This window comes from Polistes dominula, unplaced genomic scaffold (assembly GCF_049000335.1).
Source record: "Polistes dominula isolate Pdom_NZ unplaced genomic scaffold, Pdom_raw_medaka contig_26, whole genome shotgun sequence".
NCBI lineage: Eukaryota > Metazoa > Arthropoda > Insecta > Hymenoptera > Vespidae > Polistes > Polistes dominula.
In genome coordinates this window covers 3,238,751-3,504,444 of record NW_028300939.1, presented here as the reverse complement: position 1 = coordinate 3,504,444, position 265,694 = coordinate 3,238,751, and the positions used below count along the sequence as shown (strand labels likewise).

At 29.9% G+C, this 265,694-nt stretch overlaps 19 protein-coding genes across 40 annotated transcripts; 9 read left to right on the top strand and 10 right to left on the bottom strand.

Moving 5' to 3' along the window:
- The first annotated feature begins 9,740 nt into the window (after positions 1 to 9,740).
- LOC107073550 (fatty acyl-CoA reductase wat-like) lies at positions 9,741 to 13,551 on the top strand. Its single transcript, XM_089171647.1, has 9 exons — positions 9,741 to 9,867; positions 10,421 to 10,600; positions 11,106 to 11,199; positions 11,283 to 11,528; positions 11,669 to 11,814; positions 11,884 to 12,186; positions 12,267 to 12,560; positions 12,651 to 12,908; positions 12,996 to 13,551. Exons 2-9 carry the CDS (start codon positions 10,431 to 10,433, stop codon positions 13,099 to 13,101), a joined length of 1,617 nt encoding a protein of 538 aa, XP_089027773.1. The 5' UTR covers positions 9,741 to 9,867; positions 10,421 to 10,430; the 3' UTR covers positions 13,102 to 13,551.
- LOC107071487 (fatty acyl-CoA reductase wat-like) lies at positions 9,795 to 36,954 on the top strand. Of its 4 annotated transcripts, XM_089171653.1 has the most exons (10): positions 32,340 to 32,393; positions 32,495 to 32,563; positions 33,132 to 33,311; positions 33,818 to 33,911; positions 33,995 to 34,240; positions 34,384 to 34,529; positions 34,599 to 34,901; positions 35,031 to 35,294; positions 35,382 to 35,639; positions 35,728 to 36,954. In XM_089171653.1, exons 3-10 carry the CDS (start codon positions 33,142 to 33,144, stop codon positions 35,831 to 35,833), a joined length of 1,587 nt encoding a protein of 528 aa, XP_089027779.1. In that variant the 5' UTR covers positions 32,340 to 32,393; positions 32,495 to 32,563; positions 33,132 to 33,141; the 3' UTR covers positions 35,834 to 36,954. The 4 variants fall into 4 exon arrangements, with proteins under 4 accessions (XP_089027780.1, XP_089027779.1, XP_089027781.1 ...); XM_089171654.1 differs by lacking the exons at positions 32,340 to 32,393; positions 32,495 to 32,563 and adding an exon at positions 9,795 to 9,867; XM_089171655.1 differs by having other exon boundaries at positions 32,351 to 32,563; positions 35,034 to 35,294.
- A 7,836-nt stretch (positions 36,955 to 44,790) lies between these two features.
- On the bottom strand, positions 44,791 to 47,576 carry LOC149032897 (fatty acyl-CoA reductase wat-like). 3 transcript variants are annotated; one of them, XM_089171656.1, is made up of 8 exons: positions 47,214 to 47,576; positions 46,834 to 47,140; positions 46,505 to 46,750; positions 46,215 to 46,360; positions 45,843 to 46,145; positions 45,450 to 45,713; positions 45,105 to 45,362; positions 44,791 to 45,016 (listed from the first exon to the last, which is right to left on the bottom strand). In XM_089171656.1, the coding sequence occupies exons 2-8, from the start codon at positions 46,996 to 46,998 to the stop codon at positions 44,911 to 44,913; spliced, it is 1,488 nt and encodes a 495-aa protein (XP_089027782.1). In that variant the 5' UTR covers positions 46,999 to 47,140; positions 47,214 to 47,576; the 3' UTR covers positions 44,791 to 44,910. The 3 variants fall into 3 exon arrangements, with proteins under 3 accessions (XP_089027782.1, XP_089027783.1, XP_089027784.1); XM_089171657.1 differs by having other exon boundaries at positions 45,450 to 45,710; positions 46,834 to 47,576; XM_089171658.1 differs by having other exon boundaries at positions 45,450 to 45,644; positions 46,834 to 47,576.
- Positions 47,577 to 56,365: 8,789 nt separating this feature from the next.
- On the top strand, positions 56,366 to 59,848 carry LOC107073589 (fatty acyl-CoA reductase wat-like). 3 transcript variants are annotated; one of them, XM_089171651.1, is made up of 9 exons: positions 56,366 to 56,521; positions 57,025 to 57,204; positions 57,712 to 57,805; positions 57,889 to 58,134; positions 58,279 to 58,424; positions 58,494 to 58,796; positions 58,929 to 59,189; positions 59,277 to 59,534; positions 59,623 to 59,848. In XM_089171651.1, the coding sequence occupies exons 2-9, from the start codon at positions 57,035 to 57,037 to the stop codon at positions 59,726 to 59,728; spliced, it is 1,584 nt and encodes a 527-aa protein (XP_089027777.1). In that variant the 5' UTR covers positions 56,366 to 56,521; positions 57,025 to 57,034; the 3' UTR covers positions 59,729 to 59,848. The 3 variants fall into 3 exon arrangements, with proteins under 3 accessions (XP_089027777.1, XP_089027775.1, XP_089027776.1); XM_089171649.1 differs by having other exon boundaries at positions 58,926 to 59,189; XM_089171650.1 differs by lacking the exon at positions 56,366 to 56,521 and having other exon boundaries at positions 56,912 to 57,204; positions 58,926 to 59,189.
- Positions 59,849 to 74,566: 14,718 nt separating this feature from the next.
- On the bottom strand, positions 74,567 to 79,377 carry LOC149032896 (fatty acyl-CoA reductase wat-like). The gene is made up of 9 exons (XM_089171452.1): positions 79,206 to 79,377; positions 78,606 to 78,699; positions 78,277 to 78,522; positions 77,988 to 78,133; positions 77,616 to 77,918; positions 77,223 to 77,486; positions 76,878 to 77,135; positions 75,240 to 76,789; positions 74,567 to 74,867 (listed from the first exon to the last, which is right to left on the bottom strand). Exons 1-8 carry the CDS (start codon positions 79,373 to 79,375, stop codon positions 76,684 to 76,686), a joined length of 1,587 nt encoding a protein of 528 aa, XP_089027578.1. The 5' UTR covers positions 79,376 to 79,377; the 3' UTR covers positions 74,567 to 74,867; positions 75,240 to 76,683.
- Positions 79,378 to 89,269: 9,892 nt separating this feature from the next.
- On the top strand, positions 89,270 to 97,954 carry LOC149032895 (fatty acyl-CoA reductase 1-like). Its single transcript, XM_089171459.1, has 8 exons — positions 89,270 to 89,366; positions 89,456 to 89,481; positions 95,854 to 96,099; positions 96,243 to 96,426; positions 96,754 to 96,898; positions 96,940 to 97,056; positions 97,154 to 97,304; positions 97,787 to 97,954. The coding sequence occupies exons 1-8, from the start codon at positions 89,270 to 89,272 to the stop codon at positions 97,952 to 97,954; spliced, it is 1,134 nt and encodes a 377-aa protein (XP_089027585.1).
- Positions 93,491 to 99,843, top strand: LOC107071486 (uncharacterized). Of its 9 annotated transcripts, none has more exons than XM_089171485.1 (11): positions 93,492 to 93,724; positions 95,684 to 95,777; positions 95,854 to 96,099; positions 96,243 to 96,683; positions 96,754 to 97,056; positions 97,154 to 97,963; positions 98,046 to 98,562; positions 98,643 to 98,983; positions 99,064 to 99,132; positions 99,188 to 99,268; positions 99,348 to 99,843. In XM_089171485.1, exons 7-11 carry the CDS (start codon positions 98,498 to 98,500, stop codon positions 99,506 to 99,508), a joined length of 717 nt encoding a protein of 238 aa, XP_089027611.1. In that variant the 5' UTR covers positions 93,492 to 93,724; positions 95,684 to 95,777; positions 95,854 to 96,099; positions 96,243 to 96,683; positions 96,754 to 97,056; positions 97,154 to 97,963; positions 98,046 to 98,497; the 3' UTR covers positions 99,509 to 99,843. The 9 variants fall into 9 exon arrangements, with proteins under 9 accessions (XP_089027615.1, XP_089027611.1, XP_089027612.1 ...); XM_089171486.1 differs by adding an exon at positions 95,132 to 95,177 and having other exon boundaries at positions 95,684 to 96,099; XM_089171482.1 differs by having other exon boundaries at positions 93,492 to 95,177.
- Positions 99,844 to 104,494: 4,651 nt separating this feature from the next.
- LOC149032894 (fatty acyl-CoA reductase wat-like) lies at positions 104,495 to 107,837 on the bottom strand. Its single transcript, XM_089171526.1, has 8 exons — positions 107,505 to 107,837; positions 106,660 to 106,753; positions 106,331 to 106,576; positions 106,042 to 106,187; positions 105,669 to 105,971; positions 105,274 to 105,567; positions 104,927 to 105,184; positions 104,495 to 104,834 (listed from the first exon to the last, which is right to left on the bottom strand). Exons 1-8 carry the CDS (start codon positions 107,672 to 107,674, stop codon positions 104,729 to 104,731), a joined length of 1,617 nt encoding a protein of 538 aa, XP_089027652.1. The 5' UTR covers positions 107,675 to 107,837; the 3' UTR covers positions 104,495 to 104,728.
- Positions 107,838 to 112,308: 4,471 nt separating this feature from the next.
- On the top strand, positions 112,309 to 114,493 carry LOC149032893 (uncharacterized). Its single transcript, XM_089171519.1, has 2 exons — positions 112,309 to 114,020; positions 114,296 to 114,493. The coding sequence occupies exon 1, from the start codon at positions 112,622 to 112,624 to the stop codon at positions 114,017 to 114,019; it is 1,398 nt and encodes a 465-aa protein (XP_089027645.1). The 5' UTR covers positions 112,309 to 112,621; the 3' UTR covers position 114,020; positions 114,296 to 114,493.
- Positions 114,494 to 116,913: 2,420 nt separating this feature from the next.
- Rsph3 (Radial spoke head protein 3) lies at positions 116,914 to 144,402 on the bottom strand. 3 transcript variants are annotated; one of them, XM_015330540.2, is made up of 10 exons: positions 144,273 to 144,402; positions 130,780 to 131,911; positions 130,444 to 130,530; positions 121,141 to 121,222; positions 120,912 to 121,079; positions 119,300 to 119,428; positions 118,467 to 118,670; positions 117,626 to 117,788; positions 117,456 to 117,542; positions 116,914 to 117,274 (listed from the first exon to the last, which is right to left on the bottom strand). In XM_015330540.2, the coding sequence occupies exons 2-10, from the start codon at positions 131,691 to 131,693 to the stop codon at positions 117,099 to 117,101; spliced, it is 2,010 nt and encodes a 669-aa protein (XP_015186026.2). In that variant the 5' UTR covers positions 131,694 to 131,911; positions 144,273 to 144,402; the 3' UTR covers positions 116,914 to 117,098. The 3 variants fall into 3 exon arrangements, with proteins under 3 accessions (XP_015186026.2, XP_089027757.1, XP_089027758.1); XM_089171631.1 differs by lacking the exon at positions 144,273 to 144,402 and having other exon boundaries at positions 130,780 to 132,222; XM_089171632.1 differs by lacking the exons at positions 130,444 to 130,530; positions 144,273 to 144,402 and having other exon boundaries at positions 130,780 to 132,220.
- A 2,801-nt stretch (positions 144,403 to 147,203) lies between these two features.
- LOC107071500 (uncharacterized) lies at positions 147,204 to 148,515 on the bottom strand. The gene is made up of 2 exons (XM_015330542.2): positions 148,195 to 148,515; positions 147,204 to 148,102 (listed from the first exon to the last, which is right to left on the bottom strand). Exons 1-2 carry the CDS (start codon positions 148,220 to 148,222, stop codon positions 147,219 to 147,221), a joined length of 912 nt encoding a protein of 303 aa, XP_015186028.2. The 5' UTR covers positions 148,223 to 148,515; the 3' UTR covers positions 147,204 to 147,218.
- A 2,024-nt stretch (positions 148,516 to 150,539) lies between these two features.
- On the top strand, positions 150,540 to 201,820 carry bif (protein phosphatase 1-binding protein bifocal). The gene is made up of 4 exons (XM_015330539.2): positions 150,540 to 155,650; positions 184,173 to 184,346; positions 195,689 to 195,869; positions 198,857 to 201,820. Exons 1-4 carry the CDS (start codon positions 152,423 to 152,425, stop codon positions 199,096 to 199,098), a joined length of 3,825 nt encoding a protein of 1,274 aa, XP_015186025.2. The 5' UTR covers positions 150,540 to 152,422; the 3' UTR covers positions 199,099 to 201,820.
- LOC149032892 (uncharacterized) lies at positions 171,289 to 173,274 on the bottom strand. The gene is made up of 2 exons (XM_089171635.1): positions 171,874 to 173,274; positions 171,289 to 171,519 (listed from the first exon to the last, which is right to left on the bottom strand). The coding sequence occupies exon 1, from the start codon at positions 172,246 to 172,248 to the stop codon at positions 171,880 to 171,882; it is 369 nt and encodes a 122-aa protein (XP_089027761.1). The 5' UTR covers positions 172,249 to 173,274; the 3' UTR covers positions 171,289 to 171,519; positions 171,874 to 171,879.
- LOC107071502 (U5 small nuclear ribonucleoprotein 200 kDa helicase-like) lies at positions 186,299 to 260,641 on the bottom strand. Of its 4 annotated transcripts, none has more exons than XM_015330543.2 (4): positions 260,237 to 260,641; positions 191,583 to 191,708; positions 188,604 to 188,931; positions 186,299 to 188,464 (listed from the first exon to the last, which is right to left on the bottom strand). In XM_015330543.2, the coding sequence occupies exons 3-4, from the start codon at positions 188,864 to 188,866 to the stop codon at positions 187,945 to 187,947; spliced, it is 783 nt and encodes a 260-aa protein (XP_015186029.2). In that variant the 5' UTR covers positions 188,867 to 188,931; positions 191,583 to 191,708; positions 260,237 to 260,641; the 3' UTR covers positions 186,299 to 187,944. The 4 variants fall into 4 exon arrangements, with proteins under 4 accessions (XP_015186029.2, XP_089027760.1, XP_015186030.2 ...); XM_089171634.1 differs by lacking the exon at positions 260,237 to 260,641 and having other exon boundaries at positions 188,604 to 188,823; positions 188,886 to 188,931; positions 191,583 to 195,680; XM_015330544.2 differs by lacking the exons at positions 191,583 to 191,708; positions 260,237 to 260,641 and having other exon boundaries at positions 188,604 to 188,823; positions 188,886 to 190,142.
- On the bottom strand, positions 200,080 to 203,757 carry LOC107071497 (Mediator complex subunit 22). Its single transcript, XM_015330537.2, has 2 exons — positions 203,408 to 203,757; positions 200,080 to 202,862 (listed from the first exon to the last, which is right to left on the bottom strand). The coding sequence occupies exons 1-2, from the start codon at positions 203,508 to 203,510 to the stop codon at positions 202,543 to 202,545; spliced, it is 423 nt and encodes a 140-aa protein (XP_015186023.1). The 5' UTR covers positions 203,511 to 203,757; the 3' UTR covers positions 200,080 to 202,542.
- GABA-B-R1 (gamma-aminobutyric acid type B receptor subunit 1) lies at positions 204,400 to 211,492 on the top strand. Of its 2 annotated transcripts, XM_015330548.2 has the most exons (12): positions 204,400 to 204,945; positions 205,059 to 205,157; positions 205,225 to 205,359; positions 205,425 to 205,595; positions 205,679 to 206,177; positions 206,353 to 206,480; positions 206,707 to 206,999; positions 207,449 to 207,692; positions 207,813 to 208,056; positions 208,143 to 208,537; positions 208,624 to 208,762; positions 210,418 to 211,492. In XM_015330548.2, the coding sequence occupies exons 1-12, from the start codon at positions 204,805 to 204,807 to the stop codon at positions 210,435 to 210,437; spliced, it is 2,508 nt and encodes an 835-aa protein (XP_015186034.1). In that variant the 5' UTR covers positions 204,400 to 204,804; the 3' UTR covers positions 210,438 to 211,492. The 2 variants fall into 2 exon arrangements, with proteins under 2 accessions (XP_015186034.1, XP_015186033.1); XM_015330547.2 differs by lacking the exon at positions 210,418 to 211,492 and having other exon boundaries at positions 208,624 to 210,063.
- Nup54 (nuclear pore complex protein Nup54) lies at positions 211,895 to 216,138 on the top strand. The gene is made up of 4 exons (XM_015330560.2): positions 211,895 to 212,125; positions 213,537 to 214,990; positions 215,079 to 215,306; positions 215,529 to 216,138. Exons 1-4 carry the CDS (start codon positions 212,026 to 212,028, stop codon positions 215,649 to 215,651), a joined length of 1,905 nt encoding a protein of 634 aa, XP_015186046.1. The 5' UTR covers positions 211,895 to 212,025; the 3' UTR covers positions 215,652 to 216,138.
- Positions 212,196 to 213,530, bottom strand: LOC149032891 (uncharacterized). The gene is made up of 3 exons (XM_089171464.1): positions 213,123 to 213,530; positions 212,899 to 213,045; positions 212,196 to 212,825 (listed from the first exon to the last, which is right to left on the bottom strand). Exons 1-3 carry the CDS (start codon positions 213,153 to 213,155, stop codon positions 212,415 to 212,417), a joined length of 591 nt encoding a protein of 196 aa, XP_089027590.1. The 5' UTR covers positions 213,156 to 213,530; the 3' UTR covers positions 212,196 to 212,414.
- Positions 216,185 to 223,184, bottom strand: LOC107071508 (uncharacterized). Its single transcript, XM_015330550.2, has 3 exons — positions 221,566 to 223,184; positions 218,384 to 218,527; positions 216,185 to 218,054 (listed from the first exon to the last, which is right to left on the bottom strand). Exons 1-3 carry the CDS (start codon positions 222,057 to 222,059, stop codon positions 216,773 to 216,775), a joined length of 1,920 nt encoding a protein of 639 aa, XP_015186036.1. The 5' UTR covers positions 222,060 to 223,184; the 3' UTR covers positions 216,185 to 216,772.
- Positions 260,642 to 265,694: the final 5,053 nt, after the last annotated feature.

Below are 265,694 nucleotides of genomic sequence, written 5' to 3'. Positions count from 1 at the left end.
ATCTGATAATGACCTTGCTATCTTTGCATAATCTTTAATGAATTTACGGAAATATCCTGTTAATCCTAAAAACTCTGCACCTGCTTTTTATTTCTTGGTTCCGGAAAATGTTGTACTGCCTTTATCTTCGCTGGTGATGGGCGGATATTCCCATCCTGTATTATGTGACCTAAAAATTCGATTGTCTCCTGAAGGAATTTGCATTTCTTCCAATTTATAATTAATCCACTTCGCGCTGCAACTTTCAATGTTTCTTCTAACCTTTCATACGCCTCCTCGTTATCAACACCTGGGATAATAAGATCATCCATATACGTTATCACTACTTTTCTTCTTACTAAATCGCCAAAGACCTCATCAACAAATCTTAGAAAACTAGTAGGGTTATTGCATAATCCAAAAGGTGTTTTAAGGAATTCAAATTGACCGTCTTGAGTAACAAATGAAGTGAACTTACGACTATCTTCCGCGATTCTAACATGAAAAAATCCATTCTTAAGATCAATTATCGAGAACACCTTCGCCCGTGTCAACGCATCGATACAATCCTCGATTAATGGCATTGGAAATCGATCCCTTATTATCTTTGCATTTAATCTACGAAAATCAACAAAAACTCTATACGTTCCGTCTTTCTTTGGTACTACCACTACCGGACTACTATATTCGCTCGTACTTGGTCGAATTATCCTTTCGTTTAACCACTCATCTATCTGCTGTGCTACTATATTCTTTTCTTTCGGAGCTAATCTCCTCGGCTTGGAACAAATTGGAATACTATCTGTTAATGTTATTTTAGTCTCCGTTCGGGCATCTATTCTAGCATTCGGTTCATAATTCTGTATTAATTTCTCTACACGCGTCTTATATGGCATCTTTACCTCGATTTCATTCGTATCTACATAACTTATTCTCATCATTGCACTAATGCTTTCGACTTCCTTGTCTGCGCTCTTATCGTCTGTACATGTTGCATTCTCACTCTTATCGCAGCTACCATATTCGCTTGTCTTGATCGATTCATTCTTAGTCGTATCGCTAGATCTTTCGTCCGATCGTTGTATTTTTATCCGCCCTTTATTTATACGAACGTCCAACTCTCTTAATAGTTCTTTTCCTAAAAGAACTTCGTCACACATATCTGAAGGACCCACTACAAATACATCCGTCGCATACTTATCGCCTTCGATATCGATATTTGCTTCAAATTTCCCTATCGGCTTGATTATCGCGTTACCTAATCCTGTAAATCGTCGAGCGGTTTCACATAACGCTGGTTTCCCTATCTTATTATATATCTCTGAATTGATTAAGTTTACTTCGCTTCCTGTATCTAATAACGCATATACAAATAAACCATTTATTTTAATCGCAATTCTATCCGTAAAAGTGTGGAGACAATTGACGCTCGTTACATTTTTCGCTGGTTGACTCGACTTATCACAATAAGGTGCTATGTGTCCGAAGTCATTACATTTAAAACATTTGCGTCCCTTGTTTCTATCTGGGCATGCACGAAACCTATGTTCTATCGAGCCACATCCGTAACAACCATCTCTTTTTACCGTTGGTGACGAATTAACGCGCGCCGTTGCCACGTTTCTTTGTCCCCCCTTTCTATCTCGCATCCCTTGTCCAATACCTTCTTTTATTTTCTCGAATATTTCGATATTGCTTTTTAGCTCTGTGAGCGTTCGTGACCCATACAAAACCGCCTTATCGCGACGATCGCCTTGTAAACCGTTTGCTATATATTGTATAAGAGCTATTTCATCGACATTGCCTTGATTCGCGATTTCTCGCATACTGTAAATGTACTTACGACTACTTTCGTTTGGTTGTTGCCTGCGCTTAAATAATTGCGAATGAATCGTTGCCTGATTTACCTCGGTTTTAAATTCTTTAAGTAAACTACGCTTTAAACTGTTCCATGACTTAATTTCTTTTTCGAAGGTGATGAACTGCCTTGCTGATCCCTTCAGCATACGCTTTCCGTACACAAACTTTTGCAACTCGTTCCAACCCAATACTGCACTGGTATCTTCAAAGTCGTTGATCCACTGATCTACTGGTAGCATATCGTCTCCGCTGAAGTATGATAGGCTGTCTTCTACATCCCTTATGGTGAACGAAGCTAATCGCTGCGTGGTGGCCTCAACCGCTCTTCTGTTGTTTTGTGAATATCTATGCGATCCTTCTTCTCGTTCACTTTCGAATTCGGATTCTTCTTTCTCGTCTTCACTTTCTTTAATCCCCATCGCGTCTTTTAAGCGATCTCTAAGCGTCTGTTTGTTACTCACTGTAGATAATCCTAATTTCTTTACTGCATTCTTTAACTCTATCAACTTCATTGAATCAATCTGTTCACTTGTGTAATTAATTATTTCTTCTTCTTCCTCTTCTTCAGCTACTTTATTTTTACCTTTGCCTTTCTGTTCCGGCTTTCGTCTTCCTCGTGATGTGCCTTCGACGATCGTTTCATCCAACTCTTCACATCCACTCTCTTCTTCTCTCTCCTTTGTTTCATATGTTACCTTAACTTGAGCCATCGTTCTAGCCTCTTTACTTACTTTTAACGCTTACTACCGTCTTACTATCTTACTGTTACACCAACACTACCGATTACTATGCAACTTTTAATCTAGCATTCACGCGTGGTCCACTTTTACGCGCAACGCCCTTCTTCAACTTTTCAATCGGATTCACACTGTTGGGAACCGTAACACAACTTTACAACTTAAAACAGCTTTACACGACTTTATATTGCAATCGTGAGACCTATTTTCTTTCTATAATCCCGGCTGCGAGCCCCCAAATGTGGGATTCCCCTTCTCCTGTTAGTCTTCCTAAAGGATATCTAACGAGTAAAAAGGAAAGAATTCCGCGGTGTTATTAATAGGTTGATGTAGAAAGAAAAACCTCTCTTCACGGATATGCAATATATTTAATATAAAGAAGTAAAAATACAGTGATGGTAAAACGCCTTCTTTGCTCGGCTACTAAACGATGACTGCCTCTTGGTTTCTTTTCTTTAATTTACTTTCTTGGGTGACGCTCTTTCTATCGTTATTCGGCTGTTTATATTACATAGTTTATCCTTTGCCTAACTATATCCGATAAGTACTCTCTGGCCCACTCATGCTTAAGTGTTCTCACTCACATTCTCGCACCCCACATATATATATTTAAAAAAACGGTGACGGTAAATCACCTTACAAGTATATATTTTCAGTGCATTAAATAAATATGTTTAATGGTTATTGTACCGCCGGTGGTACACGTGGCACGGAACATGTTAATTATAATTTATATTAATAATTTATGTTATATTTTATTATTTAATATTATTTATTAATTATAATTAATAATATTATTAATTATATATGGATTAGTAATATAATGGATATTAGCACAAGTTCGCATGGCTCAGTGAGGCAAATCACCATCCAGTAGTAATGTCCATCCAGTAATCGTTTGTTCCCGAGTTCAAATCCCGGGGGTGAAAAAAAAATTAAACGTCTCATATACTGGTAAGAAATTCGGCAACAACTAGACATCTTTATGACATCATTGCTTTTTTGTTTTTTGTTTTGTCAGGTCAGCTTAACGTCATATTTATTACGTAAAAGTCTTACGTCAATAAGTGTGAAATAATGAGTCACATGTGACTCATATCTGACTTATTTCTTACGTAAATCCTGACATAGCGCAAAATCATTTTGACGTCATTTTGATGTAATTGTGTTTACTGGGTAAAAATTTTTTTTTCTGGAAAAATTAGTATAAGTTTCTTAAATATGCAAACATTACAATTTATAATATAATTTTCATATATGCATATATGCATCTTTTTTTGGATATTTTTCACAAAAACATATAAAAATCAAATTTAATATACATATTTTGTCTTTATGCATCAAATATATTTTATGAAGAAGCAAAATATAAAAATGTGACAGTAATTTACTTGCTTTTGAACCAAGTTAGTAAGCAGCTCCTAATTTATTCCACAGTATTCTCTAATTCTTTTTCTCTGATGTATCTGGTAATCCTTTTTTTTTTTTTAATATTTCAGACAGTATATTTATTATATATTCTATGTACTTCATAATTATTTATTATAATATTTGCGAAATAAAGAATTTATTACTAATTTTTCAATAAAATAGAAACATTTTTAAACAGAAAAGAAATGACACGTTTAGTAAAATAAAAACAGACTACTCACCTTCTTTCTTTATTTCGACCGTCGGTTCGTTTGGACCTTATACTTTTGTCGCATATCTACGTGCTTATCTATGTTTATTCTTCTACCCTTCTATCGCTCTTATCTACAAACATTTCGAGTATCAAAAGAATACGTGCCCTCGCTTTGTAGTATTCAGCCGCACACAAACGCACACATATGCAACCAGGAGCGATTACTACGAAGCATAGCATAAAGAGGAGGCCGAGAATAGGAAAAACTGTATAGCCATATTCCGTCTCTTTCTCGCCGGCTCAATCCTATATGTTTTTCTCTTTGTCTCTCGTTATTTAGTATAGCAGCCGTTACATAGCTGCGTTTCTGTTTATTTAATTTTCAGATCACTCCTATTCTAAAGAAGTTTTCCCTTCAAAAAGTGTTTATTTCATTTGGATAAATTTTTAGGTAGTAAATTCATATCCATCATTGTGGAATAAACGATTTTGTATGCACAAAAATATCTTGAAAATCATAAGTTAAAGCCACGGTTAAGAATGAAGGATTAGTATTCGACAAATTATAACGAAATGAGATTTTTTATCGCAATGTTGATATTGCAGGGTATCATCAGAAAGCCAACACTACAAATGTATTTTTTGAAACGAGAAAGTGTATCAACACCTTTTTTAGTAAAGTGTAGACTGCAGAAAAGTTTTGACTTCTTTGCAAATTTTTGCATTTTTCAGGTAATAGACATTTGATAATTGCTAGCAAAATTTCTAAAATTGAAAATGGAAAATGCAAGGGAGCAAGGTTTTGGTGTACGACCTGTGAAGTCACACTTTAAGTAGTACCGTGATTTGAAATATTTCACACATACATGACTTGAAATCTTGTAAACTATTTTCTTATTTTTCTTTTTTATTCTTGCTATCTTCAATTTTTTTTTGTTTACGTACAAGGCTGTTCAATAAGTTTTGCGGTTCGATAAGAAAAACACAATTTTAAGGTTTGAAATAAACTTTATTATTTAGTATAGTCTCCCTGAACATCAATACGCTTGTCCCAATGAGATTCTAATTTATAAATTCCATCTCTGAAGTAAGAATCTGGAAGGGCTGCAAAATACGCTTCCACAGCTGTTATGACCTCATCATTTGAAGAAAAACGCTTTCCACGCATGATTTTTTTAGGTCTGGAAACCGATAAAAGTCGCTAAGGGCTAAATCTGGTGAATACGGTGGATGATCCAACAATTCGATATTTAATTCATGGATTTTAGCTATTGTCAAAATGCTCCTGTGACACAGTGCATTGTACTGATGAAAAAGGATTTTTTTCTGCAAACCGGATCTTCTTTAACGAATTTTTTCCTTTAGCTGGTCTAAAAGGTTACAATAATATTCATAATTTATTGTTTTACCAGTTTGCAAGTAATCCACAAACAAAATTCCTTTCGCATCCCAAAATACTGATGCTAACACCTTCTTGGCTGATTTTTGGACACGAACTCGTTTCGGAGCCAAAGAATCACTTTGATACCACTCTTTAGCCTCTTGTTTTGATTCAGGATCATGGTGATAGATCCAAGTCTCATCCATTGTGTTGAATCGACGCTCAAAAGCCACTTTATTCTTTCGAAAACGCTCTAAATGTTGCTAAAAAAAGTTGCATTCGAATCTGTTTTTGTTCCTTTGTTAGCAAATACGTCATCCATTGTGAACACAGCTTTTAAAAACCCAATACTTCAGTCAAAATATTGATTACACTATCCAATGAGATGTCTAGGGCTTTTACTAAATCTCTTTCAGTCACTCGACGATTTATCAATACGATATCCTGTATTTTTTCTATGGATTCCGGTATTGACAAACTTTCTAGTCCAGTCAAATTAGAGAAGAATCCTGGAATTTTAGATACTGAGCTATAAATTCGTATAAACTTGTATTTTGACATTCTAAAAGTTGTCTCAAAACCTACATATGGTAAGGTGCACGCTTCTATTAACTCAAAGGTGAAAAAACTCGATTTATTGCCCATTTTTTACAAATATCTCGTATCCTATGGGTTATTCGCTATTTGTATTTGGTATTAATATTTTAGAGGATTAAATTTATTAGAACTTTTGTTACAAAAATTTTTTTGTACGTTAAATCGTTTTCGTGATAGATAGCGCAGTTATCATCACATCATATTAGCATCATTTAAGGTCAACCGGTAGTCCCGGTCAAAAACACGCCATATATAGTTTATTAATTATTTTTGAACGGGACTACCGGTAAAACCCCTATGCTCGCTCACCTCTTTATCATCTCTTTATAAAAGAGAACATACGTAACTTTGACTTTGTAATTTGGTATAGAATTTTATTAAATAAATTTAAAAAACTATAAGTAGCTGTAAATATATTCTTAAACAACCATTCATATCTTGTTAATCATCTATGATGAAAAAGTCATTCCTATTCCTAGTCAAAACTCGTATTTCAAATAAGAAAATTTATTTTCTTTCTAAACGTCGAAGCTATTTTTTTCTAATTATTAAAAGGTTTAATACCATCAATAATTAGAAAAGCTCCTAAAATGGTAAACAAAAAATAATTTAATGAAATATAATTTATCGCGGATGATAACGTCCGGATCTGGTTTCGAAAATTATCGATGTTTCGGTTGGTAAATGAAAATAGCATTAATCGATAACGAAGAAAAACAAACGAAATATCATTTTTTTATATTAGTAATTATAACTATCAATTAAAGTTATATTACTTGTAGTACAGTAAGTACAGACGTATTTCTCCGATTTAATTAAGCATTCTTATTACGATCCTTGACTTGTCCACTTATACACCTATGAATTTATTTACCATTTTGAAATAAATATTACTTTTTATAGATTAAAAAAACATTAATACAATTGCTAATGATGCAGTATTGTTAACAATTGTCATTGAAAAATATGACGTTATAAACCTGACATCAGTAGAAACCCTATAAGAGGGACGCACCATGTAGATTGCTGGGGGACAGGATCTCATGTAGTCACGAGATTGCGCGCGAAATATTCAAACATTGAAATAATTATGAAATAACGAATTGCATCAAATACAAAAAAAAAATAAAACAATATTTAATGATAATTATAAATTTATATTAAAATAGAATAGGTTACACACAAAAATTATTATAAATTCAATAAGAAAGATTCAATTAAGTTTGATTTGATAAAAGACAATAGGTCTGTAAGCAAACGATAAGTTATAGGTTAGGTTTGTACATTTATACTTGTAATTATTAAATAAGTAAATTAAACTTACACTTACAGAAAACTACTAAAAAAGAAAAAAAAAAGCAATTAAATATAAATATCACAATAAAAACTATAAGTATTCCAAACATAAACTAACCACAGCCGTTAATACATACTAAAGATAAACATGGCTGCGCGTTGCCTCGGAAGCAGTCCCCCCAAATTTTCAGTCCAGTAATATGTATGGCGCGTCTCTCCTAAAGAGTCTCTAGACATCAGAGAACATAACGACTCTTAGCGGCGTATTTCCGAAAATAATCTTTCCTTTTCTTTCCATTCGTATTTGCTAGTTATTTTCCTTTGTCCATCGCCCTATTGGTATCTGGTTCCGTGCTTTCAATATTAGTAACACATGTTGTAATAGATTGTCAAGACTAGTTATTTAGATTAAAAAATATCGTTAGAAAGAAAAACGCTTAGAATTTCAAGGCGACTCAAGTGAAACTTCTTAAGATTTGTATGTGTTACGAATTTTCATATTAAATAATTAAATAATAGATTATATTTTTATTTTTTTACAGATTAGTACAGTACTTGATTACTAAAATTATTAAAACTATCTATTTATATACACTTTAAACGTTTATTTCAAATATGCATACATTTACATATTTTTCCAAGTTATTTGAATAAAAGAACAAAGTGTTTATTTTCATTATTTCAAAAAAAACGATGTGTCAGAAGAAGGAAAAAAGAGAACATTAATTAAACATGTAAACTATTATAATATTACACAGTCACATTGGCTAAGCATTATTTTTGTAACAAAGTTTACATTTAAATTTAGGAAGATCACGCTAGAGTTATATTATGCGTCCGGTGGATGATCAACTGGTACAAAAGTATGTTTATTAAAAATGGTAGTTGTTTACAAGTCAAGATCACGACAGTAATTAATATTTCAATGATTTCTTTAATTCAGATTCTTATATCGATGTCCAATAAAAAGTCGATGGTCGTTGAATGTTAAGATAAGCGATGTTGTATACCCCGATCAATACCGATTAAAGTCTCACCGCGAGGTGGTTTCTGTAATTCCTGATCCATAGTCAAAGATTCTACATTTACATTTAATTTTCCAAAAATCCATTTTATTATTTATATATAAAAAAAAATATTGTGCGCAGATCACATGTGTTCGAAGTGAAACCTTAAAAAAAATAAGTTTCTAGAGAATCAGATGAATGCACAGAATCAAGAATAAAATGATTGGAGGATTTATTTATTATAATATTTTTACCATATATATCAAAGGGCTCCGGTGCGATCTTGCTATGGGGGTAGCTAATAAAAACGATCAATATCCAAATTGTACCAATTAAGATAGAATGCTGAATGCGATAGCAATTGATAGAAATAAATCTATATATATAGTTCTCGACACTTATAATAATCACCCAGTTTTTCTTATCTGAGGATAACATATTAGATCCTATTGAAAAATTTTTGTATAAAATCTACAATTAAGATAAGAGATTAATACCATCTTCAAGTGACAATCCAACGTCAAAGACTGCAAATGGAAAAAGAAAGAAGCCAAGTAATTTTGTTGTAATTTACCTAAATAATAGTCTTTATTATCAAAAAAATTATCTCGTGAAAAGTAGTTCATGTTTACCTATCTACCACAGATTTAACAATCCTATCGATAATTACAATAAAAAAGGACACGTTTAAAATAACGATCTCGGCACAAATAACATTGCTTTCATTTAAATTGACATAGTTATTATCTTTAGTTGTGTGTTACCAATTCTTTTTTGTTAAAATACTAATATTAGATTTGTAGTAAACTATTTCAAAAAAATTCTTATATTAATTTTCCGATTTATTAAACTATATTGTCATTTTTTGGCCACATATTATAAATTTGGGACTACTGTACGCTTTCTAAATTGCTAGTTTTCTTCAAGAGTGAACCGTGGTCAAAATGGTAATAGTTTACGATAAAACATTGCTATGAGACTGTGTAAAATTTAGAATAATTTAATTAGCTTATTATTGTAAAACGAACGTTCTCACGATGACTATGTTAATTTCTGTTGTATTGTATGCAAATTGATAACATCAAAGGTGCACATGGTACGTAAGTGGGATTATCTCTATATAAATGCAGTGACCGACTAACTTATATTATTCAAACATTAATTGGAGTTGAACTAGGTTACTTAGAAAAAGTTTAATAGAAATTTTTATGAAGAGGACATTTTTAATACATAGTTTATTATAAACTTTTTTAATAACTAACAAATATACTTAGTTCTTCATAAGATAAAAAGTTAATAAAAATTTTTCTTTAATAGTTTAAAATCGAAGAACTTGTCGACATATTTTATTATATTCATTGTGATCAAAGTTGTTGAGATAAATAGGTAAGTTTTTTATTTTTTACTATTCTATACTATTCGCAACTGTGAAATTCACAAAAGATCAAATTTTCTAAATAAGTGTAACACCTGTAAATAAGGTAAAAGGACAAACGAACTAAATTTTCAATTTCAATTTATGTTTCGAATAAAACTAAAAGTTGGATCAGAAATTATTATGATGTTATATTGAATCAAACACTAAATAGGCCATAGAATATGAGGATAGCTTCAGTCATTAGAAATATTCATTGACATGTTTATTTTGAAACGTTACCTAAAAAATCTATTAATTCTATAGAATAATTATTTTGTTAGAATAAATATACTTATTATATTTACGTTTGTTACTATAGGAATATTATTTAAAAAGAAAAAAAGCTGAATTTTTCATTTATTTAAAAACGAACTACTTAGAACAATAATTAGAATTAAAAGCATCTATTTCAATCACTTATAAATAATTAATTATCTTCAAGATCTGTCTGTCATCGATAATTACTATAAAGTGAAATTTTTTTACTTTATTTGTATTTAATATTTTTTATTATTATACGAGAATTCAAAAAATGGCATCATTAAGCGGACAAACGTATCAAGAGGAACTACTTCCGATGGTAGAAGAGCCAATTTATTATAATCAACGAGGTGAAATTGCTACATTTTTTTCGGGAAAGAAAATTTTTATAACAGGAGGCTTAGGATTTATAGGACGGCTTATAGTAGAAAAACTTTTAAGGTAAACATTTTTCCTATATGTTCTCGTTATCAATTAAATTAGTATATTCGTTATAAGATTCCCATCATAAATTTTAAATAAATTAGGATTGTATGTACAATCGGATAGTTGTTGTTAGTACTTTTATTTACCTTGAGATTCATATGCTTTGAAACAAATAAGAAAAAATATTTCTTGAATTTAATGTCTATAAATTATTTTAACTTTTGTACCTAAGGAATGCAAGATTACTTGACAGGAAAATAAGCCTGGAGCTTTTTTCATAAAAAAAATAAATTATTTTCTTGGCAAAAAAAAAAAATTAGAAAAAATATTAAATTCAGCAGACAATATCTATCTAATAGTACCTGTATTTAAAGATAACAATGATTATTCTTTATTTTTCTCTTTTTCTTCTTCTCTCTTTACTTTTATATTTAAACATTGACACAATAATGTTTTGTTTTATAAGAAATATTTTTCCGCTAAAAACTTGTACTATAAATGCCATTGCTGCGGTTTGCAGATGTTGTCCAGAAATAACAACGATTTATTTACTGGTTAGGGCAAAGAAACAAAAGGATCCGCAAACTCGATTTAAAGAGTATTTCAATGATGTTGTGAGTAAAGTTACATATTTTGTACTTATTATTATAGGAATAAAAGATGTCACCGATATTACAATTTATATTTATATCTTTAGATTTTTGATAGATTGAAGAGAGAGCAAAAAGATGTTGAAAAGAAAATTATTTTGATTGAAGGAGACACGAGTCTATTAAATTTAGGATTGTCAGGGAAGGACCGCGATCGCATTATAGATACTGATTTAATTTTTCATAGTGCAGCATCCGTACGTTTTCTGGACAATATTCGTAATATAGTTAATACAAATATTAGAGGAACAAGAGATCTTCTCTTGCTTGCACAAGAAATGACAAGCTTAAAGGTATTTTTTTCATAGTTAAATCATTCGTATAAAAATGCGTATTTTTAGACACATTTCCCGACTAGATCATTTTATTTTTATATAGACGAGAGTTAAATTAAAAACAATTGTTCTAATTTCATAATGATTTTGTTCTTTAGGCCTTTATTTATGTTTCAACAGCTTACTCGCACTGTGTTTACAATAAAATCGAAGAAAAATTGTATAAGCCACCTATGAAGACAGATGATATAATTCGATTGACAGAGATTTTGACCGAAGACCAATTAGATTTAATCACCCCAAAGTAATAACACATGAAACCTATTTCATTCCTTTAAAGATAAGTCGATAAGCATATTCGTTTGTTTTACAGGCTACTGGGTAAGTGGCCTAACAGTTACGCATTTTCAAAGGCAATCTGTGAAGATACAGTACGACAATATGCTAATAAAATACCAACTGGCATTGTTCGGCCATCCGTGGTTGTATCAACAGAAAAGGAACCAATTGCTGGCTGGATAAACAATTTCAATGGATTTACAGGTGTTGTTCTTGGTAGCTCGAAAGGTGTTTTACGAACAATGTATTGTGATAAAGACCTAATTTGCGATTTAATTCCTGCTGATTATGTAGTCAACAACATTATTGCTGCAGCATGGGATGTTGCACAAGAACGGTAATTTGTATCTCCTTTTTTAATTTACTACTACATTACTTAACTTACTTACATTAAATAAGTTACAACTTTTTTTGCAGATCTATATCACAGAGTGTTAATCTTTCCAGCAGTGATAATAAGTACTTACCTGTTGACGATGAGATTCCAGTTTATAATTGTGTTTCCTCCGTTCAAAGACCAGTTACTTATGATACTATGATGAATAATGTAAAGTTTGAGGCATTTCAAATCCCGTCGAAAAAAGTGCTTTGGTACGGCTCATTATGGCTTAGCAAGAACTATTATTTCTATATCTTTTTGACAATCTTTTTGCACTGGATACCTGCAATAATAGTGGACTCTTTGCTATATCTCAGTGGAAAAAAGCCAATGTAATTTATAATGATATTTAGAATTACAAGCTATTTATTATCCGTCGAAGAAATAGAACATTAATAATAGAATGGCATATTTTTTTTCAGACTGCTTAATATCTACAGAAAAATAGAGAAGTTTAAACATGTAATAAGTTTCTTTACAATGAATGAATGGGAATTTACAAACGATAATGTCTTGAAGATATGGGACAAATTATCTATTGTTGATAAAAGTAACTTCTTCTTTAATGTTGCTGATATTGATTGGAAGTGTTTTACTATTACTTACATCAGGGGATTGCGAGTATTTATAGGTAAAGACCCGATGGATACGGTTGATGAATCGAGACCTTATATTAGAAGGTAAATGTTTTATTATCTTTTTTTATAACAAATATTATCTTTATCCTATGTATAATTAATTATCCTTTTATTGTTTATTGTTTCCAGGTTGACAATAGCTCATTATACGTTGAAGTGGTTTAGTTATTTTTTGATTCTTTGGATTTTGTATTCTTTATTATATTTTATTTTTACTTACATGTTTTATTTTTGACAATCTGTGAAAAACGACAACAAAATGATCTTTTCATAATATATATCATATAGAGTAGGCTAATTGTTTGTTTAGAATATAAGTAATTTTCCTTATAGGTTTGAAATATTTTTGCAATTAGATTTATTGACTTCATTGTTCAATGAGAAGATGTTTACACGTTAAAACTATTAGCAATTATATAGAATTTGGGATCTGTTTTTATAGTTCAAATAATATCTGATGATTATAAGTGGAATAATAAAATGTTTAACGTTTACTTAGAAAGATTAGGAACGTAGAAAAAAAGGAAATAAAAAAATAAATATTTATTCATCGGTCCACTCTTATGAAGAATACAGTTACTACAAATAGTTCCTTATAATAAGAAATTCCTTAACTTCTAATATTTATATAACCAATTACGTCTTAGGCACTACGCGCCACTATAATGATTTTCGCGGATGACATCTTTTAAAATATATCGTACTCCTATTTGTAATATTAATTATTAAAATAAATTTTTAAAGTTAGAGTATATGTGATATATTTTAAAGAAAAAATATTATTCTACCAATAAATACTTTATTTTAATATAGTTTCGTAGAGAACGGCATTGTCTGTTGAACCCTTTTGTACAAAAAAACAGCTCCGCGCAAAGTTCAGCAGTGCTTAAAAAATTAAAATAATGCGAATAATATGTAATTACGAATGCTGCATCGATAATATGTTTATATATTTAATAGAAAATCTTTACATGTACAATTCTTTAAAAATAGTTTAAATGGATCATTTATTTTGAATGTGGTTTAAGTCTATTTAAAAAAAAAAAGAGATATCACATAATTTATGCTTAATTTTTTGTAAACTTTTTATGTGGATAACTAGTTAATATTTAACTTCTTAAAAAGTGCCTATGTTTTGTACAATTTAAAATTGATCGGTAAAAGAAATTGAGTAATCATTGATATGATAATCTTTAATTATCTCGAAACACGAGAAAGTAGACTTAACCACTTTCAAAACGATCGGTCCAAATGTTTTAATTAAAGTAAAAAAGCTATGACTGCCCATGTATTTGATAGACATTCAATTATCGATTGTGAATAACTAATTATATGTGACAAAAAAATGATGTCCGAAAGTTAGAAGTATTTCAATAAACTTTTTATATGAATTTGTTAACTATTCGTCATTAAGTATGAAATGTCTGATTTAAGACTGAAAGTTTAGTTTATTATATCTCTGGCAGAAAATAATATAATTAATCAAAATATGCACCTAAACTATCAATACAACGTTGCCTTTTTAACGATAGCGATTAATACCTCTAGCGAAAAAATCTGGAGAGCAGCTGGTGATAAAATCGCAAAAGGCATTTTCCACCGCATGTTAGGAATTAAATATGTTTCCTTGTAAAGAATTGTCAAAACCTCGGTAAAAATGGTAGTTGGTCTTCGCGAGATCTGGCGAGTACAGTAGGTGACAAAGTGTTTCTAGGTCCAGTGCCTGTAGTTTAAGTAACGTCGATCTTGCAACGTGTGGTTTTTAATTATTTGTGAATGAATGAATAAGAAATTTTGTTGAAATCGTGTAATAGTCGTAGACAACTATTGATATCTGTTTGAAAACATATTGAAAAATACATTTGATTTACTAAAAGTATTATTTGAGAAAATCAACATTAATTTTCCAAATTGTTGCTGTGTTAAGTATCAAATAATTGAACATTTTTTAAATGCTCGTTAGTATTGCGTGAAAAATTATTATGAGAACTGCAAACGTCATACCAAATTTTGGAGATCTGCGACTATGAAATGAAGAGTTTTAAACATTTAATTTATGCATTTACTGCACATATATTATGCATTATTAATAATGATGTTAATTTTATTATTTATAATTTTATAATATTTTTATAACGGAACAAATGATTAAATAAATATAGATATATTCATATAATGATACAAATTTATTTTATTTCAAATGTACAATTCTGACTACTCACTTATGATATGTGCAGTTCATTACTTATTTTTTTTTTTAAACATATACAACTTTTTCCATGTTTATTTAGTTTCATGATTATGAAACATTGTATTTGCTTTAATATTCTGAAGCTGCTGAATACGATTTATATTCTTTTAAAATTGCATTCATTCTTTCTATTTGAGCCCTCATAGATTTTCATATAGATAGATTTTCAGCAAGCAAAGACATAATGGTCTCTTCGTAAACAGATTTTATTCCACTTTCATACTTATAAAAAAGATACAATTATTATTTTTAAATTTACAATTATTGTACATATTTATATAACATAAACATAAAAAAATTAATGTTTCAAAATAAGAATAAAATACCATTTGTCTTTTAGCAAAAGTCCTTCATATAGATCGCTGAAAAATTCAGAGCCTCACATGCAGGGGAGAAAAAAATAAAATCTTTTTGTATCTACACCGAACAATTGGTAGCAATGCTTATATATAATAGAAATATATTGCGGCTTCTACGTAAAAGAGAGTAAAAAAATTTTGCATACTTTTTCTATTAGATGGTGAAACACATTTATCCCGTCAATAATATTTAGTATTAAAACGTTATTTTATAGATAGTAGAAGAGGTCATAAAAGTATTTTACCTTTTTGTAATGCTAGAAAACGATCGTAATAAACTAACCGTTTCGATTTCTATTGAAAATGTAAAAGAATGTCAAAACTTTCATTCCCGGGTAACGTTTCAATTTCTCTCATCAGTACATACAAATATTTAGTGTCACATTGTATGTTTACGATGAACTCCAAAACTACTCAACCGATTTTACTGAAATTTTTTCATTTCGTATGATTTTTTCCACCTTAAAATATAGTATAGTTTTTATCGCGATTTTTTAAATATTTTTTATTACTAATTTGTGAATTTATTATTTAGAAGATGTCTAGATCTCCATGTTCTGTAAATATTCAATAGATTACACTGTATTACAATTCAATTATTTCATTTTATTCGGAACATACGTTTTTTCATATTTATATACGATATAACTAATTGTACTGTTACCTCCTAGAGGACAAGTTTGTTTAAGTAGCGCCTGTTTATGGTCACTCTGTTTTCATCGAGTTTAACCGGGACCAGGCTTGTTCGTTTTCTCAATTTAAATAGTGATAAAAGACGACAGAGTAGGTAGGTTAAAGAGGTTAATTGAAGAATGTTCGGTTTGAGGGAGAGTTATTGATAGCTGTAGCTCTGATTAACAATGTTATTTAATGAAAATAAATGGTTGTGACTTACAACCATTACAACTTGTCGTACAATAATGCCTTGGTCTCAAGATGCCTAGGAGGCTTGGACTGCTTAATTCTAGTCGAAGGTTGAACAACACAATGATTCGACAAGACAATTACAAGTATAAACCAGTTAATGAATTAATTAGATTCAGAATTGAGTTGACTCGAATGGAAAATGAGTAAGTTAATACTTAGGCAGTAGTAGAGAAAGAACACTGGTAATGAACAAGTGATCGTAGAACAATTAACACTGAATAGAACTATAATAAGTAAATAATAAGTATAGCATTAATAGGTCGTAAGTAACTGTGACAAGATAGTAAGTGCCGCGGGGGCAATGTCATCTGGGTTATATAGCCCCAAAAGGTCCTTCGTGGAAAGGGGTAACTTTTGTACCCCTACACTTTAATTTTAGCTGGCTAGCTTAAGCTTCCTATGGATTTTTGTTCTAGAATATTTTAGGAGTAGATTTCCGATAGGCCTACGTGACTTTGTCAGGCATTTGGTTGCAAGGGTTAGGAACGAAGTAGGCGGTCCGGGACCTATTGTTTAAAATTTATTCTATTTATTCAGTTGCTCGTCAGTAGGGTTAATCTCTGAGATTTTTGAAAGAATACTGTTCCCTGTAGTATGATTTCTGTCTTATCTCTAAGTTCCATATGGCTAAGCATTGGCGGAGGTTCCCATTGTTACGGTCACGTAATTAGGTGCGAAGGATGCAAACATTTTAGTCCGTAAACAAACGATAGGTTATAGGATAGGTTTTTACATTTATACTTGTAATTATTAAATGAGTAAATTAAACTTACACTTATAGAAAACTACTAAAAAAAAAAAAAAAAAAAAAAAAAACAATTAAATATAAATATCACAATAAAAACTAAAAGTATGCCAAACTTAAACTAACCAGAGCCGTTATTGATACATACTAAAGATAAACATAGCTGCGCGATTCAAAGGAAGCTGTCCCCCACATTTTCAGCCTAGCAATGTACATGGCGCGTCCCTCCTAAAGTGTCTCTACAGGACCTCGCCCCCCGCCCTTCGCGTGACGCTGCGTGTTCCTAAGTTCTATTTTGACAAAGTTACAGAGGTAAGCGCCATTACCCAGTGAGCGCTATTACCCCTGCTTCCCTTACTCTACTGGGTGGTAAAAAAATCTTGTTATATTTTAATAATATATACTACTGTCCCCCCCCTTCTCAACAAGATGACAAATACTTTAACTAGCACAGTTTTTTTTTTCTTTTGGTTGTATGAGAGTCTTACACATCGATTTGTATTTACTTGCCATTGTGTTGACTATTCAGTGATCAGAAACAAGTAAATAAGGCCGGCGTTCGGGGTTTAAATGTCTCTTAGGTCGCCGGCTGACAATGTGTTAATTAAAATGTGTTTGGAAGCACAGACATTCAAGGTTATCGTGTTCTTGTATATTTCGTTTATTTATAATACTTTCTATCAATTGAACATGAATTATCTTTACGTGAGTTATGGATCTAATCTGCTTATTGATTTTAGAAGACATAAAAATACAGTTTATATAAAGTAGGGCTTAAATATTGTTAACTGTCAAGTGATAATATAGTAAATAAAAAAAATTAAATTTAAGGGTACACGTCACCTTAGAGGGTAAAAAAAGAAGGATCTTTTTTTGTGAATTTTTTATGTAGCCTGTTTAATTAATATCAACACAAAGTTTTTGTATATGAAAGTTATATATCTGAATTATATTTATAAATTTTTGTGTGTAAAAATATGATAAATTGTGTTGTCTGTGGTCACTCTTCCAAGAGTCCAAAAAAAAGGTGATTTGAGGTGGCCCTCACTGGCAAAAATTGGTTCATTTAAAAAAAAAAAAAAATACCGAGCGTTTACTTTCAATTGAGATGTTTGCTCAGGGAATGAGCAGAAGGAAATTTTGATTTTTTGATTTTTTTTTTTTTTTAAAGTAGACTTTTTACGAAAAAATTGACTTTTTTTTTGCAAAAAAATCGTCCATTTAAAAAAAAAAATTTGCATTTTTTCAAAAAAACCTTTCGCTCATTCACTAGATACGTGTATCTAGCATTACTGTACAAATTTTGATAAAGATCGGCCGAATATTCTGGACATAGCAAAGGCAACCGATTTAAAAACGCGAATAGGAGAAATAAACGGACAAAGTTAAGATAACTTTTGCATTCATATTTACATTGATTCATCGATTCCAGGGCCATAAGAGGTACCCTCACTGCATCAGCAACCTCTGCAGAAGTGACTTTCGATTGCCGTCGAGATTTTCTCGCCTCTTTCGTATTTTCTTGAGTGGGCTTGTATACCTGTATAGACAGCTGCTCGTATACCCATCCTGACCGCGCTACAACGCGCTTCGCTTAAACTAGTACAGTTTCGTAAATAATGCACGGATATTTACGAAAATTTGAGAGATTATTTTTGAAATAATATTCTTTCAGAAAATCGAAAAAAAAATTTGATTTTATGGGTGACGTGTACCCTTAAAACATATCAGAGGAATTTCATAAGACGACAAGTATCCTTATGACAGTCCGTGCTTGTTAATAAATAAAAAAATTAACGGGTATCATAAAAGTTATAGAGATAGTAGAAGGAATGGATTTAAGGAAGGGGTAGATTATAAGAAAGGACGGCAGTCTATTCAGTCTTCGACAGTCTAACAGAAGTTTTACTTCAGTTTAGGTCTTGTGATAACTTTCTAACAGATGTGCTCGTGTATATTTTCTTTAGAAATATTTATATGATTATTATTTCGAATTATTTCACAATATTTTTGTTAATCTAATGAACTATCAAAAGAGACACTTTTCAAAAAAAGAAATAATAGATATTTTCTAACTAGTATTTTATCAGGGTAAAAAAAAATACAACGAAAGTAACTAGAATAGTGAACATTTACACAGTGAAAATGGCACGTTCAGGGTTTCTATTGCTCGTGTATTTTGTAGTATTTATTTTGTTTTTTAATTATTCTTTGGCAAATGAAACGAAATCATGGAGGACACATACATTGCCAGTTTATGCAATGCTAACAATTTTGAAATGATGTTGACCAGCATTTTTTATGGAGTTTAAGAGGTAAGTAAACGTTGTTGTAATACAGGGTGATTTTTAAAACGGTAGCGGAAAAAACCTTTTTTTATAAGTAACAATAAAAAACAATCACAGAGGAAAAGTTATATGGCACAACAAATGTCAACTTTCTATAACCCTACTTTTTATGAAAATGCATTGATGCACCGGCTAGATGCACTTGCACTTTTTTTTTAAATGGAAATTTATATTTCTTTTTTTACACTGTTCGATTCCTTTTTTTATTCTGCGTTAAAAAGTATTTAGTGGAGGTCATCGAAATGTCAATAGTTTACGAGATATTTGAAGTTATATAAGGAACGTATAACAATGTATTGTTCCAATATCAATTCAAATCAATTAAATAATATAATGAAAAATGTAAAAAAGCGCAATAAAATGTGAGCATCTAATTGTTTAGAATGAAATGGAAAAACATTCGAACATTTATTGTAATAAAATACATTACTGATATAAAACTTCGAATATCTCGTAAACTATTGACATATCAATGACCTTCATTATATACTTTTTAACGCATAATAAAAAAAGGAATCGAACAGTGTAGAAAAAAATATAAAGTTTCATTTAAAGAAAAAAGTGAAAAAGTAAATTACGCAATTTTGCGAGGTTCGATGACGCAATTTTCGTAAGAGAAGATAAGTGAAAGGCAAATATATTTACAAAAAATTGCGATCTTTTATAAGATTCAAAGGTGCAATTTCTAGTGAAATTTTATGAGAAAATGAATATATACATTTAACTTATTTTATGACGTAATATGATAATAATTTGTGTAAAGAAAAAACAAATATTATTATATTTTATTTTTAATTTACTTAATTTATAATTTACTTACTTAAAATACTTTAATTTAATATAATACTACCATATTTAATGAAGTCAAATTTATATTTACTTAAAATTTCAGAGAGTTAAAATACGGCTCAAAACAAAATAAAATCTCTTATTTTTCATTTTATTTACGTCAAATTTCAGTATAGTTTATTTGAGTATTGTATATTACGTGAATTATCTACAAATTTGTAATTTAAATATATATGAAAATTTAATTTTATAAAAGAAGTAAATAGCGTTAATTTTCAACAATTTTTAGGATTACTTTCATTATTGTAAATTATTATATCTATTAATGTTAATTTAATCAAGCGATAACTATTGCAGAATATTTTTCTGTACCCTGTATTTTGCTAACACTAATAAATTTTACGTTTTCCGCAAACGTGAGCAAGCAATAAATAGTTTCTCAAGAGGTAAACATAAATTTTCTAGATCTAAGCCGGGAATGTTAAACCATAAAACTTATTTATAGTCATCGGTAGAGGCGAATGAATTGGGAATAAAAACCTGTATTACTAAATTCTGATAATCAATGAAAATATTACAATAAAATTAAAAACCTCTTAGTATTAAAATCATTTTTCTCACTTGATAAACTTTTAATGAAAGAGGGCACATCAACAAAAAAATCGATTTTATTTTTCGATTTTCTGAAAGAATATTATTTCAAAAATATTTCTTCAAATTTTGGTGAAGATCCGCCTATTTTTTCCGAAACTGTAGTAGTTTAAACGGAGCGCGCCGTAAGCGCTCCAAGTAAGTGTCCAAAACTTTAAACGTTAATTTCTCCTATTCGCGTTTTTAAAACGGTTGCTTTCGCTGCGTCCAGACCATTTATCCAATCCTTACCAAATTTTGTACAGTAATACTAGATACACGTATCTAGGGAATGAAGGAAAGTATTTTTCGAAAAAATGCAAATTTTTTTTTCTTTTTACAAGAAGTCGGCGATTTTTCTGCAATAATGTCAATTTTTTCGTAAAAGGTCGACTATTCTGAAAAAAATTAAAAAATCAAAATTTCCTTTCGTTCATTCCCTGCGCCAACATCTCTACTAAAGGATAACACTCGGTTTTTATGTTTCTGATGAATCAATTTTTGCCAGTGAGGGCAACCGAAAATCACCTTTTTTTTTTTGGATTCTTAGAAAATTGGCCACAGACAACACAATTTACAATATTTATACACACAAAAAATTGTGAATATAGTTCAGATATATAACTTACATATACCACAAATTTGTATTGATATTAATAAAATTGGCTGCAAAAAAATTCACAAAAAACCGTTTTTTTTCCCTCGAAGGTGACGTGTCCCCTTCAAACAATGTCTATTTGCGGTTTGGACAAAGAAACACAATGTTACTCTAATTTAAGATGTATTAAAATTAGAGTTTAAATTTTATGTTGTCTTACGATTATTTTTAATTCAATATAAAAACGAAAAATTAAAAAATTACATTAACAGTTTACGAAAATTAACTGAAAAGTGTTCCTATACAAGTCAATTAGATGAAAGATTAGGCAAACAATTTCTTAACGGAATGCGCGACGATGAAATAAAAACAAGTTTAAAGAAATTTCGTGGCTTATCGTTCGATGAAACTGTAGAATATGCCATTGAACTAACTAAATTTAAAGAAACATCTTCTTATCTACATCCAGCACTTTCGATGATTAATACTTACAATCAAGAGAATAAAGGCCTATTTTATGATTGGTTAAATAAATTTGAATATGTTGCAAAGGTTATTGAGACATCAAACACTGAAAAGCTTAAATTTTTCAATAACATGGTAGATAACGATGTTCATTCTGTTGTTCGAGAGTATTTTCCTAATGTCAACTTTGCTTCATATGACAACATAACACTTCATTATTTTCGTCATTTAGATTCAGCTCCAGAATTAGATTTACACGAAAGTCGTTTCAAGCTTCGTAAACAATATAAACAGGAACCGATACGAGACTTTGCTTTTAGCTTATGTGTAATACTTGATGAGTGCTATTATTATCATCATGTGAAGAGTCGGCATGAAACATTACGCGAATAATTCCGTGATGGAATCTATGACGATAGAATAAAAACTTATATAGATAAATACCCTAACCTACAACTCTATAAAATGGTAGCGATTGCAGATATATATTCAAGTTAATTACGTTTTTTAGAAGATGAATAAATTTAACTACAAGTACTTATACAATAAATAAATAAAAACTGATAAGTAGATTGCAATTCTGCAAAATTTTTGGTCTTTTACACTTTACGTAAATAATTATATAATGAAAAATATCTTATTATTATAAGATCCTTTATCTTTTTACATTAGTTATATTTTTCTATGAACTATTTAAGAACAAAAATGATGAGTATAATTGTTACACATTCAAAGATAAAAAAAAATGACATAAGCCAAATGACAGGTTTCTTATTTTTACACAATAATTCTGCAAGTTACTGAAAAAGTTTAAACTACAAATTTTGCATTAAACACAATTATGAAAATATAGTTATATTTAAAAGATGAAAATTTATTTGTGTAAATAAACTTTTGTAAAAATGAAAAATTGACGAAAAATGATAATCGTTATTTAGACGTATATTGTTGTTTATTTAAATTTTGTACTAAATAATTACGCCAATTATTTTTGATATGTATGTGATGAGTGTGTAGACGAGTGAAATAAATTTTAATACGTACATATATTACTAATCACTTTAGATTAATGTATTAACTTGTTTGCGGATCATAAATATTTCATAATAAAAATATTACCTATAACTTTGTAAGTTATAAATGTTTTCATATCAAAAATGTAAATTATACTCATTATATTGTAGCAAAGATTTTTTTATTCCGCACAATAGTAATTTAGGACTCAAGAAAACATATATACAGCAGCAACTCGTACTGGACGTATTCGCGGAGCGCGCCTCTGTTCAGTGACAATACTTTGACGAATTGGACAACGGAAGCGAAAGGGTTAAATCTTGAACGTCCACAATAGCCACATGCATAAAACCTTTGCCTTCGATTGATTAAGCAATTTCTAATATGCCACGAATTTTATTTTGTGACGATTAACACACGTTTTCTATTTTAACTGAAGAGAGCGATATCGTCTTCCAACATACATTTAACGTGGATGTTTTCAGTTCACAACAGCGTGAGACACTTTTGTTTTCAAACCATGCTGATGAAAAGAAATACTCTCCACAACACTGTATCTTTAAGACGATAATCTTCTTCGCAGCTGTAAAAGTACAGTATTGTAAAAAGGTTTTTGAAAGAAAATCGTTTTACAGGATGTCATGTTGTAGGAGGGTTCCCGATATTATGAATCGTGTTATAGCGATATCGTGTTAGGAGAAACCGTGGTGTTGAAGAGATACCTGTAAATCATATTTATACAGTAAAATACGGTGGTGGGAATGTTAAGATAAAAATAATGTTACCCGAAAGTTTAGCATGAAACGATGCCAATTGTGTGACGTATAATAAAAAAATTATGAGATAAAACAGAAATTTAGTCGAACTATGGTAGAGAAAACGATGTAAATAATTTTATTTACCTGTCGGTTATTATTTATAGATTTGTCGATAAGTTAAATACCTACTACTAACCCAATCGACTAGTATGTAAAATAGGAGCTTACTTTTTTAAAAGGATAGGAAAGTAAAAAATCCATTTATTGCGTAATAATGTGAAAACTTTAGAATTAGTGTGATCTTAAAAAATAAAACGCGCTGATGTAGTGGAGGAAAGAACCGGCCTTAATACTACGTAAGAAGAGAAAAGATACAAACATATTATTATTTATAAATCATAATAATTTATAAAAATTATTGATTTGCAAAACATTTTTTAAACTGTTTTATCAGTTACTTTCTTCGTATTTATTATAAAAATCGCGCCAGTATGAAGGCAATCCTCCAGACACACTTTGAAAATGTTGTTTACAAGGGTCATTAATCAGGGCTAAATTTTTCTCTGCCCAAAAAATAGGCAACCCGTCGTACATATGTACGCGTATAAACAGTTTTGACTTCAAAATAATTCTCTCAAAGTAGATTGCGCCAGCAACAAACATTTTAAAAGTGTGTCTGGGTGTTGCCAACGAACAGGCGCGCATTTTAATAATTACATTAATAATTCTAAATTAAAAGTATAAATATTTTAATAATTTTATATATTTAATTATACTCGAAACTTGTTTATTTGAAGGTTTCACTTTTAACTTGTGTGATATGCAAACACATGATTTTTTTATTAAATCTTCATTTTGTTAAAAATAAACTTACAAGAATAAATAAAACACGAAAATTTCACTGTTTTCACAACGATGAAATACTCTACTCTATAAAGAATAATCAGTAGTCGTTGTAAGCAATGAATTATGTCGTACATGAAAGGGGGAAAAATATTATTATAATTAGTTGACATTAAGAGCTCGAAAGTTTATTGTCGCAGATACCAGATCCCGCTATTGTTTCCGTCCCTGAGCGCGATCCTTCAATTCGCGCTCCTCATACCCTATTTCTTTCAGGTTCCTTCTAATATTATCCTCCAATCTACGTCTCGATCTACCTAGTGGTCTTTTCCCATTTGGTATACCGACCAATATTTTATGCCCCGTTTGACCTTCGCCTTTCAGAAAATTTTTTTGCACTAGATACCTGTAATTATATTGGACTCCTTATTATATTTCAGGGGAAGAAAGCTGATGTATCCTATGACGATATTTAGATATATTATTTGCCGATAAAAAGAAACGTTATTAAATTTTTTCAGATTGCTTAACACCTACCTAAAAATAGAAAAAATTATACATTTGTTTAAAACAGATTCGCGTTAGCATAACATACAGTACGAGCGACCGTTTTATTGTCGTTTTTCACAGATTATGAAAAAAAAAAAATCATGTGTGCAGATCACACGTGTTAGAAGTGAAACCTTCAAAAATCTAAGTTTCAAGAGAATGAGACGAATGGACAGTTTTAAGAGTAAAATAATTGTAGGATTTATTTATTATAATATTATTACTATATATATAATAAAGGTCACCGGTATAGTCTCTGGGTGGAATAGCTAATAAAAAGTACACTTTTCCCTATTCAAACAATAAAAATGGAATGCTGAATGCGATAGTTATGAATAAACACTAAAAAAAAATTTTTAAATAGAAAAGAAATGACACGTTTAGTAAAATAAAAACAGACCACGCACCTTCTTTCTTTATTTCGACCGTCGGTTCGTTTGGACCTTATACTTTGGTCGCATACCTACGTGTTATCTCTGTTTATTCCTTCTACCCTTCTATCGCTCCTACCTACAAACATTTCGAGTATCAAAAGAATACGTGTCCACGCTTTGTAGTATGCAGCCGCACACAAACGCACACATATAGAACCAGAAGCGATAACTACGAAGCATAGCATAAAGAGGAGACCGAGAATAGGAAAAACTGTATAGCCATATTCCGTCTCTCTCTCGCAGGCTACATCCTATATGTTTGTCTCTTTTTCTCTCGTTATTTAGTATAGCAGCCGTTACATAGCTGCGTTTCTGTTTATTTACTTTTTAGATAACTCCCATTCTAAAGAAGTTTTCACTTCAAAAAAATCTAAAACAAAGCCAATTAAGTTAATAACGTTTCTTTCTATAGGCGAATAATAAATCTAAATATCGTCATACAATATATCGGCTCTTTTCTGCGGAGATATAATAAGGAGTCTACTATAATTACAGGTATTCAGTACAAAAAAATTTTCAGAAAAATATCGAAATAATAGTTTTTGTTCAATAATAAGCAGCAGTACCAAATTGTTTTTTTCCATGGAATATCAAATCCGTTAGTTCTTAGATAATTCTGCATAGTACCCCAAGTAACTGGTCTTTGAACACAGGAAACAGCATTATAAACTGGAATTTCTTCATCTACAGGTAAATATTTATTACTTCTGCTGGAAAGATTAACACTCTGTAACCAGAATCTACAAAAAAAACTTCTAACTTATTTATTGTAAATGATATTTTAAAAGATTAAGTAAATGTTGATATCAAAGATTATTCAAAAAAGAAGATAAAAATTATCGTTTCTCTGCAATGTCCCATGCTGCAGCAATAATGTTGTTGACAACATAATCAGCAGGAATTATATAGCAAATTAAGTTTTCATTACAATACAGTGTTCGTAAAACACCTTTAAAGCTACCAAAAGTAAAACCTGTAAGTCCTTACAAATTGTTTACTCAACCAGCAATGGGTTCTTTTTTCGTTGCGACAACAATAGATGGCCAAACAATGCAAGTTGGAATTCCATTAGAATATTGCCGTACTGTATCTTCACAGATTGCCTTTGAAAATGCGTAAGTGTTAGGCCACTTACCCAGTAGACTGTAAAACAAACGAATATGCTTATCGACTTATCTTTAAAAGAAAGCAATAGGTTTCATGTTTTATTACTTTGGGGTGATTAAATCTAATTGGTCTTCGGTCAAAATCTCTGTCAATCTAATTATGTCTTCTGTTTTCATAGATAGCTTCTAAAATTTTTCTTCGATTTTATTGTGTACACGTTGCGAGTATGCCGTTGAAACATAAAAAAAAGCCTAAAGAAAAAAATTATTATTATAGAATAAGAAAAATTTATTTTTCAAATTAAACTAATACGCATTTTATACGGATGATTTTACTAGAAAAAAATACCTTTAAGCTTGACATCTCTTGTGCTAGCAAGAGAAGATCCCTTGTTCCTCTAATATTTGTAATAATTATAAGACGAATTTTTTCCAGAAAACGTACTGATGCTGCACTGTGAAAAATTACATCGGTATCTTTAATGCGATCGCGGTCCTTCTCTGACAATCCTAAATTTAATAGACTCGTGTCTCCTTCAATTACAATAATCTTCTTTTCAACATCTTTTTGCTCTCTCTTTAACCTATCAAAAATCTGAAGATTTAAATATAAATTGTAATATTCGTGACATCTTTTATTACGATAATAATAAATACAAAATGTGTAACTTTACTCACAACATCATTGAAATACTCTTTAAATCGAGTCTGCGGATCCTTCTGTTTCTTTGCCCTTACCAGCAAATAAATCGTTGTTATTTCTGGACAACATCTGTAAATGGCAGCAATGACACTTATAGTAAAAGTTTTTAGCGGAAAGAATAATTTCTTATAAAATAAAACATTATTGTGTCAACGTTTATATATAGAAGTAAAAAGAGAATTAGAAAAAAAAAGAATAATTATCATTATCTTCAAAGACGGATACTATTAGATAGATATTGTCTGCTAAATTTAATTTTTCTAGCAATTAAATCTGTAAAAAAAAAAAATAATTATCTTGTTGCATGAAAAAAACTATATGCTATTTTGCTTATTCAGGAAGCTTACATTGCTGTTATTCAAAAGTTAAAATTTTTTAATAGACTTTAGTCTCAAAGAATATTTTCTTTTTTATTTATTTCTCACAATATGAATCTCAAGGAGAATGAAACTTCTAACAAAAACTCTCCAATTGTACATACTTTCCAAATTTAGTAAAAATTTATGATTTAAACCTTATAACGAAAGTACAAATTTGATTATTTTATCTCAAAAGTTTTTCCATTCTAAGCCTTTCTAGAACTCCTAAGCCTCCTGTTATAATAATTTTTTTTTTCTAGAAAAAAATGTAGCAATTTCACCTGGTTGATTATAATAATTCGGTTCTTCTATCATTGAAAAAAGTTCCTCTTTATACGTTTGGCCGTTTTATTTATGCCATATTTTGTGTGTATTCTTTTATAATAAAAAAATACATTACATACAAATAAAGTAAGAAATATTAAATTTTTAAGATCAGTATATATTTATAAGTGTTTGAAATATATGGTATTGATACTAATTATAGGTACAAAATGTTTGATTTTGGATTGCTGAAAAAAATTCAAGTCTATTTTATATAAAAATCATACATTATTCTAAAAAATATTATAATGAACTATTTAAATTTATTTTTAAAAAATTTTTATCATGTAGAATTTAAAATTTTTTAAACTGATGCGTAATATATGGTAGCAATTAATATTTGCAATAATTGAGACCACTTTAATAATCTATGACTTATATATTATCTCATTCATTGAAAGCTCCTAATAATTTGTTACTAAGCCATATCAATTTTATTCACAAAATTAATTAGACTTATGATTTTAATTTGACTGACACTTCATCTTGAATGTTTAAATACACTAATTACACTCTATCATATAATTTGGCCATTTGTGATCTTTACAGTTGGATACGGTGTAGAATGTTAAAAAATTAAAAACTTACCTTATAATACTGTTACGTCCTAGAGGACGAAGTTAGTTAAGTAGTAATAGTAATGCCTGTTTATGGTCACTCTGCTTTCACCGAGTTTAACCGGGACCAGGCTGGTTCGTTTCTCGTTTAAAACAGTGATATAGTCTGGCAAAAAGCGTACGATAAGAGGGAGGATTGAGGAAGGTTTTGAAGCAAGGGAGAAGATTAGTGGACCGCAGCTCTGATTTAATAACAATTTAATGATAAATAAATGATTGGTGACTTACAGTATTCAGTACAGTTGCTGGTTGCTTTCGAGATTGCACAGGAGGCTTGGGCTGGTTTCTTTCCAAAGGGGTCGAGACACTCAAGGACTCAAAGTTAATTATTTATTATAACTGATCGATCAAATAATATTTAAATATTGTATAGCTGATAGCTAGTAGTAACGTTCGAAACATAAATTGAAGTCAAACTATAAGTTAAATTATAAGTATTTAAATGACTGGAACTATAAGTGACTATTGAGAACTATAAGTTAAAACTACCGAAAATGAAAACGTAAGTGTGAACTAGAAAACTGGAAAAATGTAAGTGCGTCTGGGGGCGATGGACTCTGGCTTTTATAGCCCCCGAAAGTCCTTCGTGGGAGGAGTAGCTCTGGTACCCCCACTCTTAGTCCTAGCTGGCCCAAGAGTCCCGGGCATCCTCGTTCGAGAAAATTCTCTTGTCCTCATGGACTACCAATACATTTACATATCTAATATTTTTTACATATTCCATACATATAATCTCGTAGCTTAATACTCATGCGTTTACATCCTTCCTATACTCATTATACGTCCTTGGACAATTATTCTCAATTACATCTTGTTAATACTTAATCAATCATCAATTCGCTATTCTCGAACATTAACATTTCATTATCCTTTAACTAGCTACATACGCCAAGTATGTAGCTAGTTAAAGGATATTATTACCGGTTAACCTTAAATGATGCTCTAACCGCGCGCTCTCCGCCCTATATCTCGAAAACAATTCAACGTATAAAAAAAATTTTGAAACAAAAGTTGTAGGGAATTTATTCCTCTACAATATTGATAAGTAATACAGATAGCAAAAAACCCATAGAATACGAGATATTTGCAAAAAATGTGCAATAAATCGATTTTTTTTACCTTTAACCTTAGATTTTAATAGTAGCGTACTCCCTACAATATGGTTTGGTGAAAACTTTTAGAATGTCGATCGCCCTCCTGGTATCTGGTTCCGTGCTTTCAATATTAGTAACGCATGTTGTAATAGATTGTCAAGATTAGTTATTCAGATTAAAAAATATCGTTAAATAGAAAAACGCTTAGAATTTCTAGGCGACTCAAGTGAAACTTCTTAAGATTTGTATGTGTTACGAGTTTTGATATTGAATTATTAGATAATAGATTTTTTTTTCTTTTTTACAGATTAGTACAATACTTGAAAACTAAAATTATAAGAACTATCTATTGTGGGGTTCATTGAGAGAGAAATATATAACTGATGATGATAATAATATAGTTTATTTTATCGCCAATTATAATGATGCGATGTTCAGCAGTATTAACAAGAGGTTTACAAAAAAGTGGCATGATTACAAAAATACAGAATACAAAAGAGTTATGAATATAAGACGGACTGACTGACAAATAAACTGATAAACTAACTGATAAAATACGCAAACGAATATAACAGACTGAAAGTATAATTATTAAGCTAAGAACTAAGGACTAATACTGACAGATATGCAGACTGATACAGATTAAGAACTGATAGACTAAGGAACTGCTTTCTTACTTTCTTTCACATATTTATATCATAAATGAGTAACACCCCTTTGGAAAGGGGAGGAGATTTTGAATACTATCGATCAATACCAGAAGGATCCTCCCTCCCATAGTGAACCAATGGGTACATCTCTCGTTTTTAATAAAGATCGTAGTGAAATCATGCATAACGGAACTTCGTTTTTTTTTTAAAAACGGAATATCGTTTCCCCCCATTGTCCGAGTGGAGTGACCTTTCACAAAGGTCGATAGCGTATTCAAACAGGAAATAAAATGAAGAAGAAACTACATATTAATTTTATCGCCTAAAATATGTAAATACGTTTTAAATGTTTATTTCATATATAAATACATTTACGTATTTTTACAAGTCATTTGAATAAAAGAACGAAGTTTCTTTTATTTATTTCGAAAAAAACGAATTGTCAGAAGAAAAAAAGAGAATATTAATTAAACATGTAAACTATTATAATTTTGTACAGTCACATTCGCAAAGCATTATTTTTGTTACAAAGTTTACAATTAAATTTAGAAATATCACGCTACAGTTATATTATGCGTCCGGTGGATGATCAACTGGTACAAAAGTACATTTATTAAAAATGGTAGTTGTTTACAAGTCAAGATCACGACAGTAATTAATATTTCAATGATTTGTTTAATTCAGATTCTTATATCGATGTCCAATAAAAAGTCGGTGGTCGTTGAATGTTGAGATAAGCGATGTCGTATACCACGATCAATACCGATTAAAGTCTCACCGCGAGGTGGTTTCTGTAATTCCTGATCCACAGTCAAAGATTCTACATTTACATTTAATTTTCACAAAAATCCATTTTATTATATATATATAAAAAAAAAAATTATGCGCAGATCACATGTGTTCGAAGTGAAACCTTAAAAAAAATAAGTTTCTAGAGAATCAGATGAATGCACAGAATCAAGAATAAAATGATTGGAGGAATTATTTATTATAATATTGTTACCATATATATCAAAGGGCTCCGGTACGATCTTGCTATGGGGGTAGCTAATAAAAACGATTAATATCCAAATGGTATCAATTAAGATAGAATGCTGAATGAGATATCAATTGATAGAAATACATCTACATAAATAGTTCTCGACACTTATAATAATTACCCAGTTTTTCTTATCTATGGATAACATATTAGACCCTATGGAAAAATTTTTTATAAAAATCTTTAATTAAAATAAGAGATTAATACCATCTTCAAGTGACAATCCAACGTCAAAGACTGCAAATGGAAAAAGAAAGAAGCCAAGTAATTTTGTTGTAATTTACCTGAATAATAATCTTTATTATCAAAAACATTATCTCGTGAATAGTAGTTTATGTTTACCTATCTAGCACAGATTTACCAATCCTATCAATAATTACAATAAAAAAAGACACGTTTAAAATAACGATCTCGCCACAAATAACATCAGTTTCATTTAAATTGACATAAGTATTATCTTTAGTTGTGTGTTTTCCATTTTTTTTGTTAAAAAGCTAATATAAGATTTGTAGTCAACTATTTCAAAAAAATTCATAAACTAATTTTACAAAATATTAAATTATATTTTCATTTTTTGGAAACATATTATAAATTTGGGACTACTGTACGCTTTCTAAATTGCTAGTTTTCTTCGAGAGTGTACCGTAGTCAAAAAAGTAATAGTATACGATAAAGCATTGCTATTAGACGGTGTAAAATTTAGAATAATTCAATTAGCATGTACTTATAAAACGAACATTCTTACGATGACTATGTTGATTTCTGTTGTATTGTATGCAAATTGATAATATTAAGCGTGTACATTGTACAATAGTGTGGTTATCTTTATATAAATGCAAAGACCGACTAGCTAATATTACTCAATCATTAATTAGAGTTGAACTAGGTTACTTGGAAAAAGTTCAATAGTCATTTCTATCAAGAGGTCATTTTTAATACTTAGTTTATTATAATCTTTTTTAATATCTAACAAACATATTTTGTTCTTCATAGGATAAAAAGTTATTAAAAGTTTTTGTTTTATAGTTTAAAATCGGAAAACTTGTCGTCATATTTTATTATATTTATTGTGATAAAAGTTGTTGAGATAAATAGGTAAGTTTTTTATTATTTACTATTCTATACTATTCCCAACTGTTAAATTTACAAAAGATCAAATTTTCTAAATAAGTGTAATACCTATAAATAAGGAAAAAAGACAAACGAACTAAATTTTCAATTATTTTTATGTTTCGAATAAAACTAAAAGCTGGATCAGAAATTATTTTGATGTTATATTGAATGAAACACTAAAAAGGCCATAGAATATGAGAATAGCTTCAGTCATTAGAAATATTCATTGACATGTTTATTTTGAAACGTTATTTAAAAAAACTATTAATTCTATTGAATAATTATTTTGTTAGAATAAATATACTTATTTTATTTACGTTTGTTACTATAGGAATATTATTTAAAAAGAATAAAAACTGAATTTTTCATGTATTTAAAAACGAACATATATTAGAACCATAGTTAGAACCATAATTAGAAATAAAAGCATTTATTTCAATCACTTATAAATAATTACTTATCTTCAATATTTGTCTGTCATCGATAATTACTATAAAGTGAAATATTTCTTACTTTATTTGTATGTAATATTTTGTTTTTATTATAAAAGAATTCAAAAAATGGCATCATTAAGCGGACAAACGTATCAAGAAGAAATATTATCAATGGTAGAAGAGCCGAATTATTACAATCAACGAGGAGAAATTGCTACATTTTTTTCTGGAAAGAAAATTTTTATAACAGGAGGCTTAGGATTTATAGGACGGCTTATAATGGAAAAACTTTTAAGGTAAATATTTTCCTCCTATGTTTTTGTTCTCGATTCAATTAGTACATTCGTTATAAGCTGCCGATCATAAATTTTAAATAAATTAGGATAGTATGTACAATCGGATAGTTTTTTTTAGTGGTTTTTTTCTCCTTTAGATTTAAATGGTTTAAAACAAATAAGAAAAAATATTTCTTGAATTTAAAGTCTATAAATAATTGTGACTTTTGTACCTAAGGATTGTTAGATTACTTGATAGGAAAATAAGCCTGGAGCTTTTGTCATAAAAAAAAAAAAATTATTTTCTTAGCAATAAAAAAATGTTAGAAAAAATATTAAATTCAGCAGACAGTATCTATGAAATAATATCTGTTTTAAAAGATAACGATGATTATTCTTTATATTTCTTTTCTTCTACTTCTCTCTTTACTTCTATATCTAAACATTGACACCACAATGTTTTGTTTTATAAGAAATAATTTTCCGCTAAAAACTTGTACTATAAATGCAGTTGCTGCGGTTTGCAGATGTTGTCCAGAAATAACAACGATTTATCTGCTGGTAAGAGCAAAGAAACAGAAGGATCCGCAGACTCGATTTAAAGAATATTTCAATGATTTTGTGAGTAAAGCTACATATTTTGTATTTATTATAATTGGAATAAACGATGTCACCAGTATTACAGTTTATATTTAAATCATTAGATTTTTGATAGATTAAAGAGAGAGCAAAAAGATGTTGAAAAGAAGATTATTGTGATTGAAGGAGACACGAGTCTATTGAATTTAGGATTGTCAGAGAAGGACCGCGATCGCATTAAAGATACCGATGTAATTTTTCACAGTGCAGCATCAGTACGTTTTCTGGACAATATTCGTAATATAGTTAATACAAATATTAGAGGAACAAGAGATCTTCTTTTGCTTGCACAAGAAATGACAAGCTTAAAGGTATTTTTTTCCTAGTTAAATCATCCGTATAAAAATGCGTATGTTTAAGCACAATTCCCGACTAGATCAATTTATTTATATATAAAATTTAGTTTAATTTTCAACATAGATTGTTCTAATTTTATAATAATTTTGTTCTTTAGGCCTTTGTTTATGTTTCAACGGCCTACTCGCACTGTGTTTACAGTAAAATCGAAGAAAAATTGTATAAGCCACCTATGAAGACAGATGATATAATTAGATTGATAGAGATTTTGACCGAAGACCAATTAGATTTAATCACCCCAAAGTAATAACACATGAAACCTATTTCATTCCTTTAAAGATAAGTCGATAAACATATTCGTTTGTTTTACAGGCTACTGGGTAAGTGGCCTAACACCTACGCTTTTTCAAAGGCAATCTGTGAAGATACAGTAAGACAATATGCTAATGGAATACCAACTGGCATTGTTCGGCCATCCGTGGTTGTATCAACAGAAAAGGAACCAATTGCTGGCTGGATAAACAATTTGAATGGAATTACAGGTGCTGCTTTTGGTTCTGCGAAAGGTATTTTACGAGCCCTGTATTGTGATAAAGACCTAATTTGCGATATAATTCCTGCCGATTATGTTGTCAACAACATTATTGCTGCAGCATGGGACGTTGCACAAAAACGGTAATTTGTATCTCCTTTTTCAGTTTATTACTAAAATAAACTTTTAGTAAAACTCTTAAAATATCATTTACATTAAGTAAGTTAGAACTTCTTTTGTATATCCATATCACAGATTGTTAACTTTTCCAGCAGAGATAACAAATACTTACCTGTTGACAATGAGATTCCAGTTTATAATTCTGTTTCCTCCGTTCAAAGACCAGTTACTTGGGATACTTTGATGAATAATATAAGCACAGAAAGATTTCAAATCCCGTCGAAAAAAGTGCTTTGGTACGGCTCAGAATGGTATATCAAGAACTATTATTTCTATATCTTTATGACAATCTTTTTGCACTGGATACCAGCAATAATAGTGGACTCTTTTTTATATCTAAGAGGAAAAAAGCCAATGTAATTTATTATGATTTTTAGGTTAACAAGCTATTTATTATCCGTCGATGTAATAGAGCATAAATAAATAATTGGCATTTTTTTCAGACTGCTTAATGTCTACAGAAAAATAGAAAAGGTTAAACATGTAATAAGTTTCTTTTCCATGAATGAATGGGAATTTACAAACGATAATGTCTTGAAGTTATGGGACAAATTATCTATTGTTGATAAAAGTAACTTCTTCTTTAATGTTGCTGATATTGATTGGAACTGTTTTTCTATTACTTACATCAGGGGATTGCGAGTATTTTTATTTAAGGACCCAATGGATACGGTTGATGATTCGAGACCTTATTTTAGAAGGTAAATGTTTTATTATCTTTTTTTTATAACAAATATTATCTTTATCCTATGTATAATTAATTATCCTTTTATTGTTTATCGTTTCCAGGTTGACAATAGCTCATTATACGTTGAAGTGGTTTAGTTATTTTTTTATTCTTTGGATTTTGTATTCTTTATTATATTTTATTTTTACTTACATGTTTTATTTTTGACAATCTGTGAAAAACGACAACAAAATGATCTTTTCATAATGATTATCAGATAGAGTAGGCTAATTGTTTGTTTAGAATATAAGTAATTTTCCTTATAGGTTTGAAATATTTTTGCAATTAGATTTATTGACTTCATTGTTCAATGCGAAGATTTCTACACGTTAAAACTATTAGCAATTATATAGAAGTTGGGATCTGTTTTTATAGTTCAAATAATATCTGATGATTATAAGTGGAATAATAAAATGTTTAACGTTTACTTAGAAAGATTAAGAACGTAGAAAAAAAGGAAATAAAAAAATAAATATTTATTCATCGGTCCACTCTTATGAAGAATACAGTTACTACAAATAGTTCCTTATAATAAGAAATTCCTTAACTCCTAATATTTATATAACCAATTACGTCTTAGGCACTACGCGCCACTATAATGATTTTCGCGGATGACATCTTTTAAAATATATCGTACTCCTATTTGTAATATTAATTATTAAAATAAATTTTTAAAGTTAGAGTATATGTGATATATTTTAAAGAAAAAATATTATTGAATCATTAAATACTTTATTTTAATATAGTTTCGTAGAGAACGGAATTGTCTGTTGAACCCTTCCGTACAAAAAAACAGCTTCGCGCAAAATTCAGCAGTGCTTAAAAAATTAAAATAATGCGAATAATATGTAATTACGAATGCTGCATCGATAATATGTTTATATATTTAATAGAAAATTTAGTCGTAGACAACTATTGATATCTGTTTGAAAACATATTGAAAAATACATTTGATTTAATAAAAGTATTATTTGACAAAATCAACATTAACTTTCCAAATCGTTGCGTTTTTAAGGGATTATAAGAGTTTAGAATTTTCAAAAAATCGATTTTTTTTGCATTTTCAGAATGTACATATATTTATGTACATTCTCTAAAAATTTGAAGCTAATCCGATAAATATTTTCAGGGATATAGCCGAATTTGTAAGGCCACGTCAGAGTGTAAAGTCGTGCGTTCAGTACCAAATTTTTCGTGGTACCAAATTTCCAGTACCAAATCTTTTGTAGATAATAAACCTAATATTTGTTATTTTTTATAATATTTAATTTCTGTGAAACTGATCCTGCTATAAACCTATGAAATAAAATATCATGAAATACGATAGGCAGCAGAGATAAGATATTATTTTCCTAAATATTAAGTATTTGTTGCGATAAGTAATTATGTGAAATGTAACTCTTGTGACGGAAAAATAAAATTGGAAAATGATTCTCCCAGTGGACTTGGTTTTGCAATCGTGCAGTGTGTGATAAGTGTGAAAATCATGTTAATGGTGTAGTTGGCAGCAAGCGCTAGCAACGGACACATTATCTTCTTACACCTATGATTATCCAACTTTACCAGCTGATGTTGCTAAAGCTATATATCCAATTTATGAAGACCTTGGCAACGTAAAATTATTGAAAAGGTGTGTTGGTGGATTTACACAAAACAATAATGAGAGTTATAATCAGTTAATAAGACATAATGGTCTCTTCGTCAACAGATTTTATTCCACTTTCATACTTATAAAAAAGATACAATTATTATTTTTAAATTTACAATTAATTTACATATTTATATAACATAAACATAAAAAAATTAATGTTTCAAAATAAGAATATAATACCATTTTGCTTTTAGCAAAAGTCCTTTATATAGATCAATGAAAAATTTAGAGCCTCACATGCAGGGGAGAAAAAATAAAATCTTTTTGTATCTACACCGAACAATTGGTAGCAATGCTTATATATAATAGAAATGTATTGCGGCTACTACGTAAAAGAGAGTAAAAAGATTCCGCATACTTTTTCTATTAGATGGTGAAACACGTTTATCCCGTCAATAATATTTAGTATTAAAACGTTTTTTTATAGATAGTAGAAGAGGTCATAAAAGTATTTTTCCTTTATGTAATGCTAAAAAACGATCTTAACAAACTAACCGTTTCGATCTCTATTGAAAATGTAAAAGAATGTAAAAACTTTCATTCTCGGGTAACGATTAAATTTCTCTCATCAGTACATACAAAAATTTAGTGTCACATTGTATGTTTACGATGAACTCCAAAACTACTCAACCGATTTTACTGAAATTTTTTCATTTCTTATGATTTTTTCCACCTTAAAATATAGTATAGTTTTTATCGCTATTTTTAAAATATTTTTTATTACTAATTTGTGAATTTATTATTTAGAGGATATCTAAATCTCCATGTTCTGTAAATATTCAATAGATTACACTGTATTACAATTCAATTATTTCATTTTATTCGGAACATACGTTTTTTCATATTTATATACGACATAACTAATAGTACTGTTACCTCCTAGAGGACAAGTTTGTTTAAGTAGCGCCTGTTTATGGTCACTCTGTTTTCATCGAGTTTAACCGGGACCAGGCTTGTTCGTTTTCCCAATTTAAATAGTGATAAAAGACAACAGAGTAGGTACGTTAAAGAGGTTAATTGAAGAATGTTCGGTTTGAAGGAGAGTTATTGATAGCTGTAGCTCTGATTAACAATGTTATTTAATGAAAATAAATGGTTGTGACTTACAACCATTACAACTTGTCGTACAATGGTGCCTTGGTCTCAAGATGCCTAGGAGGCTTGGACTGCTTAATTCTAGTCGAAGGTTGAACAACACAATGATTCGACAAGACAATTACAAGTATAAACCAGTTAATGAATTAATTAGATTCAGAATTGAGTTGACTCGAATGGAAAATGAGTAAGTTAATACTTAGGCAGTAGTAGAGAAAGAACACTGGTAATGAACAAGTGATCGTAGAACAATTAACACTGAATAGAACTATAATAAGTAAATAATAAGTAAAGCATTAATAGGTCGTAAGTAACTGTGACAAGATAGTAAGTGCCGCGGTGGCAATGTCATCTGGGTTATATAGCCCCAAAAGGTCCTTCGTGGAAAGGGGTAACTTTTGTACCCCTACACTTTAATTTTAGCTTGCTAGCTTAAGCTTCCTATGCATCTCTGTTCTAGAATATTTTAGGAGTAGATTTCCGCTAGTCCTACGTGACTTTGTCAGGCATTTGGTTGCAAGGGTTAGGAACGAAGTAGGTTGTCCGGGACCTATTGTTTATAATTTATTTTATTTATTCAGTTGCTCGTCAGTAGGGTTATTCTCTGAGATTTTTGAAAGAATACTGTTCCTTGTAGTATGATTTCTATCTTATCTCTAAGTTCCATATGGCTAAGCATCGGCGGAGGTTCCCATTGTTACGTGAATGATGAGAATCTTTAATAAGGATTTTATTTTAGTTAGATGTGTTCCTAAGCCTATGCTTTGTAAAGTTCATTAGGGTTGCCATGGCTCCTACGTGAGAGAATAGGAGAACGTTGGTGCGCTATTGAAAGTTTTAAGTTTATGAACTTATTTCTTATTTCCTGTGTTCTTTTATCCTCCCGATTCTTATACCGAAAGGCAAGATAAATTATGAGGTCCATATGGTGTTTAAGAGATAATGTCCGAAGGTCAATTTATTGTTTCCGTACGTGTCTTGCGAGGGACAATCCTTCCACTAGTTCATGTCAATATAAAGAATGGATATACTGTAGTATATATACAAACAGGTGACCCTCCAACAACACGGTAGATAGGTTCCTAGAAAATGCCGTGTTATTTTAAACCGTATTGTTTGAAGCCCAGAGCCAATGCAAAAAGAGAGGTTACGTTTTGAAAAATTTTTAAAAACAAATGTTTTTTTTTAATAAACAACTTAATTTTTAATAAATATATGTAGAAAAATGAATTGTTCTGTGTATTCGGCTAGGGATATATAATCTTCACGTATTGCCGTACCATTTAACGTACCATTTAAGATATAGAAGATAATCTTTATTTCGACAAGTATAATCAGTATACACTAACAATTTACAATCTCACACACTCACTCTGACCTCATAAAACGCACGAAACCCGCGAATATCAGCAATCTTATCACAACTCACTACTCATTCGCTATTCACTGGCTAATCACTATCTAATCGCTCATATCGTATCGCTTTTGTCACTCGCACTCGTCGTTTGGTTCTCACAACGCTCCTTCATGTTAGCACAAGCGTGACTACCTTCTGCTTATAACTTTCTCCCTCACCCTGCATCCCTGAGGGATAGACCATCTTCTGGATCGTTCTTGAATTTTCCTAACATCTGGCACGGTCTAATAAACAAAGCACTGATATCGCCCGAGAAACTTCTAGACTAACAAAGACTTACACACACAACTTACTGAACTTACAAAGAATAGACCACGCTCGTCTTTCTATATTTTGACCATCGGGTCCTTTTCCCTTTAGTCCTTCGACGCCAACCAACTTATCTATGTTTACTCCTCGACACTTAAAACTCCCCTACATATATAAATGTATGAACAATACAAGACAAATAATCATGAGCTCAAATCACACGTGTTAGAAGTGAGGAAGCTGAATGACTAGTGTATGCACCAGGCATAGCAGAATAATGTTATTATAATTATTTTATAAAAAATCTGTTCTCAAAACTTTAAACGCGTTTTTCTCGAAACTACGTTTTTGAAATTTTGCGGAAGCACTCACTAAAAATTATAGAACCGATTAGGCTAAAATTTTTACAAGTTATTCTTTACACATATTCTGATGACTGGAACCTCAAAAATCTTTAACTTTTTAATAATAAATATATATTTTTAAACAATTAAAGGTAAGAAACAGCACCGATTTTAAAAATTTTTTTTCACACGTCCGTCATTTTGTTTTTATTTAAAAAAAATATTCATATTGTTGGTATCATGTCTCTAATTAAGCCTAAAGAATAATAAGTCTTTTTAGTTTTCTTGTTTCAGACGTCTACAAAGGCTCTGTGCTTCCGCAAATTGAATTTGGGGACTCTAATTTGACGATAAAAAAAAGGGACAAATATTGTCCAAATTAGTTTAAAAAAATTTTTTTGTATAGTTTAAGATACTGATAGAAAAATATTAAAATTTCAAAACGATCGCATTTTGTTTTCCTATTCAAAAAAATTCATGAAAAAGCATTAAAATTTTGGTCTTCACAATGGGGCTACTACCATAAAGAGGAGACCGAGAATAGGAAAACTGTATAGCTATATTCCGTCTCACTCTCTCGCAGGCTAAATCCTATATGTTTGTCTTTTCTTCTCTTATTATTTAGTATAGCAGCCGTTTCATAGCTTCGTTAGATAGCTCCGTTTCCTACCGACCGCGTTTATTTACTTTTCAGATCACTCCCATTCTAAAGAACTTTTCACTTCATTAGATTTTAAAATCGTTGTAATTCAAAACCCGATGAAACGAAAAAAATACTACCACAATTGTTCCCTTCTTTAACAGCATCTACAGTTATTAGTTGGAACACAAAAAGAAAAACTTGTGTATGCTAACCCATAATAAAGAGATCTCACATTCACAGAAAGTGTAAAAAGTGTAAGAGAAAAAAAAATTCATCTATCTGAGTTTCAAAAAAATATATATTATATTTACTTTGATTAGGACAGCGTATCTTTTTGTCGACAAATATTCTACAATTTTCGTCTCTATCTCTGGCTATCGCATTCCACATTCCATCTTGATAGATAGAATTTTGAAAATATTAGTTTTTGTCAGCTACCTAGACCCCAAGGTCGGTTCCTTATCATGAGAAAAAAATTATAAAGAACAGTGAAGGTCTGGTGAAATTCGATCTACATTTATTATCTTTATTATCGATGCGATAATATTCATGCCTATAGTTATTTTTTACAACTTGTCAAATCTTTTCTATTTAAAAATGTTTCTATTTTATTGAAAAATTAGTAACAAATTCTTTATTTCGCAAATATTATAATAAATAATTATGAAGTAAATAGAATATATAATAATTGCATTGTCTGAAGTATTTAAAAAAAAAAAGGATTACCAGATACGTCATAGAAAAAGAATTAGAGTATACTGTGGAATAAATGAAGAGCAGCTAACAAATTCCATTCAAAAGCAAGTAAATTACTGTCACATATTTATATTTTGCTTCTTTATAAAATATATTTGATACCTAAGGATAAAATATGTCTATTAAATTTGATTTTTATATGTTTTTATGAAAAATATCCAAAGAGATGTACTGACCCATGCATATATAAAAATTATATTATAAGTTATGATATTTGCGTATTTAAGAAATTTATACGAATTTTTCAATAAAATAAAAACATTTTTAAGATGTTGAACGCCCAGCGTGAATCGGTGGAGCTTACCACGGAGCTGAAATCTGAGACTCGTAGTGTACACAGTTCGATAAGCTGGGAGAGCGATATGATTCAATGCATTTTTTAGATTTTTCGTTGCTCAGATCTTTATTTAGACGAGAGTATTTAAAAAGATAAGTTTGTGGTCCAAAGAATAAGGACGAGATATGTTATAAATAATAAGGGTCTCGAAGTGTGGTAGGCTACAGAGTTGAAAAAACATTTCTAAAGAATATCTTTATTAGATCTTTCATTGCATTTTACCAGAAGCTTCGTTCAGTCCAGCAGTATTTTCCATATGTTTTTCGTAACGTCTTTATTTCATGTATCATAAAATGTTTGTTAAATAGCACAAGAATGTAGATGAAAACATGAAATTGAAAGGCATACTGACAAAAAAAATTTTATACCTGAGATTCAAAATAAGGATTATTTATATTTACCTAATTTCTGACGAATTATATTTCCTTTGATAAACATCCTATTATAATATATAATATATAATATATAATATATAAACATCATATTATATAAGCAATTAGACATTAAAAAGTCTATTATTTAAAAAAAAATAAAAAAATAAAAATTTCCTTCTGCTCATTCCCTGAGCAAACATCTCAATTAAAAGTAAACGCTCGGTATTTTTTTTTTTTTTAAATGAACCAATTTTTGCCAGTGAGGGCCACCGCAAATCACCTTTTTTCTTGGACTCTTGGAAGAGTGACCACAGACAACACAATTTATCATATTTTTACACACAAAAATTTATAAATATAATTCAGATATATAACTTTCATATACAAAAACTTTGTGTTGATATTAATTAAACCGGCTGCATAAAAAATTCACAAAAAAAGATCCTTCTTTTTTTATCCTCTAAAGTGACGTGTCCCCTTAAGGCAGGATTCTACTTTAGTCGCTCGAAAAAAAAGGTAGTTTTGTTAATCTTTAATTAGAAAACTAAGAAAGATATTGATGTAGAGTTTGTTGTACTTAGGAAATATACTCTTAAAGTACATTAAAAAATTTTTTTAATTTATTTTATACGCTTTATATACATTGGGGAGGCCCTTGAACTCAACACCTAAAAATAGTCTAGCCTTTGCAAAGTTGTAAAAATCTTGACATCGGATTATCTGAAATGAAAAACTTGAATAGTTTTATGTTCACAAAGACTACAGCAACCGCTGTTAGCAGATTTTTTCATTTACAAACAAAAATAACAAAATGGCGTCAGTTACAAAAAAATTATCAAAAAATCTCTTTTTTTTTCTTATTTTTTGCCCTAAAAAAAATAGTAAAAATGAAAATTTTTTTATAAATCTGCTACCAGCGGTTGATATATATGTATAGATTATGTGGTAAAAATTTCAGACGAATCGAATAGCTACTTTTGGAGATTTTTACAACACGCGGTATAAAAACGTGATTCCGAGAAAAACGCATTTAAAGTTTTTTTTTAAGTGAAAAATCACGAAAAACGTTAACTTCCGCTTAATCAGCGATACCTGCACCATACAGTATGCCTTCTGACTGCTCTAGAAGATAATGTTCTTCAATTCTAGCTTGTCTTTTTTTTGTTCTGCTCTTTTTAGAAGCTTCAGAGGAGCGGCGATTTTCTTTGACAACGCGCTCGTTGTCTCGTTTGCTGGCATACTGAGCAGCGGTTTCGCCGATTGTAATTCCCATTACCTCCATAATTTTTAAAATTGTAAAACCTTCATTAAATATGCATGCCGCAGTAAGGCATGCAATTTTGACAATTTTTTTTCCATTGAAAATGTGTTTAGGTGCCATGGCCCATACCACGGAGTGAATACTAGTTTTTACGTCTACAAAATATCATTTATTTACCGAAAATAATAAAGAGATAAGCAAAAATAAGAGATTTATAATAGTACGCAGTTGATCGAACAAATAAAGTAAAGTGGTATGAGTAGGCTTACCGTATTATCACTTGACAGTTAACACTATTTAAGCCCAACTTTACATAATCTGTATTTTTGTCTTCTAAAGTCGATGGGCAGTTTAGGTCCATAACTCACATAAAGATAATTCATGCTAATTGATAGAAAGTATTATAAATTAACGAAATATACAACAACACGATAACCTTGAATGTCTGTGTTTCCAAACACATTTTCCTTAATATAAAATTTGACTATGTTTTGAAGGGTCTTGTTTACGAGATACGTGCCCATAATTATAAAAGTGGTCTAAGTCATATATCTCTTATTTTGAGATATTTAAAGATTTATACTTGAACACTATATAAATTCTATACAATATTGAGATAAAAAACATTATCTAACGATTCATTTTTGATAATATCATGAAATAACATTGAATTTATTTAGTTTATAATAATGTAGTGCGTAATAACTGATAAACTCATTTTTTAATTATTCTGACTTAGACCACTTTCTTAATTGTGGGCACATATCATCTATAAATAATTAAAATTTATTTTCATTGAAATAATTAATTTTCAGAACTGTGCTAGTTAAACAATTTGTCCTTTTGTTGAGAAGGAGGGGGGACGGTAGTATATATTATTAAAATATAACAAGATTTTTTTACCACCTAGTAGAGTAGGAGAAGCAGGGGTAATAGCGCTCACTGGGTACTGGCGCTTACCTCTGTAACTTCTCCTTGAATAATGAAGTCAATGAATCTAAAGGAAAAAATATTTCAAACCTATATTGAAAATTACTTATATTTTAAAAAAACAATTATCCTATTATATCTGCTAATAATTATGAACAGAGTATTTTGTTGTCGTTTTTCACAGATTGTCAAATATAAAACATGTAAGTAAAAAGAGAATATAATAAAGAATATGAAATCCAAAGAATCAAGAAATAACTAAACCACTTCAACGTATAATGAGCTATTGTCAACCTGGAAACGATAAACAATAAAAGGATAATTAATTATACATAGGATAAAGATAATATTTGTTATAAAAAAAAGATAATTAAACATTTACCTTCTATAAAAAGGTCTCGATTCTTCAACCGTATCCATTGGGTCTTTAATTAAAAATACTCGCAATCCCCTGATGTAAGTAGTAGAAAAACAGTTCCAATCAATATCAGCAACATTAAAGAAGAAATTACTTTTATCTACAATAGATAATTTGTCCCATAACTTTAAGACATTATCGTTTGTAAATTCCCATTCATTCATGGAAAAGAAACTTATTACATGTTTAAACTTTTCTATTTTTCTGTAGATATTAAGCAGTCTGAAAAAAATGCCAATTATTTATTTATGCTCTATTTCATCGACGGATAATAAATAGCTTGTTAACCTAAAAATCATAATAAATTACATTGGCTTTTTTCCTCTTAGATATAAAAAAGAGTCCACTATTATTGCTGGTATCCAGTGCAAAAAGATTGTCATAAAGATATAGATATAATAGTTCTTGATAAACCATAGTGAGCCGTACCAAAGCACTTTTTTCGACGGGACTTGAAATCCCTCAAACTTTAAATTATTCATCATAGTATCCCAAGTAACTGGTCTTTGAACGGAGGAAACAGAATTATAAACTGAAATCTCATTGTCAACAGGTAAGTATTTGTTATCTCTGCTGGAAAAGTTAACAATCTGTGATATGGATATACAAAAGAAGTTCTAACTTACTTAATGTAAATGATATTTTAGAAGTTTTACTAAAAGTTTATTTTAGTAATAAACTGAAAAAGGAGATACAAATTACCGTTTTTGTGCAACGTCCCATGCTGCAGCAATAATGTTGTTGACAACATAATCAGCAGGAATTAAATCGCAAATTAGGTCTTTATCACAATACATTGTTCGTAAAACACCTGTCGAGCTACCAACAGCAGCACCTGTAATTCCATTCAAATTGTTTATCCAGCCAGCAATTGGTTCCTTTTCTGTTGATACAACCACGGATGGCCGAACAATGCCAGTTGGTATTCCATTAGCATATTGTCTTACTGTATCTTCACAGATTGCCTTTGAAAATGCGTAACTGTTAGGCCACTTACCCAGTAGCCTGTAAAACAAACGAATATGCTTATCGACTTATCTTTAAAGGAATGAAATAGGTTTCATGTTTTATTACTTTGGGGTTATTAAATCTAATTGGTCTTCGGTCAAAATCTCTGTCAATTTAATTATGTCTTCTGTCTTCATAGGTGGCTTATACAATTTTTCTTCGATTTTATTGTAAACACAGTGCGAGTAGGCCGTTGAAACATAAACAAAGGCCTAAAGAACAAAATTATTATAAAATTAGAACAATCTATTTTGAAAATTAAACTAAATTTTATATATAAAGAAATTTGATCTAGTCGGGAATTGTGCTTAAACATACGCATTTTTATACGGATGATTTAACTAGGAAAAAAATACCTTTAAGCTTGTCATTTCTTGTGCAAGCAAAAGAAGATCTCTTGTTCCTCTAATATTTGTATTAACTATATTACGAATATTGTCCAGAAAACGTACTGATGCTGCACTGTGAATAATTACATCGGTATCTTTAATGCGATCGCGGTCCTTCTCTGACAATCCTAAATTCAATAGACTCGTGTCTCCTTCAATCACAATAATCTTCTTTTCAACATCTTTTTGCTCTCTCTTCAATCTATCAAAAATCTAATGATTTAAATATAAACTGTAATACTGGTGACATCGTTTATTCCAATTATAATAGATACAAAATATGTAACTTTACTCACAACATCATTGAAATATTCTTTAAATCGAGTCTGCGGATCCTTCTGTTTCTTTGCCCTTACCAGCAAATAAATCGTTGTTATTTCTGGACAACATCTGCAAACCGCAGCAATTGCATTTATAGTACAAGTTTTTAGCGGAAAATTATTTCTTATAAAATGAATCATTATTGTGTCAAATTTAAAATATAGTAGTAAAGAAAGAAGTAGAAAAAGAGAAAAATAAAGAATAATTATCGTTATCTTTAAATACAGGTACTATTAGATAGATATTGTCTGCTGAATTAAATATATTTTGTAGCAATTAAATCTGTAAAAAAAAAGATAGTTATCTTTTTGCATGACAAAAACTCTATGCTATTTTCCTTATTTAGAAAGCTTACATTGCTTCGACAGTTGCATGATTATAATTTGAATGACACTTCATCTTAAATATGTAAATACACTAATTACACTCTATCATATAATTTGGCCATTTGTGATTTTTACAGTTGGATACGGTATAGAATGTTAAAAAATAAAAAACTTACTATATAATACAAAAAAATATTTCCACCAGGAATATAATAAGATATAATAAGTATTTCGAAATTGCACTATTAAACAAAAGCTTTAGAAAACTTTTCATCCTATGATATATTAAACCTGCTGATGAGTGATTAATAACGATTATAACAATCTAAGTATTAAAAACGTTATCTTGACAAAAATATCGGTTGAACCAAGTACCTTTATTCTACTGTGGTCTTATAACAAATGCTGAATATCAGATAACTGACCTGTGGATTTATATATGTGAATGTGAATGTGTATATGTATATGTATATGTATATGTATATGTACATGTATGTGTACCATGAACTTAGGATCTGCAGCAGCGGTTCTCAAAGTGGGCGATAGCACGACTACAATTGAAAAGTGAAACTTTGTGTGCGGGTGTGCAATTAGAAAAAAGTCATAAGAGCAATAAATAATTTTTCTCATTTTTTAGTTAGAACCAAAAAAAAAACATGTTTGCCGATCACACGTGTTAGAAGTGAAACTTTCAAAAAACTAAGTTTCGAGAAAATGAGACGAATGCACAGTTTCAAAAGTAAGATAATTGTAGGATTTATTTATTATAATATTGTTACTATATATATGAAAGGGCACCGGTATAATCTTTGGATTATATTTTTATTATATTGCTTAACAATAGAAATTCTAATTTATTTATTAAATTTTATTATTGTTTAGACCTAGCGCTATGGCAGACACTTTACCTAACCCCAACTAGTTTAAGGATAAAACTCTGCATAAAATCTAATTCCTTTTATTTAAACCTAACCCAAATCTTTTACAATGTGAGGAAGCCAAATCTTTTGTGTTCTTTAGATTTTCTATAAACTCTTTAATATTGTAACTTTTCAAAATTCTTCCATAAATTTTAATCCATTTGCATCATAAACGTATATATATGCTCAATTTTCTAGTCACTATTACCGAAGCGTATAAATACTTAACTGCGTTTATCATTAAAAATCAAAATATTTAATAAATAAAATAATACACTCTCTAACAGTATAAGATTACAGAGAAAAGCACTGATACTGATAATTGTTACATTGCTTGGATGCAATGATTATTTTTTATTTTGCTTCTTTTTCTTATCTTTTATTTTTTTCTACTTTCATACAATTTTACATTTTACACCTAAATGAATGATAAAAACTTTTTAGCAATATGGTCCTTTTTTTCATATTTCTAAATGACGCAAATAGGTTGAAAATGCTACATCATCGTCAGAACATAATTATTTATTCCTCGAATATATTTTTGCAACAAATAATATCAACCAAAGCTTTATTAGCATATTCGAGCTACTTATTATTACTGCTTCTTATTAACCTTGGTCTATAAGTTCAATAAGTCAATTCAAATGCTATTACGTATGTACGATTGTAAAACACATATTTTAAAAATATCTACCTGGCTACTCTATAAGACGTATTTTCGTACGTTATTTTTTTTATGATCGACTTCTATATATTGTTGTTCAACAATGTAACACGCATTTACTGTCAATAAAATATAAATCTTATAAAAATATAAATAATAATATCGTAAAATAATCGATATAAAGATTAAATGATAATATAAATTAAATAATAATAAAATAAATTGACTTTTCGTCGATTTCAGCAGATACAATAATTATAATACAATACAAATACATTGCAATATAAAATAATACAATTACAATATTAATATGGTCACCAATCGAGTTTAGAATATGCCTAGTACTTGAATTTTGGTCGTTCGGAATAAAATTTTTGAACGAGTCAGTGTCTTTAGGTATTTAGGATCGATCATAAACCAGACGAACGAAATTAAAGAAAAACTCAAGAAAAGAATCAATTTAGGCAATGCATGCTTTTATTCGGTTAATAAATTACTCAGCTCGCGGTTGTACAATCATCCTTTTGGTAGTCCTTTATGGTAGTGAATCTTGGTCGCTTACGTTACGTGACGAAAAGAAAGTTAAGGTTTTTGAAAACAATGTTCTTCGTATAATCTTCGGTGCAAAACGCGACGAGAAAACCGGCGAATGGAGAAAACCCCATAACTAAGAAGTACATCGAACAAACAAATCGGACACTATTAATGCCATAAAATCACGCCGATTAAGATGGGCTGGTTTCGTGGCGCGCGTGGGGCAGGATCGAACGACGCATAAAATATTGGTCGGTATACCAAATGGAAAAAGACCACTAGGTAGACCGGGACGTAGATTGGAGGATAATATTAGAGAAGGGATCTGAATGAAATAAGATATAAAGACCGCGAATGGAAGAATTGCGCTCAGGGACGGGAACAATAGAGGGATTTGGTATTGGCGACAATAAACTTTCGAGCTTCTAATGTCAACTAACAATAATAATATTTTATCTGCTTTCATGTACGAAATAATCTGTTTTGACCAAAGGACTCTTCAATGAAAATTCCTCTGATCATTGATTGTATGCTCTTGCTCGCTTCGCTTACGTTCCTTAACTAATTTAACTTAACTCCTTTGATTTCGATATATATTCCCAGGCTTCCGATAATGGACTGGAAGAATGTCCTGTGGTACTGGCCCAGCAGGGCGTACCGACTGGGAGTGATGCTCACAATGAGTATCGATCTAGAGTTTTAATCGATGGAGGTGAATGCGCGCGAATTTTGAATACTGCTAATTACCGTATGATCCTTTCGGATCGTACATAATCTACTAAATCATGGCTTACAACGACTATTGATTATTCTTTATAGAGTAGAGTACTTAATCGTTATGAAAACAGTGAAATGTTCCTGTTGTATTTATTCTTGTACGTTTATTTTTAACAAAATGAAAAATTAAAAAAATATCCCTTGATTGCCAGATTTTTTTCTTTTTTTGCATAATTTGTTTACTTTAATGTTTTTTAAAGCATCTACGTCTAAATCAGCTGCGTTGGACAACGAGAAAAAGAAAAATCTTACACGTTACAGACAAAATTTAAATTTAAATTAATTATTATAAATAATTTAGATAATTATTATTAATATTTTAATTAATTATATATACTTATAAAATACATGCCGGAAATATATGTAAACGCCTAAATTTTGACCGTTTTTCAGAGGCTTATTTAAAATGGAAGAAATAAATGAATCATTTTGAAACTCTTTCAGCATGTTTATTCATTACATATTAAAATATAAGAATCAGAGTTTTTTTTTTTTCAAAATTGCCGCCGTAGTAACTAATCTCCTGAGGCCCTCACGGCGAAACGCATCAATCATGGCGAGTTTTAGCTTTTGTTAAAGCAATCTAAAAGTTTAAAAAATGGTCAGAGCGTGTTTAAAAACATGTATCTTCTAGTTGAACTAAAGAAAAACTAAAAAGTCAAAAAATCGTAAATTTGCACGACTTAGACAAAAAAGTCTGATTTTTGACTCTTTTTTTTAACGGTTTTTGGGTCAAAACTGGCAATTTCTGAAAATTTTTGGGACCTTTTTCAAGTTCAACTAGAAGCTAATACTATAAAGAAAATGTGTGTTAAATTTCACAAGATTCGGTTGAAACCTTTTTGAATTATCTTTCACCACAGTTTGAAAAAAGGCAAAAGAAAAATGAAATTACTTTTTGCACAATTTATGAGATTAAAAGGTAACGAAATAGCACAAAACATCATAAATTAAAGAAAAATAAGTTATACCTTCCACCGTTGTTCAATTGTTAATCCTATGGACGTTTCAAAAATGTAAAGCATAAAAAATCCATCCGTCAGCTATCAGTCATCGTACCGATTGACGTACTTTAATGATGATTACTGGAACGATTTTGATGCTCGCAATTATCTTTTGTCACCACAACCGATTCACCTTTGTCACAAGACGATGATTCTCTAGCGGCGTCACGTCGTGGCATTTTGTACTAGACAATTCATCGAAACTTGCTGTTCGATACACGTATTAAATGTGTGTGTGTGTGTGTGTGTGTATGTGGTGTATGTAAGTCCTTTGATTTCTGAAAAAGCAAACTTCGAGATAAAAGGAAGATTATGGAGACTAAAGTTAAAAATATAAAGGAACGGGGGAAAGTGAACATAAGCCGTGAGTTGAAATAACGTATTTTCCTTTATAAATGACGTCTCGCTCGACTTGATTTATTAAAAGACACTCGCGATTGTAATAGACAAAATAATGAAAAAAAATGTTAACTATTGACGGAAGAAAGGCTGCGCTTCACGGTCGCTACACTAACTGGAGCTTCCGCACTTGAATTTCGGGACGCCTCGGCATGATCCGGCTAATCCGACGACAATCTTTCTAGTCCAGTCAAAGAGGTAAGAATCCTGGAATTTTAGATACTGAGCTATAAAATCGTATAAACTTGTATTTTGACATTCTAAAAGTTGTCTCTTATTTTTCTTTTTTATTCTTGCTATCTTCAATTTTTTTTTGTTTACGTACAAGGCTGTTCAATAAGTTTTGCGGTTCGATAAGAAAAACACAATTTTAAGGTTTGAAATAAACTTTATTATTTAGTATAGTCTCCCTGAACATCAATACGCTTGTCCCAATGAGATTCTAATCTATAAATTCCATCTCTGAAGTAAGAATCTGGAAGGGCTGCAAAATACGCTTCAACAGCTATTATGACCTCATCATTTGAAGAAAAACGCTTTCCACGCATGATTTTTTTTAGGTCTGGAAACAGATAGAAGTCGCTAGGGGCTAAATCTGGTGAATACGGTGGATGATCCAACAATTCGATATTTAATTCATGGATTTTAGCTATTGTCAAAATGCTCTTGTGACACAGGGCATTGTACTGATGAAAAAGGATTTTTTTCTGCAAACCGGATCTTCTTTAACGAATTTTTTTCTTCAGCTGGTCTAAAAGGTTACAATAATATTCATAATTTATTGTTTTACCAGTTTGCAAGTAATCCACAAACAAAATTCCTTTCGCATCCCAAAAAACTGATGCTAACACCTTCTTGGCTGATTTTTGGACACGAACTCGTTTCGGAGCCAAATAATCACTTTGATACCACTCTTTAGCCTCTTGTTTTGATTCAGGATCATGGTGATAGATCCAAGTCTCATCCATTGTGTTGAATCGACGCTCAAAAGCCGCTTTATCCTTTCGAAAACGCTCTAAATGTTGCTGAGAAAGTCGCATTCGAATCTGTTTTTGTTCCATTGTTAGCAAATGCGTCATCCATTGTGCACACAGCTTTTTGAAACCCAATACTTCAGTCAAAATATTGATTACACTAACCAATGAGATGTCTAGGGCTTTTACTAAATCTCTTTCAGTCACTCGACGATTTATCAATACGATATCCTGTATTTTTTCTATGGATTCCGGTGTTGACAAACTTTCTAGTCCAGTCAAATTAGAGAAGAATCCTGGAATTTTAGATACTGAGCTATAAATTCGTATAAACTTGTATTTTGACATTCTAAAAGTTGTCTCAAAACCTACATATGGTAAGGTGCACGCTTCTATTAACTCAAAGGTCAAAAAAATCGATTTATTGCCCATTTTTTGCAAATATCTCGTTTCCTATAGGTTATTCGCTATTTGTATTTAGTATTAATATTTTAGAGGATTAAATTTATTACAACTTTTGTTTTAAAAATTTTTTTGTACGTTAAATCGTTTTCGTGATAAATAGCGCAGTTAGAGCATCATTTAAGGTCAACCGGTAGTCCCGGTCAAAAACACGCCATATATAGTTTATTAATTATTTTTGAACGGGACTACCGGTAAAACCCCTATGCTCGCTCACCTCTTTATCATCTCTTTATAAAAGAGAACATACGTAACTTTGACTTTGTAATTTGGTATAGAATTTTATTAAATAAGTTAAAAAGACTATAAGTAGCTGTAAATATATTCTTAAACAACCATTCATATCTTGTTAATCATCTATGATGAAAAAGTCATTCCTATTCCTAGTCAAAACTCGTATTTCAAATAAGAAAATTTATTTTCTTTCTGAACGTCGAAGCTATTTTTTTCTAATTATTAAAAGGTTTAATACCATCAATTATTAGAAAAACTCCTAAAATGGTAAACAAAAAATAAAAATTATGAAATATATTTTTTCGCGGATGATAACGTCATGATCTTGTTTCAAAAACTATCGATGTTTCAATTGGTAAATGAAAATAGCCTTAATCGATAACGAAGAAAAACAAGCGAAATTGCATTTTTTTATATAAGTAATTAATAACTATCAATTAAGGTTATATTACCTGTAGTACAGTAAGTACAGGCGTATTTCTCCGATTTAATTAAGCATTCTTATTACGATCCTTGACTTGTCCACTTATACACCTATGAATTTATTTACCATTTTGAAATAAATATTACTTTTTATAGATTAAAAAAACATTAATACAATTGCTAATGATGCAGTATTGTTAGCAATTGTCATTGGAAAATATGACGTTATAAACCTGACATCAGTAGAAACCCTATAGGAGGGACGCACCATGTAGATTGCTGGGGGACAGGATCTCATGTAGTCACGAGATTGCGCGCGAAATATTCAAACATTGAAATAATTATAAAATAACGAATTGCATCAAATACAAAAAAAAAAAAATAGAACAATATTTAATGATAATTATAAATTTATATTAAAATAGAATAGGTTACACACAAAAATTATTATACATTCAATAAGAAAGATTCAATTAAGTTTGATTTGATAAAAGACAATAGGTCTGTAAGCAAACGATAAGTTATAGGTTAGGTTTGTACATTTATACTTGTAATTATTAAATAAGTAAATTAAACTTACACTTATAGAAAACTACTAAAAAAGAAAAAAAACAATTAAATATAAATATCACAATAAAAACTATAAGTATTCCAAACTTAAACTAACCACAGCCGTTAATACATACTAAAGATAAACACGGCTAGGCGATGCAACGGAAGCTGTCCCCCCACATTTTTAGCCTTGCAATATACATCGCGCGTCCCTCCTACAGGGTCTCTAGATATCAGCGAACATAACGACACTTAGCAGCGTATTTCCGAAAATAATCTTTCCTTTTATTTCCATTCGTATTTGCTAGTTATTTTCCTTTGTCGATCGCCCTCCTGGTATCTGGTTCCGTGCTTTCAATATTAGTAACACATGTTGTAATAGATTGTCCAAACTAGTTATTTAGATTTAAAAATATCGTTAGAAAGAAAAACGCTAAGAATTTCAAGGCGACTCAAGTGAAACTTCTTAAGATTTGTATGTGTTACGAATTTTCATATTGTATAATAAAATAATAGATTATTTTTTTATTTTTTTACAGATTAGTACAGTACTTGATAACTAAAATTATTAAAACTATCTATTTATATACACTTTAAACGTTTATTTCATATATACATAAATTTACATATTTTTCCAAGTTATTTGAATAAAAGAACGAAGTGTTTATTTTCATTATTTCGAAAAAAACGATGTGTCAGAAGAAGGAAAAAAGAGAACATTAATTAAACATGTAAACTATTATAATATTGCACAGTCACATTGGCTAAGCATTATTTTTGTAACAAAGTTTACATTTAAATTTAGGAAGATCACGCTAGAGTTATATTATGCGTCCGGTGGATGATCAACTGGTACAAAAGTATGTTTATTAAAAATGGTAGTTGTTTACAAGTCAAGATCACGACAGTAATTAATATTTCAATGATTTGTTTAATTCAGATTCTTATATCGATGTCCAATAAAAAGTCGATGGTCGTTGAATGTTAAGATAAGCGATGTTGTATACCACGATCAATACCGATTAAAGTCTCACCGCGAGGTGGTTTCTGTAATTCCTGATCCATAGTCAAAGATTCTACATTTACATTTAATTTTCACAAAAATCCATTTTATTATTTATATATAAAAAAAAAAATATTGTGCTCAGATCACATGTGTTCGAAGTGAAACCTTAAAAAAAATAAGTTTCTAGAGAATCAGATGAATGCACAGAATCAAGAATAAAATGATTGGAGGATTTATTTATTATAATATTTTTACCATATATATCAAAGGGCTCCGGTGCGATCTTGCTATGGGGGTAGCTAATAAAAACGATCAATATCCAAATTGTATCAATTAAGATAGAATGCTGAATGCGATAGCAATTGATAGAAATAAATCTATATATATAGTTCTCGACACTTATAATAATCACCCAGTTTTTCTTATCTGAGGATAACATATTAGATCCTATTGAAAAATTTTTGTATAAAATCTACAATTAAGATAAGAGATTAATACCATCTTCAAGTGACAATCCAACGTCAAAGACTGCAAATGGAAAAAGAAAGAAGCCAAGTAATTTTGTTGTAATTTACCTAAATAATAATCTTTATTATCAAAAACATTATCTCGTAAATAGAAGTTCATGATTACCTATCTAGCACAGACCTTACAATCCTATCGATAATTACAATAAAAAAGGACACGTTTAAAATAACGATCTCGCCACAAATAACATTACGTTCATTTAAATTGACATAGTTATTATCTTTAGTTGTGTGTTACCAATTCTTTTTGTTAAAATACTAATATTAGATTTGTAGTCAACTATTTCAAAAAAATTCATATATTAATTTTCAAAAATAATAAACTATATTGTCATTTTTTGGAAACATCTTATAAATTTGGGACTACTGTACGCTTTCTAAATTGCTAGTTTTCTTCGAGAGTGTACCGTAGTCAAAAAAGTAATGGTATACGATAAAGCATTGCTATTAGACGGTGTAAAATTTAGAATAATTCAATTAGCATGTACTTATAAAACGAACATTCTTACGATGACTATGTTGATTTCTGTTGTATTGTATGCAAATTGATAATATTAGGCGTGCACATTGTACGTAAGTGGGATTATCTCTATATAAATTCAGAGACCGACTAACTTTTATTATTCAAACATTAATTGGAGTTGAACTAGGTTACTTAAGAAAAAGTTTAATAGATATTTTTATGAAGAGGCCATTTTTAATACTTAGTTTATTATAATCTTTTTTTAATATCTAACAAACATACTTGGTTCTTCATAAGATAAAAAGTTATTAAAAGTTTTTGTTTAATATTTTAAAATCGAAAAACTTGTCGACATATTTTATTATATTCATTGTGATAAAAGTTGTTGAGATAAATAGGTAAGTTTTTAAATATTTACTATTCTATACTATTCCCAACTGTTAAATTCACAAAAGATCAAATTTTCTAAATAAGTGTTTATAATAAATAAATTTTCAAGTTTTTTTTTATTTTTCGAATGAAACTAAAAGATGGATAAGAAATTTTTTGATGTTATATTAAGTAGCATAAATATTCATTAGCATGTTTTTGTTTAAACGTTATTTCAATACAATTTTAATTCTATAAAATAAATTCTTTATTAGAATAAATATACTTATTTTATTTATGTTTGTTACTATAGGAAAATTATTAAGGAAGAATAAAAACTGAATTTTTCATGTATTTAAAAACGAACATATATTAGAACCATAGTTAGAACCATAATTAGAAATAAAAGCATTTATTTCAATCACTTATAAATAATTACTTATCTTCAAGATCTGTCTGTCATCGATAATTACTATAAAGTGAAATATTTCTTACTTTATTTGTATGTAATATTTTGTTTTTATTATAAAAGAATTCAAAAAATGGCATCATTAAGCGGACAAACGTATCAAGAAGAAATATTATCAATGGTAGAAGAGCCGAATTATTACAATCAACGAGGAGAAATTGCTACATTTTTTTCTGGAAAGAAAATTTTTATAACAGGAGGCTTAGGATTTATAGGAAGGCTTATAATGGAAAAACTTTTAAGGTAAATATTTTCCTCCTATGTTTTTGTTCTCGATTCAATTAGTACATTCGTTATAAACTGCTGATCATAAATTTTAAATAAATTAGGATAGTATGTTCAATCGGATAGTTTTTTTTAGTAGTTTTTTTCTCCTTGAGATTTATATGGTTTGAAACAAATAAGAAAAAATATTTCTTGAATTTAAAGTCTATAAATAATTGTGACTTTTGTACCTAAGGATTGTTAGATTACTTGATAGGAAAATAAGCCTGGAGCTTTTGTCATAAAAAAAAAAAAAATTATTTTCTTAGCAATAAAAAAAAGTTAGAAAAAATATTAAATTCAGCAGACAGTATCTATGAAATAATATCTGTTTTAAAAGATAACGATGATTATTCTTTATATTTCTTTTCTTCTACTTCTCTCTTTACTTCTATATCTAAACATTGACACCACAATGTTTTGTTTTATAAGAAATAATTTTCCGCTAAAAACTTGTACTATAAATGCAATTGCTGCGGTTTGCAGATGTTGTCCAGAAATAACAACGATTTATTTGCTGGTAAGGGCAAAGAAACAGAAGGATCCGCAGACTCGATTTAAAGAATATTTCAATGATGTTGTGAGTAAAGTTACATATTTTGTATCTATTATAATTGGAATAAACGATGTCACCAGTATTACAGTTTATATTTAAATCATTAGATTTTTGATAGATTGAAGAGAGAGCAAAAAGATGTTGAAAAGAAGATTATTGTGATTGAAGGAGACACGAGTCTATTGAATTTAGGATTGTCAGAGAAGGACCGCGATCGCATTAAAGATACCGATGTAATTATTCACAGTGCAGCATCAGTACGTTTTCTGGACAATATTCGTAATATAGTTAATACAAATATTAGAGGAACAAGAGATCTTCTTTTGCTTGCACAAGAAATGACAAGCTTAAAGGTATTTTTTTCCTAGTTAAATCATCCGTATAAAAATGCGTATGTTTAAGCACAATTCCCGACTAGATCAAATTTCTTTATATATAAAATTTAGTTTAATTTTCAAAATAGATTGTTCTAATTTTATAATAATTTTGTTCTTTAGGCCTTTGTTTATGTTTCAACGGCCTACTCGCACTGTGTTTACAATAAAATCGAAGAAAAATTGTATAAGCCACCTATGAAGACAGAAGACATAATTAAATTGACAGAGATTTTGACCGAAGACCAATTAGATTTAATAACCCCAAAGTAATAAAACATGAAACCTATTTCATTCCTTTAAAGATAAGTCGATAAGCATATTCGTTTGTTTTACAGGCTACTGGGTAAGTGGCCTAACAGTTACGCATTTTCAAAGGCAATCTGTGAAGATACAGTAAGACAATATGCTAATGGAATACCAACTGGCATTGTTCGGCCATCCGTGGTTGTATCAACAGAAAAGGAACCAATTGCTGGCTGGATAAACAATTTGAATGGAATTACAGGTGCTGCTGTTGGTAGCTCGACAGGTGTTTTACGAACAATGTATTGTGATAAAGACCTAATTTGCGATTTAATTCCTGCTGATTATGTTGTCAACAACATTATTGCTGCAGCATGGGACGTTGCACAAAAACGGTAATTTGTATCTCCTTTTTCAGTTTATTACTAAAATAAACTTTTAGTAAAACTTCTAAAATATCATTTACATTAAGTAAGTTAGAACTTCTTTTGTATATCCATATCACAGATTGTTAACTTTTCCAGCAGAGATAACAAATACTTACCTGTTGACAATGAGATTTCAGTTTATAATTCTGTTTCCTCCGTTCAAAGACCAGTTACTTGGGATACTATGATGAATAATTTAAAGTTTGAGGGATTTCAAGTCCCGTCGAAAAAAGTGCTTTGGTACGGCTCACTATGGTTTATCAAGAACTATTATATCTATATCTTTATGACAATCTTTTTGCACTGGATACCAGCAATAATAGTGGACTCTTTTTTATATCTAAGAGGAAAAAAGCCAATGTAATTTATTATGATTTTTAGGTTAACAAGCTATTTATTATCCGTCGATGAAATAGAGCATAAATAAATAATTGGCATTTTTTTCAGACTGCTTAATATCTACAGAAAAATAGAAAAGTTTAAACATGTAATAAGTTTCTTTTCCATGAATGAATGGGAATTTACAAACGATAATGTCTTAAAGTTATGGGACAAATTATCTATTGTAGATAAAAGTAATTTCTTCTTTAATGTTGCTGATATTGATTGGAACTGTTTTTCTACTACTTACATCAGGGGATTGCGAGTATTTTTAATTAAAGACCCAATGGATACGGTTGAAGAATCGAGACCTTTTTATAGAAGGTAAATGTTTAATTATCTTTTTTTTATAACAAATATTATCTTTATCCTATGTATAATTAATTATCCTTTTATTGTTTATCGTTTCCAGGTTGACAATAGCTCATTATACGTTGAAGTGGTTTAGTTATTTCTTGATTCTTTGGATTTCATATTCTTTATTATATTCTCTTTTTACTTACATGTTTTATATTTGACAATCTGTGAAAAACGACAACAAAATACTCTGTTCATAATTATTAGCAGATATAATAGGATAATTGTTTTTTTAAAATATAAGTAATTTTCAATATAGGTTTGAAATATTTTTTCCTTTAGATTCATTGACTTCATTATTCAAGGAGAAGTTACAGAGGTAAGCGCCAGTACCCAGTGAGCGCTATTACCCCTGCTTCTCCTACTCTACTAGGTGGTAAAAAAATCTTGTTATATTTTAATAATATATACTACCGTCCCCCCCTCCTTCTCAACAAAAGGACAAATTGTTTAACTAGCACAGTTCTGAAAATTAATTATTTCAATGAAAATAAATTTTAATTATTTATAGATGATATGTGCCCACAATTAAGAAAGTGGTCTAAGTCAGAATAATTAAAAAATGAGTTTATCAGTTATTACGCACTACATTATTATAAACTAAATAAATTCAATGTTATTTCATGATATTATCAAAAATGAATCGTTAGATAATGTTTTTTATCTCAATATTGTATAGAATTTATATAGTGTTCAAGTATAAATCTTTAAATATCTCAAAATAAGAGATATATGACTTAGACCACTTTTATAATTATGGGCACGTATCTCGTAAACAAGACCCTTCAAAACATAGTCAAATTTTATATTAAGGAAAATGTGTTTGGAAACACAGACATTCAAGGTTATCGTGTTGTTGTATATTTCGTTAATTTATAATACTTTCTATCAATTAGCATGAATTATCTTTATGTGAGTTATGGACCTAAACTGCCCATCGACTTTAGAAGACAAAAATACAGATTATGTAAAGTTGGGCTTAAATAGTGTTAACTGTCAAGTGATAATACGGTAAGCCTACTCATACCACTTTACTTTATTTGTTCGATCAACTGCGTACTATTATAAATCTCTTATTTTTGCTTATCTCTTTATTATTTTCGGTAAATAAATGATATTTTGTAGACGTAAAAACTAGTATTCACTCCGTGGTATGGGCCATGGCACCTAAACACATTTTCAATGGAAAAAAAATTGTCAAAATTGCATGCCTTACTGCGGCATGCATATTTAATGAAGGTTTTACAATTTTAAAAATTATGGAGGTAATGGGAATTACAATCGGCGAAACCGCTGCTCAGTATGCCAGCAAACGAGACAACGAGCGCGTTGTCAAAGAAAATCGCCGCTCCTCTGAAGCTTCTAAAAAGAGCAGAACAAAAAAAAGACAAGCTAGAATTGAAGAACATTATCTTCTAGAGCAGTCAGAAGGCATACTGTATGGTGCAGGTATCGCTGATTAAGCGGAAGTTAACGTTTTTCGTGATTTTTCACTTAAAAAAACTTTAAATGCGTTTTTCTCGGAATCACGTTTTTATACCGCGTGTTGTAAAAATCTCCAAAAGTAGCTATTCGATTCGTCTGAAATTTTTACCACATAATCTATACATATATATCAACCGCTGGTAGCAGATTTATAAAAAAATTTTCATTTTTACTATTTTTTTTAGGGCAAAAAATAAGAAAAAAAAAAGAGATTTTTTGATAATTTTTTTGTAACTGACGCCATTTTGTTATTTTTGTTTGTAAATGAAAAAATCTGCTAACAGCGGTTGCTGTAGTCTTTGTGAACATAAAACTATTCAAGTTTTTCATTTCAGATAATCCGATGTCAAGATTTTTACAACTTTGCAAAGGCTAGACTATTTTTAGGTGTTGAGTTCAAGGGCCTCCCCAATGTATATAAAGCGTATAAAATAAATTAAAAAAATTTTTTAATGTACTTTAAGAGTATATTTCCTAAGTACAACAAACTCTACATCAATATCTTTCTTAGTTTTCTAATTAAAGATTAACAAAACTACCTTTTTTTTCGAGCGACTAAAGTAGAATCCTGCCTTAAGGGGACACGTCACTTTAGAGGATAAAAAAAGAAGGATCTTTTTTTGTGAATTTTTTATGCAGCCGGTTTAATTAATATCAACACAAAGTTTTTGTATATGAAAGTTATATATCTGAATTATATTTATAAATTTTTGTGTGTAAAAATATGATAAATTGTGTTGTCTGTGGTCACTCTTCCAAGAGTCCAAGAAAAAAGGTGATTTGCGGTGGCCCTCACTGGCAAAAATTGGTTCATTTAAAAAAAAAAAAAAAATACCGAGCGTTTACTTTTAATTGAGATGTTTGCTCAGGGAATGAGCAGAAGGAAATTTTTATTTTTTTATTTTTTTTAAATAATAGACTTTTTAATGTCTAATTGCTTATATAATATGATGTTTATATATTATATATTATATATTATATATTATAATAGGATGTTTATCAAAGGAAATATAATTCGTCAGAAATTAGGTAAATATAAATAATCCTTATTTTGAATCTCAGGTATAAAATTTTTTTTGTCAGTATGCCTTTCAATTTCATGTTTTCATCTACATTCTTGTGCTATTTAACAAACATTTTATGATACATGAAATAAAGACGTTACGAAAAACATATGGAAAATACTGCTGGACTGAACGAAGCTTCTGGTAAAATGCAATGAAAGATCTAATAAAGATATTCTTTAGAAATGTTTTTTCAACTCTGTAGCCTACCACACTTCGAGACCCTTATTATTTATAACATATCTCGTCCTTATTCTTTGGACCACAAACTTATCTTTTTAAATACTCTCGTCTAAATAAAGATCTGAGCAACGAAAAATCTAAAAAATGCATTGAATCATATCGCTCTCCCAGCTTATCGAACTGTGTACACTACGAGTCTCAGATTTCAGCTCCGTGGTAAGCTCCACCGATTCACGCTGGGCGTTCAACATCTTAAAAATGTTTTTATTTTATTGAAAAATTCGTATAAATTTCTTAAATACGCAAATATCATAACTTATAATATAATTTTTATATATGCATGGGTCAGTACATCTCTTTGGATATTTTTCATAAAAACATATAAAAATCAAATTTAATAGACATATTTTATCCTTAGGTATCAAATATATTTTATAAAGAAGCAAAATATAAATATGTGACAGTAATTTACTTGCTTTTGAATGGAATTTGTTAGCTGCTCTTCATTTATTCCACAGTATACTCTAATTCTTTTTCTATGACGTATCTGGTAATCCTTTTTTTTTTAAATACTTCAGACAATGCAATTATTATATATTCTATTTACTTCATAATTATTTATTATAATATTTGCGAAATAAAGAATTTGTTACTAATTTTTCAATAAAATAGAAACATTTTTAAATAGAAAAGATTTGACAAGTTGTAAAAAATAACTATAGGCATGAATATTATCGCATCGATAATAAAGATAATAAATGTAGATCGAATTTCACCAGACCTTCACTGTTCTTTATAATTTTTTTCTCATGATAAGGAACCGACCTTGGGGTCTAGGTAGCTGACAAAAACTAATATTTTCAAAATTCTATCTATCAAGATGGAATGTGGAATGCGATAGCCAGAGATAGAGACGAAAATTGTAGAATATTTGTCGACAAAAAGATACGCTGTCCTAATCAAAGTAAATATAATATATATTTTTTTGAAACTCAGATAGATGAATTTTTTTTCTCTTACACTTTTTACACTTTCTGTGAATGTGAGATCTCTTTATTATGGGTTAGCATACACAAGTTTTTCTTTTTGTGTTCCAACTAATAACTGTAGATGCTGTTAAAGAAGGGAACAATTGTGGTAGTATTTTTTTTCGTTTCATCGGGTTTTGAATTACAACGATTTTAAAATCTAATGAAGTGAAAAGTTCTTTAGAATGGGAGTGATCTGAAAAGTAAATAAACGCGGTCGGTAGGAAACGGAGCTATCTAACGAAGCTATGAAACGGCTGCTATACTAAATAATAAGAGAAGAAAAGACAAACATATAGGATTTAGCCTGCGAGAGAGTGAGACGGAATATAGCTATACAGTTTTCCTATTCTCGGTCTCCTCTTTATGGTAGTAGCCCCATTGTGAAGACCAAAATTTTAATGCTTTTTCATGAATTTTTTTGAATAGGAAAACAAAATGCGATCGTTTTGAAATTTTAATATTTTTCTATCAGTATCTTAAACTATACAAAAAAATTTTTTTAAACTAATTTGGACAATATTTGTCCCTTTTTTTTATCGTCAAATTAGAGTCCCCAAATTCAATTTGCGGAAGCACAGAGCCTTTGTAGACGTCTGAAACAAGAAAACTAAAAAGACTTATTATTCTTTAGGCTTAATTAGAGACATGATACCAACAATATGAATATTTTTTTTAAATAAAAACAAAATGACGGACGTGTGAAAAAAAATTTTTAAAATCGGTGCTGTTTCTTACCTTTAATTGTTTAAAAATATATATTTATTATTAAAAAGTTAAAGATTTTTGAGGTTCCAGTCATCAGAATATGTGTAAAGAATAACTTGTAAAAATTTTAGCCTAATCGGTTCTATAATTTTTAGTGAGTGCTTCCGCAAAATTTCAAAAACGTAGTTTCGAGAAAAACGCGTTTAAAGTTTTGAGAACAGATTTTTTATAAAATAATTATACTAACATTATTCTGCTATGCCTGGTGCATACACTAGTCATTCAGCTTCCTCATAATTATCATTTAAACAGCTTTGAGAACCCTACGTAGGTTTTGGCCTCTTTAGAGTAAGCTTCTGTAGATTTTTCGCTCTCAAAATACGAGCATTATCAACGGTGTCGACGTAGTTTCTGGCTGTTTGATCAATGTATTTAATGTATTTCAAACCATAACGCTTCTCAGAACGCTTGAACATTTCAGAAACACTGTCGACCTCCATTTTGCCACTGCTACCCTCGTGATTTGCTGTGCATTCATTTTTGTGATCTTCAGATAAACTGTCAACTTTGATGGGGTTTTTTGTTGCTAAATACTGACATGCTTTACATATGCTTGATTTTTCTATCATATGAATTATTTTATTCGAAAATTTGCTTATCAACAACACAATACCTAACAGAGAGTAAATAGAGGCAACAAAATAGAGGCGTTCTGAGTTATACACACTACGGCGCGCTCCATACTTTCGGTTATAACTTTGAGAATACTTTGAATATCGGTCTGAAATTTTCGAAGCATAATTTTGAAATGTTTTTCTTACGAAATATGTAAAAAAAAAAATTCGATTTTTTTAAATCGACACAGGGGGGTACTACCTTATGCTCTGCTTCGTAGTTATCGCTCCTAGTTGTATATGTGTGTGTTTGTGCACGACTGCATCCTACAAAGCGTGGACACGTATTCTTTCGATACTCGAAATGTTTGTAGGTAGGAGCGATAGTAGGGTAGAAGGAATAAACAGAGATAAGCACGTAGGTATGCGACAAAATTATATGGTCCAAACCAACCGACGGTCGAAATAAAGAAAGAAGGTGCGTAATCTGTTTTTATTTTACCAAACGTGGTATTTCTTTTCTATTTGAAAATCTTTCTATTTTATTGAAAAATTAAGATTAAATTATTTATTTCGCAAGAATTGTAATTAACAATTACGAAATATCTAGTGTTGAGTTATAGGGGACATTAAAAAATTACTCTTTCTTATAACACAATTTTCTCTTTATTTTATATGATAAGGTGGAAGCACGTCTTTACTCAATCAGGAGTAGAAAAAAGAATAAACGAATAACGAATAAACTAAAAGAAAAATATTTCGTCGCCAAGCACTTAAGGGCGGGGTAAGGGTTTTCACTTTCGAAAAATCGATTTCTTTTTTTTGTCTTATCTTATTGTTTAACATTTCAAGAATATGTCCTTAAAATTTGAATCCGATCTAAGCAATATTCTTGAAGTTATTGTCAAATTAGTCTCGGGGCCTTTCACGCTCTAACTCTAACAGTTACCGTTCGTTCGGAATAGCAGTGCAGCTGTCGAACAGTTTATTCATTACTATTGTCCTAACCCATTATCTAGTTTTAGAAATATTTTATTTAGTAAAGGAAGGTAGCTAAAGCCATAAAGATATATTTTATATTAGGTTGGGGAAAAAGTAATCCATTATTTTTTCGTTAGATGACTTTAGTTATCGATTTCTCGCAAAATATCAATCAAACAATTTTAAATTTATCCTTGCTAGAAAGGTGACATTTAGAGCTAAAAAAAATTCCTTTACCATTTTTTGTTTGGTCTGTTCAATTGTGATTTACAGGGTGTTCAAAATGAAAGTCAACAAAGAGAAAATTCCGTACATTTCACACTTTTTCTTTTCTAAAGACGAAAATTCAAGCTAGGCGGGTGAAATTGTAAATGGTGCTTACACTCTCAATACTGTAACAGATAATTACGTGCAATTTTGGTTTCGTCGATTCCGTTCAGGTATTTTTGATGTTAAAGATGCACCTCGCACAGGCTGGCCTATCGTCGAAAATGTCGATAAAATCACAGAAATAATCGAAGTTGATCAGCTTCTTAGTAGTTGTAGCATCGCCCAGGAGCTAAAGATCGACCATAAAACAGTTTTAAACCATTTGCGCAAAGCTGGATTCAAAAAGAAGCTCGATGTTTGGGTGTCACACCAATTAACACCAAAAAACATGATGCATCGAATTTCCATCTGCGAAGCCTTGGCCAAACGGAATGAAATCGACCCATTTCTTAAACGGATGGTGACTGGGGATGAGAAATGGGTCACATACGACAATATTGTGCGAAAACGATCGTGGTTAAAGCGCGATGAAGCAGCATAAATGGTAGCCAAGCCAGGACTAACGGCCAGGAAGGTTCTACTGTGCATTTGGTGGGACTGGAAAGGAATCATTTATTATGAGTTGCTTAAATATGGCCAAACACTAAATTCGGATCTTTACTGTCAACAACTGGATCATTTAAAGCAAGCGATTGACCAGAAACGGCCAGAATTGGCCAAAAGGAGAGGTGTTGTGTTTGATCAGAACAACGTCAGGTCACACATAACTATAGTGACTTCCCAGAACCTCCAGGAGGTTGGTTTGGAAATTTTGATGCATCCATCATATAGACCAGACCTTACACTAAGCGATTATCATCTTTTTGTTGCACTGCAAAACTTTTCGCAAATAGGGACCAAGACTTTTATGAGACAGACATTATGAAGCTACCTTTAAAACGTTAATAAATTAACGAACAAAACTGTGCATATTTGATCAAAATCAGACAACCAGAAGTATGTTAAATAAAGGTTTGAAGTTAACGTAAAAATAATGGATAACCTTTTCCCGAACCTAATATTTGTATGTATACTATACACTACAATATTTTAAAGCAAGAAACGAGCGTCAGTTTGTCGTTGTACGTTTGACCGTGCGCTTGTCATTTTAGAATTTTTTCAACAAATTTTCTGTACAAAAATACCGAAAGTAAGCAAAGTTTCGAAAGAAGACCGACAAAGTGGAAGGATTTATTTGTGTAGATCAAGAAAAAGGTTTAATCCGAATAAAATAATTAAAGATGAGGTTACCACAAAAAGTGCTTCATCGAAGAAAATCAAGCTAAATATCAGTGCAAGTGTACCAGAAGACGTTGAAAAGAGGCTGAAGACATCGACAATGTCGCAGGAAGTTTGCTGTATGGAGCTGGAATCGATGATTCTGTGTAAGTTGGAAAAAAAAATTTTTTTCTTCACTTTTTTAGTTCATAAACTTTGAACGCGTTTTTCTCAAAACTACTTTTTTAAAGTCCGTGTTCACTGCCATTTAAAAACTACTCGACCGATTCATTTCAAACTTTGTACACATTTTCTACATATAAAGTACCTCCCCCCTACGTTTAGTAAAATTTTTTTTTTACATTACGATTGTTTCCCACCCACAAAATAGCGGAAATTTTCGTGGAAAATAACGGTTCATTCTTTAGATGGCCGCCAAAAATTTTTAAATTAAAAAAAATAATAATTAGAGAACGTAGGGGGGAAGATGTGATTATAATTTAACTAAATTTTTATGGCTTTTCATTTTCAGATAATTTTCGGCCGAGTTACAGTGAACATTGCAAATTGTTTTTTTTTTTTTCAAGACGCTCTGGGGGAAGCTCTGCTACGGGCTAATGCTTCAATATTTCTGCATGAAAAATTTACAGAACATTGTCAATACTATGTTCAATAATATATAGAAGGTTTGAATAAAATTGCTCAATCCATATTTGAGAAAAAAAATCGGAGAAAAAGTGTTTTTTTTTACGCTGAAACCCTTACCCCTCCCTTAAGATGCAGATGCTCCTTGGTAGGGATAAAGAAAACAAAAATTAAAAAGGACCGCCCATCGATAGAACAAAACACTCTGTGTCCCACACTGGATATCGGATATTATTTATGTGGAGTGCGAGAATGTGAGTGAGAATACTGAAGCATGTGTGGGCCAGAGAGTATCGGGTATAATCAAGCCGAAGATAAACAATGTAAAATAAATAGCTGAATATCGATAGCGAGAGCGTCTCACAAAGAAGTAGATTAAAGAAAAGAAACCAAGAGGCAGCAGTGCTGTCAGATCGTGGGTAAATCTTACCCTCTCCCTGTGCCACTGGGATTGCACACAATGAAAGTTTTCCATGTCGTGTGTTTGGGATGTCGAGGAAAGCCGAGTGTAACCGAAGTTGGCGGTTGGCCACGAAGTGGCACACTATGAAAGCGACTCGTGTCCATGTGTTCGGACGACACGATCTGACAGCAGTGCTGTCAGATCGTGGGTAAATCTTACCCTCTCCCTGTGCCACTGGGATTGCACACAATGAAAGTTTTCCATGTCCGTGTGTTTGGGATGTCGAGGAAAGCCGAGTGTAACCGAAGTTGGCGGTTGGCCACGAAGTGGTACACTATGAAAGCGACTCGTGTCCATGTGTTCGGACGACACGAGTCGCTTTCATAGTGTGTCACTCCGGCGTGCCCGCCAACTTCGGTTACACTCGGCTTTCCTCGACATCCCAAACACACGGACATGGAAAACTTTCATTGTGTGCAATCCCAGTGGCACAGGGAGAGGGTAAGATTTACCCACGATCTGACAGCACTGTCTGACAGCACTGACTGAGGCAGTCATCGTTTAGTAGCCGAGCAAAGAAGGCGTTTTATCATCACTTTATATTTTTACTTCTTTATATCAAGGGGTCTACTACAATTAGACAAACTAAAAAAAGACAGTTTTTTAGAATTTTTTTAACAGTTTTATATTATAAATATTGATGTAAAATTTATTGCACTATATTAATACACTATCGAACTACATTAAACAATTTTTTTTTTTTATATTTTAGTAACTTTTTATACATTAAAATGATACTTCAAAAAACGTCCTAAAAAAAAGGTGTGTCCTCGCTGTTGATGAAATCTCTGGAATGGTGGGTCTGAAACAAAAAAATCTAACATTGTTTGATTCAGTATATTGATAGCTATAGTGCATATCGAACGATTTTTGATTTTTGAAAAATTGAGAAAATGGCGGACATTTTTCGGGAAAAAAAGAAAAAACACGTTTTTTTTACTGTTTTTGGCCACAAAAAAAAATAGTTAAAATCAAAATCTAAAAAAACCCTCGATATGCGCTATAGCTATAAGAGTAAAGAATATGTGGTTAAAATTTCAGAAGGATCGGAATAGTAGTTTCGGAGATTTTATCAACAAGGTATTGGAAAGCGTCGTTTTGAGAAAAACGCGTTTAAAGTTTTTTTCAAGGAAAAATCGTGAAAAAATTTTACCTGTTCTTAATTAGCGATACCTGCACTATACATTATACCTTCCTCTTCTTCATAACCTTCATTTTCATCCAAAATAGCGTTTCTGCTTTGCGTCCTGGCTTCTTTAGAGGCATTAGTGCTGCGGCGGTTTGCTACACGTATGCGTTCTCGGTCACGTTCAGAAGCAAAGTGCATGGCGCTCGGGCCGATTTTGACTCCCATTACTGACATAATTTTCAAAACTGTTTGAAAACCTTCATTGAAAATACAAGCAGCTGTTTGACAAGCGATTTGAACAATAATTTTTCCGCTAAAGACGTGTTTAGGAGCCATTGCCCAAACGCAGTTGTTGAACAACTCATTGTTGTTCTGCGTGTTTCCACCAAGGAATCTTTAAAATAATTCTTGCTTTGTTAAATCTTCGTAGATTGGTTTTAAAATGTCTTGAACATCTTTTGCAAGAGCAGGAGGATGTTTGAAACTTTTAACTGTCTTGTCTCTCACAGCTTTCTTGTACTTGCACTAAGAGACGGAACAGTACGAATGCTGAGGGTTGCTATCAGTTGAGATTTTATGATAATATCCCGCCCGATATATATATCACATCATCATAATTTAATAAACTATATTATATCATCTTCAGTTAGTTATATATATTTCTCTCTCTGTTTGAAACCACCCCAACAATAGGGACAATAAATAGCAGCTTCTTCGGTGAACAAAAGAGCGCGCGGTATCAGACCGAGCGGAGTAAGGTAAAGGTCGCAAAAAAGTACAGTTACACTGCTCCGATCTTTATAAAATTTTAGTACGATACTTCTAGATATGTATACTTTCGAAAAATGTAAAAAAAAAAAAAATCGATTTTTTGAAAATTCTAATTAGACCTCTTAAATATATTGCATATCCGTGAAGAGAGGTTTTTCTTTCTACATCAACCTATTAATAACACCGTGGAATTCTTTCCTTTTTACTTGTTAGATATCCTTTAGGAAGACTAACAGGAGAAGAGAAATCCCACATTTATATACATAAAAGTATCGAATGCATTTTGTAGATATGGTAATATAAACGCAGAATAAAGAATACTGCAAAGAATTCAACATATAGAATATAATAATTGTATTGTCTGCAATATTTTACAAAAAACTGAAATGATTGTCAGATACATCAGAGAAAGAAAATTAAACAACATTGAAGAATATTTGTCTTATAAATGTCCAAAGACATGTTTTTTTAATTATAATGTTTGCGTATTTAGGAAATTTATATTAATTTTTCAATAAAATAGAAAAGTTTTTAAATAGAAGAAACTAGACACGTTACAAAAACAAATAAACCTTATTTACTTTATATTTCCAATGAGAATAAAATAATATAACTTATTTAACAAATATAAAAAAAATATAGAAAATAAATTTAAAAAAAAATTTTTAATATTATAAAATAAAACAACGAAAATAGAAATAGATTTTAAAATCGTTGTAATTCAAAACCCGATGAAACGAAAAAAATACGACCACGATTGTTCCCTTCTTTAACAGCATCTACAGTTATTAGTTGCAACACAAAAAGAAATACTTGTGTATGCTAACCCATGATAAAGAGATCTCACATTCACAGAAAGTGTGAAAAGTGTAAGAGAAAAAAATTCATCTATCTGAGTTTCAAAAAAATATATATTATATTTACTTTGATTAGGACAGCGTATCTTTTTGTCGACAAATATTCTACAATTTTCGTCTCTATCTCTGGCTATCGCATTCCACATTCCATCTTGATAGATAGAATTTTGAAAATATTAGTTTTTGTCAGATACCTAGACCCCAAGGTCGGTTCCTTATCATGAGAAAAGAATTATAAAGAACAGTGAAGGTCTGGTGAAATTCGATCTACATTTATTATCTTTATTATCGATGCGATAATATTCATGCCTATAGTTTTTTTTTTTTACAACTTGTCATATCTTTTCTATTTAAAAATGTTTCTATTTTATTGAAAAATTAGTAATAAATTCTTTATTTCGCAAATATTATACTAAATAATTATGAAGTAAATAGAATATATAATAATTGCATTGTCTGAAGTATTTAAAAAAAAAAAGGATTACCAGATACGTCAGAGAAAAAGAATTAGAGTATACTGTGGAATAAATGAAGAGCAGCTAACAAATTCCATTCAAAAGCAAGTAAATTACTGTCACATTTTTATATTTTGCTCCTTCATAAAATATATTTGATGCATAAAGACAAAATATGTATATTAAATTTGATTTTTACATGTTTTTATGAAAAATATCCAAAGAGATGTACTGACCCATGCATATATAAAAATTATATTATAAGTTATGATATTTGCGTATTTAAGAAATTTATACGAATTTTTCAATAAAATAAAAACATTTTTAAGATGTTGAACGCCCAGCGTGAATCAGTGGAGCTTACCACGGAGCTGAAATCTGAGACTCGTAGTGTACACAGTTCGATAAGCTGGGAGAGCGATATGATTCAATGCATTTTTTAGATTTTTCGTTGTTCAGATCTTTATTTAGACGAGAGTATTTAGAAAGATAAGTTTGTGGTCCAAAGAATAAGGACGAGATATGTTATAAATAATAAGGGTCTCGAAGTGTGGTAGGCTACAGAGTTGAAAAAACATTTCTAAAGAATATCTTTATTAGATCTTTCATTGCATTTTACCAGAAGCTTCGTTCAGTCCAGCAGTATTTTCCATATGTTTTTCGTAACGTCTTTATTTCATGTATCATAAAATGTTTGTTAAATAGCACAAGAATGTAGATGAAAACGGGAAATTGAAAGGCATACTGACAAAAAAAATTTTATACCTGAGATTCAAAATAAGGATTATTTATATTTACCTAATTTCTGACGAATTATATTTCCTTTGATAAACATCCTATTATAATATATAATATATAATATATAATATATAATATATAAACATCATATTATATAAGCAATTAGACATTGTTTGAATGGGACACGTCACCTTCGAGGGAAAAAAAAGCGGTTTTTTGTGAATTTTTTTGCAGCCAATTTTATTAATATCAATACAAATTTGTGGTATATGTAAGTTATATATCTGAACTATATTCACAATTTTTTGTGTGTATAAATATTGTAAATTGTGTTGTCTGTGGCCAATTTTCTAAGAATCCAAAAAAAAAGGTGATTTTCGGTTGTCCTTACTGGCAAAAATTGATTCATCAAAAACATAAAAACCGAGTGTTATCCTTTAGTAGAGATGTTGGCGCAGGGAATGAACGAAAGGAAATTTTGATTTTTTAATTTTTTTCAGAATAGTCGACCTTTTACGAAAAAATTGACATTATTGCAGAAAAATCGCCGACTTCTTGTAAAAAGAAAAAAAAATTGGCATTTTTCGAAAAATCCTTTCCTTAATTCCCTTACTTACTTAATTCCCCACTTACTTGGAGCGCTTACGGCGCGCTCCGTTTAAACTACTACAGTTTCGGAAAAAATGGGCGGATCTTCACCAAAATTTGAAGAAATATTTTTGAAATAATATTCTTTCAGAAAATCGAAAAAAAATCGACCGGTGCATCAATGCATTTTCAAAAAAAGTAGGCTCATAGAAAGTTGAAATTTGTTGTGCCATATAACTTTTTCCTCTATGATATTTTTTTATTGTTACTTAAAAAAAAGTTATTTTCCGCCACCGTTTTAAAAATCACCCTATATTACAACAACGTTTACTTACCTCTTAAACTCCATAAAAAGTGCTGGTCAACGTCAATTCGAAATTGTTAGCATTGCATAAACTGGCAATGTATGTGTCCTCCATGATTTCGTTTCATTTGCCGAAGAATAATTAAAAAACAAAATAAATACTACAAAATACACGAGCAATGGAAACCCTGAACGTGCAATTTTCACTATGTAAATGTTAACTATTCTAGTTACCTTAGTTGTAATTTTTTTTACCATGATAAAAATACTAGTTAGAAAATATCTATTATTTCTTTTTTTGAAAAGTGTCTCTTTTGATAGTTCATTAGATTAACAAAAATATTGTGAAATAATTCGAAATAATAATTATATAAATATTTCAAAAGAAAATATACACGAGCACATCTGTTAGAAAGTTATCACAAGACCCAAACTGAAGTAAAACTTCTGTTAGATTGTCGAAGACTGAATAGACTGCCGTCCTTTCTTATAATCTACCCCTTCCTTAAATCCATCCCTTCTACTATCTCTATAACTTTTACAATACCCGTTAATTTTTTTATTTATTAACAAGCACGGACTGTCACGAGGACACTTGTCGTCTTATGAAATTCCTCCGATATGTTTTAAGGGTACACGTCACCCATAAAATCAAATTTTGTTTTCGATTTTCTGAAAGAATATTATTTCAAAAATAATCTCTCAAATTTTCGTAAATATCCGTGCATTATTTACGAAACTGTACTAGTTTAAGCGAAGCGCGTTGTAGCGCGGTCAGGATGGGTATACGAGCAGCTGTCTATACAGGTATACAAGCCCACTCAAGAAAGTACGAAGGAGGCGAGAAAATCTCGACGGCAATCGAAAGTCACTTCTGCAGAGGTTGCTGATGCAGTGAGGGTACCTCTTATGGCCCTGGAATCGATGAATCAATGTAAATATGAATGCAAAAGTTATCTTAACTTTGTCCGTTTATTTCTCCTATTCGCGTTTTTAAATCGGTTGCCCTCGCTATGTCCAGAATATTCGGCCGATCTTTATCAAAATTTGTACAGTAATACTAGATACACGTATTTAGGGAATGAACGAAAGGTTTTTTTGAAAAATTGCAAATATTTTTTTTTTTTAAATCGACGATTTTGTTTGCAGAAAAAGTCAATTTTTTTCGTAAAAAGTCTATTATTTAAAAAAAAATAAAAAAATAAAAATTTCCTTCTGCTCATTCCCTGAGCAAACATCTCAATTAAAAGTAAACGCTCGGTATTTTTTTTTTTTTTTTAAATAAACCAATTTTTGCCAGTGAGGGCCACCGCAAATCACCTTTTTTTTTGGACTCTTGGAAGAGTGACCACAGACAACACAATTTACCATATTTTTACACACAAAAATTTATAAATATAATTCAGATATATAACTTTCATATACAAAAACTTTGTGTTGATATTAATTAAACCGGCTGCATAAAAAATTCACAAAAAAAGATCCTTCTTTTTTTACCCTCTAAGGTGACGTGTCCCCTTAAGGCAGGATTCTACTTTAGTCGCTCGAAAAAAAAGGTAGTTTTGTTAACCTTTAATTAGAAAACTAAGAAAGATATTGATGGAGAGTTTGTTTTACTTAGCAAATATACTCTTAAAGTACATTAAAAAACTTTTTTAATTTATTTTATACGCTTTATATACATTGGAGAGGCCCTTGAACTGAACGCCTAAAAATAGTCTAGCCTTTGCGGTGTTGTAAAAATCTTGACATCGGATTATCTGAAATGAAAAACTTGAATAGTTTTATGTTCACAAAGACTACAGCAACCGCTGTTAGCAGATTTTTTCATTTACAAACAAAAATAACAAAATGGCGTCAGTTGAAAAAAAAATTATCAAAAAATCTCTTTTTTTTTTCTTATTTTTTGCCCTAAAAAAAATAGTAAAAATGAAAATTTTTTTATAAATCTGCTACCAGCGGTTGATATATATGTATAGATTATGTGGTAAAAATTTCAGACGAATCGAATAGCTACTTTTGGAGATTTTTACAACACGCGGTATAAAAACGTGATTCCGAGAAAAACGCATTTAAAGTTTTTTTAAGTGAAAAATCACGAAAAACGTTAACTTCCGCTTAATCAGCGATACCTGCACCATACAGTATGCCTTCTGACTGCTCTAGAAGATAATGTTCTTCAAGTCTAGCTTGTCTTTTTTTTTGTTCTGCTCTTTTTAGAAGCTTTAGAGGAGCAGCGATTTTCTTTGACAACGCGCTCGTTGTCTCGTTTGCTGGCATACTGAGCAGCGGTTTCGCCGATTGTAATTCCCATTACCTCCATAATTTTTAAAATTGTAAAACCTTCATTAAATATGCATGCCGCAGTAAGGCATGCAATTTTGACAATTTTTTTTCCAATGAAAATGTGTTTAGGTGCCATGGCCCATACCATGGAGTGAATACTAGTTTTTACGTCTACAAAATATCATTTATTTACCGAAAATAATAAAGAGATAAGCAAAAATAAGAGATTTATAATAGTACGCAGTTGATCGAACAAATAAAGTAAAGTGGTATGAGTAGGCTTACCGCGCGCGACAAGTACAGTTAGGATGCTTTGATCTTTTTGAAATTTTCAGAGAGTATTCTTGAATATATCTACTTACGAATAATCGAAAAAAAAAATTTGAAAAAAAAAATTACAAAGTAGAATCCTGCCTTAAATTAAATTTTTTTTTTACTTACTATATTATCACTTGACAGTTAACAGTATTTAAGCCCTACTTTATATAAACTGTATTTTTGTCTTCTTAAGTCGATGGGCAGTTTAGGTCCATAACTCACATAAAGATAATTCATGCCAATTGATAGAAAGTATTATAAATTAACGAAATATACAACAACACGATAACCTTGAATGTCTGTGTTTCCAAACACATTTTCCTTAATATAAAATTTGACTATGTTTTGAAGGGTCTTGTTTACGAGATACGTGCCCATAATTATAAAAGTGGTCTAAGTCATATATCTCTTGTTTCGAGATATTTAAAATTTTATACTTGAACACTATATAAATTCTATACAATATGGAAATAAAAAACATTATCTAACGATTCATTTTTGATAATATCATGAAATAACATTGAATTTATTTAGTTTATAATAATGTAGTGCGTAATAACTGATAAACTCATTTTTTATTAATTCTGACTTAGACCACTTTCTTAATTGTGGGCACATATCATCTATAAATAATTAAAATTTATTTTCATTGAAATAATTAATTTTCAGAACTGTGCTAGTTAAACAATTTGTCTTCTTGTTGAGAAGGAGGGGGGGACAGTAGTATATATTATTAAAATATAACAAGATTTTTTACCACCCAGTAGAGTAGGAGAAGCAGGGGTAATAGCGCTCACTGGGTAATGGCGCTTACCTCTGTAACTTCTCATTGAATAATGAAGTCAATGAATCTAAAGAAAAAAATATTTCAAACCTATATTGAAAATTACTTATATTCTAAAAAAACAATTATCCTATTATATCTGCTAATAATTATGAACAGAGTATTTTGTTGTCGTTTTTCACAGATTGTCAAAAATAAAACATGTAAGTAAAAATAAAATATAATAAAGAATACAAAATCCAAAGAATCAAGAAATAACTAAACCACTTCAACGTATAATGAGCTATTGTCAACCTGGAAACGATAAACAATAAAAGGATAATTAATTATACATAGGATAAAGATAATATTTGTTATAAAAAAAAGATAATTAAACATTTACCTTCTATAAAAAGGTCTCGATTCTTCAACCGTATCCATTGGGTCTTTAATTAAAAATACTCGCAATCCCCTGATGTAAGTAGTAGAAAAACACTTCCAATCAATATCAGCAACATTAAAGAAGAAATTACTTTTATCTACAATAGATAATTTGTCCCATAACTTTAAGACATTATCGTTTGTAAATTCCCATTCATTCATGGAAAAGAAACTTATTACATGTTTAAACTTTTCTATTTTTCTGTAGATATAAAGCAGTCTGAAAAAAATGCCAATTATTTATTTATGCTCTATTTTATCGACGGATAATAAATAGCTTGTTAACCTAAAAATCATAATAAATTACATTGGCTTTTTTCCTCTTAGATATAAAAAAGAGTCCACTATTATTGCTGGTATCCAGGGCAAAAAGATTGTCATAAAGATATAGAAATAATAGTTCTTGATATACCATAGTGAGGCGTACCAAAGCACTTTTTTCGACGGGATTTCTAATCCCTCAAACTTTAAATTATACGATATAGTGTTATAAGTAATTGGTCTTTGAACGGAGGAAACAGAATTATAAACTAAAATCTCATCGTCAACAGGTAAGTATTTGTTATCTCTGCTGGAAAAATTAACACTCTATGATATGGACATACAAAAAAAGTTCTAACCTATTTAATGTAAATGATATTTTAAGAGATTTACTAAAAGTTTATTTTAGTAGTAAACTAAAAAAGGAGATACAAATTACCGTTTTTGTGCAACATCCCATGCTGCAGCAATAATGTTGTTGACAACGTAATCAGCAGGAATTATATCGACAATTAAGTCTTTATCACAATACATTGTTCGTAAAACACCAGTCGCGCTACCAACAACACCACCTGTAATTCCATACAAATTGTTTATCCAGCCAGCTATTGGTTCCTTTTCTGTTGCGACAACAACAGATGGCCGAACAATGCAAGATGGAATTCCATTAGAATATTGCCGTACTGTATCTTCACAGATTGCCTTTGAAAATGCGTAAGTGTTAGGCCACTTACCTAGTAGCCTGTAAAACAAACGAATATGCTTATCGACTTATCTTTAAAAGAATGCAATAGGTTTCATGTTTTATTACTTTGGGGTAATTAAATCTAATTGGTCTTCGGTCAAAATCTCTGTCAATCTAATTATGTCTTCTGTCTTCATAGGTGGCTTATACAATTTTTCTTCGATTTTATTGTAAACACAGTGCGAGTAAGCCGTTGAAACATAAACAAAGGCCTAAAGAACAAAATTATTATAAAATTAGAACAATCTATTTTGAAAATTAAACTAAATTTTATATATAAATAAATTGATCTAGTCGGGAATTGTGCTTAAACATACGCATTTTTATACGGATGATTTAACTAGGAAAAAAATACCTTTAAGCTTGTCATCTCTTGTGCAAGCAAAAGAAGATCCCTTGTTCCTCTAATATTGGTATTAACTATAATACGAATATTGTCCAGAAACCGTACTGATGCTGCACTGTGAAAAATTACATCGGTATCTTTAATGCGATCGCGGTCCTTCTCTGACAATCCTAAATTTAATAGACTCGTGTCTCCTTCAATCACAATAATCTTCTTTTCAACATCTTTTTGCTCTCTCTTCAATCTATCAAAAATCTAATGATTTAAATATAAACTGTAATACTGGTGACATCGTTTATTCCAATTATAATAAATACAAAATATGAAGCTTTACTCACAAAATCATTGAAATATTCTTTAAATCGAGTCTGCGGATCCTTCTGTTTCTTTGCTCTTACCAGCAAATAAATCGTTGTTATTTCTGGACAACATCTGCAAACCGCAGCAACTGCATTTATAGTACAAGTTTTTAGCGGAAAATTATTTCTTATAAAACAAATCATTGTTGTGTCAATGTTCAAATATAGAAGTAAAAAGAGAAGTAGAAGAAGAGAAATATAAAGAATAATCATCGTTATCTTTTAAAACAGATACTATTTGATAGATACTGTCTGCTGAATTTAATATTTTTTCTAACATTTTTTTATTGCTAAGAAAATAATTTATTTTTTTTTATGACAAAAGCTCCAGGCTTATTTTCCTATCAAGTAATCTAACAATCCTTAGGTACAAAAGTCACAATTATTTATAGACTTTAAATTCAAGAAATATTTTTTCTTATTTGTTTCAAACCATATAAATCTCAAGGAGAAAAAAACTACTAAAAAAAACTATCCGATTGTACATACTATCCTAATTTATTTAAAATTTATGATCAGCAGTTTATAACGAATGTACTAATTGAATCGAGAACAAAAATATAGGAGGAAAATATTTACCTTAAAAGTTTTTCCATTATAAGCCGTCCTATAAATCCTAAGCCTCCTGTTATAAAAATTTTCTTTCCAGAAAAAAATGTAGCAACTTCACCTCTTTGATTATAATAATTTGGCTCCTCTACCATTGATAATATTTCTTCTTGATACGTTTGTCCGCTTAATGATGCCATTTTTTGAATTCTTTTATAATAAAAACAAAATATTACATACAAATAAAGTAAGAAATATTTCACTTTATAGTAATTATCGATGACAGACAAATCTTGAAGATAAGTAATTATTTATAAGTGATTGAAATAGATGCTTTTAATTCTAATTATTGTTCTAAGTAGTTCGTTTTTAAATAAATGAAAAATTCAGCTTTTTTTCTTTTTAAATAATATTCCTATAGTAAAAAACATAAATAAAATAAGTATATTTATTCTAACAAAATAATTACTCTATAGAATTAATAGTTTTTTTAAATAACGTTTCAAAATAAACATGTCAATGAACATTTCTAATGACTGAAGCTATTCTCATATTCTATGGCCTATTTAGTGTTTTATTCAATATAACATCACAATAATTTCTGATCCAACTTTTAGTTTTATTCGAAACATAAAAAAAATTGAAAATTTAGTTCGTTTGTCTTTTTACCTTATTTATAGGTATTACACTTATTTAGAAAATTTGATCTTTTGTGAATTTTACAGTTGGGAATAGTATAGAATTGTAAAAAATAAAAAACTTACCTATTTATCTCAACAACTTTTATCACAATAAATATAATAAAATATGACGACAAGTTTTCCGATTTTAAACTATTAAACAAAAACTATTAATAACTTTTTATCTTATGAAGAACCAAATATGTTTGTTAGATAATAAAAAAGATTATAATAAACTAAGTATTAAAAATGACCTCTTGATAGAAATGACTATTGAACTTTTTCCAAGTAACCTAGTTCAACTCCAATTAATGATTGAGTAATATTAGCTAGTCGGTCTTTGCATTTATATAGAGATAACCACACTATTGTACAATGTACACGCCTAATATTATCAATTTGCATACAATACAACAGAAATCAACATAGTCATCGTAAGAATGTTCGTTTTATAAGTACATGCTAATTGAATTATTCTAAATTTTACACCGTCTAATAGCAATGCTTTATCGTATACCATTACTTTTTTGACTACGGTACACTCTCGAAGAAAACTAGCAATTTAGAAAGCGTACAGTAGTCCCAAATTTATAATATGTTTCCAAAAAATGAAAATATAATTTAATATTTTGTAAAATTAGTTTATTAATTTTTTTGAAATAGTTGACTACAAATCTAATATTAGCTTTTTAACAAAAAGAATGGAAAACACACAACTAAAGATAATACTTATGTCAATTTAAATGAAACTGATGTTATTTGTGGCAAGATCGTTATTTTAAACGAGTCCTTTTTTATTGTAATTATCGATAGGATTGTTAGACCTGTGCTAGATTTGTAAACATTACCCACTATTAACGAGATAATTTCTTTGCTACTAAAGACTATTATTTAGGTAAGTTACAACAAAATTACTTGGCTTCTTTCTTTTTCCATTTGCAGTCTTTGACGTTGGATTGTCACTTGGAGATGGTATTAATCTCTTATTTTAATTGAAGATTTTTATAAAAAATTTTTCCATAGGGTCTAATATGTTATCCATAGATAAGAAAAACTGGGTGATTATTATAAGTGTCGAGAACTATTTATGTAGATGTATTTCTATCAATTGACATCGCATTCAGCATTCTATCTTAATTGATACAATTTGAATATTGATCGTTTCTATTAGCTACCCCCATAACAAGATAGTACCGGTGCCCTTTGATATATATGGTAACAATATTATAATAAATAAATCCTACAATTATCTTATTCTTGATACTGTGCATTCGGCTGAATCTCTCGAAACTTATTTTTTTTAAGGTAACACTTCGAACACATATGATCTGCGTACAATATTCTTTTTTTAAATATAAATAATAAAATGGATTTTTGCGAAAATTAAATGTGAATGTAGAATCTTTGACTGTGGATCAGGAATTACAGAAACCACCTCGTGGTGAGACTTTAATCGGTATTGATCGTGGTATACGACATCGCTTATCTCAACATTCAACGACCATCGACTTTTTATTGGAAATCGATATAAGAATCTGAATTAAACAAATCATTGAAATATTAATTACTGTCGTGATCTTGACTTGTAAACAACTACCATTTTTAATAAACGTACTTTTGTACCAGTTGATCATCCACCGGACGCATAACATAACTCTAGCGCGATCTTCCTAAATTTAAATGTAACCTTTGTAACAAAAATAATGCTTAGCCAATGTGACTGTACAAAATTATAATAGTTTACATGTTTAATTAATATTCTCTTTTTTTCTTCTGACGATTCGTTTTTTTCGAAATAAATAAAAGAAACTTCGTTCTTTTATTCAAATTACTTGTAAAAATACGTAAATGTATGTATATATGGAATAAACATTTAAAGTGTATTTACATATTTTAGGCGATAAAATTAATATGTAGTTTCTTCTTCATTTTATTTCCTGTTTGAATACGCTATCGACCTTTGTGAAAGGTTTACTCCACTCGGACAATGGGGGGAAACGATATTCCGTTTTTTAAAAAAAACGAAGTTCCGTTATGCATGATTTCACTACGATCTTTATTAAAAACAAAAGCTGTACCCATTGGTTCACTATGGGAGGGAGGATCCTTCTGTTATTGATCGATAGTATTCAAAATCTCCTCCCCTTTCCAAAGGGGTGTTACTCATTTATGATATAAATATGTGAAAGAAAGTAAGAAAGCAGTTCCTTAGTCTATCAGTTCTTAATCTGTATCAGTCTGCATATCTGTCAGTATTAGTCCTTAGTTCTTAGCTTAATAATTATACTTTCAGTCTGTTATATTCGTTTGCGAATTTTATCAGTTAGTTTATCAGTTTATTTGTCAGTCAGTCCGTCTTATATTCATAACTCTTTTGTATTCTGTATTTTTGTAATCATGCCACTTTTTTGTAAACCTCTTGTTAATACTGCTGAACATCGCATCATTATAATTTGCGAAAAAATAAACTATATTATTATCATCATCAGTTATATATTTCTCTCTCAATGAACCACACAATAGATAGTTTTTATAATTTTAGTTTTCAAGTACTGTACTGATCTGTAAAAAAATAAAAAAATAATCTATTATTTAATTATTCAATATGAAAATTCGTAACACATACAAATCTTAAGAAGTTTCACTTTAATCGCCTTAAAATTCTAAGCGTTTTTCTTTCTAACGATATTTTTTAATCTAAATAACTAGTTTGGACAATCTATTACAACATGTGTTACTAATATTGAAAGCACGGAACCAGATACCAGGAGGGCGATCGACAAAGGAAAATAACTAGCAAATACGAATGGAAATAAAAGGAAAGATTATTTTCGGAAATACGCTGCTAAGTGTCGTTATGTTCGCTGATATCTAGAGACCCTGTAGGAGGGACGCGCGATGTATATTGCAAGGCTAAAAATGTGGGGGGACAGCTTCCGTTGCATCGCCTAGCCGTGTTTATCTTTAGTATGTATTAACGGCTGTGGTTAGTTTAAGTTTGGAATACTTATAGTTTTTATTGTGATATTTATGTTTAATTGTTTTTTTTTGTAGTTTTCAATAAGTATAAGTTTAATTAACTCATTTAATAATTACAAATATAAATGTACAAACCTAACCTATAACTTATCGTTTTTTTACAGACTTATTGCCTTTTATCAAATCGAACTTAATTGAATCTTTCTTATTAAATTTATAATAATTTTTTTGTGTAACCTATTCTATTTTAATATAAATTTATAATTATCATTAAATATAATTCATTTTTTTTCTGTATTTGATGCAATTCATTATTTCATAATTATTTCAATGTTTGAATATTTCGCGCGCAATCTCGTGACTACACTAGTTCCTGTCCCCCAGCAATCTACATGGTGCGTCCCTCCTATAGGGTTTCTACTGATGTCAGGTTTATAACGTCATATTTTCCAATGACAATTGCTAACAATACTGCATCATTAGCAATTGTATTAATGTTTTTTTAATCTATAAAAAGTAATATTTATTTCAAAATGGTAAATAAATTCATAGGTGTATAAGTGGACAAGTCAAGGATCGTAATAAGAATGCTTAATTAAATCGGAGAAATACGTCTGTACTTACTGTACTACAGGTAATATAACTTTAATTGATAGTTATTAATTACTAATATAAAAAAAATGCCATTTCGTTTGTTTTTCTTCGTTATCGATTAATGCTATTTTCATTTACCAACCGAAACATCGATAATTTTCGAAACAAGATACGGACGTTATCATCCGCGATAAATTATATTTCATTAAATTATTTTTTGTTTACCATTTTAGGAGCTTTTCTAATAATTGATGGTATTAAACCTTTTAATAATTAGAAAAAAATAGCTTTGACGTTCAGAAAGAAAATAAATTTTCTTATTTGAAATACGAGTTTTGACTAGGAATAGGAATGACTTTTTCATCATAGATGATTAACAAGATATGAATGGTTGTTTAAGAATATATTTCCAGCTACTTATAGTTTTTTTTACTTATTTAATAAAATTCTATACCAAATTACGAAGTCAAAGTTACGTATGTTCTCTTTTATGAAGAGATGATGAAGAGGTGAGCGAGCACAGAGGTGAAACGCAGGAGCGTCATTATGCGTCTGTGCAACCCTCTCTTTAATTAGTCCAGTCATCTTAGTCAAAATTAGGTAAGAATCTCGGATTTTGAGATACTGAGCTATAAACTCGTATAAACTTGTATTTTGACATTCTAAAAGTTGTCTCCAAACCTACATATGGTAGAGTGTACGCGACTATTAAAATTTAAGGTCAGAGGTCACAAAAATCGATTTTTTGCACATTTTTTGCAAATATCTCGTTTCCTATGGGTTTTTCGCTATCTGTATTACTTATCAATATTGTAGAGGATTAAATTCCCTATAACTTTTGTTTCAAAAAATTTTTGAAGTAAAACTTCTTTAGAATAGGAATGATCTAAAAAGTAAATCAACAGAAACGGAGCTATGAAACGGCTACTATATTAAATAACGAGAGAAAAAGAGACAAACATATAGGATTGAGCCTGTGAGAGAATGAGACGAAATATAGCTATACAGTTTTTCCTATTCTCGGTCTCCTCTTTATGCTATGCTTCGTAGTTATCGCTCCTGGTTGTATATGTGTGCGTTTGTGTGCAGCTGCATACTACAAAGCGTGGACACGTATTCTTTCGATACTCGAAATGTTTGTAGGTAGGAGCGATAGAAGGGTAGAAGGAATAAACAGAGATAACACGTAGGTATGCGACAAAAGTATAAGATCCAAACCAACCGACGGTCGAAATAAAGAAAGAAGGTGCGTAATCTGTTTTTATTTTACCAAACGTGGTATTTCTTTTCTATTTAAAAATGTTTCTATTTTATTGAAAAATTAAGATTAAATTATTTATTTCACAAATATTGTAATTAACAACTACGAAATATCTAGTGTTGAGTTATAGGGGACATGAAAAAATTACTCTTTCTTATAACAAAATTTTCTCTTTATTTTATATGATAAGGTGGAAACACGTCTTTACTTAATCAGGAATAGAAAAAGACCAAACGAATAACGAATAAACCAAAAGAAAAATATTTCGTCGCCAAGCACTTAAGATGCAGCTGCCTCTTGGTAGAGAAAAAGAAAACAAAAATTAAGAAGGACCGCCCATGGATAGAACAAAACACTCTGTGTCCCACACTAGATATCGGATATTATTTATATACATAAAAAAATCGATTGCATTTTGTAGATATGGTAATATTAACGCAGAATAAAGAATACTGTGTAGAATTCAACATATAGAATATAATAATTAATATTGTCTACAATATTTTACAAAAAAATGAAATGATTATCAGATACATCAGAGAAAAAAAAATTAAACAACATTGTAGAATATTTTTCTTATAAATATCCAAAGACATGTTTTTTAATTATAATGTTTGCGTATTTAGGAAAATTATACTAATTTTTCAATAAAATAGAAAAGTTTTTAAATAGAAGAAACTCGACACGTTACAAAAACAAATAAACCTTATTTACTTTATATTTCCAATAAGAATAAAATAATATAACTTATTTTACAAATATAGAAAAAAAAATATAAAAAATAAATTTAAAAACAAATTTTTAATATTATAAAATAAAACAACGAAAATAGAAATAGATTTTAAAATCGTTGTAATTAAAAACCCGATGAAACGAAAAAGATACTACCACAATTGTTCCCTTTTTTAACAGCATCTACAGTTATTAGTTGCAACACAAAGAGCATACTTGTGTATGCTAACCCATGATAAAGATATCTCACATTCGCAGAAAGTGTGAAAAGTGTAAGAGAAAAAAATGCATCTACCTGAGTTTCAAAAAAATATATATTATATTTACTTCGGTTAGAGGACGGCGTATCTTTCTGTCGACACATATTCTACAATTTTCGTCTCTATCTATGGCTATTGCATTTAGCATTCTATGTTGATAGACAGAATTTTGAAAATATTAGTTTTTGTCAGCTACCTAGACCCCAAGGTCAGTTCCTTTTCATGAGAAAAGAATTATAAAAAACAAGGAAGGTCTGTTGAAATTCGATCTACATTTATTATCTTTATTATCGATGCGATAATATTCATGCCTATAGTTTTTTTTTTTTTACAACTTGTCATATCTTTTCTATTTAAAAATGTTTCTATTTTATTGAAAAATTAGTATTAAATTCTTTAATTCGCAAATATTATAATAAATAATTATGAAGTACATGGAATATATAATAATTGTATTGTCTGAAGTATTTAAAAAAAAAAAGGATTACCAGATACGTCAGAGAAAAAGAACTAGAGTATACTGTGGAATAAATGAAGAGCAGCTAACAAATTCCATTCAAAAGCAAGTAAATTACTGTCACATTTTTATATTTTACTTCTTCATAAAATATATTTGATGCATAAAGACAAAATATGTATATTAAGTTTGATTTTTATATGTTTTTATGAAAAATATCCAAAGAGATGTACTGACCCATGCATATATAAAAATTATATTATAAGTTATGATATTTGCGTATTTAAGAAATTTATACGAATTTTTCAATAAAATAAAAACATTTTTAAGATGTTGAACGCCCAGCGTGAATCGGTGGAGCTTACCACGGAGCCGAAATTTGAGACTCGTAGTGTACACAGTTAGATAAGCTGAGAGAGTGATACGATTCAATGCATTTTTTAGATTTTTCGTTGTTCAGATCTTTATTTAGACGAGAGTATTTAGAAAGACAAGTTTGTTGTCCAAAGAATAAGGACGAGATATGTTATAAATAATAAGGGTCTCGAAGTGTGGTAGGCTACAGAGTTGAAAAAACATTTCTAGAGAATATCTTTATTAGATCTTTCATTGCATTTTACCAGAACCTTCGTTCAGTCCAGCAGTATTTTTATATGTTTTCCTAACGTCTTTATTTCATCTATCCTAAAATGTTTGTTCGCAACGCAAGCATGTAGATGAAAACGGGAAATTGAAAAGCATACTAACAAAAAAAATTTTATACCTGAGTTTCAAAAAAAGGATTATTTATATTTACCAAATTTTTGACGAATTATATTTATTTTGATAAAAATCTTCCCATTTTGGTGTTTATTCATAACTATCGCATTCAGCATTCCATTTTTATTGCTTGAATAGGGACAAGTGTACTTTTTATCAGCTATTCCACCCAGAGACCATACCGGTGACCTTTATTATATATAGTTATAATATTATAATAAATAAATCCTACAATTATCTTACTCTTAAAACTGTCCATTCGTCTCATTCTCTCGAAACTTAGATTTTTGAAAGTTTCACTTCTAACACGTGTGATCTGCACACATGATTTTTTTATACGTTGAATCGTTTTCGAGATATAGGGCGGAGAGCACGCGGTTAGAGCATCATTTAAGGTTAACCGGTATTCCCGGTCAAAAACACGCCATATAAAGTTTATTAATTATTACAAATACATAATTATTAATAATTTTTATTTCTTAGTGGCTATTACATTATACCTAATAATTATTTTACTTAGGTATCTATTTTTAATTAAGTATCAATTTATTTAATAACATTTACCTACCCGTGTAGTTATAGAATTGTTAAGGAAAATACTTAAATTATATTTCAATTCTAATGTAATTTATATTAATAACTTCTTAACAAATAAAAGAAAATGAAAGAAAGAAATCCTTAATTTATGTTTTTATAAAAAAATATCATACCATACATTTATGATTGTGATAATTAAAAAAATTGAATAAAAATTACATGAACTACAACTTATAATTTTGATTATCTTCTTGTTCTTGATCGCCGTCTTCCGACCGCTGTAGTATTTCAAAGTCCCCTTCTTTATCTTCTTCAACGACATTTGTCTTCCGGTCTTGCATGATTTCAGGGTCAAAAGTTCTGTCTTCATTGACATCGCTCTGATATGGTAAAGCATTGAGACAAGCTTGCCCATTACACTGGCCACAAGCTAAAGAGTACTGTAACCCCGATTTCCCGCATCCACATCGCGAACCACAACCGCTCATGCAATTGCAAAATATTGTGTTGAGCAATTCTTCTGAAGCAGGTGCTAAAATTGTCGTGATAGGTTCCAAGAATTCGTTACGAATTGTCCAACCCTATTCCTGGGGTTCCAAATCATGCCCTAACCAAGTTTGAACTTGATAATAAACACGATTGAAATGTTGGTGAGCTGCTGCACTTGTTGGTGGAATATTTGATAACTGCACAGATTTATTCAGTTTTGTAGACTTGACGTATTGTGCATAATGAAGATGATCTATACCGTCCACAGATTTTGGAGCATTATAGACTGCCAACAAGATTTGAATTCCATTTTCAAATAATCTTTGAATCAGACAGTTTTCTTCTTCAAATGCTACTGCAAGTTGATCAAAATTCGGCAGTTTCTCAAATGCTTTTAAAAATGTTTTGTTCCCTTGTTTAAAAAGCGCAGAAGTCGTATTTATCTATTTTAAATGTAATTAGTGGAAATGAGAATATAATTAAAATGTAATTAAAGTTTGTCCCTTGATAATTTTTTATTTTTACGAATTGGTTATAAGTGTTATTGAATAGATAGATATTTAATAATGGAAAAAATTATTAAATATAATGTAATAGTTATTACATACCTTAAATGATGCTCTAACTGCGCGCTCTCTGCCATCTATCCCGAAAAAGATTTGACGTATAAAAAAATTTTTAAAACAAAAGTTGTAGGAAATTTAATCCTCTACAATATTGATAAGTAATACAGATAGCGAAAAACCCATAGGAAACGAGATATTTGCAAAAAATGTGCAAAAAATCGATTTTTGTGATCTCTGACCTTAGATTATAATAGTAGCGTACACCCTACCATATGTAGGTTTTGAGATAACTTTTAAAATGTCAAAATACAAGTTTATACGAGTTTATAGCTCAGTATCTAAAATTCCAGGATTCTTACCTAATTTGACTGGACTAGAAAGATTGTCGTCAGATTAGCCGGATCGTGCCGAGGCGTCCCGAAATTCAAGTGAGGAAGCTCCAGTTAGTGTAGCTACCGTGGAGCGCAACCTTTCTTCCGTCAATAGTTAACATTTTTCTTTCATTATTTTGTCTATTACGATCGCGAGTGTCTTTTAATAAATCAAGTCGAACGAAACGTCATTTATAAAGGAAAATACGTTATTTCAACTCACGGCTTATGTTGACTTTCCCCCGTTCCTTTATATTTTTAACTTTAGTCTCCATAATCTTCCTTTTATCTCGAAGTTTGCTTTTTCAGAAGTCAGAGGACTTACATACACACACATATACACACATACACACACACACATTTAATACGTGTATCGAACAGCAAGTTTCGATGAATTGTCTAGTACAAAATGCCGCGACGTGACGCCGCTAGAGAATCATCGTCTTGTGACAAAGGTGAATCGGTTGTGGTGACAAAAGAACATTGCGAACATCAAAATCGTTCCAGTAATCATCATTAAAGTACGTCAATCGGTACGATGACTGATAGCTGACGGATGGATTTTTTATGCTTTACATTTTTGAAACGTCCATAGGATTAACAATTGAACAACGGTGGAAGGTATAACTTATTTTTCTTTTATTTATGATGTTTTGTGCTATTTTTGTTACCTTTTAATCTCATAAATTGTGCAGAATAGTGATAAGATATTTCTTTTAAGATATACTTAAAGATAATACTTAAAGGGACTGTAAGGCTTGTTCTGATCGTAATATGTCTGTAGGTAGGCGGGAAGTAACATATTATTGTGATATGCGTCCGGATAAACCTAAGATGCATCTTTGGTGTTGTTTTACGAAATATTATACAAAAACTAATTACAGAGTATAATAATTCTCAAATTTTGTAGTTTTTGATGAAAAAGAAATAAATTGGTTAAATTTGATTATTTGTATAAGTTTGTTTGTTTATAAATGACTTTAAAATACTTACATGTAAAATGTTTCCCTTATTTGGCCGAATTCTTTTCGAGTGCAAAGGGTTAAATAAACAACTTTTGTGAAAAAATATGTAGTGTTATATACAGTAGATCAAAAAAACTAGATGATTAATATAAGTGTTGTGAACATATAGTAATTTGCATGCATCATTGCACGCGATAAAGTTCTTAACAACTTCTCTAACACTTTGTGCGCCACGTCCGTCACCAGTGGCAGACACTAGACTTTTCGTTAGGCCGCGTCAGTCAGTGCTGGCTGACAGCGTAAAACATGGATATTTCTAAGCGGCGCGCATGGCCTGACGGGAATTCCTTAAAAATGAGCGTGGCCTAAATGGAACATTCTTGAAAATGAGCGTGACACTGAAAGTGTTAAGGCGGGTGATAGATGTAAAATAAAAAAAAATCGAATTTTCCTATTTTTCATAAATAGTTAGTTTACCATCCTAAAAATATGCCTGTAAATTTTTAGAATGAAATTCGCATTAGTTATCGATTGAAAATTCATTTAAGTACTCCGCCTTAATTTGGCGTTAGACGCGAAAGCTAAATTTTGAACGCGTTTTTCTCGAAACGACTTTTTTCAAACTGTAGTGAAAGAAAATTCAAAAAGGTTTAAACCGATTCTTGTGAAATTTAACACACATTTTCTTTATAGTATTAGCTTCTAGTTGAACTTCAAAAATACTACAAAAATTTTCAATAATTGTCATTTTTGACCAAAAGACCGTGAAGAAAAGTGTCAAAAATCAGACTTTTTTGTCTGAGTCGTGACAATTTACGATTTTTTGACTTTTTAGTTTTTCCTTAGTTCAACTAGAAGATACATGTTTTATGAACACGCTCCGATCCTTTTTTTAAATTTTAGATTGCTGTAACTGAAGCTAAAAATCACCATGATTGATGCGTTTCGTCGCTAGGGCCTCAGGAGATAAGTTACTACAGCGGCCATTTTGAAAAAAAAAATAAAATAAAAATCAGATTCTTATATTTTAATATGTAATGAATACACATGCTGAGTTTCAGAACGATTCATTTATTTTCCTTCTATTTTAAATAAGCCTCTGAAAAACGGTCAAAATTTAGGCGTTTACATATATTTCCGGCATGTATTTTATAAGTATATATAATTAATTAAAATATTAATAATTAATATCTAAATTATTTATAATAATTAATTTAAATATAAATTTTGTCTGTAACGTGTAAGATTTTTCTTTTTCTCGTTGTCCAACGCAGCTAATTTAGACGTGGATGCCTTAAAAGACATTACAGTAAATAAATGATGCAAAAAAAGAAAAAAATCTGGCATTCAAGGGATATTTTTTAATATTTCATTTTATTAAAAATAAATCCTCAAGAATAAATACAACAGGAAAATTTCACTGTTTTCACAACGATTAAATACTCTACTCTATAAAGAATAATCAGTAGTCGTTGTAAGCCATGATTTAGTAGATTATTTCGTACATGAAAGCAGATAAAATATTATTATTATTAGTTGACATTAGAAGCTCGAAAGTTTATTGTCGCAAATACCAAATCTCGCTATTGTTCCCGTCCCGGAGCGCAATTCTTCCATTCGCGGTCTTTATATCTTATTTCTTTCAGATCCCTTCTCTAATATTATCCTCCAATCTACGTCCCGGTCTACCTAGTGGTCTTTTTCCATTTAGTATACCGACCAATATTTTATGCGTCGTTCGATCCTGCCCCACGCGCGCCACGAAACCAGCCCATCTTAATCGGCGTGATTTTATGACATTAATAGTGTCCGATTTGTTTGTTCGATGTACTTCTTAGTTATGGGGTTTTCTCCATTCGCCGGTTTTCTCGTCGCGTTTTGCACCGAAGATTATACGAAGAACATTGTTTTTAAAAACCTTAACTTTCTTTTCGTCACGTAACGTAAGCGACCAAGTTTCACTAACATAAAGGACTACTGAAAGGATGATTGTACAACCGCGAGCTGAGTAATTTATTAACCGAATAAAAGCATGCATTGCCTAAATTGATTCTTGTATTGAGTTTTTCTTTAATTTCGTTCGTCTGGTTTATGATCAATCCTAAATACCTAAAGACACTGACTCGTTCAAAAATTTTATTCCGAACGACCAAAGTTCAAGTACTAGGCATATTCTAAACTCTATCGGTGACCATATTAATATTGTAATTGTATTATTTTATATTGCAATGTATTTGTATTGTATTTAAATTATTGTATCTGCTGAAATCGACGAGAAGTGAATTTATTTTATTATGATTTAATTTATATTATCATTCAATCTTTATATCGATTATTTTACGATATTATTATTTATGTTTTTATAAGATTTATATTTTATTGATAGCAAATGCGTGTAACATTGTTTAATAAGAATATACAGAAGCCGATAATAAAAAAAATAACATACAAAAATACGTCTTATAGAGTAGCCAGGTAGATATTTTTAAAATATAAGTGTTTTACAATCGGACATACGTAATAGCATTTGAATTGACTTATTGAACTTATAGACCAAGGTTAATAAGATACAGTAATAATAAGTAGCTCGAATATGCTAATAAAGCTTTGGTTGATATTATTTGTTGCAGAAATATATTCGAGGAATAAATAATTATGTTCTGACGATGATGTAGCATTTTCAACCTATTTGCGTCATTTAGAAATATGAAAAAAAAGACCATATTGCTAAAAAGTTTTTATCATGCATTAAGGTGTAAAATTGTATGAAAGCAGAAAAAAATAAAAGATAAGAAAAAGAAGCAAAATAAAAAATAATCATTGCATCCAAGCAATGTAACAATTATCAGTATTAGTGCTTCTCTCTGTAATCTTATACTGTTAGAGAGTGTGTTATTTTATTTATTAAATATTTTGATTTTTAATGATAAACGCAGTTAAGTATTTATACGCTTCGGTGATAGTGACTAGAAAATTGAGCATATATATACGTTTATGATGCAAATGGATTAAAATATATGGAAGAATTTTGAAAAGTTACAATATTAACGAGTTTATAGAAAATCTAAAGAACACAAAAGATTTGGCTTCCTCACATTGTAAAAGATTTGGGTTAGGTTTAAATAAATGGAATTAGTTTTTATGCAGAGTTTTATCCTCAAACTAGTTGGGGCAAGGTAAAGTGTCTGCCATAGCGCTAGGTCTAAACAATAATAAAATTTATTAATTAAATTAGAATTTCTATTGTTAAGCAATATAATAAAAATATAATCCCAAGATTATACCGGTGTCCTTTCATATATATAGTAACAATATTATAATAAATTAATCCTACAATTATCTTACTTTTGAAACTGTACATTCGTCACATTCTCTCGAAACTTAGTTTTTGAAAGTTTCACTTCTAACACGTGTGATCGGCAAACATGTTTTTTTTTGTTGTAACTAAAAAATGAGAAAAATTATTTATTGCACTTATGACTTTGTTCTAATTGCACACCCGCGCACAAAGTTTCACTTTTCAATTGTGGTCGTGCCATCGCCCACTTTGAGAACCGCTGCTGTAGATCCTAAGTTCATGGTACACATACATGTACATATACATATAAATATACATATACATATACACATTCTCATATATAAATCCACAGGTCAGTTATCTGATATTCAGCAGTCGTTATAAGACCACAGTAGAATAAAGGTGCTTAGTTCAACAGATATTTTTGTCAAGATAACGTTTTTAATACTTAGATTGTTATAATCGTTATTAATCACTCATCAACATGTTTAGTATATCATAGGATATAAAGTTTTCTAAAGTTTTTGTTTAATAGTGGAATTTCGAAATACTTATTATATTTTATTATGTTCCTTGTGAAAATATTATTTTGTATTATAGGGTAAGTTTTTAATTTTTTAACATTCTATACCGTATCCAACTGTAAAAATCACAAATGGCCAAATTATATGATAGAGTGTAATTAGTGTATTTACATATTCAAGATGAAGTGTCAGTCAAATTAAAATCATAAGTTTAATTAATTTTGTGAATAAAATTGATATGGCTTAGTAACAAATTATTAGGAGCTTTCATTGAATGAGATATTATATAAGTCATTGATTATTAAAGTGGCCTCAATTATTGCAAATATTAATTGCTATCATATATTACGCATCAGTTTAAAAAATTTTAAATTCTAGATAATGAAAATTCTTTAAAAGTAAATATAAATACTTCATTATAATATTTTTTAGAATAATGTATTATTTTTATATAATATAGACTTGAATTTTTCCAGCAATCCAAAATCAAACATTTTGTACCTATAATTAGTATCAATACCATATATTTCAAACACTTATAAATATTTACTGATCTTAAAAATTTGATATTTCTTACTTTATTTGTATGTAATGTATTTTTTTATTATAAAAGAAAACACACAAAATATGGCATCATTAAGGCAGGATTCTACTTTAGTCGCTCGAAAAAATAGGTATTTTTGTCAATGTTTTATTAGAAAACTAAGAAAGATATTGATGTAGGGTTTGTTGTGCTTCATAAATACACTCTTAAAGTACATTAAAAAATTTTTTAAATTTGTTTTATACGCTCTACAAACATTGGAGAGGCCCTTGAACTGAACGCCTAAAAATAGTCTAGCCTTTGCGGTGTTGTAAAAATCTTGACATCGGATTATCTGAAATGAAAAACTCGAATAGTTCTATGTTCACAAAGACTACAGCAACCGGTGGTAGCAGATTTTTTTATTTACAAACAAAAATAACAAAATGGCGTCAGTTGAAAAAAAATTATCAAAAAAATCTCTTTTTTTTCTCATTTTTTGTCAAAAAAAAATAGTTAAAATGAAAATTTTTTTATAAATCTGCTACCATCGGTTAACTATATGTGTATAGATTATGTGGTAAAAATTTCAGACGAATCGAATAGCTAGTTTCGGAGATTTTTACAACACGCGGTTCAAAAATGTGATTCCGAGAAAAACGCATTTAAAGTTTTTTTAAATACTTTTTTTACCCGCGCACGGGTAGATTCGAGGGACGAAAAAGTACAGTTAGGATGCTCTGATCGTTTTGAAATTTTTAAAGAGTATTCTTAAATATATTTATTTACGAATAATCGAAAAAGAAAAATTAAAAAAAAAATTACAAAGTAGAATCCTGCCTTAAAGCGGCCAAACGTATAAAGAGGAACTTTTTTCAATGATAGAGGAACCTAATTATTATAATCAACCAGGTAAAATTGCTACATTTTTTTCTTGAAAAAAAAAAAATTATTATAACAGGAGGCTTAGGAGTTCTAGGAAGGCTTAGAATGGAAAGACTTTTGAGGTAAAATTGTTTTATAAATGTTTTTGTTTCCAATCAGATTTGTACTTTCGTTATAAGGTTTAAATCATTAATTTTTACTAAATTTGAATAGTATGTACAATCGGAGAGTTCTTGTTAGAACTTTCATTCTCCTTGAGATTCATATTATAAGAAATAAATAAAAAAAAATATTCTTCGAGTTTAAAGTCTATCAATACATGTCAACTTTCGAACCATAGCAATGTAGGCTTCCTAAATAAGAAAAAAAGCATATAGTTTCTGTCACGCAAAAAGATAATTTATTTTTTTGACCGATTTAATTGCTAGAAAAAATATTAAATTTAGCATAAACTATCCATCTAATAGTACCTGTATTTAAAGATAACGATAATTATTCTTTATTTTTCTCTTTTTCTACTTCTCTCTTTACTTCAATATTTTAAATTTGACACAATAATGATTTATTTTATAAGAAATAATTTTCCGCTAAAAACTTGTACTATAAATGCAATTGCTGCGGTTTGCAGATGTTGTCCAGAAATAACAACGATTTATTTGCTGGTAAGGGCATAGAAACAGAAGGATCCGCAGACTCGATTTAAAGAATATTTCAATGATGTTGTGAGTAAAGTTACACAGTTTGTACTTATTATTATCGGAATAAACGATGTCACGATGTTTATATTTAAATCATTAGCTTTTTGATAGATTGAAGAGAGAGCAAAAAGATGTTGAAAAGAAGATTATTGTGATTGACGGAGACACGAGTCTATTGAATGTAGGATTGTCAGAGAATGACCGTGAACGCATTAAAGATACCGATGTAATTTTTCATAGTGCAGCATCAGTACGTTTTCTGGACAATATTCGTATTATAGTTAATACAAATATTAGAGGAACAAGGGATCTTCTCTTGCTTGCACAAGAGATGACAAGCTTAAAGGTATTATTTTCCTAGTTAAATCATTCGTATAAAAATGCGTATGTTTAAGCACAATTCCCGACTAGATCAATTTATTTATATATAAAACTTAGTTTAATTTTAAAAATAAATTGTTCTAATTTTATAATAATTTTGTTCTTTAGGCCTTTGTTTATGTTTCAACGGCTTACTCGCACTGTGTTTACAATAAAATCGAAGAAAAATTGTATAAGCCACCTATCAAGACAGATGATATAATTAGATTGACAGAGATTTTGATCAAAGATCAATTAGATTTAACCCTTTCGCTACGAGCGTCGCCTATAGGCGACAGCTGCGCGACGACTTGTGTGTTCGAGTGTCGCCTATAGACGACGTCAGTTTGATACCACTATATAATATGTTGTTGTGTAACACTTAAAGAATCGTATGACCCGGAGAATGACAAGTCTGCACAGAAAGATATTCGTCCGAACACCAGTTTACCTAAGTACAACATGCATACTTTCCGGCGCAGTGGCGCTACTTCGGCGGCACGCAGGCCCGTACAGCGGTGACGCTCCTACGGAAGACACTGCCGTAGCGAAAGGGTTAATTACCCCAAAGTAATAAAACATAAAAACCTACTGCATTCTTTTAGAGATAAATCGATAAGCATATACGTTTGTTTTGCAGGCTACTGGGTTAGTAGCCCAGCACTTACGCATTTTCGAAGACAATCTGTAAAGATACTTTACGGCAATATTCTAATGGAATTCCAACTTGCATTGTTCGGCCATCTATTGTTGTCGCAACAGAAAAAGAACCAATTGCTGGTTTGGTAAACAATTTTTATTGACTAACAGGTGCTATTTTTGGTAGCTTGACCGGTGTTTTACGAACACTGTATTGTGATGGAGATTTAATTTGCTATATAATTCCTACTGATTATGTTGTCAACAACATTATTGCTGCAGCATGGGACATTACAGAGAAACGGTAATTTTTTTTCTTTTTTGAATAATCTCTGATATCAACTTTTAATTAATCTTTTAAAATATCATTTACAATAAATAATTTAGAACTTTTTTTGTAGATCTATAACACAGAATGTTAATCTTTCCTGCAGAAGTAATAAATATTTACCTGTAGATGAAGATATTACAGTTTATAATGCTGTTTCCTGCGTTCTAAAACCAGTTACTTGGAATACTATGGAGAATTACCTGAAAACTAACGGATTTAATGTTCCATGGAAAAAAACAATTTAATACTGCTCCTGAATGTTGAACAAAAACTATTATTTCGATATTTTTCTGAAAATTTTTTTGCACTGGATACCTGTAATTATAGTGAGCTCCTTATTATATCTCAGCGGAAAAAAGCCGATGTATTGTATGACGATATTTAGATTTATTATTCGCCGATAAAAAGACACGTTAATAAATTAATTGGCTTTTTTCAGATTTTTTTTCACAATCTGTGAAAAACGACAATAAAATGGTCGCTCGTACTGTATGTTATGCTAACGCGAATCAGTTTGAAACAAATGTATAATTTTTTCTATTTTTAGGTAGATGTTAAGCAATCTGAAAAAATTTAATAACGTTTGTTCTTATCGGCAAATAATAAATCTAAATATCGTCATAGAATACATCGGCTTTCTTTCTCTGAAATATAATAAAGAGTCCACTATAATTACAGGTATCCAGTGCAAAAAAATTTTCAGAAAGGCGAGGGTCAAACGGCGAATAAAATATTGGTTGGTATACCAAATGGGAAAAGACTACTAGGTAGACCGGGACGTAGATTTGAGGATAATATTAGAAGAAACCTGAAAGAAATAGTTTATGAAGACTGCCAATGGAAGGATCGCGCTCATGGACGGGAACAATAGCGGGAATTGGTATTTGCGACTATTGAGTTATAGGGGATATTAAAAATACTCTTTTTTATAACACAATTTCCTTTTTACTTTATATGATAAGGTGGAAGCACGTCTTTACTCAATCAGGAGTAGAGAAAAGAATAAACGAATAACGAATAAACCAAAAGAAAAATGTTTCATCGCCAAGCACTTAAGATGCAGCTGTTCCTTGGTAGGGATAAAGAAAACAAAGATTAAAAAGGACCGCCCATCGATAGAACCATATATGTAATACTTCTATATGGACAGTTTAAATGGGAAGGAATGTCCCACTATTAAGGTGCCGACATATACTATTTTCTCTCTCGTCCCAGATACCTGGTTCACGTTGCGCATGCTTGAGAATTCCCCATGATATTAATAGAGGGGGAAGAATGAGGGAAATAATTTTGTGGTTATGATTCTGTTTACAAATATATTTATTATTGTAATTCAGAAAAACAATTATAAATTTTAAAAAACTTTTGTTTTTATTTAAATAATATTCTTTTTCCAACAATCAGTTATTGAAAAATGATGAAGTTGTGTTATTTATGTGATAGAAAAGCGTCGAGAGCTGACAATATTTCTTCGCATCAGTAAGTGCAAATGATTTTTAATTTTTTAGATGTAATCCTTTATTATGTTATTAATAATATTTAAATTTGATCAATTTTAGATTTCCGAAAAATTTGGAGATACGTTTGAAGTGGCTAAATGCTTGTGGATTAACTGAAAATAATGATGTAAAAAGAACTTACATATGTTCCAGACATTTCAAAGCTGATGATATTTGTCAATCAAAAATTTTTGGAGTTGTTAAATCTTCTATAAAACGTAATGCAGTTCCTACACTTTATTTAACAAATCCACTCAGTATTGATAAAACTAGTAAATTACCACCAAACACGCCGCTATCGGAAGTATTTGATGAGAATGGAGTCAGCAATCAATCGTCATCATGTTTTTCTGAGAATAATATTGTCAACCAATATAATGTACTCATTACTTTGCAAAAAAGTAAAATAATAAGATTTATGTATAAACATAGAAGGATAGTAACAAAAAAAATATTTATATATTATTTCTACTATTTGTAGGTCCAAAAAAATGTTTTGAAGTAGACAATACTGAATGTCAAACCTCAAATAATAGTAGCATTAATTTTGGTAAGTTTAATGGAAAAATTTAATTTTTTAATATTGTTAAATATTTTAATTCCAGGAGCCTCTTGTAACCAATCTGATTTAAATGAATTTATAGAAAATGCAAAATCAAATCCTATCAGCGAAGACGAAAATACTGGTGAGAATAAATATTATATTTGATTGTTAATATTTTTCAAATATTTTTCTAATTAATACTGTTTTATTCTTATTTAAAGTTTCACATGAAATTGATTCCCCAAATCAATTTCGAAAGCGTAAATTTTACGAGCCTCGTCATGTTAGTGAAATTTCAATATCAGATTTTGCGACGCCTAAAAGGAGTAAAAGAACCCTTTCTTTATTAAAAGAGACTGATAAAAAAAATCGGATAAAATAAAGCAGCTACAGAGGCAAACGAGGAACCTCGAGAAAAAAATTTCATCTTTGCAAGATTTAATAAATCATCTTAAGGAAAACCGTATGTTAACTGATGAGAGTTGTGATGCTCTAATGGTATAGTATATTCTAACTAATATAAATTGTATAATTATAAAATTGTAAATATTTTACACAAATGTTATGGATCACGAATTTAACTAATAATTTAGTTTATTGATGTTTTATGATAAGGTATTTATCATCAAATATTTGTAGCAATTGTACATATTTACATATTTAAAATTTTATTAATTGTACATATTTTTTGTGTAAAATAAACTTGTATCAGTTAAACGATTAGTTACATTTTTTTTATTTGATTATATTTCACTAATATTTTCACGTCCAAGTACTTAAGATATAATTTAAAATTTTTTACAAGCATTTCCAAGAAACAAAAATAGTTTGAGTGAGGTTTATTTTTTTTTTAATTTCAAAAATACTTCTTCTTTTTAATAAAATTATTCTTTTAAATTCTCCTAAACAGTAAAAAAAAATAATTGTTCAGTATTATCTTGTATTTTAAAATAAATTTGCATTGAATTAAAAAAAAAATTTTATAATAACATTCCTGTTTTGAATAACCCGCTGCTTTCCCCTTTGCGCACAAAAGAATGCGCAGAACCGAGCTGGAACCTCAGAGGACAGAGAAAGTGTTATTCTTCTGTCTTTCTTAGTCGGAACAGCTTCCACTTATAGAAACTGTCCATATAGAAGTATTACATATATGGATAGAACAAAATACTCTGTGTCCCATACCGGATATCGGATATTATTTATATACATAAAAGTATCGATTGTTTTTTGTAGATATGGTATAATAAACGCAGAATAAAGAATACTGCGTAGAACTCAACAAATTGTATTACAGCATAATCTATTGAATATTTACAGAACATGGAGATCTAGATATCCTCCAAATAATAAATTCATAAATTAGTAATAAAAAATATTTTAAAAATCGCGATAAAAACTATACTATATTTTAAGGTGGAAAAAATTATACGAAATGAAAAAATTTCAGTAAAATCGGTTGAGTAGTTTTGAAGTTCATCGTAAACATACAATGTGACACTAAATTTTTGTATGTACTGATGAGAGAAATTGAAACGTTACTCAGGAATGAAAGTTTTGACATTCTTTTACATTTTCAATAGAAATCGAAACGGTTAGTTTGTTAAGATCGTTTTCTAGCATTACAAAAAGGAAAAATACTTTTATGACCTCTTCTACTATCTTTAAAAAAAACTTTTTAATACTAAATATTATTGACGGGATAAACGTGTTTCACCATCTAATAGAAAAAGTATGCAGAATTTTTTTACTCTCTTTTACGTAGTAGCCGCAATACATTTCTATTATATATAAGCATTGCTACAAATTGTTCGGTGTAGATACAAAAAGATTTAATTTTTTTTCTCCCCTGCATCTGAGGCTCTGAATTTGTCAGCGATCTATTTGAAGGACTTTGATATTTTCAGTCCTCCTCTACGTATAGTATAGTTCTATTATATAGTATATTTCAAATAACGTATACGGATGATTCTTAGATAACTGTGATTTTTACAACTCAAAACTTTTAGAAATTAAAAATGCTTTATAACTTATGTTTTGGGTACTATTGTTTCCTAATTATGGTCAGAATTATTCCTGTAATGTAATTCTACTATTACTTCAATAGACAAAAAACTAGGACAAAAATTGAAAATTTTTCAATGTTACGGTACTGACAAATAAATGAAACATTCAAAGTACTTAGGTAAATCATTTAAAAATCCTAAAATAATAAAACGAATGATAAATTATAATACTCTTATAATGTTACAAAGACTTTTTTGGTATTTTCCTCTTGATTTTAACAATCTTTAAAATTTATTAATAATAGAATTAGAATAATAATTTTTATAGTTATCTTTGAATATATAACTAAGTCTAAAATGAGTTTTAATGAAAACTAGAACAACTGAAGATAATAATAAATGAAAGCATTAAGAAAATATGAATTTGAAAATTATTTGTTATTTTTACCATGGTACTGACATTAACGGTACTGACATTTAAATTTATAATTATCCTAACATTATTTTTGGCACATAATTAAAATGATTTTCCAAACAATTTCAATTGTACACATAAAATTAAATATATATTTTGAATAGTTAATCTAAAATATTGTATCATTATGTGTAAATTTCAATATCATGTTACTGGCATGTAATTTTATGACTTACCTGTTTCAGAACAAAACAAATTATTTCTGTCAAAATATCGGAACCAAAAATAATCATACAGCTGTAAACTATACACAAATAGTCCTTCATTAAAATGCCGCCAAAGAGAGCGAACAAAACTCAATGAAATATGGCGTTTAGTCAGAAAATATTCTATATTTAAAAATTAAATAAAATCCCAGGACACAGAAATCAATGACAATTATTCCTTTCTGCTAATCAATATATTGGTATAATTGCAGCATAATTTGATGGAATATACATTAGATTTTAGTTATAAATAAGCTAAACTTTAAATTATAAAACAAATTTTTATAGAAATTTACACATTTAGTTTGAGAAGCGAGAATCGGACATGCCACTGTACTGACATTTTTTGGGTGTATTTCTGTAAGTTATTTATAATCCATGACTACTTATGCTTCAATAGTCATTCTCGACGGTAGAATACTATCAAATTTATGAATTTTATAATTTTTTAAGAATCACCGATATACTAGTTAACAAATTCATATAAAAAGTTTATTAAAATATTTCTAATTGTCGAACATCATTTTTTTGTCACATATATTAGGTTGGGGAAAAAGTTATCCATTATTTTTACGTTAACTTCAAACCTTTATTTAACATACTTCTGGTTGTCTGATTTTGATCAAATATGCACCGTTTTGTTCGTTAATTTATTAACGTTTTAAAGGTAGCTTCACAATGCCTGTCTCATAAAAGTCTTGGTCCCTATTTGCGAAAAACTCTTGTGATCGATTTTTACAATCTTCTTTTAATGCCAATTTCTTATCAATAAGAAAGTTTTGCAGTGCAACAAAAATATGATAATCGCTTAGTGTAAAGTCTGGTCTATATGATGGATGCATCAAAATTTCCAAACCAATCTCCTGGAGGTTCTGGGAAGTCACTATAGTCATGTGTGACCTGGCGTTGTTCTGATCAAACACAACACCTCTCCTTTTGGCCAATTCTGGCCGTTTCTGGTCAATCGCTTGCTTTAAATGATCCAGTTGTTGACAGTAAAGATCCGAATTTAGTGTTTGACCATATTTAAGCAACTCATAATAAATGATTCCTTTCCAGTCCCACCAAATGCACAGTAGAACCTTCCTGGCCGTTAGTCCTGGCTTGGCTACCATTTATGCTGCTTCATCGCGCTTTGACCACGATCGTTTTCGCACAATATTGTCGTATGTGACCCATTTCTCATCCCCAGTCACCATCCGTTTAAGAAATGGGTCGATTTCATTCCGTTTGGCCAAGGCTTCGCAGATGGAAATTCGATGCATCATGTTTTTTGGTGTTAATTGGTGTGACACCCAAACATCGAGCTTCTTTTTGAATCCAGCTTTGCGCAAATGGTTTAAAACTGTTTTATGGTCGATCTTTAGCTCCTGGGCGATGCTACAACTACTAAGAAGCTGATCAACTTCGATTATTTCTGGGATTTTATCGACATTTTCGACGATAGGCCAGCCTGTGCGAGGTGCATCTTTAACATCAAAAATACCTGAACGGAATCGACGAAACCAAAATTGCACGTAATTATCTGTTACAGTATTGAGAGTGTAAGCACCATTTACAATTTCACCCGCCTAGCTTGAATTTTCGTCTTTAGAAAAGAAAAAGTGTGAAATGTACGGAATTTTCTCTTTGTTGACTTTCATTTTGAACACCCTGTAAATCACAATTGAATAGACCAAACAAAAAATGGTAAGGGAATTTTTTTTAGCTCTAAATGTCATCTTTCTAGCAAGGATAAATTTGACATTATTTGATTGATATTTTGCGAGAAATCGATAACTAAAGTCATCTAACGAAAAAATAATGGATTACTTTTTCCCCAACCTAATATTTAGTTATTCACTATCGATAATTGAATGTCTATCAAATACATGGGCAGTCATAGCTTTTTTACTTTAAATAAACCATTTGGACCGATCGTTTTGAAAGTGGTTAAGTCTACTTTCTCTTGTTTCGAGATAATTAAAGATTATCATATCAATGATTACTCAATTTCTTTTACCGATCAATTTTAAATTGTACAAAACATAGGCACTTTTTAAGAAGTTAAATATTAACTAGTTATCCACATAAAAAGTTTACAATAAATTAAGCATAAATTATGTGATATCTCTTTTTTTTTAAATGGGCTTAGACCACATTTAAAATAAACGATCCATTTAAACTATTATTAATTAATTGTACATGTAAAGAATTTCTGTTAAATATATAAGTATATGATGCAGCATTCGTAATTACAAATTATTCGCAATATTTTAATTTATTAAGCACTGCTGAATTTTGCGCGGAGCTGTTTCTCTGTACGGAAGGGTTCAACAGACAATTCCGTTCTCTACGAAATTATATTAAAATAAAGTATTTAATGATTAAATAATATTTTTTCTTTAAAATATATCACATATACTCTAACTTTAAAAATTTATTTTAATAATTAATAATACAAATAGGAGTATGATATATTTTAAAAGATGGCATCTGCGAAATTCATTATAGTGGCGCGTAGTGCCTAAGAGGTAATTGGTTATATAAATGTTAGGAGTTAAGGAATTTCTTATTATAAGGAACTATTTGTAGTTATTGTATTCTTCATAAGAGTGGACCGATGAATAAATATTTATTTTTTTATTTCCTTTTTTTCTACGTTCTTAATCTTTCTAAGTAAACGTTAAAAATTTTATTATTCCACTTATAATCATCAGATATTATTTGAACTATAAAAACAGATCTCAACTTCTATATAATTGCTAATAGTTTTAACGTGTAAACATCTTCTCGTTGAATAATGAAGTCAATAAATCTAATAGCAAAAATATTTCAAACCTATAAGGAAAATTACTTATATTCTAAACAAACAATTATCCTATTCTATCTGCTAATAATTATGAACAGAGTATTTTGTTGTTGTTTTTCACAGATTGTCAAATATAAAACATGTAAGTAAAAAAAGAATATAATAAAGAGTATAAAATCCAAAGAATCAAAATATTAAAAAACCACTTCAAAGTATAATGAGCTATTTTCAACCTGAAAACGATAAACAATAAAAAAAAGGATAATTAATTTTAAATAGAATAAACATAATATTTGTTATAAAAAAAAGATAATAAAACATTTACCTTCTATAAAAAGGTCTTGATTCCTCAACCGTATCCATTGGATCTTTGCCTAGAAATACTCGAATTCCTCTCATGTAAGTAATAGAAAAACACTCCCAATCAATATCAGCAACATTAAAGAAGAAGTTACTTTTATCAACCACAGATAATTTGTCCCATAACTTCAAGACATTATCGTTTGTAAATTCCCATTCATTCATTGTGAAAAAACTTATTACATGTTTACACTCCTCTATTTTTCTGTAGACATTAAGCAATCTGAAAAAAATATGCCATTATATTATTTATGTTCTATTTCATCGACGAATAATAAATAGTTTGTTAATCTAAATATCATTAATAATTACATTGGCTTTCTTCCGCTGAGATATAATAAGAAGTCCACAATAATTGCAGGTATCCAGTGCAAAACAATTTTAAGAAAACTATCGTAATAATAGTTTTTGTTTAATAATAAGCAGCAGTACCAAATTGTTTTTTTCCATGGAACATCAAATCCGTTAGTTAGTAGATAATTCTGCATAGTACCCCAAGTAACTGGTCTTTGAACACAGGAAACAGCATTATAAACTGAAATTTCTTCATCTACAGGTAAATATTTATTACTTCTAATGGAAAGATTACCACTCTGTGATATGGATCTACAAGAAAAAGTTCTATCTTATTTATTGTAAATAATATTTTAAGAGATTTACTAAAAGTTGATATTAGAGATTGTTCGAAAAAGAAGAAAAAAAATAACCGTTTTTCTGCAACGTTCCATGCTGCAGCAATAATGTTATTGACAACATAATCAGCAGGAATTATCTCGCAAATTAAGTCTTTATCACAATACAGTGTTCGTAAAACACCAGTCGCGCCACCAAAAATAACACCTGTAAGTCCATACAAATTGTTTATCCAACCAGCAATTGGTTCTTTTTCCGTTGCGACAATAATAGACGGCCGAACGATACAAGTTGGAATTCCATTAGAATATTGCCGTAAAGTATCTTCACAGATTGCCTTTGAAAATGCGTAAGTACTGGGCCACTTACCCAATAGACTGCAAAAAAAACGTATATGCTTATCGATTTATCTCTAAAAGAATGCAGTAGGTTTTTATGTTTTATTACTTTGGGGTAATTAAATCTAATTGGTCTTCGGTCAAAATCTCTGTCAATCTAATTATATCATCTGTCTTCATAGGTGGCTTATACAATTTTTCTTCGATTTTATTGTAAACACAGTGCGAGTAAGCCGTTGAAACATAAACAAAGGCCTAAAGAACAAAATTATTATAAAATTAGAACAATCTATTTTTAAAATTAAACTAAGTTTTATATAAAAATAAATTGATCTAGTCGGGAAATGTGCCTAAACATACGCATTTTTATACGAATGATTTTACTAGGAAAAAAATACCTTTAAGCTTGTCATCTCTTGTGCAAGCAAGAGAAGATCCCTTGTTCCTCTAATATTTGTATTAACTATAAGACGAATATTGTCCAGAAAACGTACGGATGCTGCACTATGAAAAATTACATCGGTATCTTTAATGCGATCGCGGTCCTTCTCTGACAATCCTAAATTTAATAGACTCGTGTCTCCTTCAATCAAAATAATTTTCTTTTCAACATCTTTTTGCTCTCTCTTCAATCTATCAAAAATCTAAAGATTTAAATATAAATTGTAATATTGGTGACATCTTTTATTCCCATAATAATAAGTACAAAATATGTAACTTTACTCACAACATCATTGAAATATTCTTTAAATCGAGTCTGCGGATCCTTCTGTTTCTTTGCCCTTACCAGCAAATAAATCGTTGTTATTTCTGGACAACATCTGCAAACCGCAGCAATTGCATTTATAGTACAAGTTTTTAGCGGAAAGTTATTTCTTATAAAATAAATCATTATTGTGTCAAATTTAAAATATTGAAGTAAAGAGAGAAGTAGAAAAAGAGAAAAATAAAGAATAATTATCGTTATCTTTAAATACAGGTACTATTAGATAGATATTGTCTGCTGAATTAAATATATTTTGTAGCAATTAAATCTGTAAAAAAAAAATAGTTATCTTTTTGCATGACAAAAACTCTATGCTATTTTCCTTATTTAGAAAGCTTACATTGCTTCGAAAGTTAAAATTAATTAATAGACTTCAAACTTGAACAATATTTTTTGTTATTTATTTCACACAATATGAATCTCAAGGAGAATAAAACTACTAACAAGAACTATCCGATTGTACATATTATCCAAATTTTTTTAAAATTTATGATCGGAAGCTTATAACGAATGTATTAACCCCTTGACCTATGCGATATATGACAATTTCGCGTGCCATAAGATACTTGAAAATCAGTCGCGCGCTGTGCCATTCAATTGTTCCGCTGCGTACCCGCTCGTTTAAAACACATATTCTTTACCACGAGTCAGACTCGTGGTATTCGCTTATAGCACAAACTTTTTACCACGAGTCAGACTCGTGGTATTCGCTTATAGCACAAACTTTTTACCACGAGTCTGACTCGTGGTAATAGGTCAAGGGGCTAATTGAATCGAGAACGAAAGCATATAAGAAAAATGTTTACCTTAAAAGTTTTTCCATTATAAGTCTTCCTATAAATCCTAAACCTCCTGTTATAAAAATTTTCTTTCCAGAAAAAAATGTAGCAATTTCACCCCGTTGATTATAATAATTCGGCTCTTCTATCATCGAAAATAGTTCCTCTTGATACGTTTGGCCACTTAATGATGCCATTTTTTGAATCCTTTTATAATAAAAAGATAATATTACATAGGAATGGAATAAGAAAAATTTCACTTTTTAGTAATTATCGATGACAGATAAATCTTAAAGATAAGTAATTATTTATACGTGATTGAAATAAATGCTTTTAATTCTAATTATGGTTCTAAGATGTTTTTTTCTTTTGGATTGCTGGAAAATTTAAATCTATTTTATATAAAAATAATATTTCATTATAAGAAATATAAATGAAGTAATTATATTTACTTTATAAAAATTTGCATTATGTAGAATTAAACATTTTTAAAAATAACGCGTAATATATGGTAACAATTAATATTTGCAATAATTGAGGCCACTTTTATAATTTATGACTTATATAATTTCTTATTCAATGAAAGCTCCTCATAAGTTGTTAGTAAGCCATATTAATTTTATTCTTAAAATTAATTAAAATTATGAATTTAATTCGACTGACACGTCATCTAAATATATAAATACACTAATTACACTCTATTATATATAATTGACTCTACTATACTATACTATACTATATTACCTACTATATATACTATACTATATATAATAACTCTATTATATATAATCTATTATATTTAATTATAATTTGGCTATTTGTGATCTACACATTTGGAAAAGGTATAGAATTTCAAAAAATAAAAAACTTACCCTTTTATCTCAACAACTTTTACCACAAAGAATATAATAAAATATGATTAGTTTCTCGATTTTACACTATTAAAAAAAAAACTTTTAACTAAGTATGTTGATGAGTGATTAAAAACAATTATAACAAACTAAGTATTAAAAACGTTATCTCGATAAAAATATCTGTTGAACTAAGTACATTAATTCTACTGTGGTCTTATAACGACTGCTAAATATCAGGTAACTGACCTGCGGATTTATATATGTGAATATTCATATGTATGTGTATATGTATATGTATATCTATGTGTACTATGAATTTACGATCTATAGCAGTGGCTCATAAAGTGGGCGATGGAAAAGTCCGGGGGGCAATAACACGACCACAATTGAAAAGTGAAACTTTCTGTGCGGGTGTGCAATTAGAAAAAAGTCATAAGTGCAATAAATAATTTTTCTCATTTTTTAGTTACAACAAAAAAAAAAACATGTTTGCCGATCACACGTGCTAGAAGTGAAACTTTCAAAAAACTAAGTTTCGAGAGAATGTGACGAATGCACAGTTTCTAAAGTAAGATAATTGTAGGATTTATTTATTATAATATTGTTACTATATATATGAAAGGGCACCGGTATAATCTTGGGATTATATTTTTATTATATTGCTTAACAATAGAAATTCTAATTTAATTAATAAATTTTATTATTGTTTAGACCTAGAGCTATGGCAGACACTTCACCCAGCCCCAATTAGGTAGTGGATAAAATCTCTGCAAAAATACTAATTACATTTATTTAAACCTAGCTTCAATCTTGTACAATATGAGGACGTCAAATCTTCTGAATTTTCTTTAGATTTTCTATAAACTCGTTCATATTGTACCTTCTCAAAATTTTTCCATATATTTTAACTTATTGGCATCATAAGCGTACTTATATATGAGGCATTCCATGTCAAATCGGCCACTTTTGATCCCAACCCCTTTCGATTTGGTTGAAAGTTTTTTATCCTATTTTACCCTATGAAAAACAATATTCAAAATTTTTTCAAATTTTTTTACCAAAGCCCAAAAAAATTATTAATTTTTGAAAAAAAATAGCTCTTTTTTTTTTAATGACTATAACTTCTTCAAACTTCAACTTATTGGGACGTTTTGTTTTTTTATTTATTTTTTAAGTGTACTTTTCAGACAAAAATACAAAAAAAAATTTTAAATTATAAAATCCATGAAATTTTCGCATCTTTTGAGAAAAACCATAATTTTCTCGAAGTTCGCCATTTTTCATTTTTTTTTTAAATTTCTAAAAAAAAACATTGACTAATTCGGCGATTATCCCCACCAGTCCCAGAGTAGGCTGAGTTAGTTATTAATTTTTTTCATTTGACTAAAAAAAAATTTTTCAATTTTGTCTAATGTCCAAATATGGACATTAGGGTGGGTCAAAAAAATGACTTATTATTTTTTTCAAAAGCCACGGAAAAATGGGTTGCTAGACACCTTAAAACAATTCTCACCAAATCTGAGCTCTTCATTTTAATAGGAAGATCCTCCGCATCGCAGTTTTTTAATTTTTTTTTCAGTCCAATAGATCAAAATTCATACCTAATTATTTATTGATTGTAGAGAAAAATGTTCTAGACAAATTTTGTAGGAAATTTAATGCTCTACAAAAAAGGTATCTTATATTTTTTCCGTAAACCTCACCATTTGAATGATATTGATGATTTAAATTTGATGATTTTTAGACAAATTTCATTTTTTTTTTTTTATGAATTTTATAACTCGACATTAAATGACTGTTAAAAAGTGCACAATACAAATTTTTGTAGGAAATTAATTGCTCTATAAAAATGGTGTTTTATGTTTTGGCGATTAAATTGAGCGTTCAAAAGATATTCAGAAACAGAAATCAGTAAACATGAAAGTTTGATGATGATATTCCAGCTACTTATTATTACTGCTTCTTTTTAACCTTGGATAAATAAGTTCAATAAAGCAATTCAAATGCTATTACGTATGTCCGATGGCAATAACACTTTTATTTTAAAAATATGTACCTGGCTACTCTATAAAATGTATTTACGTACGTTATTTTTTTTTGTGATCGACTTCTATATATTGTTGTTAGACAATGTTACACGCATTTGCTATCAATAAGATATAAATCCTATAAAAATATAAATAACAATATCATAAAATAATCGCTATAAAGAATAAATGATAATGTAAATAAATAATAATAAAATAAATTGACTTCTCGTCGATTTAAACAGATACAATAATTATAATACAATACAAATACAATTACAATATTAATAAGATATAAATCCTATAAAAATATAAATAACAATATCATAAAATAATCGCTATAAAGAATAAATGATAATGTAAATAAATAATAATAAAATAAATTGACTTCTCGTCGATTTAAACAGATACAATAATTATAATACAATACAAATACAATTACAATATTAATAAGATATAAATCCTATAAAAATATAAATAACAATATCATAAAATAATTGCTATAAAGAATAAATGATAATGTAAATAAATAATAATAAAATAAATTGACTTCTCGTCGATTTAAACAGATACAATAATTATAATACAATACAAATACAATTACAATATTAATATCGTCACCGATAGAGTTCAGAATATGCCTAGTACTTGAACTTTGGTCGTCTGGGAATAAAATTTCTCAACGGATCAACGACTTTAGGTATTTACTATCGATCATAAATCAGATCAACGAAAATAAAGAAAAACTTAAGAAAAGAATCAATTTAGGCAATGTCAATAATTTACTCAGCTCGTGGTTGCTGTCTAGGTGCTTAAAAATCAGGATATACAGAACAATCATCTTATCAGTAATCCTTTATGGTAGCCAAACGTGTTGTTACTTACGTTACGGGCTTAAAAGAAATTGAGGCTTTTCCAAAATAAAGTTGTTCGTAAAATGTTCGGTGCAAAACGCGATGAGGAAACCGGCGAATGGGAAAACCCCATAAGTGTAAGTACACCGACTGTACAAAACCGGACATCATTAACGTCGTAAAATCACGCCGATTAAGATGGGCAGGTGTCACGTGACGCGCATGGGGGTGAATCGAACGGGTGCATAAAATACTGATCGGTATATCGAACGGGAAAAGACCACTTGGGTAGACCGGGACGTAGATGGGAGGATAATATTAGAAGAAACCTGAAAGAAATAGGATATGAAGATCGCGAAATGAAGGATCGCGCTCAGGGACGCGAACAATAGCGGGATTTGATATTTGCGACAATAAAGTTTCGAGCTTCTAATGTCAACTAATAATAATAATATTTTTCCTGCTTTCATGTACGAAATAATCTGTTAATTCATGACTTACAAAGACTACTGATGATTCTGTATAGAGTAGAGTATTTAATCGTTGTGAAAACGGTTAAATGTTCCTGTTGTATTTATTCTTGTAAGTTTATTTTTAACAAAATGAAAAATTTTAAAAAATACCCCTTGAATGCCAGATTTTTTTTTTTTTGAAGTGAAAATTTCTTTAGAATAGGGGTGACGCGAAAAAAACCAAACGAAAACGCGGCAACGTTTCAAAATGAGACAAACATATAGAATTGAACCTGCGAGAGAATGAGACAAAATATTGCTATACAGTTTTTCCTATTCTCGGTTTCCTCTTTATGCTCTGCTTCGTAGTTATCGCTCCTGGTTGTATATGTGTGTGTTTGTGTGCGTCTGCATACTACGAAGCGTGGACTCATATAATTTTGTTGATTAATTAATATAAAACGTTAACACGTTGAGCGCCATGTGAATTTTTACGGAAATCTTCGTCAGTCCTCTCGCGGCAAAAAAGTTCAAGGAAAAGTTGAGCGTCAAGCACTGGTGCCTGACACGGCCTGAACTAGGAATTCGGTGTCAGTCATTGGTGACTGACGTGGCACTCAACGTGTTAACCTCGTACCTTTACACTTAAGGGTTCATTCTGGTTTATAATTTTGAAAAAATTAATTTTTTTTTTTTTTTGCATTTTTCGAAAGTAGACATATGTAGAATTATCATACAAAAATTTTAGAACGATCCGAGCAGTTTAAGTATATTATTTTGCGACCCAAACACAGAGATATTACAGAGAGAGGAGACAAACCATAAACGGTTGTTTAAGTGGAAATGTCTCTGCATATTATTCAGAATGGTGTAGGAAAACAAAACTAGTATTCAGTTTTTTTCGCTATATTCTTTTTTTTGGAAAGGTTTTTTGGTATTGGTGTGCATGGTATAAATATGTTTTGCAAACTTATGGACCTCGGAAAAGGTTTAAGTATCTCTGCATATTATGGAATCGTTGACTTTATACTAATCGCGGTCAATACTGTTTTTAACGTAGTGTCGCATAAAGCCGTCACCGAAGAGCAACTCGAAAACAAGATACGAGGAGAACCAGAGAATATTCTGTCTGTTTCTGGCGACGGCTCTTGGGCCAAAAGAGGATTCTCTTCGTTGATTGGAATAGTTTCTCTAATTTTAAAATACAGTGGAAAAATTGTCGTTGTTTCTATAAGGTCAACTTACTGTAAGGGATGTGAGATGTGGAAAAGAAAAGTGAAGGAAGTAAACTATCTTGCCTGGTACGAACAGCATAAAACGCATTGTACGATAAACCATGAAGGTAGTGCCGGGAAGATGGAGGTTGATGGTATCGTGGAGATGTTTCTTCGATCACTCAAGAAGTTCTCCGTAAAATATGGTTTTTATATCGGCGATGGCGACACGAAAACTTTTCAAATGTTGCTAAATGTTTTTCCCTACGGCGAAGATTTTGTTATCAAAAAATTAGAGTGTGTTTTACATGTTACCAAACGAGTTTTCAACCGTGCTAATGAAGCACGAAAAGCACTGATTCAAAAGAGAAAAGCTTTGAAACAAGCGGAAGTCAAGAAACCTGCTGCAAAAAAAGGACCGAAGAAAGTTGTAAAAAAGAAAAAAGTTATTAAAAAAAGTGTTCCAGTGATTAAAACTCAACGATTGACTATAAAGTTGATGAAGGAATTGTCAACTAACTATGGGTTAGCTGTTCAAAGAAATAAAAATTCAATTGAGAACATGAGAAAGGAAATTTGGGCGGGGTACTATCACAAAATTTCTACTGATGATGACCCGCAACATACATACTGTTCTAGCAACTGGTGTAAGTATCGTAAAGTTGAGGCAGCTAAAACCCTTGATACTTATAAACATCCTCCTCCTCTCGCTAAAGATGTCCAAGAAGTATTAAAGCCAGTGTACGAAGACCTGACAAAACCAGAATTGCTTGAAAGATGTTTAGGTGGCAACACTCAAAATAATAATGAGTGCTTCAACAAATGCGTTTGGGCTATGGTGCCTAAACATCTATTTAATGGTAAAAAAATTGTGGAAATAGCTTGTCAATTGGCAGCTTGTATATTTAACGAAGGTTTTGATCCAATACTAAAAATAATGCACGTCTTGGAGATAAAACTTGGCCCTATCGCAGTCAATTACGCTAGTCACCACGACAACACGCGTGTGCGTTCAGCCAATCGTTTGAGCGGAGAATCTTTAAAAGAGGCCAGGACACAACGAAAAAAGGTTAGAGTTGAAGAAAATGAGTATTTTGAAGAAGCAGAAGGCATACTGTATGGTGCAGGCATCGCAGAATAAGGTAGAGTCAGACTTTTTAAAAATTTGTTAAAAGAAACTTTAAACGCGTTTTTCTCGAAACAACGTTTTTTCGGTTGGCGGGCATGATATCTCCGAAACTACTCAACCGATCCTTCTGAAATTTTAACCACATTAAAAACTGCGAAAAAAATCAACGATTTTTTTTTTCGAAAAATGGCTGTCATTTTGTTTTGCTTTCATAAAAATTGATAGTTTTAGCATACCCGATAGCCATTATCATACTAAATTTAAAACCTTTTAATTTTTTTGTTTTAGACCACCCGTTCTCAAATTTCGATGCCCGCCAACAGCATACCTTTTTTTGACGGGTTCACGTTTGTCAGCCATTTTGGATGTCAAAAAACGTTAAAAACAATAAAAAAAAATTTTTTTCTTGTACTTCTAGAGTGTATTTATCATACCCAACAACTTTCATATGTATATGTATCCTACTAAGCCTAAAAAAAAATCGTGAAAATAGCCTTTTTTTACGGCGTAGAAACCAGAATGAACCCTTAACTCAATCCTACTTGTATATATATATATATATATATATATATATATATATATATATTTGTTTCTATCTATGGCTATCGCATTCAGCATTGTATCTTAATTGATACAATTTGGATATTGATCGTTTTTATTAGCTACCCCCATAGCAAGATTGTACCGGTGCCCTTTGATATATATATAGGGTAACAATATTATAATAAATAAATCCTACAAATATCTTAATCTTGATACTGTGCTTTCCTCTCTTTCTCTCGAAATTTAGTTTTTTTGAAGGTTTCACTTCTAACACGTGTGATCTGCTCACATCATTTTTTTTGGATAATCGTTTGCACAGTAGAGTTACTACATTTATTTGTAGAAACTTTGATATACTTGTATATTACTAGTATGCATATATATATATACTAGTGTATACTTGTATTTTTGCTTCAGTTTTTTATGCAATAATTATTAGCCTTGGCAGTTGATTACAGCAAAAAGTACGTATACCCATTAGCATATAAGTTTATAAAACGTGGTTGAACTAGGGTGTCGGAGGTGCCGCGGGGCATGCTCTCTAATTTAGGCTTTTGCACCCTGGTGGTATGTGTGAGAACCGTGCAATGAGTGGGTGGATATGTATGTTTTTTCTTAAAACGGGTAAAAATATGGGTAATAGGCAGGCAGGTAGCATACTTCTCTGAATAAATGTGAAAACTTTAATTTTAGGTAAGTAGGATCCAGAAAAGGCATTAGACTTCTTGCTTCCACTCCGGAATGGAAATTCCGCCTCCTGGTTTATACAGAATTGTTACAAAATTTGATCTATCTCATTCTATTATGCTTGATTTGTTTATTTATTTTGGGACTATACTGTAATCTTTATTATGTATCATGATTCAAAGGTATTTGCAACCATTTGAAAGATTTATTTCTACTTCGATTCTATCTCGAACGAGATAGAGTTGAATCAAATTCGCAAATTCTTTGATGCAATTGATACTTAGTCCTAAGTATTTCAGGATTAGCACTACGCACTATCGCGATTTCGTCTTATAAAATGGAAATATTTTATATAATTAACTAATAAATTAATAACGAATTAATGAAATAAAAGTATTGCAAGAAAATGCATTACATTTATTGCACTTTTTATTTCAATTTGATTTTACTACTCGACGTTAAAAGTGCGAAGTGTTATTAGGTCATCGAGGAAAATGATTATCTGCTTGGATATTCGATTATTTAATCTGTGTTCTCGTGTGTGATTAATGAACTCTAAGTTCATTGATGGTCCACGAGCTAGAAAATTGAACGCGAAATGTAAATTAATTTTGTAATCATTGAGAATTAGAATCATAACAAAATAAGAGTTCATTTGCAAAACTTGTATGAAAGATCTTATCTTGCTCGTACGTAGGAAATGTCCAAATGCAGTTTTCATGGAATGAAGAAAGAAGAGGCTTAATGCCGAAGAGGCCTCCACTTAATTGTGGCTCAAAAGGGCAACTACAGGCTATTGAATTATTTTCAAAGGTTCAACAGCAAGTTCGAACCTTCAGAGAATGGCTCTCTAGTCATATTTTATATTTTATTGTTTTACTTCTTTGCTCGTCATTAATATCTAGTTGTAATTGGAGATGATGGACCATTTTGTCTTCTTGGGACACTAAATTCGTGTCTATATCGTCAAAAAGATGCATACGTGTTTAATTAACTCGAGTAAAAATATTTAAATTCCATTTTTATTACATTTTGAAACCCAATTATTGTCTTTCAAATATTAAAGTAATCTCCCTTTTTTTTGTCTTTAAGATTTTTTACTTTGATCATATTTTATTAAATTTGTAATTTTTTCTTTTCTATATAATGCAGTTTAAAAGTATTAGCTATAATAATTAATAGATATTATTTTCTCTGGTAACTTAATATTAGGTGGACCGGAAAATAATGTCGTTTCTACATATGTCAAATTTTGTATATTTTTATCAAAAACCGATTGATTTTTATCAATTTGATATTAAAAATTTGCATACTAGATGAAGAAAGGTTGTTCATAACAAAGTTGATTATATTATTGATTAAAAATATAAATTTGTTAGAAATTTATTCGTGTGAATGTAAGGTTAGAAAGCGACGTTACTTTCCGGTCCACCTAATATTTGTACTTTTACTTTTTATTTTTTTTTATTTTTTGTAAATTTAAAATCAAGCCTTTAAATTTAATTTTATTGCAACTTTAAATATAGATTTGATAAAAATAAATAGAAAATTCAATTTGAAAAGTGCATCTACGAATTGGACGATTTATGTTAAGCTATTGTATCTCATTCGATTGTATTTATAATTAATATATTTTTCTTTTTGTTAAAGGTGATCATTGATAGATTTATCATCTATTCGTTTTGATTGTCCTTTATTAAAACTTAATTAAATGATTGCTTTATAAAATATACAGGAATTTTCGAAGGCATACACACACACAAATATAAAATATGAAATATAATTATTAAGAATAATTAAAAGAAAAAAATATGAAAGCAGAGCACGTAGTAGACAGGCCTAATTTTGTTCATTATTATTATTATTTCTTTAAAAAGAATGGTTCTTCGTAATTAACAAAATTTTCATCTTGACTTATATTTTCGTCTTCCAAATGATTATCGTCGGCAGATATTCGTCTTTCAGAAAGGCCATCATACTCCTCACCTAATCTTCTATACGTCTCTACTCTGTTTTCCAATATTTCTTTGATAATTACTGAAAGGAATGAAAAAAAGGACAATAATTAATTAACTAAATTAGAATTCTCCCAAAATTAAAGAAGATCATTACATTTCAAACTAATTACAGAAAAATAACATGAAAACTTGACGATTAATATTATTGGTATTCTCATAATGTTGTAACTCGAAATATAATAAAGAAAAATTTCATTTACCCATTAGCAACTCTCTGCTTTCGATCATATTACCCATCTCCTTTTTAACTTCCTTCATCAACCATGGCATAAAACCTTCCTCGACATCTAGAAATATTATTTAATTGTTAATAATTTAATGACAAATAATTTGGAGAATTTCAATAAAAATGAAATGAAAATTCATGTACCTGCTTTTATCTCATCTAGAAGAAATCCAGACATTTTTAAACCTTCTAAAACAGCTGGCAAAAGTTCAGCTATATATCCTGTTAGTAAAACAGCAGCAGCGACACGATCTTCTGTTTCTTGTTGAATTTTCACTGCTTCTTCATGTTGTCTCAAGCGAAAATCCTAAAGACAAAAAATATATACATATTTTTGTTGTGTTTACACTGTATAACGGTTAGGTGCAATGTAATTAACACGTTGAACGCCACGTCAGTCATCGGTGGCTGACAAAAGACTTTCGGCCTAGGCCACGTCAGTCATTTATGGCTGACACAAGACTTTCCCTCTAGGCCACGTCAGTCATCGGTGGCTGACAATAGACTTTCCCTTTAGGCCTCGTCAGTCATTTATGGCTGACACTAGAGTTTCCCTCTAGGCCACGTCAGTCATCGACGACTGACACAAGACTTTCCCTCTAGGCCACGTCAGTCATTTATGGCTGACATAAGACTTTCCCTCTAGGCCACGTCAGTCATTTATGGCTGACACTAAACTTTCCCTCTAGGCCACGTCAGTCATCGATGACTGACAACATATAACATGATACATCTAAGCGGCGCGCGTGGCTTGACGGGGACTTCCTTGAAAATTAACGTGGCTTTACGGAGACTTCCTTAAAAATGAACGTGACGCTCAACGTGTTAAATTAGAGATTATTTAAAAGTCATTCAAGATTTATATTTATATCTTCTCTATTATATAGATAATAACTATAATATTTGACTTATTTTGACTAATAAGTTATAAATATAAATAGTAGTAATCGTTAATGAAATAACAATACAACGAATATTTTCTTACTTTTTCCTCTCGAAGTCTTCTCTCTTGTTCTTTCAATCTGTTTGCTTCGGCTTTCTCAGCAGCTCGTAATTCTCGGAATCTTCTTTGTTGTTCTCGTAAAGCTGCCACTTCTTCTTCCTCTAAGACCTCGATCAAAGCTTGCTCAATAGTCTTACCAACGATTACTTCGACAATTGGCTGTACTTCAAGATCGAAATCGAATAGCTGTAAAACAATTATTCTATTAAAAATCCTCGATCGTAGATAATATATACCAGCGATTTTCAAATTGGGTGCTGCAGCGATTCAGGGATGCGGTAGAAACATTAACCCCTTAACACGCTGAGCGCCACGTCAGCCATCGGTGGCTGACACTTAACTTTCTGTTTAAGCCGCGTCCGTCACGGGTGACTGACACGTTCAACTATTTTTTCAATACAAAGTAACACCTGTGGCCTGACAGGAATTTCCCTAAGAATTCGCGTGACGCTCAACATGTTAATGCACAGGTTTTTTGAGAAAAACTGGTCAAAAAAAAATAATTTTGGCTCAATGTGATAGAACGGGAAATTGGCCAGTTTTTTGAAACCCCGTGCAACTTAAGGGGTTAATACATATATATTTCCTATTAATTGGTATTAAAATTAAAAAAAAAATTAATTTCCGGGGAGCGTTAAGTAATATTTTTCTGGAAAGGGGGCGGTAGAACAAAAAAGTTTAGGAACCATTGATATATACAAAAGACGAAATTAATTGTTTATGTATAACACATATGTAAGATTATGAACTTTTCTGTGAAAAGTTAGATAATTAATTTTCAAAGGCAACTTCACTTTAACTTCGATTCAACTTACGTCTCCTGGTTCGATTTGTGTCGAGACATCCTCACCGGTTTTTACAAGACAATACTTTGGCGTAGGTGGCCTGTCCAGGAAGTAATCGGTTTGTGTGCCAACCTCGAGTTCATCAGGTTTCTCAAACAACTATAATTTCAAAAGAAAATAGTCAATAAAGTCAATTATTTCTTGATCAATATTCAAAACAGTATACATTTGATTATGAATCAAATAATGAAACAAATGAAATATTAGGAGTACAAATAAGTTTCCGCCTTTTTTATCAAAATGAGGAATTTATTGTGACAGAACGGTACATTACACTTATTCGAAGTATTGTCCATCACAAACAATTACATTTTCTCATCTCTCATGCAGCATTCTGAAGAACTCATCATCTTTTGAGGCTATCCACGAATCAACCCAATTTATAGTATCTTCATAGGATATAAAGCTCTGCTCAGACAGACCATGTGCCATCGATCACAATAAATGATAGTCGGACAGCGCAATGTCTGGTGAATACGGCAGGTAGGGTAACACTTCCCAATCAGGTGTTTTAAAATAGTTTTGGACCGGAACCACAACATGCGGACGAGCATTATCATGGAGGAGAATAATTTTGTCGCGTTTGGAGTAGTAATTAGTGCGTTTTTCCTTCAGAGCTCGGCTCAATCTCATTAATTGTGTTCGGTAAAGGACTCCAGTAATGGTTTTGCTCAGATTGAGCAACTCGTAATACACGACATCCCTGTTTTCGTACGTTTTCGGCCTTCCACTGCGATCTTTATCTTCTATGCCAAAGTCACCGTGTTTAAAACTTTTGAAACCACTCACGACAAGTTCACTCACTTAAAGCAGACTTATAATATGCTTCTACAAGCAATCGATGTGCTTCAGCTTCAGATTTTTTTTTCAATTGAAGAAGTAAATTAAAAGTTGCCGCAAATGATGCTTATTTGAAACAAATTTAGACATTTTCAGAGAAAGAAATGATATGACGCTAATGCAAAGTCAATAATACTTCAAGCTAATATTTTATGAGAAAATACTGTTCATTTTTACAAAAAAAAAAACGAAATTACTTTCCAATCAACCCAATAGTTTAGAATTGATTTATTATTTAGAGGTTATCTAGGTTTCCATGTGTTGTAAATATTCAATAGATCGCGCTGTATTGCAATTCAATTATTTAACGTTTTTTTTTCAGATTTATATATCCACCACTAATCCACATTTTTATATTTTTTTGTGTATTATTATTTGTTTTATTCCATTCTAATTATAATATTAATTTATGTGTTTTTATAATGTCGTAAATATATCAGAATTGATTTATTATTTAGAGATTATCTAGGTCTCTAAGTACTGTAAATTTTGAATAGATAGCGCTGTATCACAATTGAATTATTTGCATATGTTTACGTCGTACGTTTTTTCCAGATTTACATATGACATAAATAAACTTTACTTTTTATATTTTTCGTGTATTATATTATCTTATGTATTCCGTCTTTCATTCGTCAATTTCAACCTAAACCTTGAGTAGTAGCATCATCTTTTTTAAAACGGCGGATACTTATTTGTACAACTAATAAATAAATGAAATAAAATTCATCTTCAAACTTACTTCCTCGAGATAAAACTCAGTTTGGACGGGTTCGTGCTTGCGGCCAGGGACTGCTGGTGGCGATCCTGATCTAATGACTCTACAAATTTGTGCTTGCGCCCTTTTTCTTGCCAAATGTCTTCTTCTCGCTTCCGCTTGCCTTGCCGCTATCGATTGCTCTCCATCGATCTACAAAACGAAAAGAATTTTAACTTTTGGTTTAATTATATAATCCATTAATAATACTTACGAGGGCAGGTGGGGCTGCGAAAGTACTTCCACGTATCACTCGCCGATCGTACATGATATTTCCAAAAGGGACCGTTTGATCACTGCAAAATATAGCGCACGAATCATAGATAGATAAATAGATAGGTAGATAGATAGATAAATAGAATAATTATCATTGAAATTTTTCTTTTCTTTTAAGTTCTATTCAATTATTTACAAATTAAATCATTTTCGTTGCGATATTTTATCTATTATTTATTGATACGATATTGTACTTAAAGGGCACTCACTAGTGTGACCGCTTGAAAAATAGGTAGTTTTTCGGAATATTTTTTAAAGAAAACTACCGTATGGAATGTCTTCATTTCTGAAGGAGATATTTGTGGATATTTAATAAACACATGACTACATTTTTGAACCAAAATATTGAAAATTAATCGAATTATTCGCAATTTTCCAAGTCCCTCCCACTGCTGCCCCCCCCCCAGTCGCCCCCACTCGGTCGAAACGAGAAATCGAAATTTAATAAAATGGCGGAATGCCTACAAAACATTGTGCATTCGCTAATTGTACGTCTGATAGTCGGTACAAGCAGGATGGTGTAAAATTCACAAATGTACCCCCCACTGGTGCAGCCCCTCCTAGCGGATCTTTTTTTAATCTTCCCAGAAAAAAGGCTCATTTAAAAATAAACGTTTAAAATTTGGCGCGAAAATTGAATGATTTTTAGTTTACCGAAATTACATTTTTTATTCAAACTAGAAGGAATTTCCCGCACCATGAACCTTGGTCGAAACGAAAAATTGAAATTTAACAAAATTGCGGGGTTTGAAAAAAAACGTTTCAAATTTCGCGCCAAAATTTGATGATTTTTCGGCCTGCCAAAATTACATTTTTTATTCGATCGGAAAACTGAAAGTTTCATGGTATGCAGAAATATAAATAAAAGAAGCTTCAACAAGAATCAAATCGATCGGATGATTTGTCTTCGAGTTCTAACTGCAGCAAATTTGAAAAATGTATTAGGAGGGCAGAAAAGTAATGTCGTTACTACGCACGTCAAATTTTCATATTAATATTTTAATCAAAATATCAATTGACGATTTTTATCGTTACGATATTAAAAAATTTGCATATCAGATAGAAAAAGGTTGTTGATAACGTGATTAATTAATTTAATATAAATAATTTAATTATTGATTAATAATAAAAACTTTTGTTTGAAAAATTTATTCGTTCGAATTTTGAGGTTAAAAAGCGACATTACTCTTTCCGGTCTAACTAATAGTTTCGAGAAAAACGCGTTTAAAGTTTAAGTTAGTGATTTGATTGTTAGAAATCAATAAATATTAGATGGCTATAATTCAAAAACTATTTTAGATATTTACAGACTATTTATGGATTATCAAAATATGCAAAACAAAAAAAAATCGATATTTTCAAAATTTCACACCAGTAGTGCCCCTTAAAACTTCAATAAAATGTTATATTTTATAATTCATTAAAGGTATGCACACAATCGATTATAATAATCGCTAGAAAATTGTATTATTTTGCAGATAATTAAATAGTCAATTATATGTGATAATACATATTATTCTGGGTGTCCAAAAAGTTTGGGAATAAAGTCATAGATTTATGGGCAATATTCGACGAAGGTAAGGAAAGATCTGCATTTTTGCAGAACGAAAAATTTTCCAAACGATTCTCATTATTGCTATAATGAATCATGAATTAATGAATTATTTTAAAAGCATAAGTATCTTTTCAATATTTATATTATATTTGCATATAACATAAATTTATATGAACGTTGTTTCATCTATTTAACTTCAATAATACATAGTATAAGTTTGTACCCAACTTTATTGGACATACTACATAAATGTAGTATATATTAGGTTTTCCGGAAAGTTCGTGCTGATTTTCGATAGATGGCATTAAAGTTCATTTGCTAAAAAAAAACCTGAAAAGTTCTGAAAAGAGAAAATTTTGAAGTTATTATATTATTATATTTATTATTTATTATTATATATTATTATATTATTTTATATTCGGTCTATACAAGTAAGTTTCCAGCGTTTTTTAATAGATGGTATAACGAGTAGATTCAGGGCAGAAATGTCACATCTCATGTGTCATTTTCGAAGATTGTGTATCTGTTAACAACGTTGCATTATCATATTTGCGCATTTCTATCGGCGTCGTATATTTTATGAAGCAGAAACATGGCAAGTTATGTGCCAAATAAGTGTCATTTGCAGGAAACGCTGCTTCCATTCTTTAATATGAAGAAAAGTGCAGCTGAGGCCTATCGTTTGTTCTGGAAACTTACGGGCCGGAATGTATTCGTGAATCGACGTGTCGTGAGTGGTTCAAACGGTTCAAAAATAATGATTTTGACGTTGAAGACAAGGAACGCTCCGGAAAGCCGAAAAATTTTGAAGACGAGGAATTGGAGGCTTTGCTGGATGAGGATCCGTGTCAAAATTCAAGAAGAGCTTGCTGCATCATTGGGCGTCACACAACAAGCCATTTCCCTGCGTCTGAAAGCTTTGGGATTCATTCAAAAAGTTGGGAATTGGGTGCCGTACGATTTGAAGCCGAGAGATGTTGAACGGCGATTTTGCATGTCAGAAATGTTGCTGCAGCAGCATAAAAAAGTCGTTTCTACATCGTGTTGTCACTGGTGACGAAAAGTAGATCTATTATGATAATCCTAAACGCAAAAAACCATATGCAAAGCCTGGCGAGTCAGCCAAATCGAAATATTCACATGAATAAGGTCATACTCTGCATATGGTGGTATCAGAAGTGTGTCATATACTACGAACTGCTTCCGAGTGGTCAAACCATCAAAGGACCATTGTATCGAACCCAACTAATTCGTTTGAAGCGGGTATTGACGGAAAAACGGCCAGAATATCAGACCAGGCACGAGTCTGTAATTTTTCACCACGACAACGCTCGGCCACATGTTGCTACTTCGGTCAAAAACTACTTGGATAATAGTGGATGGAAAATTCTGCCTCACTCGCCTTATAGTCCAGATTTGGCGCCATCCGACAAGCACTTGTTTCGATCGATGCAGAACGCTCTTACCGGAATGCGTCTCACTTCAGTAGAGGGAATCAAAAATTGGCTCAATACGTTCTTGGGCTCATAAGACGAGAACTTTTTTTGGTCCGGAATTCACAAGTTGCCAGAAAGATGGGTAAAAATTGTATCTTCCGATGGATAATATTTCGAATGAAAAATATGTAACCATTTTTTCAGAATAAACCCTCAAATTTTATGAAAAAAACGCTGGAAACTTACTTGTAGACCAAATTTATATAATTATTAATATATATAGTTATATTTATTATTTAATAAATATATAACAAAATAAAAAACTTAAATGAGCTACGTTTCAATCTTCCATCAAAATCAGCACGAACTTTAAGGACAACCTAATAATATATATTTTAAGTGTAGAAATGAATTCGGTGCTCTTTTAACAAATTTTGTATTTATGTTTAAAGTAATCATACATTAGATATTTTTCATTGTAACGAAATGAATTTAATATCAAAGCGCAGCACCGAATTCATTGCAACATTTATCTGATAATAATATAGCATGCAAAAAAAAAAAAAGATGAGAAATTAATCATTTTTAAAATTTCAATTCATTCATTAGAATAAAAAACGTAAATCGAAAGAAAAGCTTCTCTCGTACATAGGTGTTTTTTTTTCTCTGTCAATCAAATTGTCTCCTCTATATTCTTGAAATATTCTAAAAATCAAATTTCTGTCTTTCTTTTTCCCTTTTTAACATTTATTTTTCTTTTCCACAGCCAATCAACGAATAGCCAATTGTGTTTCGACTATGACGTGCCGCCTAGTAACACGAACGTGTTTCTAAGAATCACTCAAATCGTTTACGTGATAGATAAGAATCGGTAAAAAAGAAATACATATTTAAAGGTGTACTAAAAAGAAAAGAACAATTTTTACACAAAAAATTCTTTCAAGAAGACTAAACAATGCGTTTTAATGTGATTAATGATGGCAGTTCTTGTAATTATTAGTTTTTTTAGGTGTACAAATAAGTATCCACCGTTTTAAAAAAGATGGTGTTATTCAAGGCTTACGTTGAAATTGACAAATGAAAAACGGCATAAAATACAGTAATATCATTAACTTGAAGTATTATTGACTTCGTATCAGCGTCATATCATTTCTTTCTCTGAAAATGTCTAAATTTGTTCTAAATAAGCACCATTTGCGAGAACTTTTAATTTACTTCTTCAATTGAAAAAAAATCTGAAGCTGAGGCGTATCGATTGCTTGTAGAAGCATATGATAAGACTGCTTTAAGTGAGAAAACTTGTCGTGAGTGGTTTCAGAAGTTTAAACACGGTGACTTTGGCGTAGAAGATAAAGATCGCAGTGGAAGGTCGAAAACGTATGAAAACAGGGGTGTCGTGTATTACGAGTTGCTCAATCTGAGCAAAACCATTACTGGAGCCATCTACCGAACACATTAAATGAGATTGAGCCGAGTTCTGAAGGAAAAACGCACTAATTACTACTCCAAACGCGACAAAATTATTCTCCTCCATGATAATGCTCGTCCGCATGTTGTGGTTCCTGTCCAAAACTATTTTAAAACACCTGATTGGGAAGTGTTACCCTACCTGCCGTTTTCACCAGACATTGCGTTGTCCGCCTATCATTTGAACCGTTTATTTTGAAAGTGGCCCATCTCGATTTTCCAAAAACATCGAGTTAGCAACCCTAATAGTTACATTATTACATAATCTTTTTATTCTGAAGCAATTTGTTACAAATATATATTTAAAATCAGGAAGATATTGTAACAATAAAATTTGCCGATCAATAGAATGATAGAAAGTTTATTTTGAAAGTTGATTACCTCCATTCATCATTTATTATTTTCCGATTGCACCTGGTTGCTGTATAACATTTGGTTATGTATCAATAAAGCATTTGATTTTGCATATATTCCGAGTAAATAAGACAATACTATATTGTAAATAAGATGAGATAACAAGATTCTGTAGTAACAAAATTATTAGAAGACGCAATGTTGAAAACGATCAAGAATTCTGAAGAAGAGTCAATAAACTGGTGAAAAATATGTTTGATGCGTTTTTTTAGAAATAAACCGTATAGAATTTTCTATAAGACATCAATGAATGGAATGAAATTTTGAAAGTCCTGAATTTATTACCACGACGGTGTAGACCAAGAAAGTTCGAAAATATTCTATTGACATCACTGTATAAAAACATCACAAAAATTACAACAACAAAATAAACTTACTATGATTTATACGATATAATAATTTCATATTCTTTTTATAGATAGATCAATGAACTATGCAATAGTGCTTCAAACAGCAATTAAGAAAATTAAGAAAATAAATTATCTATTAGATTCACATTAATATCAATATCAATCGGTGAAGCAGGTTACTTTCCAAAAAAAATATGGATTACCATTTAATTATACGTAATAATATAAGTAATGCATATTCTATTAGATTGGTTCATAAGTATGTTCTATTCTTTCTAATTAAAAGTACGAAAATACAGTTCAAACCGTACGAATTTATTGGATAATCGGTTACAACGTATTATATACAATATTATGTATTAAAGGTTAATGTGTCTTCATAGCTCAGATGGTAGAGCGCTCGTTCGGCAAGCGGAAGGTCCTGGGTTCGAGTCCCAGTCTAGACAACCGAAGCCCGAATTATGCAATAGTTTTATCAAGGAATCTATTATTATATTGGTAAGAAGTTCTTTCCTTCTTCCTCTTCTATATACCATCATCTTTGAAAAAATTCAGATACACTTGCAAAAAAAGACCAATGCGAGTTGTGTGTATTTCAGAGATTTCCAGGAAGTTTGTTAGTAACAATATCAATATAATAATGCCAATTCCTCGATAAAATATTTGAATAATTTGGTCCAAAAGTTGTTCTTAGGTAGCTCAGATGGACAGAGCATTCGCCCGAAAATAAAGCGAGTTGATGATGGAAGACTCTTTTTTTGTTGCGAAATTACGTTTTTCTAACCAAATGATTTCATAAATTGTATGCTTGAATTAAATAAATAAATATAGGCTAATAATAAAAAAGAATTATTTTTGTGAAAAAATTAAATAGTCATTCGATTAAAACTAAATTCAATATTATTACAGTTAAACGAATATTTTTTTCGTTTGACGATTATACTTATCATCTTGTTGATTCGGCAAAATATTTTGGGTACACAGTTTTTAATGAGAACTACGCATACTGAATGGTTAGATGAATTTTATGTATCATGTATTTAAGAGAATAAACATTAATTATATTTAATGAAACACTGAAAAATATTGAGACTAACCACATTTCTGCATATTTCCATTATTTATAAAGCAATCCCTGAAAATGCTGTTTTTAACAACAGATCATGTATTAATCTTTTTAGACATATATTATTCATTTTAAATATTTACTAAATTTCTTTAAAAAAAGAAATACTGCTAAATTAATATGCGGTATTGCAAAATTTGAAAGTACCAAAAGCGAGTTTTAGTTGCGTTTTATTAAATAAAATTGGAAATTTGATATTCAGTAATATAGCACTGTAAATAAAAATCTTTATAACATATTTTAAAAAAATCGAATTGGAAGGATCGTTAATATGAGTATTTGTAATAGTTTGAAGTTTCAGAAAGACAACAAGCAACCCAAACACAATTACATTTGTAAGACTTTTTTTTAAATAGTTCTATTCAATAGACTGTATTACAATTATTTATTCCTAGTCATACTCATCGTACTTTAATACTGTTTATTATCTATTCTATGATTTAAATAGGAAATGTGAAAGATTATTTTTCTCTCCACTACTAAATGAAAAATGAAATACAAAAAAACAAATCAAATTGTTGATTTTGACAATGGCCTAACTCCATTCGTTGTTAGAAAACGCATATTATTCAATTTATAATTGCCACTATTTTAATAGGAAATATAAATTGAAAGCCTTTAGATACACTTAAGGCCGGCGATACATGTAAAATAAAAAAAAATCGAATTTTTTTTTTCATAAATAGTTAGTTTAATATTTTAAAAATATGCCTGTAAATTTTTAGAATGAAATTCCCATTATTTATCGATTAAAAATTCATTTAAGTGGTCCGCCTCAACTCGGCGCTAAACGCGAACGCTAAACTTTGAACGCGTTTTTCTCGAAACGACTTTTTTCAAACTGTGGTGACAAATAACCCAAAAAGTTCTCAACCGATTCTTGTGAAATTTAATACACATTTTCTTTACAGTATTAGCTTCTAGTTGAACTTTAAGAATGTCACAAAAATTTGCAAAAATTGCCATTTTTGACCCAAAAACCGTTAAAAAAAAGAGTCAAAAATCAGACTTTTTTGTCTGAGTCGTGACAATTTACGATTTTTTGACTTTTTAGTTTTTCCTTAGTTCAACTAGAGGATACATGTTTTATGAACACGCTCTGACCCTTTTTTTTTAGTTTTAGATTGCTGTAACTAAAGCTAAAAATCACCATGATTGATGCGTTTCGTCGCGAGGGCCTCAGGAGATTAGTTACTACAGCGGCCATTTTGAAAAAAAAAATAAAATAAAAATCATATTCTTATAATTTAATATGTAATGAATAAGCATGCTGAGAGAGTTTCAAAACGATTCATGTATTCCTTCCATTTTAAATAAGCCTCTAAAAAATGGTCAAAATTTAGGCGTTTACAAGTATCGCCGGCCTTAAAGGGTTACATGGGTTTCATCCGGGTAAAAACGGCGTATTTTCAAGATTTTTTTTTTCATATAATATATGAAATATTTGATTCAAATTTTTTATTATCTTAAAGATACATATTTAATAAACATTTTGTGAAATTAAAAAAAAAAAAAATATTAAAAACTCCGCCATTGTGACGTCATTCCCGGCGAGCCCTCGGAAAAAAGGTGCATTCGCGTTGACAACAGAACCCCAAGCAGGATCATGTGAAGTGAGAAAAAAAAATAAAATACTTGTTTTAGTTAAGGCTTCAAACTAGAAATTGGACGAAGGAAAAAAAAAGAAATGAAAATTGGATGTTTGACAGCGAGCGGTTTTTACAAAATGCAGAATTCAGTAAAAATTCCGCGGCATTTAAAAAAAAAAAATAGTTGTAATTGAACAAAAAAAAAAAAGAAATCCTTCGTCCAAGTTCTTGTAAATTGTATCTCGAAGACCTGTTTAAAATTTCATCGAGATCGGTGGAGTAACCTTCGAGAAATCTTGACAACCGACTTTGAAAACATAGTTTTGAGAAAAACACGTTTAAAGTTTTGAGTGACCATAGAGGTAGCCTTGAGCGCGCAACTTTAAAAGGCTGTTTCTCTGAAACTATTACTCGGATCAAGTTGAAATTTTCGGATAATATTCTAGAAATGTTGTAGATTTTAATAAGCAACAAAAAAAAGATCGATTTTTAGAATTCGTGAAACCCATGTAACCCCTTAAGCAATATAACTCGTTAGTATCTTGTACGTATATTTTTCATTGCATTTAAACGCCACTTTCAAAATAAGCTGCCCATTTGTTTCGATCGATGACACATGGTCTGTCTGAGCAGAACCTTGTGTCATATGAAAATACTATAAATTTGATTGATTCATGGATAACCACAAAAAATGATGAGTTCTTCAGAATGCTGCCTGAGAGATTTGAAAAAGTATTTGCTTATGACAGACAGTACAGGTAACCCTCCTATAACACGGTAGACAAGTTCATAGAAAATGCCGTGTTGTTTGAAACCGTATTGTATGATACCCAGACCCAGTACAAATACGTGAGTACAAAAATGTGAGTACAAAACCCATGGAGATGAAAAGAAATTACTTTCCGCAACACTGTCTATTTAAAACGACAAATCTCGTCGCAACTGTAGAAGTACAGTGTTGTAAAAGAATTTTTTGGAAAGGAAACCTTGTCATAGGATGCAGTGTTATAGGAGCGTTTCCGCAATTTATAACACGTGTTATAGCGAAACCGTGTTATATGGTGCCGTGTTGTAAGAGGGCCACCCCTGTACTTAGAATAAATGTAACGTACCATTCTGTCACCATAAATTCGACGAAAACTTATTTGTACTGCTAATAATTACGTTGCATTTGAATTCATAAAATGTATCTGTAATATATTCGGATATCGACGATCAATAATAAAAGAAAAAGAAAAATAATGGAAAATAATGTTTGCAAAAAGAGATAAAGAGAGAAAGAGAGAAAGAGAAGGATCGGTTACCAGCCGCGAAGGCCAGGCAGCTTATTCAGCATCGTGCCCTTGATCGGTTCCAACTTTTTCGGTAAACCTCGCGGTGTCATCAGTAATCTGCGAGAAAGAAAAAAAACACAAATCGCGCTCTTATGGACGCTCTTATTACCTTGATTCGCCCTTAGGGTAAAAGGTAAAGCTTTCATAAATTCATAAAGGAAAGGAGATATTTATAAATAAAAAAAAATTAAAAATAATAAAAGTAGTTATTTGAAGAAGAAAAGAAAACGTGTAAAAAAGAAAAGAAAAATAAAGAAACATGAAAAGAAATGAAAAGAAAAAGAAGCTACTCGTTGACGAACTTACAGGCCGTCGACTCTGATCGAAGACTTCATGTTTCTCTTAGCACGTTGTTCAGAACAAGAATAGAAAGCAAGGGTAGTTGCGTTGGTCTTGTCAAGTGCAAAATTAACGGTGGCCTTGATGGCTGCCGCCGCAGCCGCTTGACATCTTGCCTTGTGTTTGCTATGACGTACTTCTGGTTTCTTGCCGAACGATACCAAAGGTTTCAGTTTAGAACGGGAAGGACCTTGCCAATTATCAATTTCATCGTTCTGAGAAATGATTGTTTGTCCTATTGTTCCACCAGCATTGTCCGACGGAATGTTCGTGATCGGGCCAATGCCAAGAAGTGCCGCTACTTCCGGTGGTGGCATTAAGAACTCTCCGCACTTAACCGTAGTTATAAAGGGCTTTCTACGTTCGTGAGAAATCGATTCGTGAGAAATTCTCTTGGTGTTGTCACCACGTAACTTTTGTAAAGATTCATCGTCTTCTTGAATTTTTCTCAACTTTGCGTTAAGTACATCGTTGAAATTTTCCGTAGAAAGATGAATACTAGTTCTTTCCACATTTCCGAACAAATTATTCTCCTTTTTTTGACGTTTGTCATCATCCTCAAGACTATTTTGACTCTTCGTACGTTGTTTTTTATCCAACGGATTGATCTGATTACCTTGAAGACTCGCCAAAAACAAATGTTCGTTTGATTTGCAAATACGTCTACGAGTATAAAGATCGTCCTTTACGTTGTCCACTCTAGTTGTCAACTTTCTACCTGAATTTGTCTCTTCATTATCATTGTTTATATGTACTACAGGTAAAATCGATCCTAAATTGTCTCTCTGTACAATCGTAAAAGCTCCTGAATGTTTTCTTTCACAATCAAATGATTTGACATTTGCGGTTGACGACAATGTTGATGAAATTCCAGTTGGCATAGCGAGATTATACGTTAATTTATTATACTCTTCATTATCTTGACGTTTGAACAATGTAATATCCTTTCAGTGAACTTTAGCAGAAAATCGATGGGTCTCGTACCTTACAGGTATTGCAGGAATTCAATCTCATTTACAAAGTAATCTTGAAAGTGAATTTGATGTTTCATTCTTGTATTTACTCTTTCTTCTTATTTCTCTCTCTCTCTCTCACATTACTTACAAGAAAAGTACAAAAATTCCGATAAAAACAGAATAACAAATTAATATACAAATTTATTTATTTATTATTATTATTATTATTATTATTTATTGTATTAACTTAATTTCATAAGTGAAAATTCAAATGTAATATATTTGTCAATTTTCTTTTCTTTTCTTTTTTTTTTTTTTTTTTTATATGGAAAATAAAAAATTTCTTCTTGTCAACAAATTTTGCAAAGATCAATGAAACACGAATGTTTTTATCGAAAAAGAATAAAAGTATCTCAGCAAAGGTTCGCACTAGACTGACCAACACAAAATCGTTCGTGAAAGTTCAGAGACTGGACAATGTCCCACAATCGAACGATAAAATCCACGAATGGTAGGGGGTTGTCTGTGTATACGTAATACGTATACTCTACATATATATATATATATATATATATATATATGTGTGTGTTAGTATGTATGTTCCGGTGGCTACTCAATAACGCTGACCAACTCTTAACATTGCGCATGCTTGAGAAGAATGAATGTATATATGTATATATGTATGTAAATACTTGTGAAAATTGAACGACTAAATTTTCTTACGAATTTTCTTGCAGTTTTACTGACCTAAATGTAATCTCTACTTTCGTGTCAGTTTAAGATGAATCATGCCCTCATGCCCTTTTATTTTAATTACTTTAATCAGTTAACTGTAACGCCCGGTTTTTAAAAGTACGCACCGCTGTGTGTCGTACAAATCGACCGACACGAGTATATTCGTCAAACACAGTGTAAGTGTTGCTGAGGTGTCCCATACAACTCTTTTTACGATGTTTCAAGTATTTGCGATGACCTAACAAAAAAAAAAACTACTTTGATTGACTGTACATTGTAATAAAAAAAAAAAAGTTTAGAAAATTTTGTTTCAAATGAAAAGTTCTTTAGAATCAGGGTGATTTGAAAATCGTGAAACGGAATTAACGTGAAACGGAATTAACGTGAAACCGATGAAACAAAAATAATTAATTAATTAATAAAATTTAATATATAATTTAATTCTATATATTAATTAATTAATTAATTAATTAATTAAATTCTATATATAAAAATTCAGTTGTCACAATATGTTTGTCCACTAATAATTCCGAAACTATTCAACTTATCTTCATGAAATTTATTTTATTTCACGTGATTTTTATCAACTTGACACATAGCACAATTATTATCGCCATTTTTTTTCGTTATTATTTTTTATTAGTAATTTAAAGATTTTTATTTAGAGGTTATCTAAGTTCTGTAAGGTTCTTTCAATAGATGGCACTGTATTACAATTCAATTATTTTAATATATTCACGTCTAGAAGTTTGGTTTTCTTTGAAGGTATCACTTCTATCGTGTGTGATCTGCACACGTATATATTCGTCAAGAACAGAATAAATGTCGTTGGGGTGTCCCATACAACTCTTTTCACGTATTTCGGATAATCTGACGAAAAAATACTTCAAACAAAAGTTGATCTATTTTTGATTGACTATACATTGCAATAAAAATAAGTTTAAAATAATTTGTTGTTTAATGTTTTTTAAAGCTTCGTTTTTTTTTTTTTTTTAATGGCATCCTATATTTTTGATTTTACAGTAATATAACCCGTATTAATCCTTTGAGTGCTGAATACTTTTATCTAAAATGTTTTTTAGGAAGAAAATAATTTATTATTAATTGAATTCTAATAATAAATTATATTTAATAATTAATGTTTTTGTTTTTGAATATAATTTAATTAATTTTAATATAAATATTAAATTATTTTACATTAATATTAACAAACACGTATGTGCTTCGAAAGATTAGGTTAGTAATTTTTACTAAACGCATATATGCGTCCATAACACTCAAAGGGTTAATACAAATTCAACGAACTAGTGCCACTTCAAAATAGAAATTTGAATTTTTTACTTTATATGCATTATTTTGTTTATTTTGTAATATTTATTTAAAGTTTTGCTAGTCTTTTGTTTCTGTTAGTATACGATAGATAGCGCTGCATTATAATTTTATAAATTTTCATTTTTTAAGGTTACCAAATTCTTTTTCTACTTTCTGTTTAAAAGCAAATCGAATTTTAGTTAGAAAAAAGTATTAACTCATTTTGACGAATAATCAAAAAATTACAGAAAAAATTATGTGTGCAGAAGTAGTTTCTTTTTCTTATTTTTAGGTTATAGGGTAAAAAAAATATCTATTTTTGGATTGAATCTAGTTAATTATGTTACTCTAATGTAAAATAATAAAAGAATAAGTTTGCAATATTACACTAATTTATCTCTAATTGAAATTCTCCGAAATTTTTGTGTATTTTTATTTTGTTTTATTAACAAAAGATATAAACTATATTACATCATAATATGTTTTTTAATTATAATTGTTTGTCCGCGATAAACATCGAAACTACTTAACCGATCTAAATAAAAATTGATTTATTTTATTTAATTTTCTCTAACTTAAAAGATAGAAAAGGTTATTTAGCGATTTATAATATTTTTATTGTCAATTTAGGAAAATATTAATTATATTATTTATCTTAGTCCTTTGGTTCTGTAAATATACGATAGATGACGCTGCATTATAATTTTATAAATTTTAATTTTTTAATATTACAAGTTTCTTTTTTCTATATTCTTTTTAAAAACAAATCGAATTTTTAAAAATTAATATTTTGTACATAAATAAAGAAATATTAATAATAAAAAATTGGATATTTTATAAAATAAACCTATCCTTTTGATGCAATATTTTAATGTGTTTTGACGAATTTAATTTAATAAATTTATCAATTTTCGAATATAACGGCCTATGAAAGGTTCCACCATCCGATACCTACACTAATGTTTATTGAAATCTATTTTGAGTGTGTCACCGTCAAAATTCTCGGATTAAGAGATGTAAACAAACTCGTTATGCGAAGTAATACACTGTTTCAATCGGTACATGCGGGGACACATGAGTTCATTTCAAATTTTTCATATTTTTTATTTATTTATTTTATCCTGGCCTTGCCTCCAAATAATCTAAAAATTTTGAAATTGAAGAATATGTGTCGTTTTTCACAAAAACTACAATTCAAATAGTCAATGATCATTACTTTATACGCAGGACGAGTACACTCGTCAAACACAATTAATTGGTTAAATAAAATCGTTAAATAGTAAACGTTCAAGCCATGTTGGATTAACTCATTATCCGCTATAATACGAAAATGCAAAAAAAAATTGAATTAACTGTATAATTGTATTCATATTAATCAACTAGAAAAATAGTTCAGTAATAACTGCAACACATTTGTTTTTATGTTTTTATTTAAATATAAAAATTGTTTGATATCATTAATTATTGATTTAAAATAAAATAGTGAGAATTTCTAATATTTTCATGACGCATTTGGAAATGTGTCCTAAAAAAGGTTATTGACGGGTTAAATTAAAACTTTAATTGTAAATTATAAATGTACTCCAACAAATCAACTGTTTTGTGCCAAATTCAGGACATAATTTAAGTATTTCTTTGATTACAGTCAAAAACTCAGAAATCTGTTAACCCATTACTCGTCACAATACAAAAATGCAAATACAAATTAAATTAACTGTATAATTGTATTCATATTAACCAAATAGAATTATTAATGCAACCCAATTGTTTTTATGTTTTTATTTAAATATAAATCATGAATGATTGATTTAAAATAAAATAGTGAGAATTTCTAATATTTTCATGACGCATTTAATAATGCGTCCTAAAAAAGGTTATTGGCGGGTTGAATTAAAACTTTAATTGTAAATTATAAATGTACTCCAACAAATCAACTGTTTTGTGCCAAATTCAGGACATAATTTAAGTATTTCTTTGACTACAGTCAAAAACTCGGAAATCCGTTAACCCATTACTCGTCACAATACAAAAATGCAAATACAAATTAAATTAACTGTATAATTGTATTCATATTAACCAAATAGAACTATTAATGCAACCCAATTGTTTTTATGTTTTTATTTAAATATAAATCATGAATGATTGATTTAAAATAAAATAGTGAGAATTTCTAATATTTTCATGACGCATTTAGAAATGCGTCCTAAAAAAGGTTATTGGCGGGTTAAATTAAATCTTTAATTGTAAATTATAAATGTATTCCAACAAATCAACTGTTATGTGCCAAATTCAGGACATAATTTAAGTATTTCTTTGATTACAGTCAAAAACTCGGAAATCTGTTAACCCATTACTCGTCACAACACACAAATGCAAATAAAAATTAAATTAACTGTATAATTGTATTCATACTAACCAAATAGAACTATTAATGCAACCCAATTGTTTTTATGTTTTTATTTAAATATAAATCATGAATGATTGATTTAAAATAAAATAGTGAGAATTTCTAATATTTTCATGACGCATTTAGAAATGTGTCCTAAAAAAAGGTTATTGGCGGGTAATGGGTTGATATTATCATTCCCATCGGATCATCAAAGTCAAGCAATCTGGGCACTTGTAATAAAATGTTTACTGTCGACTCTTTGGTAATATTTTATAGGTGTAAGAAGGTAATTTGTAGATAAGTAACTTGAACTCATAAAAGAGGGAAAGTAAAAAAAAACTCAATTAAATGTAGATGTGTTTTTCAATAGAAAAAAATACAACAACCACACAAACACACTTTACTTATACGTTTCTCTTTGAAATTTGAAAATAAAATGATATATTATCAATGTAAGATTTCTTTTTTTTTCTTTCTTTCGAACAGAATATCTAAATTATAGGTTTCTTTGTCCTTGGTGAAAGAAAAAAAAACACGAAATTGTTCGTGCAGATGAGAAAGAGCGATTACAACGTTAAAAGTTTTGTGATTTTTAGTATACTTTTTTTAGTCGTTTGAAAAAAAAAAAATAACTTTCTCCTTTACCAATTTATCAGTTTGCGTAATTTAATTTCGTTCGATATTAATTTCACTCGTAATAAATAGCTGTATTATAAATATTTCAATATAAAGTAATGGTATTAATGGACTATTTACTTCACGTCAATTTCGTGTCTAATAGAAAAGTACGATCGATCTTCTAAATTATTCCTTTCTGCTACGATTTTGCAATTATTTTCTATTATAGATATATATTATAATAAATAATTAATTTACTTTACAGAAAAAAAAATGAGCAAACATTTCCAAATATTTTTATATAAGAGATTTCGATCAATATTTGGGCCGCTTACTTAGAAAGTGGCCCATCTCGATTTTCCAAAAAAAAATCGAGTTAGCTACAGTAATAGTTACATTTTTACAAAATCTTTTTATTCTGAAGCAATTTGTTACAAATATATATTTAAAATCAGGAAGATATTGTAACAAGAAAATTTGCCGATCAATAGAATGATAGAAAGTTTATTTTGAAAGTTGATTATCTCCATTCATCATTTATTATTTTCCGATTGCACCTGGTTGCTGTATAACATTTGGTTATGTATCAATAAAGCATTTAATTTTGCATATATTCCGAGTAAATAAGACAATACTTTATTGTAAATAAGATGAGATAAAAAGATTCTGTAGTAACAAAATTATTAGAAGACGCAATGTTGAAAAAGGTCAAGAATTCTGAAGAAGAGTCAATAAACTGGTGAAAAATATGTTTGATGCGTTTTTTTAGAAATAAACCGTATAGAATTTTCTATAAGACATCAATGAATGGAATGAAATTTTGAAAGTCCTGAATTTATTACCACGACGGTGTAGACCAAGAAAGTTCGAAAATATTCTATTGACATCACTGTATAAAAACATCACAAAAATTACAACAACAAAATTTAACAACAAAATAAACTTACTATGATTTATACGATATAATAATTTCATATTCTTTTTATAGATAGATCAATGAACTATGCAATAGTGCTTCAAACAGCAATTAAGAAAATTAAGAAAATAAATTATCTATTAGATTCACATTAATATCAATATCAATCGGTGAAGCAGGTTACTTTCCAAAAAAAATATGGATTACCATTTAATTATACGTAATGATATAAATAATGCATATTCTATTAGATTGGTTCATAAGTATGTTCTATTCTTTCTAATTAAAAGTACGAAAATACAGTTCAAACCGTACGAATTTATTGGATAATCGGTTACAACGTATTATATACAATATTATGAATTAAATGTTAATGTGTCTTCATAGCTCAGATGGTAGAGCGCTCGCTCGGCAAGCGGAATGTCCTGGGTTCGAATCCCAGTCTAGACAACCGAAGCCCGAATTATGCAATAGTTTTATCAAGGAATCTATTATTATATTGGTAAGAAGTTCTTTCCTTCTTCCTCTTCGATACCATCATCTTTGAAAAAATTCAGATACACTTGCAAAAATAGACCAATGCGAGTTGTGTGTATTTCAGAGATTTCCAGGAAGTTTGTTAGTAACAATATCAATATAATAATGCCAATTCCTCGATAAAATATTTGAATAATTTGGTCCAAAAGTTGTTCTTAGGTAGCTCAGATGGACAGAGCATTCGCCCGAAAATAAAGCGAGTGGTGTTGGAAGACTCTTTTTTTTGGCGAGATTACGTTTTTCTAACCAAATGATTTCATAAATTGTATGCTTGAATTAAATAAATAAATATATGCTAATAAATAAAAAGAATAATTTTTGTGAAAAAATAAAATAGTCATTCGATTAAAACTTAATTCAATATTATTACAGTTAAATGAATATTTTTCGTTTGACGATATATACACATCATCGTGTTGATTCGACAAAATATTTTGGGTACACAGTTTTCAATGAAAACAACGCATACTAATTGGTTAAAAGAATTTTATGTAGCATGCATTTTAAAGAATAAATATTTAATATATCTAATGAAACTCTGAAAAATATTCAAACTAACCGCATTTCTTCATAATTCGATTATTTATAAAGCAATCCCTTGAAATGTTGTTTTCAACAATAAGTCATTTATCAATCTTTTTAGACATATATTATATATTTTACATATTTATTAAATTTCTCTAATAAAAAAAATTATGTTAAATAAATATAAGGTATTGCAAAATTTGAAAGTACCAAAAACGAATTCTGGTAGCGTTTTATTAAATAGAATTGGAAATTTGATATTCAGTAATAGCACTGTAAATAAAAATCTTTATAACATATTTAAAAAAAATCGAATTGGAAGGATCGTTAATATGAGTATTTGTAATAGTTTGAAGTTTCAGAAAGACAACAAGCAACCCAAGCACAATTACATTTGTAAGACTTTTTTTTAAATAGATTTATTCAATAGACTGTATTACAATTACTTATTCTTAGTCATACTCATCTGACTTTAATACTGTTTACTAAGTATTGTATGATTTAAATAGGAAATGTGGAGGATTTTTATTCTTTCAACTACTGAATGAATAATAAAATATCAAAAAATTGGAGAAAATCTAGCAATAGAATACTTGTTAATTTTGTTGAAAAATTTTGTTTTGTGTGGAATGAACCGCATCAAATTTTCTATAAGACATCAATGAATGAGAATGAAAATTTGAAAATTCTGGATTTATTACCACATCGTGGTAGACCAAGAAAGTTCGAAAATATTGCATTAAAATCACTATATAAAAATATTAGACAAATTACAACAGCAAAATTGAAGAACACATTGAACCTACTATGATTTATACGATATAATAATTTCATATTCTTTTTATGGATAGATAATTTAACTATACAATAGCGCTTCAAACGACACTTAAAGTTAAGGAAACAAATTATCTATTAGATTCACATTAATATTAATATCAATCGGTGAAGCAGGTTACTTTCCAAAAAAAATATGAATTACTATTTAATTATACGTAATAGTATAAGTAATGCATATTCTATTAGATTGGTTCATGAGTATGTTCTATTCTTTCTAATTAAAAGTACGAAAATACAGTTCAAACCGTACGAATTTATTGAATAATCGGATACAACGTATTATATACAATATTATGAATTAAAGGTTAATGTGTCTTCATAGCTCAGATGCTAGAGCGCTCATTCGGCAAGCGGAAGGTCCTGGGTTCGAGTCCCAGTCTAGACAACCGAAGCCCAAATTATGCAATAGTTTGATCCGAGTAGGTCATTTACTGTACTGGTAAGAAGTTCTTCCTACTTCCTCTTTGATACCATCATCTTTGAAAAAATTCAAATACACTTCCAAAAAAGGGACACCTGCGAGAGTTGTGTTGTATTTCAGAGATTTCTAGGAAGTTTGTTAGTAACAATAACAATACAGTATTAATGCTTTCTCAGATAAAATAGTTGAATAATTTGGTCCAAAAGTTGTTCTTAGGTAGCTCAGATGGATAGAGAGCATTCGCCCGAAAATAAAGCGAGTGGTGAGGAAGACTCATTTTGTTGTTGTTGTCCGCTTCACGTGAAACGCCCCATATATTATATATTAAATTAATTTATTATATTTTATATATATATTCATATTTTAATAATAATTTTCATTATATTAAAATATTTTTTAGTAATTTTCAAATAAATGCGTAACCCAAAAGGTTAATCGTAGCTCATAGTATCAATTTATGAAAAAAAAAAGAAGAGAAACGACGAATGATAAAATCTTGCAGACAGGTCATTCCCTTTTGTGGGCGTCGTTGCTATTCTAATAAGCCCATAAACTCTACATAAAGCATGATACATGTATATGTTCGAATGTATATGTAACTATTCGATTCACGTTTAAGAATATACGGTTGGAAAATACGATCGTTTTATTATCCATGTGCAGTACTTTTCCAGTTATCGATAATTATCGATTTCCCTTTTTTTTTTCTTGCAATTTTAATGGTATTAAAAGCCAATAACATACGAAGAATTTTTTTCACGAGATCTTTACAGAATAAGGAAAAGAGGTTTTTTTTCTTTTCTTTTTCATGAAACTTAACAGAATCGATATTTTACGCTGGATACAATCTCACGAAATCGAAGTTTACATGGTAACAAAATCATAAACTCTTTCTTTAAATTTATTTTTTAATAACGAAGTCAACTTTTCTTAAAGGACACTACTAGTGTGACCGTTTCAAAGAAAGCTGATTTTTCGAAATATTTTATAATAATTTTGCTTCTACGGGCCACTATAGTGGCCCTCCATAAAATACCGCGTATTTTTACATATAACGAACATATACAGTTACAGCACAACAAATATCCCATTATGGAAGTGTAATTTTTGTATGTTGTTTCTTTCAATTAAAAACTGTTAATATCAGCAACAAAATTACTCAAAAATTAATTGCAGTTTCAATGCTGCACGTATTAGCAGCCCGTATAGTTGAAGTAGCAAAGCGGAATACAAGTCCGTAACGAAAAGATTAAAGAAAACTACCGTGTGAAATGTTTTCATTTTTAAAGGAGATATTCGTGGATATTTAATGAACACATGACTAAATTTTTAGATCAAAATATTGAAAAATAGGCGAGTTATTCGCAATCTTCCAAGTCCCTCCCACTAGGGCGACTACAGCGACCTTCACACTGAATGAAATCAATAAAACCAAAAAGTTTATTCAACTAGAAGGAATTTCCCTTACCATGAACCACGGTCGAAACGAAAAATTGAAATTTAACAAAATTGCGGGGTTTTAACAAAAACGTTTCAAATTTCGCGCCAAAATTTGATGATTTTTCGGCCTGCCAAAATTACATTTTTTATTTAATCGAAAAACTGGAAGTTTCATGGTATGCAGAAATATATATAAAAGAAGCTTCAACAAGAATCAAATCGATCGAATGATTTGTCTTCGAGTTCTAACTGCAGCAAATTTGCAAAATGTATTAGGAGGAACGAAAAGTAATGTCGTTACTACGCACGTCAAAATTTCATATTAATATTTCAATCAAAAAACCGATTGACAATTTTTATCGTTACGATATTAAAAATTTGCATACCAGATAGAAAAAGGTTGTTGATAACGTGATTAATTAATTTAATATAAATAATTTAATTATTGATTAATAATAAAAAGTTGTTTGAAAAATTTATTCGTTCGAATTTTGAGGTTAAAAAGCGACATTACTTTCCGGTCTACCTAATAGTTTTGAGAAAAACGCGTTTAAAGTTTAAGTTAGTGATTTGATCGTGATAAATCAAGAAATATTAGATAACTATAACTCGAAAACTATTTGATATATGCACTTGAACTTTGAGTATGTTATTTTCAAAGGTACAGACCACGAAGGTTAGATAATAAGAAAAACAATCGCTGTATATAAAAGTGTCTTCAAAATATAGAACAAATAAAGTTTTGTTCCATTTAAAATTTGAAAAACAAGCAAACTAATGAAGGAAGGAAAATTTTGTGTTTTATTTTCACCAAGGACGGAGAAACCTATAGTTTAGATATTCTGTTCAAAAGAAAGAAAAAAAAAGGAATAATATATCATTTTATTTTCAAATTTTAACGAGAAACGTATAAATAAAGTGTGTTTGTGTGGTTGTTGTATTTGTTTCTATTGAAAAACACATTTACATTTCATTGAGTTTTTTTTTTACTTTCCCTCTTTTATGAGTTTAAGTTACTTATCTACAAATTACCTTCTCACACCTATAAAATATTACCAAAGAGTCGACAGTAAACATTTTATTACAAGTGCCCAGATTGCTTGACTTTGATGATCCGATGAGAATGATAATATCAACCCATTACCCGCCAATAACCTTTTTTTAGGACGCATTTCTAAATGCGTCATGAAAATATTAGAAATTCTCACTATTTTATTTTAAATCAATCATTCATGATTTATATTTTAATAAAAACATAAAAACAATTGGGTTGCATTAATAGTTCTATTTGGTGAATTTGAATACAATTATACAGTTAATTTAATTTGTATTTGCATTTTTGTATTGTGACGAGTAATGGGTTAACGGATTTCCGAGTTTTTGACTGTAGTCAAAGAAATACTTAAATTATGTCCTGAATTTGGCACATAACAGTTGATTTGTTGAAGTACATTTATAATTTACAATTAAAGTTTTAATTCAACCCGCCAATAATCTTTTTTAGGATGCATTTCCAAATGCGTCATGAAAATATTAGAAATTCTCACTATTTTATTTTAAATCAATCATTCATGATTTATATTTAAATAAAAACGTAAAAACAATTGGGTTGCATTAATAGTTCTAGTTGGTTAATATGATTACAATTATACAGTTAATTGCATTTGTATTTGCATTTTTGTATTGTGACGAGTAATGGGTTAACAGATTTTCGAGTTTTTGACTGTAGTCAAAGAAATACTTAAATTATGTCCTGAATTTGGCACATAACAGTTGATTTGTTGGTGTACATTTATAATTTACAATTAAAGTTTTAATTCAACCCGCCAATAACCTTTTTTAGGACGCATTTCTAAATGCGTCATGAAAATATTAGAAATTCTCACTATTTTATTTTAAATCAATCATTCATGATTTATATTTAAATAAAAACATAAAAACAATTGGGTTGCAACAATATTTCTATTTGGTTAGTATGAATACAATTATACAGTTAATTTAATTTGTATTTGCATTTGCGTGTTGTGACGAGTAATGGGTTAACGGATTTCCGAGTTTTTGACTGTAGTCAAAGAAATACTTAAATTATGTCCTGAATTTGGCACATAACAGTTGATTTGTTGGAGTACATTTATAATTTACAAATAAAGTTTTAATTCAACCCGCCAATAACCTTTTTTAGGACGCATTTCTAAATGCGTCATGAAAATATTAGAAATTCTCACTATTTTATTTTAAATCAATCATTCATGATTTATATTTAAATAAAAACGTAAAAACAATTGGGTTGCATTAATAGTTCTAGTTGGTTAATATGAATACAATTATACAGTTAATTTAATTTGTATTTGCATTTTTGTATTGTGACGAGTAATGGGTTAACAGATTTTCGAGTTTTTGACTGTAGTCAAAGAAATACTTAAATTATGTCCTGAATGTATCCTGAATGTGTGAATTATATCCTGAATGTGCTACAGCACATAATAGTTGATTTGTTAGAGTACATTTATAATTTACAATTAGTTAAAGTTTTGATTTGTTTCAGTTTTTTTTCTTTAGATTGAGTGATTGATTGATGGATTGATTGATTGATTGATTAGTTGTCAATCGATCGTTCATGATGCTTGAAATGTTTCTTTGTAATTCTCATCTATTATTACTCAAATGAATGATTGTTCGATGCATGTCTGTTATAGATCGACGGATCGGTGTTTAAAATTAATAATAAAAACGCTGCTTATAAATTAAAAGAATACATAAAGAAATTCTACTTACATCGGTGGATTTCTGTACTTTTTCTGCATGTGCAATATTGCTCTGGGACTTTTAACGAAAGTGTACGTTTGTTTCTTGTCCAGGTGTTCATTGGGAATGTTGTAAGCTGCCAATCCTTGATTGCAAACTCGACACTCTTCCATTCTTCTAATTGCCATATTTTATGTTGCCTTTTTGTACGGTTCCTTTAAAAAAAATTCAATTAATTTACAGTAACTCTTGATACTTGAATAAAAAGGATATTATCGAACTTCGTCGCGAAGCACGAACCAAAGATACACTCGATTCAATGGATCAACTATAGGTTGCCAAGGCAACCTAGGTAATTATATTTACCTTCTGTCAATACTTTGCCAAATAAAAGTAAGAATAAATCACAATTTTACATACTATAGTTAATGCGATGTTGTAAAATATGAACATTGTAAGTAATTGTATCATTACTTTTAGTATTTAATGTTATTTAAATATATAACACATATTATTTAATATATACACATATCATTTAATATATACACATATTATATAATTTATAATATATCATTTTAACATATAATATATGCTATAATGAATGCAATGTTGTAAAATATGAGAATTTTAAGTATTTGTATATCATTACTTTTATTATATAATATATTTAAATATATAACACATATTATTTAATGTATGCACATATTTAATCTATGCACACATTATATAATATATAATATATAATATTTAATATATCATTTTAACATATATTAAATGCTATAATGAATGCAATGTTGTAAAATATAAACATTGTAAGTAATTGTATATCATTACTTTTACTATACAATAATTTTTAAATATATAACACATATTATTTAATATATAATATATCATCTTAACATATATTACATGCTATAATGAATGCAATGTTGTAAAATATGAAAGTTGTAAGCAATTGTATATCATTACTATTACTATACAATATTATTTAAATATATAACACATATTATTTAATATAACATTATATAATATATAATATATCATCTTAACATATATTACATGCTATAATGAATGCAATGTTGTAAAATATAAACATTGTAAGTAATTGTATATCATTACTTTTACTATACAATAATTTTTAAATATATAACACATATTATTTAATATATAATATATCATCTTAACATATATTACATGCTATAATGAATGCAATGTTGTAAAATATAAACATTGTAAGTAATTGTATATCATTACTTTTACTATACAATAATTTTTAAATATATAACACATATTATTTAATATATAATATATCATCTTAACATATATTACATGCTATAATGAATGCAATGTTGTAAAATATGAAAATTGTAAGTAATTGTATATCATTACTTTGACTATACAATATTATTTAACTATATAACACATATTATTTAATATATAATATATCATCTTAACATATATTACATGATATAATGAATGCAATGTTGTAAAATATAAACATTGTAAGTAATTGTATATCATTACTTTTACTATACAATAATTTTTAAATATATAACACATATTATTTAATATATAATATATCATCTTAACATATATTACATGCTATAATGAATGCAATGTTGTAAAATATGAAAATTGTAAGCAATTGTATATCATTACTTTGACTATACAATATTATTTAAATATATAACACATATTATTTAATATATAATATATCATCTTAACATATATTACATGATATAATGAATGCAATGTTGTAAAATATGAACATTGTATGTAATTGTATATCATTACTTTTACTATACAATATTATTTAAATATATAACACATATTATTTAATATATAATATATCATCTTAACATATATTACATGATATAATGAATGCAATGTTGTAAAATATGAACATTGTAAGTAATTGTATATCATTACTTTGACTATACAATATTATTTAACTATATAACACATATTATTTAATATATAATATATCATCTTAACATATATTACATGATATAATGAATGCAATGTTGTAAAATATAAACATTGTAAGTAATTGTATATCATTACTTTTACTATATAATATTATTTAAATATATAACACATATTATATAATATATAATATATCATCTTAACATATATTAAATGCTATAATGAATGCAATGTTGTAAAATATGAAAGTTGTAAGCAATTGTATATCATTACTTTTATTATATAATATATTTAAATATATAACACAATTTCGTTTGGATTTTCCTATTTATTGAAAAAATCTTTAATTATTAACTATATTTTAATTTAATGTGTCTTTATATATATGTAAATATTATTCTAATTACAAAAATATTCAAATTAGTAAATAATAATAAATTAGAAATATTATTTAAATGATGAATACTTAAATAAAAAATGTAACATTAAATACAATTGTAATTATAAAGTTTTGATTTTTATTATATATTATATAGCATGTATTATTTAAAAAAAAAAATAAATAAAAAAAAATAAATTGATTTTACAGGTTTCTCTTTACTCTTATACATTATCGACTGTTAATTCTAAACCGTTTAAATGCCATCTAACGGCACGAGTCTGCACCAATTTACTTTCTAAACTGTTTCATTTTTCTTTTTATGATAATCAAAATTATTTATGTATTCTTTTAGAAAATCTTCTGTATTTATCATTAACTTATACTAATGCATTTATATTCATACTTTATTAAGTTTACAATAATTTTCTTTTTACTGTAAATTGGTTTATTTCAAATATAATTGCCATACGTTTAAAGTTTTTTGCTCATTTTTTTAAATGACTATAAAAATTAGCGTATGTAGCAACACACACACACACACACACACATACATACACACATGTATATATTTGGAGAAAAAAAAAATATATAAAATGATTTAACGTAATTGACAATTGTTAACAAAAATTAATGAAAAATTAAGGAAAAAAATATTCGATATAAAAAATTTATTGCTTTTTATGATGAAAATGTTGTACAGCAGCGACCATTTGACACTTTTGTAATTCTATCTTTTGTTCTTTCAATTTCAACAATTGTCTTTTTATTTCCAATTCGTTCTGTCGCATAGTCATTTCTTCTTTATGTCGTCTCTCTTTATTACGTTCAGCCAATGCAAAATTCTTGTCCATTGCGTCGATAAATCTTTGAAATAGTTTTGTCAATGTATCCTTGCATTCTAAATGTTCATTTTGTTCTTCTGATACAGTGTTAGATGATTCCAATGTAGCTAATGGATCACATTGTTCATCGTTATTACAATTTGAAGAGCTTGTAGTTTGTTTCGATGTTGTATTTGAAACAACCGTTGAATATTTAACCGATGGCAAAACATTTTCATCCAAATAAACATGTCTGTCTTTATCATTAAATATCTCATCAAGTGCTCTCTTATGTTCCCAATAACCATAATTTCTCGTTCTTCCAGGCTTTTTCAATTGTTCATGATAAATTAAATTTTTGTATTTACGTTCTAAAACGCGCCATTTGTTCTCACACTTCTGCGGACTAAAATAAAAGCCATAATTTTGCATTTCAACAGATATCATTTCAAACATCTCTCGTAAACTTTTAATCTGCGTCGATTGTCCTACCATTGATCGATATTTTTTATATTGATCAATGAGGCAGGTAGTAGCCTGTCTAGTCCAAAGATTCCAAGTACCAACATCAACATTGGTAGAGGGTACCGTAACATTTCCATTTCCATTTCCATTTCCATTTCCATTTCCTTCGATACTTGATAAACTATTATCATGTTCTTCTTCGACGTAATATTCCACTGTTGGCTGCTCTATTTTGATTTCCATTTGATTTTCATCAATGTCAAGACCTTAATAATGAAATAAATAATACAATCATAACATAACATGATTTTTTTTTGTTTTTAATTTGTTAGAACAATTGAACAATGTTTTAACTCACCATCCTGTTCATTGTCGTCGTTTGCCATTTTTAATAACAAATATACGATTTATTACTAAAACAACCTTTGACAAAATTTGCACTTTGGTTCGAGAGAGATTCCATACATAAATACGACTCGTTTTCGTTCAAGCTGTATGAACAAGAATCTTACGAGAGGGGAGCCAGTGTTTCCAGAGACTTTAGTTCGTCTGATCGACACAGGGGCGTAAAATTATCGTACGCCCCGGGAAAATTTGAAATCCGACAATCCCACGGCGGTCCGCAGGGAGAAAGAGTCCAGTGCTGTCAGATCGTGGGTAAATCTTACCCTCTCCCTGTGCCACTGGGATTGTACACAATGAAAGTTTTCCATGTCCGTGTGTTTGGGATGTCGAGGAAAGCCGAGTGTAACCGAAGTTGGCGGTTGGCCACGAAGTGGCACACTATGAAAGCGACTCGTGTCCATGTGTTCGGACGACACGAGTCGCTTTCATAGTATGCCACTCCGGCGTGCCCGCCAACTTCGGTTACACTCGACTTCTTTCGACATCCCAAACACACGGACATGGAAAACTTTCATTGTGTGCAATCCCAGTGGCACAGGGAGAGGGTAAGATTTACCCACGATCTGACAGCACTGAGAAAGACTTGTTCGTACAGAGATCGTACACGGATTAGTAGGGGTGGTAGGAGTGGTGGGGGTATTATTCCTCCTGTGTCGCGCAGCTAACCTCGGCTTCCCTCGGTTTCTTTCGGTTTCGCGACACACCGTCACGTAACATTTCGTTGTGTGCGAGACGTGCTGGGCTCGAGAGAAGGGGTAGAAATGTTCTACGATCTGGCTTCACTGGCGGGGAGAACCGAAAACCAGAAGAAAACTAGTTCCAAACCGGTTTCAATCGTGGAATTGGTTCCATACGCGTCGATAAACGATGCCCCAACTGCCGGTGACCATATTGTTTCCCCATTTGTTGTTATTTTATTTAACACACTTATCGTATGAACATCAAATTCAATATTTTTATTATTCATCATCGAAGAAAAAAACGTTGATCTTTACGTTGTTTTTATTATTTCATTTCATTCCATTTTATTTCACGTTTTTTCTTTTTTTAATGTTAACACTGGATATACCACCATTTTCGGTATACCTATTTCTACCACACTAGTCAAAATGTATTTAAAAAAATGCTTTTTGAAACTTCCAGTCTTTATTTACTATTAAAAAATAACAAAAAAATGTATAACAATAATAATTTTAATAGATAAATAGATTTATAGACATTTTTAAATAACAAAACGCTTAATTACTTACAGAAATCAAATGTTACATGAAGTAGAAATTTGGAATTAAAATGGCCCCGACCAGTCAAAATGACTGGACTGGTATATCTAGTGTTAAACGAGTGTTACGAATTAATGCAAAATATTCGTATTTGATATTTAAAGAAAAATCAGCAAGAAATAATTGATGTAACAAATTCTATTACTCGTAAATACCACCAAGTACTTCATTCATACTAATGAATAACAATTTAAACGAATGTCTAGTTTTGAAACGAAAAAATTGTGCGTCCAATTGGTCATTCTTAGTTTTAGGTTATCGTAAATATACATTACGTGTTTATTGTGAAAGAAATGTAATCTCATTACACATTCTTGTTACAATTAAATGCAATGACAATCGTACAATTAGATTTTGTTTTATTCTAATAAATGATGATGATATTCCTTCCTCATTATGTTACTTTAACACGTCTATTATTTTACATACACAAACCGTATCTCATTGTCAAACAAAACAATATTTGAGTCAGTCATTAACAGATAAAGTGCACGATAACAATTATTAGTGTCATTGTTAAAACTATAAATGCACTTTTTAAGCTATGTACAAAGATAACAGTACACGCGACGTTGTATGAATTACATAACTGCAAAATAGACATATCGCAAATATTTACGAACAAAAAAAAAACTAGACAATATATGAACATTTAATTGGCAAAAAAATATGTTTATATTTAGTGTCAAAAGTTTATTTGTATCGTTCACGAAAGGCACATAATTTCATAATTACAAGATGGGGAGAGGGGGTACTTGTAAGGGGCACCACTAGTGTGACTGTTTGAAAAAAAGGTAGTTTTTCAGAATTTTTTTTAGGGAAAATTATTGCGTTGAATGGTTTCATTTTTTGAGAAAATATTCTTGGATATGTAATAAATGTATGACTAAATTTTTGGATCAAAACATTGAAAATTAAACGAGTTATTCGCCATTTTCCAAGTCCCTCTCACTGCTGCTTCCAGTCGCCACCACTCGGTCGAAACGAAAAATTGGAATTAAACAAAATAACGGAATTTAAAAAAAAAAACGTTTAAAATTTGGCGCGAAAATTTGATGATTTTTAGCCTACCAAAATACATTTTTTATTCAAACTAGAAGGAATTTCCCGTACCATGAACCTCGGTCGAAACGAAAAATTGGAATTAAACAAAATAGCGGAATTAAAAAAAAAAAGGTTGAAATTTGGCGCGAAAATTTGATGATTTTTAGCCTACCAAAATACATTTTTTATTCAAACTAGAAGGAATTTCCCGTACCATGAACCTCGGTCGAAAGAAAAATTGGAATTAAACAAAATAACGGAATTTAAAAAAAAAACGTTTAAAATTTGGCGCGAAAATTTGATAATTTTTGGCATACCTAAATTACATTTTTAAAAAATAGAATAGAAAAACTAGAGATTTATGGTATGCAGCAAAAATATATATAAAAGAAGCTGCAACAAGAATCAAATCGATAAGATGATTTGTCTTCGAATTCTAACTGCAGCAAATTTTGGAAAATTTAGTTTTGAAAAAAGACGCGTTTAAAATTTTTAAGTTGCTAATTTGATCTTTATAAATTAAAAAATATGAAATGGCTGTAATTCAAAAACTATTTGAGATATGCACTTGACATTTTAGTATGTTATTTAGAAAAGTATAGACCATCGAAATTTGCAAAAAGAAAATTGGAATTTTTTCAAAATTTCACACTAGTGGTGCCCGTTAAAAAAACACACATAAACACAAGGTTAAGTGTGCGTGTGTGAGGGGTAAATTTGACGATAAATATCATTGCAAGCGGTATGAATCGATCCTAAGGTTCTCAGTGGTCGGTGGTCTAATGGGGAGGAAGTGAGGGCGTAGTAAGAGAGACAGAGAGAGAGAGAGAGAGAGAGAGAGAGGAGAGAACGTTAAAGGGTGGTGGAACAAGAGAAAGAAGAGAAGAAGTAAAAGGGTTCTCCTCGCGTGTTACGAGTGAGAGGCGATCGTTCGTCTCAACGGATGCAGAGAGAGAGAGAGAGAGAGAGAAAGAAACAGGCTCGTTTACTTTTTATTGTATGCTGCATCTATTTGTGTGTGTGTGTGTATTATATCAAAGTAAAAACGCGTGTGCGCAAACAGTGAGTGGTGGATCTTTCGGTGTGTGTTGCGCTGGCTTCTCCTAGCAGCCATCATCGTCGTCGTTGTCTCCGTAGCAACGCGACAGATAAAACGGCTTTCTCGATGTATCGGGTAAGACGTTCGTTCGCGTGTACGTCGCGTGTACGCGCGTGCCAACTTGAACAATTTTCACCGATCGTCGTCGGGTTTGATCGTTGTATGTACGTTCGTCGTCGTAATTCGACGACGACGAACGACCTAACTTCTTCGACGTAGCCGAATTTACGAGTATGGCAATAATTAAAGAGCTATCGTGAAAAAGTAACAAAAATAAAGGGTAAGGTAAAAAAAAGATAAACAAAAAAAAAAAAAAAAAGAAAAGAAAAGAAAGAAATGATCAGTCGTTCATTTCAATTTTGATCTCATGAAAAGAAAAAAAAAAGTAAGAAAAGAGAGTGGTGCTTACTTGTCTCTTCCCTCTCCTTTCTTCCGGCGAAAGTGGAGCCTTTCCACGAAAGCGATCGATTATCCCAGTGATCGCGAGGTTCCGATTTGCAGGCGTTGTCACGGCGTTGAGAGACGAATCCAGTCGCGCCATTGGTTCGTTGCTGCTTCTCCTTGCTGCAGTAACAACGGCAAGTGTTCAAAATACCAAATTGAAAATAATTCTTTGAAAGAAAAGGCCAAAGTTTTATCGTTCTAAATTCGTGTGTTCCAATTGTCATTGCTGTGCATCAAAGTGAGTTTATTTTTTCTCAAGTTTCAAAGTGGGAGAGGTCTGTTTCGAGCGCGTTCGAGAACGCGTGTCGTCCAAGATGGCTACCGCCGGCAACGCGTCGTCGGCCGGCGGCGAGTCGACTGCCGCTGATAGTAATAACGTTCCTCAATGGAAAAGAGATCTGATATTACGACGAAGACAACAAAATAAAGTTGTTTTATCAAGTAGCAACGGAACAAACGTAAAACTCTTATCAACGGAAGGCGTTGATGTCGCGGCGATAGCAGTTTGTCGTCAAGAACAACGTCAGGATAATAATAATACATCATTGACAACGACAACGACGACGACGACGACAACTTCAACGACAACGATGACAACAATGACGATGAGAATGAAGACGGTAACAACTACTACTACTACTACCACACAAACAACTACCACTACTACTACTACAACTACTACTACAACAACACGTGAGGAAGAAAAGTTCGGTGGTGGTGGTGGTGGTATGAACGAAACTGGTACTATTATTTTTACCGATACTAGTGGTGTTAGTAGTAGTGGTGGTACTGGAAGCGGTGGAATGGGGCCCCTCCCTATCCCCACTATCCCCACTACGATAGGTCCACTAGTTGTCAGAGAGCTCGCTAGTGGCGCTATCCTTTTCCATAGCAGTAATAACTGCGAAAATGACTCAGTGGCGCGCAACATGCGTCTCGAGGCGGATCTTTCACTTTGCTCCGATTCAGAGGATGTAAACGGTGGTGGTGCTAGTGGTGGTGCTAGTAGTGGTGGTGGTGGTGGTGGTGCTAGTGGTGGTTCGATTAAATCCACGGATATGGAACGAAAAATGGAGCATGTCGAAGACGATTATGAGAGCGATGATAATATCCTTGGTACGAGGAGGACACGAGACGTCGGTAATAATTTATTTGAAGAATTTCGTGGTAATATTACGAGCACGGTCAGAGCTGCCACCACCACTGTTGGAATAAAAACGAACGAGGCTGACGCCGAAAGCGATAGCTCCGAGGAATTGCAATACGGTCCTGGCATCGTGAATAAACTTAAAAGCAAATATCTTAACCTTGCACTTAGGGAAACAAACAAAAGTCGAGCAACGGTGCAACGTTTTCGACGTGCTGCTAGTTTGGAAGATTTACTCGATCGTGAGGAAGAATCGACTAACGAGAAAAATTCAGCTGCGACTATTGTCGTTTCCGATAGAAAGTACGCTAAGAGAAACGTTGCCGGTCAAATGAGCAAGACCGGTGGTGATAGATATCGAAATGCCAATCGTGGCAATGAAACGATGAAACGAGCCAGAAGTGTAGAAACTCTCGTTAGGTATAATGCTAATTCTACCTCGATCGATGATACCAATCTCAAGAAGACAAGCATTAACACGAGGATCGTGTCAAGGCAGCAAGATCCCATTAACGATCACATTGTTCTCGTCGATAGGAGCTCCGTTAAAATAGAAAGTCGACTGAGCGATATAGATCGACCCAAGGCAACAAACAAACCGAAAAGAATCAAGCCAGTTTTGGCAGAAACTGAACGGCCTCCACCCGATCTAGTCAAGACGACAATGCGCATATTCGAAGGATCAGCGAAAAAGTTGAAGCCTAAAGGAGACGTTGCAGCTAAGGTAGCAACGTTTAAAACGATCAACGATACTTTTAAAGCGCAAAATCAAAAAAAGGTACTACCTAAACCACCGTTACAGCCTAAACCTTTTGCTAATGGTAATACTAGGACAAATACAACTAATTCATCGTCACCGAAGAAAATTATTTTACCTCAAAAACCAACGGCTGAACTAATAGAGAAAGATGAGGAGTTTCATTTCGATGGTGTTATCACCGATCCCATAGTACAATCAGTTTCTTCTGTAGTTAGCAAGTTTCAGAAGATTGAAAAGTCACATTCACCGTCACCCTCACCTGAACCAACTTTCAACAAGCTTAGGTTTTCTCCAGCACCAAGTCCAGAACCTCAAAATAGGTCAAAAGTTAATGCTCTTGAGATAGGAATTAAATCTCCTCCTTTGACACCTTTATTGTCACCAAGGATCTCTTCTCCAGCTGTTCAGAGTCCATCATCACCTATCAAAGATGCCAATATTCCTCTGCTTCAGAGTTCCAGTCCGATTCGTAAGTCCAGTCCGATTAAAGATAATTTAGAAACTAATAAAGTTATTCAAACACGTACTCGACAGACTGAAAAAGAAATCATCTTATCAACAAGACAAAGGTTGCCAACTCCAAAAACTTCGTCAATTTCAAAAGATCTTTCTATTGAAGAATTAGGATTAGAACCAGAAATAGTAGAAGAAGTAAAAGGTCAAGAAGAAGAAGAAAAAGAAGAAGAAGAAGAAGGACCAACACCAAAAGTTGAAATAGAAGAAGAAGAAGAAGAAGAAGAAAATGAGGATGAGGTGGAGGTAGAGGAGAAAAAAATAGAAAAAGGCAAAGATGTGGAAGATGGGCCAAAAACAATATCTTCCTCAGCTTTAGACAATATTAGCAAAGCTGGTACAACCATGCATTTTAGGTTCAAGGATGAAACTAACAACAGGGAGAAAAATTATTTACCAGGTGTTAAACAAAATGGGAATAGAAAAATAGAAGAAAAATCAACGAGCGTATTAAAGGCTAATACCTGTGATATCAAAACAAATGAAACCTTTGCTGGAACTGTACGGGATCAGGAAATAGGTTCGAGACTTTTTCGTGAAAAATTCACTGTAGATAAAGATGAAAAGAAAAAGAATGATGGAAATGATGAAATTGAGGAAAAGAAGGCTGACAACAAACCTCCAAAGTCTGCTAGCTTAATCAGTTCAACAACAACGTCCTATTCTCAGGGTAATGAATCTAAAACGATAAGGTATCAGAAAAGTGAATCATCCCCACCTCAAAAACAAATTGGTATTATAAGACCACTTGTGTCAACTAAAACTCAGCTTCCTCAACAGAATCTAAGCAATCGAGAGTTAGAGAAAAATCTAATAAATCGTGTTAAGAGTATAGAACAACCAACAAAAGTTGTAGTTAGTTTGAAGAGTGCTGATGAGATACAACCAACAAAAAAATCAACAACTCCCACTGTTGGTAGTGGTATTAGTACTGGAACTGGGACTGGGACTGGGACTGTTGGTAGTGGTGGTGGTGGTGGTGGTGGGGGAGGTCTTTGGGATGCCAAGCCATGGAATCAGCAGAACAACACAATGGTCTTCAATTTTAGCAACAGGAAAGACGTTCCTGATTACATAGAGAACGATGGCCTTATTATCAAAAGGAAACGTGAGAAGTCAAAGGTTTGTATATTATTATTCATTATATTATATTCAAATTGAAGATTATTTTAAATTTAAATATTTGTCAAATGATATAAGTATTATGAAGAAGGTTATACCATGTATAATTAATTAAATTTCATAATTTTAATAATTAAATTTAAAATATTAATATTATTTTATATTTTAAATATTAAAATAATTGTAATCATTCATTTACAAATATTAATAATTTTATATTCTAAATATTATAATAATTTTAATAATTAAATTAATAAATTTTATCATTTTTCTACATATATTTTCTATAGTAAATAATATATATATATATATATATTTTCTATAAAATATTAATTTATATATACATTTTTTAATATATAATAATATAATATAATATTAATTAATAATAATTAATATATAAATATTATATATAATAAATATTATATATATTTATATATTAAATATTATAATATTATGTAATTATATATTATATATATATTAATTATTAATTATTATTAATATTATATATTAAATGTCACATAATATTGAAATTTTATATTATAAATTATAATATTTAAATTTATTTAATAATATAATAGTAATTTAGAACACATAGAGAGCATAATAATATAAAACATTCTGTTCTATAAATAATACAAAATAATTTGTTAAGCATTTGTTCATCTTAGAAAGTAAACAAATATTTCTGATATTTAACTTTGGGGACAATTTGTTCTTCAACGAGATTAACAATTTTTAATATAAATTATAAAATATAAAACAATTATTTCATTATATTCATATTTTTTTTTTTTAATTTAATGTTAATTCTTAAATTAATAACTTACTAAAATTGAAGTTGGAATGTCATAACATTTCGTCACTCTTCAGAGAAATTAATAATTACAATAAGAATGTAGAATATTTTCACTTTCTTCTTTCACGACTCGTTATGCTTCATCATTTCATGTGTGTGTGTGTGTGCGTGTGTGTGTGTGTGTATGTGTGCACAAAGAATTTGAAACGAATCTATTAATGATTCAAGACATGACTTGTCGTGTCTTAACGTTGTCCATTTTTAATATGATTGAGACTACGTTTTAAATACACCTTTCTCTCGATTAACATGAATGATTGATTCCTTAGAATATCATCTAATTAAAATCGTTGTTTTCAATTAATATAAACAGAGATATAAAAACAAAAAAAAACAAACAATTTAAAAAGAAATCAGTTGATTTAACACTAAATATACCACCATTTTCTACCACCTTAGTCAAAATGATTGTTGTATAAAAAAAAATGCTTTTTGAGGTTACCAGTTTTTATTTACTCTTAAGAAAATAACATAAAATATTTAACAATAATAATTTTAATAGATAATTGGATTTATAAACATTTTTAAATTATTTACAGAAATCAATTGTCACATGAAGTAGAAATTTTGAATTAAAATGGCCCCGACCAGTCAAAATGACTGGTCTGATATATCTAGTGTTAATTATTACAATAAATTATAACATTAAATATGCTAATTATAATTTATTTATATTTTAGGATTTATAAATATAAATAAATGATATATATATAAGTATTCAAAGAAAAGTCATAGTTTGATATATTGTAAACTAAATTAAATTTGCATCATTTTACCTATTTATTTATTTATTGCCTCCATAGTGGTGCCCTCTAGTGCAAAAGCTTAAGGAAAAGATATACAATTAATATATATATATATACATCATTTAATATTATAACTAACAAATTTAATTTATATTAATAATTAATATATTTATATTTATAAATCTTAAAATATAAATAAATTAGATTTAGTAATAACCATAGAATATAACCAAGGATATACACAATTGAATCTTTTTCATAATCTTCTGCACTAGAGGGCTCCACTATAGAAACAATAAATAAATAAAATGATGTAAATTTAATTTAGTTTACAATATATCAAACTATGACTTTTTTTTTTTAATACTCATAAATAACATTTATTTATATTTATAAATCCTAAAATATATAAATAAATTATAAGTAACATATTTAAGGTTTTATTTAGTGTTATAATTTATTGTTATAATTATATTGTGTTATAATATTATTGTTATTATTGTGTTATTTGTGTTATATTTATTGTTATTATTATATTATTATTTATTTATTTATTGTTATTATTGTTTTTTATTATTATATATTGATATACATATATATATATCATCATCAAACTTTCACGTGTACTGATTTCTGTCTCTGAATATCTTTAGAACGCTTAATTTAATCGCCAAAACATAAGACACCATTTTTATAGAGCACTTAATTTCCTACAAAAATTTGTATTGCGCATTTTATAATAGTCATTTATTGTCGAGTTATAAAATTCACAAAAAAAAAAAAAAATGAAATTTGTCTGAAAATAATCAAACTTAAATCTTCAATATCATTCAAATGGTGAGGTTTATGGAAAAAATATAAGATACCTTTTTTGTAGAGCATTCAATTTCCTACAAAATTTGTCTCGAACATTTTTCTGTACAATCAATTAATAATGAGGTATGAATTTTATTCTATTGGACTGAAAAAAAAAAATAAAAAACTGCGGCGGAGGATCTTCCTATTAAAATGAAGAGCTCATATTTGTTGAGAATTGTTTTAAGGCCCATTTTTCCGTGGCTCTTGTAAAAAAAAAAAATAATTGATTTTTTTCACTAACACTTGATATAACACCATTTTCAGTATACCTATTTCTACCACACTAGTCAAAATGACTGATGTATATAAAAAAAAATGCTTTTTGAAGCTTGCAGTGTTTATTTACTCTTTAAAAAAATAACAAAACGCTTAATTATTTACAGAAATCAATTGTTACATAAAGTAGAAATTTTGAATTAAAATGGCCCCAACTAGTCAAAATGACTGGTCTGATATATCTGACTATATCTAGTGTGTTAAAAGTTATTATTATATATAACAAATCAAAGCAAATTAAAACTTAACATATTACTAAAAAAAAAAAAAAAAAAAAAAAAAAAACAGATAAGCAGCTATTTTATTATCATCGTCCTTTCAAAGAAAGCAAAAAAAAAAAAAAGAAAAAAACAACTTCGATAAAAATATAAAATCCGCATGGAACTATCATTCTTTTGATATTCAACGTGATTAGGTGTCGTTGTTGAAAGACAAAATCATCAGTTCTTTTTTTTTTCTTCTTTTTTTTTCTTTTTCATCGGTTAACAAAAAAAAAAAAAACTAAAAAACTCTGTATTATTAACATGTCCGTGTGTTACTTAACAATTACGAGATTACGTCGTTATTTATCCCGACGTTACAAACTGTTAATTAACCTTCTCAACCACTGTAATAATTATGCAATTGTGTGCATTAAACTCTCGTGTATAAATACATATACTTTGTCCTGTTTTTTTTTGTTGTTTTTTTTTTTTTTTTTTTTTTCATCAAATTCTTATGCAGCCTATTCTAGTCGTTGAGAGACACAAAGACACAGAGAGACAGAGAGAAAGAGAAAGAGAGACAGAGAGAGAGAGAGAGAGAGAATGGGAAAATATTCATGGAGAATATGTAATTCTTAATTAATTATGGGTAAACAAAAAGTGAAAGTAAAATATTAACCGAGCACGGCATGGCTCAGTCGGTAGAGCGCTCAACTCCCGCCCGGAATTCGCGGGTTTGAGTTCCCGCTCTCCGACATCGAACGAGGGGGGACATGCCCTTGTGCTCGTCGTCGTGGCTTTGGGCTCTCGCGGGCGTCAGAAATGATGCCATTGGGACCCCACCGCCAACATTCGATGTGCTGGGCTTTGGGGGGACCGGACTGTGCTGCACTTCGCACGGAGGACGTGGCTGCCCACGGGAACTACCACAATGATAGGTGCCTCCCCGCAAGGGGCCCGGGCACAATGGTTCAAGGACTGAGCGCCCGGGATAACAAACCGCACGAAAAAAAAAAATGCTAATTAATAGAGCACGGCATGGCTCAGTCGGTAGAGCGCTCAACTCCCGCCCGGAATTCGCGGGTTTGAGTTCCCGCTCTCCGACATCGAACGAGGGGGGCATGCCCTTGTGCTCGTCGTCGTGGCTTTGGGCTCTCGCGGGCGTCAGAAATGATGCCATTGGGACCCCACCGCCAACATTCGATGTACTGGGTTTTGGGGGGACCGGACTGTGCTGCACTTCGCACGGAGGACGTGGCTGCCCACGGGACCACCACAATGATAGGTGCCTCCCCGCAAGGGGCCCGGGCACAATGGTTCAAGGACTGAGCGCCCGGGATAACAAACCACACAAAAAAAAAAAAATATTAACCTCTTTTCCTTTCATTTATATATTTTTGTATTTTTTTTTTTTTTTCATTTTTTTTTGTGGTGGAAATAAAATGATAAGCGTCTTATCTTATCAATTGCACTACCACCAACTCACTTAAATTGCTGAAACTAACGGATGTATAAAAATGCTTATGAATACTCTCCCTTTCTCTCTGTTTCTCTTTCTCTCTGTCTCTCTGACTCTCTTTCTCTCTTTTCTTTTAAAAAAAAAAAAAACTTATAATAGTGCTTATTCAGGTCAAGATAACAATTTTTCATTTCAAACTAACATTTTTTTTTTTTAGGTCACGATAATTTTCATTTCAAATGAACACTTTTTGTCATTTCAAATTAACCTTTTTTTTTTTGTTTTTGTTTTTTGTTTTTGTCGTTTCAAAATAAGAATTTAAAAAAAAAAACAGTTAGAAATAAAATAATGAATGATAATTGAAAAAAAAACTAATTCGCATAGTGTGTTATGTTAATATTTTGAAAATTTAATATGCAATCCTATTTAAAACTATTTATCGAATTAAATTCAAAAAATAATAATCTTTAATTTATTATTAATATTGTCCATTTTGTTAAGGGATGAATCAGTCCCTTTAAATCTAACCAATGAAGAATTCAGATCAATGATAAATAGTTTTCATTGGTAAAAGCCCATTGGTTGATAACGTATTGAAATATGTGTGTTTTTCATATATGTAATACTCCTATATGGACAGTTTCCATAAGTGGAAGCTGTTCCGATAAAGTGAGACAGATAATGTCACCTTCTCTATCCACCGAGCTTCCAACTCAGTTCTGCGCACCCTTTGTGCGCATATGGGAAATAATAATAATTATTAATAATAATTAGTTGTTGAAAATAAAATATTGATAAATTAAAATCACAAATTTTTAAAAATTTAGGATTATTTTTCTGAATTATAATAATGAATAATACTGTAAACACAATTTTAACCACAAAATTATTCTCCAGTTTATGTCTCCACTACTGATATTTTAGAGAAATTTCAAGCATGCGCAGATTCGACAAAGTGTTTCTGAAGAGAGAGAAAATAAATATTGTCGGCACCGTAATGTTGGGACATTCTTTCCCGTATCAACTGCCCATATAGGAGTATTACATATATGGTGTTTTTTTTTTTTTTTTTTTTTTTTTTTTAATGAAAATGTCTTTTTTTAATTTAGTTTGATTAAATTTCAAAAATACTGACAGTTGTGTAGTGGACGTAAATCAAACGCAGTTTTTTTTTTTTTAGAAAATTTATTTATTTTTAAAGATTATTATTTTCTTAATTTAATTACATAAAAATATTGTTTTGTAATATGATTGCACATAAATTTTATAAATTAACATAGCACATTATGTGAATTAGTTTTTTTAAATTATCATTCGTTATTTTATTTCTAATTGTTTCTTTTTTTTTAATTGTTCATTTGAAACGAAAAACAAAGTTCATTTGAAATGAGAAAATGTTATTTTGAAATGAAAAAAAAATGTTAAATTGAAATGAACAAAATGTTATTTTGAAATGAACAAAATGTTCATTTGAAATGAAAAAATGTTCTTTTGAAATGAAAAGAAATGTTCATTCGAAATGCAAAAATATTATTTTGAAATGAAAAAAAAAATGTTCATTTGAAATGAAAGCGTGTTCATTTGAAACGAAAGAAAAATGTTCATTTGAAATGAAAGCATACATTTGAAACGAAATAAAATGTTCTTTTGAAATGAAAAAATGTTATTTTAAAATGATTGCATGTTCATTTGAAATGAAAAAAAAAATGTTTATTTGAAATGAAACATTGTTCATTTGAAACGAAAAAATATTATTTTGAAATGAAAGAATGTTCATTTGAAATGAAAAAATGTTATTTTGAAATGAGAAAAAATGTTCATTTGAAATAAAAAAAATATTATTTTGAAATGAAAAAAAAAATGTTATTTTGAAATGAAAAAAAATGTTCATTTGAAATGAAAGCATGTTCATTTGAAACGAAAAAAAATGTTATTTTAAAATGAAAGCATGTTCATTTGAAATGAAAAAATGTTATTTTGAAATGAAAAAAAAATGTTAAATTGAAATGAAACAAAAAAATGTTTATTTGAAATGAAACATTGTTATTTTAAAATGAAAGCATGTTCATTTGAAACGAAAAAATATTATATTGAAATGAAAGCATGTTCATTTAAAATGAAACATTGTTATTTTGATCTGAAAAACCTATATGTATAATAATAATAATAATAATTCATCGGATTAGTTATGCATGTTAAAGAGAATGTAATTAGGAAGTGAAAAGTAGTTCAATGGGAGTGTTCACAACATCGGTCATTGAAATTCACTAACTTTCACTGTCAACTAATATTATTCAAACTTGACTCGTCATAGTTGTATTATTGTTACTAGTATTTGCTCATTCTCTTCCTTCTAACCCATTTTTTTTTCTTGTTATTATATAATATTATATTTTCCTTCCTTAAAGGGCACCATTCTAGTGTGAAATTTTCAGAAATCGAATTTTTTTTTGTTTTTGTTTTGCATATTTCGATATTATATTATTCGATATTACAATTAATACATACACATAAATATAATATATATATATATATATATGTGGGACGGACGTCTCCATGCCAAACTTGATAAGCATTCGTGGAAGGGAACTGGTCGGTGGGCCCTGGATAGCTCAATTGGTTAAAGAGCAGTCGCCCGGAAAGCGAAAGATCCGTGGTTCGAGTCCCGGTCCAGTCAGTCCAGCGGTCCAGTTTTTTTTCACGAATCTTACATATATATATATATATGTAGGGATAATTTTATTTAGGGAGAGAGGTGCGAGGTGAACATACACCCAGTTTAATCCTACTAATAAGATTTATTTAAAACAGGTATTAGAAAAAGTACAGTACTAGTTTCACAATCTTACGGTTACAACTTAGATGAGCGACTGAATTCTTACGACTGTTACAACTGATACAACTGCGACTGTTACCGTTCTACTTCTACGACTTACTACTTTACTTCTACGACTGAGACTGCCCCTTTCTTATTTCTTTCCATGTCTTTTATATCAGAAATCACCTACACCCCTTTTGAGAGGGAAGAAGCTTACAAATCTTACTGACCAATAGCATAAGGATCCACCCCATAGTCCACCGACAGGTACAGCCTATGGTTTTCGGTAGTGGGAACTATGCATACAGAAACTTAATCTAGCACATCGGAATGTTACCCTTTTTATGGCATCGCATATGTTTACACAGGTATCTGAAATTCTTCAAAAGGTCCCAACACTGCACACATGGTTTTTTATTACACCAATATCCTAATAACCCTTTAGGTTCGTTTATGGTTTTATGGCCTACCTAATCTTTTCTTTTAGTCTGAATAGAGTTTTCCTTTTCAATAAAATAAGATCCACAGAAAGGACTGAATACTAGTTTTTGTCTACCTCTGCTACTCTTAAAACTCTCCTACATATATATACTAATCGTTCAAAAGATATTCAGAGACAGAAATCAGTACACATGAAAGTTTGATGATGAATATCTTTAGAACGCTTAATTTAATCGCTAAAACATAAGACATCATTTTTATAGAGCACTTAATTTTCTACAATAATTTCTATTGTGCACTTTTTAATAATCATTTATTGTCGAGTTATAAAATTATTCATCAACAAAAATGAAATTTGTCTTATATTTGTCTAATCAAACTTAAATCTTCAATATCATTCAAATGGTGAGGTTTACAGAAAAAGTATAAGATACCTTTTTTGTAGAGCATTAAATTTCCTACAAAATTTGTCTGAAACATTTTTCTGTACAATCAATAAATAATGAGGTATGAATTTTATTCTATTGGACTGAGATAAAAAAATAAAAAACTGCGATGCGGAGGATCTTCCTATTAAAATGAAGAGCTCATATTTGATGAGAATTTTTTTAAGGCCCATTTTTCCGTGGCACTTGTAAACAAAAAAAATAATTGATTTTTTTGACCCACCCTAATATATATATATATATATATATATATATAATTACATTTATTATTATATGTAAATATATTATCAATGGCGGGTGTTGGTATTTGCGACAATAAACTTCCGAGCTCCTAATGCAAATTAATAATAATAATGTAAATATATTATATTATACATAATAATATTTTTAGTTATTAAAAATATTAAATTTATAATAATATATATTTATAATATTTATATATGATCATGTAATATAATTACATGTAATATTATATATTAATATATTATATTATATATAATATATTTATTATTAATAATATCTTAATAAGTTATTAAATAATTCTAAATATTTTTAATATTAACTGTATAATATATACAATTTATTATATAAATTTGATTCCACATTATCTATTCTCAATTTTCTATTCATTGAAAATATATAAGAAATATATTTATTTTTTTCAAGGGCACCACTGATACTGTAAAATTTCAAATTAATCGAATTATATTTGTTTTACATAGTTCGATAGTCTGTACCTTTAAAAATAACACACTCAAATTTCAAGTACATATCTCAAACAGTTTCTAAATTACAGTCATCTAATATTCCTTCATTTATAACGATCAAATCACTAACTTAAACTTTAAACGCGTTTTTCTCAAAACTATTAGGTAGACCGGAAAGTAATGTCGCTTTTTAACCTCAAAATTCGAACGAATAAATTTGTCAAACTACTTTTTATTATTAATCAATAATTCAATTATTTATATTAAATTAATTAATCACGTTATCAACAATCTTTTTCTATCTGATATGCAAATTTTTAATATCGTAACGATAAAAATCAACAATCGGTTTTTTGATTGAAATATTAATATGATAATTTGACGTGCGTAGTAACGACATTACTTTTCGGTCCTCCTAATACATTTTGCAAATTTGCTGCAGTTAGAACTCGAGGACAAATCATCCGATCGATTTGATTCTTGTTGCAGCTTCTTTTATATATATTTCTGCATACCATGAAACCTCCAGTTTTTCGATCAAATAAAAAATGTAATTTTGGCAGGGCCCAAAAATCATCAAATTTTGGCGCGAAATTTGAAACGTTTTTGTTAAAACCCCGCAATTTTGTTAAATTTCAATTTTTCGTTTCGACCGAGGTTCATGGTAAGGGAAATTCATTCTAGTTGAATAAACTTTTTGGTTTTTTTGATTTCATGCACTGTGAAGGTTGCCATAACTGCAGCAGTGGGGAGGGGCTTGGAAGATTTTGAATAACTCGCCTATTTTTCAATATTTTGATCCAAAAATTTAGTCATGTGTTCATTAAATATCCAAGAATATCTCCTTCAAAAATGAAAACATTTCATGCAGTAGTTTTCTTTAAAAAAAAAAAAAAAATTCCGAAAAATCAGCTTTTTATCAAATGGTCACCATAATGGTCTATCTATTATAAATGCATGTATAAATAAGGAAGAAATTGGGAACGTTCCTTTATGGTCCCTGACTTACTTCTTCGGTCCAATGATTTTCTAAGCCATAGCTTCGTCGTTCGTAGATCCAACAAAAATTAGAATCAACCGTTTTAACATTGACTATATAATTATATTAGGTGGACCGAAAAATAATGTCACTTTAATCTCAAATTCAAACAAATAAATTTTCAACGAATTTTTATTTTTAATCAATAATAATAATAATATAATTCATCCGCATTATCAACAACTTTTTCACCATCTGGTATGCAAATTTTTAATACCTGATAAAAATCATTGGAATTTTGTTTTTTATTCAAATATTAAAATTGACATGTGTATTTGCAAAACGATATTACTTTCTGGTTCCCATAATATTTTTATGATGGTTTTAATAAATCATCTAGAAAATCATTTCTCATACTGGAATAATAAGTGATAATTATTTCAATATGATTAATGGTGTTATCTTATTATATATATATAATAATAATAATAATAATAATAATATTAATAATAATATTAAATATAATATTTATTTTTATATATTATGTATTTATTATTTTTTTGTATATATTATGTTTTTATAAATTTTATTTATATATTATTATGTTTTTATATTATATATTTTTATATTATTTTATTATTATATATTATAATATAAAATATTAATATATATATATATTATATATATTTATATATTATATATTTTTGTATTATTTTATTATTTTTTTTTATATGTTTTTTCTTTTTTTATAAATTTTATTTTTATATTATTTATATTTTATTAATTATATATTATTTATATATTTATTATCATTATATAATAAATATTTTTGTAATATTTTATTATATTCCTATTACATATTATAATATATAATATTAATAAAATATTAATAATAATAATAATAATAATAATATTATTATTATTATTATTATTATTATTATTATTATTATCTTATATTATATTATGTTATATATATAAATTGTCTGATTTATATATAATATATATATTTATTAATTTATATTATATATATATATATATATACATATTTTTTTTTTTTCGATAAATATAAATTTTATTATCGGAATATTGTCAAAGGTCGATAGCAGTAATATAATCTTTCCGAGTATACCGATAAGATTAACTGAAATCCAATGAGATAAAAAAGAAAACGAAAAAAAAAACACAAATTCAAAGGTAGAATTTGAAATCGTAATAGTACACGTTCGTGTGTGTGTGTGTGTGTGTGTGTGTGCAAAAACGTTGTATCGCATTAATTCGAAGTTGGATCTAAAACGACGATTTCGATCAGCAAGAAATACTTAGCAATAGTGGAATACCGTAACGGTTATCGAGAGAAATTGGGTCAAGGATTTCTTCTCCGCGCGGAAATTCAATTACCACCACTGCCAAAGCTATAAGAGAAAGACCACCATAATAACATATCGTGATGCTCATTGCTATCTAAAAGAAACAACCAAAAAAAAAAAAAGAAAAGATATAGAAATAGAAAATACAGATCTCCCTTTTACAACACGGTTGATAGGTTCCTAGAAAATGCCGTGTTGTTTGAAACCGTGTTGTTTGAGACCCAGAGCCAATGCAAAAAGGGGGCTTACCTTCCGAAAACTTTTTCAAAACTACAAATATTTTTTTTTTTTTTTTTTAAATAAACAACTTAATTTTTATTAAAAATATAAATGTATGAACAATACAAAACAAAAAAAACGTGCGTGTAGATTACACGTGTTAGCAGTGAAACCTTCAAAAATCTAAGTTTCGAGAGAATCTGACGAATGCACAGTTTTAAAAGTAAGATAATTGTGTATAGTGGCGTTCAGGGCAACGAAAGGGCGCACGAGCTTGCCAGACTTGGAGCTTCACGGCACGATGTATCTGGCAAGCCAATACCACATCAGCGTGTCAGAGGGGCTCATGCGGTGGAGGTCTAAGAAGTGGGCTACGGACCGCTTCAGGGATCTCTGGGTGCAAGGCCCTGGCATGAGGCACACGAAGGCTCTGTTTTCAGGGCCTTCGGAGGAGCTAGGTACCGAGCTGATCAACCTGGACCGAGCCCAATTGAGGCTGGTGGTCACCGGGCACTGGCACCTTAGAAAGCACCTTACGCGACTGGGCCTTGCACAAGACTCGGTCTGCGGCAGGTGTGGCGAAGGAGAGGATACCCCCCTCCATCTCATAACTCAATGCGTTGGGCTCGTGGGCGTCAGAAATGATGTCCTTGGGACCAGCGACAACATTCGATGTGATGGGTTTTGGGGGGACCGGACTGTGCTGCACTTCGCACGGAGGACGTGGCTGCCCACGGAACCGCTATGGTCATAGATTTTTCCCCACAAGGGGCCCAGGTACAATGGTCCAGAGACTGAGCACCCGGGTAAACAAACCTCAAGATATAAAAAAAAAAAAAGATAATTGTGTAAAATTGATTTATTATAATATTGTTACCATATATAACAAAATCCACCCCAATGATCTTGGAGGTAGATGACAAAAAACTATCAATTTCTAAGTTTAATCCATTCAGATGGAATGCTGAATGCGATAACCATAGATAGAATCGAAAATGGTAGAATGTTTGTCGACAGAAAGATACGCCGTCCTAACCTAAGTAAATATAAGATATATTTTTTTTGAAACTCAGGTAGATAAATTTTTTCTTCCACACTTTGAATATGAGATATCTTTATTATGGGTTAGCACACACAAGTATTTCTTTTTGTGTTGCAACCTGTAAATGCTGTTAAAGAAGGGAACAATTGTGTTCTTTTTTTTTTCGTTTCATCTAGTTTGAGATTACAACGATTTTAAAATCTATTTTTTTATTTTTGTCGTTTTAAGGGTTCATTCTGGTTTTTACGCCGAAAAAAAGGCTATTTTTACGATTTCTTTTTTAGGCTTTGTAGAATACATATACATATGAAAGTTGTTGGGTATGATAAATACACTCTAGATGTACGAGAAAACAATTTTTTTTTTATTGTTTTTAACATATTTTGACATTCAAAATGGCTGACAAACGTGAACCCTTCAAAAGTAGGTATGCTGTTGGCGGGCATCGAAATTTGAGAACGGTTGATTTAAAACAAAAAAATTAAACGGTTTTAAATTCAGTATGACAATGGCTATCGGGTATGCTAAAACTATCAATTTTTATGAAAACAAAACAAAATGACGGCCATTTTTTCGAAAAATAAAAAAATCAACGATTTTTTTCGCACTTTTTTGTAAAAAAAAATAGTAAAAATTAATATTTTGACTTGATTATAGCATGCGAGATAGCCATTCATGTTTAGAGTATGTGGTTAAAATTTCAGAAGGATCGGTTGAGTAGTTTCAGAGATATCATGCCCGCCAATCGAAACAAACGTTGTTTCGAGAAAAACGGGTTTAAAGTTTTTTTTAACAAATTTTTAAAAAGTCTGACTTTACCTTATTCTGCGATGCCTGCCCCATACAGTATGCCTTCTGCTTCTTCAAAATACTCATTATCTTCAACTCTAACCTTTTTTCGTTGTGTCCTGGCCTCTATCAAAGATTCTCCGCTCAAACGATTGGTTGAGCGCGGTTACTAACGTAATTGACTGCGATAGGGCCAAGTTTTATCCCCAAAATGTGCATTATTTTCAGTATTGGATCAAAACCTTCGTTGAATATACAAGATGCCAATTTACAAGCTATTTCAACAATTTTTTTTACCATTCAATAGGTGTTTAGGCACCATAGCCCAAACGCATTTGTTGAAGCATTCATTATTATTTTAAATTTGTGGGCACCTAAACATCTTTCAAGTAATTCTGTTTTTGTCAGGTCAACATCAACCTTTTGTTTTTTGCAGCTATATTCATGCAGAGACATTTCCACTTACACAATCGCAGATAGTTTGTCTCCTCTATCTGTAATATCTCTATGTGTTTGAATCGCAAAATAATATACTTAAACTGCTCGAATCGTTCTAAAATTTTTTTATGATAATTCTACATATGTCTACTTTCGAAAAATGCAAAAAAAAAAAAAAAAATTAAAATTGATCTTTTCAAAATGATAAACCAGAATGAACCCCTTAATTTATTTCTTCGTCGTCACTGCTCAATTTAATCAACCGAGAACGTTTTTTTCGGTGAAATGATATCGTCTTCACTTTCAGAACGTTTTTTTTTTTTTTACTTAAACTTCTTGCATCTTCTTTCCTCTTTAAAAAAAAATCTGTAATTTGCTTGTTGTTTCTTATTAAATCATTGTAAATTTTTTGGTATGGTGCTAGACAGTTTTGAAGCTCCATTTTAAATTTTAGGCTTCTTTCTGCATTCAAAAAAAAATGACTCGAGATTTTTAGCTAAGCTTCTTGTAATACTTTTAATGTTAACTTATTAACAGTACAATCTTCATCAGTGCTAGTATCCTCAGGATCGATTTGATTTACAATTTCGGATACCATTTCCATCAAATCCACTTCGTCAACTTCTTCTTCCACTAATAAACCTTGAACGTTCACAATAGCCATTCCCACAAAACCTTTGCCTCCGATTGATTTAGCAAGTTCTAATATGCCACGAATTTCATTTTGTGACGATTCACGCACGTTTTCTATTTTAAGTTAGTTACCCCCCTGTGAAGACCGAAATTTTAATGATTTTTCATGAATTTTTTTTGAATAGGAAAACAAAATGCGATCGTTTGGAAATTTTAATATGTTTTTATTAGTATCTTAAACTATACAAAAAAAATTTTTTTTTAAACTAATTGGGACAATATTTGTCCCTTTTTCTTAACGTCAAATTAGAGTCCCCAAATTCAATTTGCGGAAGCACAGAGCCTTTGTAGACGTCTGAAACAAAAAAACTAAAAATACTTATTATTCTTTAGGCTTAATTATAGACATGATACCAACAATATGTATATTTTTTTTCAAATAAAAACAAAATGACGGACGTGTGAAAAAAAATTTTCAAAATTGGTGCTGTTTCTTACCTTTAATTGTTTAAAAATATATATTTATTATTAAAAAGTTAAAGATTTTTGAGGTTCCAGTCATCAGAATATGTGTAAAGAATAACTTGTAAAAATTTTAGCCTAATCAGTTCTATAGTTTTTAGTGAGTGCTATCCGCAAAATTTCAGAAACGTAGTTTCGAGAAAAACGCGTTTAAAGTTTTGAGAACAGATTTTTTATAAAATAATTATACTAACATTATTCTGCTATGCCTGGTGCATACAGTAGTCCTTCAGCTTTCTCATAATTATCATTTTAAACAGCTTTGAGAACCCTACGTAGGTTTTGGCCTCTTTAGAGTAAGCTTCTGTAGATTTTTCGCTCTCAAAATACGAGCATTATCAACGGTGTCGACGTAGTTTCTGGCTGTTTGATCAATGTATTTAACGTATTTCAAACCATAACGCTTCTCAGAACGCTTGAACATTTCAGAAACACTGTCGACCTCCATTTTGCCACTGCTACCCTCGTGATTTGCTGTGCATTCATTTTTGTGATCTTCAGATAAACTGTCAACTTTGATGGGGTTTTTTGTTGCTAAATACTGACATGCTTTACATATGCTTCATTTTTCTATCATATCAATTATTTTATTCGAAAATTTGCTTATCAACAACACAATACCTAACAGAGAGTAAATAGAGGCAACAAAATAGAGGCGTTCTGAGTTATACACACTACGGCGCGCTCCATACTTTCGGTTATAACTTTGAGAATACTTTGAATATCGGTCTGAAATTTTCGAAGCATAATTTGGAAATGTTTGTCTTACGAAATATGTAAAAAAAAAAAAAATTCGATTTTTTTCAATCGAGACAGGGGGGTACTACCTTAAGGGGACGTTCTACTCGAAGCACCTAAAAAAAAGGCTATTTTCGCGAATTTTTTCCAAGAAAACTGTAAAAAATACCGATATAAAAGTTGTTGGGTTTGTTAAATTGAGTCTTAAACTATATAAATGAATTTTTGTTTTTTCATTTTAATTAATTTTTTATTGCAAAAACAGTAGTTTAAAAAAACACCTTAAAACTTTAGTGCTTTGGTAGCTCCATCAGAACTTGAGAATGGCTTACCTGAAACATAAAAGTAAAATGGTTTTATATTCTGTATGACTTCAGCTACAAAGTAACAGTAATATATGAAATTTGTATCAATAAATAAAAAAATGGTGGACAAATTACAAAAAAACGTAAATATGACCTTTTTTTTTCATTGTTTTTGACTAAAAATAAATAGTAAAAATTGAAATATAAGAAAAGACTTACCGTCACTTTGTTACAGCTCATGTGTAGAATATGTGGATTAAATTTTATAAGAATCGGTTTACTGGTTCGTGAGATACGATGGAGCTAGTATTCCAAAACGTAGTTTCGAGAAAAACGCGTTTAAAGTTTTTTTTTTACTTAAAATCGTGAAAAAATTCTTACCTAAACTTAATCTGCGATGCCTGGACCGTACAATAGACCTTCTTCTTGTTCATATTCTTCAATTTCTTCCAGTCTTGCCTTCTTCCACTTTGATCTGGCATTTTTTGAGCACTCAGAGCTTCGACGGTTCGCAGATTCGATACGTCGGTCGTCGCGTCTTTTAGCAAAGTCGATCGCTCCTGGCCCAATTTTCATGCCCATCGTTTCCATTATCTTCATCACTGTTCGAAATCCTTCGTTGAAGATACATGCCGAAACTTTGCACGCCATTTCAACAACTTTTTTGCTGTTAAACATGTGTTTAGGTACCATGTGCCTTAGATTTGAGGTACTTTCACCAGTCGATGGAACACTTAGAATGCTTCGGCTTGGCATCAGTCGAAATTTTGTGGTAGTATCCTGCCCAAATCTCGTTACGCATATCCTATGAAGAATTCAAATTTCTTCTGACTGTTAAACCGTAGATCTCTGAGAGTTCTTTCATCAATTTGATTGTAAATTTTTCGTTTTGACTTCAGGAACTTTTTTCACAACAGTCATTTTTCTCTTCACTACTGTTTTTGCTACAGTTCTTATTTTTTTTTTTTTGGCGGTTAGGCGTTTTTCTTTTAAATTTTCTTCTTTTGTATGAGAGCTTTTCTTGCCTTATTAGCGCGCTTAAAAATACGTTTTGTCACATGCAAAATACACTTCAACTTTTTAACAATGAAATCTTTACCATATGGATGATAATAAAGCAGCATTTTAAAAGTCTTGAAGTCTCCGTAGCCGATATAAGAACCGTGCGCGCCGAACGCTTAGGAGAGCGGTCCGAGATAGTAACGTTCAGGCAGCAAAAAAATGTAGTTAGAGACATCGGATCTTTTTGAAATTTTAACACAATATTTCTACATATATATACATTCGAAAAATGTAAAAAAAAAAAAAAAATTAAAATTTTTAAAAATTGCTGAGTAGAACGTCCCCTTAACCCTTTCACTACTACGGGTGACTATAGTCACCCGCCACAAAACGACACCCGCACACGACGGGTGACTATAGTCACCCGTCACATGATGCCACCTATACGCGACGGGTGACTATAGTCATAGACTATAGTCACATAATTATGAACACAAATCATTTTGTTTCTAAAAGTAATGTCACAAAGTCGTTTTTGATACAAAAGGCTCCGAATGCTAAAGACTGCGCGCGCTTAATGTTCCCACTTTCGGTATGGCGCTCCGTTCTAGACGAGGTACTTCGCGGCGAGGCCCACCGTAGCGAAAGGGTTAACTGAAGAGAGTCATATCTTCTTCCAACTTACATTTAACGATGATGTTTTCAGTTCACAGCAGCGTGAGACACTTGTTTTCAGGCCATGCTGATGAAAAGAAATACTTTCCGCAAGACTGTATCTTTAAGGGGACACGTCACCTTCGAGTGTAAAAAAAAGCGGTTTTTTTGTGAATTTTTTTTTGCAGCCAATTTTATTAATATCAATACAAATTTTTGGTATATGTAAGTTATATATCTGAATTATATTTATAAATTTTGTGTGTGTAAAAATATTGTAAATTGTGTTGTCTGTGGCCACTTTTCTAAGAGTCCAAAAAAAAAGGTGATTTTCGGTGGCCCTCACTGGCAAAAATTGGTTCATCATAAACAAAAAAAACTGAGTGTTATCCTTTAGTAGAGATGTTGGCGCAGGGAATGAACGAAAGGAAATTTTGATTTTTTAATTTTTTTCAAAATAGTCGACTTCTTACGAAAAAATTGACATTTTTGCAGAAATATCGCCGAGTTTTTGAAGAAGAGAAAAAAATGGGCATTTTTTCGAAAAATCCTTTTGTTCATTCTCTAGATACGTGTATCTAGTATTACTGTACAAAATTTGGTAAGGATCGGATAAATGGTCTGGCCACTGTTTTAAAAACGCGAATAGGAGAAATTAACGTTTAAAGTTTTAGACACTTACTTACAGCGCTACGGCGGGCTTCGTTTAAACTACTACAGTTTCGTAAATAATAAGCAGATCTTTACCAAAATTTGAAGAAATATTTTTGAAATAATACTCTTTCAGAAAATCGAAAAAAAACAAATCGATTTTTTTGTTGACGTGTCCCCTTAAGACGGTAAGCCTCGCCGCGACTGTAAAAGTACAGTGTTGTAAAAAGGTTTTTTGAAAGAGAAAACCGTTTCATAGGATGCCGTATTTTGTAGGAGAGTTCTCGAATTATGAATCGTGTTATAGCTATATCGTGTTGTTATAGGATTTGCCGTAATTTGTGAATCGTGTTATAACGAAACCGTGGTGTTGGAGGGATACCTGTAAATATTTACATAAGTATTGCATGGTTTCTCTCGATAGCATAAAATATGTATCAGTTTACGTTTTTTCTTTTCATTACTAGTAGGTTGTGTTAATTTTCAATCGATAACGTACTACCAGGTGACTCATCATGCACAACAGACGATGATGCACGCGACACGCAACGCCACGAAAAAAAAAAAAAAAACCTTTCCTTTGAGGGGACGTGTTTTGTATCGTCTTACTTTTTTTTTTTTTTTTCACTTTCCAATATCATTCTCTCTGCTATATTAAATATAATATATATGTAATATATAATATATAAAAATAATATATAAAAAGTAATATATAATATATAAAAGTAATATTATATAAATATAATATAATATAATATAAAAATATACATTATATTAAAATATAATAAAAGTAATATATAAAGTAATATATAATATATAAAATAGTAATATATAAAAGTATATATAATATATATATATATATATATATAAATATTTAAAAAAATAAATATAATATAAAAAAATAATATATAAAAAAATGTTATATATTAATATAAAATATTATAATTAATATCAAATTTAATTAATATAATGTATTGTTAATATAGAACATTATATTCTATAAATACAATAACATAAAATAGTTTGTAAACATTTGTTTTATCTTATTAGAAAGTAAACAAATATTTTTGATAATTTACTTTTGATAATTTTGTTTTTTTCAACGAGATTAAAAATTTTTAATATAAATTATAATATATAAAACAATTATTTCATTATATTCATATTTTCTAAATTTAATGTTAATTTTCAAATTAACTTACTAAAATTGAAGTTGAAATGTCATAACATTTCGTCTATCACGTCAGAAAAATTACTAATTATGATAAGAACGTAGAATATTTAATAAAAAAAAATATTTAATATAATAATAAATATAATATATAAAAATAATATATAATATATAAAAAATAATATATAATATATAAACAAAAATATAATAAATAAAAATAATATAATATAATATATAAAAATAATATAGAAAAAAATATTTAAAATAAATATGATATATAAAGATATAATATGTGATATATACAAAATAATTTATAATATATAAACAAAAATATAATAAATAAAAATAATATAGGAAAAAATATTTAAAATAAATATGATATATAAAAATATAATATGTGATATATAAAAAATAATTTATAATATATAAACAAAAATATAATAAATAAAAATAATATAATATATAAAATAAATATAATATATATTATATAAAAAATAATATAGGAAAAAATATTTAAAATAAATATAATATATATTATATAAAAAATAATATATAATATATAAACAAAAATATAATAAATAAAAATAATATATAAAATAAATATTAGGAACACTGGCGAGATTTGGTATTTGTGGCAATAAACCTTCGAGTTCCTAATGTCAACTAATAATAATAATAATAATAATAAAAATAATATTAAAATAAATATAATATGATATATAAATATAATAAATATGGATAATATAATATAATATTATATAATAATAAATATAATAAAAATAACATTATTAAACTAATTTTGTTTCCTTATTAATCGTGATTATAATCATAAGACAAAATTCTATTTCAATTAAAATCCATAAGTGTACTTATTGTTTATAATATAATATTCGTGCCCATAATTACAAAAGTGATCTAAATGTGCTATATTGTTTAATGATGTTTATATTGTTTTATATTGTTAATACTAATAGCTAATATTATATTAGGGCATAATTAGAATTAAGTATATTGTCAAGAGGAACGAACATGTAGGGGGGCCTTCGGGGTAAACACCCTAAAAGGGTATACCTGAAATAAACTTCTTATCTTATCTTATCTATAAAAGTGATCTAAGTCATATATCTCTTATTTCGAGATATTTCAAGATTTATACTTGAACACTATATAAATTCTATACAATATTGATGTGCTCCAGTATCAATTAATAGCATACAAATTCCCCAATCAGATTCAGTGAAATATCTAGGAATGCACTTAGACAGTAAATTAAACTGGAAACACCACATCTGGCAAAAGAGGAAGCAACTTGGCTTACAACTTAGGAAACACTACTGGCTATTAGGTCCAAACTCCAAACTTTCTCTCAATAGTAAGGTTATAATATACAAAAGTATTTTGAAACCCATCTGGACCTATGGTATCCAACTCTGGGGCTCATCTGCCAACTCTAATATTGAAATCCTTGAACGATTCCAATCAAAGACACTTCGCATTATAACAAACTCTCCATGGTATGTCACTAACAAAAACATCTCTAAGGATCTTGAAATACCCTCTGTCAAGTCAGTTGTTAAAAACTCTACTACTAAGTACTCTGAAAAACTCCAATTCCACCCTAATACCTTAGCTAATGAACTGCTTAACGAAGTTCACGATTTACGCCGCTTAAAAAGATTCAAACCGATAGACAATATAACTAGATTTTAAGTATATTTCAAGTAGTCTGAGTTAAGGTTAAATATATAATATTATATTTTTGTTACATTAAGATATACGTCATACATGTGATATTAATATTAAGAAGGTATTAGCTATTGAGCGAAATACCTGCATGTTATTCTTGTACTATTCTATTTTTACCAACAAATTTGCTTATTGTTACTTTGTAATAGATTGCAAATAAACTCTCATATATAAAAAAAAAAAAATACAATATTGAAATAACAAACATTATCTAACGATTCATTTTTCATAATATCGTGAAAATGACATTGAATTTATTTAGTTTATAATAATGTAATGCGTAATAACTGATAAATTCATTTGTTATTAATTTTGACTTAGACCACTTTCATAATTATGGGCATATATTTTGATATATTATATACAATAGTATTAGTAAAATAATAGTATCAATCAATACTCTTCTATTTTTATGTAAATTCATTTAATTTGTATTTTATTACAATAAAGTTGATAATTTTAATAATAATAGAGTTTGAAAAGAAGAAAGAAATAATATATTACTGATGGTTTAAACGACAGTTGTGAAAAAAAAAAGAAAAACCTTTCGTAACTTCCTGTAGTTTTTATTACTGAACACAAACGTTGCTGCGTAACAATAAAATAAAACGTCCGGGTATAATAAAATTGAAATCGTGTTTCGTTTCTCTTATATTAAATTTAAAAAAAAAAAAAAAAAAATAGAAAAAAGAAAAAAAAAAAAAAGAAAGTGTAGCTATCTCATGAAAGTACGCCACTCTCGATATTCTCTCCTTTGCTTTCTTTTTTTTTTTTTTTTTTTATATATATATTCATCGACATTAACGACATTAACTGCCAGATTATTTTTGGTTTCAAAAATATTTATATTTTTAAAAAAATAAAAACCTGCGGTACATGTAGATTCCTAAATTTTGACCGTTTTTCAGAAGCTTATTTAAAATGGAAGGAATACATGAATCGTTTTGAAACTCTCCCAGCATGTTTATTCATTACATATTAAATTATAAGAATCTGATTTTTATTTTTTATTTTTTTTTCAAAATGGCCGCTGTAGTAACTAATCTCCTGAGGCCCTCGCGGCGAAACACATCAATCATGGCGATTTTTAGCTTTAGTTACAGCAATCTAAAACTAAAAAAAAAAGGTCAGAGCGTGTTCATAAAACATGTATCCTCTAGTTGAACTAAGGAAAAACTAAAAAGTCAAAAAATCGTAAATTGGCACGACTCAGACAAAAAAGTCTGATTTTTGATCCTTTTTTTTTAACGGTTTTTGGTTGAAAAATGGGAATTTTTGCAAATTTTTGTGACATTCTTAAAGTTCAACTAGAAGCTAATACTGTAAAGAAAATGTGTGCTAAATTTCATAAGAATCGGTTGAAACCTTTTTGAGTTATCTTTCAGCACAGTTTGAAAAAAGGTCGTTTCGAGAAAAACGCGTTCAAAGTTTAGCTTTCGCGTCTAACGCCAAATTAAGGCAGAGCACTTAAATGAATTTTCAATCCATAAATAATGCGAATTTCATTCGAAAAATTTACAGGCATATTTTTAAGATGGTGAACTAACTATTTATGAAAAAAAAAAAATTCGATTTCTTTTTTGTATTTTACATGTATCGCCGGCCTTAATGGAGGGGGGGGGAGGAGAGTAAGGTTAATTCGATGAAAAAAAGGCATGTTTTTACGAATTTTTTTTTGGCGATATCGATAGTGCAAATATATTTGTTCAAAGTACATATAATAATACTTGGTTTGAACTATATTTTCCAAAATTTTCCTACAAAAATATTGAGAATTAACAAAATGGCGGCCAATCTCCGAAGACGCCTCAGAAAAATCTTCTAAATCAAAAAAAATCAAAATGCATTAGTTTAAATGAATGTTCTTCCAAGTATTCCTAGGAGGAATTTTTTTTGAGCACTTTGAAGTGAAAACATCGATTTTCACCAAAAAAAAATCGGTCTATTTGTTACTGTAAAATTGACAATTTTTCAAAAAAATAAAAACAGAAAAGCTCCCAGGGTTACCTGGGGAATCATATAACGAAGTACTGTGCAAAATTACAAAGCGATCGGCTGAGTAGATTTTGAGGAAGGTTGAACACGAACTTTAATAATGACAAGTTTCAGAAAAACGGTTTAAAGTTTTGCACACCAAAAAAATACAAAAAATAAATCTCGATAATTGTGTTATAATCACACAGAGTCATCAATGCCAGGTCCATAGAGTAAAAAGCTTTCATCCGAATTTTCAGCCCGAATTTTTATTTAACATACATTTCTAGTCATTTTCTCTGGAACACCTTTATTTTATTATTTACAGATGTAGTATACCTCTTTTTACGAAAATTCGTCCATTTGACGGGTTAAGTTGTACAGATATACAACATCTGGAAATAATCAAAATGAAATAACAATGAATAAGAAAAAACAACATTAAACAAATGACGACTATTTTACAGTAAATACATGAGCAAACAAGTTTGAACTTGTTGTTTACAGTTCGATCAAACCTTCTCATATCACAAATACTCACAGTTCACTGCTGAGCTTTGCCAGTAAAAGAAATTATTTTTGGAGATGAAGCATCTCTTATCTTAATATATATAAATTACGTGTCACGTTGTTTGTCCGCAATGGACTCCTAAATTACTGAACCGATTTTAATAAAATTTTGCACACTGTGTGTAGTATCATCCAACTTGAAAGATAGGATAGTTTATATCTCAATTTATAATCGCAATATTATTTTATTAATCGCGAATTATTTGTTTATTAACAAAGAGCCATGATTATCTCTGTTAGTTCGATAGGATCCTAAAACAGATGGCGGTATAAGGTAATTCGTTGACTTAAAGACGTGTATATCGGACTGATTGTGAGCTACAGCAACGCGTGGCTGGGCACCCCTAGTTATTTTATAAAACAAGTAGATCAAAGTGAAAGATTATAAGATTGAGTTTACATGTAAAAAAATGTATTGAAGACAACAGTCAATGACATATCAATCTAAAACTTTTTAATAAATAATTTCAAACAAACAAAAAAATTGCATTTTAACATACCCGTCAAAAAGACGGATTTCAGTAAAAAAAAAGAAAAAAAGGTATACAGGCAATGCCCGTAAATCTAATGTTAAAAGTGCCTTCGTTGTAGCTTCGTTGTGCCCCTCGTCGGTGACATTCCAACACACAACTATTACGCGGAATCCACATACATGGTTGTCCTAGAGTAACCAGCTAGAACCAAGTAAAGAGAGAGTGAGATCCGTTAGCGCCTTTCAGCCTCGCTCCTAAACTCGGCTTGCCTTCTAAGGAATATTACGTTCCAACGATCCTTTCACGAGCCTATCAACTGCTTGTAATTTTTGGTATTTGGGGCAGACGACAGAAACACTGACAGAGTTTTTTATCTTCTTTTATTTTCATAAACATTTCCCAAAGATTTTACATGAAAACAAATATACGAAAATTTCAACAAAAATTGATAATCCGCTTCAATGAGCGGAATATATATGTATAAATATATATATATTAATGTGTATTTATTATTAAGGGACTGTAAATTACATTCTATTCATGAACCTTGACTAAATGTGATATTACTGTAAACTTAACTAAGAACTGTCGACAATACACAGCAACAAAGAAAAAAATGTCAACAAGTGATTTATTTGCTTTCAAGGTCACATCCATATGAATACTGTCATGGTATACTAGTTCGTGGAATTCGCATTAATACGGACATTTAAAAGAAAGAACAAATTGTTGTCGAACCTTTGTTTAAAGTATTATTTACTTTTTTTTGTCTGATTATTGCAAGTACAAATAGACCTCCAACAACACGACATCCTATAACACGGTTTCCTTTCAAAAAAAAAATCTTTGTACAACACTGTACTTTTACAGTCACGTCGAGGCTTGCCGTCTTAACACGTTGAGCGCCACGTCAGTCATCGGTGGCTGACACTAGACATTTCGTTTAGGCCATGTCAGTCATCTATGGCTGACACTAGACTTTCCGTTTAGGCCACGTCAGTCATCGATGACTGACAACGTATAACATGGATACAACTAAGTGGCGCGCGTGGCCTGACGGGGACTTCCTTAAAAATGAACGTGACGCTCAACGTGTTAAATTAGAGATTAATTAAAAATCATTCAAGATTTATATTTATATCTTCTCTATTATATAGGTAATAACTATAATATTTGACTTATTTTGACTAATAAGTTATAAATATAAATAGTAGTAATCGTTAATGAAATAACAATACAACGAATATTTTCTTACTTTTTCCTCTCGAAGTCTTCTCTCTTGTTCTTTCAATCTGTTTGCTTCGGCTTTCTCAGCAGCTCGTAATTCTCGGAATCTTCTTTGTTGTTCTCGTAAAGCTACCACTTCTTCTTCCTCTAAGACCTCGATCAAAGCTTGCTCAATAGTCTTACCAACGATTACTTCGACAATTGGCTGTACTTCAAGATCGAAATCGAATAGCTGTAAAACAATTATTCTATCAAAAATCCTCGATCGTAGATAATATATACCAGTGATTTTCAAATTGGGTGCTGCAGCGATTCAGGGATGCGGTAGAAACATTAACCCTTTAACACGTTGAACGCCACGTCAGTCATCGGTGGCTGACACTTGACTTTCCGTTTAGGCCGCGTCCGTCACGGGTGACTGACACGTTCAACTATTTTTTCAATACAAAGTAACGCTTGTGGCCTGACAGGAATTTCCCTAAGAATTCGCGTGGCGCTCAACGAGTTAAAGATAAAGTATTTGCGGAAAGTATTTCTCTTCATCTCCATGAGAAAACAAAAGTTTTTGACTCATGGCTTTGGGTTTCACACAACACGGTATTTTCTAAGAATCTATTTACCGTGTAGGTAAATAGAAGGGTTACCTGTACTTGAAAAATCGTGAAAAAGTGTTATGTGTTTATTATTACACACTCTGTATAATACAGTATAATGTTGAAATTCTTGAGAATTGTAGATGTTTCCATAGAATTACGATTATATTTTGGAATCGAGGGGAAGAACGAACTCGATACGGTAGGCTTCCCTCCGAGTATTTCACATTCGCATCGCTTCGACGCTCGAGATGACACAAATAGATGTTTCCTACATATACGTGGAACCGGTCGCGATTCAGAAAAAACTTTAAACAGCCAACCAACGACCTCTCTCTCTCTCTCTCTCCCTTAAACTTATTTCTATTTTGTAAAAAGTCGATTTAACAACAACAAAAATCTACGATTACCCAAATATTCATCTGTTACAGATTGTTACAGATCTTTGGTATGAGTAATTTAGTATACAGTAATTTAGTATAATTGGTTCCTAAAGTGTGTGCGAACGTTGAATATTAGAAAGTAAAGGAATGTAAAAAATATGCATGAAAAACTATGTTTTAAAATATTTATCTATCAATATGTATACATAATGAAGTTAAAGAGACGTGTTAAGTGCTTTCGAGCATTTGAACAGTGGTGATACCTAGTCAGTCATAAGTTGATTGTCACAGATGTTTAAACAAGGAAAACTAATTCTATTCATGATGCAAATGAATTTTTAAAATGTGCGTAATAGTGAATTTTACGAGAATAGAATGTTCGAAAGTCAAGGACAACCTGTAATTTCGAATATGTAAATTTGTAATTGGATATCATTTCTTTGATATCCTAAAAATGTGTAAACATACTTTTATCTATAAAAGTTAACATTTACACGTTAGATCGTTAGGTGATCGTAAGTTTCTTGGCTGTGGTGGTGTCTCTTTGTCGTTGTCGTTGTCGTTGGACTCTCTCCGAAGGTTCAAGGTCTACCTGTAACAGAGTGATACCCTCTTACTCTCGGAATAATAGGTAGAAACGTCCTGGGAATTTCTCATGAAGTCAGGGACCCTATACTCAGGTTCATTGCCGCTCCTTTAAACTATTCCTTTAAAGAGAGGATATAACTCTTTTACACTTACATTTTTTTTGTTCTTGGGATGCATCCTTAGTAAGTAATTTTCCTGATTTTTATATCATATTTCGATTATTCAAATATTGGTTTGGCAAGAAATATGGAAGGTTGAGGTAAGGAGAATTATCTGTGTATATGAAAAGAAGTGTCCGTCGAAATGCATTAAATTAGGGTGGCGCCACATTAGCATCAGGGTAAATTTTAAAGGAAGCGCCAAATATTATTAGAGTAGGATTGAGAAATAAACAAGGAAAGAAAAACTTGTCACAACAACACAATTTTACCCATAACTGTTTTGTTATTCACATACTTTTTCATAAAATTCAATGATAAAAAATCAATAAACGTACTATTCACAGTTCACGAAATAAACTCACTCTAGCTAATCGTTTTATCATAATAATTCTTTAAGGTTATATTTACTACATTATTTTGTACTACGCAAGTAGTTGAAATTTTCAATAATTAACTACTTTAGTCGACAATAATATTACATTTTTTAACTCAGCATACTTCAATTCGTTTACAATTGCTACATTCATACCATACCCTTTGTCTACACCAGCGCCAATCTGGAAGGTTTTTGAGCTGTTATTTATAGCATACAGCTGAACACATTTTCAAATTTTCTCCCATATGAGATGATTCTCCTTACATCTACCCTCCATACTACTTTAGTCGCCAATAATATTAAATTTTTTAACTCGACATACTTCAATTCGTTTACAATTGCTACATTCATACCATACTCTTTGTCTACACCAGCGCCATTCTGGAAGGTTTTTGAACTGTTATTTATAGCATACGCTGAACACTTTTTCAAATTTTCTCCCATATGAGATGATTCTCCTTACATCTACCCTCCATAATTCTATCGGACGGGCCGATTAATTAATTAAATTAAGGTTATGTTTATAATACGATATTAAATATATTATAATTGTTATTAAAAAATAAATATTTTCTATTAATATACGTTAAATCTTTATTATTTAAATTTTAAACTATATAGTAACTTTTTCTAGTTACTGGACGACTTTAGCCCTCTATGGGTCCGTGTTACTTTCAGATAACATATTCATTTTTCAGCATTTTACTAAACAATCTTAGTTTTTTTAACACGTTCCGTACCACGAGTGTACCATCGGTGGTACACGTTAAACTTGTTCTTCAGGCCACGTGTACCACCGGTGGTACATTTACCATTAGATATATTTATTTAATGCGCTAAAAATATTCCTATTAAAATATTGATGCATTGTATAAAATGCAGTATAGAACAATGTACATAAGTTTGTTTAATTGTTATATTTACAATAATTAATAATTACATGTAATGGTTGATTTTGTTAAAGCAAAATTAAATGGCCTGAATGACAAGTCAGGTAGAAAGGGCTTGGCACGAAACGTGTTAATGAAATGGCGTATTCATCTTAATTTTATCATCTTTCCAAGACATTTTTATTATTTCAATGTTAATTTTTATCTTTATATTTTTTCAGGTTGGAGACGGTAGTATTATAGTTCTCGACGCTACTTTGGATGCTTCGACGACTGACGATTCTGAATGGGAACTTTCGGGTGGACCACCATCCCCTTGCGATGTTTCCTTTCTCAATGATAATATTCTTATCAATGGTCGTAGCAATCTATCAAGAACGCCGAGAAATCACAAGGTGAGCCCTTATTTTTATTGAAAAATCAATTCATATATCTTTTAACCATATTTTTTCAACTTATCGCAAATTTTTGGGCCCGTACGAAAGAAATTCCATCGATTCACGCTGAACGTTTTATTTTATTTTATTTTATTTTATTTTATTTTATTGTTTGTTGTTTTATACTCAGAATCAAAAAAAAAAAAAAAAAAGATCTCTGATGAAAGATTAGAGATAACGAAAAAGAAAAAGCTGATTAGATATGGCAAAAAGATATCGTTAATTAGAAAATTCCTACCATTACAACTTACTTACAACACAACGCTGATAATAATAATAATTCTTTCGGTTTAATTTATAAACTCGTGTTTCTCTTTGTTTGTAAATTTTTAAATTACTTTTTATTTTCTGGATCGATTGTTTCTAATAAAAGAATCGTAAAAGTATTTTCATTAGATTTACTACGTCAATCAAGATTTGTACGTGTACAAATTCAATGGAAACATACCGATAACTTTATTAATCCTATTATCTACCTGATTCTTATATTTTTCTTTTTTATCTTATATTGTACAACCTGTATAAAGATAACAAAAAAGTGATTTATCATTGTCATACTCGAAGACTCTATTTATATTTAAAAAAAAGAAAAATAACTCTTATTGCGTCTAATTGTTAACACTACTTATACCGCCATTTTTAGTATTTCTACCACACTAGTCAAAATGACTGGTGTATAAAAAAAAAAAAATGCTTTTTGAGGTATCCAGTCATGGAGACTACACAAGGAGCACGAACTCCATGTATACAAATGGGATATAAAAATAGGAGGGCACTCGTATTCTATTTGTACTAGAGACCCTGTAGGAGGGACGCGCCATACATATTGCTGGGGTTGCTATTGGCTGAAAATTTTGAGGGACAGCTTCCGATGCAACGCGCAGCCATGTTTATCTTTAGTATGTATAAATAACGGCTGTGGTTAGTTATGAAGATATAATACCCACGAATCCTAGCTGATTTATTAATATTGGAAATTAAAAACAAATTGTACGAATGATTAAAATAATTGTTAATATAATATATATATATATATATATAGTAGATAATTGTATTTATCAAAATTGTATAAATTCCTACAAGTTGTTTAGAAATTTCAAAATACTGTAATGCCTTTTATCAAATCAAACTTAATTGAATCTTTCTTTTTGAATTTATAATAATTTTTTTTTTGTCTAACCTATTCTATTTTAATATAAATTTTTTAATTATCATTAAATATGGTTCATTTTTTGTCTGTATTTGATGCAATTCATATTATTTCATAATTTTTTCAAACCAATTCACCACTCTACTGCCTACATTATTCACTATTACTATATACAACTTTTATACTGTTTAAAATGTTTGATCCATTCGCACGCAATCACGTGACTACATAAGTTCCTGCCCCCCCCCAATTCTTTGGCGCGTCCCTCCTACAGGGTCCCTAATTTGTACGAAAATAGAAGGGGAATAAGGCGGCAATTTAAACAAAAAATTATAATACGAAACTAAGGTTAATCATTTAGGTTGTTTAAGTATAAATAATTAAAATTAAATAAATAATTATTTAATAATCATAAAAAAATGAGTAAATAGTAATAATAATAATAATAATATTAGGTGGACCGGAAAGTAATGTCGCTTTCTAACCTTAAATTGAAACGAATAAATTTCTAACAAATTTATATTTTTAATCAATAACATAATCAACCTCGTTATTAACAACCTTTCTTCATCTGGTATGCAAATTTTTAATATCAAATGGATAAAAATCAATCGATTTTTGATAAAAATATACAAAATTTGACATTTGTAGAAACGACATTACTTTCCGGTCCACCTAATAATAACTTTAGATTAAATCCTAATCATTTAGAAAAAAAATAGTATTAAATGTAAATGTTATTGATAATAAAATTCAGTCAGGTTTTATTGTATTTTTTCAATAATTATTTACAATACAAATTTAAAAATATAAGTAAAATACTAATACTAATAGTCATGGAGACTACATAAGGAGCACGAACTAATACCTTTGGTACTTTAAAAAACATAGGTTTTTTTAAATTCAATTCCCATCTTCGTATGAGATCAGTTGCATTCCCACTATTGCAATTTTTAACTGCGCACACCTTGCCCATTTTTATATTTATCATTTTTATATTTATCATTTTTTATTAATCTTATTTTTAATATTTTATTTTTGTTAATATTTTGTGTTTATATATAAGTATTAGGGTTAACCCTTTCGCTACGGTGGGCCTCGCCGCGAAGTACCTCGTCTAGAACGGAGCGCCGTACCGAAAGTGGGAACATTAAGCGCGCGCAGTCTTTAGCATTCGGAGCCTTTTGTCTCAAAAACGACTTTGTGACATTACTTTTAGAAACAAAATGATTTGTGTTCATAATTATGTGACTATAGTCTATGACTATAGTCACCCGTCGCGTATAGGTGGCATCGTGTGCGGGTGTCGTTTTGTGGCGGGTGACTATAGTCACCCGTAGTAGTGAAAGGGTTAAGAACTATTTGCTCACTTCACGCATCTGTACGTTACTATATTCAAAACAGTACAAAAGGAACATTAGCGACACTAGTGGTGAACCAAGAAAACTTAAATATATATAATTTGCGTGGACAGATTTTGCCAATTAATACGTTTGAGTTTGTGCTCCTTGTCTAGTCTTCATGCTTCCAGTTTTTATTTACTCTTAAAAAAATAACAAAAAATATTTAATAATAATTTTAATAGATAATTGGATTTATAGACATTTGTAAATTATTTACAGAAATCAATTGTTACATGAAGTAGAAATTTTGAATTAAAATAGCCCGACCGGTCAAAATGACTGGTCTGGTATATCTAGTGTTGAAGAAACGAAAAATACACACACACACACACACATGTGTATATATATATACTTGCATGTACTATATTATTTTCTAATAACATTTATTAGAAATATCGTAGAAAAGAAAAGTATAAGGAAGTAGAAGTTATTCAACATCGTTCACATAGAAATACAGGAACAACACGATATGCGTGCTGTAGTCAAATATACGATACAAACTAAAGTTGCATTTTAATGATACAAAATTGTATAGGTTGAAACAAGTAGCTGCGTAATGGGTTAACGTTTCATTTTACTCTGGTAGAAAATTCACGTTTTACGATCCAATTTGCGCATTAGCATCGTGCGTGTTATATTATATTATATAGGTTAAGTTTCACCTCGCGAACAATCATTTCATCGATGACGCTTAGTAATTCGAGTTAGCCAATATCGAATGTAGTTTTATGGGATATCGTTTAAACATGTTCGCACTGCTACTGAATTACATATTCTGTGAACTGGTATATAAGAATACAGGTGAAAACTTCTTTTCTCGTTTTCTTTGAAACAGTTAAGGAACACCACTGTGTGACCGCTTGAAAAATAGATGATTTTTCGGAATTTTTTTTAAAGAAAACTATTCCATGGAATGTTTTCATTTTTTAAGGAGATATTTGTGGATATGTAATGAATATATGACCAAATTTTTGGATCGAAATATTGAAAATTAATTAATTAATTAATTAATTAATCTTACTAATGAGGTGAATGTCTTTTCACCATCTTTACGCGTTATGATGTCCCACTTTTCTGGTGTGCAAACAATTACTTGAGTCGCAGCTATTTGTTCTCTAGTCAGTTGATGATCTCCGGTCAATTCCGAAACAGTTAAATTGTAAGTTGACAATCTTTTTTCAAAATTACCAACCATTTCTTGTACGAGAGAACTCATTGGTGCAACATAAATTATTTTAAATTCGTCCGCATTGATCGTGCCGTCTGTATTAATGTGTTTGCCAATTTCACACATCATACAAAGTAGAGCAACGTTTGTCTTACCAGCACCAGTAGGTGCACATAATAATAAATTTTCATCACTTTCCAATATACTTTGATATAAACGACTTTGAATTCTGTTCAATATCTTAAAACCCTCAAAAGCAGGTTGAACGTATTTTGGTAAATCTTCGATAGGCAAAAGTTTCTCACTTTCGCCAAATGGTTTGGGTTTTAAAGCAGGTACATGAACTTCTTCATATCTGAAAATATATAAAGACAAAGATATAAATTATAATATATAAAGAGGAAGAGAGAGTCATTGAACCTTAATTAATTATTAATTATTTCATGTAAATAGGAATTGATTGATTGATAATCTATCTATCACTTTAGCCATACCCTTTTCTTTGTTTCCTAAAACTTCCATCAGGCAATTGACAACGCTTGTTTGCCATAAAATGACTTCCTTGTGCAAATATTAAATCTTCCAAGTCTATTAAATTTCTGATTCCTTGGACTTGACCTCCAGGACCTCCAGTGTCTTCATTTTCTTCTCTTCTCTTACGCTGTGCTCTAACTTCCATTGTTTCATCCGCATCGTCATCACCTTTTCCTGTATCTAATTGTTTTAAGATTTTTGCAAGTACTGGCTCGTCATTCATCTTATTACGTATTTTTTACCTTTCCGATTCAGATTGCGAAGCTGCTAACATCGTGCAGTAGGCAACTAAATTGAAAAAAAAACAAAAACAATTAGAAAAATGTCTTATTAACAAAATTATATATATTATGTCGAGTCATAAATAACTTCCGATGCAGCTATGTAGAATCTATTTTTTGTATTTATCTACTATAAGTCACCGAAACAAACGGATTTTCGATATCACTATATAGATGAGGATTCAGTTAATCTTCTGTCAACTTTTTGATGTAATCAATGTTACATTTAACCGTTTTTCTTAACCTCTCAAATGGATAGTAAAAAGTGCATATTGGACATGTAATGCTTTAGGAATTTAAACATGGCAATGGCACTAAAGTGGCAGCTGATAAAATATACAGCATATAGGGTGCAGGGCTAACTGATAGGGCAGTTAAAAATTGGTTTGTAAAATTGTGTTGTGAAGATACGAGCTTAAAAGACGAATTGAGTGCAAGGACGTCTTTCCAACTTTGACGAACCTTTTAAAGGTAATTTTGGAGCAAAATCTAGTAGATGCGTCCAACAAATACAAAGAATGCAAAAAAAAACTCCATGAAAAGTATCCTGCACTTATCAGTCGCAGAAACGCCATTCTTTGTCTCATAAAAAAAACGGAAGTTATTTATGATTCAATTAAATGTAATCCTAATGGACATTCTATTTCAAAAGTACATAAAATTTGAAAAGAATCAATGTTTTCAAGGTCTGATGGAATCCTATTGTGATCATACTAGCATAAGTATACTTGTAAGAATACTTGCCGCATACTTTCGTAATCATCTACTCATATCGGTGAACTATCGTTTGCTATAATAAAAAAAAAAAAAAAAAAACAAAAAAAAGAAAGAAAAAGAAACATTAAACGCATTGGTGAGAGCTTATAACGAAGCATGTAATACTTTAAAACGAAAAGTGAGCGTTCGTTTAGCTCGAATTGCTCGCGATATTATTTCGTAATAAGATGAATCGCAAACTTTCGTAATATTCGTTTGTCAAGGTTGTTTATTGGCAAATAACGATAATTAGTACGGTAAAAAATTATTCGTCATTAGCGTATATATCGGTATCACCGATTATTGAAACAAATTGTCAATGTTCTTGTTTATCGGTACAACGTTAATTGCGCATTACTCAAAAGTAGTAACTTGGGAAATGTCCAAAAAGTAATTGTGCAAGTTTCGCAAATTTATTGACAAAAGTAGATGTGATTTTTGCAAATAAATTACATTTTTTATCGAAATATTTGGTTCAAAGTTTAATTAGATGATATAATATCATTTATATTTATTAATTATTATTTACATTATAATATGATTTATAATTATGTATATTATATTTAATTATAATATGATATATATATATATATATATATATATATATATATATATATATATATATATATATATATATATATTGATTATTAATAAATTATATTAATAATTAGATATAATTATAATAATTATATTAAAAATAAATTATATAATTAATATAAATATAATTATTATTTTTATTTATTATATTTATTTTTTATATTAATTTTTTATTAATATTAATTTAATTTTTAATTAAAATTTTATTATATATATAATAATATTCATTCAATTTATTTAATAGTAAATTATTAACTTAATTATAATTTATTAATTTATATATATAAAATAATATTAATTTTTTTATATAATAATATTAATTTAATTTAATTAAAATTTAATCACATATTTAATATTAATTTTTTTTTCAATTTTAATATTAATATAATATAATATTTATATATAAATAATTATATTAATAAATTATATTATATATTATTAATTTATTATATGATATATAATTATGTATATTTAAAATGTTTGTGTATCACTTTTACTGTTACCTTATAATGCCCGATATAATGTTTGATCGTGAAGAAATGTGAAACGCATCCATTTATCAATACACCTTCTTTTTATTCGCATACACGCATGTATTTGTATTACATGCGTCAGGATTGCGTCATGGTTGATATACTTTCTAAATATTATACCAAGTGACATCAAATATTCTGACCGACTGACACCCTTTGAATTTTTTTCGCATTTTTCTACAATTCAATCTTGCATAAAAATCTTATTTATCTCTATTATTAGTTTTATCGTTGCGTAATCGTTATTTCCCGATGACAAAATACAGTTGACGATAATCATCCTCTTCGTGTCTCTAACACGCATTAATATTATCGTCGTGTGGTGTTTGATAATCATCGGAATTCTCATCAAAGTATGATGAATATTTCATATCGATATTTTATTACCATATCGATTTAAAAACTATGTAAACACGTTGAGCGTCACATTAGCCATCGGTGACTGACAAAAGACTTTCCATTTAGGCCACGTCAGTCATAAGTGACTGACACTACACTTTCCATTTAGGCCACGTCAGTCATTGATGACTGACAACGTATAACATGATACATCTAAGTGGCGCGCGTGGCCTGACGGGGACTTCCTTAAAAATGAACGTGACGCTCAACGTGTTAAATTAGAGATTAATTAAAAATCATTCAAGATTAATATTTATATCTTCTCTATTATATAGGTAATAACTATAACATTTGACTTATTTTGACTAATAAGTTATAAATATAAATAGTAGTAATCGTTAATGAAATAACAATACAACGAATATTTTCTTACTTTTTCCTCTCGAAGTCTTCTCTCTTGTTCTTTCAATCTGTTTGCTTCGGCTTTCTCAGCAGCTCGTAATTCTCGGAATCTTCTTTGTTGTTCTCGTAAAGCTGCCACTTCTTCTTCCTCTAAGACCTCGATCAAAGCTTGCTCAATAGTCTTACCAATGATTACTTCGACAATTGGCTGTACTTCAAGATCGAAATCGAATAGCTGTAAAACAATTATTCTATCAAAAATCCTCGATCGTAGATAATATATACCAGTGATTTTCAAAGTGGGTGCTGCAGCGATTCAGGAATGCGGTAGAAACATTAACCCTTTAACACGTTGAACGCCACGTCAGTCATCGGTGACTGACACTAGACTTTCCGTTTAGGCCGCGTCCGTCACGGGTGACTGACACGTTCAACTATTTTTTCAATACAAAGTAAACGCCTGTGGCCTGACAGGAATTTCCCTAAGAATTCGCATGGCGCTCAACGTGTTAACTAGAAATTATTCATATTTTCTCTTATTTTTTAACGCTTCAAAAAATCACGGTCTGTTATGAAATATAATAAATTATAATAATTATGTATTTTATTTTCATTATTACAGAATGCTACTATTGCTTCATTCGAATTTACGCAAAATATTTACATTTTACCTCTTACATTCGTATAAATAAAGATGAATTTGCGAATTCCTAAAATATTTATTACTGCGAAATCAATTGCTCTAAAGTTTTTTTTTTTCAACGATTTATATTATCCGCTTTAGTAAGCAAATTTTTTAAATAAATGAACAATCATCTGTTTCTTTTTTTCTTTTTTGTTCTTTTTTTTACGATAATAAAAACATTGCAAAATATACAGTAGAAAGTGGAAATAGGACTTAAGAACGTAGTTGCAATGAAAATTCTTTTAAATGATCTGAAAATATACATCATTTTTTACGAGATAATATACACTGGTGCATAACCATAAAGTTTATGTACCTGTACAGAACATAGTTAACCTGTACATAACATGTAAAGTATACAGAAATATTCATATCAAGATACCAATCGTTTATTTCTCTCATCTTTATTTTTTTCCTCTTTTCTTTTCTATCTTGTATATTTTATCCTTTTTCTAGTTATTGTTTGTATGCATTGCTCTTGACTAGATCATCTCACGTTTATGCAAATCATAGAAATATGTAAAGAAGCGTAACATGCGTATAAATAGGTACATACATATGCATGAAGTGTATTATAGGATTCGCATAATAACGGTATTAATAGTGTAATCCGCCTGTGACAACACGTTTCTTACAACTCACACATACACACACACACACACAATGTTTTATTATTATAATATATATGTAATTGATTATAAAATCCGTTAGATAGAAAATTTTCTATATTTAATAAAACACTTTTTATATAAATACCTATTTTTATGTTTTATGAACTACGGGATCATTAATTGTTCTAAATATAAGAAACAGAATGTTCAAGGTGTAGATATAATTATGAAAAATGTACAGTCAACTCATAGTTGAAATAATTGTAGGTACTGTTATTGCCATATCTACATACATATATACATATATACAGTAGATGTAGAAAGTATTCGTACTACGATCAATTTGAAATAAAATGTTGTGAAATTGTAGTTTTTATAAACGATGAATTTATACATATTCTTGAAAGTATCTACAATACATCTAATGAAACAACAAATTATTCTTTTGGAATAAATTATAAAATTGACAAGGAATACGAACAAATTGGCAGAAATATACGAGCAATAAGTATTCGTCCAGTTCTTATTTTGAAATATTTATAAGAGAGTTCGTATATATTAGGTGGAAAGTAATGTCGCTTTCTAACCTCAAAATTCAAACAAACAAATTTTTCAAACAACTTTTTATTATGAATCAATAATTAAATTAATTAACAAAATAAATTAATCACGTTATCAACAACCTTTTTCTATCTGGTATGCAAATTTTTAATATCGTAACGATATAAATCATCAATCGGTTTTTTGATTTAAAATATTAGAAATAATTTGACATGCGTAGTAACGACATTACTTTTCGGTCCTCCTAATAAATCATAATGTAAACACATCACGTGATTGCTTTCCAGTTATAATTGACTTCGTCAGTATGTTTGTGAGCGTAATCGACATCAGTTGAGCTCAAAATTTTTTAAGATCGAAAATTATTGTTGGAAAATGGGACGAAAACGTGTGGAAACAACGATAGAAGAAAGCAAAATGATTATTAATTTACATAATCAATGTAAAAGTTTATTAGAAATATCGCGAATTCTAAACAGACCTCGATCTACTGTACAAAGTACCATTGATAGGTATGGATTAAGAAAGAAACTGTAAAATAACTCAAGAAATGGACGTCCACGGAAAATGAATCAGTGCACTGGACGAGTTATCACAAGAATGATAAAACAGTATCCAAAGATAAGTGCTATCAAAATAGTCGAACATCTAAAAAATAATTGAACTATTGATACATCCGCTAGTACTGTAGGTAATTTTGTTGCGAAATGAAGGGTATCATGGTCATACCAAAACCAGCTGCACTCATGCAGTCCCAAACAAGTACAGAACCTCCACAGTGTTTCACTGTGGGTTGCAAGTTTTCTGGTTTCGGCTGTTCATTTCTTTTTCTTTCATACAGTGCAGTGTATATCAGATTTGAAAATATGAAATTTACTTTTGACTGTAAAAATAACTCAATTCCAGTACCTCATTTGTCTTTTAATTGTATTATTTGCGAATTCCAATCCTTCCTATTCATTTCATTTACGAAAATTGATCGGTTTACGAAGACTTTCTACACCTACTGTATATGTACATAAAACCTGTATATATGTGTGTATATATATAGATTTTTCAGCTGAAGATAACAATATTTAATTTCAAATGAACATGTTTTCATTTCAAAATAACAATTAAAAAAAACAAAAATAAAATAATGAATAATAATTTAAAAAACTAATTAACATAATGTGCTATGTTAATTTGTAAAATTTATGTGCAATCATATTTCAAACTGTATTTATGGAATTAAATTCGGAAAATAATAATTTAATCAAAAACCAATTGATTGTTATCAATTCGATAATATTAAATTTGTATATCAGGTTGTTGATAACGATGGGTGATTTTATTATTGATTTAAAAATAAAAATTTGTTAAAAAGTTAATCGTTTGAATTTAAGGTTAGAAAGCGATATTACTTTCCGGTACACCTAATAATATACGGAAACTTGGTTATGTTTGTAAATCATAAATAAATATCCCTTTAAATTATGATCAAATTTCTGAAAATAAAAATATTCTTATTATTAATTTTTGATTTGATAATAAGGAAAGAAATTTGTGAAATATTAACCTCAGAGATTTAATATAAGATTTTATAGAGAGAAAATAACGAAAAAGACCAATGTCTTCTCGCTTCTGTGCTCGAAAAATCAACGAGTGTGACCGGTTTACTGTTATTTCGCATCGGTCTCTGCGTTAATGCCGTTGTTTCTATTTATTTTGTAATTACTTTTCACTATTCTTTATGATTCATATTAAAACAAGTTGAATATTCAATGTTTCAAAATTAAAACGTTAAAACAAAAATATATATATTTAAATTTGTCTTTAAAGAATTTGTTGAAAAAAATTTATACAGAAAAAGTTGAATATTCAATGTTTCAAAATTAAAATGTTAAAACAAGAAATATATTTAAATTTGTCTGTGAAGAATTTATAGAAAAATTACCAAAAAAAAATATTTTTCACACTAGATATACCACCATTTTTAATATATCTACTACTACCACACTAGTCAAAATGATTGTTGTATAAAAAAAAATGCTTTTTGAGGTTACCAGTCTTTATTTATTCTTAAAAAATAACAAAAAATGTTTAACAATAATAATTTTAATAGATAAATGAATTTATAGACATTTTTAAATTATTTACAGAAATCAAATGTTACATGTAGTAGAAATTTTGAATTAAAATGGCCCCAATCAGTCAAAATGACTGGTCTGGTATTATTCTAATGTTAATTATCATAAAGATCGTTTTATACTAATTTTTGTGTGTTTTTCGTTTTTTCAGCATCGAATACAATTCGACGATATGGCAACACGCACTTTTGAATATCCAAGCGAGGCTTCCATGTTGGAAGGTGAGAGCAACATTATAGATAACGAAAGCTCTACTTCCGGTGAGCAATCTACGCAGATCGCCAATAAAACGTCAACGGCCAGTTCAACGACGAGCATCCCGTCGCTTCTTGGTAATTTTTATAGTTAACAACAATGACTTACCTAACCTCTATTTCTCCGGCTTGCTTTATATTAAAATTAACAAGAAAATTTCATTTTCTTTTTTTTTTTTTTATTCATCTCGAACGATGATTCATTTACTTTCTTTTTTTTTTTTTTTTTAATATTACTATTATTTCTTTTTTTTTATATTGCTATGTGACGTTTAGTTTAATTTATAAAAGAAACAATATATATACTTTTAGGTTATAATATTACATTTTGAAGAATTATTCAATTAAAAATTTGAATTAACTTTTTTTTTGTAATATTATTATTACTTCTTTTTTTATATATTACTATAACGTTTAGTTAAATTTATAAAACAAACAATATACACTTTTAGGTTATACTACTATATTTTGAAGAAAAATTAAGTTAGGAATTTCAATGAAATTTTTTTGTAATATTACTATTATTTTTTTTTTTTTTTTATATATTACTATGACGTTTAGTTACATTCATTTAAAAAAAAAAACAATATATACTTTTAGGTTATACTATTATATTTTGAAGAAAAATTATATTAAGAATTTAAATTAAATTTTTTTTATAATATTACTATTATTTCTTATTTATATATTACTATGATGTTAAATTAAATTTAATTAAAATTAAATTCATCAAAAAGAAACAATATATAATATACTTTTATTTTTTAATATACATTTAGGTTATACTATTATATCTTCAAGAAAAATTAAATTAGGAATTTCAATTAAATTTTTTTTATAATATTACTATTATTTTTTTTTATATATTATTATAACATTTAGTTAAATTCATTAAAAAAAAAAAAAAAAAAACAATACATACTTTTAGGTTATACTATTACATTTTGAAGAATTTTATTTAATTAAAAATTTGAATTAAATTTTATTTATAATATTACTATTATTTCTTTTTTATATATTACTGTTACGTTTAATTATACTTTTTAAAAAAACAATATATACTTTTAGGTTATACTATTATATTTGGAAGAATTATTAAATTAAAAACTTAAATTAAGGTTTCTTTTTTTGTAATATTACTATTGTAATATTACTTTTTTTTATATAATAATACTATGTTATACTATTAGATTTTGAACAAAAATTAAATTTTCTTTGTAATAGTACTATTATTTTTTTTGTAAATATTACTATGACGTTTAGTTAAATTCATAAAAGAAACAATTTATACTTTTTTTTATAATAATCCTATGTTATAATATTATATTTTGAAGTAAAATTGAATGAAAAATTTGAATTAATTTTTTTTATAATTAATTATTATTTATGATACTATGAGTTTTAGTTAAATTCATTTAAAAAAAAAAAAAAAAAAAAAAAAAAAAAAAAAAAAAAAAAAAAAAAAAACAATATATACTTTTAGGTTAAAATATTACATTTTGAAGAATTTTATTTAATTAAGAATTTAAATTAAATTTTATTTATAATATTACTTTTATTTCTTTTTTATATTCTACTATAGAACGTTTAGTTAAATTCATTTAAAACAAACATATATATATTTAGGTTATACTATTATTATATTTTGAAGAAAAATTAAATTAAAAATTTAAATTAAATTATTTCTATAATATTACTATTATTTATGTTACTATGAGGTTTAGTTAAATTCATTAAAAAATATATGTATATATATACTTTTAGGTTATACTATTATATTTTGAAGAGAAAAACTAAATTGAGAATTTAAATTAAATTTTATTTAGAATATAAATATTTTTTTTTTCTATATTACTATGACTTTTAGTTAAATTCATGAAGAAAAACAATATATATTTTTAGGTTATACTATTACATTATGAAGAATTATTAAATTAAAAATTTAAATTACATTTTTTTTATAATATTACTTTTATTTCTTTTTTATATTTTTTTTCTATATAACATTTAGTTAAATTCATAAAATAAACAATATATATTTTTAGGTTATACTATTACATTATGAAGAATTATTAAATTAAAAATTTAAATTACATTTTTTTTTTTATAATATTACTATTATTTCTTTTGTATATTTGACTATATAACGTTTACTTAAATTTATAAAAAAAGACAATATATATATATATATACTTTTAGGTTAAAATATTACATTTTGAAGAATTTTATTTAATTAAAAATTTAAATTAAATTTTATTTATAATATTACTTTTATTTCTTTTTTATATTTTACTATATAACATTTAGTTAAATTCATAAAATAAACAATATATATTTTTAGGTTATACTATTACATTATGAAGAATTATTAAATTAAAAATTTAAATTACATATTTTTTTATTATATTACTATTATTTCTTTTTTATATTTGACTATATAACGTTTACTTAAATTCATTAAAAAAAGACAATATATATATACTTTTAGGTTAAAATATTACATTTTGAAGAATTTTATTTAATTAAAAATTTAAATTAAATTTTATTTATAATATTACTTTTATTTCTTTTTTATATTTTACTATATAACATTTAATTAAATTCATAAAATAAACAATATATACTTTTAGGTTATACTAATATTATATTTTGAAGAAAAATTATATTAAAAATATTAAATTAAATTTCTTTTATAATATTAATATTATTTATTACTATAAGGTTTAGTTAAATTCATAAAAAGAAAACAATATATAATTTTAGGTTATACTATTACATTTAAAAAAAATTAAATTAAAAACTTAAATTAAATGTTATTTATAACATTACTATTATTTATGTTACTATGAGGTTTGGTTAAATTCATAAAAAAAAAAAAAAACAATAGTTTATTAAATAAACTTTTAGGTTATACTATTATATTTTGAAGAAAAAATTAAATTTAAAATTAATTTCTTTTTTTTTTTTTGCATTATCTGTATAAATGTAACATAAAAATGATTATTTTATTGACATCTCATTTACGTTTTATTTTCATTTCTCATATATGTTTACATATTTTTTAGGAGGCGGTGGTTTAGCGAGTTATACACCAAGCAAAGTGGATTTGGCATCTGAGGGTTTCGAGTTAGGTATCACCAGAGCTACATTAACAACGGGTACAAACTTGACTACTAACAATGCCAATGGTAATGATCAACAACAACAACAACAAGGACAAAACACAAGCAGTGAGGTTGACTACTTGAAACCTGCTCAAGATGGCAATGCGTGGGGTTCAGAAACGACCGGTGATCTTCTCTATTGAATATTCTCCATGAACCAATGAAGAAAAAGAAAGTAACATAGAAGAAAGAATAAAGAAGTAATTAAATCATTTTTGAAAAAAAAAAAATCCAAAACAAAAACAGCAAAAAAAAAAAAAAGAAAAGGGAAATTATGTTGAAATATTTTCTACCTTTCTAAGTTTTATACATAAATTATAAAAGATTTCAAGAATTTCAAGATAATAATGAGAAAAGAACAAGAAAAATAAAAAACGATTAAGGTGTTTCAAAGAGACATAAAACCTTGTTAATAATTGTGGTTGTGAAAATTCAATTGAACAATTGTATTGTAATGAATTTTGTAAATGAATTTTGTTCTTTCCCTCACCCACCCCCAATGGGGGTTTAATAACTACGTATAGAAGACGTTTAGTCAACCCTTTCGCTATGGCGGTCCCCTCGCTGCAGAGTGCCTTGCATGGAACGTGCAAACACCATGCCGAAAGTGCGAACATTAAACACGTCTTTAACATTGGGAATGAAGCTTCATTTTGGTCTCAAAAATGACTTTGTAAAATTACTTTTACAAAAGTAAAAAATAAAAAAGTAGCGCTTGAAATTGTTAGTGAACAAAAACCTTGCATGGAACGTGCAAACACCGTGCCGAAAGTGCAAACATTAAACACGTCTTTAACATTAGGAATGAAGCTTCATTTTGGTCTCAAAAATGACTTTGTAAAATTACTTTTACAAAAGTAAAAAGTAAAAAATAGCAACAATGCGCTAGCAATTGTTTGTGAAGAGAAAAAAAAATCGAGTCGATAGCCATCCGACTTGATTTTTGGCTCAATTTCTGTAAAAGATGCGACGGGTGACGGTGTGATAGTCACTCGTCGTTTTCATGCGGCATTTTGTGGCAGGTGACTATAATAGTCATCCGTAGTAGCGAAAGGATTAAAATTCATAAAAGATAAAACAATATCATTCCAAGTTATGAAATGCATTTATATCTTATTCTTATGATATATATATATATATATACGGATAACTTTCCTAAAGAAAAAAAAAAATAATAATAATAAACGAATCATCGATAACTGCCAAGATATGTTAGTACTTGTTCTAAATATGGGCGCCTTAAAAAAAATGACCAGCTAATGAACAAAACAACAATGCCTGTTCATCGATACAACATTTACAGTCGTGTCAGATATATGCAAAGAGATAATAAAAAGCATATCACTTTTTGGGCGTATTTTATAGGTATATATATATATAGTATATAAATAATAATAATAATAATAATAATAATAATAATAATAATAATAATAATAATAATAATAATGCATAGGTAAAGTTGTTAGGAAAGAAATGAAAATTTTGTAACCTTTTTGAGATTATTATTTTACCGGTGATGAGCTGCGACGAGTATTTAAGCTGCCAATTGAAAAATCAGAATTTTATGCAAACCCATTAGTAATACAAAATATTGACAAATATGAAATACATGTGTATTAAATAAACATTATACGTTAAATTACACATGTATTCAATTATTTTACAATATTTTGTGCTATTAGGGATGGGTTTTTTTTTTTTTTTTTTAGATAATACAAAGAAAAATTCAAACAAACAAAATTCTAATAATAATTGAATGTCATAGAAGGTGTTGTACGATTAGAAAGTTGAACAAGGGTGAAGAATTATATTTAATAAAAATGAAACACCAAGAAATATATATATATATATACATATATATATATATACCGAGGTTTAGATTTGTAAAAGTTTTTTGCCAAAGTAGAACGTAAGTCTACTTAGAGTAATATACTTATCATATATGTACAATAATAAGTCATTATCAATTTACTGAATTTATAAGAATTATAAGTCGAGCTAAAGGAGGGTTGAGAAAGCAAGAAAGAAAGAAAGAAAAGAAAAATTCATAATTTCACATCATTTTAAAAAGAAGCGTATTGAGAAAACGCGCCTCGTACGTAATTAAAAACTTTAATCGTATTACAATGAAAGTATGTAATAATTTCATTTTGAATATCTCAGTCAAACTCTCTTTTGTTTAATCATATGCGGACGAGGACCAAAAATAATCGGAATAATAATAAGAGATTTTCAAAAAATTGTTGTATTGGGCTCATCATTATAAACGTTAAGATTAATTAATGAATTAATATTAAGTGAAAAAGAAATGATATGTATATACTAAATTATTATTATTATTATTGGTCTTTTATGAGCATATAATTTAGGTTCGTGATATATTATCAACTCTCTTGAACTTTAGGGAGAATAAAAATGAATAAGCTAGATAATTATTATTAAGGACCGATATATATATATATTCTATGTATTATTATTTCATCTAATTGTTTTAATTTATGTTCAAAATATTAATGTATCCCAACATGTATTTGCTGAACGTTCATGTTTTTTCGAATCGTGTAAGTATTTAAATATGTATTACTTGGTATTATAAATAATTTTTACTTCATTGCGTTATCGCGGACTGATTCACAAGCAAATAAATACAATTATAAAGGATAATAATTTATTAAAAAAAAAAAAATAATAAAAAAAAAAAGAAAGGTGCATTTATAATAATATCGTATTTGTACTGAATCGTTCTCGCGTCTGAAATAGCTATTAAATATAATTTAGATACCATAATGATGGATTCTTCAAACTATTTTGTGATGTAATACTTTTATTTAATTGCCTATATATATATATATATATATATATATATATATACAAAAGATCCATAATAAATGGATCATTGTCACAGCGTTGTGCTTACACTGTGATACTCTTGTTACTCTTCTAGTATTCGATGAATAATTTTCAAGGAAATACTTGAAAAACAAGAGAATGTCGAAGACTAAGCGTTATGTCTGCTGCATGCTATTGATAAAAACTGCGCCAAGTTAGGAAGAAGATTGTTGTAAGCGTAGTATAGCATTCCAAATTTAATGACAACATATTGATTAATATCATCTGTTTTTTTTTTTTTTTTTTTTTTGTAAAGTAGTTTTTAATAATCTCTCCTTATTACAATTAGGAGAACATCGTAATATTTCTGTAAATTATATTTGTACAATATGAGCAAGTATGATCATCAGAGTCCATATTGTTAGACGAGTAGCGCATTTATGAATCATCCCTAACATTTGACGCTTCAATTTTCACATTACTGCATTATCAAATATACTTATTATTAATTAGAAATATCGTGTGATGTATATCGTATGTGTGTCAAAATATTGAAATAATAAAATGATATAAGTATGTCTTCTTCACATTCTATCTGTGTATGTATATATACATTATACATATATTATCATAATTATTATATGATATATATAGTCATCTTATAAAAAAAAAAACTATCTCATTTATTAAACTAAATATCAAAAATTTGTAATATCGTGAACGAAAAAAAAAAAAAATTGCCTAAAATTGAACAGTTGTTATTTATATATAGAAGTATAATATTCTTCTTCTAAATCATACAAATCTGCTGCCATGTCATCTCTCAAAGATGCCAATTTTTGATCACATTCAGCTTGTTTTGTTCTAAATAATTTACTATTATGAGCTATAGCATCATTAACAGATGGAAAATCATTGAGAATTAGATACTGTTTTATATCTGAAACCAATTTCATCAGAGATTCACCAGCTCTTACAATGTTAGCTGCTCTCACATGCATTTCAAATGTGTCCTGTTCGCACTGTGCCATTCGTGATAGTTGAGAATCATTTTCACCTTTCGCAAGCTTGACAATTTCTGAAAATAAAATAATAATATTAAAATTAAATTAAAATTCTTTATAAAAGTTCAATATATAATTACAAGATAAATAGAATCTACACAAACAAAATGTTCAAAACTGATAAAGAAGAACAAGTAACAAAAATTAGTTGACAAATTGAGGTTAGGAAGTAAATAAAAACTCCTCATAAAAGTTAGATATAATTAAAAGATAAATAGAATTTACACAAACAAAATGTTCAAAATTGATAAAGAACAACAAGTAACAAAAGTTAGTTGACAAATTGAGGTTAGGAAGTAAATAAAAACTCCTCATAAAAGTTAGATATAATTACAAGATAAATAGAATCTACACAAACAAAATGTTCAAAACTGATAAAGAACAACAAGTAACAAAAATTAGTTGACAAATTGAGGTTAGGAAGTAAATAAAAACTCCTCATAAAAGTTAGATATATAATTAAAAGATAAATAGAATCTACACAAACAAAATGTTCAAAATTGATAAAGAACAACAAGTAACAAAAGTTAGTTGACAAATTGAGGTTAGGAAGACGAACCTTCGAAATTTTCTAGCATTGATTTAACATCGTCCTTCAATCGTGTTGTATATGATTTCAACAAGGCTTCTTTACTCTGTGGCAATGCACGTTGCGAAGACATTTTTTTGATCCAGTAATAAAAAATACACTTTTATTATTATAAACAATACTCTCTTAGTAAACTGGCGACGAATTCACGAGTGCATCATTAACTATGATATTATTAAATATAAACTTATCAACAACGTTAACAATTTAACGAAAAAAAGGAAATTAAATAATTCAATGTTATTAAGAAAAGTAATATGTGCAGATGGTGTAAGAGTATCGCGTTAAATTATAAACATAACTAACTCATAGCACGTGGGATTTTTCATGAGAGACCTCTACCGAAACTCTGCATTACCGACTGAGCTATATAATAATATACTAAAATGAATAAATTTTAAATCTACTGATTATTTGCTTACAATTTAATATAAAAAAAGGAAATAACTTTTGAATGAGAAATTACAGTATGATTTATTTTGTTGTAACTTTCTTATCGATTTTAACTTGAGAGTGAGAGAGAGAGAGAGAGAGAAAGGGTGAAAACTGTACGAGTAGGGACCCTATAGGAGGGATGCGCCATGTACATTGCTGGGGGATAGGATCTCATGTAGTCACGTGATTGCGCGCGAATGATTCAAACGATAAGTTATAGGTTAAGTTTGTACATTTATAATTGTAATTATTAAATGAGTAAATTAAACTTACACTTATAGAATACTACTAAATAAAACAAAACAATTTGAATATAAATATCACAATAAAAACTATAAGTATTCCAAACTTAAACTAACCACAGCCGTTAATACATACTAAAGATAAACATGGCTGCGCGATGCAACGGAAGCTGTCCCCCCACATTTTCAGCCTAGCAATGTACATGGCGCGTCCCTCCTATAGGGTCCCTATGTACGAGCGTTCTTGAGAGCCACCCTTCATCCCCACTACAATTTTCAAGTCCCGGGATGGAATCAATATGAAAGCTCCCGCGAAACTTCCATCTTCCATTAAATGGACTTTAACTCGGACATTGAGATGGTCGTTAGCTCGATAAACATTTTATTCTTATGATAATGATCGTGTGTTCGCACAAAGTCATTTCTTGTCAATTTTTCAATTGATCGTATTGTGCGAGAACGTGGAAAAAAATAGTTGCCAAAAATATTTCTTCGAAAGGGGGTGACAAAAAAAAAGCCTTCTTCTTAATCGAGATCGAAACAGGGTTGTTTGGTGTAAAGAAGAGAATGAAGACTATAAAAAAAGTCCACCTTTCTGAGTCGCGTTCATTCAGCGTGTCGTAGGGATGATAATTTAAAAAAAAAAAAAATACGAAAGGATAAATAATAAAAGGAAATTACAGCAATAAAATGTTGGTCCTAATCATTTCCGTTTTAATATTAACTAATACGTTCATAGATTCGTTAGAACCTCCTGATGAAAATGACAATGTCCTTCACATTGGTGGTATTTTCCCAATTAACGGAAAGGGTGGTTGGCAAGGTGGTCAGGTAAGTGAAAAATTTTTTTTTACAAATTTTAAATGCTTCTTTAATGTTATTCTATTTTAAAATTTTGTATTTTTAAATTAAGTATAATGATTTGTTAATGTATTCGTGATTAGGCTTGTAAACCAGCCGTAGATTTGGCATTGGATGATGTTAATCGCGAGAAGAATTTGTTACCTGGTTTCATTCTGAAATTGCATTCTAATGACAGCGAGGTAAGAATGAGATATATAGTTTATAATTAAATATACCTTTTGTTAATTTATTGTATTTTCTTTTCAGTGCGAACCTGGCCTTGGTGCGTCGGTAATGTACAATCTGCTGTATTACAAGCCCCAAAAACTAATGTTGTTAGCTGGATGTAGTACAGTTTGTACCACTGTTGCTGAAGCTGCGAAAATGTGGAATTTGGTTGTCGTAAGTAATTTATGTCTTCGAAATTTATGAAGAAAAATAATAAAATAAATTATTTGTGTGTTTAGTTATGTTATGGTGCTTCATCGCCAGCTCTGTCAGACAGAAATCGATTCCCAACTTTGTTCAGGACACATCCATCCGCCACCGTGCATAATCCTACGAGAATCAAACTTTTACAAAAATTTGGCTGGTCACGAGTCGCCATACTTCAGCAAGCCGAAGAAGTGTTCATTTCTGTCAGTTTATTTCTATTCTTCTTGAATTATTTTCTTTGATAATTATTTAATATTATATTATGACCTTTTGTTCAATAATGCAGACAGTAGAAGACCTAGAAGCACGGTGTAAAGAAGCAGGAATAGAAATAGTCACTCGTCAAAGCTTTCTCTCTGATCCTTCAGATGCTGTGAGAAATCTACGTAGACAAGATGCAAGAATAGTCGTTGGTCTTTTCTATGTTGTAGCTGCTAGGAGAGTACTATGCGAGTTATATCGTCACAATCTTTATGGGAAAAGTTATGTTTGGTTTTTCATCGGTTGGTATGAGGACAATTGGTTTGAGATGAATCTTGATAAAGAGAATATCGCTTGTACTAAAGAACAAATGAGACAAGCTGCTGAAGGCCATTTGACAACTGAAGCTCTTATGTGGAATCAAAATAATGATACAACTATCAGCGGTATGACGTCAGAAGATTTTAGGCTAAAATTGAATAAAATGTTGAAGGAAGATGGCTATGACATCGATAACAATCGGTATCCTGAAGGTTATCAGGAAGCTCCGCTTGCATATGATGCTGTTTGGTCTGTAGCGTTAGGTGAGCATGTCATGTTTCACCTTTGTTCATTTTTTATCTCATAAATGCAATTAATCGAGGATCACGTATTGTCATTTGTTTCTAAAGAATAATAATCTCAAAATGAAAGAAGCTAAAAGATATTCGAAGTCAAAAATTTTGTTACTAACTAGAAACACTTGTTATTATTGATTAGCATTTAACAAAACAATGGAGAAATTGAGTAAACTTGGCAAGAGCTTGAAGAACTTTACTTATACTGACAAGGAAATCGCCGATGAGATTTATTCGGCTATCAACTCGACGCAATTCCTCGGAGTTTCCGTATGTAAAAAATGTTCAAATGTATAGGGTGTATAAAAATGATGTGTCCGCTTCTTCCTTGGATATTTCTTCAATTCGTGATTCATTTTGATGAAAAATTGTCAAGGTCAGATTTTTTTAACCATCAATAATTCATCCTTGAAGTTGTGGCTGGCCACATTTAATGAAACACTCTCATATATATCATTACATTTATCTTCAATAATGTCTTGGGTCTTTTTTACAGGGATACGTAGCTTTTAGTTCGCAAGGTGACAGGATAGCATTGACACAGATTGAGCAAGTAATCGATGGGAAGTATGTTAAGTTAGGATACTATGATACGCAAAGTGACAATCTTACATGGCGAAACATGGAGCGTTGGATTGGTGGAAAAGTACCTCAAGATAGAACAATAGTAAGGACGATTCTAAGAACGGTATCACTGCCTTTATTTATATGTATGGGAACTATATCGTCTGTTGGAATCGTTATAGCGATTATATTGATTATTTTCAACATCTGGAATAGACATCGGAGGTGTGCAAGCATTTTTCTTTGATAAGCAAAGCTATACAGTAAGACCCCACTTAACGCGGGAGATACGTTCCAACGAACAGCGTTAAACGTGGCAACCTAACACGTACATATCTTTATGTACCTAGTAACGTTGATGACAGCTAATAAATCAACTGTGACGCAGGAAAGATGCGTTCGTATTGTGACTACAAAAAAAAACAAAAGAACACACGAACAAAAGAATGTTGAAAAAGACACCGTTGTTATATAGTGCACTGCTTTTGGTTGGTGCATGGCCGTTTTATTTGCACACATAAACAACAAGTATCAATACAGTGTGCGATTTAGGGGAACCCCAATACTACCGCGTAATACTGAAATAGCGTTAAGCGGGGTCTTACTGTACATTCAATTTACAAGTATTTTTTGTTATGTTGCTTTAATCAATGCTCTAATCATTAATTTTGTAGGGTAATTATGTCTTCTCATCCAGTATGTAACACGATCATGCTAGTCGGTGTGATAGCCTGTTTCATATCTGTATTTCTTCTTGGAATTGATGGTAGATTTGTTTCACCTAATGAATATCCAGCAGTTTGTCAAGCCAGAGCATGGATGTTATCAACGGGTTTTACTCTTGCATTCGGTGCTATGTTCAGCAAAGTATGGCGAGTTCATAGACTCACAACGAAAACGAAAGCTGATCAAGCAAAGGTAATGATCACATCATATTTTGGTGTGCTTCTAATTAGTTCAATTGAACGTTTACATATGTACGTTGATGTATGTTGATTTACTCGTTCATATCATTAACCTGTTTTTCCTTCTTTTTAGTTGTTCATAGGCAAACAGAAAGTTTCATCTATACAGAAGAAGGTTCAACCATGGAAGTTGTACACTATGGTAAGCGGATTATTGGTGATGGACATCGTTCTTCTTGGTCTGTGGCAAGGATTTCATCCTTTACAAAGAAACATCGAGGTTTTCCCATTGGAATCACCTCCCACTGGAGACGATGATGCTAGAATAAGACCGGAATTAGAACATTGTGAGAGTGAACACAATAGCATATGGCTTGGTTAGTATAGATATACAAGATATACAAGAAATACAAGATATTTCTATTTGATTTTACAGTTTACAATGTATAAATTATTGTTCCAGGATTGTTATATGGTTACAAAGGTATTATTCTGGTATTTGGATTGTTCCTAGCATATGAAACAAGAAGTATCAAAGTGAAACAAATAAATGATTCAAGATATGTAGGCATGTCAATTTATAACGTAGTTGTACTATGTCTTATAACAGCCCCTGTTACAATGGTTATCGCCAGTCAACAAGATGCCAGTTTTGCTTTCGTTGCATTAGCAATTATATTTTGTTGCTTTCTTAGTATGGCGTTGATCTTTGTACCAAAGGTAATAGAAGTGATTAGACATCCCAGGGATAAGGCAGAATCGAAATATAATCCTGATGTATGCTTGTCAAAAGAGGATGAAGAAAAATACCAAAAATTATTGAGTGAAAATGATGAACTACAAAAACTCATTGCTGAGGTAAGGTGTTGATTGTTTGTGTGTGTATTAATTATAATATTATTTATAATTTAATGTTCTTTTGTTTTTGAACTTTATCACTACAGAAGGAAGAGAAAATCAAGTATCTGAAACAAAAGCTTGCCGAACGTGACCTATTAAAAGGAGGAGGTGGAAATATTGGAAAGGATTCCTTAATTGTTGCTGATTTTGTGACCGGCGAGGGAACCTCAGATAGTGCAATCGGTGGGGGTATTTCTGTTAATACAAGATCCTCTCGAGCTTCCGCTTCCGATTTTGAGTTATCAGAATCGTACTTATAAATTCCAATTACAATACAATCTTGATTCATTTTAAAGACGTTTCAAATAAACCAAAGTCTTGTGTACATTTTGTACCAAGACTATGGTATCTCGTAATAGTCATTGTCAACAGTATTTCATACATGTATCACGAATAAAAAAATACTGTTATTTATGAGATCAAGTTTAAAAGAAGGAAAATAATATTAAAAAAGAGAAAGTCTCTCGAATATATCGTGTAAAGTTTAGTAAGCATGCGATGATCGACGTTTATTCGCTTAGATTCGTACAAATATTAACGAAAACGTATTCAAAATTTCTATATTTGTGTAAATGTGTAAATGTGAACCGTCAGAAGTATTCGAAACCTCGCGTGAAAATACGCGTGAATTGAATTTGTAATTTTGTGTTGATGGAAACTCGATTGAACATCATTTAAGATTCTAATTCGATGATGATGAGCAGATCAAATGTCGGCCTAGACCATTTCAAACTGTTCTCTTTCTCTCTCTCCTCTCTCTCTCTTCTCTCTCTCTCTCTCTCTCGCGCGCGCTCTCTTTTCTTTTTCTTTGAAGACTGCAATATTTTAGTGTTCCTTTATTATAAGATTTTACTTATAAAATACAAAATGATACAAAGTATTATTATATAATAAGAGCATACTGAATCATAGCACAACTTTTTTTTTGATAATCCGACAAACTTCGTTTTACGGAATCCAATCTTAAGGACCAACCTAAATCCTGAATATTTTATATTCCTTGAAATATTGATTTTGGATATCTATACATACATAAATATATATATACATATATATATTTTGGTCAATTATAAATGTAGGAATGAACACGTATCCTCCATCTGTAAGAAACATTGAAAAAATTGAGAAACATAGGTTCGAGTTTGAAAGCAACCGAAGGTCCAATATTTTTCGCAAATTTTACATTAAATGTAAATTTGTAATTATCCTAACCACGTGAAAAATTCCCGGGTCCAAAGAAATAACATATATCCGATCATTTTTTAATGATACAATTCAACAGAAGAGATATACAAAATATTTATTTATTTATTCTTGCAATTGAAAGTTTAATCTACATATATTATATAGGATAAAAGATATGTGATAGGTTTATTTGACAAATCTCTGTCCTTGTGACACATCGAATATAGTTTATTATCTAATAAATAAATTAGATGAAGCAGCAATTGCAGTTAAATCTCGTTAGATCATACACGTTATTGTTTATTTGTTAATCGATGTAAACCTCATGAAGTCTGCTCCCAAATTTTGTAACGTTTCAATTTAATGCTTCCATATTGATGATTGATATTATACTAATTATTTTTACAAATATCAATAATTATTAATTATACAAAAATACTAACGAGATTTAAACGCTCACACAGTTCCAACCATTCATAAATAATTTGGGAGTCTTAATGAGGTGTGTTTTGTTGTGTCATTTTTATCTCATAATATTTATACAATAGAAATAATTGTTTTTCACTTTGCATTATTATTTATGAATGGGCATTACTCTTTTAGAATTATTTCATTACATTTCAAGGATATGGTTTCTTACTTCTTGTTTCTAGATACGGACAACATCGGCTGATTACAAGATTATCATCAACTGCAATATCAAAGCAATATGAATGAACGGGCTAAATGTTTACGACAAAAAGCTACCTTCTAAAATTTAATATTAAACATACCTGTGTGCAATCGTCGCTCTCGATTTCCTAAAAGCTTTCTTTGTGTTGGACAAGAACAAATGTTATTCATAATCTCGTACATACAATTTCATCATTTAATATATAATAAGAATTGTCCATTTTCTGATCATTTCGTACTAACGTTCTAACTAAAAAAATGTAAAGGAATCGTTTAGCATTTTTAAAACATGACAACACGATTTAACTGCAATTCTCTCTCTCTCGCAAGTTATTATATTATCATCGTTATCATTACAATATTATTATTATTGTTATTTTGTTGTCTCACATTAGACAATTGTCTAGTTCAGGGATCGGCAACCTGCGGCTCGCGAGCCACATGCGGCTCTTTGGATGTGAAGCTGCGAAAGCTGTTTTTCTTTTTTATCAAAAAACTTTATTTATGCGAGTATTATTTATTGTTGGCAAGAAAAAAAATGTTGTGGCTCTTGAAAAACTTGGAAATTTGGTAAATTGTAATTTTTGGCTCTTTCGATTCAAAAGGTTGCCGACTCCTGGTCTAGTTTAATGATCAAACGTGTTTCCTTTATGATTGTAATTTTATAATGCGTTGAAAATTATTATTATTATTATTATTATTGTTATTATTATTATTAATATTATGTATACGTATAACGTAGATTAAAAAGTAAACTATAAGCACAAGAGCAGCAATATGCGCGTTTAATCTGCGGATCTGCGCTATCTTTAGAAATTTTATCAAAAAAAAAAAAAAAAAAAAAAATTAATCGATATCGTTATATCGTAATCGTGTTCACTAAACACAATATTTTTTATTGTGTTTCATTTATTTACGATCACGTAAATGACATACTCAAATTGTATATTTATAATAGCATTATCAAAATGTTAAAGAAAGTATCTTATATGTACGTTGGTATATGAAGATATTTATTTTTAAGTTTTTCAATTATAAACTTCGTTAAAAACTGTACATGTACCTGCGAATCAATATTATTTCACCCTATATCTCGTAATTACATTTTTTCAATTAAATTTGAAAACAAAAAATAATTATATTATTATTGTTCTTATTAATATTGAAATTTAATATGGAATCTATTATATTAGCAATCTGATCTTGAATTATTATTAAATTAAAGAATAAGATTTTTTTAATTAATTTCTTTTATTACAAATTTTCCATTGTAAATAATAGAATTGCATAATTTGTTTTATAAAATATGTATATATATTTTTAATATAATTTTATAAAGTATATATATATATATATATACATTTTGAATTTTGCGCCATTTGGTTGCATCTGTACTATATATATACATTTTGAATGTTGCGCCATCTGGTTGCATCTGTACCGACTAAGCACGACTTGCACTTTTTTAACGTATCCCGCCATATTTGCTGGTGTCGTTACTGCATAGTAGTGCGCGATTTATCGTTGTTAAGCATTGTTTTATACGTATAATATCTTCTTTTACTTATTTGTGAATTATTTATCACAAAATGTCGTTTGGAACAGGATTTGGAACCAACACATCAGCACCAGCTTCTTCTTTTAGTTTTGGTTCGACAGCTACTGCAGCTCCCACACCAATTAAGCTAGGTAACTCATGCTGTTTTTTAGGTTATATCATGCTTGCGATATTACATTTAAATTATGTCTATCAAATATCTTTTTACTTTTTTTTTTATCTTCTATTTTATGAAAGATTATTTTATAAATGAAATAATTCTTGAGATGTAGTACGATACGAGTATTTAAATGATACAAAACGTGTCAATTTTTGTAGGTTAAGGTAGTTCGCATTTCTGGCGCGAAATTTTTCTAATTGGTTCGTATTTAGTATAAAACATTGTAAACTTTTTATGATTCAATATATTTCAATAATTTATTATTTTTTCAAATAGCTGCTACTTGTTTTACTAGTTGTGTCGGATATTTTTTCCGTTCTAAGAAGTGGCCGATTTAATCCATTACATTCGGGATCACAATCAAAATCATTTCTTTTACAAAAGTAATTTTTCCTTTTTGTTTTGGAAATAATGCATGCTGTAATGCAACATAGAAATAATAGAACCAAGCATGCAACGGTTAATATTACAAACACAACAGAACGAGTTGTATGTCCAGATACAGTAGAATTGTTTGCTGATATTGTAGTATGAATGATATTAGTTATTGAATGTGATAATACAGTTGTTGGATCTGCAGTTTGTATGTTGGGTTGTGCAGTATCTTCCAAATAATACATTTCATTTGGTATTTTTCCAACTGTTGTTATCATAATTTCTGCTGTAACATCCTAAAATGAATTATAATAAATAATATTATATTATAACAAATATTGAAAAATTGTAATTAAAAATGTTTCTTACTCCAATTGACCGATCTGTAGTACCAGCTTCACCCATAGTTTCAGTAGAAAAGTCAGATGAAGGAGCATTGATTTGTCTTAGAACTAATTGGTTATTAGATGTTACCCTTTTAAAGAAATTAAGTGCCATATCCTTAAATTTAGGATGCTAAAATATAAAGATAACATTTTCATATGAAAATGAAATGATTATGTGAAATTAAATGAAATATTTTCAAATCTTACGTGCAATTGATTTTGTTGACTCATAAAAGACATTGTTTCCTTTTAAATATTTTTATCTGGCCTAAAGAACAAGATAGATCTTCTCACAACTTTGATGCATAAATTATTTGATGTGTATTTTTGACATTTATAATTTTCTGCAATTTTTCATTATATATTTCTCTATATACATATAAAAATAATAATATAAATAAATGACATTGATTATCATTAATGAGAATCTAAACTTTTTTGTTGGATGTATGCCTTATTGACATCGTATAAACAAAAGTTAGTGAAATCTAAAAAAAAAAAAAACTAGTCAACTTCACATTGAATATTCATATTTTTGTCATTTTTTCTTCTTATTCTGAAACTCGATAATTATTACAGATTGATTTCCATTAAGTAATTTGAAATAAATTTTGATAACAGGATTTGGTACTCCAGCTTTTGGATTCAGTACACCAACAACTTCGTCTTCTAATCTTTTTGGTACTCCATCAACTCAAACTACCGGATTTGGAACAGGAACAGGATTTGGAACACCTGCAGCAACAGGTTTTGGTACTGCACCTAGCACCGGATTTGGAACAACTCCAGCATTTGGTACTCCAGCTACCAGTGGTTTTGGTACTGGATCAACTTTTGGTACAACTTCAGCAACAACTACTGGATTTGGAACTCCTTCGACGTTTGGGAGCACCCCTGTTCCTTCAACTGGTTTTGGTGTATTTGGTACAACGACAACTACAACGTCATTAGGATTTGGTGGATTTAGTGGATTTGGGACCACGACTACGACTTCTGCGCCAAGTTTATTTAGTGGTTTTGGTACTGCGAGTACAACACCATCAACAAGTTTTTCCACATCTATTGGTGGTTTTGGTAGCTTCGGTCAGAAACCTACAACAACAACTGCTATAACAGGTTTTGGTACACAAACAACAGGTAGTATTTTTGGCTCTTCTGGTTTTACTGGATTTGGAAGTGGAATACAAACGCAACAACAGCAACAACAACAACAACAACAGCAGCAGCAACAACAAATACAACAGCAACAACAGTCTATTTCTGAAGCACTTTATAACGCCGTGTTTAATTGTCAGCTTTATAATGACGAACGAGATAATACAATTGCTAGATGGAATCTCATTCAAGCATTATGGGGTACTGGAAAGGCTTATTATTCGGTAAATGCACCGCCAATTGATTTGAATCAAGAAAATCCATTGTGCAGGTTTAAGGCCATCGGCTATAGTCGTATTCCTGATGCTGATAATAACGATGGATTGGTTGTCATTTCTTTTGGTAAGAAAGAAAAGATGGTAACTGAAGGCAAACAACAATTAATTGCATTCTTACATGGTATCCTTGGAAATAAACCTAACTTGACAGTGATGATTGATAGTATCAAGTCTACTGGAAAAAATAAATGTCAAGTGTCCATTTTTATTTCTGAGAAAGGAGTAACTGGAAGTTCAAGAAAAATTCCTGCTAATGAATTAGTTGCTTATCTGTCTCAACCAATGCAAAAACAACAACTTATTCAAAATGGTGTAAAGGACGTATTTCCATTTGTTAAATTGGATCCAACTCAATTGAAAGAATATTTAGATAATCCACCTTGTTCGATTGATCCACGATTGTGGAAACAAGCTCAATTGGACAATCCTAATCCAGAGATGTATATTCCTGTACCAATGATAGGCTTTCAGCAAGTGAAATATAGACTGAAATGTCAGAAAGAAGAGACTGCTAGGCATAGAGCTTTTCTAGACATGGCTGCAGAAAGAATTCAAGATTTACAGAGACAGCATACTGCCACTCAAGCAAAATTAAAAGAACATAGGAGAATATTGTTAGAATTACAGCATAGGGTATTACAGGTAGGGTAGAACAATTATTAATTATGATATAAATCAATGTTATTTATTGACAATACAGCTTATTGAATAATTGTACATTATTTTACAGGTGTTGGTACGTCAGGAAATAACTCGCAAAGTTGGTTTGTCGTTACAACCAGAGGAGGAAGCTTTGACGCGTAGATTTGAAACAATGCATTCACAGATAAGTGCACCGACACAATTTAAAGGAAGAATCAGTGAAATGTTATCACAGCTTAGAATGAGACGACATATAGATAGTCAAAATCAAGAAAGGTATACGATGGATCCGATAGCACAAGATGACATCAAAACGGTATGTTTATTAATATTTATTTATGATATTAATTGAACAATTAACCCTCAACACACCAACGTTTAATTATGGTTAATCTACTAGCAACTCCAACTTGTTCTATAATTGGAATAAAGGGAAGAAGGGAGGCACACTAGAAGTGTGTTAAGGGTTAAATTTGTTCAAGTTGATCTAATTAACATTATTGATTTGTTTATTAAATAATGATTATTTTGATTACAGTATTTAAGTATGGAACAACAGGGAATGGCTCAACTAATTGATACAATAAATGCCGACTTGGTGAGTCTAAAAATTATTAAGGATGGTATGTCGGATCTTTTAATAAGTCACAGTATACCTTGAAAGACATTCTGATGAAAACTGTGAAATAATGAGCGTTTGCGTTCACTGGACAGATTGTGATATGTTGATCACATCGGATAACATATCGACACAGTGTTGTTATACAAATTATTGCGATTCGATCGAAGTTTGCTGCCAAATAACTTTATTCAACACATTTGTTAACAACTTGTGCCATATGTGTTATCATTACATAAGTCCCCTGTCTATTATTAAAAATGAGTAATGTGCAGCAAAAACAAAAGAAAAGCTTTCAATTTATGATAGGATGAGTATTCATTTTGTTACTAAATATGATTTATGTGAATTACCTTGTAAGTTGTTCTATCTCTCTCTCTCTCTCTCTCTCTTGCTTGCTTGCATCGTTTTATTTGTTTAATGTCGTGTTTTTTTTTTCATTATCGTTGAAATAAAAATTAATATGATGATGATATTTGTGGAGAAGGAAGAAGAAGAAGAAGAAGAAGAAGAATAAAAATAACAGAGTGTGATGGGTGTTTGTTAAATTTAAAAAAAAAAAAAAACAATAAAAATAATTTTTACATAAATAATATATTTTTATTCAATATCTTTCTTATAGAAGAGTAGAAAAAAAAAATGCGCTTTCCAATATTGGAAAATTACATTCCTTTTGTTTATTAATAATTCGGGTGGATCGCTTGTACGAATTTACGTACGTACATATATAATATTTATATATGTATTTATATATATATGTATATATATATTTTCCATCTATTTACATATATTACATATATATATATAGATATATATGTATGCCTTTTTAAGTATAAAACATAGTAATAATAGTGTATCGATAATTAGAATTAATTTCGAATTATTGTAAAAAAAAAAAAAAAAAAAAAAAAAATCATATTGATTATGTGGTTTATACAGTGAAGAAAATTGTTGATTACTTCATGTTTACATAATTCGCAGAATTATTTGATAATATAAAATCGAATTTGTTTTTTTTTTGGTTAATTTTAAATATTTAACACTCTAGAGTAAAAAACATATTCATAATAGTTATACGTTTAATTTTAAAGACCCATTAAAAGACAACAAATTAAAATGTAAACTTTTTCGTTGAACAAATTTTCTTTTAGATAGATACACCATTATTTGCTAATTGTAAGGTCCAAGGGAAGATCTTCTTCCATTTCAGTAATATTTTCATTTTTAACTCTGAGATCTTGTCCGCAAATATTGGTATTGTCAACCATATTGCTCCATATGTCTTCTAAACCATATTGCAGATCCACCGAACCAAGAAGATGCCGAAAGAGAGGATTTTGCGACTTTAATATAAAATCAGATAGCATTCTAGTTTGTTCCAAAATACTGTTTTTACTATGAACGCAACATTTATGACGACAGCAACACTCTTCTACAATATCTTTATTCGTTTCTTCTTTCGTTAATTTATTCTCGACAACTACTTCCATCTTAACAACGTCTTCGGCTCGCTTTATCACAGAGTTTCTTATAATATCGCAACCGATCACCTTGTTGTTGTTATCTTTTTTACAAGGTGTACTATTAACGATGGAATCAATATTTCTATAATCGACTGTACTTATTTTACTTTGACATTCCATTGGTTCATCTTCCGTTTTAATTGGTGTCGATTGCATTCCAATTCGTGCGGTCATTTTTTCTGGAACGTATCCTGGACTAGTACGAGGAGAAGACATTATCGAGGAACAATCTTTTATAATTGTATTATCAATCCTATTTGAATAAATTGGATTCATTTGGATTCTATCTGGTATTATGTAACTATCGTCGTATAAATTCGAATAAATCTTGACATCTTGTTCATATGAATTTTGTACAATGTTATCATTTTCTTTTCGTTGATCCTGTAAATTGTACATGTTGTTCCATTCGACAAAATTCTTCTGTTCCTCGAAACTATTGCTCGCTTTTGGACTCGAGCAAGAGGTGTTGCTACTTTCGATACTGGAATCCTTTTTATCAGATTCAGAATGAGTTGTACTGTTTTGTTTCTCAGGTGAGGTAGCATCGAATCTCGTTTTATCTTGTAAATGATTATCATCTAAACTCTTATCTTGAACTTTATCATTGTTGTTTACATAATGCCTGTAAGTTTTAACGTGTTTTCTTAAAGACGAAGGATCCGTATACCTTTTTGGGCATCCCGGAACTTTACAACAATATGGTTTATCGACAGCATGAGTTCTGGTATGTTTGAATCTATCTGATGAATTAGAATAGGCCTTGTTGCAACCTTCAACAGGACAGACGTACGGACGTTCACCAGTATGAGATCTAGCATGAATCTTTAGGTTCTCTGCCCTACTGAAACTCTTATCACATTCACAACAATGATGTGGTTTCTCGTTTGTATGCGTACGGACGTGGACCAACATCTTGTACCTATAATCAAGTAAAAAAACTATCAGTTATCTTCCTTATTTATTTATATATTTATATCTGTTGTTAGTTTACATTTCAAAATGAATTTTATTGGGTTGTCCAGGAAAGTTTGTGCCGATTTTGATGGAAGATTGAAATGCATTGTAATTAAGTTTTTTCTTTTTTTTTTTTGGGGGTATATTTGACCATTTTGTTCGACAATTTTTCTCTATCTTTGAAGGTAACTTAAAAATTGTGTTTTTGCAAAACTTTTCAGGTTTTTCGTAAAACAACTTTATATGCCATCTATCGAAAATCAGCACGAACTTTCTGGATAACCTAATATTTACCTGGCATTAAATCCACGTTCACCTCTCACACATCCTTCCCATCCACAATAGAACAATCCTCGAGCACCAGGTGTAGCGTGTAATCTTGCAACATGTCCAGCAAGTTGTTCCAATGATGTGAACCATCGTCCACAGTTTTGCCATCTGTAAGATACAACATTTCATGTTTGTTGTATTCATTAGATTTACTTGCATTAGATTGAACATTTTCTTTCTTAACATTTATCCAATATCTTACGTTTCTATTTGATTTTATTTCAATGAATATGAGTAGTGTTCAATCTATAAGCTTTTATCTAACACGACTTATCAATGAGAGATACAGTCTTGCAAGAATAGAAACAACGCATAAAACTTGGCTTTGAGGAAGCATCAGCCCCAACAGCAGCAACATCAACGATACCGAAGATAGCTTCAAATGATCAAGTGCCATATAAATATAGAATCAAGCTTTGATAGACGATATAAGTATCCTTGTTGTGTATGATTTGCGTCACAACAAATATTCACTGCGAATTGTATGGGACAATTGATATCAATTCTGATCATTTAACGATTGGCGTCATTTGACACCAGTTTATCTGTTGGTCATTTCAAACTTTTTATCTCTTTCTCGCTTGGGGTCCAGTAGATCAAGGTGTATTCAAAGAAATTATTCATTATTATTATTATTATTATTATTATGACGATCTACAGAAGAAGGATTTGATGTTTTTTTGTGTGTGTTACTGTTAATGTGTTGTACAAGAGATTCTTTGAAAGCAGCAGTAAAATGATAAACAATTTTTTCTTTTCTCTCTCTTTCTCTCTCTCTGATAGAAGATATCTTGCGATTTGATCAAAGCGCATCATCTTTGACGCAAATCCATATTTCCTATCTTTGAATTTACAATGGAAGAAAGTGATAATGAAATTCTAAGAGACATTCAAAAGCTTTCATGTATTGGATTGTCCTGAAAATTTGTGCCGATTTTTGACGAAAGATTGAAATGCAACACATTTACGCTTTTTTTTTTTGTTATATGTTTATTATGTAATAAATATAACTATATATATTAATAATTATATAAATATATATTGGGTTGGTAACTAAGTAATTGCCGATTTCAGTTATAGATGTCTCTCATTTCCATTTTTATTTTTGAATTTTTTTATTTTTATTTTTATGTCATCATAACCTATATGATTGGATTGTCCTGAAAATTCGTGCCGATTTTGACGGAAGATTGAAATGCAACCCATTTAAGTTTTTTTTTGTTGGATTTTTGTTTATTATGTAATAATATAACTATATATATTAATAATTATATAAATATATATTGGGTTGGTAACTAAGTAATTGCCGATTTCAGTTGTAGATTTCTCTCATTTCCATTTTTATTTTTGAATTTTTTTATTTTTATTTTTATGTCATCCTAACCTAACTTTACAAGTTCATTGCGTAGATATTTTCTTAAAGTATTATTTTTACTTCAATATTACAAAAAAATCTTTTATTTCATTGGCAACAAATCATCGGCAATTACTTAATTTCCAATCCAATATATAATTATAAAAATAATATAATAATATAATAAAACTTGAAAATTTCGTGCTTCCAAAATTTTTCAGGTTTTTTTTAGCAAAACAACTTTAATGCCATCTATCGAAAATCGACACGAACTTTTCGTACAACCCAATAATACGTTTATCTACAATTTTATTGTTTGGTTGTTGGATTTTACTACGCAAAATCTTCTTACTTGAAGATTATATTCTTATAAGTTTGTTTCTTTTCTTTTTTTTTTTTTTTTTAAAGTGTTTTGTATCTACAAGTGAACAAATTTTCTTCCTCATTCAACGTAGAACAACAAAACGGTTTATTTTTTTCTTTTTTTTTTTTCTTTATTGCTTTTCGAGGTTATGATGTCATCGAACTCAAAACGAGGAAGAGAACATATTTTCAAACAAATCCGTTTTTGAATATACTCAAAAAAAAAAAAAATCTCTGATAATCGTCTAACTTTAAAGATAATAATGAACTAGTTGCAACCGGAATAATGACGCGTTGCAAATGTATATTTTACAGATACACGTGTTGTGTAGTATACATGTGTGCAAGTGTATACGAAAGAGATAAATTAAAGTCGTTTCGAAAGCGAACAAATAAGAAAGAAAGAAAGAAAAAAAAAAAAAAAATAACAGAAAGCCAGACCCAACGATTAGATAGAAAAGTTAAAATACTCTCCTCCTCCTCCTCCCTCCCTCCCCTCCCCCCGACTCCATTTTTCAATAGTACTCAAACTGTTACATATTCTCATACGAGTTAATAAAATAAATGAAATTATTGAAGCTATAATCGAAGAATACAACTTCTATAAAAGATCGCGATTATTTTTTTCCATAATTGGTTCGAAAAGTACAATAAACTCTCTCACTCTGAATGTTTGCAGATAAAATATGAACTCGCAAGTGGTGACGAGTAGTACGTGTGTTAACATATGTCAATTCTTTCTACTATTATTTTTGTCGGGAATATTATTATGTGCGCATAAGCAGAAAACCAGAAGGATAAGAAACGTAAAAAGAAGTTTTTATTTAACGTAAGATTATATGGAAAACGTTTGTTTGCAAAAGTTTTAGATAAAATGTTATTATCAAGAGTATTAAGAAACATATATATTAGAAAAAGAGCTATTATATATTAACACTAGATATATACCGCCATTTTTAGTATTTCTACAACACTAGTCAAAATGACTGGTGTATACAAAAAAAAAAAAAATGCTTTTTGAGACTTCCAGTTTTTATTTGCTCTTAAGAAAATAACAAAAAAAAAAAAAAGTTTAACAGTAATAGACATTTTTAAATTATTTACAGAAATCAAATGTTACATGAAGTTGAATTTTTGAATTAAAATGGCCTGACCTAGTCAAAATGATTGATCTTAATATATCTAGTGTAAATATTTTTATTTCTAATATTATCCAATGTTTCTCGAGAGTCATGTTAATAAATTGCGTTTTATTTTATCCGTACACACACACACACATTATCATCAATTGGCTGTTGAAGAAACAGATTGTTGAACCGTAAATTGTTATCTCTGTAGAATAAGATCAGATAGATAACATAAAATACAGAGGACAAATATAAATCGGCCATTTTATATATTGTTGTAAACAATAATTAATTGGTCTCACCTGCATTTGAGTTGGGCATTTTCCCCTCTTCGAACGGAACCTACTTCGAGACTAGAACTGGAGGCATCGGAATCACTTTGGGCAGGACTCGGTGGTGGACCCCCATTTCCGAGTCCAGCAGCAGCAGCAGCAGCGGCGGCAGCAGCAACAGCAGCAGCAGCAGCAGCAGCAGTTGGAGGAGAGGATATTCCGAGGCCGGGCAATGCGACGACACTCGGAGAATTTGGCAGTTCCTCCTCGGCCGGCATCCTTCGAGGCCAAACCGGAAGGTTTAGCGATCCCTGCAGTTGTTGGTGGAACTGTTGATGATGCTGATGATGATTGTGGTGGTGTTGCTGCTGGCTCAGGCCCCCGTAGTCGTAGTAACTCGAGTTGGAGTAACCGGAAACCGGGTTGTAAAAACCCGGGATCGTTCCTAGCAGGGTGCCAGGATAACGAGCGGCACCGTAGGGACCAACGTGGCTTGGCATTCTGCCCGGAACGTAAACGATCATTTTTTTCTTTTTTACCCTTTACTTCCTTTTAAAGAATAAACCTTAGTCGGATCTACCAAAGACGTGCAGATTTCGGTTTTTAATTGCTGCTTCTTTTATCGAAGATCTTTCTCTTTCGGTATAAACAAAAAATTCAGCAGCTTCTTATTTAATATTCCCTTCCTTCCTTTCTCTCCTTTTTCCTAACTTTTAACTTCGATCCCCTTAAGTGGAAAAAGTGCAACAGAATATTTTTAACTAGATTCTAAAAGATGGTGGTAGAGTATTTGGGAAATATGATCAACAACTCTTGCCCAATGCTTTTCGTTATTTTGAACAATTTAACAGAGGTCGATATATACAGTATATTTATTATTCCTTTTTCCCCTTCAAAAATTTCTTTTTTTACTAACGACAAATTTTTTCTGTCAAAGACAAATCAATCGATCCCATCGAAGGACTATAATTAACAACAACAATAACAATAACAAGACTTTCCAGGTCTTGTTGATTATCGAGAACCCTTGATTTCTGAGCTAACCGTAAAAATACGCAAAGTCGTTGCCGGTATAAAATAAATACACACACGCACTAACTTCTCCACCTCCTCTTTCTCCTCTTTCTCCTCTCGGCCACTCTTTTTCAGCTTTTCACACCCCCCTTTTTTTAGCACTTAGTCCGAGTCCGTATCGTCAGATGTATTTGAACCGGTTCGACTTGAGTATACGGTAGCTCAGGAATTGTTTGCTGTATTCGATCGAGAACATAACGATGCTGGCAATTGACGTTCGATCGGTTAAACTTAGCCGTGGCAACAATCTTGTAAAAATTCACGCCTTGTTATCGTCAACAGGCCAATTTTGTTCAAATCTTTTCAACCGATTGATTCCTTTATCTCTTTTAGATCTGTTAATTCTTTAATAAAAATGAGATTTAATTAAAACCGATTGAAATCGGTGCTAAAACAATGAGACTTTCATCTTATTATTTTGATTATCAATCGGTGACACGTTTAAGGATAATATCAAATTGATATTAAATCAAAACGAGAAGAGAATAGAACTGGGAATTATCCGATTGGACTTTCACGACAATAATTTTGAACACACGACACGTATGAAGAATCTTTGAAAACTGGTCTCATCGGGTAACGATGATGCTTTATATATTAGCTGGCTATCGGTCTTTGATGCTCCCCACTTTTCTGCTTTATTTCCGTCGACGATGATGATGACGACGACGACGACGACGACGAACGATAACAGACTCACTTGAAAAAAGAGAGATAAAGATAACGAGAAGGAGAAGGAGAAGAAGAAAAAGAAGAAGAAGGAGACAGCTGTTAATGTATCATGAACTCATCATAGGCGTTTTTGCTGCTGCTAACATACATGAAACGAGGCAGTGTTACGTGAAGGATAAATGAACGATCCCCTCTTTCATTTATTGGCCAATCCAAAAAACTTGACTCAAGAAACGTTACGATTATTATTAATTGGTATTATGAACTCGAAAGTTCATTGCCACAAATACTAAATCCCGACAGTGTTCCCATCCCATTCGTGGTCTTCGTAGTCCATTTCCTTAAGATCCTGAAATAATATTGTCCTCCCATCTACGTCTCGGTCTACCCAATGGTCTTTTCCCGTTCGATCCACCCCCATGCGCGCCACGTGACACCTGCCCATCTTAATCGACGTGATTTTACGACATTAATGATGTCCGGTTTTGTACAGTCGGTGTACTTACACTTATGGGGTTTTTCCATTCGTCCGTTTCCTCATCGCGTTTTGCATCGAACATTTTACGAAACAACTTTATTTTCGAAAAGTCTCAATTTATTTTGGGCCCGTAACGTAAGTGACACCACGTTTCGCTACCATAAAGGATTACCGGTATGATGATTGTCCTGTATATCCTGATTTTGAAGCACCTAGACAGCAACCACGAGCTGAGTAATTTATTGACATTGGCTAAATTGATTGTTTTCTTAAGTTTTTCGTTTATTTCGTTCGTCTGGTTTATGATCGATCCTAAATATACCTAAAGTTGTTGACCTGTTCAAAAATTTTATCCCGGATGACCAAAGTTCCAATGTTACACACATTCTGAATTCTGAAATGTATCGACACATGAGATTTAACGTGTTAAATCCCTTCTGATTTTCTGTGAGAAGAAAAAACAACGGCAGACGTAATCCTTTCTCGGTTTTATTAGAAATGGAAACATAACCTATTCGCATTAGGTTAGAATCTTCTTCGTTAGTTCATTAACACGTTGAGCGCCACGTCAGTCATCGGTGGCTGACACTGGACTTTCCGTTTAGGCCGCGTCTGTCACAAGTGACTGACACTCAACTATTATTTCAATATAAAGTATCGTTTGTGGCCTGACAGGAATTTATCTAAGAATTCGCGTGGCGCTGAACTTGTTAATAATAATAATAGTTGAAACTATGAACTACTTGAATCTTTCGAGAATCGAGATTAATAAAGATTGCTTATCAGTTAACATGATACAACCGTTCTACCAACGTGACGAAAGTTATTTTTTGAAACTTCGAAGGAAAATGGATCATATCGAAATTTTCGATGAATACGAAAAAACGATGATACGTTTAGTTGTTGATCGTTTGATCCATGATACACTTGGAACCTTGATAGCTTTGATTTTAAAGCAAGAGAAGAAGAGAAAGCTAAAAATTAATTTTTATTAGATATTTTCGTTGTTTGGTAAAAAAAAAAAACTCGTTGATTTATCTATCAGAAAGGTATTTTAAAAGAGAAAAGGAAAAATTGTCAATTTTTTAATTGACAAATAAGTGTGAAAATAATATCAATAGTCTGATCAAATCAATAAAAATTCATAGTATTCAAATAAAATACAATTCAAACTAAACTATACTTGAGTTTATCATTTTAATTATCATCATTTAGTTCAGTGGTTCTCAAAGTGGGCGTTGAAACGATTCAGGAGGCGGTGATGGCCACAGGTGCATTTTGGGAGAGGGAGGGTTTACATTACAGGGTTATTTACAACACAAGTAATATTTATTCTGGAAAGGGTTCGGTAGGACAACAAAGTTTGAGAACCACTGATAACAAAAGAAATCATATTATTTTACATTAATTAAATATTATTATTATTATTATTATTATTATTTGTACAATATAATATAAATAGTAGTCCAGAGAAAAATGGTGGAAGAGAATGTCCTTGAAATTATTCATTTTGTTACTTCGCAAAGTCACACCGAAGTTGTGTCGCGCGTGCAACATTGTTACTTCTCGACTTTGTAAAACTCGATAAACAATAATGATGATGATGATGATGACGGTCTTGTCTATTCGTTATTTCAACATCATGACTGTCGGATCGTTAAATACATATATATTTATACACTATTCGATCATGAATAAGACGACAGTGTTAATTTGTAAGGAGTAAAAGAGAGAGAAGAAGAAGAAGAAGAAGAAGAGAGATAGATATTTGATTGGTTGGTAAACATTGAAAGACGTGTGCATCGTCACGATTATGCGCGCGTCATCACCTATTCAGTTTTCTCTCTCTCTCTCTCTCTCTCTCTGTCTCTGTCTCTGTCTCTAATTATCGATCAAAATAGAATTAAACACTTGTAAAATTTATTCACCAAAGTAACATCGATTTAACCCAGTTAACTATGTTTGACGAGTATACTCGTCATGAAGAAGTGGTAGAATATTGTGTCATAACGAGTATATTCGTCATGTATATGAAGCAATGAGCATTGGTTATTTAAATTTATTCACCAAAGTAGCATCGTTTTAAACCAGTTAACTATGTTTGACGAGTATACTCGTCATGAAGAAGTGGTAGAATATTGTGTCATGACGAGTATATTCGTCATGTATATGAAGCAATGAGCATTGGCTATTTAAATTTATTCACCAAAGTAGCATCGATTTAACCCAGTTAACTATGTTTGACGAGTATACTCGTCATGAAGAAGTGGTAGAATATTGTGTCATAACGAGTATATTCGTCATGTATATGAAGCAATGAGCATTGGTTATTTAAATTTATTCACTAAAGTAGCATCGTTTTAACCCAGTTAACTATGTTTGACGAGTATACTCGTCATGAAGAAGTGGTAGAATATTGTGTCATAACGAGTATATTCGTCATGTATATGAAGCAATGAACATTGGCTATTTAAATTTATTCACCAGAGTGTAGCATCGATTTAACCCAGTTAACTATGTTTGACGAGTATACTCGTCATGAAGAAGTGGTAGAATATTGTGTCATAACGAGTATATTCGTCATGTATATGAAGCAATGAGCATTGGTTATTTAAATTTATTCACCAAAGTAGCATCGTTTTAAACCAGTTAACTATGTTTGACGAGTATACTCGTCATGAAGAAGTGGTAGAATATTGTGTCATAACGAGTATATTCGTCATGTATATGAAGCAATGAGCATTGGTTATTTAAATTTATTCACCAAAGTAGCATCGTTTTAAACCAGTTAACTATGTTTGACGAGTATACTCGTCATGAAGAAGTGGTAGAATATTGTGTCATAACGAGTATATTCGTCATGTATATGAAGCAATGAGCATTGGTTATTTAAATTTATTCACCAAAGTAGCATCGTTTTAAACCAGTTAACTATGTTTGACGAGTATACTCGTCATGAAGAAGTGGTAGAATATTGTGTCATAACGAGTATATTCGTCATGTATATGAAGCAATGAACATTGGCTATTTAAATTTATTCACCAGAGTGTAGCATCGATTTAACCCAGTTAACTATGTTTGACGAGTATACTCGTCATGAAGAATTGGTAGAATAATGTGTCATGACGAGTATATTTGTCATGTATATAAAGCAATGAACATTGGCTATTTAAATTGTAGTTTTTGGAAAAAATGAAGCATATTCTTCAATTTTAAGATGTTTAGAATATTTTGAGGCTAGGCCAGGATAAAATAAATATATAAAAAATATAGAAAATTTGAGATGAACTCATGTGTCCTTGCAAAATTTATAAAATTATAATGCAGCGCTATCTATCGAATACTTACAGAAATCAAAGGACTAAGATAAATAATATAAATAATATATCCCTAAATTGACAATAAAAATATTATAAATCGCTAAATAACCTATTCTATCTTTTAAGTTAGAAAAAATCAAATAAAATAAATCAATTTTTATTTAGATCGGTTGAGTTGTTTCGATGTTTATCGCGGACAAACAATTATAATTAAAAAACATAATATAATGTAATATAGTTTATATCTTTTGTTAATAAAGCAAAATAAAAATACACAAATATTTCGGAGAATTTAAATTAGAAATAAATTAGCGTAATATTGCAAACTTTTTCTTTTATTATTTTACATTAGATTAACATAATTAACTATATTCAATCCAAAAATAGATATTTTTTAACCTTATAACCTAAAAATAAGAAAAAGAAACTACTTCTGCACACATAATTTTTTCTGTAATTTTTTGATTATTCGTCAAAATGAGTTAATACTTTTTTTTAACTAAAATTCGATTTGCTTTTAAACAGAAAGTAGAAAAAGAATTTGGTAACCTTAAAAAATGAAAATTTATAAAATTATAATGCAGCGCTATCTATCGTATACTAACAGAAACAAAAGACTAGCAAAACTTTAAATAAATATTACAATATAAACAAAATAATGCATATAAAGTAAAAAATTCAAATTTTTATTTTGAAGTGGCACTAGTTCATTGAACTCGTATTAACCCTCTGAGTGCTATGGACGTATATATGCGTTTAGTAAAAATTACTAACCTGATCTTTCGAAGTACATACGTGTTTGTTAATATTAATGTAAAATAATTTAATATTTATATTAAAATTAATTAAATTATATTCAAAAACAAAAACATTAATTATTAAATATAATTTATTATTAAAATCCGATTAATAATAAATTATTTTCTTCCTAAAAAACATTTTAGGTAAAAGTATTCAGCACTCAAAGGATTAATACGGGTTATATTACTGTAAAATCAAAAATATAGGATGCCACCATTAAAAAAAAAAAATAAACGAAGCCTTAAAAAACATTAAACAACAAATTATTTTAAACTTATTTTTATTGCAATGTATAGTCAATCAAAAACAGATCAACTTTTGTTTGAAGTATTTTTTCGTCAGATTATCCGAAATACGTGAAAAGAGTTGTATGCGACACGCCAACGACATTTATTCTGTTCTTGACGAATATACACGTCATTGGTCGATTAGTGCAATTCACAGCGATGCGCACTTTTTAAATGGATCGTCATAGTTAAGTGGTTAAATGCGTAAAATATTGAAACGATTGTAAACCCCTTCGTATAATGACGAAGTGAAAAAAGTAAAAAAATATGAGAAAGAAGAAACTTCATGATTTGTTACAAATCATTCCTACGTAAATGCACTTTGCTCGATAGATTATTTCTCGATCGATAAATCGAGCAGATCGAAAGAGAAAAGGAAGTCTCAGGGAAACGTACAATGTATACATATATGATATTTTTCGTAGATAACAACGTATATTTATTTATTTTTTTTTCTTGTGTACGTGCGTATGTTTCTTATTTGTTTTAACGTCTCTCTGTGACATACTTTGCATAAATCGGTACTATGTATTAATTACTATTATAATTGTATCGATATTGTAAACCAATGAGGATTGGTTGAAACAAAATTATTTGCATTTCATTTATAAAAAATAATATAATAAATTTTGTTCATAAGTTATATTTCATTGGCATCTGCATAATTATGCTTTAGAAATGATTGAACATATTTTGGGAATATCAATTTACAGAATTTCAAAATATATTATCTCTCAATTATTTTTTATAATATATACAGTAATATATAATAACATACGTTTTTTAAATTTGTGAACTTCTAATTTTGTTTATAAGTAACATTTAATTAACATCTTTATAATTATGCTTTAGCAACGATTGAACTTACTTTGTAAAGATGAATTTAAAGAAAATCAAAATATTTCTTAATTATTTTCCACAATTTATACAGTAATATATAATACCATATGTTTTTTAAATTTTACTACTTTTAATTTTCTTCATAAGTAACATTTAATTGGCATCTTTATAATTATGCTTTAGAAACGTTTGAACACATTTTGTAAGGATCAATTTACAGAATTTCAAAACATATATCTCAATTATTTTCCATAATATATACAGTAATATATAATACCATACGTTTTTTAAATTTGTGTACTTCTAATTTTGTTTATAAGTAACATTTAATTGGCATATTTATAATTATGCTTTAAAAAGGATTGAACCTACTTTGTAAAGATCAATTTACAGTATTTCAAAACATATATCTCAATTATTTTCTATAATATATACAGTAATATATAATATCATATGTTTTCTAAATTTTGGTACTTTTAATTTTGTTCATAAATAATATTTCATTGTCATCTTTATAATTATGCTTTAGAAACGTTTGAAAACATTGTGTAAGGATCAACTTACAGAATTTCAAAATATATTATCTCTCAATTATTTTCCATAATATATACAGTAATATATAATACCATACGTTTTTTAAATTTGTGTACTTCTAATTTTGTTTATAAGTAACATTTAATTGGCATCTTTATAATTATGCTTTAAAAACGATTGAATCTACTTTGTAAAGATAAATTTACAAAATTTCAAAATATATTATCTCTCAATTATTTTCCATAATTTATACAGAAATATATAATACTATATGTTATTTAGATTTTTGTACTTTTAATTTTGTTCATAAATAATATTTAATTGGCATCTTTATAATTGTACTTTAGAAATGATTGAACATATTTTGTGAAGATCAATTTACAGAATTTCAAAATATATTATCTCTCAATTATTTTTCATAATATATACAGTAATATAAAATATTATACGTTTCTTAAATTTGCTTACTTTTAATTTTGTTCATAAGTAGCATTTAATTGGCATCTTAATAATTATGCTTTAGAAAGGTTTGAACCTAATTTGTAAAGATCAATTTACAGAATTTCAAAACATATTTTTCAATTATTTTCTATAATATATACAGAAATATATATAATACCATATGTTTTGAAAATTTTCATACTTTTAATCAAATTGAAATCGAGACAATCTAATCTCCGTAAAGATTTCTTTCATTTGTTCGATTTACCAACTCAACATTATTACCAACGTCGTAGTAAACAAGGTATGTGTGAGACAATGGTTAATCAAAATACACCTGTTGCTATCTTTCGCAGTGATTCTCATGTTTTATCTAATCAAATTTCATGAAAATCATTGAACAATATAAAACGTTCTTTCAAATTATTCTTATTTGAAATTATAAACATCATTATATCATAGTCCATGACTTATTTCGCGGTGTCATGGGTAAAATATTCAAGAAAGACCATGAAATGTTAAAAGAAGAAAAGAAAAAAAATGCTTTAGAACAAGCAAGCAAGTAAGTAAGCACACATTTATTCTTTGAAATGAAGGAACATATCAAGAAGTTATCGTTATGGCACTTTGATAACGCCATCATCGGTGGGGGGTCCGTTTGTATTAGTTCAAATGTGATAACAGAATAAACATCAATTTAACGACTTCTGTCTGTAATTTTTTTTTCGTAATTTCTTTTTTCTTTTCTCGTTATTTCTTTTTTTTTTTTTTTGCTTCAATTCAATCAAAATTATCATATAATTTTCACATCTGTATCATTTTTTTCTTCGTGCTCATACCAAATGAGTTATAACAAAATTTATTCGAGTTACATAACCTAAAAAAAATTCTAGATAATTTATATTTCCTTTTTTTTTTTTTTTTTTTTTTCTAAATATTGCTCATTAATTGAAGAAGTATATCATATATATATATATACATGATATAATATGATATATATGAATATGATGAATATATGATATATAAAAGATATTCACAGAGACAGAAATCAGTACACATGAGTGTTTGATGATGAATATCTTTTGAACGCTTAATTTAATCTCTAAAACATAAGACACCATTTTTATAGAGCACTTAATTTCCTACAATAATTTCTATTGTGCACTTTTTAATAATCATTTATTGTCGAGTTATAAAATTATTCATCAACAAAAATGAAATTTGTCTTATATTTGTCTTAAAATAATCAAACTTAAATCTTCAATATCATTCAAATGGTGAGGTTTACAGAAAAAGTATAAGATACCTTTTTTGTAGAGCATTAAATTTCCTACAAAATTCATCTAGAACATTTTTCTGTACAATCAATTAATAATGAGATATGAATTTTATTCTATTGGACTGAAAAAAAAATAAAAAACTGCGATGTGGAGGATCTTCCTATTAAAATGAAGAGCTCATATTTGGTGAGAATTCTTTTAAGGTGTCTAGCAACCCATTTTTCCGTGGCACTTAAAAAAAAGAAAAGAAGTCATTTTTTTGACCCACCCTAATATATATATATATATATATATGAAATGACTAGGGGGGCCCCGGCCACGCGTTGCTGTGGCTTTTTTGACGTGAAAACTTCTTTAGAATCAGATTGATACGTTCATTTAATATAATTTTAAACTGTTCAATGAAGTCTAATTATTATTCACTTAAAATTATTTTAATAAAAGTTGAAAAAGTTGAAACAAAAATTTAATTTATCGTAATGCTATTGGATGTACAATATTTTTGGTTGATCCTTCAGGAGTATACACAAACAAATTCGATGATTTTCCAACCCTGAAACACGCAACATAATTGGCCGTGAGAAAAGCACGGATTTTTTAAATCTTGACAACAGTGTCAATTGAGTAACTTCTTCAAACACTAATTAGATCATAATGTAATATTTCAATTAGGACACGATTTTTTGTAACACAATAATAATACGAAGAAAACGATAAGAGAAATATATCGAATATATCGAAAGGTATAATATCAACAAAAAATATCGACTAACTTCAACCTGTAAACTTTTAAAATCGGTCCAGTCGTCTCTAGGAGGAGTTCATGACATATAAAGAATTTAATTTTTTACAAACATGTAAATTTAATAGAAAATTATATAAAATACGCACTTCAATTCCACACTAAATTTGCAAAATGTATAATTTTTTATGCACACTTTAAAACTCTTCAAACATTAATTAGATCTTAATGTAATATTTCAATTAGTACGCGATTTACAAACTGGAATCGAATAGCTTCGATTATCGACTGGAATATTTTCTATAACTCGAATATCGACTAACTTCAACCTATAAACTTTTCGCATAACAATTTATAAATAATAAAATTAATTAAATAAACAACTTAAATTGGAGCGAATTGTAACGCAAAACAATTATCGAATTCATCTGAATACACACACAAAATTTCATTAAAATCGATCCAGCCGTTTAGGAGGAAATTACAATTACATAAACGTGCACAGAAGAAATATGTATATATATAAAGATATTCATTAGATTTGGAAGGTTGAAATTAGGTCAGCCATTATCTTTATGAGTTATTGATGTTGAATGAGAAAAAAAAAGATTAGAAGAGAAAAGTAGTGGGGATGGATGAAATTTTGTGAGGACAAAACAACGGCAGCAGATGCCAGACTATAGATAAAAATGTTAAATAAATGGAAAAAAATGTCGGCCTTTGTCTTTAGATCTTAAACTAGGATATGATCCTACGTAGTAACTTTACCTTTCCCCTTAAATGATCGTATCTTTATGATCTCAAAAAAAAAGAAAAACACTATAAGACGATCGCTACAAGAAAATCACTTTTTTTTTGACGAATTGATAAAAATCCGAATCTTCATTAGTCATTTTTAATTTTAAATATAACCAATTACAATAAACCAACAAAACTAACTAAATTAATTTGATTATTGTTCATAATCGATCAGCTTAGATAACAAAAAGAACGATTTTGTCATAAATTGTGTCCTGTAAAAAAGTAACAAAATACTAATACTTATTTCTGCCACCAGGGCGGCATGGTGATCACCTCGATCCTAGTGACGTCACAAAAAAACCGTTGAGCATTGTGTATTTATAAACATACATGTGGATAAATATTCTTGAACGGTGTTCAACATTTTTACATTTTTCAAGAAATAAAAATAGTATTGTTGAAAATGATGAAAAAAGTTTGCTATAAAAAATTGTTTTAGTGGCTATTCAGCTGAAAAAAAATTAAAATCGGAGTTAAATCAACGACAAACAGTTTTATAACCAATATAAAATATATAACATTATTTAGAATTGTTCTTCCTTCATTAGTCTGCTTGTTCGTCAAGTTTTAAATAAATAATTGAATAAACAATAATTACATAAATCTGTTTATAATTTTAGGTATGCACAAATGATTTTATTTAATATTGTTGAGCGCTAATTGATCTAAGCGACTACAGCGCACTCTGGAATAAAACTTTATTTGTTTTATATTTTGGGGATACTTTTATAGACATTGATTGTTCTCCTAATTATCTAAGCTCCGTTTTAAAATCATTCTCGCCATAATAGGCGTGTAGGGATGATTCAAAAATATTAATTAAAGATTTTTGAAGTAGAAAAGACGTTTGTTATTTATTATCTGGGTTTAGTTCAAAAATTAGTGTACCCCCAACGTATTAATGAATATGGTATACCGTTTGTAACTTCTATCTCTCTCTGTTTCTCTTTCTCTTCTTTTTTCTTTGGCTCCCACCCCCTTCAACCTCGCATGACACCCCACGGACCGAACTGCCGGTGTCGGCGTTCTTTGATCTCGAGGATCGCGGCAAACAGGTAGAAGAGAGTCCAACGAAAGGATACAAAGAAACTACGAGAGAAAGGGAGAGAGAGATAGAGGAGAAGATTCTACCGAGTAACAGCCAATCGGATGGCTTTCTCAAACTCTAAACTCGAGAAAATATGTTCGGAGTTTTTAAATTGAGATCTGACAGAGATAGCGCCATATTCTCTCATCCTAAGATTTTACTTCTATCCTTTACTACTTACTTTCCACCACCACCACCACCACCACCACCACCACCACCACCACCATCTTTAGATCTTTCATTTAGATTTCATTCGTGTATTCTCTGATATCCCTTCCCCTTCCCCTTTCCTTCCCCTTCCCATCCCCTTCCCTTCCCTTTCTTTCCTTTCCTTTCCCTTCTCGTTATTGTCAAGAATTTGTTTTCACTGATGACAAAATTTAGTCGGAGTTTTAATAGTTTTTTAACCTTTACAGTTACGATTTTTTTATGGTGGGGAAAATAATTGACTTATAGCTGTGTACTAAGTTGAAAAAAATTCCCATAAAATGAAAAACATTTCATTAAAATCGATTGAGTAGTTTCGAAGTTAATCGCAGGCAAACAATGCTTACTAAAAAACTATATTATGTAATATAATTTATAACTATTGTTAATAGAGTAAAATAATAGTACATAATAATTTATGGGAATTTAAATTAGACATAAAACAATATAAAATAATAATATAGGAAAACATATAAAAAGCAAGGTTATGTCGTAAGTAAATTTGGAAAAAATTGAGATAATTGAATTGTAATACAACGCCATCTATTAATTATTTACAGAAATTGGAAACTGAGATAACCTCTAAATAATAAATCCTTAAATTAGTAATAAAAAATACAAAAAAAAAATTGCGATAAAAACTATCCTATGTACTAAGTTGAAAAAATTACATAAAATTAAAAAATTCCATTAATCTTTTCAGGGACGATTTGTTTTTTGGCGGGAAAAAAATGAATTAATGTTTTTTTCCTTTTTTTTAACTGTATATCGGAAATAATCTTTACTAATGCATTTAAACAAACAAAATGTTTACTTTTGTGATTGAGTTATCAAATTTTTGTTCTATTTATTATTGACATTAATTATAATTATAAAAAATTAAACGTCCACATATGTGACCAAGAGCGTGAAGAGGTTAACTTGTTAATCGGGTGGGACGTATAAATACGTCAAACGTATAGTTTTAATGCTAAAGGTACAAACCTTTGTACTTTATATATAAATAAACGAAAAAAAATATATTTTATAGTCTTTTTATCTATTTTAAACATAAATAATAATAAATAATAAATAATAAATAAATAAATATATAAAAAATAATAAATAAATAATAAAAAGAGCTGCGTAATTAAAAAGGGAATTAATTAATAGGTTAGTTAGGTTAATAGGTTAAGTTATACTTCTTTTGGCGCGTTAAAGAAAAAAATGGCGACACGAAAAAACAATTTAACAGGATGAAGTTGATCGATATTAATTCGATATATTCGATATATCATCTTTCCTATTATGTATTATTATATACAGAACACACGTGTTTTTATATCGATATAAATAATAATTATTTTTATGTAATAAAAAGTTGCTTTATAATCTTTTTATAAAATATTTTTGTATCATTGTAGTATCACTGTATCATTGAGGTTATGTTATACATAATACATAACTAAGGTATGTATATTATTTGTTTACATTATTTTTGTACAATAGGAAAAAAATATATAGGAAATTGTAGAAAATATTTTTGTATCATTGTAGTATTACTGTATCATTGAGGTTATGTTATCTATAATACGTAACTGAGGTATGTATTATATTTTATTTATAGAATATTTTTTTTTTTTTATAGAATAACGCAAAATAGATCTCTAGAAGGTATTTTCATTGATTTCGTACAATAAAAAAGAAATATATAGAAAATTTAATAAAATATTTTTCTACCATTGTAGTATCACTGTATCATTGAGGTATTATGAGGTTATGTTATATAAAATACATAACTGAGGTATGTATTATTTATTTACATTCCTGTTTTTTTCTTTTATTCATTTTTTTTTGTACAATAACGTAAAATAGAGATTTCTAGAAATGATTTTCATTGATTACGTAAAATAACAAAAAAGAAATATATAAAATATATCGTAGATCGCGTGGCACTTAGCAGCGTGTGGTTCTCATTATAAAAATACCCTGAGAAAAGGGTTGTTGTACACGTAAGATTCTTCCTTTCTTATTCTCTTTTCTCTAACTACTTATTCTTTTTCATTTTTTTTTTCTTCTACTTTTTCCTACACACAGCGGGGGTTGAAATTCCCGCGTCCACTGCAGAGTTCCTTAGTGTACTTTTTATTTGGTTGGCACCGTTGGTGGTCTAACGACGAGTGTCTGCTCTTTTTTTCCCTCCCCTTCTTCTTTCAAGATCTACTGTTGAATCCTACTCTCTCAAAAGTGTACTGCGATTTCGAATTTCGAGTGTCGTGAGAGTCGTACGATTTTTCCATACTTTCTACAGAAGTTTTTCTATTTCTTTTTATAACCAATGAAGATTTGTTTTTTTTTTTGTTTTTTGTTTTTTTTTTTTTTTCAAAAGAAACGTCACACTTTTGTTCTACAATTGATCGATCCTAACTTTCCCATTTGAAACGAGTGATTTTACTGTTCAAGTAAAATTCATTCTTTTTTTTTTTTTTTTTTTACAGATCTTTGAAGAACATACATTTTTATTAACAGCAACGTCAACAGCCTTAAGGCTTTATCGATGATACACGCAACGTCTCGTGAGACTTAACGATTCGTCTTACTTTATATATTTGCGCTTCATCGTTAGGTGTATCATCGGGGTGTATTTTACAGGAATAAGTTCTGCTACTTCATTTGCATTTACCGTAAAAGTGAATCACGTAAATACTTCTTCTTCTTCTTCTTCTTCTTCTTCTTAATTCATAAATAATAATTCATATTTATTTATATATAACCAAATACAATCACATGAAATCTTTCAAACCATGAACAGTCAAAGATTGCACTGTATATTCTCAAATCTTGCACAATTCAATCAGTCTCTCCTTAAAAAGTATACTACTACTAATACTACTACTACTACATGAAACAATATTATACATACATACAAAAATTTCAAATGAATTGCATTTAGATACGAATATTAATATCATAATAGCTTAACCCTTGTCTTCTGCAATCGGACATATACTTAAATATCATACATTTCTACTTTTCTTGTTAGAACTTTTTATACCTTTCTACCTATCCCTATGTATATATATATATATATGCATGTACTATATAAGTGTGTAACGCGTATTAAAAACGGGACAGAGGATGGCTACCGGTCGCAGCAGGAGACCCACGGCGGGGGTCCTCTACAGAGGTAGTTCTGTGCCGCTCAAACCTTGCTACCGAGAAAGAACTCAACTTTCGTCTTTACCCCTCCCCACCCCCAACCCCCCGCCACCCCTTCTTTCCCCTTCCTTCCTTCCCTTAAGACCGTACACGCTGCTGCTACCGCGTCTGCTGATTCGACGATCTACTGCGGTCACGTGACCAGTTTATAAGCAGCCTGCATCACTCTCTCACTCTCTCTCTCTCTTTTTCTCCTATTTTAATTCTATTTTTTGCTATGGTTTTGTTATAAAATACACAGGTTGATTTAATATAATACTAAACTATTCGATGCAGTCCAATTAATATTCATTTATTATTTTGGACAGTTGAAATTAGACATTTTATTTAATCTCATATTTAACAAGGAGACTTTACACTGGAACATCAATGGATTTTATTGAGCTTTGGTATATCAGTACCAAATAATGTATTGTTGGTACGATATAATTATATATAATACATGTTACATATATAAATTACGTGTCACGTTGTTTGTTCGCAATGGACTCCTAAATTACTGAACTGATTTTAATAAAATTTTGCACACGGTGTGCAGTATCATCCAACTTGAAAGATAGGATAGTTTATATCTCAATTTATAATCGCAATATTATTTTATTAATTGCGAATTATTTGTTTGTTAACAAAGAGTCATGATTATCTCTTTTAGTTCGATAAGATTCTAACAGATAGCGGTACAAGGTAATTCGTGTACTTAAAAACGTGTGTATCGGACTGATTGTGAGCCACAGCAACGCGTGGCGGGGCACACCTAGTAATAAATAAATAAGATAATATAGTAGATACTACTAATTCTACTATAGTATATGTCTTTTTTCTTGGCATTCTCTTTCGTCTATCTTGTCTGGCAATTTTTTACTATAATTATACAAACAAACGTAAATGTTTTATTTTATCTATTAAATATTCAGTTTGATTTGTTTGTTTATTAACCCTATTGCTACATTTGACAGACGAAGGTAGAAACACAGAAGAACGAACGCTATAGGCAATTTGTCATAAATTGTGTCCCCTAAAAATGTTACGAAATACCAATACTTATTTCTACCACTAGGGCGGCGTGGTGATCAGTGTGATCCTAGTGACGTCACAGAAAACCGTAGAGCATTGCCTCCGTGATTGCGTATTTGTAAAACAAAACAATACATACATGTAATCTTAGCAACTACAGCGCAACCTGGAATAAAACGTTATTGGTTCTATATTTTGGTGACACTTTTCAACAATGCGTTCGTTTTCCTGTGTTTCTATCTCAGTCATTTGACGTATTAGTACGTCATGCATTTGTTTAGGCAGAGATGCACAACATGACTTTCTAAAACCTCATTAAAACTTAACAAGGAGACTTTACAATGGAACACCAACGGATTTTAATGAAGTTTTGTATATCAGTAGTATATCGTGGTCAAATATTTTTGTCCATTGGCCTGACCAATTTTGAGAAAAAAGCTTTTGAAGTTTGTCTTTTTTTTATATCAGTGTTATATTTTTTTTAAATGTAGACATTTATCTATTGACGCGTTAGGGTGAATAAACAAACATTACAAAAGAATGCATATCAATTGTGAATTAACACTTTAGTTTGTTTTGTATAGGATACACTTTCATTCTTTAATTTATTGTAATTTGGCAATCTACTTTTCTTTTTTTTCCTGTAAATAGTCCTTCCGATTCTCCATATTACTCCTATCCCTCTTCTACTTATTCCCTTATTTTTCCCTATGTATTATATTAAGTTTAGTTTTAAAGTCTTAAATAGGTTATGCGTGCTTCCTTTTTTATTGTACTTTTTTTTTTGGGAGCAACTCAAATATTTAGTCATTGTTTAGCTCATATGCTTATAGAAAATTCTAGTCTAAAGACTGAACTTATCTTCTTTTATAGGGATTTGTATTAATTGTTTCTTTTAGCGTAATTAAATAAGTTACTGTTCATTTAGTTCCTCATTAAATTTTTATTTCAATAAAATGTAACTGAAAAGAATTATATTTCTAACTTTTTGTTCATTTTTTTTATAGTTTTGTACAATATTTTGTAATTTCATTTATGTGCCAAAATAAACACGTTCGAAAGCAAAAGCGTCTTTTTTGTTTGAAAAAGGTTATTTATTTGTAAACCTTATTAGTATACATATATAAGATATAAACGACCTTACAACAATTTAAACATTTAAAGTATATAATGGTGGTTTCTTTGTATGAAGTGTCTCTCCAAAAGACATTGACATTTATGGTAACTAATCGTTATTATATTAATTACTGCAAATTGCAATTTGTTAACAGCAATAGCATGTGCGTGATTAGTAATGAACTCGCTTCTCATGCCAGTGTTCAAAAATTTAATCCTTTGTGAAGGACATTTTTTTTGGTATAAGTTATTTCTATTTGTAAATTTGAAAAAATTTTTGTTCATATTTCTTTATTTTTAATTATATGTTAGAAATAGAATAAAAATTATTATAAAAAAAATAAGAAACAATAAATTTGTTAACATCTTGCACAAGTAATAAAAAAAATTGATTATATTTGAATTACAGTTAATATTTTATTTTATAACAGGTATATAAAAATTTATAAAATTTCAATGTCCCTAATAACTCATGTTCTTTGCTTTTTTCATGGTGTAGTATCAATGTAGCTATAAAACTTTTGCTAACGAAGGAAGCAAACTTGATTTGTTAGAAGACATGATAATAATATCATATATACATGAAATTGTTAATTATTAGAGTATATATAAATAATTGTTTTTTGTTACTGTTGAAATTTTTTATGGTTTGAAAAACAATTTTTAAATTTTATAGACAAAAAAAATTCCCCCATAAAGGATCGAACACTAATCACCAGGCACGTGAAGTGAGAATGCTGTTAATTACGCTAGCAATTCAATAGATGAGTATTTACATTTAAAAAAATATAACACGTATATAACAAAAAGTCAAAATTTAAATGCTCTTTTCTCAAAATTGGCTGACCAATGGGTAAAGTTAACCACGACTGTACCTTAAAGGTATATTACTTATTAAAATCTGTTAGTATTTCAGTGTAAGATCTCCTTGTGTATGTATTGGGACCGGAAGGTAATATCGTTTCTACAAATATCCAATTTTTTATATTTTTATCAAAAACCGATGGATTTTTATTAATTTGGTATTAAAAATTTTTCATACAAAAAATAGAAAAACATTGTTGATAACAAGGAGTGGTGATTACATAATTGATTAAAAATAAAAACTTGTTAGAAAAAAAAATGTATTAGTTTGAATTTAAGGTTAGAAATCAACATTACATTTTGGTCCACCTAATGTATTACATGAATTATTAACAAAGTTGTTTCATTTTCAAATTCTAACAAAATCATCCTAAATAAACAAAATTTCATTCAGATTGATCTGAGTAATTTCAGAATTACAATTAGGACAAAAACATTATGACATTGAATTTTTGATATATATATATATATAGATACGTGTTCATGTGCAACTTTGCGTAGCCACTTTGGAAGAGAAGCAGAGTTAGACTGAAATGAACAAGGAAAGAAAAAAAGAAAAGAAAAGAAAAGAAGCACCATGACGGGAGGTTTTAATCTCTGATTCCGAAAATCAGCGTAATGTATTCCTCCCCTAGGGGTCCACTCTCTCAGCTTAGGAGAAGGAGAAGGAGAAGAAGAAAAGGAAAAAGAAGGGATAGGCTCACGCAACCTATAATTTCAACGCGAACGGACTAAGTCGTTGGTAATATGGGAACCCAACGTTCGTATGACGGCTCATTTCCATAATTCGTTCTTTAAGCATCATTTTTAATAGGCCTATGGCGCCGTAACTACGAGACTGAACCTCTTCCATTCTTTTACACTGATCTTGATGTCTCTTCAAACGAGCAAAGAAACATCAATTCTTCCAATGAATCTTTTCATTTTTTTTTTTTTTTTTTTTTTACATTTGTTTCGAGACAACAAAAATGTACAATAACTATAATCAAGAAAATCAATTGTCGACTTTCTTTATGACTCCGTCATCAAACAAAGTATTTGATGTGTTCTTGTTGTTTAGGTTAGGTTTAAATCCATCGTACGAAAAAAGTGAGAAAAAGAAGATTTTCGATCCCCTTTTTCTATATACCCTTCTTTGTTCGTTTTCTTCGTTCGAAGAAAAGAATCGAATGAAAACGAATGCGACTGACAATGCATGCCGCTAAAGAAAATATTTGTCGACTTTTCTACATTGTTTGCTCGGCTATGCAACATAACCTTTTCAAATATCCGTGGTTCCCTGCTTTATTGAAATGTTTTCTATATACCTGTGAATTATATTTGAAGGATAGTCTTATGGCATGAGGACATTTTTTTTTATATATCTTTTTGTAAAACAACGTTTTTTACAATGAACATTGAAAAAAAAAATAAAATCCCCAATTTTCAAATATGCACACAAAAATCTGTCTATTGCATAGAAAAAAACAACAAAAAAAATCGTTATACATCCCCATATGCGTGAACGAACGGCAAAATGACCTTACTGGGTCAGTTCAACCCGCCCATGAAAACTAATAATTAATCACACACATTTCACACCTTGGACCGCGTGTTGCGTGGAAAAAAAAAAAAAGAGAAAACGTTTGAGGGGGAGCATAAAATAAAAAAAATAAAAAAAAAAGAAGAAAAAAACCACCTTGGGTGCTTTTTAGGTCTGCTGGAGAAGAATATTGGATGAATAGAATTTGAAGGATGGAAAGAGAAATAGAAAGAGGGAAAGAGAGAGAGGAAAGTTGGGGGGGGGGGGAACAAGATCCATGGAAGCACCGTTGAACTTTTGTGTCCGTGAGACGAATCGCTATACTGCGTTCCATTGACAAATGATTCGAACGAAACGTTTTCGACCTCCCACATCGTTTTTACAGCATTCTCTGAACATTTTCTACATAACCTATGTAAAATCCACTTCTTTTCTTCCCTCAGATATTTTCTTTTCAAACGTCTTAGATCGAAAAGGAAACCTTAATAAAAACAACTTTGTGTGATATTAAAGAGTTGGAACTTCTGAAAAATGAACTTTTAAGGAAATATGTGAGCAAAAATTATACCTAAAGGAGGGGTGGGGAGGGGTGGGGGTGGGGGGTCCTGACATGAAAGTGATATCCCCACCCCCACCCCCACCATCTTATATATGAAGTCCCTTGTTTTACAGGTTCTCTTTTAACTCTTCTTGGTGTTTGCACGCGGAAGAGAAAAAATAAAAAAGAAATAAAGAAAGAAAGTAGGTTCCTTGACGCTTATACTGCTTCACGTGGGACGACGACGACGACGACGACCATAGTACGACATAAAGACACCATAGCATACCACACACAAGGCGACACCTCGATGCTACACGTTGACCGAGAACTCTCCGAGGACCACACACGAAGGATCACTAACACCACCATCATACCACCACCTCTCCCTTTGAAATGTCTCCTACTCGCAACACATGTCCGTAGGAGTTCTCCTTTTTTCATAAAAATAAAAAAAAAAAAAAGAAAATCCGAGCCGAGTCACAGAGGTTAAACCGAGCGAGCCATTTAACCATGCTCGGAAAGCAGCCTCAAAAACGCAAAACTCCCTTGTGAGAACCTTGATACTTTCCTTGATGAAATCGATCTCGAGATACCTATGTAGTGGTAGGTACCTTGTTATGCGTGCTCGAATTACTCTATATAGTTGATATTGTATTATGCTTTCTTTCATCGGCATTGATACTTTCATTTTTTTTGTTTTGTTTTTTGTTATTTTTTAATCTTCTTCTCTCGTTTTAGATCAAATTTCGCCGAAATTCTTTTTTGCACAATATTTGATTATTAACACTTGGCATGTGCGGTTATAATTCACAGTCAAGTTACACGTGTAGCGGACGTTTTGTCATAAAACGCGTGGGAGTTTGAGACAAAAATTTCTTGTATCCATATTTTTTCATTTTTATCGAATTACGTATTACATATGCATTAAAAAATGAACAATTCATCATTTACATTAGTTAAACGTTTTATTCACTTCACACTGTGTCTTGTAATTATACGTTACTCGCTATGTACTGCAAATCTAGTAAATACGTATTTTTACGTGACCCGCGCTCCAGTGAGAGATTGTGAAAAACGTAAAAATACGTTGCCCGCATGCCAAGTGTCAACGTCTTTAATAACTGACAAGGGGGGAAGTTTTCTCGCATTGATTGCTAATTGGGTGTATGTATCCTTCAACATCAACCAATGAGAATCACCAAAGTTTCTTTTTCATTGGAATTGACAAAAGATTATCATCTCTCGTTTTGGAATCTGTTTTTTTTCTGACAAATGTAAAAAGAGAGAGAAAGAGAGAGAAAAAAAGGTCAGGCAGCCAACCAAAACATTTCATTGTTCCGTTTATGGTCTGTTTTGGGTGCCCTTGGTGGCGCATACTCGTGTTGCTCAAATGCAACGTGAAGGCCAAAGTCAAATCCGTTTCCTCGCTGATCAGTCATTGCGAACAAAGTAGCAAAAAACATAATGATAATTAAATGCAGGATGCATTCGCATGTAATGGAAAATTCCATAAACAAATTTTACTTGTTATGGCGATCATTGAAAAGGAGGAAATGTGATAAAAAAAAAAGAATGTATAATTTAAGGTAGAAATATTAAAAGGCATCACTAGTGTGATCATTTGAAAAAAAAGTAACTAAACTCAAATAAATTATTTGAGAAGTGCACTTGAAATCTTAGTATTTAATCTTAGTTATTTTTAAAGGTATAGAGGATTATCAAAATATGCAAAAAAAAAATTTATATAATAAATATTATATATTATTGTATATAGTTAATATTAAAAAAATATTTATAATAATTTAATATAACTTATTACTATATTTATATATATAATAATAAATTCAATTATATATTATATTATTATATATAATATAATAAGTAGTATAGTTGATAATAGTAGTACTATAATAAAGTATAGTATAATTATATTATATTATTATATATAATATAATAAGTAGTATAGGGGTATAGTAATACTATAGTAATGTATAGTAAATATATTATATTATTATATACAATTTAATAATTAGTATAGGAATAAGTATAGTAATTATATTATATATAATATAATATATATATATATATATATATATATATATATATATATATATATTAAAATAAATTCAATTATATTATATTATTACATATAATATAATAATTAGTATAGTAATAATAGTACTATAGTAAAGTATAGTATCATTATATTCTGTTATTATAGTATAGTATTAGTAGTACTATATTAATGTATAGTAATTATATTATATTATTATATATAATATAGTTAGTAGTATAGTAATATTAATACTTTAGCAAAGCATAGTATAATTATATTATATTATTATATATAATATAATAATTAGTATAGTATTAGTAGTACTATATTAATGTATAGTTATTATATTATATTATTATATATATATATATATATATATATATATATATATATATATATATATATATATATATATATATATATAAATAATATTATAAATTGAATATTTTTAATAATAAAAAATATTATAAAGTTATTAATTATTATTATAATATAATTATACAGTAATATAATAAATTTTGTAAATCTTTATCGCAATGTTGACGAGCAAACCAAAAAAGAAGAAAACCGTTAAAGTATCGTCAACTTCAAAGATTTTTTTCTCGTAAACCGATTTCCTTTTGAGAGACCGGAGATTAACCTGTACTTGTATACTTTTCTGCATTCCCACGTGGGACATATAGAAAGATGCGGGCCAAAAATATGCAAATTTATATGCGTATCCCGGGACGATTCCTCATTCTGTTCATTCGCCTGCTTTTGCGAGGGACTCATGGGAGCCTGTTCCTGTCTTTTATATCTCCCTCTCTCTTTCTCTCTCTCTCTCTCTCTCTCTCTCTCTCTCTCGCTCCCTACTTTTCCTTACAAAGTCATTACCATACGTGACCATAAATGAAACCTGTCTCTTCGACCAACCTAACAACAATGGGTACAATCGTTCGTTTACAAAAAGGGAACGGGTCTACGTGAGCATTCATATGCATCTATCTTCTTGCCTCCTTACTTTACGTTCAACCCCCACGTGGAAACGGACCCCGTTATCCTAACTCGTATCCATCAGAAGGAAGCAGGACTCCTAACCACCACGGTCCTACCTCGGAATACCGGTTCCTCCTGTAGTATCCTGATTCGGGACCTTTCGTCCTGTGAATATTCTCTTTAGCTTTTTCCTTCTTCTTCTTCTTCTTCTTCTTCTTCTTCTTCTTCCTCTTCTTCCTCTTCTTCAACGGTTAAGTTCCATTGTTTAGAAGATATTACGTTCCAGGACCATCGTGGAACATTTTTTTTTAGGTACGTTGATCTAACGGTTTGCTTGGTCAAACTAGCTTCTAACCGATTTTCATCTTTTATCTTCATTTGAACAGACTCGTCCGAAATATTCTCACGCGAAATAGTTTATCAAACTAGGAATTATGGTTTAGGTTCTGCCAAAAATCATTTTTAACTCAAATAAATATTGGGTTGGCAACTAAGTGCATTGCGGATTTTAAATAAGAATTAGAATTCAAAAAATAAGTTTGTTTAATTAGGTACTGTTCATTATTGTTGATGACCTTTTACCATTGGTCAAAAACCACGTTCATCAAATTTCTGTATCCAATAGCAAACTAGGAACTATGGTTTAGGTTCTGCCAAAAATCATTTGTAACTTGAATACATATTGAGTTGGCAACTAAGTGCATTGCGGATTTGAAATAAGAATGAAAATTCCAAATTTTGGCTTAAGAATATAAGTTTGTTCAATTGGGTACTGTCCATTTTTGTTGATGACCTTTTATCATCGATCAAATACCACGTTCATAAAATTTCTGTATCCAATAGAAAACTAGGAACTATGGTTTAGGTTCTGCCAAAAATCATTTTTAACTCAAATAAATATTGGGTTTGCAACTAAGTGCATTGCGGATTTGAAATAAGAATGAAAATTCTAAATTTTGGCTTAAAAATATAAATTTGTTCAATTGGGTACTGTCCATTTTTGTTGATGACCTTTTATCATCGATCAAATACCACGTTCATAAAATTTCTGTATCCAATAGAAAACTAGGAACTATGGTTTAGGTTCTGCCAAAAATCATTTTTAACTCAAATAAATATTGGGTTTGCAACTAAGTGCATTGCGGATTTGAAATAAGAATGAAAATTCTAAATTTTGGCTTAAAAATATAAATTTGTTCAATTGGGTAATGTCCATTTTTGTTGATGACCTTTTATCATCGATCAAATACCACGTTCATAAAATTTCTGTATCCAATAGCAAACTAGGAACTATGGTTTAGGTTCTGCCAAAAATCATTTTTAACTCAAATAAATATTGGGTTGGCAACTAACTGCATTGCGGATTTGAAATAAGAATTAGAATTCAAAAAATAAGTTTGTTCAATTGGGTACTGTCCATGTTTGTTGATGACCTTTTACCATTGGTCAAAAACCACGTTCATAAAATTTCTGTATCCAATAGCAAACTAGGAATTATGGTTTAGGTTCTGCAAAAAATCATTTTTAACTCAAATAAATATTGAGTTGGCAACTAAGTGCATTGCGGATTTGAAATAAGAATGAAAATTCCAAATTTTGGCTTAAAAATATAAGTTTGTTCAATTGGGTACTGTCCATTTTTGTTAATGACCTTTTACCATTGGTCAAATACCATGTTCACCAAATTTCTGATCTTTGCTATCAAAAAACTGAATTAGGTGTATAACAAAATCCACAATGACTTAGTTTTCAACCCAATATGTATATGGGCCACCTATTTTGAAACTGGCTCATCTCCATTTTCCAAAAATATCGAGTTAGCTACTGTAATAGTTACATTTTTACATGATCTTTTTATTCTAAAGCAATTTGTTACAAATACATTTAAAATCATGAAGATATTGTAACACGAAAATTTGTTGATCAACAGAATGATGAAATGTTTATTTTGAAAGTTGCTTATCTTCATTCGTCATTTATTATTTTCGGGTTGCACTTGGTTACTGTATAACTTTATGTTATGTATCAATAAAACATTTGATTTTGCATGTATTCCGATTAAATATGACAATACTTTATTGTTAATAAAATGAGATAAAAAGATTTTGCAGTAACCAAATTATTAGAAGACGCAATTTTGAAAAGGGTCAAAAATTCTGATGAAGAATTAATAAAATGTTTCAAAATATGTTTGAATACGTTTTTTTCAGAAATAAACCATATCAAATTTTCTATAAGACATCAATGAATGAGAATGAAAATTTGATAATCTTGAATTCATTACCACGTTGGGTTAGACCCAAAATGTTCGAAAATACTGTATTGACACTACTGTATAAAATATCAGACAAATTACAACAGCAAAATTCAAGGACATAATTGATTTATTACGATATATATCATCGGAACATCATGATTTTTTCAAATCCCTTTCATACACACAAAATATAGATGAGTAGTAAATTGTTTTGTAGGTTATGTTTGTAATTTTGTAAGTTATGTAGTTAAACAATGTTTTCAATCGTACAAATTATGTTTCTGAAGTGTTTTTAAAAATATGTAAAATAAATTGAGTATTGTTTTTTTTTTTTTTTTCAATTTAAAGCAAATTTCAATCTTAAATTCTTTTGAACGCAAACATTTCAATATCTCGATTCGAATTCACCGCAAGCTTCTAAGAAGAGGCATAGAGAGATCGATAAAAATCGATCAATCAGTTATAGATAACTAAAAAGATAGATAGATAAAGAGATAAATAATAAAATACTAAGAAAAATAAAATTATTAATTTGTAAGATTAATTGGATTATTGTAAATACATTTACAAATGCTATTTACAGGTAAATTGTATTAATAACAATATAATGGCCGCTCACACATGTTTGTGATAGCCAGAACGTTGACCGTTATTTTATTTATAATTTTATATATATATATGAAATTAAATTTGTTATTAAATTGTTGTTTTTTGTTTTATATTAATTTTTTCGTAAATGACAATAAAGTTTTGTTTAAATTAATTCTTGAAAAATATTACCCGGCCCCTAACCAAACGTTTGACTGCGTACACGTGCAGCCATTAAATTATTAAATTTCACGGTTGTAAATAGTTAATAAAACCTAACCTCTATTTATATATACAGGGAAACAGATTTGATTATTATCATTCTTTAAGAACCTTCATATAATAATTATATATATATATATATATATATATATATGTATATTATATCATTAAATATGAAATGTCTGATTTTGAGGTGAAAATAATCCGAGTAATCAGACATTTTATTGTTAATAACCTAATATATATATATATATATATACACACATTATGTACATTATATACATTATATACATTATTACATATAATATATTTTTTTTAAATATTACATGTAATATTTAAAAAAAAAAAAACAGGAAATGTTCTCGTGATGTACATAGGGTTGGTCTCACTTTATTTTTTTTTTTACGACGTGAAAAGCAAAAAGAAATTGTTAAGCTCAGTAAAGAAGGAAAAAAGGAACCTCCCACATATTCTAAGAATAGAACCATAGATTTTTGCGCAATCCTATTCGATAGAGGCTGCGGGTCACATTGTTATTAGATCTTGGATCGTGGGACGCCATGGAATATTGTAAGGACTACCACCACTACTACTATTACTACTATTACTACTACTACTACTACAACTCGATTCGGTGAGCTTTCCTTCCTTTTCTGAGGGTACCTGACCTGAGATAATCCCATCTTGGGACCATTAGGGTATTATTCTCGATATACGTTGCTTCACCCCTCCTTCGTGAACTTGGAAAATACTTCATAGAAAATATCTATACTTGTATAGGTGTATACCTAAGGGGTCTTACAAGTACCCCCCTACTCTCTCCCTTTCTCTATTTTTTTTTCTATATTTATCTCTCTCTCTCTCTCTATTCTTTTCTTCATCCATATTTTCTTTAGTTGTCACTGAAACGAATCCCGGATGGTGTCACCGAAAGTTTCTCACCCTCTAGTTTGACGCGAATGTAGGGAAGAAATGTTAGATAGATTGTCCGAGTTGTTACGTTTCCCCATTTTGATTTTAAAATATAACGACAAATCGACACACAACGTTTTTTTTATTATTATTATTATTATTATAATATTTATGTATAATTGATTATAAAATTCGTTAGATAGAAAAAATTTTCTGATAAAACACTTTTTATATAAATACCTATTTCTATATTTTATAAACTACGGGACCATTGATTGTTCGCTAAATCTAAGAAACAGAATGTTCAAGGTGTAGATGTAATTAAGAAAAATGTACAGTCAATTCATAGTTGAAATAATTGTAAATACTGTTATTGCCATATTTACATATATATACAGTGGGTGTAGAAAGTATTCGTACTACGATCAATTTGAAATAAAATGTTGTGAAATTGTAGTTTTTATAAATGATAAATTTATACATATTCTTGAAAGTATCTACAATACATCTAATGAAACAAAAAATTATTTTTTTTTGGAATAAATTATAAAATTGTCAAGGAATACGAACAAATTGGCAGAAATATACGTGCAATAACTATTCGTACAGTTCTTATTTCGAAATATTTACAAGAGAGTTCGTATATATTAGATGAATCGGAAAGTAATGTCACTTTTTAACCTCAAAATTCAAACAAATATTTTTCAAACAACTTCTTATTATTAATCAATAATTAAATTAATTAACTAAATTAATTAATCACGTTATCAACAATCTTTTTCTATCTGGTATGCAAATTTTTAATATCGTAACGATATAAACCATCAATCGGTTTTTTGATTTAAAATATTAGAAATAATTTGACATGCGTAGTAACGACATTACTTTTCGGTCCTCCTAATAAATCATAATGTAAACACATCACGTGATTGCTTTCCAGTTATAATTGACTTCGTCAGTATGTTTGTGAGCGTAATCGACATCAGTTGAGCTGAAAATTTTTTAAGATCGAAAATTATTGTTGGAAAATGGGACGAAAATGTGTGGAAACAACGATAGAAGAAAGAAAAATGATTATTAATTTACATAATCAATGTAAAAGTTTATTAGAAATATCGCGAATTCTAAACAGACCTCGATCTACTGTATAAAGTATCATTGATAGGTATGGATTAAGAAAGAAACTGTAAAATAACTCAAGAAATTGACGTTCACAGAAAATGAATCAGTGCACTGGACGAGTTATCACAAGTATGATAAAACAGAATCCAAAGATAAATGCTATCAAAATAGTCGAACATCTAAAAAATAATTGAACTATTGATACATCCGCTAGTACTGTAGGTAATTTTGTTGCGAAATGAAGGGTATCATGGTCATACCAAAACCAGCTGCACTCATGCAGTCCCAAACAAGTACAGAACCTCCACAGTGTTTCACTGTGGGTTGCAAGTTTTCTGGTTTCGGCTGTTCATTTTTTTTCTTTTATACAGTGCAGTGTCTATCAGATTTGAAAATATGAAATTTACTTTTGACTGTAAAAATAACTCGATTCCAGTACTCTATTGATCTTTTAATTGTATTATTTGCGAATTCCAATCCTTCCTATTCATTTCATTTACGAAAATTCATCGGTGTACGAATACTTTCTACATCTAGTGTATATATATATATGTATATATCACTAGAACTACTGACTGTTGAGACGTAGCTATCTCTACCAAAACCAATTCAAAATGATTGGTCTTTGAAAAAGATGTAAAAATTGAATATTATTATATACATTGATTTATTATTATTTTGCAAAATGAACTCCATGTTCTGAAAACTTAAAAACTCTAAGAATATTTCGTATCAAAATATTCTTGAAACCAAATCAAATCAAAGACCAACCAGTCAAAATGACTAGTGTAGTAGTCCTAGCGCTATATACTACAATATTTATAAATTCTAATAGAAAATTGTAAATTTGAACAAAAATCTTTAATAATTTTTCGTTTATATTTTAATAATACAAAGAAAAAAATTGATTTCAAAATTCTTTACACTAACCTAAATAACCTGTAAAATTTGTAAATCTATTCGTAAAGTATTTCAATCTTGATGCAGAAAAATTGAACTAATTAATTTTTAGCTACTTAACGAATCGAAAATAAAAAAAAAAAATAAAAAAAAGAAAGGGGGGAAAAAAAGTATGGTTCCACTTAAACGCGATTCTCAACTGAAACTTTATCACCGTCACTTTTGACCGTTCTCTTTCCTCGTGCTTATCTCAAAGGGGGGTCGCTGTCGATCTTCGTTAATTAAGGCAAGGGCATTCCCTTCTTTAGATTTCCTATCTAAACCCATTCCCACCCAAAGGATCAAGAATACTTTTAAATTAAAATTTCATAAATTCTTCTTTTTTTTTCTATTATATATACATATATGTATATATAGTTACAAATGTTACAAAATTGCACGTCTTTGGTAAATATAAAGCAGTAACGTATTAACACTAAACGTACCATGACCAATCAAATGACCGATTGTAAACGTTTTATTAGAAAATTCGCATAAAATTAATTTAACATCATTTGTTGATATTTTTATTTGTTAAATTTGAAAACACATGTATATGTAACCTAGCCTTTATTTATTACAACAGGTCATTTGACCGGTTACGATACAAATAGGTATATATTAAGTCTCAATACGTTTATTGTTAAACAAGGACGACTATTAACTTCTAAGAAACCTTTCTCACAAAAACATGATTTTAGATTGAACACAAAAGAAATCAAATTCTGATCTTGATAGATGTTAAAAAAAAAAACAAAAAACAAAAAAACAAAAAAAAACCTTAGACCCGAAAAGATCGATAGGTTCGGTCGAATTATTTCTCGATCGCGATAAACCCCATTAACGTTTTCTGCTTTACGGATCAAGGATACAAAAAAGAAAAAGAAAAAGAAAATAAAAACAAATGATAATCATCATCAAGAGACAGTTTCTGAGACAAGAGAAGTCTGATCTGAAGTGAGACGTGAGAAGTCACTCTCACGTGTGTCAAATGTTTAAACAAAAATGATTTGTGATTATAACAAATATCACGTTTCGTATTATATTTGGTCATTTTGAAAATCATAAACACACACACAATACGGATAAACTAACACACGGCAAGATATCAAAATTTCGTAAAGAGAGATAGATATATACTTCGCGATATAAGATGAGATGAGATAAGCACATTAGATAAAAACGAAATTAGATTAAAAGAAAGGTTTCTTGAATTTATTTGTTTGTTTTTTTTTTCTTATATATATCGTCGATGTTTATTAACGTAACAAATAAAAATTAAAAATTAATATTACAACGATTAAAGTATTACTTACCAATATGCACAACCATGGGGGGGGGGATTATTGAAATATTCTTCTTGATTTATATTTTTTGTCTCCAACCAGAATCCGTTCTATTATTTTTTTATCACCTTCACCAAAACAAAATAATAAAAAGTCAACGAAACTCTTCCTTCTTCTTTTATGTATTTATTTTGATTTTTATTTTCTCAAGTCAAACGATTGAGACTACGCGAAACGATTACAACATCGCGTTACTGAGAACTTGTACCAATCACGATGATCTCCGGGTAGTGGTATTCACCGTATAGCGAAGCACGTGGTCGCTCTTTGATGCCTTCCCCCACCCCCCATTCAATGAAACTTCATTACATATATATATATATGTATATAATTTTTGTTTTTTTCAACCAAACCGAGATATTGTTCGTCAAAACGTGAACAAAACAAATGACAATAAATAATCAGCACATATAAATAAAAAATCTTTATATAAAAAAAAAAAAAAAAATAAATAAATAGAAACAAAAGCTAAATTAAAAGACAAAAGAAAAAAAAAACAAAACCCCCAAAAAAAAGAGCAAGTAAATAAAAGGTACACAGGTTGATGAAACGTCGTCGATATAATCGAAAGGAAAGTACCGGTATCCAAGGAAGCTCAGTTCGAACTGAGAACCCGAAGAGGACCCTAGCGAGTCGAGTCCCTGCCTCGGGTGTGGGTTTTTGGTTCGTTTTTCTTTTTTTTTCTTCTTCTTCTTCTTCTTCTTTTCTTTCTTTCTCTCTCCTTCTCTGTCTCTGTTTCTCTCAGGGTCGAGAAGAGCAGCAGGAGCAGGAGCAGCAGCAACAGCAGCAACAGCAGCAGCAGCGTTTGCGATCGTGGGGCCCCCGGGGCCTCTGGAGGCGGTCGCTCCGAGGAAAGAGTGGGGACCCCTAACCTAACTTAACCCGGACGAAACACCACGTGACACCCTCTACCCTTACCCCCACTCCTACGTGAACGTAACTTTGGATCGGAAGGTGCTCGTGCGTGAGTAGGCTACCGATGAACTTGCTTTGATCCATTCAGTGCGTAAATGTGTGCACTAGAAAAGATGAAAAATTAGAAAAGATATTCTAATTCATGAAATACATGTTTTAATAATAAATGAGTAATATTATTGTTCATAAATATATAGGAACAAAAAACTACATCGTTTTATGATTATTATTTTTGTCACATTTGAATCTTTTTCATTTATTGTATTTCTATGCGAAAGGATAGGGAAGCTCGCTCACGCATTCGGCCCTCGCCTTGAAGGAAGTTTATAAAAAAGCCAGCCAACCTCGGAGACTCCCACAGGGCAACCTACACGATCGCAAAAGGTACATCGTCGTCTTCCTGCATTCGAATGCACTTTCATTCTGTATATGTGAAAGAAAGAGAAAAGTAGTAAATCAGGAACATATGTTGGGATGTATGCGTGTCTCTTCTTTATGTATGCGCATGTATATATGAATGTGTTATTATAGAAGAACATAGGCGTGTTAGAAAGGAAAGAAAAAGTAAAAAGAACCACAAAAAAAAAATCCAAGAAATGAGAGAAAGAAAGTCCTAATCCTAATATACTTGAGAAAACGTAGGCAGGCCTGTTGTTGGTAAAGGCCCCCTGCTTTGAATGCGTTTCATTGCGATACGTGCACCCTCGAATGCGTCAGCGCTCCTTCCGCGCACACCTACATTCGTATAAATATACATATATATATTAGATATGCACTGCTACGCGTTACTGTGGCTCATATGAACAGAATATGATGTTGTTGTATAGATAAAACTTAGGTTATGTTGAAATCTTTCGCGCACTCATCGAAATCTATGACCAACAAATGGCGCTGGACTTACTTGTATATCTTTGTTCTTTTTTTTTTTTTTAAATTAATTAATTATTTTATAAATAATTTAATGTAATCAAAACTTAGCTGTATGTGAATGCAACGTTGTGTCCAAAATTCAAAACAATCGATAAAGTATTTTTGGAGATTAAAGGTTAGAAACAAACCAAATCTACATTTTTATATATAAAGATGTAAACGGTGTGCTATTCAACTTTTAGAATTAGAATGATAAAGAATTATTTAAATAAATAATAACAGTGATACGTATATATATATATATATATATATATATATATATATATATATATATATATATATATATATCAAATAAAATATAACCTAGAAGATTTTGAAGATAATCTGAAATAATACGGTTAGGAACTTGTATAGAGTTGACTATATTCCGGCGTGGGACAGGACGAGCACTACGGATGCTGCGTGCTCTGCTGGGGGCGGCTCACTTATCTTTTTTTTCTTCCTTTTTGCCTTGGATCCAACTCCCCTCTTTCTTTATTTTTTCTTTCTTCTCTGCCCCTCTTCTTTCAACTGCTTCAAACTCCCTTCTTCTTCCTTTCCCTTCTCCCACCATAGAACAATTTCTCTTTCTCCCTCTCTCTCTTTCAAGTGCACGCGCGCGCACGGTATATCTTTTTTCTTCATCGTCCACTGCTCGAAGCACAGGACTACGAAGAAACGTATCCTCTTTCTATCGTAAACCCGAAGAAGGGTGAGAGAGATCGTGGGGGAAGGCAACAGGTGAATACTCATGCTCGTTTCAACGATCGTACGATAATATTTGTATCAATTCGTAACAGAGAGAGTTTATATTTTTACATCAAAATTTTATTAAATGATTGTATCCAAATTATTTATGTATAAATTATATTGAGTATGACGTAATTATAATTATTTTTGTAGTTAATAATTATTTATTTATTTACAATTTAAAATTTAACAGTTATCTAATGTCTTCTTTTGACTGTATAATAACAAAAAGAATTGTGTGTTTTGAAATATTAAGTTGGCAACTAAGTAATTACGGATTTCTTTATATATATCTATATATATATTTCTTCTGTGCACGTTTCTGTAATTGATCTCCTCCTAAACGGCTGGACCGATTTTAATAAAATTTTGTGTGTGTATTCAGGTGGATTCGATAATTGTTTTGCGTTACAATTCGGTCCAATTTAAGTTGTCTATTTAATTTATTTTTTTATTTATAAATAGTTATGTGAAAAGTTTATAGGTTGAGGTTAGTCGATATTCGAGTTATAGAGAATATTCGAGTCGATAATCAAAGTTATTCGATTCCAGTTTGTAAATCGTAAAGTTTATAGGTTGAAGTTAGTCGATATTCGAGTTATAGAAAATATTCCAGTCGATAATCGAAGTTATTCGATTCCAGTTTGTAAATCGCGTACTAATTAAAATATTACATTAAGATCTAATTAATGTTTGAAGAGTTTTGAAGTGTGCATAAAAAATTATACATTTTGCAAATTTAGTGTGGAATTGAAGTGAGTATTTTATATAATTTTTTATTAAATTTACACGTTTGTAAAAAATTCAATTCTTTATATGTCATGAACTCCTCCTAGAGACGGCTGGACCGATTTTAAAAGTTTATAGGTTGAAGTTAGTCGATACTTTTTGTTGATATTATACTTTTCGATATATTCGATATATTTCTCTTATCGTTTCCTTCGTGTTATTATTGTGTTACAAAAAATCGTGTCCTAATTGAAATATTACATTATGATCTAATTAGTGTTTGAAGAAGTTACTAAATTGACACTGTTGTCAAGATTTAAAAAATCCGTGCTTTTCTCACGGCCAATTATATGTTGCGTGTTTCAGGGTTGGAAAATCATCGAATTTGTTTGTGTATACTCCTGAAGGATCAACCAAAAATATTGTACATCCAATAGCATTACGATAAATTAAATTTTTGTTTCAACTTTTTCAACTTTTATTAAAAAAATTTTAAGTGAATAATAATTAGACTTCATTGAACAGTTTAAAATTATATTAAATGAACGTATCAATCTGATTCTAAAAAAGTTTTCACGTCAAAAAAGCCACAGCAACGCAAATTAATTTAATATTTATATTTATATATTATAATTATAAATAAATTAAAAATTATATTTATATATAAATTTATATTTAATTATTGCAATATAATATTTCAATAATTATAATATGTAATAAATATATATTTAATATTATTATAATTAAAATATAATATATATAATAAATTTATTTTTAAATAATAAAATATAATAATTATTTCAATATTACATTACAATAACTAAATATAAATTTATATGTAAATATAATCTTTAATATATAAATTAATTAAATAATTCATTAATTATGCCGATACTCATCATTAAAATATGAAAACATATGCCAGTCACGAACGTGTTAACACGTTGAATGCCACGCAAATTCTTACGGAAATCTTGGTCAGACCATGCGCTGTAAAGTTGAACGTCAGGCATATGTGCCTGACACAGCCTGAAGATGAAGTTCTGTGTCAGTCACTTATGACTGACGTGTCACTCAACGTGTTAAAAATGCATTTTTATTAATTTACTTTATATTATAAATAATATTATATATATATACTGATGGTGCAACGATTGGTTGAAATCAAAATTCAATCATATCAAAAAGGAAACGTTTTATCGCTTCCTCCTTGAAGCGTGAAAGCACGCAACACATATGTATGTGTATGTTCATGGTACGTAACCGAAATGAGAGCAACCCACTCCTCTCAGTATCCTTTCTATTCAAGTTAGTTGATTCTGAATAAAGGGGGAGATATACCAAGGGCGTCTATGTAATCCCTCCCCACCATTTTCAAGAATGTAACCAAGCTCTTTTCATGAAGATTGATATTACTTGAATTACAATTAACATTTTATGTTTTAACAGGTATATAAAAACATAATTAATTTCAATATACACCTAATAACTCATGTCCTTTGTTTTTGTTCAAGGGATTAGTGTTAATGTTGCTGTAATAAACCGTAATGTCATCTTTCTAGATCCTTGAATATTACAGGTGGATAGAAAGTTTCAAACTTTGGAACTTTTGATAGAATGCAATTGATGCATTTGATGATTCGATAGAATGCAATTGAATGTATTTACACACATGTATAGTTGTAATAAATATACGGTTACTCTCGTACACATTTAACCCCCACGTTTTAGCTTCCGCGTTGAATGAGTTAGAAAGAGAGAGGAAGAATCTGACGAATTTAACGGTCGTCAGGCAGCGTGACAAGTGCGTGACAAGTGCGTGTTCATCGGTTAAGTTAGTCGAAGAAAGTAAGAAGAAGAAGGAGAATAAGAATAAGAAGAAGAAGAAGAAGGGTGCTTTTCTTCTGTTAGTCTTGTTGGTAGGGTTCGTGCGTTGGTGGTTGTAAGTTGGCGGTTCGTTCATGGCCACCGAATTAATAGGCCATCTGCTCAACTCCTCAGGGCTCCTTTAAGGAAGTCAATGTTTAGGAAGTCCATGGGAAGCGGCGACAACGGAAAGACCCATAAAGAGAGGACATGGGAACGAGAGTTTGCGAGGAAGTTACGTACGGTGTTTCTTCCTACGCCCCCTTAAATATTTTTCTTATTCCTATTCTCCTTCTTCTTTTTCTTCTTCTTCTTCTTCTTCACCGTTGGGAAAAAAGAAACAAAAAAAAAAAGGGATGAAACTTAGGTTAATACAATTCAATTTTTTGTTAATCAATTAGTTTATACTTGAATGATTTTCTCACAGGTTTCGTTTGATTACTTCAGAGTGTTCCCTGTAATTTGATAAATATTGTCTGATAATCGTCATAATAACAGATACAATAATATTAAATGAAAGATAGGAGATAAATTGGAAGGTTTTAGGAAGATTTGAAAATTGTAGACAACAAACGTATGGTACGTTGTCTGTTTTTTCGAAATAGTAGGAAGAAAAGAGGATAAATAAATCCAAAACGACGAAGCCACTACCACCACCACTATCTAGTCGTGCGCCTGGTAACAATAACGAACACCTTTTATGCACACGTGGATTTCTACCTCCTTCAGAAGGAGACACCACCACCACCACCACCACCATCATCATCATCACCATCACTATCAACATCAGTACGAGCAGAACCACTAGCACGAGCAACGTCTACTCATCCTGTCTCTCTCTTTTCCACCTTCTACCTTCTTCTCCTCATTCACCTGCTGCTATTCGAAGATCAGCTGCCCTAACCGCCACCTTGACAGCACCTTGCTACCCACCACTGTCCTCCTCCTCCTCCTCCTCCTCCTTCTTCTTCTCATCCTTCTCATCCTTTTCCTTCTTCTTCTTCTTCTTCTTCATCGTTTTCGTTGTCGTTGTCGTTGTCGTTGTCGTTCAGTATCTTCTTCTTCTTCTTTCTTTTAGCGTTTGCAACCACATGCCCCCGCACACGCATACGCATACGCCCAGGCGTCCAAGAATTTTTCCAAAAAATCCAGCTGCAACGATCTTTTATGGGGGTCTCCCGATGCTGCTGGCCGTGCTACACCATGTAGCATGCACCGGCACCAAACGCACAGCTTGCCAGACTCCCATCGTCATTATACTTCCTTCTGCAAAAGTTATCTTACTCTACCCGACCTCTTCTCTTTTTATTTTTATTTTTTTTATATTTTTTTTTTTTATGGATCGTGTAATTGCATTAGATAAAAGGATACAAGGGTGTGACTCGTATTTAATAATTCATCCTTAACAAAGTGCTATTATCTTCATTCAATTCGTTCTATCCTTGTTTATTTTTTTATTTTTTTTTTATGGGTGATATGATTTATTAACAATAATTTACTATCAAATGGAAATGTTAATTTGTAATTCATATTTTGTAATTGATTCGACGAATGTTATTGTCGTCTTTCATTTTGAACATTGTAATAAAATAACCACGTTATTTCTTTTTGTTCTTTTGCATAACAGAGAAGCAAATAAGCAGCAGGTGAAAACACCGAGCTCTATACACGTAAAGAAGAAAGAAGGAAATATAGAGAACGATCGATTCTTTAAGACAATTTTTAACTGACACACGCACGCGACATTTCGTTCTGTAATTTAGATAACAGATATTTCATCGCATATGTCGTTTGCAACAAAATTCAACGGCTCCGGCATAACATATTTATATATATATATATATATATTGTTTAATGTTAATGTTTAATTCAAGAAATAGATCTAACAAATTGTGTGTGAACTTACAAAAGAAATGTTTAGCTCATAGATTCATTCAAGTTTGAATGTGTTCAAAACCTTTTAACACGTTGAGCTCCATGCGAATTCTTAGGGAAATTCCTGTCAGACCACAGGCGTTTCTTTGTATTGAAAAAATAGTTGAACGTGTCAGTCACCCGTGACGGACGTGGCCTAAACGGAAAGTCTAGTGTCAGTCACCGATGGCTGACGTGGCGTTCAACGTGTTACAGGGTTAATGTTTCTACCGCATTCCTGAATCGCTGCAGCACCCACTTTGAAAATCACTGGTATATATTATCTACGATCGAGGATTTTTGATAGAATAATTGTTTTACAGCTATTCGATTTCGATCTTGAAGTACAGCCAATTGTCGAAGTAATCGTTGGTAAGACTATTGAGCAAGCTTTGATCGAGGTCTTAGAGGAAGAAGAAGTGGCAGCTTTACGAGAACAACAAAGAAGATTCCGAGAATTACGAGCTGCTGAGAAAGCCGAAGCAAACAGATTGAAAGAACAAGAGAGAAGACTTCGAGAGGAAAAAGTGAGAAAATATTCGTTGTATTGTTATTTCATTAACGATTACTACTATTTATATTTATCACTTATTAGTTAAAATAAGTCAAATGTTATAGTTATTACCTATATAATAGAGAAGATATAAATATAAATCTTGAATGATTTTTAATTAATCTCTAATTTAACACGTTGAACGTCACGTTCATTTTTAAGGAAGTCCTTGTCAGGCCATGCTAATTTTCAAGGAAGTCCCCGTCAGGCCACGCGCGCCACTTAGATGTATCCATGTTATACGTTGTCAGTCATCGATGATTGACGTGGCCTAGAGGGAAAGCCTAATGTCAGCCACGAATGACTGACGTGGCCTAGAGGGAAAGTCTTGTGTCAGCCATAAATGACTGACGTGACCTAAACCGAAAGTCTAGTGTCAGCCATAGATGACTGACGTGGACTACATGGAAAGTCTAGTGTCAGCCATCGATGACTGACGCGACCTAAACGGAAAGTCTAGTGTCAGCCACCGATGGCTGACGTGGCGCTCAACGTGTTAATGAACTAACGAAGAAGATTCTAACATAATGCGAATAGGTTATGTTTCCAATTCTAATAAAGTCGATAAAAGGTTACGTCTGCTGTTGTTTTTCATTCTCTCAGAAAATCAGAAGGAAGAATATCGATTTTTTTTAAATGATTGGGGAATAAGAAGGAAGATGAACGTTCCATCCTTGGACCCGTCAGTTTCTATTTATTGGGCTGAACGTCCGGTCAAATCTTTAAGATTTACGAAGAATCAAAGCATATGACCAAAGGATAATTTTTTCTGCTTATTTTTATCGTTCGACTCCCCACATGAGGGGTGTGCATGTCCAGTAAAAATTCAAAAAGATCTAGCACATCTTTTTTTCATGAAAATCTGACCTCGTAACGAAAATCACTAGTCTAACGGTTTGAAAAAAAGATGATTTTTCAGAATTTTTTTCAAAGTAAACTACTGCATGAAATGTTTTAATTTTTAAGGAGATATTCATGAATACTTAATGAATATATGACCAAATTTTTAGATTAAAAAATTGAAAATTAAGCGACTTATTCGTAATCTTCCAAGTCCCCCCATTGCTGCAGTTATGGCGACCTTCACAGTTCATGAAATCCAAAAAACCAAAAAGTTTATTAAACTAGAAGGAATTTTCCGCACCATGAACCTCGGTCCAAAAGAACAATTGAAATTTAACAAAATGGTGGAGTTTTATAAAAAAAGGTTTCAAATTTCGCGCGAAAATTTGATGATTTTTGGGCCCTGCCAAAATTACATTTTTTATTCGATCGGAAAACTGGAGGTTCATGGTATGCACAAATATATATAAAAGAAGCTTCAACAAGAATCAAATCGATCGGATGATTTGTCTTCGAGTTCTAACTGCAGCAAATTTGGAAAATGCATTAGGAGAACCGAAAAGTAATGTCGTTACTACGCACGTCAAATTTTCATATTAATATTTCAATCAAAAAACCGATTGATGAATTTTATCGTTACGATATTAAAAATTTGCATATCAGATAGAAAAAGATTGTTGATAACGTGATTAATTAATTTAATATAAATAATTGAATTATTAAAACTTGTTGGAAAAATTTATTCGTTCGAATTTTGAGGTTAAAAAGTAACATTACTTTCCGGTCCACCTAATAGTTTCGAGAAAAACGCGTTTAAAGTTTAAGTTGCTGATTTGATCGTTATAAATGAAGAAATATTAGATGACTATGTAACTCAAAAACTATTTGAAAGATGCACTTGAAATTTGAGTATATTATTTTTAAAGGTATAGACTATCGAAGTATACAAAAAAAAAACATTCGATTTTTTCCAAATTTCACACTAGTGTGCTCCTTAAGGATTTTTCGTCAGACGAGTAAGTTGGGAAAGAAGAAGAAATCATGTCTAACCATTGACTGTAGGTGATCGCATTATGTACGTAGAGTGTAGGTAACGTGTACAATCTTCTTTCTAGAGAAAGAGAGAAAAAGAGAGAGATAGAGAGAGAAAGAGAGATAACTTGTGAGAGAAAACCTGCATGGCGGGAGAAAAAGACGAAGAGAATCACCTGCGGTGCACCTGCTGTGCAGGGGGCTCCTTTGGTCCCGTATTAAAAGTGTATCAGACCCTCCTCCTCATCTTCTTTACTCTTTGAATAGCCTCCTTGGATTGTTCACTCTCTCTCTCTCTCTCTCTCTCTCTCTTTCTCTTTCTCTCTCTCTCTCTCATTCGATCGACAACTCCTCCTCCACTACGAAAATACCTGGTGGCCTCTTCTATACGGTAATTGGCCCTCAACCGACTTTTACCTTTGATGGAAACGCGCGTGCGAGATCGGCATAGTCCTGATCCAGGACATATTCTGTTAAATGATCCTAAAATATCCTGTATAAAGTTGTTCTCATTTTGCGAATATAGGTTATGTTGAACGATCGAATAATAAATGAACTCGTTATATTTTTACAGGAAATAATACAAAATAAAATATTAAAATCAAGGGGTTTAATATATTTTAATATATTGGGTTGTTCAGAAAGTAATTTCAGTTTTGTTTTATACAATAAATGCATTAGTCAATGTAAATCAGTAAATAACAACACATGAGATTGATCAGAGGTTAAATTAATCAAGTTTAACTGTTTATGTCCATTTAAAAGTCTTAGGTTTTAGGTTAGGAAACGAAAATTGTCTTCATTTTCATAAAAGAAAAACAAAATTATTTTCAGAACAACCCAGTTCAGTGTTTATTACAAATTTTTTTGAATACATTATAGATAAAAGGAATCTCTTAAAGGATCCTAAAATATTTTTTATACAGTTATTCACATTTTGCGAATATAGGTTATGTTGAACGATCGAATAATAACTGAACTTGTATTAATATATTTTAGTATAGTTTAGTGTTTATTACAAATTGTTTGAATACGTTTTAGATAAAAGGTATCTCTTAAAGGATCCTAAAATATTTTTTATACAGTTATTCACATTTTGCGAATATAGGTTATGTTGAACGATCGAATAATACAAAATACAAAAATACAAAAAAAAATATTAATTGTACAAATAATACAAATTACCAAAAATTACAAAATTACCAAAAATTACAAATTTGCCAAAAATACATAATTACCAATAATACAACAACAAAATTATAATCAAGGTAATTAATAATTGTTAGTATAGTTTAGTATTTATTATAAATTGTTTGAATACGTTTTAGATAAAAGGTATCTCTTAAAGGATCCTACAATATTTTTTATACAGTTATTCACATTTTGCGAATATAGGTTATGTTGAACGATCGAATAATACAAAATACAAAAATACAAAAAAAAATATTAATTGTACAAATAATACAAATTACCAATAATACAAAATTACCAAAAATTACAAATTTAACAAAAATACATAATTACCAATAATACAACAACAAAATTATAATCAAGGTAATTAATAATTGTTAGTATAGTTTAGTATTTATTACAAATTATTTGAATACATTATAGATAAATAGAATTTTTTAAACGATCCTAAAATATCCTGTATAAAGTTGTTCGCATTTTGCAAATATAGGTTATGTTGAACGTACGAATTATTAAAATCAAGGTGATTAATATAGTTTGAGTATATTTTATTGTTTATTACAAAATTGTTTGAATACATCATAGATAGAAAGAATGGGTTTTGCTGACATTGAAGACGTTACACGTGTAATATAGAAAAGAAAACGTTGAAAAGTTTGAACAACGGAAATTTTCTGTTCTCTTTTTTTCCTTTCTTTCTTTTTTTTATATCGCTAGAGAAAGAAAAAAGATAAACGTATCTTCCGTCTGGCAGGCGAGAAGGAAAAAGTCGAGGAAACGACTAGAAGACGTTCTCGTCGTTGTGTACAACGAAGAAACGGCATCGGTTCGTTCACGAACTCGGCAACGGCCAACAGGTGTATAGCAGGTGCACACCCCAGCACCTTGGAGAGTGTTGTAGAGAGTTAAAAAGTTTCACATCCACCTGAAGGTCCCACGCGAGAAGCCGAGCGAGCGACTTTCAACCGTCGCCAGAGTTCGAACGCCCTTACCACCCTTCCAAAGACCCACCCCACGAACAACGAACAGGAACAGTGTCTTATATACTGGTGGAACTCCATTTACTGGTGGATCGTATCATATATTTATCATTGATCGAAATATATCGTATGATATATTTATCATAGATCAAACTGCTAGTCCAATTGATGATTAACACTTTAATGGCCGCACGTCTACGCAGTCAAACGTTGCCAAGGACAGGTAATATTTTTGAAAAATTAATTTTTAAAAAATCTTTATTAAATTTAAGAAAAAACTAACATACAAAAAAACAATAACAATTTAATTTTATATAATTTTAAATATTTAAAAGGTTACAAAATAAATAACGGTGAATAACGGTTGTTCCGGCTATCACACACATGTTGTGTGAGCGGCCATTAAAGTGTTAATATTAATGATTAATACATTGAAATCATTATCTATAGTTAATTAATATAAAAACAAATATCATTTATGATATATATATAGTATATTTTAATTAGCTGTACCCCTCCATGCGTTGCTGTTAGTTCGATTAAATAGAAAAAAAATAAAAGTATAGATAAAAGTTAGGTTATGTTTAAATGTTTCGTACACTCACAGAAATCTATGTCCAACAGATGGCGCAGGACTTACCTGTATCTATTTTTGTTTTAAATTAATTAATTATTTTATAAATAAATAAGCTAACTGTATATGAATGCAACGTTGTGTTAACTGTGCCCCTCCACACTTTGCTGTTAGTTTGATTAAATAGAAAAGAAAAAAAAGTATAGATAAAAGTTAGGTTAAGTTTAAATGTTTCGCACACTTATCAAAATCTATGGCCAACAGATGGTGCGGAACTTACCTGTATCTTTTTTTCTTTGTTAAATTAATTATTTTATAAATAAGTAAGCTAACTGTATGCGAATGCAATGTTGTGTCAAAAGTATAGATAAAAGTTAGGTTATGTTTAAATGTTTCGCACATTCACCGAAATCTATGGCCAACAGATGGCGCGGGACTTACCTGTATCTTTTTTTCTTTGTTAAATTAATTATTTTATAAATAAATAAGCTAACTGTGTGCGAATGCAACGTAATGTCAAAAGTATAGATAAAAGTTAGGTTATGTTTAAATGTTCCGCACATTCACCGAAATCTATGGTCAACAGATGGCGCAGGACTTACCTGTATCCATTTTTTTTGGTTAAATTAATTAATTATTTTATAAATAAATTAGCTAATTGTTT

Excerpts from the sequence above, each read along its gene's own strand:
- LOC107071486 (XM_089171485.1), top strand. The coding sequence starts at position 98,498 with ATGATGAAGTTGTGTTATTTATGTGATAGAAAAGCGTCGAGAGCTGAC. Across the intron at positions 98,563-98,642 it reads GACAATATTTCTTCGCATCA|ATTTCCGAAAAATTTGGAGA; the intron begins GTAAGTGCAAAT and ends GATCAATTTTAG. Across the intron at positions 98,984-99,063 it reads ACTCATTACTTTGCAAAAAA|GTCCAAAAAAATGTTTTGAA; the intron begins GTAAAATAATAA and ends TACTATTTGTAG.
- Rsph3 (XM_015330540.2), bottom strand. The coding sequence starts at position 131,693 with ATGCCAACTGGAATTTCATCAACATTGTCGTCAACCGCAAATGTCAAA. Across the intron at positions 130,531-130,779 it reads TCGATCAGAGTCGACGGCCT|ATTACTGATGACACCGCGAG; the intron begins GTAAGTTCGTCA and ends TCTTTCTCGCAG. Across the intron at positions 121,223-130,443 it reads CTGCCTGGCCTTCGCGGCTG|TGATCAAACGGTCCCTTTTG; the intron begins GTAACCGATCCT and ends TATATTTTGCAG.
- LOC149032895 (XM_089171459.1), top strand. The coding sequence starts at position 89,270 with ATGCCGCGACGTGACGCCGCTAGAGAATCATCGTCTTGTGACAAAGGT. Across the intron at positions 89,367-89,455 it reads CGAACATCAAAATCGTTCCA|GATTAACAATTGAACAACGG; the intron begins GTAATCATCATT and ends AAACGTCCATAG. Across the intron at positions 97,057-97,153 it reads TGGGACATTACAGAGAAACG|ATCTATAACACAGAATGTTA; the intron begins GTAATTTTTTTT and ends CTTTTTTTGTAG.
- Nup54 (XM_015330560.2), top strand. The coding sequence starts at position 212,026 with ATGTCGTTTGGAACAGGATTTGGAACCAACACATCAGCACCAGCTTCT. Across the intron at positions 212,126-213,536 it reads TCCCACACCAATTAAGCTAG|GATTTGGTACTCCAGCTTTT; the intron begins GTAACTCATGCT and ends TTTTGATAACAG. Across the intron at positions 215,307-215,528 it reads CACAAGATGACATCAAAACG|TATTTAAGTATGGAACAACA; the intron begins GTATGTTTATTA and ends TTTTGATTACAG.
- LOC149032891 (XM_089171464.1), bottom strand. The coding sequence starts at position 213,155 with ATGTCTTTTATGAGTCAACAAAATCAATTGCAC. Across the intron at positions 213,046-213,122 it reads GTCAACAAAATCAATTGCAC|CATCCTAAATTTAAGGATAT; the intron begins GTAAGATTTGAA and ends TTTATATTTTAG. Across the intron at positions 212,826-212,898 it reads CTACAGATCGGTCAATTGGA|GATGTTACAGCAGAAATTAT; the intron begins GTAAGAAACATT and ends AATTCATTTTAG.
- LOC107073589 (XM_089171649.1), top strand. The coding sequence starts at position 57,035 with ATGGCATCATTAAGCGGACAAACGTATCAAGAAGAAATATTATCAATG. Across the intron at positions 58,135-58,278 it reads AAGAAATGACAAGCTTAAAG|GCCTTTGTTTATGTTTCAAC; the intron begins GTATTTTTTTCC and ends TTTGTTCTTTAG. Across the intron at positions 58,425-58,493 it reads TTAGATTTAATAACCCCAAA|GCTACTGGGTAAGTGGCCTA; the intron begins GTAATAAAACAT and ends TTTGTTTTACAG.
- LOC149032894 (XM_089171526.1), bottom strand. The coding sequence starts at position 107,674 with ATGGCATCATTAAGTGGCCAAACGTATCAAGAGGAACTATTTTCGATG. Across the intron at positions 106,754-107,504 it reads ATAATGGAAAAACTTTTAAG|ATGTTGTCCAGAAATAACAA; the intron begins GTAAACATTTTT and ends TGCGGTTTGCAG. Across the intron at positions 105,568-105,668 it reads TGGAACGTTGCAGAAAAACG|ATCCATATCACAGAGTGGTA; the intron begins GTTATTTTTTTT and ends TTTTTCTTGTAG.
- LOC107071500 (XM_015330542.2), bottom strand. The coding sequence starts at position 148,222 with ATGGCAAACGACGACAATGAACAGGATG. Across the intron at positions 148,103-148,194 it reads CGACGACAATGAACAGGATG|GTCTTGACATTGATGAAAAT; the intron begins GTGAGTTAAAAC and ends TTCATTATTAAG.
- LOC149032897 (XM_089171656.1), bottom strand. The coding sequence starts at position 46,998 with ATGATTCATTTTATAAGAAATAATTTTCCGCTAAAAACTTGTACTATA. Across the intron at positions 46,146-46,214 it reads TTAGATTTAATAACCCCAAA|GCTACTGGGTAAGTGGCCTA; the intron begins GTAATAAAACAT and ends TTTGTTTTACAG. Across the intron at positions 45,714-45,842 it reads TGGGACGTTGCACAAAAACG|CAGAGATAACAAATACTTAC; the intron begins GTAATTTGTATC and ends TAACTTTTCCAG.
- LOC149032892 (XM_089171635.1), bottom strand. The coding sequence starts at position 172,248 with ATGCCAAGCCGAAGCATTCTAAGTGTTCCATCGACTGGTGAAAGTACC.
- bif (XM_015330539.2), top strand. The coding sequence starts at position 152,423 with ATGGCTACCGCCGGCAACGCGTCGTCGGCCGGCGGCGAGTCGACTGCC. Across the intron at positions 184,347-195,688 it reads GAACGCCGAGAAATCACAAG|CATCGAATACAATTCGACGA; the intron begins GTGAGCCCTTAT and ends TCGTTTTTTCAG. Across the intron at positions 195,870-198,856 it reads GAGCATCCCGTCGCTTCTTG|GAGGCGGTGGTTTAGCGAGT; the intron begins GTAATTTTTATA and ends CATATTTTTTAG.
- LOC149032896 (XM_089171452.1), bottom strand. The coding sequence starts at position 79,375 with ATGGCATCATTAAGCGGACAAACGTATCAAGAAGAAATATTATCAATG. Across the intron at positions 78,700-79,205 it reads ATAATGGAAAAACTTTTAAG|ATGTTGTCCAGAAATAACAA; the intron begins GTAAATATTTTC and ends TGCGGTTTGCAG. Across the intron at positions 78,523-78,605 it reads AAGAATATTTCAATGATTTT|ATTTTTGATAGATTGAAGAG; the intron begins GTGAGTAAAGCT and ends TTAAATCATTAG.
- LOC107071508 (XM_015330550.2), bottom strand. The coding sequence starts at position 222,059 with ATGATCGTTTACGTTCCGGGCAGAATGCCAAGCCACGTTGGTCCCTAC. Across the intron at positions 218,528-221,565 it reads AATGCCCAACTCAAATGCAG|ATGGCAAAACTGTGGACGAT; the intron begins GTGAGACCAATT and ends TGTATCTTACAG. Across the intron at positions 218,055-218,383 it reads GAACGTGGATTTAATGCCAG|GTACAAGATGTTGGTCCACG; the intron begins GTAAATATTAGG and ends ACTTGATTATAG.
- LOC149032893 (XM_089171519.1), top strand. The coding sequence starts at position 112,622 with ATGTTTTGCAAACTTATGGACCTCGGAAAAGGTTTAAGTATCTCTGCA.
- LOC107071487 (XM_089171654.1), top strand. The coding sequence starts at position 33,142 with ATGGCATCATTAAGCGGACAAACGTATCAAGAAGAAATATTATCAATG. Across the intron at positions 33,912-33,994 it reads AAGAATATTTCAATGATTTT|ATTTTTGATAGATTAAAGAG; the intron begins GTGAGTAAAGCT and ends TTAAATCATTAG. Across the intron at positions 34,530-34,598 it reads TTAGATTTAATCACCCCAAA|GCTACTGGGTAAGTGGCCTA; the intron begins GTAATAACACAT and ends TTTGTTTTACAG.
- LOC107071502 (XM_015330543.2), bottom strand. The coding sequence starts at position 188,866 with ATGAATGACGAGCCAGTACTTGCAAAAATCTTAAAACAATTAGATACA. Across the intron at positions 188,465-188,603 it reads TTTAGGAAACAAAGAAAAGG|ATATGAAGAAGTTCATGTAC; the intron begins GTATGGCTAAAG and ends ATATATTTTCAG.
- GABA-B-R1 (XM_015330547.2), top strand. The coding sequence starts at position 204,805 with ATGTTGGTCCTAATCATTTCCGTTTTAATATTAACTAATACGTTCATA. Across the intron at positions 204,946-205,058 it reads GTGGTTGGCAAGGTGGTCAG|GCTTGTAAACCAGCCGTAGA; the intron begins GTAAGTGAAAAA and ends ATTCGTGATTAG. Across the intron at positions 207,693-207,812 it reads CGAAAGCTGATCAAGCAAAG|TTGTTCATAGGCAAACAGAA; the intron begins GTAATGATCACA and ends CCTTCTTTTTAG.
- LOC107073550 (XM_089171647.1), top strand. The coding sequence starts at position 10,431 with ATGGCATCATTAAGCGGACAAACGTATCAAGAGGAACTACTTCCGATG. Across the intron at positions 11,815-11,883 it reads TTAGATTTAATCACCCCAAA|GCTACTGGGTAAGTGGCCTA; the intron begins GTAATAACACAT and ends TTTGTTTTACAG. Across the intron at positions 12,561-12,650 it reads CTCAGTGGAAAAAAGCCAAT|ACTGCTTAATATCTACAGAA; the intron begins GTAATTTATAAT and ends ATTTTTTTTCAG.
- LOC107071497 (XM_015330537.2), bottom strand. The coding sequence starts at position 203,510 with ATGTCTTCGCAACGTGCATTGCCACAGAGTAAAGAAGCCTTGTTGAAA. Across the intron at positions 202,863-203,407 it reads AATGCTAGAAAATTTCGAAG|AAATTGTCAAGCTTGCGAAA; the intron begins GTTCGTCTTCCT and ends TTTTATTTTCAG.